This window comes from Rhea pennata, chromosome 3 (genome assembly GCF_028389875.1).
Source record: "Rhea pennata isolate bPtePen1 chromosome 3, bPtePen1.pri, whole genome shotgun sequence".
NCBI classification, from domain to species: Eukaryota; Metazoa; Chordata; class Aves; order Rheiformes; family Rheidae; genus Rhea; species Rhea pennata.
The window spans coordinates 22,672,581-22,960,938 of NC_084665.1; the positions used below are offsets into that span (position 1 = coordinate 22,672,581).

The 288,358-nt window shown below is 38.6% G+C and overlaps 5 protein-coding genes across 16 annotated transcripts; 4 read left to right on the forward strand and 1 right to left on the reverse strand.

Annotated features, from left to right (window-relative positions):
• The first annotated feature begins 48,681 nt into the window (after positions 1-48,681).
• Positions 48,682-100,708, forward strand: RAB3GAP2 (RAB3 GTPase activating non-catalytic protein subunit 2). 5 transcript variants are annotated; one of them, XM_062571788.1, is made up of 35 exons: positions 48,682-48,804; positions 58,895-58,962; positions 63,604-63,727; positions 65,097-65,178; positions 67,441-67,488; positions 67,608-67,683; positions 67,770-67,871; positions 68,954-69,053; positions 71,020-71,118; positions 72,161-72,309; positions 73,263-73,342; positions 73,445-73,534; positions 74,325-74,464; positions 75,883-76,099; positions 76,427-76,570; positions 76,840-76,922; positions 77,449-77,513; positions 77,908-77,998; positions 80,772-80,899; positions 81,644-81,857; positions 83,559-83,656; positions 84,354-84,459; positions 85,477-85,637; positions 86,875-87,091; positions 87,498-87,671; positions 87,818-87,924; positions 88,818-88,884; positions 89,612-89,682; positions 91,722-91,757; positions 92,366-92,440; positions 92,679-92,897; positions 94,853-94,942; positions 95,027-95,242; positions 96,183-96,341; positions 98,814-100,708. In XM_062571788.1, the coding sequence occupies exons 1-35, from the start codon at positions 48,696-48,698 to the stop codon at positions 98,958-98,960; spliced, it is 4,152 nt and encodes a 1,383-aa protein (XP_062427772.1). In that variant the 5' UTR covers positions 48,682-48,695; the 3' UTR covers positions 98,961-100,708. The 5 variants fall into 5 exon arrangements, with proteins under 5 accessions (XP_062427772.1, XP_062427775.1, XP_062427774.1 ...); XM_062571791.1 differs by having other exon boundaries at positions 71,026-71,118; XM_062571790.1 differs by having other exon boundaries at positions 58,898-58,962.
• A 229-nt stretch (positions 100,709-100,937) lies between these two features.
• IARS2 (isoleucyl-tRNA synthetase 2, mitochondrial) lies at positions 100,938-131,510 on the reverse strand. 2 transcript variants are annotated; one of them, XM_062571794.1, is made up of 23 exons: positions 131,250-131,510; positions 130,706-130,828; positions 129,420-129,576; positions 128,170-128,318; positions 128,025-128,074; positions 127,818-127,927; positions 127,635-127,725; positions 127,128-127,243; positions 125,361-125,530; positions 124,200-124,290; positions 123,826-123,977; positions 122,634-122,794; positions 114,382-114,484; positions 113,592-113,685; positions 107,224-107,332; positions 106,311-106,413; positions 105,246-105,371; positions 104,693-104,824; positions 103,776-103,882; positions 102,685-102,830; positions 102,337-102,527; positions 101,500-101,644; positions 100,938-101,323 (listed from the first exon to the last, which is right to left on the reverse strand). In XM_062571794.1, the coding sequence occupies exons 1-23, from the start codon at positions 131,493-131,495 to the stop codon at positions 101,172-101,174; spliced, it is 3,024 nt and encodes a 1,007-aa protein (XP_062427778.1). In that variant the 5' UTR covers positions 131,496-131,510; the 3' UTR covers positions 100,938-101,171. The 2 variants fall into 2 exon arrangements, with proteins under 2 accessions (XP_062427778.1, XP_062427779.1); XM_062571795.1 differs by lacking the exons at positions 130,706-130,828; positions 131,250-131,510 and adding an exon at positions 129,922-129,971.
• Positions 131,511-131,530: 20 nt separating this feature from the next.
• BPNT1 (3'(2'), 5'-bisphosphate nucleotidase 1) lies at positions 131,531-144,650 on the forward strand. 2 transcript variants are annotated; one of them, XM_062571796.1, is made up of 9 exons: positions 131,531-131,925; positions 136,014-136,138; positions 139,369-139,473; positions 139,701-139,808; positions 140,306-140,354; positions 140,773-140,864; positions 141,551-141,748; positions 142,599-142,704; positions 144,004-144,650. In XM_062571796.1, the coding sequence occupies exons 2-9, from the start codon at positions 136,022-136,024 to the stop codon at positions 144,150-144,152; spliced, it is 924 nt and encodes a 307-aa protein (XP_062427780.1). In that variant the 5' UTR covers positions 131,531-131,925; positions 136,014-136,021; the 3' UTR covers positions 144,153-144,650. The 2 variants fall into 2 exon arrangements, with proteins under 2 accessions (XP_062427780.1, XP_062427781.1); XM_062571797.1 differs by lacking the exon at positions 144,004-144,650 and adding an exon at positions 143,610-143,997.
• A 4,616-nt stretch (positions 144,651-149,266) lies between these two features.
• EPRS1 (glutamyl-prolyl-tRNA synthetase 1) lies at positions 149,267-189,565 on the forward strand. Of its 6 annotated transcripts, XM_062571798.1 has the most exons (35): positions 149,267-149,403; positions 151,770-151,854; positions 156,217-156,316; positions 158,161-158,317; positions 159,549-159,688; positions 160,412-160,506; positions 161,513-161,639; positions 162,568-162,760; positions 163,123-163,294; positions 164,324-164,557; positions 165,913-165,997; positions 166,347-166,406; positions 166,698-166,718; positions 168,752-168,862; positions 170,403-170,539; positions 171,265-171,472; positions 171,875-171,987; positions 172,599-172,716; positions 172,841-173,215; positions 174,120-174,347; positions 175,056-175,304; positions 176,138-176,368; positions 176,691-176,956; positions 178,155-178,206; positions 179,411-179,620; positions 179,730-179,802; positions 180,633-180,712; positions 181,060-181,161; positions 181,904-182,059; positions 182,172-182,369; positions 182,699-182,872; positions 185,377-185,537; positions 186,535-186,613; positions 188,874-188,938; positions 189,203-189,565. In XM_062571798.1, the coding sequence occupies exons 1-35, from the start codon at positions 149,358-149,360 to the stop codon at positions 189,351-189,353; spliced, it is 5,052 nt and encodes a 1,683-aa protein (XP_062427782.1). In that variant the 5' UTR covers positions 149,267-149,357; the 3' UTR covers positions 189,354-189,565. The 6 variants fall into 6 exon arrangements, with proteins under 6 accessions (XP_062427782.1, XP_062427783.1, XP_062427784.1 ...); XM_062571799.1 differs by lacking the exon at positions 166,698-166,718; XM_062571800.1 differs by lacking the exon at positions 174,120-174,347 and having other exon boundaries at positions 149,268-149,403.
• Positions 189,566-205,321: 15,756 nt separating this feature from the next.
• On the forward strand, positions 205,322-211,424 carry SLC30A10 (solute carrier family 30 member 10). The gene is made up of 4 exons (XM_062573561.1): positions 205,322-205,796; positions 206,178-206,273; positions 209,819-210,058; positions 210,853-211,424. Exons 1-4 carry the CDS (start codon positions 205,322-205,324, stop codon positions 211,326-211,328), a joined length of 1,287 nt encoding a protein of 428 aa, XP_062429545.1. The 3' UTR covers positions 211,329-211,424.
• The last annotated feature ends 76,934 nt before the right edge of the window (positions 211,425-288,358 follow it).

Genomic DNA, 288,358 nt, shown 5'->3' on the forward strand with positions numbered 1-288,358 from the left:
CAGCATGTCTTCCTCAAATGGCCATATACGGCCATACATGCTATGAATTATTTGCCTTTATTCAGGAATTTCCCTTTCAATTTCTCTTTTTCTTAAGGCAGTCTGTACGAGGACGACATGGAAAAAATTCTGGAGTATGATCCAGTCCCTCACATTCATATCTGATAAACAGATGGTTCTGCAAGCCTCAGGCAGTGGAGGAATATCATCACATTTATAGAGTTTTAGTGATAACTCAGATAGTTACTCCAAAACATTATATGTTACACCAATATTTTGCACAAACTGCATCATGTAAAATGTTCTGCCAAGCCTCCTCAGTGTGCTTTTTCACAGCTGTCACGCCGGCAGTCCCAAGACAATGCCGGCACTGAGGAGCCCAGCGCTCTCACAGGCTCTCAGCTGTCCTGGGGCTGGATCCCAGCCAAAAGCTTCTGGAAACATTTTCCAAGGGGTTTATCCCAACGTATAAATTGCTGGGTGCATTCATACAGTTCTTTCTAATGGAAACAGGTTTGCAGGATGATAACAGCAGGACTAGTTTATAGTCCACTCTGAAACTGTGAAGAGGTCCCCTTCACAGTTACAACTTCTATAACATTTTATATGACAACTTAGAGTTTATGCAGGGATATCAAATTGCATTAATTTGCTCAAACTTCCTTTAACTTTGTGAAGTTTAAATATATCCACGCCGCAATGCTACTTTAAAGTAACCTCCTTGTTGACCACTGTGCCCACACAGCTATAACCTTGTTTGAATGAACTGCTTGGTGTTGTGAGAAGATACTGGTGGGGTGGTCTGCTGCCTCGCTTTGCACCCATTGATTTCTTTCACAGTACACTGTGGGACGGCTGCCACAAAATGTAGGGACTAGGGGACTGGAAATTACTATACCCTGCTTCTTCTCTAGGTATTGGCTAGTTCAGGGTATGCAAACTGCTGGCAAGCAGTGTGGCCTGCCTTCTGCTGAGCACTTGGGTGAGGTCCCTCAAGCCACCGAGGCAGCTGAGTGTGGTGGTGTGTTGTCATGCCGTTCCTGAGGGCAAGGCAATAGGGCTAACAAATGATGAAACAGAGCAAGTGCTTCAGCAGGGCATTTATGAAGCACAGCACCACTTTTGGTACAGCGAGCAGTAGAGCAGGATGTGGATACAGTCTTGGGGCGACCTACAAGAGTGACTGGTCTATGATATAGCTAAAAGCTCCACTCATGCCTGCACCAGCAACAGATGCAGACACCAAAGCTCCTCTCTGCTTGCCACTTCTGATTGCTACTGACTTTAGCAAGCCAGTTTTGCAATGACTAATCAACTGTGCAGACTATTGTCATGGGCTTTTGTGATTTTGTGAGAAGGTTGCTGCTTTATCACTTAATAAGGCATAGCAATGCATAAAAGTTTATTAGCAATGAGTAAGCAATACAAGAGTTTATTAGGGGAACTGCACTTCAAGCTATGTGAAAAAAGAACATGTTGTCCTTGCTGAGAGACAAAAGGTCCCTGTGTAAAAGCTTGTGTTTCTTGGCTTCATGAGTCTGGTGTGCTAGCAGGCTGATGGTTTTTGCACATTTATAAGAGAAAGATTCTGAAGGACCATGTGGAACCAGAGGTCAAGAGATCTTTTGGATCATATGTAAGCCAAAGAGGGTATGTTTGCAGACTGCCCCATGTGGTCAAGGGAACAGGATCAGGGAGGCATTATGCTCCCATTTAAAGACCAGAGAATAGCTGGAGGGAAAGAATTTCGTGTAACCAAGGATATGTGTTTGCAGTTAGTCATATTTGGAATTAACAGCATGGAAGGATATTATGCTATTTATAAGTTGTATTGCAACGAAATTTTGTAACTGAGTTGTGTCTGGATGAATTTGAGATAAATAATAACAGAAAATAAATGCAAAAATATAGGCAGTCCATTGTTTCTTGAATAATCAGGCTTTGGTGTATTGATCTTTTTTTAGTAGTCTATGTAGATAAGTAATAAAACAAGCAGAGGGTTTAAGTTAATTGTGTACAAATCAGAACCTCCGCTGGAAGAATGTTAGAGATCTGCAAATCAAACCAGTTATGAATCACCAACGCAGGTCGTGCATTTGCTGTCTTCCATTTTCAGGGGAGTGGGACTGCATATCGTATGCTGTTGGAAGGCCCTCTGACCACCCCTGAATGGTGTATCTTCCGTAGAGCGCAGTACTCTGGGATGCTGTCGTTAGCTCTGATTACAAAAGTTAATCTGTAACATTCTTCCCTTGCAACGTCTGTGTCAGGGCTCTTTCCAGGGCAATGAGCTCCATTTCAGTCCTCTGAGGATTCTCTGGGAAATGCTTTAGGGCCTTCTGTTGGGTTAGATCCAACAGTTCCTGGAACAAATCCTTCTCTTGCTTCTCTTTCTTTTTGAACTAGATGTTGGCCAGTCCTTCTGCACGTAATACCTAGTATGCTGTGGGAGCCAAAGCATCAAAAGGGCTAAGGCGGATCAAAAGAAAAGCGGGGGGGCTAAGATTACAATTTCTTAATACCAATCTCCATGCCAATTGCAATGAAATGTTTCTGCTCCCTTAACACTACTCCATCTTCAATTCACACTTTGGAGTTCTGTCAAGATAATAAGATGTAGACCGAATTGCTTCTGTTTACTGTAGGTCTTCATGTAAGAACGATGAGATGTTTTAGAATATGGTAAGGTGAGGGGTAATTAGTGTGGAGGAACAACAGGGTTTCATTTGAACAGAGGGCATTAGTCAGCAGGTTAGTAATTCCTTTGTACCCCTGGTTCCCCTTGTACAGGAGGATATTACAGGGAGGGGAAGCCTCAGGAATCAGAAAGGCAGCCTTTCAAAGGCCTTGTACAAGGAAAAGTACTTTGTGACAATGATATCTTTATTGTTGGCACCAGATTAGAAGGCTATTTTAATCCAGAAGGACAGTTGAGCTTTGCCTTGTCACTATCGTGCCAAATATATGCTATTTTTGCTCTAAGATCTCTTTTATGACACCTGTAAGTCAAAAATAGTGACTTGTGTGGCCATCAGCCACTAGTAAAATGCCTCTAATTGGGCCTAATTTGGGGGCATTTTCTTCATGAAATTTCAGCTTTACCAAAAGCTGATTGTACTATGGAATCATGAGCCCCAAACTTTCTCTATTTCTCTGTGCTTACTCTTTTTTTTTTTTTTTTTTTTTTTGCTTTATTCTCTTCTACAATGAACACAGTTGTCATGTTATGTGTTTTTTAATCGTTGATGGTAAGCTAAGATGATGCGGACACGGTCAGTGACAGATGGAAAAGAGAGCAAGAAACAGTTTGGGAAAGAGGAGTATAGGAAACAAGCGTTGCGGGTCAGATGAAGTCTTAACAGTGCAGCTAATAAAGCTTTAAAAGTTTAAGGCTTTGATGAGGACTACATTTTGAATACACTGAGGGAAAAAATGTTTAGTGTTGAACTGTTAGAGGGAGGCTCCCAGCTCCAACTACCATGGCTGTAAGAGTAAGAAGTTATTTAAAACCTCGGTGAAGTCTGAGTTGTCTCTTGAAGCCTTTTCAACGTCAGCTGGTAGAATCAGTGCAGCTGCCTTTCATGGTAGCTTCAGTGTTTCTGCTTGCAGTGGGCCCTTGCGCAATTTTCAGCTCTGCCGAGTTTTGCACTTTTGGCTGCCCTCGTAAGTCTCCTCCTGCTTGAATCGCGATGCATACGTGAGGTCAGAGGAGCTCTCACCAGGTTTTGTGCTGTTTGTTTTGCTCTCTTCAGTGCCTGCTCTGTTGTCTTGGCTGCCCTGTGATCACATCACCACCACATAACTGTGAGACTCTGCCAGCAGTGCTTGCAAAAAGGCAGTCCAGCTTGCCCTTGGGCACCTCCTCTGGAGGTGTCTAGCTTTGCTTTGGTAGAGTAGCCAGCACGGTGTATTAATTATTCCTTATTTGCCTTGAAAGTGTTCCTAAAATGTCTGCATTCTGGTGAAACTTCGGATCGTGAAGGTCTGTGCGAGTGCCAATAAAACCCTATCTCTTAGAAAAGACACCCTGGGGCGTAAGCGCTGCCGTGGTGGTAACGAAGATTATTTGAAATGTCAGATAGTAGCAAATTCACTCATAATACTCTAACCTGGTGTCTTTGCACACCCCAAAATAGCCGCGTGTGAAATGCTGACCCCGAGTCTTGCAGCGCTTGTCTAAGCCTGGCCTGAGGAGCTGGGCACAGCCCAGCCCCACGCGCAGCTTTGCTAACGCTCACGCGCCGCAGCGCTCTCAGCCTCAGGTGCCGGTGGCTGTCTCAGGGTCCGTGAGCTGCAGCCACAGCTGTAGGAACTAGAGGTATGCAGGATGTGGTTCTAAGCACAGAAATTCTCCACAACCATTGAAATATGCTTTCTTCTGCTAATCACTTCCTGACAGTAAATTTCACATAAACTTTGCATGGCGCTTTTTTTTTTTTCCCTGTGCTAATGTTCCTTTCACCTGTTAAAATTGATTTCAGACTCTAACGCATCGCATGACAATTTCACTTCGCTCCTTACAGCATGCAAGACTGTGGTACATCATTTCCTATCAGTGCCTGTGACCGGCAGAGATCGTACACTGCAATTTTGCAGTCAGCACTTCATTAAAAGAGCCAGTAGTTCAGTATTCTTAGGACTGAATCCTTGCATGTTTACAGCAGACTGTTCCACAATGTGAAAATACACTTTCAGCGATCCTTTATTCACATATTTGGTACTTTCTGGAGATTTAAAGCTACGTGACCAATGTATGCATCATTTCCTGTTACAATTTAAAAAGTAAAACTTTGGTAAGTTAAAAATCACAGATAACCTGTATACAGTAAGCTTTCCTTAAAATCTTTCCTGCAGCTTCACTGCATTAGTTATAAGAAAATTGGTGTGAATTGGTAATGGGACTTCTACCACCATGTCAGCTAACCCTGTTGACAACATTAGACAGCAAAAAGTGGCCTATTTTGCATTGTGAAATCTGAAGTGCTAATATACAGGTATATGGAAATACCTAAGGTCATTTTAGCGTTCTTCAAGGGGACATTTTGCTTCTTTCTGCAAAAATAAACTCCTATTATCATTTGATGAAGTAATTTGACAAACATTTAGAGTTACAGGGGAAAAAATATTGTAGCAATTGTGTTTTGCCAGATGATTTAAAAAGTGGAAGAGAGTTAATTAGGAAGCAGAACAAATCGCAACAGAAAAACATATTGCAGAAACATCATTCTCAACCACTGTTGACGTCCTCTGAAAGCATTGTGTAGACAATTTCAGCAGAAGAAACTAAGACAAATACGAGCAGCTACTGCTAAAGGTGAGCAATGAGTCTTACAGAAGACACCACTGACTGACTTTACATTCCAGAAGCTCCACGTAGATCATTAACCTTGTTATGAATCATTTGCCCATCCCTATCACGACTTTTTGTTGCAACAACAACTCTACTAGTCATCTGATCTGCCAGACAACTGGATGATGTCAAATTTCTGCTCTGTGTCTCACTTCATGCCTCCAAGGCTGAAAAAGTGGATTTACCTGCAGCAGCGAAGAGTAGATAAAAAAACATGGGCACTGTCTGATACTCCTACCTTGAAAGTAGTTATAAAGTATTAGTCGTGACCAGGTGCCTGAGGAAACTATAAATCCACTGGCTTGATTTTAAAGTGGGACCTGTGGTGCCAGATGTCATCAGTCCTTCAAATGAATACTTTCACTCTGTCGTGGCTAACACCTAACACTTCTTACAATCACAGAACATGTTCATGGTTTATGTGTTCTCCTTTTGGCTAGATAGCAAAGAAACTCCACTCACAAAGAAATCTTTCAGTAAACTTCCTATAAATCAGTCACTGAGAAATGCATATTCAAACTTCTTCATCTTGTCAGTTTTTAATTAAAATGTTAAAACAAGTGATGACAGATAAGACCAGTGCAACTTCTTGAAAATGTCTGAATATATCTGAAAGTGTGAAAGCAGAACAAGTTGCTGTTCCACTTACGGAATACAAATCAAATATGACCTGCAACGGAGAGGGGAAAAAACAAACATTGAAAGATGGATTTTTTAAAAATACCTGAAATGCACTGTCTTCCTCGCTGCCCTAAGCGAAGCCTCGAGGTAGGCACAGAATAAGCGAGGGCACCATAGGTGCATCGCTGCCTGCTCACATCAGCATTCATCCATTCAGCCGTGCTAGTGACGGGTAAGGGCATGGCAGCTCTGTGTTTCCTCCCACATGTTCTCCTAAAATGCATTTTACTGTTTGGGTTCTGAAGTAACAAACATGTTGGAGGAAGGAAGTCTCTGTCTCTACCCAGCCCTGTGCATCTTTCCCTTCACCTCACCTCCTCCTGCTGCTTTTAACTAACCAGTGGGAAGTATTGCCAAACGTCCCGTATACAGCCAACAGGTGCTCGTGCAAAACGGGGGAAGACCCAGAGCTGACAACGCCGACAACATGAGAAGAAAGGAGAGAAGGCGATAAGACTTGGAGGTGAGAGCTTCTCAGGCCTCCTTTCAGCATCCTAATGAAGGAAAGGGATAGAGAAAGGACAATTTGGCATAAAATAATTTCTTTCTAGTCAGATGACCCTAAATATATGGAGAGAAAACTTATGGATTTAATGCTTGTGAAGTTTTCTTCTCTCCCAGCCTCCCACAAGCAAGTTTTCTGCTTGCTCGGGAAGGAGAGATTAAGGAACTTGGACCATTTTCACAAGAAAAGTTGAGATTCATTTTTGACTTCAGATATGAATTTTTCCATTTCCATTTTTCCATTTCATTCAGTTATTCAACACAGGATTTTGTAAGATATAGGGGCTTATTAAGTATTTGTAGGTGTCTTTTCAAAGCGCTCTTGTTTCTACATTATCAAGTAGTTTAGGCCAGCAGCTTCAGGATTCCCTACTGTTTTTGTTTTTGTTTTGTTTATGTCAAGAGATGTCTCATACAGCTTAATGCAAGTGTTATTATTTTTGCGTTTAGATTAATAATTCAAAGAGAAATGAAAATCTTAAGAAAATGTCATGATTCTGTCTGACTATTTTTTATCTACCATTCTCAGTGGCACTGCCTGAGATTAAAGTAACTGAAGAGAAAGGAACAAAAAAAGATCAGTTCTCTCAACCTTATTTTATCACAGCCTATCACATAGCTTTTGATTTTTCAGTTTTTATGATATTTCATCTTAATTGTCAGGTAGACCTCAGTTCTACACTCGGACCCAGCTGCATTGACTACTGCAGTAATGTGGTATTTCATTCACTGAAACGTGTTTTCCTTTCATTCTGAGCACACAAGACAGATCTTAGCCTTAAAGTTCAGCTTTTTGCCTATTCTCTCATTACATAAAGCAACTTCAAACTCTGAAAGTTTTCAGGTTAAAGCAGTGGCTGATGCTTGGTGCACCAAATATATAAAGTGAATATGTGTGGTATCTTATTTGTATGGGCCGGCATATGATAGAGCTTAGAGTATTTGAGAAATATTTTTCATTGTAGAAAAGACAGAAGACAATGTTAAGCAGAATAGGTAGAATTTCTGGGAAAGCAAAATAAATTACTAAAAAAAAAAAAAGAAAGAAAAAGAGGAGAGAAAAGGTAAAAACCAAATCAACGCTTAAGAGTAGTGGAGTATTAACTTCATAATGATCAATAAAACTGTGCTTCTCAGAGACGGATAGGGCAACCACAAGAACATTTTACAGAAAAAATTCAATAATTACAGATCAAGAAACTAAAATGCTTATTTATAACTTTGTCATTATGAGCAAGTGACTTATTTGTAGGAAGACGCCAAATATATTCCCTTATTCTCAACAAATAATCTTCCTCCTTTTTTAGTGGTAATAGCTTCCCAGCCAGAGAATTTCTCTACCATATTTATCAAACATTCTTTTTCTGAGGTTTACATTATTGGTTCAAAAAACACATGAAATACTTCAGTTTGACTTGCATCTTTCAGACTTTTCTGTAACTTCTCCCATTAAAAGGAAAGGACTGTATTATGGTTAAGGTGTGTCATTCGGGCTCAAAATGTAGAGGAGTCATTTTTTCTATGTGCAAATCAAGGTCAGGATGTCCTCAGAACAGTCAGAAATGGCATATCCCTCAATCAGAAGTGGTGCTTGAAAGTCAGGGGTTTAATCTCTTTGTGATTATTCAGAATACCTAATTTAGGTGACTGTGAGCCCTAACTGATTCTATAAGGAGCCTTAGGCCCTATGTGCCAATCTGGAAGCTTAAAGGCAGGCAGTGTGAATACTTAATCCCCTCTAAAATGGGATAATAATACTATCTCATTGCATAAGGCCACTGGGAGGTTGAACCCCTGTATGCTTTTGAAGTGCTCAGATACTGTTAAGTGTACGTTGAAGAAAAAATATAGGAAAAGTAGTATAGGGGCCTAACAATCCTTCAGTTAGGCCAGCAGTATACACAGAGTGGTATACTACCAATTCCCCTGCTATAAAATTAACTGAGTAGGTCCTTCAGTTAAAGATATTCAGAAATCACAGCAGCATTAATGTCTTTATCATGAGAACAGGGATTGAAGGTGGGCAGCCAAGCAGGAGGGTAATATATTAATATTAAGGGCCTGATTCTCATCCTTTTTATGCTAGTTTAAACAAAGATCATCTCTCCTGAATCCAGTGGATTTGCCTCTGTGATATTCCTTTGGTAAAAGTGAGAACGGAGACAGAGAATAGTTTCCTCTGCTTCGGATGCAAGTATATAGGCAATAGATATTGACAGTTAGAAAGAGCTTAAGTTAGGTTTAATCCTCTTAATGACTTATTGTATGTTCTAGCGAGCTTGATGTCATTTTGGGATATCATCCAAGACTAGTAATAGTTATGATATTGTCGTATGAAGATTGGCTTTTAGCCCTCCGAGACACAAGCAGTGCAGCAATGAGGAGGGCGACGAGGCGGGAGGCAGAGACCCCCCTCTGCCCTTTCCACACTGCGAAGGGACGTTCAGCGAGAACCCCGGCCTCTCTAACGCAGGGTGCTTTGGATGGGGGTCAAAGCAAGGATAAAGGCACAGCCAACGGCAATATCTCTGCCAAACGCCTTCCTGGTGTGGGAAAAGCTGCCATGGACTGTGGCAATTGGATCTTCCAAGGACTGCTCGATTTCTATGGCATGGGGCAGAGGAATAAGCTCTCCAGAGCAGGGGAGGATTCTCTTTACCTTAGGCTGTTTGGTCTAGCTATGAATACAGACTGTATGATCTGTGAATATAGACCATAATTTGACCTACCTACCCAACCCACCTCTCCTTTCCAGAGGATCCCCAAAGTCTCTTCTTATAGCACCTAAAGAAAATCAGCTTCTTCTGGAGATTAAAAGATTGGAACTGAATTACCACTAGCCAAAGCACACTGTGTAACAGTGAGGAGTGAAAAAGCTGGACCAATACCTGGGGAAACACATGGCTCCTATAAAAGCAGTGCTAGGAGATGGAAAGCAGAAATTGATTTCGAAAGGCCCGTGTGAAACTCCCAGACAAGTCTACAGAGATCTGTTTTAAAAACAGAACAGATAAGCAGGACAGCTGTAACGGAGAGTTTTTATTCTATGGAGTCTATGCTCTAAAGTAAACACTTTGTCAGCTCTTTTGAAAGTCACAGGCTCCATTTTATACAATGATTTCTATTTTTTAGCACATGGTTATTACTTTGTCTAAGACACCATTGAAAGCTCAGGCTGTGCACTTAAATACTGAGCTGCTATCCCCTCATTAAAATCAGTGTTTGGGTGCTTTGGGGTAGGCTCAATAGTACTGAGGTGACAGCTGGGTGATCGAGGACAAGGTGCTGGGGACCCCCCCCCCAACTGTCCTCAGGATCTGTTCATGGTGTCCCGTCAAGTGAGTATCTCTGCTCCTCTTTTTAAATTCCCCCTCACCTGTTACATTGGACTCTGGAAACTGCGGGATCCTGATGGCAGGTAGAACTGAATATATGCCTTGGGTTTTCTAATGTAGGTGTTGTAAGCTTGTGCAATCTCCGCCTACTAGGCAGGGTGATAGACATGTGGTTTGTAAATGAAAGAAGGCTGGAAACTGGCTTTCTTTGCTGTCATTAGTCAAAAGGTTACAGTATAGTCACGCTATTTTGATGATTGTTCCCTACTTTTATAGTGTAGCAAAGGTGCTCACAGACTAATTTCTGTTTCACCGTGGAATATAATAAAGCCACAACTTTTGCCCACATCCTATATTCCCTTTTCATGTCTCTTCTTTCCACGACAGTCGGAATTACCATTGCTCTGCTTAAAAAAGCCTAGCTGGTTAGGACACAGACGGAAATCCTGGGAGCGGTCACAACTGCTGTCAGTTTTAATGCATGTCCTTTCCATTGGCATTAAATCTCCGGATCACGTGGAGCTGATCAGCAGGGACTGAGGGCAGGCTAAGGCTGTGCATGTGCAACCACAGGACTTTTCCCTCAGTCCAAGGCAATATAAAGCCCACCCCAGGTCATTAATCATGTGGAGTCCTGTCCTTCCTTTTCATCAATTAATTAGGACCGACTTCTGAGGTACTAACTACACCTGAAGTGTACTTTAGTACAGCTAAACTCCAGGTAACTTCTGTGGGAGCTAAAATCAAGGTTTTCCAGCTCTGAGCATAACAATAAAAGCCCTGCTGAAGTGGCAGGAGGGGGAAGTGCCGCTTGCCTTCTTTTCTTCTCTGTCTCTGAAATGTGTATCCCTTTGCCTACTCATGACCAGGACTCTTTGCTTGGTTGGTTTCCTGCTCAGAAGTAAGCTGCGTTCTTTGTCACGCAGCCTCAGAGGATATCATCTTTTTTATTTTTATTTTTTCTTAAATGGTAACACTGATTCAGAAAAGGGTTTCTACCACTGATTCCAGCCCGAGCAGCTCCTTTTTGGAATTGCTTCTGAAACTCAATGTACAGCTTCAAGACTACACCTGCACAGGAGTCGCCTGTGGCAGTCAGCAGGGAATGTGGCTAATTAAATAGAAACAGATTTTAAAAGATTACTTCATCTAAGAAGCAAGAGCTAATAATTATATGGAACAAGATGATTACCTGGAACAAGATGATAAAACTGCTAATGTTCTTGTTTGTAATATGATTGTGAAGCGTCTCTATAATAGCTGGGGTGCAAAGCATTACATTTTATCATCTAATAATACAAAAAAATAATGCTGCTGGTATTCTGTCAGAAATATACTTTTCTTCCAAATAAAATTCCACATGGAACTGTCCCCTCCCAGTAATTTCTACACTTTTATGGACCATTATCCTCACCTGGGAGGAAGGAAGGGTTATGAAGGCAGAACTCTTGTTTTGCCTCACATGACAAACATGTCTGGGAACTTTAGTAGACATTGAAGAACTGGTCCATCTTTATGGGAGGAAAAAACCATATTTCCATGAGCTGGTGATATGGTAGTGAGTGGGGAAGATCTCTGATCTTGTCTCTCCTTTCTTGCATGAGAAAAATGTTCTGGTGTCATGGCTGCTGTTACCCCTCTCTTCTGGGTTTGTTTTCCAACCTGGGGCTTAGCCCCTGTGTGCATATCTTCTACAGCTGCCAGAGATCTTCTGCTCCCTGTCAGCCAGGCCGGGGGGCGATTGCAGGGTGTGCCTGTTCCATGCATCCAGTCGTTGTGCAAGCAAATAGAGCAGTCAAAATGTTGGTATTTCATCTATCATTGCTGAGTTAACTTCTCCGACCTCTCTGTGCCGGTGGTCCAAGCTCCGTGCAGGCTCATCTCTGCTCTCCATCCAGGCTCTACGCCTTTTTATTTATATACACATTTTTCCTATTTTTCTGTATTTCTTTTAATGAAGCATGAGATTCTGGAGAATAAAATAGCAACTTATGAGAGGTGCCAATGTGTCATACCACAAGTATAGCTCAGTATGAGTGCTGTCTAGACTCAACCACAGTACTCTCTATATTTTACTGATGAGCCTCTGCAGAACATTAAATTACTGGTTGTCTCAAAACCAACTCTTCTTCCTGCTTTATAGTCTCCCACATCTTCTCAGAAGCCATTTATAATGACCTCTGCAGGTTTGCTTCAAAAATTTGAACACATCTTGGCATCTAATGTCTTCAACACGCCTGCATATAATCTCCTACAGGCCTGGATCCTTCCTCTGTGTTTGTGAGGCTGAGCATTCATTCTTCAGTTCAATTTTTAAAACCTTGAATAAATAACGGATCTGTTTCAACTGCTTCGTTTTTTAACTGTTTGTGCAATATCTGAAGCCACTTGTCAGGATATGGATAGGTTAACAATGTTAGATTAATTAATATTGCAGGATTGCTTTGAAGAAGAGAAGAACTAATTAACTGCGAAATATTAATAGCAAGAGAGAACCCAAGAGAAAAAGTCCACAGTGTAATTAAGAGAGAATACTTTTTCCTTCATGCTCTGCTATTTTCCCTTTGTCACAGTCACTAATGGCTTTAGCTTGGCTCTCTGAAACCTTTTGCAACATCTGTCAGTATTATATAGAAATACATGCAGAGGTAGCTTTTATTTTTATTTTTTAACCTTTTTTTCTGGCAAGATGAAAACATCTGCCACATCTATGGCTAGATGTGGGCTCTAACCTCCCCTCTTTCCCTTCCTACTGCGAAACAGCTTGCTACGTGGGAGCGGTTGCGCTGGCTGAGATCCGAGCCCGGTGCTCTGCCTTCAGCAGTCCGTAACGCAGGCGCCCGGAGAGAACGGGGCACGCCGCAGCAGCCCTTCCCGCAGCGCGCCTTCCCCTCCCACGGCGCATCCCACGTTTCTCCCGCGAATGTCACACGGCTCTCTGATTTATTACAGATTTTTAAAATCTAACCGGCAGTCAATCTGCCTCAAAGCACACTGCATTTTATTCATTTGCTGTTCTCCAGTAAAAATCCATGAGAAGCAAACAAACAAAAATGACAAATTATAGGCAATGAAGGGGGAAAAAATGTTAACACAAGCATGCTTGCCTCTTTAAAATCCCGGCTATCTTGAGTTTGAAATGAAAGCTTACTGCAATGCTTTTTGTGTTTGGACTTCAACCACCTGTTCTGCGCAGCAAACATTTGTGAAGGTGCCCTGGAGTGAACATCTTGGGAAGGGCACAAGGAGAATTGGCAAAATAAACATCGCATAAAGTGAAAATAACTACTTTCTCACCATAAAAATATCTCCATGATGGAGTTCGGGCTGAGTTTACCAACAAAATCTAGTACACAAATATTTGTATCTGTTGGAACCAGAATTTACAAACATGCTAGCTGACTTTAGTGAGCTGGCCATCGAAAATTTAAACCTTTCCCAGTGAAGATGCTTTAACTGCATTGGTGTAATTGAAAGACTAGAACAAACAGATAAAAAACTATTGTAAGGTGAAAATATTTTTACAACATACAGCTTATTCTCTGGTAAGAAGTATTTTCGTGCATCTTAGCAGTGATTATGCCCATCTAATTATTCAGTTTAAGAAAAAAGTAGTTGTAATAAAAAAATAGACTTATTAAAAAAACAGTCAAACAAACTGCAGCCTACGCTGCCTTTAGAAGGCATTACACTTCCTCTAACCCTGTTTTCTTGGAGGAAAGCAGCTAGTATTACCCATACCTCTGAGTCAGGTGGTGCGGTTGCAAGTCCAGCATGATAAATACAGCTGTGTGGTATTGTTAGGAGAATGCTGTGTCATTGAACAGCTCGTCCTTCAAAAGGAGGTTAAATCAAGCTCCCTAATCTCTGGATAAATAATTTCTTTAGTTTCCTGAGAAAACACTTCGCCAAGCTAATGTAATCAAGTCATGCCCAGGCAAGCTTTTCTATAGATGGTAATTGATAGTACGTGGATGAGGATGAGGAACAGCCTTTCTTGATGCATTCTCTCTAGACTAATCATTACATACATAACGTGAGTGCATACACTACAAAAACTGCTGGTTCAATGGATTTTGGCATACATTTGGGCTAGAACAAAACCTATGTCATATCCGGTTGGACTAACAGTAGCTTTCGTGCTGGTGGTTGTCTGGGATGATGCAATGTAAAACTGCTAATAAACTTCTGATGCACTGTCAACTCCTGTGTACTATTCCTAAAGGCAGGAGGGTGGCACAGGAAGAGAGCAGCTTCCCAGGTCTTTCCACAGACATCTTGCTGGGACAAGAGGACAGGAAGGCCAAGATTACTGTAGTGAAAGAAGATTTTTCTTACAAAAAGATTTTTGCCTTTGAGAGCTTTGCATCTTTATTCTATTTATGTTGGGTTGAATTATCTTTGGCAACTTCTACTAGTCTGTTTCATCCACCTGGGCCAAAATCAGCCATCAGCTTTACAGAGGCAGGTAATTCACCGTGACCGCTGTTGCTGGGCTATGTTACACTTCATCATGTGAAAGGGTCCTGCCACATTTCCTGAGAAGTTCCAGCACCTTTATTATTTGTCCCATGCTTTGAAATCTGGCTGGGAGAGAGCATTTAGCACAGAAAAGTAACTCTTTTTCATTCTGAGAATTTCTCCTCAGGTCTTGGCATAATGCAAGTGATTGAAAACTTATTATTTCCTCACTCCTGGTTAAATTATTGGGAAAAAAAATGGCAGCGCATCAAAATTGTAGCTGATTACAAATATTATAAAGAGAGGGATTCACCCACTGCCAGCACAGCTGCAAGAACTGATACTGCCCTGGGAGTACTTGGGAATTACTGGAGCAGACGAAGCAGCGGTTTGGGAAAGAAGAGCAAGTCCGAGCTTCTCCAGTTGTTACCTGGTGCTGTTCGCTATACTCCAAACTATTTCCTCACCCTCGTGGTTCCCTGCCACTTCCTGCAGGTGGTAGGAAAACCATCTGGCTTTGCCAGTTGAGGCAACTGAAGGTGGAGCTGAGGCTCCCCCCATTTGCCTGAACAAGCATCTGTGCAAGGTAAGGAGAATCCACAGTTCCCGGGATGTTCGGCAGCTCTCAACTCAAGCTGCCTTAAAACATAGCTCACAAGGTATCGCTGTGCTCTCTGATGGGAGACTAGCTCTGCAATGTAAATCCTCGGGGCTACATGTTCAAAAAACAAGCCCTTGACAAATCCTTTCACAATATTTGCTTACAATTCCATAGTTATCACATAATGTTGCCAGTAAATTTGTTTACTGGAGTGCTTACAAAGAGAACTACTAAATGGGTAGAAATCCACTCAGGGCGAGCCAGTGGGATAGCATGGTTCATCTGGACCTTTGGTGTGAGAAATGAAGTGGAGTCACCACTGCATCCTTAGAGCCGTGGGTACTACAAAAAACATTGTTCACTCTCTTTCTTCTTAACCACCTCCTGGGCTCCTCCAGCTTGTGAAATTTAGTGCAGTTGCATACTTAACAGCTGTGCCTGAAGCATATCAATTCAAACATTCAAACCAGCAAATATTTATGCAAAAGTTTCTTGGAATATTCACTCAATTCTATTCGGGAAAATGTCTCTGTTTTCTATGGTTATCACAACTAATTGTATTATTAATAAATTCATATTACAGATTTTTTTTTACAAAAACAGAGAAGAGTTACCTGGGGGAGGAAAGACAACAAAGAAATAGAACTCAAAGCATCTAGGAATTCTGCATCACTTATGATTCCATCTAACAGGAATGGCTGCTTTTCTATATGTATTTCAATGGGAAGAAAACCAACCATAAATATATATTGTATGTAACATTCAATATCACTTTTAAGATAAGCTTGAGCCTGAGGAAGCAAATGACATATTCTACTTCTCTTATATTTTTATAGGATCTGCATGATTCAAGTTCTACTATATGGCCAGAAAATGTTTCAGACTTGTGAGCCAAAGGCTAATATCCTAGATTTACTGACACAAAGCATCTTCTCACTGCAGATACTCTGCCTCATCACTTGGCTCTTATTTTTAGCAGCTTCGAAACTGATAGAAGAAATCTTTTTAAGGACACCTTGCATGTACATTTTCAAGGCCTGATGGCCATGAAGTCATGCTTCTGTGTATCATTCTTTCCATCAGCAATGAGCCCAAGGTGCTGAGTTTGCTCCTGAGTCCAGATGGGTATTTGAAGTCTGAGTTTTCATCTGTTCATGATCAAATTCATTTCATGGCTAAACACATATCAGTATCTGTATTTTTTGAGCATTCTGAGAAAAATGTACTCAGCTTTATATTACTGCTGAATGAGACAATCTGTATTTCTTCCTATGTAGAAGACAAAATAAGGTGCAACTGTAATAAGTCATTGTTTTGTTCACAGAATGTGTGAACATGAAAAACAGAATCCCCATAATCTTCTGAAAATTTTAGTCTGTTACACATCTGCCTGGGTTTGGTATCTTTTCACACTTCCTTATTTTTAGCTTCAGAATGAAAGGGAAAGCGTTGTCTAGACTGCATCCTTAGAGCCAATTAACTGTTCGGGGGGGGAAATACACAGCAGGCAGAAATACAAAGATTTGGATGGAATCCTTGTTATGTACTCGTACAGCATGTTCCGCAGGATAACTCACTCATTTGGGAATGCACATAGTACAGATCACCCTAGTGCGCTATAAAGTCGTACCAAAGTTAGTATTTAGGTCTATTTAAACTGTCCAGGCTTTGGAGCAAGAGTATGCATTTGGAACTTTTTCTTGATGCAAAAATTGCAGTTTCTGAAAGCAGGAAAATGAATGCATATGGCATTCCCTATGTATGCTCCCTATGTGCCAGCTAAGCTCCTTTTGCCTGCAACTTCAACTGAAGAGTCATTATTTGCTGTTATTTAGGTCAGTGTCGTGCCTGGTTAAGAGACAGCGAGGAACCTGTCCTTTAAATACCCCACCGGCAGACAGCACACGGGGCTTGCAGTAAACATGGCAACACACATCTGCAGAACAGGCATAATAATACTTACTTGTCTCAGGTGTAGGAAGCTTGATTAACAATTTTAAATCATTTGGAGCTCTTCAGAGGGATGGCACATATGCTAATACAGTGAGTAATTTGGCATAAATGTGTTTTCACACATAGAACTTTATTACCATGTAGAAATGCTAAGGCTAAAGCAGCATGTATCCTAAATGCTGTGGAGACAAATAGCTCTGAAACTGCCTTTAGCAGGAGACAAGAGTCATACCTACTACACACAGGCTTTATTACAGCACACGTTGCTACATCAGCAGCCCACAACTTCTCAGCCCTATAGACTGATAGCCACAACCACAGGCTTTCTGGCAGCACAGCGATACACCTTCAGTCCAAAACCTTTCAGGAACCCGTAGGGATGTAGTCACAGCCACAGCTTACTGGCAGTGCCCAAAAGACATGTCTGTAGCGTGCAGACTTCCCGGCTACACAGCTGCATCCCCAGAGCCTGGCTTCCCACGGGCAGGGATATACCAGTCATACCATACCCCTTAAGGCAGAGGGGTGATAAAGAAACACCTTGCATTGCAAGGGTGCAAAAGCCTTTGAAAAAGACTTTTTCCAAATACAGTGCACAACAGTGTCTGCAATTGTTATATAAGTGCCAACTACGTCAAAAGCTATCTGTTCTTGAAGTGAATGCTCAAGTGTTATTAAACTACATCCAAACTAAGTAGTCTGTACATTCTGCTGAGCTGTACAAACCACAGGAGTTCTCTGCTCTCGTGGTTTATGTTTCCACCAGGAACCTGTAATAATGAAAGTACTGACTTGGCAATTATAGTTTTGAGTCAGGCCTTGAGATTGCACAGTTGGGTATTTTTTTTTTTTTCCTAGAGGAGAGCATGTAATGAAATTAAGGCAGCTAGTGGTACATGGTGACTCGCTGTACTCCACTGTGTTTTTCCTGAGGGGGCAGACCTTCTCTGTAAGAGCAAAAGAGTTGACATTCAAGTATTTCCTTATTCCTGTGGGATTCCGGTGGAAATTTGTGATGGTCTTGGATATAAGGAATACACAAAGTAAGAGAGGAGTTATTTAATATCATACAGCACATGCAGATTTGTTGCTATTTAGGATTATAGCTAGAATAAAATACTCCAGGATTTATTTTAATCTCCACAAGAATCCACGTCTGGTTGGAAATGTCAATATTTATGCTATAGCTGATCTACTGGAGATCATTTAGATCTAGAGCTTTTCTCACATTGATTTTCCTCATGTTATACATAAGAACAGTTCAAAATGGGGTCTTGAATTCCAGCTGCCTGTAGTGGAGCAATGTGGTGGGAACATAAGGAGCTTTCTACTACCTTGCGGCTTCTCCTCCTAGCTGGGATGGCAGCCAGGAGGGGAAGGTAGGTTGCTGTAAGGCTGCTGTTTGCCCTCTTGCTCTGATCAGGGCAGCTGCACAGCTCCCCCATGCCATGTCCCTCAGGGATTTCAGGAATGGGCAGGACAGGAGGTCCCTGCCACTTCCACACCATCGAAGGAGGAGAGGAGGGAGCCAGGCCTGTGCAGAGTAGGAAACTCTTAGATTTCATTATCAACAGTGCTTGACAAATAAATCAAAGTCACTTGAATCTTGTCTATCATAGAGCAATAAAAGATGTCAATTAACCTATAGCATGTGAATAAACAAGGAGTCTGGAGAAATTCTCATTAGGGTTTGAAGTTTCTTGTTCAGTTTTGTCTCCAGTAGACACAATTCTGCCTTCTCTCTAGCTCATTGCTATAGCCCAGTGGCTGATTAGACGCATTACACATATCAGTTAGAAGATACTTGGCTTGGGAGACTGCCTTTAGGTGTGGTTGTGTGCAAAGGGTGGTATACACTTAAAGTAGATGCAGATTTTTCTGCAGCTGATGTTTATCCATCTTCTTCTGTGGAATGAAATGACTGAAGAAAATGTCCCATCTATGTGCACTGGGGAGCCACAGTGGGGGAAGGACTGCCCCCAACAGCTTCCATGTGGGAGACAGAGCACTGTGAAGACATGTGTGGTTATGAATGAAGGATGCTGCTTCCCTTAATAGCCTGCATAGACATGCAAGCTTGGAACCATAAGCTAACCCTTTATTAGTTGTATTTGTCAGATCTGGAAAACAGAACTCAGCATGGCTGCTTCCACAGTTTTTATGAGAGGTTGTACATGAAGATAAAAATGGAGGTGAATGAAAGGAGACTCCTTGTACCCTTTCCTTCATGCAGTTATAGCCTGACATTTTCTCCTGGGCCCCTACTGCGCTCTTCGTCTGCTGCATGGCAGTGCTGTGGTGGTGCTGACTGCACCCATCTTGCACTGGTGGAGCCGGCAAGCTGCAGTATAGGTGGCAAAGGGCAGTCAACAATGTTTACAAAAAGAAAATGTAGTCAATATCTTCATGGAAAGCTTGTAAAATTGGTCTCCAGACAGATTCTATTTAATGGCAGTGAGAAACAAAATGTATAATAATAATAATAGTAACAAAAATAGAGCTTAAGTCTGGTATTTTGGACAGGAAATTGAAAATGAAATATTTCCAGTTTGTTGGGTTATGCCTAAGTACGGTATGTCTTTCTAGGCTACGAGATGCTCCATTCTTACTTCAAAGTTTACTTTGATCTTCCTTTATTTGCATTAGCCTTTGTCACATTATTCACAGAAAGTTTTCAATGACTGCTCCAAGTCATGTATTATACTGCGCTAAGCCAAGTGTGAAGTCAGTACTCTGATATTCCACTTTATCTGGAATAACCATGCCCCAGAATTAAGAAGTAGTATCCTTATTCCTTTAGTGCACACAAACGAGAATTTACACACACCCAATGACTGCTTCAGATAATTTGTGACAGTTTCTAACCAAACCTCCCCTAATATTTGTGAAAGTTGCCACAGAGATTCAAATGTTTACTCAAAAAGCTGGTTCACACAGTGTATCCACTCATAATGGTAGAAAATACATAGATTCCTTTGCCCAGGAGAGGTGCGTAAACAATTGCCCTAGGACAACCAGCCAAGCAAGGATCATTAGCTAGGCACCAAGCAAGGTGGCAGAAAGTGACTCTATCTCCCAGCTGTGTGTGTCAGGGAAGCATAAAATCTGCAGGGTTTTTACCTGCTTTGCCTCCGTATGAACAAATCCACATGCTCCAAGGCAATAGTAAACCAACCAGAAAAGCAGAGCCTGTTCTGCATCTCTTGTTCTTCCTTTCCTGATGCCATAGGACAAGACAGGCAGAACTGTGACTGGTTCGACCTTTCCCATGAATTCCCAATCCCATCCAAATTAAAAGGCAGTGTATCTTCTCAGCACTTCTAGGCATCTCCAGGATAAGCTAGGAAGTTTCGAAGTGTTAATTTTTCATTACTTCATCACTAATAACTGAGCCTGTTTAAGAAGTATCATAATAATAACACTTAAAAAATTTTCACAATAAATTAAGTAGCATTTTGCAATGCAAAATCCTTGATTTTTTCCCTCCCATTGACTTTGGCTATGTAGCTGAAAGGGTGGCATAGTGAAGAGACTAGTGAGAAGAACAAAATATTAGGCTATCAGTTTCGTTTTCCTTAAGGCCTCCCTACGTTCCTTTAGAACAAGGAAATCCAAAACCAGACTGGTATAGTGGCGGTGACAGGGTATGAAAGGGTTATGAATTACTTTGTATGCATGATTTTATTCTGAACACACCTATCAAAGAGCTACAGTAACTATGTCACTCATGAGTGGAGAGTAAGAATATTCTACTGCGTTTTCCAGAAATCAGTCACTACAGAAAACATCATGTAAACACCAAATTTCTCGCTCCCATTAAGAACCTGGTGCAACCCAAATGATGTTCCAAACTTGAATGTGGTTAGAAAAATGCAGATATTTTTAAAATAAAAGTTGTAATTTTACTTATGCCGCAATCTATCACATATGTTTCCATTATCATTTAGAACCAGGTAATGCATTCTGCTAGCCACACTGAAGGATAAAGAGAAGAAAGCCTACCTTAAACTCTGCGGAATGTACACAACAGTAACTGTGAAAACAGGATAGTTTAATTACACAATGCCATTTTAAAGAACAACCATTTTTACCAGTGTCTGTTGTTTGCAGTTAGTCTAACTGATACTGCACTTACATCATAGGTTTTAAAAACAAAAATATCACATTTGTTACTAAAAAATGACAAGGTAATACTGAGTCTATAGTCACTGTCCTATTATGAGAAGTTGCTGCAAAATATTTGCGTAGCTGTATTTAAAAATTGACCTAGAAATACCGCTCTGTTGTTCTTGAAGTTTTGGCTGATTGCATTATATAAGATGGACTGTTAAATGCTGCCTACTTCTCACTTTGTATAATGTAGTGTGGGCAAGTTGTTAAGGGATTAGAAAGGCAGTTAGAAATCCAGGCGTTTACTTGTGGACTCGGTTCATTTTCCTGTAATTCACTTCAGTGTCCTGTTTCTCAGTTTCTCTTTCAATCTGAGATAATAATGAATTCTTACCTTCATAAATAACTGTGACATCACTGGATACAATTTTATTCATAAATGCAAATCGTTCTTATTTTGCAACCAAAAAAATACGTTCAATAATTTCAGTGAATGATAACAACGGTTTTAAGCTTCCTGTTTAACAACAGCACTAACACAAAGAAGCCTTAGAGTGACTCTGACCATAATCAAGTCAGGCTCATTAGCCTACTTTCATCATATACCTTAGTGGATGGCATGTAAAACACAGGTTTTTTGGGGGGAGGGAAGTAAATAAAAGAAGTATAAAACCAAAGAAGAAGAAGAGATGACTACCATATTCCACACTGGAGGTAAGAGGGGATCTGGACACACCACTCTTGCTGACACAGAAACCACTCATCTCTATCAGTAACAAAAATAAACAAATGAAGAGATGCAGCTAATTCTGTATATGAGAAGTCTGCACCTGCTATGTTATTCTGGGCTGACTGGTTGTCAGATCAGAATAGCAGCTGGAAAAAAAGAGACTGTAGGAGGTATTGGCTGTGGGTAGGAGGTATTGGCTGTGGGGAAGGAGACTACAAACCCTGTGGAGCATTAGAGACACCACAAATTAAAGATACTATGTGCTCCTCAAGTTCAGGTGGGGACATTAACACTTCTACTAAATTTTTGATGCTTCCCATTATAAAACACAGGCAAGTTACATCAGAATCCAAATCTGAACTCCATCAACATTATAAAAGCATGAATAAACCCCTTTTCCTACCTGAATGCTTAATATGCAGTGACTATAATCACTGTAGGTCCATTGATCTCACTGAGAATCTGACCAAAGTGCTTTAATGCTCTATATAGCATTTTTCCTAAACATTTGCTTAGGAAATGTTAACAATATTGCCAGTCATGGACTGTAAATATCAGAAATGATTCAATAAACTTTACAATACTGAGACTTTAATTTTTGTTTACAGAGACATTAGTGAAAAAAATGTAACGATCACATCTCTATGTTCAAGAGTGCAATATAGCCCATTACAGGCAGGATTTAATCTCTTTCCCCAGACGTTTTTTGTTTTGTTTTTATTCCCCAGAAATTGTATTGAATTGAGTGAAATTATATAGTTCCTACTTAAAAGAATTTTTCTGTCTCTCTTCCAAAACAAAAAGCACCATAACTGCCACAGAAACTTAATTGCTCTATCAGGTCAGCATCCTAGGTTGCTGTGATCCCCCTGGCTTGGAAAAGTATTAATTTAGGACGTTTCTTCATAGTAGAAACAAAGACGAGCTGACCTACTATAAAATCACCTTGGGATGCACAGCTTTGGATCGGCAGCAATGATGTTTTCAGAGCAATATGAAGCAGAAAACCTGGGTGAAAGGCCAAGTTTGACTATCCCCGTGGAGTGAGCCAGCACAGATGCAGTGTAAACTTCCACTGTTCCTTCGAATGGGCAGAAGTCCGGCCAGAGTAAATAGAAATAATTCTTAAGCAACAGACTGAAAAGTTTCAAGGGCCTGTATCAATGAAATGTCCAGCACCATCTTGTGGCATTATCATCAATTAACCCAGTCGGTCCCTTTTTAACTCCCTATTGTGATAACTGCAGACAAACAAATATCCATAATTCTGTTGTTTTTCTCTTCTAAAGAAGATGATCAGGGATTTCTTGTTATAAGCAAAAGTGCTGCTACAAATCTCCTGACAAATAGAAAAAGGGCTTAGGACTAAGTATTCTTTAAGATAGGATGTGCTTCTCAAGTTCAGATGGGAACATAAACGTTTCAACACTTGTCATTATTACTTGTAAAATACTTAAAACCTAAAACTAATGATTATTTACGAAAATGGTATTAGGCAGAAACTATATTAGGTGATCTCACTTTTGATGGGATAAAATGCATGAATCCTCATATGCAGTGGGAAATTCTGCGTGTTTCTGTCGCAGGCTTTCCGACAGGGCTGCGATCTGAGTGCTTTCTTCCTTCGTGCCGCCAGCATCCCGAAGGAAGTCAAGATTCCAGGGCTCTTGCAGAAATAGACTGGGGAATAATTCTTTTTTTCTGATGGCCTGGCCAACATTCCTTTCTCAATAAAGGGGATCTACTTTGTGCCAGCTGCTACAGAAATAGAGCTGCTGCCACATTTGCTTACATAGTTGATGCATTACCAGTATCTAAGTCATTGTTTGCAGAGCACTGTGCAAGATGTTCTGTATAAATGTGTATATAAAATCACATCTTGCTCTCATCCAAGTTTATAGAATACTCACAGATTCATCCCACAGTTAAATTGGACCAAAGAATGGAAAGAGTCATCTACTGGAAGCTTTCAATGTTCTAGACTAATAATCCTTATTCTTACTTTTTTCAAACATCAAAACCACTCAGCTGAATTGTCTTTTCCCCTCCACCTTTGTGTGCGAATTGAATTCCACCGTGAGGTACCTGATTCACAGACATGAAGACTAAAACACATTTTTATCCAATTCAGAAAAAGCCTCTAGTACTACATATTTACTCTGTCATTACCTCTCAAGGCTGGAGAGTTGAAGCTTCTCTACTTAATCCCAGTGCTTCTCAGCATTGACTTTAAAAGCCTGTATTTATGAATAAGATTTTAGTTCACTTAGTTTTTGGCCTCTGCTGAGATGGGTAAAACATTCTGGCTTTAAACAGCACCTGGCAGGGGGCTCTGTTTGTTTATTTTTAGTATGTTTTGTTGCAACAGAAATTGTATTAACATTAGCAGATAAATTTCAGAGGTCATTGGATTCTTTGGCCTCCACCTTCACCTAATGTAAACTGATACAGCTCCACAGACATGCTGCCTCCTGAGGATCTGACTGCATTTCTCCTTAGCATTCATAACTTTGCTGCAGATGTCATTAATGTGTCATGCACATGTTTGTAGGTATTCACTTGTTTTTTAAAGCTCTCCCAAATCACTTTGTCAGCCCTTAAACAGTAAAAATAAATAAATTAGAAAAATGATGTAGTACATTCTTCAGTTCTGTAAGTATTAATCATTATCATGCCCTGAAATGATGGAGGTGGTGTCCACCTGCTCACTTTCACCTCTGAAAGCAGGTGCCTTGTAGCCAGTTCACTCCTTGGCGTGCCCTTGCATATAAATTAGAAAACACCTATTCAGTATTCAGAAATGAGATTTCAAAGGAAAGAAAAGTGTCATCTTACTGTCAGCGCTCGGGCAGGAGTCTTTCACACTTCTGAGTCTGCATTCAGAGCGCGGCACGGAGGATGTCGTACCGGAGGTGGTGTGGTTTGTCAGCCTGGAGACACGAAGCAGGGAACCTGTTACTGGACTCGCCGTGATTCATGCATGCTCCAGCGAGGAACCTGAAACATACTGGATATATGCATAAAAGGACACCCAGACTGGTTCTAATCTGGACCTAGGGAAAGCAAAATTTGTAGGTGAAAAAGAAGCAGCGTACTTGTTTTGTTGTTTGTTTTGCGAGTTTTTTTATTTTTGTAGAATGGTGAATGATTACCTCATTTTTAGCGTCTTCGCTCACTTTCTGCTCTTCCCACTACAGACCTTACAAAGTAAGGTCTTGCTTTGGAATAGCCCCTTCAAGGAAGGAGCAAGTGGAAGCTCTTGAGGCTTACCTTGAGGCAGTGTCGGTATCTGCTGTCTGGCGATACACGTGGTGTCTCTGAAGGGCAGGTGCCTCAGGGCAGAAACACAACTGCCCTGAGGCAGTCAAATATAGGCTCAGCCTACACCACTCCCTGTGCTCTTAGATTTTCCAGGGATGATGTTGCTAGCCCTAAGATTTGGAGTTGCAAAGATAGCTTTACGCCATCCTTTTTCCTTGCTCCAGGAAGGAATGTACAGAACGAACCATTCTATGTGTATCTGGTTGGTGAATAATACTTAAGTCTCTCAATTCAGTATGGTTTCGGCTTGCTGTTCACACTAATGTAACCTGATTTAAATCTATAGCTGAATAAACTAGACTCCTATTATTAAGGTGCTATGCAAAATGACGAACATTTGCTTAAAAAATAAATATTTTTTGGACACAAACAAATGTTGACTGGATGGAAATGTATAGGTTTTTTTGGACAAAAAACTTAATAAGCATCAAATCTCGAATGTACTTGATACTTAGTTTAAACATCTGTTTACTTGACACTGACAAGGCTGCGATTTGCTATTAAACTTTAGTATGTGACTACCGTAATTCTTTCATTGTATCTTATAACAAATCAGGAAAATTAGAGCTCTGAAAAAAAACAACGCATGCAGACACTTGATTTCTAGTCAGTGGCCACCACAAGATATTTTAAGTTACAAAACAAGCAGAGAAGATTACTTTAACAGAAAATTTTAAATATGGTTGGGAATATATATTAACCAGATGGGTGCCAGGAAGGCTTCCCTGTGCTTTTATAAAAATTGCTTCACAAACAGATGTCTGATCTCCAGCAGAAGGGGTTACAGCGTAAATAGCAGATTTGTTCTTCAAACTGCAGCTTAGTGAATCATTGGTAATATGTCAGTCTTGAGGTACATCAATAAATTGACTTAATGAGTAAGTTGTTAGGAGGAGTTGTTTGGTTTTGTTTTTTTGGCAAATGTAATTCCAATCTGTGAGAAATAAAGTAACGTCATCAACAGCAATAGAGTATCTTGAAGTGCATGAATAAATACAGAAGAATTATCAAAATGTTAACATAGACAAAAGAATTACCAGCTTTGAGCTAGGAGAGCAGAACGCTGTTGTCTCACTAACTTATATAGGGTAATTAAATGAATTCATATGCAGAAAATTTTGCTAAAGCTATAAATGAGTATCTAATAAAAAAAGCAAAGTGAAGAAAAAAATTGTTTAATAGATAGGAAACAATGTTAGAAAAAGATTTGATAATCAGTAGGCAATCATTAAAAAAGATGCTTCTTAAGACTATGAACATGTTTTTAGAAAGAAACTTTCACCATTGCCTACTTGAAAACTTGACGAACGAAAACTTTGTTAGTTTTTTAATGAGGATTGCTGAAAACAATTTTTTTTTATAAACCGTTGTCAGTAGTTATGTTTGCCTTTTTAAATTCAAGATATGACATTGACTTTGAAAACATACATCTGTAATACAACTTCATATCTGTTATCTACCCAAACCTGCAACTGTGTGCTAAAGGAGCAGGACATTTTCTTTCAGAATACGAATATGTTATTTCTATTGGTCAGTGATGTCTCGTTCTTGGGAGGAATACCTGTCTCAGTACACTTTGAGGAAAGGGAATCATGCAATCACATGTAACTTTACAAATAACTGGAAATATTTGAGTGGTCAGATGTGAAATCTTCATGTGGAAACAAGCCACCACACTGCAAATTAATCATTTTGCAAATGATCTCAGAAAGCAGTGAGTTTAATACTTAAACTTTGGCTGAAATAGTTTTCAGATCTGATCTGAAGAATCCATATTAAGCCAAGCAAGAAAAGTAACTTAACTTCAGCCATCTGCTATATGGAGATAGCTGAACTGTATTAAATAGTGAGTAAAAATGTTGGTGAGCAATTAAGGTACTTCTTGGATCAGAAGAAAAAATAACACTAGATCTTCCAATAAAGCAGATAACTCACTGCTCTCTAGCTGTTAAAATCACCATCCTTCACTCGTTGACAGAGCTCCCATTGACTTCAGTGAAGGAAGGAGCAGGTCACATAACACCGCAGTCAGGCTTGATAGAAAATTGATATGTTTGATTCCTGTGACATTGAGGGGATTAACGGCTGAGACTGAACCTAAAACCTTCTATTAATCCATTGGACAAGTATAAAATCAATGTGAGCATTGAGAGCTTACTCTTTGTTTTGTTTTGTCACTGACCTCTGTGTCTTAAATCATATTCCTAAGCAGCTACCGTTCTCTGCCCTGTGTCCGTGTTTCTACAGGATGCCGCTCAAATATTGGGAGAGCTCCTTATTTCATTTGTGGGCAGCATACAAGTAACTGAGGGGGGCTGAAAAAAGGATGCTACCACTTTTATGTCTATTGTCTTAAAAAAAACTATTTTAAAATGCCTTTCTTCTCCTTACCACCATTTTGGCTAAATTTTACCTACCTGCAGCAGCAGATCTATGGTTTTCAGAATTATTTGTGAAACTGAATCCAAACTTGTCTAATACTGAAGGTAGCTAACATTCATACAATTTTAGTTATACTGATACCACGGTAAACCTCAGGAACCCATTTATGCTTGCTTGTGTTGCAGGGATTTGTTGTTGAGCGCTTAACCTTGCTGGAGTCTTGAGAGTGGAAAAATCTCTGGGAGCTGGGGCCCCTGGTGAGCAGGGGCGAAGCCTCTTCTCCTGGGCTAGTCATGCCCAGCTCAAGGCGCCCAGCCTGCCAGCCAGGAAGGCTGTGGGTAGCCACAGCTTCACTCCAGGCTGGTGGTGGCCTCATGCCCTGGGGCAGGAGTCCACCGTATGCCAGCTGCTGGTGGGTCCAGGAAGAGGCTGCTGCAGGAGGGTTTGTGAGGTTGAGAAGAGGTACTTGCTGGAGCAGGTTCCTCGAGTTTAGGGACCACTTTGCCCCCCCTCCTTTCAGTTTGGCACCCGATTACCCTCTTTTTTTCATCCACTTTTTCTTTCTTTTTTTTTCTTTCATAAATAAATATACCTTTTTTTGTAAGTGGTGCTACCATCCTTTGGTACTATCCTTCTGCTTTGTGTATCCATCATCTCTTTTCACTGTTATTAATTTTCCACAAGAAAGTTTTTCATTATGCTTTGTGGTATGCTGCATTATTCTGTTTTTTTTCTCAATCTTGGTGTTAACTGGTAGAGATTCCTCTCTGTTCTTGTAGTTATATGTATATATATTTTTTTTCTTGTAATTACATCTGTGTCTTTTTCCTTTTTATCCTTTATGCTGCTTTACCTAATTTTCTTGAATTTAGTACTTTTTAGGCATGGAAGATGTCATTTGCATCATTTTTTTTCATAGGTAAGGCAACCACAGGCTTGTACTGTACTCTCTCCCTTTTTTTCTTCATTTTCAGACTTCCTGAATCCGACAGGGAAGATTCAAGTTTCTCTCTACATTCGTCTATGGGAGATATGAGGTTTTGGTAAGACAAAAGAGAATGTAATGATCAATAAAAAGTTTCCCCTGTCATTATCTTTGCAATATGTTAAGTTTCCTCTGCTGTTAACTGTCAAAGAATTTCTTTACCTCATCATTTACACTTTACAGTAATTAGAAGTCGGTGCTTCTAGATTCACCCGTACAAAATAGCTGCTGTACAGTTATGCTGCTGCACAGACTGTGGAGTCTGGGACATCACAGCTAATGGGAGAGTATAGCACAAAAAGCTGACTTCTAGACTTTATACTGGGTTGAATATACTGGCTTGATGGACTGTGTCTTAGGAGCTGAGATTGCAAGTAGACCAGAAGACGTTTCCCAGGAATATAGATACCACTGACCACCCTCAGCTTCAGAGGCTGAGCAGCACTTTCCTTCAGCACGTTTAAAAAGCTTCTGTATCTACATTTCTCCCAGTTTGAATATTGACAGCTATTTGAGGGTGTAAGGCATACACTTAGCAACTTTCAACTTTGCTTTAACCCATGTCGACAGAACTGCACCACACATTTCAATTTTAACTTTGCCCAAACCATTGGAGCATTTTGGCTTTCCTAAGCATAACATGTCTTAATTTCTTGACATTTTTTTTGTGAAATATTAGTGATAATGTAGGAATTTTCATGTAGAAACTTTCTGGTGGTGGAGTATTATAGTGGGAGATTTTGTGCAGAAATCTGTTGATGGCGGTGAGTTATTGAAGTTTTGATGTAGGAGTTTGGTGGAGTGCTATTGTGGAAATTATGCAGGAATTTGTTGATGTTTGAGAGTTATTGTAGAAAGAGTAACGAGTTTGTTTTGAGGTGCAATGTGGAGAAAACACCAGGTTAGTGTGAATTCATGAAAAACATACTTTTCTGTAAGGGACTGGCAGTGCAGAGGGCAAAGCAGAGGCTGCCTGTGCAGTGCAGTGGGACTGGGGTGGAAAGTTTATGCAGAGTGTTTGTCTGAAAGTGGAGAGACTCTAGACCTAGCTGACTACTTCAGCCTGTTTTCTGCCTGACTGGGCTGAGAAGGGCTGTATCTAACTGAAGTGTTGCCCAGTAACTTACTGGACCACTGTAAATCTGAGCTTCAAAAAAGCCAAGAGAAAGTGTAAAGTGTAAACTTTATGTCATAGCTCAAGAACACATTTCCTATTAATCAGCTAATGAACTTTCCTCTTTACAGAGTAGATTTGGGTAGAAGTGACACTGTCTAACTTGAAATTTATTTCAAGAGATGGCACTGAAATTTAGCAAATAATATCACTTATAAAGTTAATTTAATATAATTAAATACAGCTCAAAAATAATCTGGAACTTGACTTAATTTAACAAGAGGAAATGCAAAACAATCGTCAGCAAATAAAATACAAACTACCTTTTCATGACCTGAGAGAGTGTTTTACTGTAATGCCTTGCCTACTAATTTACTTTGTATAATAGAGTCTTAAAGTGCAGAACATCTCTCTTCTGCCTTTACGCATGCAAGAAGAAATCTAATAAGATAGGTGGGTTTTGGTATTAAATCTCAATTACACTCAGCTGGAAGAAAGGTAGGGGCTTGGAACCAGGAACAGGGAGAGTTGCACCCAGATGTGGTGTCTAGCTTGGAGAAGGTGGGCTATGGAAGAGATGGAGATTGTAGTTTTGGTGGTAAAGGAGCACATGAGAGTTGTGCGTTGTTTGGAAAAGGAGGGCAGTGTGGCTGTGAAAGCTGAAGGGGGAAGGAGCACAAGGATTTTATTCTATTGGGAGAGGTGGGCTGTGTGGTGCAAGAGAACTGAAAAATAATTTTTAGTGTAAACTAGAGGGATATCTCCAAGTCCAGGGCTGTGCTAATACAACTGCCTAGGTTCTCTTTACACAACACCCTGATCTGGAACCAGGACACTGTAAAAGAATTAGTATAACAACTGTACTGGGGAATGTGCTTCAAGATGAGAAATTATTTACTGTGAATCAGTAAACAGAAACCACACTGTGCATTGCTGCATCTGGGAGCTGTTTAAGCAGGGAGTTCCTTCTATGCAGCAGAAAAAAAGAAGCAAGAAAACAGACTTCCAAAGCTGAGAGGGCCACACAGTTGTATTCCAGGTTTCTTTGAGCTTGGAATGTCCATTTGCAATAAGTTAAATAGCATGTGAGGTGTTTGGAGCTGTAGTAAGTTGATAGTTTTTCAGTCTTTGCAGAGAATTGGGGTACTGGCTATGGAAGAAAGTCACAGTATGTGGAGAAGGTGCAGGATATTGCTAAGCCGTTGAAGGCGATGAAAACAGAAATCGTAAGACCCTTGCAGTCAGTTTGAAAGATGGATATATTGGACCACGGAGAGATACTGAACTAGGTTAGAATGTCAACACAGAGCTACTAATGCAGGTTTGCTGGTTTCCCTAAATTAGTCTACTTGCACTGGGTTTCCTTTTTCCCCCCTCTCACTCAGCAGGTGCTTCTCAGTACTGTCAAAAGACACATTGAAAATCTCCTCTATAGAAGCTGAAATGGGGGGAAAATTTACTATTCTCTCCATGGGAAGGGACTGCAGCTTCCCCTTTGGGAAAAAAAAAAAAAAAAAGAAAAAAGTTGGCCACCTATAAAGATCATGAGTAAAATTGTCCTCGATTTCTCTGGGATTAGAGAGGATAATACCTACAGAGGTTAAAGAGCATTACTGGCTATTTTCCTTTTCTAATTCTAGATGAAAAGTGTTTTTAAACCTTTGCTTGCTGAAGTTCAGCCTATGTTACCTGGGTGGAGGGAACTTGCTTGATCTATTGGTTTACACTTGTATTATGTAGACTTCTATTTTGCTGATGCTCTGCAAAACTCAGTGTCCCTCATTCTAAATTTAATGACCTGACACATGTCAGACCTGTCCTAACTGCAGAAATGGAGCCACAGAGCAGCTCTTTGTGAAAAGCCAGTGTTAGAAACAAAGTGCAAGCAGATTCCCCTAGGTACAAAAAGTGTTCAAAGCAGTTAGAAAGTGAAACAGGCAAAGTTTTAGAGGGCTCCTATAACTAATTATTTCCAGCTATAATCTGCTCCTAGGGCCCTAGGGTGATATTGGAGGAAGTTGAACTTAATTCCCGCTATTTACTCAGTTTAATTATTTTCCTACGTTCTGCTAGTCCGACCATCCTGATATTAGTAAATCTTTTAGAAATACTGGCCTGGTAGAAAAGTGGCACCTCCTGAAAGGCTGCTCTTATATCCTTACTAGAGCTATTTTTTCAGAAGTTACCTGAACAATTTTTGCAGGTAGACATATAGCTGGACATCTCAGAAGACATCATACTTTCCTCCCCGCCTCCCCTCTGCCTCCCCTCTGCCAGGACATATACTTTTAGCTAAAGCAGCTTGCTTCCTGCTCCCACATACCTGAGTAGGGGTGGATGCTCCAGGCAGTATCAGCTCTCTCTGATGTACAAACCAGGCCAAAGTCACCCCACAGATCAGAGGAAGATTCTTATCTACGTTTTGCCTACAAGCTTGCAGCGGCAGCTGTGTGGCAACAGGCTAATGGCATAAAAGGGTGCACAAGACAAAGCTACAAGAACATTTACAAGGTAATGGGCACTTCCCCCCTCCCCCAATGTTTAATAACTTCATGTTCTCATTCTGTTAGGTTATTGATTTTTAAGATATTATGCTATTCTTGTTTCAAGTATTATTGTTTCCTTAAGCTGTATTGCATTATGCATGTGGGCACAGACACGCATCTACAAAATTTTCTACTGAGATTTCCACCAGCAGAAAAGCATTAAAGCCATTGCTATCTAGCATATTCATATTTTAAGCTTTTCTTATAGAGGAGGTAAGTATCAGCAGTGACATATACATCTGGGCACAGCTCTAAACATTGAAAATTTAAGTGTATTTGTATAGGGATTGCAGTTTGAAGCTTTTTTTGAGAACATCTTAGTGTTAATTTCCTGAATTGATATCTGTGACACAACTGAAGAACTGTTCCTAGCCAGTCTCAAATTTTACATGAAGAAACTGGCTACATGAAAGCCTTTTCTCTGGAACTACTCTCCCCATCTTTTTTTCTTTCTTTCTTTCCTTCTTTCTTTTTTTTTTAACTCAAAGAATTAGTACATTGACCTTCAGTCCCCCATGTAATTAAAGTTTTTTTTTCTTCAGTTTTCACCTGAAACAGATTATTCTTGGTACTAGTGGCTATTTCCACACTCATTAACTTATTTCTTTAATAAATTGAACACAATCAAAAATCAGTTCAGTTGTTGGAGTTAATGACCTTATTTCTAGTGGACAGATAGTGCATCGAGGTGTGCATTAGAACAAGAGAGGAGGACTTGAAATCTGTAAGAATGAGAAAGAGGAAAGAACTCTTAAATAAATTACCACTGGTCAGACAAATGCTTAAAAGAAACATAGGCTATACAATGAAGGAATAAGTAATTCCTATAACCAGGTAGAATAAAAGTGGTACAGAAGCGTGAGTCTTCCGGGTATTAGCATCTCATTTAACAACGTGATGTTCTGTTTCAATAAGCTGTTCTTACTGACTATTTGCAGAAATGAATGTTGGAGAGAAGGAAGGCAATATTAGATCATATTTTGGTGAACTGGAGCATTAGCTTCACCTGGCAGGAGATAATTTTCACTGGACTGGTTGATGTCCACTCCCTATCATCTTGACCATTTTTTCTGAACACTTACGCTCATTCTAACCAGTACTTGCTCTAGGGCTGTTACAAATAACAACCTAACACTAAATGTAAGCATAAACTTAATTGCTGTTTCAGGCTAAGCCTTTAAAGAGACTTCTAACTACTGCCTAGATGGAAGATTTCTCTAAACCCAGTTGTCTTTCCTCTGGCAGCCCCAGCAGGCTGGTGCGGCTCGAGGCCATCCCTTCCTCTCAGCCAGAGGCAAGCCCTAGCAGTACCCCTAACTGTGCTGCTCTGACAGAGCCTTCGACAAGCCTGCTCCTAAGGAAAATATCCCACAGCCCGTTGTCTTCGTTGCTCCCACTTTTCTTTGGCAGCCCCTTTGCAGTCCCACTGCAGCTGTAGGCTTTCCCGCAATCCAAACCTGAACCCCAATCCTAAACATAACCATAACTGGAGTAGGGTCCTTCGATAAGGGCCGCCAGGCATTACCCAAAAAAAAATGGTCCTCGCAACCCAGGTCTCTTCGCAGCTCATGCTTCCCTTTGACTGCCCCTTTCTAGCTCCCTGCCACTGCAACTCAGTAGACTTTCTTTCCCCCGACCCAAATCTTAAACTGACCCCTTCCTTTAGCCTGTGCCTTCTTCAAAGCCTCCCAGCCTTTGCCCAGATGAAAAATTTCTCACAGCACAGTTCTCTTTGCAGCTTATAATTTTTTATAAATGTCCTTTGTGACACTTTTTCTTTGAAAACATTGGAGATGTGAGTGGTCACCGCATTTCTTCATGGTTTCTTCATTTCTTTTATTGATGAGGAAACCTTTATATACAGTATCTTTGATCAGGCAGACATGTTTAGTTAGATTTTAGTTAGTAGATTTTAGATTTAGTTAGTAGATTTCCAAAGGAAGAAGTCAGCAAGTAAGTGTTTTCTTTTTTATATTTTTTGAGTTTTTTTTTTTTTTTTTTTTTTTTTTTTGGACAATACACCAATTTTTGTATAGACTAACTCTTCTGAATAATTCTTCCAAAGTAGTAGCCGTTCCTGAAGGGCAAAATCACAGGTCTGTCTGTGGCAGAAACAATATCTATATTCAGAATAGACTCACTAGGAAAGAAGAGAGAGAAGAAATGACTCCTGAAAATGTACATTTTTATTTAAGATTTAATGATGATATATCATTATAATAATGAATAATAATGATGCTTTTACATAGAAAGTCATCCCAGTTTGCTTAAAAGAAAAAAAGATTCTGTGCTCACAGGGGCAAATGTAGAATACTGCAGATGTTGGCTCCCTTATCCTAGTTTGTTTTGTACTGGTTTCGCTGTGTAGATCAGCAGAAATACTGTCATAAAATAGCTTCACATAAATTACCCTGATAAGAAAGACTCGATGAGGGACAGTAAGATGGGCCTTTGGCTCACACAGACAGGAGTTAAAAGGGGGGATAAGCTATAACACAAAAGCTTACCCATTAGTTCCCTATAGCTGGGACATCCTGTGAGGCTGCAGACAGTTATCCATCCTGCCTTAGCTAATAACCTGTTTTGAAAGATTCAGGATGATATGTGACAATTGTGCATTACGAATAGGCAAATCCTCTGTTTCCCAGAACTTCTGTCAAGTGCCTTTGCTCCAGGCTTGGATGTACAACTGACCCTCATCAGAGCTATAACACCGGCATATTAAATGAACAACTTTTACAATCAAAGCTGCCTCCTCCTACTACTGTTTTTCTACACCATTTTCCTCTTGCTTTTCTTACTGTCTTCTTCTTTACGCCCATATGAAAATTATCAAAAACCTGTCATGTGCTAAAATGATTGCTGTCCTCTGCCATGCTCCTATTTTTGGCTTAACAAACACTACTGTTTAGTTTACTTCTGATTCAGGCACAGATTTTCAAAAGATTTTTACCTGCTTTCTTGAAATTAAAGTGTGGCTCCCACAAAACAAAACTTACTGTTAGCTTGCCACTGAATTTTCTTTCTTCTCAATATAAATAAGGAAAAGCAGTCCTACAGTATTCCCTTCGTATAAGTTATCTTATCTATTATCAAGATGCCCCATATCCCACAAGAGATTTATTTAGTTGGTTGTTTCTTTATTTAAATAAATCCAGCAATGAATAATGCATGGTAAGTAAGTCTTTCTACTGGGTAATGCTTTTCTGAAGAAATTGCACTGAAGCAAGTGATTTTGCTTCAGGAATGATTTTGATTAGATTTATTTATGCAAATGGCTGTAAGAAATTTTAATAGGACCTAAATGTATACATCTTTTCACTGTTAGAGGGGCTTTTATTTTCATTCTCTGAAAAAAAAAACTCTATTTTTTATTAAAATAGCAAGTTAGGAGTTTGACCTTTCTGCTATTTTATATTAACTATTTACCATCAGGAAGATATTTTATTGTAACAAATCCCTCAAACTGCTAATATAGCTCAGAGTTATTAGAAGTCTAACTGTAAACTGTTTAATGATGGTTTCTAGAGGACAAGAAACTAGAAAGAAATAGAAGAACTATATATTTTATATGAGTTACTTGTGATCCAATTATTGCCTGCAACATTACTGATGCTCGCTTTTTCAGGGCACTTGCGATGGAGCTGCTGCTGCAGTTGTCACTAAAAACAGTGCTGTGGCTCAGAGGCAAGTCGACAGGGGTCTGTTACAGTCTCTTTGTACTTTGTCCATCAGCTGGCTTTGACAAGCAGCTTCTTAAATGATTCAGGCTCTCCGTTACATTAATATGGGCTTTGTCCTGCTTCTCTTCAAATCGATGAGAATTTTTGACATTTATTTAAATGGAATTAGGATCTGTGAGATCTTAGGTCAGTGTTCCTAAGGAAACAAGGTAACATGGCATCTTTTTCATTTGTTTTAATAAAAACAGATAGATTAGAAGCCATGTCCAGTCATGTAGTGAAGAATATAAATTTGTGGGAAGAAAACACATACTATGTCACATTACTTTAGCATACGACTGTGTAATTAGAGATGATCGTAACTGCACATACTGCAGAGAAGTAATAAGATTATAGCATTACTATTGCTTAACTGTCCTATCTTAACACTCCCAGCTATATGCCTTTGCCATGTAACCTATAAAAGACTGTTCCAAAACCATTTAAATGTCATCAGAAGGGCCAAAATTTAAAGCTGTATGCGCATCTTCAGTTCTCCTTTGCGTGTGTGCAATGCAATACAAACTATACAATTAAGTTCTACTTTCTCCTGAAATCTTTTGTACTGTCAGATACACAGGACAGACAGAGAAGTGGCAGAAATGTGCTCAAAGATGAGGTTGGTTTCTGTAGGATCTGTACTTCCTACATGAAAGATGGTTGGCAGAATATGAGTCATGAATTACAGGGAAAACTGCGCTTGCAACTCTGGGTTGTAATCTTGATTGCAGTATTTCTAGCATTTTTAAAAGTAATAACAAACAAAACCAGCCTGATCTTGATCCTGTTGCCTGGACAATTTTTGACAGACAACTGAACTTCCGTAATTTTTGTCTGTAATGACATTGGTGTGGAATAACAGCAACAACACTTAGATTCATGAGTTAGCTTTCTTGGGTTCTTGAGTTCAAGCAGTCAGTGAAAGTAACAAGCTGTTACCCCCCTTTTGAAGGATCTGGCCAGAATTTTTTGCTGTTTAAACAAAAAAATCCAGGGGATTTTCCTTAAAGTAATAATTATAACTATCAGAGCTAAGCTTATAGACAGTTTATTTCCTTTGGAAAGGAGCTAAATGGACAAGAACCTAAGTTAAAGATACAGTCCGTATTCTGGGCAATAGAATCTGCAGAACTGAACTCACCTGCCACAGGATGGTGTTTTATGTTAGGATATACGGATTTGCTTAACAGTGAGAATTATGAAGTTACAATATTGTTAAAAGGACTCACTGAGAGAGGTGAAACTTGAACTAGTGGTTTCCAGAATTCTATTTTTTTTTCTTTGAGACTAAAGATATTGTGGTGAGAGCAGAAGAAGGAGAAGACCATACAGGTATCCTGATGAAGAGGCTTCAGTAAAAGCATCAGGCATTTTGCACATTATTGGTGAAATATTTGGAAGATTAAAAAGGTAGATATTGAACAGGTTTAAATGGTTATAATTTTTTAATAGGATATAGTATGTTTACAAAAATATCCAAAAGCTCCACACTCCAGTATTACACTTTTCTAAAAATCAATTTCCACCCTTAAACCTTAGAAGCATTAGATGATTTGAAGAAATTTGTGGTAAGAATACTTTAACTTTGGCTGAATGATAGATGGCTAGAAAATCTTTTTCAAACTCTCAAGAAAGCTTGAGAAAACAAGGAAGGAACAGGAAAAATATTAGCCCGAACAGTTAAAACTTTAAAAAATTATAACTGACTAAAAATAAGGTTTGAAATGGGTGCTATGAAATACTTCTCTGCCATAGAAGATTTCCCATTGTGGATGCTACAGAGCTGTAGCAGAATGAGGTCACACGGTGTCTTGAGCTCTTTTTTTTACAATATCTGCTGCCCTCTAACAGCAGTACATAGGAATCATGTGTTGTTATTTACTTGTAAACAAGAACAGACAGGTCCACATCCTGCTCTGAATTACGCATCTTGCTATCTCCTGTAGCTCTGGAAGTGTGGATTTCTTCCACCTTACGACAGCTTTAGAAGACAAAATGCAAGCTTGTGGGTCCCTGCTGTGGTTTTGCCCGTCAGCAATCTTTCTGCTGATTTCGCTCAGCCATCAGAGATTGAAAAGGAGTATCACTAGTTGTAGCTTAGTCTTTCCTCCAAAACCAATCACTTTAAAAACAAGACAACCCTACTAGGCAAGAAAGAGTCTTTTGATTTTTTTTTTCCTTTAATTCTCTCTCTTACATACCTCTGCCTCCTGCACACATACAAAGTCTAATTGCTACCGAGTGAGTCACAGCAGCAATTGTGTTTGTAACAACCTCAACTAAATTTCAAAGGCATATTCTCTTCCTGAATCTGTGAAAAAATATAAAGACTAAGTATCAATATCCATACTACAGAACTCTGGACATCTTCCCCTACAACCTTGCAGGTGATTTATAAAAAGTATTACTGTAATTTCTGAGATGAAATTGTGAATTTCTGTGCTGGATTTTCAGTTTGCTTCCACTTCATGCAAATGTAATACTGTTCCGGATAACATCATAAATAAGAAACACAGGAAATCATTTCTTTTCCTCTAAAACCTATGCAGGTGCAGTCACATAAAAGGGAAGTTAGTATTTCGTTATAGTTTGAAATTAGTATAATAGGTATATCCCAACTGTATCATCTCTAAATATTTTTAAAATGCCAAATTAGAAATCCATGTATGTAAGTGTTGTAATCTCACTCTCTGTACGCAGGATAAACACTCACTCCGTTTTCCTGTGTAGACGGTCTGCAAGTGGTAGGAGAAATTCTTTCCCTGACAGCACAATTTCTTTGAGAATTTAGATTTCATGCTACTAGATCTTCAAATCTAAAGGAGAACTCTAGCTAAAATAATGAAATTGAATAGGACCAGTAACATCTAATATATCAGATCTAGTTTTAAAAACTAAACAGCTAACACAAATTGGGTTAACTGCTAGCCAGTGTTTGCAACACAGGCCAATCTAACAAGCCATGGCACTATGAAGTTAAATAAATTACACAGAGCTTAAAGCTGGCAGCCAGTCTATCTGCCTTTCCTATCTAGGGACTGGTTATTTCTCTCCGAAGGCCCTAATCATGCGATTTTCATATTGTTATACCTGAGATCTGGACTTCTAGCCCCATCATCCAGCTCAGCAATAGACCCCTACTTGCTTTGTGCAGACATAATCCCAGAGGTGTTTAGAGAAGTTACTTTGCTTTATGCCTTTTCACAGAAGTGAGAGTGACTTTCATCTTCAAAACCTTTTCTCGACTTCTCTGGAGTTATATTTAGGAATGAGAAAACTTAGCGAAATTCCACTGAATTGAGTAGAAGATAACAGGATGTAAATTGGCCATATCTTTACAGAAAATATTTTCCATGATTGTATAATCAGATCAGTTATATTCTGGCATCCTTAATTAGGAATCTAAAAGACAAATTAGTACTCTCTTACCCTTTGCAAAAACGTGTTTATAGATTTTTATATACACCTTAATGAATGGCATTCTGATTTTGATGTGATTTGTAACTTAAGTTAGGTGGGAAGATGATGGAAAAAGTACCTTAGTAGAAATGTTATATCTAGAGCCTTAATTCAATTTGCAAGTCCAATCATACTTACCAAATCCACATTACTTAAAAATCATAGGTAATACAAATCCAGTTTGTGCTCTGGTCATGCATAACCTGTGCCATGGATTAAAAAGTCAAGAGTGCTAGCAACATGTCTTCCTTTCTAAAATAACTGTGAGGTTTTTTTTTTTTTTTTTTTTTTCTGAGTGCAGACTGTACATTTGTAACCTCTGTGTATGCTCTTTCTTACATGAGTAATTCTTGAGAAAGGAGATTATTCTAAGGGTGAGGGAATTTCAAGGACTTCTTTTCCTGCTAAAGATGCTTCCTCTGCCTAAGAAAAGAAGCAATCAATGCAGAAACACGGAATTAAAAATAGAGATAGCATTGTGTACTACATCCCTAAGATCTACTTCACTTAGTTCAGATTTGTCACCATCTACTCTCTTACTCTTCCTTTCATCCTTCTGGATGTGTAAAATAAGGAAAAGAATGGTAGTTACAGGCTCCAATTTTGCAAAAACTTTTTAGATGCTCCCACTATCCTGATCTCAGCCTGACAGGGCTGTTTGGCTTACAAACCACCAACACTGTAGTTCTCAAAAAAGCATTAAATGGCACTGCTGAGACTCAGTGCTACGCTCTTTTGTTCCTAAACTGCAGAAGAAAACACAATATAATGCCCAGCTCTGAAGCTTATTCTGGCTCATATATTATTGAGATTTGTCTGTATCTAGGAAAACATGCCAAATGACTGTGACCAGATGCATTTATTTCGGAAAATCTCAAAACCACACTCTATAACGACATATTTCTTCGTGATCTATTTTTCACTCCGTCTCAGCCTGCTGACATCTATACACAGCAGGCACAGAGCAATCTGTGATCACCACCGTTTTACATATTGTTGTTCAGATTATTTCATCACCTAAGCTACTGCAGAAAATAACTGAGTCCAGGTCTAACAGACCTTTACTTAGAATCCGTTGTTAAGCTGATGGATGAGACATAGAGAATCCTAGTTTTATCAGGATTAGGGAAATTGGCTCTAGAGTGATAAAAGAAGAATGATTATTTGCATGTAGGGATGTAGGATGATTTTGTATTACTGTTATTGCACTTAAAGAGGGAAGCAAAGATGCAAAGACATTGTCTTGTCTAAGCAGTGACAAATCAATCAACCCCCCCCCCTCGCCAAAAAAAAAATCCTGTGTAAATTGAGTGACCAGTCATAGATCACGAACAAATTGAAGGGAAGTTTGTGAACGACATGTAGACAGAAAATTATTCATTGAAACCATTGTGCAAGCACTCAGATCTGTCAAACACCATATGCAGAGTTTGCAAACTAAACAATTCGGTGAAAAGTTCATTGGGTAAGATACTGGCAAAAAATGCTTTGACTACTGTTAAATGGAATGTATCCAGCTAAACCCACCACGTAGGCTAAATTTCTAGCTCTTCAGCCAGATTTACCAGTCCCCCAGATGGCAGTCTGAACTCATCCTCAGAGATGTTAATTTGCTTTGCTGACATTCGAGTTTTCTCTCTTTGAGACTCATGAATAGTAAGCATTCTTTCTTCTGAGTGCTTGTATCTCTTCTGATCCTTTACCTCGTATTTCTCTCAGATCTGTGACATCAAAGTCTCACTGTAATGAATAAAGACATTGAAAAGATGAACTTCAAATACAGGAAACGAATATTTTTGTTTGCTTGATTGCACGGTACCAAAGTAGTGATGATACAGAATCCATGGGTATGTCATCTCTGCTCTTAAGAATGCCGAAACCAGAAGAGAGGTCTGTATCTTTTAATCACCTCTCCTGAGAGTTCTAACTTATGTGCTGAAAACCCAGATACACGGCATTCTACTAAGATTTTAAAAAAATAAAATAATGTATTTCAGGGATCTGAATTATTTATGAAATCCATCTCTATTGGACTTTGCCACTGAATAAGCCTATACATTTTAAGTATCTTACTTTTAAAGAGGCTTACGTACAACTCAGAATAGTATCTGAGAGTTGTCTGGAGATGTATTTGTGAACTAAGATCTCTTAAAACATACTGTTGTCTTTTGAAACCAAGAGAGAAACGGGCAGACTAACTAACTGATTGATATCCACTACAAGTAAAGCTGCACTGACAAAAAGCAGTCACCTTACCTGTTTCTCTGTGCTCTGTTTAGGGTGTTCTGAACACCAGAAAATTGTATTAAGCTTGTTCAGAATTACTCACAAGCTCACAGGAACAAGGAATTCTTCCTGTAAATTGCCTAGTATAAATATTCAAAATTTGAATTGTTATTCTTATTGCTTTGTCATGACTAGATCAAAAATACAGTGGCGGATACATATATTCCGTGATTGGAGGAATATAAATTGGTAGTTTCATAGTTGTAATATTTTTTTTTCTGGCAATATTCTTCAACATTTGCATATTTTTTCTAAAAATATTTTCATGTGAGTTTATTTGCTGAGATATTCATGAAAAGGGAACATAAATGGGAAAAAGTATACTTGCAATTAATGACAAAACATGAATATGGTCAGAAAAGTCTCTACATTGTTTTCTTGTCCCTTATATTTCTAGAAGAATAATGTAAAATACTGCCTTTTCATGGAACATTATGCTCTAGATTCTGAGGTCAGGGAACTTGGGCAGTACAAAAGAATGAAATTTGGCCACGTAACACAGAATGTCCTTACTGGAAGAGAATTTCTTTACGTTCTAAGCATTAAGCCAATAGCCACTTTGTTAGGCTGAGAAGAAAATATGCCAAGTCTCCATTCACTGTGCCTCCCTGCTCCTGCGCGGTCACCCGAGGCTGCTGCATGCTCGATGTCACGCATGGCAGGCTGGCTTCAGGAGCCCATGGAGACAGGGATTCCCCAGCGCACAGAACTGAACACATCTTCCATATCCTGTGAGTCTATATTCAAATTGGAACCAAAAAGAGGAGGAAGGGGAAGGTTTTGTGTTTTTTTTTTTTTTTTTCTTAAACTTGTTTCCCTTATGGTAGCATCCTGAAGATCTGGAGCTTTGCTATCCTATGTGTTGTACAAATATAGAGATAGTGCTGGGCACGAAGAACACTTAATTCTTTATATACTGCTTCCACTTGCACCACGTACATGACTCCCTCTTTCATTTCAAAATTCCCCTTTCTTTTTGGACACTTTTTATTCTCTAGTGCAAACCACATTTTTTTTTCCTCGCTCCCATCTGATCTTCAGCTGCATCTTGTCTTCATCAAGACTAATTTAGTTAATTCTCCATTTAAAAAACAGCCTGTCATGTGTGGTGCATGGTTGCTTAGCAACACCTACCCTGTGCATGCACAGATAACAGGCAGGCAGGGATGTGTTAGTCTGGCCCAGAAAGGTGGGAAGAGAAGGATCAAGACAGATTGTCTCCCTCTAGGACTTGAAGCTGCACATCATGCTGCAACAAATCGGCAGATACTTTGAAGGGGCAGAGTCTGCTTACATTTTGAGAATGGGCTTTTGGTGTAACAAACATTCATTCACCACAGGACAGTAATCAAGTGCACATTACATAGGACGTTTTGGATGCTTATCTACAGATCTAAAATATTTTAGTATTAAGCTTTAAGTATGTGTTACAGTTAATCAAATCCCAGCTCTTATAACTTTAGATAAGCCCAAATACTACCAAGAAGGAATCTGGATAACCTTGTTTCATTAATGTAGTGCTAGTCCAAAGTAATTGAAACATGTTCACTGTAGTCATCTCTTAAGCATGTGGATCATATCTCTCCCCTATGGGTAAGCAGAGGATCAGGCACTTTGGCAGAGGTTTTACTCTGTGAGCGTACAGAGCAGCAAGGTGGTAGAGGCGAGCTGAAAGGGGAGAAAAAGGATATTGTTTCTTTCCTCCACACCTACAGACCTGAGATGGAGAAGAACAGCATAAATACCCGTTATGACAGGGATTCCCTTTTCCAGGCATAAGGGTAACCATCTACATCTAATGTAGCAGTATTTCAGCAGACTTATTTGTGTGGTTCAGCAGAATCCATTTTATATGCCATAATCTTTCAGCCACGAAGATTTTTTTAAAGGTCACAAAAGAGAAAGCTGGAGTGCTTCTTTTATCTACATGATGCTGGTAACTTCATGTAAATTTTACAATATATACAATACTTTATCATAGGTATAAAGCATAAATATGACATCTGTGGAATAAATGGCAATGCAAAGATGCTGGTGGGCATCCTTCAGAATGAATTTGGAGGATAAGCAATTCATACACCTTGAGAAGATGTAGGCACAGATCTGCTATCACACAAGGATATAAAATGTTATCTTTTCAGGGCTACCGATCCACAATAATATCCCAATACTGGCTACCACCAAAATCTTGAGGGAACAGAAAATACCAGATTCAGTATCTGCAGCATGTGCATACTGATAGCACTTTTGAATGCCACTAGATAAAAAGGGAGAGGAGTAGTAAATCTGACAAACGGGAATTTCCAATATTGTCACAGACATGCTCTTGTGAAGTAAAAATATACTCAGTGCAACCTATCTTCTGTCAGAAGAAAAACAAATACACGAACGTGAAGAGGTCATTTGAAGGGCAAGTTAATCACAGTCAATACATACAGATGCACAAGTAAAAGATGCTGCAGTGAGATGGACAACTGGATCCCCATCTCTGCTAGCAGATAGGTGAACCACAGAATTTGTGCAGGCACTAGCTTGCACACCGAAATGGGGCAAGACAGAAGTAGTACTGCACAAGGCTGTAGGTTTCACGATTTTGAATATTCTGAAACAGAAATTTCTGTATGCTACAAACTATATACATTCCTCACATAATGTCTTTGATAATCCAAAGGTGACAACAGTGATTAACTTACAAGCAAGAATAGAAATATCTTGGAAGTTGGATGCAGGACAAAATTTTAAAAAACAGTTAGAAAGTTGGAACATTCTTTGTTTGAATAATGTTTAACAGGGTAGCAGAAAGATCAAATCTCATCAGTATAGGACAATACCTATATATTTGGCCCCAGGCTTTGCTTGTACAATCTCACATGGAAAACAGTGCTTATCGGAGGACCTATCATGGGGAGGCAGATATACATTTTGCATACATTGTTCATGCCCATCTAAAGCCACAGGAAATCTGCACATGCAGTGGATGTTTACATCTCCAGTGCCCAACACTGCTCAGAGCTTATGAAATGCAGTTGTATCTTCTCCTGCCAAATCACTTACCAAATTAATAACACATTCATATGCAAAAAAGATGTGCAAGAAAAAGACTAAGAGACTAACAATGAAAAAGGAGATGCAATTAAAGGTCATTTCAATAAAAAAATGAAGAAAAGGGGAGAAATTAAAATCTAATTTGAAATACAAATCTACTCTCTTGCAAGTGCCCTACAGTCCATCTAATATCATTTTATCATGAGAAAATATTGTTGAGGCTTTTAACATTCAAACAATGAATGCAATTTTACTTCCTTTCTTGTATTAAGAATCTGCCTCTGACAAGTAAATACATGTAACTTGTATGTAAAACTAATGCAAGAGCGTATTTTCTATGGGTGGAAGAATGGTGCTGAGAGAAACACAACTATCACCAAGCATAACTATAAAAAATGTCATCCTGAACTTTCATATCCTATATGAAAGTGTATAGACATAAGGAACTGCAGAAAAAGCATCTTTATGCTCTACTGGCTTGGGTGATACCAGCAGCTGAAATTACTGAGGTTGGCTCATTGAATATTTTGGAGTGTTGGGAAGTGAGCACCAATATCCTGTGTACAAGAGCCTGGTGGCACAGAAATGAGGGGGATGAGCGAAATCAGATTACCTTTCTGTCTCATGACTGCCTTCCAAACAATCTAGAGCAAACTGCAGGAAGAGAACTTCTGAGAGTTTTCATTATCCTCTCCAGGTATTTGTGTCTAGGAATATGCTTTGCCCCTCTGCTAAGACCACATCATTAGAAAAAACTTAAGAATACTAAAGTTATGAGTTGGAGAGGACACCATCAATCACATATATTCAATGATGAAAAAAGCTCCAGATGATCTTAAAAGTCTCAATACTTCAAAAATAAAAGTCTGTTTTATATTTACAATTCCGATTATCTAGGGTTTGGGGTAATTATTATCTTTTTTAATTGAAGACCAGGATATTACACACACTTCATCACAAAAATTTGTGAATAAAATCTTGAGTAGTCAATGCCACACCAATCTTCATGTCTTTTCCATTACTTCAAGTTGCAAAGAATGAATTTGAGGCAAGGCACAGCAGGAATTTTATTAAGTTTTACAGGCTGTTGTAGATAAATTTAAACTGGAGCTACTTACTGTGCCTGCCTAAGCATGCAGAATAGGGAAAGGTTGCTCACTTCCAGACTTAATCCACCTCAGAATGGCCAGAGATATACTGTCCACCTGTCTCTTTCTTCACTGTCTCCCTGTCCTGCCTTTGCTGTCAGTCAGCACATCTAGTCCAGTGACAAAATGGAAGTAAACTATTTTATGTTGTTTTTCCTCCACAACTTCTGGCTTCAATTACATTTTTCTGCATGCAAGCAATGTAATTTTAAAGGAAGAGAGAAACATCAAGGGACATTTAGTCCTCCAAGGTATCTTTCTATGATCTGTGCTTCAAACACAGCACTTACTAAATTTCAAGATCTGTTTGTAACAGCACTATTGAATCATTATGCTTCTAGCCCTGCTTCAGTTCTGCCTCGTGCCTTTGTGCAAGCCCTGAACAAAGAATTCAACGCTTTGTCCACTGGATAGATGGAGACCCCAAGTCAGATCATTCTGAGGTATACAGTTCTTTTTGCTCTGTACTTTTAGAGGCATACCAAAAATACTCATTTAAATTAATCCAAGGACATAAATACACAATTTGATATTCAGAAGTGACAAAGTGCTTAAAGTTTGACTGAAGCCCAGGGAACTGCAGATGATCAGAATGCCTGAAATAGACACCACTTATTCAGGTATCTAAGGCTGCAATTCTGCGCTTATGTGTGATTAAACAGCTGCGAAAAATACAGTACAAGCATGAAAGATTGACTGAGATTCTCTGCATTCTCTTCGCTGTTCTCTGCTTTTTATTGAACACTGGCTAATTCTTGCTGTCCCCATAAATGCCAGCTACATCACTTAGAAGCCAAATTCATATATCTGAGAAGGGTGATTGTTTATGTGAAGCTAACATGACAAATACAAAAGTACCTGCTGTAACTAGTATAAAGTTGATGCTTTCACTTTCACTTATCATCAAAGACCAAATTCAAGACTCTACATGTGATACAATAATCCCATTCATTTATGCTAACTAGCACAAGTGAACAGCAAGTGGACGCATCACTGATGAGGAGGAAAGCAGAGTTGCACTCATAGCACTCCACAGACCTATGGACTGATCCTGAGCAAATCACTTTATCTTTCATTACCTTCATTTCTGCAAATGAAAAACACTAACAGCTATAACTATTAATTTCTATAAACTGCATAAAGGTCTCCAAATGACAAGACCTACATACGTGCAAAGTATTACTGTTACCATAAATGTATTTATGTAATGTAATGTATATACCATAAATTTTGTATATAAATTAACACTTACCTGAATGGCTTCAGAAAGCTTTGATTAATATTTATGATAAAGTTTCCATTTTTCTTTTACAGATTCCCAATAACAATTATTTAAAAATTATTAAGTACTGCAGAAGGTACAACAAAAAAGGTAATTCAGTAAACAAGGTGAGTTCATCAAGGCTGAATTCTGTTTTTAAATATTTATTAATTCACTTACTGAATGATTCATTACCTTGTTTTATGCACAAATTAGTATCTTGGCACTTTTCTAACTTGACTTCTCTGTTACAACACATCTGACAGGAATATTACAGTCTCTTGCAATGTTCATTAGAGTCTCTAAAGAAGAAAAATTAATGATATTATAAAAGCATCACTGAACAATGATGAGCCAGGTTGTTAATTTAATTTCTTATGTGCTCTTTATTTATTCACTTGACATTACTAGAGACTTTGCATATGTCCTGAATACAAAATGTCATTAAATGTTCCCCCCCCCCGGCTTTACATGCCTAATTAGTTTCTTTTTCAAAGTTATTAGCCATTCCTCCATACCATTTGCTTTCAACCTTTCCTGCGTGCTGACCTTATTTCCTGAGAACTTCCTTCCCATTGGTACACAGCATGTCATTTCATCCCTGATCTCTCTCTCTCTCTCACACACACACACAACCTCCCCCCCCCCTCCAAACCAGGATTCAATAACCCTGCATTGAATAAGCACAGGTCTAACCTGTGTATTGCCGGGGAGCCACAGCTTTAAAATAAAAAAGCAAACATCCACGCTGTTGCTAAGGGCATGACTGTTACTGGATCCTGATTATTGCTGCAAAATAATGTGCAGCTCAAGACATTAAAAAGTTGCCAGTTAAAACGGATTTCTTTGAAATTTTGGCAGGGATTTTCGAAAGGTTATATCCTGCTGCACTCTGTGCCTACAGGCAAGCCAGAAGCAAATCTAGCTTGGAATGAAACTTCTCCTAGCAGATGCATTCAGTCATAAAGATCATTCAGAAAAGAACTGTATCAAACCCCGAAGTTTCTATACTTTAAGGATGCTTTACTTGCACTGCTTGCTCAGTCATTTCTGCTTTTCACTACTGAAGAAACACAAACGTTGTTATCTACCAAATAAAAGGCATTTGTGTGACAACAACCAATGGGATTTTATAGACAAAGTCCCGTAAAATAAGACCTAAAAAAAAAAAGGCTGCTGACGAGGAGTAAACTTCTTTGGGGCCCCGAACTCATCCCCTCGTATTCTTCTCAGACCGCTTCTCCTCGCCCTGTTCCTGGAGGTCACTTGGAGGCCCCGTGGATCGGCTGTCAACGCCGTAACGCCCAAGGGGCAGCTCAGGGCAGGAAGAAGCCCTGCCGCCTCGCGCAGGAGCCGGCCCTTCCGCACACGCGGCAGATCCTCTCTCCGCCGGCGGGAAAGCACCCGCCGCCGCCGCTGCCGCTCGCCCCGGCCCGGCCCAAGAGCGGCGGAGCCCTCCTCGGCCGCGCGACCCTCTCTCCCCCCTCACCCCACCGCCGCCAACGGCCGCAACCGCCGCCAACAGCTACCGCGGTCACGTGGCGGGCGCACCGCGCGCGCCGCGGCGGCTCGCCGCCGCCGCCGCCGGGCCCCGCTCCGCGCATGCGCCCTGCGAGGGCGCCGCGCGGCCGGGAAGTCAGCGACCGTTTCCGGGTTGGGCGGCGGGTGCCGGGAGGGGAGGGGGGAGGTGACGGCACCGCCATGTCGTGCACCCTGGTCCCCTTCGGCCACTTCCAGGACCTGGAGGCGGCTCGCGACTTCCTGTGCCCGCACCGCCGCCAGGGCAGCGCCGCGGCCGGCCGGGAGGGCGGTGAGTCTGCGCCGGGCCGAGCGGGAGCCGCGGCCCGCCGCCGCTGCCGCCGAGCCCTCTGCGCCGCGGGCTGCCCGGGGCAGGGGGCTGCTCGGCCCCGGCGGGCTCGGCGCCGCCGCCGCCGGCAGCCGGGCGCGGGCGGCCGCGGGGAGGGCAGCCGAGCGGCCTTGCCGTCTGCCCGCCCGCAGAGGCCGGGCGCCGCCGTAGCGGTTGCTGCCTCGCCTGCCGTGGGGGAGTTGCGGTGCTCAGCTGTCCTGCCGCCGCAGCGTGCGGGTGCGGGTCTTTGCCCGCGGAGGGCCGCTCTGCCGCGAAGCTGGTGTAAAGAGTTAGTTCAGTGACTTAAAAAGAAAAGTCCACCTTATAACAGCCACAGTCGGAAGCTGTGGAGCAGGTTTCTGTTGTGTGCAGCGTTACACAGAACAGGAAGCTGAGCTCTCCGGAGCAGAGCCTCTGTTCTGGGCCGAAGAGAAGGGCTGGTAGGTCCATGCACAGGCTAGGCGGTACAGGGAAACGAGTCACTGGCCGGTGTCTTGTTCGTGCAGTTTTGCATTAACTATATTGGCCTGTGTTTGGGTTTTTTTTGGCAACTGCATGGTAAGTAAAGCATTAGAAGAGGTCAGTGGGGGTGCTCATAAAGTATTGTCAAGTATAAACTGTGCTGTGGGAGAAAGCACAGAGAGGCATAATTTAAAACCTTAAATGGGGATAGGAAGGAGAGAAAAATGATGCAGCAGCTGTGAAAGTGGTGTAAAAGTACACTGTATGTTCAGCTACTTAACTTGGACACCAATATGAATATTACTATAGTATATTTTACTGTTGCTTTCTTATTGTTTTCAAGATTGAATTTGATTCACTTTATTTTTGGAATGCACTTGGAAGAAAGTAACTTCAGAAGAACTTTATGCAGCCAGATTTTATTTTCCTGCCTTAGGTTATCCAAAACTTTTGCTAGAAAACAGTTATATGCTACTTTTATGCATGTTGTTTTTACTCCTGTAATGCTCTGAAAATTGCGTACTGATTCTATATACTCTTGGTATTATCTAAATCTAAAGGAGATGTTTGGGAACCATTTAGAAGTTGTTAGTGTCTCTTGAATATTGGAGATAAAGGCAAAAGGTAGTATACGTTTGTATTCTAAAAATAAATGCAAAAGAAGTTAAACTATTTCTCTCTTATTTGGTAGTACACATGAGAGGAGTTTGTGTAAAATAACTTCTCCTGAATACTTCTCTTCTGTTAGAGTAAATTTATCACATGGCAGCTGTAAAGAGAGAAAGCTTTTGGAAGACCCTCAAAAATGAGAAGCAAAGAGTGTTCTAAGATATGCTGTTCTTCAATTTAATGAGTTGGCTGTGTCCTGGACTTTTATTTCCTCACTCAATTGTTGATGCAGACTAGTGTTAGAATCAAATATTTTTCAAAACACTGCTCATTTGGACTTTTTCAACTCTTTTAGGCTTGTGTAATTTGTTGATACTGCAGATATTTTCCTAGTTCAGTATGAGTAAGTATAAACATAAGTGAAAAAGAGTTCCCAAGGCGACTTTTACATAAGAATGTAAACTAGTGATGTCGAAGAAGAAATTTTTAGTACATTTGTCTTTGACAAGGAGAAACGTTTTTACAACTTGTGAAGATAAGTTATGGAAGTATCTTTTAGTTAGGAAAAAGGAGAATTTGACTACATGGAACATGACATTCTTTTCCTGTTCCACTTTTTTCTCCAGTTCTGCATTGCTGCGTCTTTGCTCCCTAGTGAACCGAACAGTTAAGCTGCAAGATTATTTGGAAAATCATTATGTTAAATTGAGGAGGTATAGATGTGGCTGTTGTTGCTTATCTTTTGGTCTTGGACTTCGTGTTGGTTCAATTTAGGAAAAGAAGAAGGGATGATCTAAATCTTAGAGAGTCTGTTTGCTCTCTCTTGATGTAAATGAACATAGAGAAGCTGGTAGCTGAAAATGCCTGTCAGGAGTTACTGCTGTTTGGAGTACTTTGTTACCCCCTTCACTTTCCTTACCAGTAAGCAACTGAATTGTTGCATGGCAGTCTAAAAATTGTTCTGTTTTCTCTTTGGTAATAGTTGTATACCTTGACTCTTGCATTGTTCAGGTGAAAGGACTCTTTGCTGGACATAAAGAATAGCTGGGGAAGGATGAGAACATAAAACAATTCCCTGCCTCTAATATTGTGCACCAGGAAAACAAAACATTTTCCCAAATAATAAAAGCAATAAAAAAAAAAAAGTATGCTGATATAACCAGAGCAAAGACAAAGCCTTTTAAACTGAGCAAAATCTAAATAATTTTTTCTTATCAGAAAAAACTTTACTAAGACTGCTTCCTTGATAGAATGTATTGTTTTAAAATGGTATTTTAATGAAATTGTACATTAAAAACGTGGACTTTAATCTGCATTTTTAATCTTTAAGGAAGAGAAGAGGTGTATGTCTTTGCTTATATGTTTAACAGAGAAAACAGCTCATTTGCAATCATATTCCATACAGCACTTACGTAATTGTTTATATGTGGATAAATATAGCTTAATAAACACTTAACAATATTATAAGGAGTCTGCTCCTTTTATTTACTAGAGTTTTTCTTTTTAAAGTTAAGCTGTATTTGGATGGAAACAGGATTTTATTTTTATGGGAAATCAGTATTTAAATTTTGTAGTCAAATAAAAGATATGGCTACCTGAGGAAAAGGTTAAGTTAAATATTTATACTAAAGCTTTTCGTATATAGAATATGTTAACTGTAATTAATGAACTGATTATTTCTGAGTTTTGGAGTCATATCTTAAAGGTGCTTCGAGAAATTTTAGAAAGCTTCTGTCATGTTTTAGCTAATAAATATTTTTGAAAAGGTGTTGCCAGTGTGTGAGGGTGTTTATTTTGTTTAGTTCATGTTTTTTTTTTTTTTTTTTTTTTTTTTTCAGAAGTTACAGATCTTTCATTAGTTTTTTAGTTATAGATCGGAAAACTTTCTGCTCTTCTAACCTTGAACACTTTTTAATTCTGACCAAAGTTATCAAAATATTTTCTGTGAACGTACTGGCTATGCTAAAATTCAGGTTTTTTAATGTGAAAGCATTTTTGTATACGTCCTAAATGAAAAGAAGTCACTTTGTTCTGAAGGTGCAAACAATAACGTATTTCTAAATCAGTATGTGGTACTGTGACATCAGTAGCACAACAGTTTGTCTAGTTTGTGTGAAGGATATACTCTTCTAATAAACGGGGAGAGGGAAGAAAAAAGATGACCTCTGTTGTACCTGATGGAAAGTCAGTTCAGCAACTGTTCATGTGCTCCTCCTTGGTTGCATTATGGGATCATACACCGAAACGTCTAATAATGCAATACTAAAGTAACTAAAGTGATATTCATTGATTATTAAAGCGCTTCTATATCTGCCCTGATAAAAATATGTGATTACTTTGGGGGACTAGGGGGTGTGGAACTAATTGGTATAAAATGTGTTGTAGTGGGTCTGGCATCACTTGGCTTAAAGCAATAAAAACATTATTATGGGTTAAGCTAACTGAAGATGCTCCATATGGAATTGCTGGTCCTTTCTTCCCTAAAAAAAAGGGTTTGAATAATTTTTCACATTTCAATGAAGAACAGGATTCATGAAACAAGATTCTTGGGAAAAGTTAACACTAATGTTAATAGTGAGGCAGAAATCTTTTGTGGAGCCTGAACCTGGAGGTATGTAAGTGTCTTTGAATGCTGCTGTTTCAAAGTACAAATACTGGGAATAGAAAGTATTTGTATTGCATTTAATTTGACAGCTTGCTGTGATGCAAGATGTTCTGGGATGAATGTTGGCTAGATCAGAAAACAGCTGTAACAGTTATCTCTATTATACAACTGTCTGTAATGAGATATTGCACATGAATGAAAAATAACTCATTAAATACATCCTGTTTGCAAAATGTGATAAGGCTTCACAGGCATAACAGAATTTCAGCATGAAGAAATTAGTGCCAAAATTAATTTCTAAAATTAAATTCTGCTCTTAATAAAAGAGCAGAAAATCATGTGGTAATGATGCGCATAACACTTTCCATAATTCTTTTCTGATTTGTTTGAGGTATTGAACTGCTTTTTATTTAAATCTGTGTGTCAGATCTTTCTGTTCTTCCGTAGATTCTGAGCTCAGAATCTATGTTTTGAAATACTTGATTTGGTAGGCTTGATGATAGCAGTGTGGTGACATAACCAGGTAGGTTCTAGCTAAACTTTGGAATTTTTTAATAAGAATAAATCAAAATAATAAATCAGTAATTTTCTGGTGTGCATGTATTATTAATTCCAGATATGTTTTCTCGAGACCATTACCTAAGTAAAACTCATAGAAACAGAACTTATATTTTGGAATTTGCAAACCATTGTACACGCATCTCTGATAGCAAACAGGTCACCTAAGAGCAGTATGTGGCCAACATAGAACTTTGGGATGCTGCTGCTTATATGAGGGAGCAAGGGGGACAAAAAATTAAAAAATTTTTTGGACTGATTTTGGGGTTAGTTCAGAGGTATGATGTGTCCTTTACTGCCCCTTTTTACAGCAGAGGTGATGGTTAATTCCTAATACAGGAACGTTTTCCAAAATGCAGTCCCGTTAAATTGGCAGCATCCTGAAAAGTGCTTTTCAGCCCTGGAGTCTCCTAATCATATCTTTAGAATTGTACTCGCATACTTTGCTTTAGTTGGATCAATTAGCTTAATTCAGAAGTACAGATGACCAGGCTTTTTATTTCAGAGTTGCAAACAAGATTAAAAAGAAAAAATGCATTATAAAATTTAATTCTAGATTGCATTTAGCAACAGAGTTCTTAATTGTTTCTATGTCCTTCTTACTGAATTTGGTATGTTCTTATTGAAGAGCCTTCTGACGAGCTTTCTTGTACTGCATCTTTTAATCAGATCCTCTCTCTCCAGATTGCATTATATACATCTAAATATCCTTTCTTGCCATTTCAGTATTCCCATAACATATCATAAAGTACTCGCTCTGCCTATATTTTTTTACTCGCATAATTATTAATGCTTTCTTAGGTGTTGGTAGACTAAATGATATGCTGTGAACACCCGTGGCAGAATGACATCAGAGTACTTTGTCCCTATCATCTTAACCATGAGTCTCTTGCTGCTTTAATGTTTCATTTACATAATAGTTGTTTTTTTCTTTCTTGCAGTAACTTGAGCTGTGACCTGTACCTGAAAGAAAAATGAGATATTATGCTTTGTGTATCACTTGTTTTCCATGCTATATTAGCATTACAAGGTGCTTTTTTCTTTTTTTTTCTCTCTATGGTACTTCAACTTTGTTTTTGGAGGTAGGTTATAATTGTAAGCCACAAAAATTTGCAGCATTATTTTAAAGAAGTACATAGTATTTGCAGTTATTTTTTTAACTTCTTTTTCTGTTGAAGGCCGTAGTGACCTTCTAAAGGAGGAATCTCTCAAATTACTTTTCAAATTAGTGAGCTAACTGATTTTGAGTGTCGTGGTTTTTTCCTCACTTGTTACAGACATCAAAAGTGATAGTTAAAAATCATATAGAATACTAGTCTCAAAAGGGGCTTCCTAGAAATGCTGCTAAAACAGCTTGATAAATCTGGCAGTCTCTGCTCAAGGGAGCTTTTCTAATAAATGTCCTATGATTACTAAATAGCAAGATTTTAAACTATGTCCAAAATTCCTTAGTCTGAAGAGAAAAGAAATACCTTTTTTGCCTCGCTGATTGTGTGATGCAGAGGTATTAGAACACCAATATGTAGGAAGAAGAATTGAAACTCTTTCACATAAATAGTAGTCCAAGAAACAATTGCATATTAATTTTGTCAATTGTTGATGCACGGATAGAAAAGAAGCTAGACGATCATAAAAATACACTCTCCCACCTGTGCCAGCAGTGACTGGCAAGCTCCTGTCCAGCTTGCCTTTTGGCACCCACTGCGAAGGGCTGGAATGGAGAGGCACGGGCTGTGTGCCTGGAGGGAAGGATGGCTGCCGCCTGACCTAGGTTACTGTGCTGCTGCAGGAACGAGGAGGCTGGTGGCCAGCACGGGAAAGGTCCAGCTCCTGCAGCAGTTGTTACCTACCACTCCTCTCCAGCATCAGGAGCAATCCTGTGACGTAACTGTTCATCAATTTTCAATGCTCAGAGGCATATTCTGCACTTTTGGGGAGAAAATCTTAGACTGAGTGAAAATGACATTCTGTTTTATGTTGGATATGACTCATTAACTGCCAGTTAGACTGCAGTGGTGCATTTCTGTTGCTAAAGTTGCTGCTCTTATCTTTTTAAAAATATGTTTATTAGTCAAAATTATTATTTTGTCTCTTAAGGTTATGATAAATATGCTTGAAATGAAGTCTCTTACTCATTAACACCAGTGCTGCGAATGCTGATATAACCATTAACTTAAGAGATGTCACTTTAGTTGCATGGAAGTGTTAGCAGGATAGTACTTGATTCCTCGAATGTTCTGCTTAAGTTTTCTCTAGTGAGCCTTTGCACATTAAATTAATCTTAAAGCAATTTTCTGCCAAATTTAATCTCCCTTAAAGTTTCAAACATAGTGATGGTAAAGTTTTAGTGCTATCTGCTTTAAATTAAAAAAATGAAATGATTCTTGTAAACCTAGTAGATCAACTTCTATTTTTCTGTCTTTGCAGTAAAGCAAACTATGACATTTGTTGCTGCTTTATCAAAATAGGGAGAGCTGTTTACCAAACATCTACTACTAGTCAGAGATAGAGGTAAATGAGAAATGTAAGTTTGCACAAGGAACCTTGAAGATCTCCCAAGTAACAGCATATTCCACGTCAAGAACTGTTTAAGGTTTGCTTAGCTATTGACCACTACCTAATGTCTTTTCTTCCACAGTTAATGCTTCTGAGCTCTAATTTTACTAAGGGAAAATGTGGGAGATTTCTTTAAAATCCTCATTGTAGGCACCTAGGTTCCTGTGTCATCTCTCAGGTGCTGGTGTATAGGAAAGTGTGTCAGTTTCTGCAAGCTAGCAACTTCTGTGATATAATTTGAGATTTGCTGGCACAGATGAATAGCATTATGTTTGTTTTGGTGACCTCAGGTATTACAGGCGTATCCCTCTGTCTGCTTCTCTATCCATTGTTTCGTAGTTTTACTGATGATTGTTTAATGCCCTGCTTCACTAGCCATTTTAGTTGCATAGGTGATGTGTCTGAACTACGTGGATAGGGAAACAACGCTTTCTAGAAGAATTACTGTCCGAAAGGTGGGAATGCATGCAGGGCCTTGAAGAATACATGCAATTAAAATACACAGGGGCAATAAATATAGTGTGGAGAATGACTAGGAGGGATTACAAGCTGTAGGAGATGCAGGCTTTCCAAAGTAGGTCACAGTTTTGAGAAGATCCCAGCAGTTTCATTTATGGGATGATGCCCCAACATTACCTTATCCGTGATTCATCTGAGGATGAAGATGACAGCAATGAAAGTGTAACTGTTTAGAAAGAGGCAGCAAGGATCCTCACAGTCAAAGGTTTGTGGCGAGTGTTCAGTCTCATAAATGAAGTGGCTGAGATCTTTTGGAATGGTGATCTACTCAGTGCTTAGGGAACACGTTGGCCTCAAGGCTGACTGTATTTCATGGATGTGGTTTTGTATCTCTCAGAAGTAGCAAAACTGGACTGTGGCATGCAAAGACACTTCTTTCCTCCATGAATTTAATAGAAATGAGTTTTTATTGCCTCTTTGGCTAATGAAATTCAAACAAAAGTAGGGTTTTATTTAGCTTTCTTAAATGTTGAAGTTTTAGTTAGTATTTTCTTCTTGCAGTTTATATCCAACAATGCTTGCCGTTATTCTCCCTTATAGTAGTACTTTTGTGCACTGTAAAATTTTCAAGCTCAAGTATGAGATGATACCATGACTCTTAGAAGCTATTTACTTACATAGTTATGCCTGAATTAACTGCAGTGAGATCTGGATTGATGATGATACAGTAAAACTGGTTGACTCACCCTTTTTGTGGATGGTAGAGATCTTTCCAATTCTAATAAAGGTTATTCATGGAGTGGGTGTTTTGTCTTATACTGTCTTGTGAAATACCTTCTCAACAGTATTGCTGAAAAGCTTCTTTCCTAAAGTAAAATGTATTTTTTAAGATTCTGCCTTCATTAGCCATACAAAAATTTAAATATTTGCCTAAACAGACAGAGTATGGATTTCTGTTCTGTTGTAATGGATGCTTTGTGTAGTGCTAAAGGAACCAGAGTTTTTAGAGCAAATATAATTGGAGTATTCTTGATATAAATCTTGTTGTCCATACCATTTGACCATCAAAAATGGCATAATCTTACCTGCTTAAAACTAAATTTAAACTAAACTGAGGCATGACCTTTTAACTTCTTTGTAATGTCAATGTAGACATGACATCAGTTAATGGAGAAACTTGAAAGAAATCTTTCGGAAAATCTTTGTCTTTTGAAAGCTGAAGCAATAGCATTGATGTTAGTGATTCTGTATGAGAGTTGGTATTTGGCTTTTCTGCTCGACTACAGCAGTGCATATTGGCTTATTGAAGCTTTTCACAATCTTATTGTTTGAGAATTGTACGGAAGTTACCACCTTATTTTAAAAAAGCAAGTAACAGCTTCTTGTGGCTGACTGCAGGAAAACTTGATCTATTACTAGGAAATCCTTGTGCCTAATTACTCTATGCATAGACTCTTCAATTCACATTAAATTTTGTATTTCTAAATAAAAGCAGATATCAATTTTTAAAATAAGACTAGCACTTATAGAGCAATTAGGATTTGAGCCTGTCTTTACAGTTCAGTTTTCCTGCATGTTTGAAGTAAGCTTGTGGTTTCTCTGAGGTTCTGGATGGCTTAATTGAAACTGGCCAGTGTCTTGTTAATTTTCCTCTGTGTTGTTTGGCAAGGAGGTGAATAGCCAATGCCCTTGGGCTCTCTTTCCCTTCAGAGGCCACAGCTTCAGCTTTTACTTTGGCTACTTTGGGAGTGATGGTAGTGAAATCTGTATCATCCTGGCCTCAGGCATTCTGTTGTAACAGATAGATTTCCATATACGTCTCTTAGATGTGAAGGTGAACATATGTTGCTACTGACTGATCCTGAAATTAACTTAAAGCAACAACAAAAAAAATTGAAACCCAAACCAAACACATACACGCTACACATTATGAAAAGGGAGATGTTCCATTTAAGTGTAAAAATATTATTTATTGCAAAATTGTGAGCATGTGGTTCTTGCCATATCTTATGGGACATCTTATATCACTTGGTAAGCTGTTTGGGAGCATATACATAGGGTTGTGAAGGTTTGGAGAGAACCACCTCTCCCCTTTCTTTCTCTTTCTAGCTGCCTGCTAACATGTACAAGATGGGGGTTTTTTGCTACCTTTGGAATAGTAACAAATAGATAAATCAAACTGAAATTTAAATTTTGCAGTCGGTGAGGTCTTGAGTCTCTGTACCCACTAAAAGAAGTTTATTTATTAAGTGGACACACAAATGTGGATTTTCTTTGTTGTTGTGTTTAGTTTTTTTCCACTCTTGGCTTCAGTTTCCTATATGACAGCAGAAATACATCTTTACTCTCTTGAAATGGTGGTGGCAAAACAGAGACAAGACAAATCTGTCTGAATAATTTGTCCTTGTAAAGTGAAGAGGCCTTAATGAAGGAGCAATGACATCTTGTGCCAGACACTGTAAATTGTTACTTGGCCAGAGTTCTAGATGAAGTCCATTAAAACTAATTTATGCAGCAAGAGTGTTGTTACAGCCTATTTCTAGTTTGTACTTAGATTACATCTTTTAATTTTTTTATGATACTAAAAGTGAAAATAAATATTTTTCTTAGAAGTAAGACATCTGTTTCTACTACTTCAGGTTCTTTTTATAGAACTCATTTAGTTTCTGTCTATAAATGGAATTATAACTCATTGGAGTAAAAGAAATGCATTGAGGAAGGAAAACAACTGCCAGAAAGTCTTTTTTGATTTCTTTTTGTTCTTTATCTATGCTATATTTATATGATTTTTTTTTTCGTTTAAAGCAGGTAAATCAGCAAACTGGGAAGATGATGGCTGGGGAGCCTGGGATGATGCTGAAATACAAGAACCTGTAAGTTCATATGGGTCAGTTTTCATTGCTAATGTGCCTTTTTAAAGGTCTCTCTTAATTGCTTGTGTGTATATTTGTTTGTTTTCCCTCTGTCGTTATCACCTGGCCAAGAAAGATCTTGGACAGCATTTTAAATATGAGTACTTGTTTGTCCATCGATCCTGTAATTGTTTCTAAATGTAACTCATGTGTTACCTATTCTGATAGTTGTTCGTATTCTTTAGTTTTTTTCTTGTTACTAAAATATCCACAGATCTTTCTGTGGAGCTGTTCCTAGGATGTCATTTTATGCTTTAAAGCCACCTGGAGAAAGTGAGTTTTGTTTCTATCTCACTAGTCTGTTTGGTGGGAGCAATCTTGCAGTCCTTCTGAGAGAGCAAAGACTTGTCTTTTTAGTAACTAAAATCAACATCAACTTTGATAATGCGTAGAAATACCACAAAGAACTAGGGAGCTGAAGATCAGTTTATATTAAAAGGAAATCTTGGATATTTGATTGCATCCATAATTAGACTCCTCTATTTTAGGGATCTCCTTCTTTCTGTTCCCTTTTTTGTCCAACTTCTGAACTGTGGAGGGACAAATTTGACTATCTAATCTCAGAATCTGGGTGACTCTTAAACTCTGGCCCACAGTTACAATTAAAAAAACAAAACAAAACTGACCCTTCTCCCACCCAAACCCTATGCTGAGACTAAACACCAAACATTTTTGGGGGATTTCAAAGAGAGCTTCCTTATAAAGTGGGCTGGTAACTGATCTGTAGGAAAAGTCAACTGTTGGTGCCTAAGGAGTGCTCCTTATGTGGAGGTAGCGAACTTCTCAATACTGTCAACCATTATCAGAAAAAGATATTTAACCTTTTGGAGTTATAAAAAAAAAAAATGCATTGTATGGGGTAATTCTAATCCTGTGTAAAATGCTGGTAGGCAGGAGAATCAGTAGGTAAGAAACTGGAGCAGTTATCCTAGAATTTTGTGGTATAGCATAGAATCATAGAATCGGTAAGGTTGGAAGGGACCTCTGGAGATCATCTAATCCAACCTCCCTGCTCAACCAGGGTCACCTAGAGCATGTGAGACAGGGTTGCATCCAGGCAGGCTTTGAATATCTCCAGAGAAGGAGACTCCACAACCTCTCTGGACAACCTGGTTCAGTGCTCCATCACTCTCACAGGGAAGAAATCCCCCCTCACGTTCAGGTGGAACTTCCTGTGGTTCAGTTTCTGCCCATTGCTTCTTGTCCTGTCACATGGGGACGGGGATTCTTTTCAGTTGTCCTATCTCCTTCGGGTACTTGTAGACATTGATAAGATCCCCCCTCAGTCTTCTCTTCCCCAGGCTGAACAGGCCCAGCTCTCGCAGCCATTCGTCATAGAGCAGATGCTCCAGCTCTCTGATCATCTTTGTGGCCCTGTGTTGGACTCTCTCCAGTAGCTCCATGTCCCTCTTGTACTGGGGAGCCCAGAACTGGACACAGTACTTCAGATGAGGCCTCACCAGGGCTGAGTAGAGGGGCAGGATCACCTCCCTCCACCTGCTGGCAACACTCTTCCTAATGCAGCCCAGGACACCATTGGCTTTCTTGGCCACAAGGGCACATTGCTGGCTCGTGGTCAATTTGTTATCCACCAGCACTCCCAGGTCCCTCTCTGCAGAGCTGCTTCCCAGCAGGTCAGGCCCGAGCTTGTACTATTGCCTGGGTTATTTCTTCCTAGATGCAGGACTCTGCCCTTGCCCTTGTTGAACCTCATGAGGTTTCCCTCTGCTCAACTCTCCAGCCTGTCCAGGTCTCTCTGAAGGGCAGCACAGCCCTCAGGTGTATCAGCCACTCCTCCCACCTTGGTATCATCAGCAAACCTGCTGAGGAGGCACTCCGTCTGCTCGTGCAGGTCACTGATGAAAAAGTTGAACAGGATGGGACCCAGTACTGAGCCTTGGAGGACTCCACCTGTCACAGGCCTCCAACTGGACTCCACGCCGCCGATGATGACCCTCTGAGCTCTGCCTTTCAGCCAGTTCTCAATCCACCTCACCGTTCACTCCTTTAACCCACACTTCCTGAGCTTATGTAGGAGGATGTTATGGGAGACAGAGTCAAAAGCCTTGCTGAAGTCAAGGTACACAACGTCCCCTGCTCTCCCCTCATCTACCCAGCCAGTCATTCCATCATAGAAGGCTATCAGATTGAAAGAAGAAAGCTGAGATGATGAGGATTGCCTTAATATCCAGCTTCTAGCAGTGTATACTTGTATGCATGCTATTATTATTTTCTTAGGAGAAATAATACTTTTTTAGAAGTGATATAAAAATTTGAATATGCCTACTTTGATAATGGGTGTTTTTCGGTTTTGTCTGGTTTTTCATTGCTTTGGTGATTCATATCCACAAGTATGTTGCTTTCCTCCTGCTTGCCTCCATTCCAATATAGAATTAATACTGGGAAGTGTCATTACCCTAACTGTTAAAAGAATGATGCCAGCTGATGTAATTACATGCCCTATTCTCTGAGCAAGAGTTGGATTTTGCCATCAGCTTTAATGCTCTGCAGCTGCCTGTATGATTAGTGAATGACGATCCAGAATATGCATGAAGGAGAGGGCATGCTGGAAGGTCATCAGAATGAGATAAAAATTACCAAGTAAAATGATTGGGAAAGAATAGATGCAGAGACCTTCATTCCATTTGGGACTAATGCCAAAAAATAAGTATTCAAAGAGGAAGGAATAGCCTATTTCTATTTATTTATTTATCCTAAATACAATGGCGAAGAAGGTTGTGTTTGGCTATGTTGCTTTTGTTAGTTGGCTGAACAGTGGGTTTTGGGAGCCTGTATGTGGTAGTGGAGTTACGAAAATCTGCCATGAGCAAATAGAATTCAGACTCCTAAATCCTGAACTACTGATGTAAACCTCTTTCTAATAAATGCATAGTACTCCTTTTATGTTATGATGTGTGGATGGTGTTGTATGAGGACTCAAACTGCATGTGCTGATACAGCCTCTGTAGGATGGGGCAGCACAGCTGTTCTTTAAAGGGAGAAAAGCATGCCTCTATCAAACTGGTCTCACTTAGAATAGCATGGCCAGTCTGGAATTGTTGGCAAGGTTGAGACTTCTTAGTTGCCAGCTGACTTGCATAAGATGTTTTGTTAGGGAAAACTGTCAATATAGAAATTCCTTGCATCCGAATGAGTCATCTGAACAGAACTGCTTGAATAATTCTCTCCTAGAGAGAGCTAATGGGATAGATTAAGGAATTCAGACTTCACCTTGCTGATGAAACTTTCTTATCTGCTGCCTTTATCTCAATATGCAGGAACTCTGCCAATGAGTTGGGCAGTATCTTTGTAACTGCTTACTTCAGCAGGGAACAGATCCTTAGCTGAGATGAGGAAGCAAGACAACGTGAGCATGTGGTCTGTCAGAAATGAATCACTAGATGCTGTCAGGAAAAAAAAAGAGTATGAAAACTCTTAAATAGGATGAGTCTTCAGCTCCACTGTAATTTCCATGAAATGAGTGTTTCTCAAGCCACATCCCTATAAAATATGCTGTAATGTTTAGAATTTCCTTAGTGTTGAGAACAAATACTTCGTTTTCTACCTATGCTGCTGTTTAATAGACTCTGCATGTGTTGATAAAATTGTTTTCCTTTCTGCTCTCTTATTCCACTCCTTAGGATTTTGGAATGCAGTATTTCTTTGCACATCAGCTTATTTTTCAGTTCACCTAAACTTCTGCATACTGAAGTCTGTAGAATTTGGATATTGACACGTAAGGTTTCTTTATCTGACAGAGTAAGTTTTTGAGATGGCTAGGAGGTGGTGGCGCTGTAGATGTGGCTATGGAAATAAAGCAGGTGGACAAAGGAAAGTGATTATATTGCTGTGATAAGCTAAGAGGATGGAGATAAGAGTAGGGTAGAGAGTGACCTTGTAGCAATCTGCTCAAAATGTCTTACCTACTTTCTGCCTTTGAACTATGGTTAGCAGAAGCTACCTACGTTTGTTCTATAGTCAAATGGTTAGGCTGTTGCTCAGAGGAGATAATGCTGTCTTTTCACTCTTACACATATAACACTGTCTAATTCTATACTTAACATCATTAAACCCTTGAAGTTTGGTACTTCTTACGTTGAATTTGTTTCTTTGTAGAGTTCCTTATTGTGGAAAGGCATGTGTACCTCTTGCATGTTACCTACCATAAGGCTATAATCTGAATACCAACCCTTAATTCCTTTCTTCATGTGACAGTGTATTTAGTGAATGCTGGTCTGCATATAAGCTTGGATAAACTGTTGGACTTGAGTACGATTTGTAATGAGTGTTACTAAAGATGTTCTTATCTAGTATCTTATCAATAATAGTAATAATAATAATAATAAAACCCTTCAAATTTCATTCCATGTCTTTCTTTCCTTTGGTGAAGGAGAATTCAAGGAGCAGAATTAGTGATTATTTCTTTTTCTGTTCTGTGGACATGCTGATACAAAGTTGATGCATTTGGCTTGCCTTTTTGTGCAAGTTTGAGCTCTAGTGATTTGGCAGGTAGTAGTGCCTTCTACATTGGTGCTTAGAGCAAGCCAAAATGCTGTCATGAGTCTTGCAAGTTTCTGCTATTGACTACAACTTTACCCATAGGAAGAAGAGGAATCTGCTTCCAAGAACCAGAGAAATTACTGGCTTCAAGATTGTGTGTTGTCCTTGTCACCAACAAATGACTTAATGGTAATAGCTAATGAACAGAAAGCTGTCTTTTTAGTGCGTGAGTATAAATTCTATTAAGTACATATCCTAGTACATTTAATAGTAATCATCCCCCCACCCTGTAAGGTCTGTCTGCAAGAATTTTGAAATGGCTGAGTGTTTTATAATACATGTCATACAATCTTCAGATACTGCTAGGCAAGTTGGATGCTTTATCTTCTCAATTATATTTGGGTGTGAGAAAACTATTTTATCATGAATAATTAGATATAATTTGTCAGAGATGCTCAGAGATGTTGACATTAATTGTGCTCAGTGAGCAAAACAAAGCTTCTGTTTGTGTTAGTTTCTCCTTTAAGAAATGTTTAACCATTTTTCACCTTCCCATGAAAAAAATGAGCTAACTGGCCCAGTGTCACTTGGCAGAGAGACTCTCAAGATGTATTGTTTTTAAGATTTCTGCTTTGACAGAAAATTCTTCTCTATTTTCTAGAATGGGTGGCAGGGTTTTCTATTACTTTTTTTTTATTATTATTATTTTACCGTAAAGCAGGGCTACCAAACTGTTTTATCAGTATCATTAGAGATACATGAACACTGAGCAGCCAACTGCCACTTTCAGATGTGGTGGTGCTATTAACAGCTGCAATTGATGGTAGGCAACCATGATGAAGGGGAACTTCTTGACATAACGTTTATGGTATACTCTTAAAAAAAAATGTTGAAGCAGGGAGTTAGGTAACTAGACATATTTCATTATGTTCTTGTGCTGCATTTGTCATTCCTTGTAACTTAGAAAATCAACAACTAACCTACCTATAGAAAATGAAAAGATAGGAATACATAATTCTTCACAGAAACTTCAACAATCAAATGTCAGTTGGAATAGAGCCACATGAATGATAGTTTTGTGTTTTCTAACCTTGATTATGAGGTGACCAATGAGATGATTAAAAACCACGTGGTCAGATTTAATGTAGACTTCCCATTCCCTTTCTGGGGATGAAAATTAAAATATTGCTCTTTGTTCGGACGCGTTTTGAGTAGACATCCCAGAAGAACTTTGCGCTTGTTTGGCACCTTTCTTCAGAGGATTCCTGTTTTATTAATTGAACGTTTTAAAATTTTATGAAGTAGATATGATTGTGTGTATTTTTTTAAACAAGATTGGGCATTTCAGGAGGATTTTAGTAGTATGTCATTCCCTATGAATTTCTAAGAAAATATAAGCCTTTTAAAAATACTTTTAAGACTGTTTTTAAAGGTTACTTTTTTTTTCTTTTTAAACAATCTTCAAGTTGTATAACTCATGCTTAACTGAAGTGTGGCAGGATGTATTCTACAGAAGAGAAAGATTAGGACTAGGACTACATCTGTGTGATGCAAGATATTGTGGTTTTATAGACTGTGTTAATTCTTAATGACAGCTAAATGGAAGCACAGTGACAAGGGAAAAGAGGAAATGCAATATGCTGTTGGCTGGAGTGGCTCTCTGAATGTTGAAGAAGGGTAGGTGTTGAACTGTAGTTGTAATTAAAATGTCATTTTGTGTTTAATAAATAGTATTTAATGTATGTAATAAATAGTAACATGATTTTTATTTAAATACACTTTACAAACTTTTGGGGAAGAAGTGCTCTAATTGAAATGTGTTTCATGATTTTATGCATTCTAATGTTAAAAATGGAGAAATGAAGTAAACTGGGTGATCAGGAACATTGTCAGAAAAAGTCATTGCTTATAGGTACTGTGATATCTTAATGTGAGTTTGTGCAAATTAACAGAGGTACAGTCTGGAAATCAGTGCACAGGCATATAATTTAAAAACTAACAGGTCTGGATTATCACAATGCTTTTGATAAGTTCTTATTTTATCAAAAACCTTCCAGTATGCAGACCATTTTTGAAAATCTACTTTTACTGTAGAGTTGGAACCTTGTCAGGGAAATTGGGACTGGAGGTGTGGGAAGTCTTTTAGAAATGCTTCTTTTAATCAGGAAGATGACCTCTGTATTTGTGTGAGGTTAGGAAGATGAAGAAGTCATTCCAAGTCTTAACCAGTGAGCAGAATTCATATAATACAGAAAATTTTTAGTGTTCAAGGTGCAGTAAACTTCATGTATGCATGGTTTATCTTTGATGTCCATGGTAAATAACCTCTACACATTTCAGTTGCTGTGGGAAATAGGTTCTGAACTCTAAGTTATTTAGAGGACTTTGAAAATTTACTTTGGTCTTACTTTTGGTATTTATTTAATATTTTTGCTAGATTTATCTTCAGGTAGTCAACAGACTCTTTCTGAAATCTCCATATGGAGGAGGATTTTGCATTTCATTCTTACAAATATTTTTGTAAACTCTCTTAAATTTGCAGTCTTGAGCTGCTGTCTCCCTTTGAATATCCTGCCTATTGGCTTCTGTTATGTTGAGGAGGGTGTTGACTCTAACCAGTTTCTCTGCAATCTCTAAAAAGCATAACCCCGTCCAATAAACCTGTTGCTGGCATAGATTTGAACTGTTTTGTTGTTTTTTTTTTCCATCCTACCACTAAGTTACCATGTCACCTTTTAGTTTTTCTTTTAAAAAAGGTGTGCTTTGGGTTTTTTTCTGCAATTAGAATCCCTAGAGACACTAACATATGGAATGGGAAGCTTTCTTTAGATTGACACAGTCATATTCATTACTGCTTGACTTAAGGTTTGCAAATGCTTCCTGTAGGTGAGATTTCTATTTCTGTGGATGTGTAAATATAATGCAGATTATATAAAGGCTTGAAATTTTTTTTTGTCCTAAGTCATCTTCAACTGATAAAGTCCTGAGGTGGTTTAGCTTTCCTGTTAAAAACGAGATTTCACTGAGATACTTAACATCGCTTTTAAGTTGTAATTTATTACATATCAAACTTAGACATGAAAGCTTTTAGACATGAAAGCATTTAGAAAGCTTTTTTTTTCTATGATTCTCTTGCTTGCATATTTAATTATTTGTTGGGGGAAAGGAGGTGACCTGAAATGCAAATAATCAACAGTACTGCAGGCATATATGCTTCAAGTACTGTTTGGTATGTCATTTCAAATTTGTATGCTCTCTGTTTTGTAAAATTTTCACACTGCTTCTGTTTCCCTAGACAACATAAATCTTTGTCATGGCAGCAGTAAAATAACCCTTTTGATACGAGAAATTGAGGCTACTCTTCTGCAGTTATTAAGCATGCACAGTTTGGATAGAGGTGCTCAGATTTTTGCATTAACTAGGAAGACCATGATAGCTCTAGAAACACTTTCAGATTATATTTGATAAATACAGTGTCTATAAAATCTGGTGATTACAGAATGGATTTCAGAAATGTTCTGGTAAGTAAAGTTTAGGGGCTTTTAATGATTATTCTTGGTAACTATTAAAAATTTTAGCAAACTTAGTTTGATTTTAGATGCATGAATTAACTTGCTTGAATCTGTACTGAGGACTATTGGCAGACTAATCAATCTGTGAATGATAAAAGACAGCATTAACAGGATGTAATAAGCACATACAATACACAATATATTTGGACACTAATGGTGTCTTAGTATGAACTTGTAATTAAAATGTCCTTAAAAATGAAGTTTGTCTTTTTTTGACTTAGTGTGAATTCATATGATAAATTGTATGCTGCATTAATACATTTTTAAAATGCTCTAAATGCCAATTTTGCAAGATTGTCATATAGAACAAATTTTCACAGAACTGGAGGATGAAATATGCGGAGTAATTATACCTTTCTGTTTCTAGTGAATGTGTGAGCAGTGTGTTGTGTATCCCGTTGGCGAGTCAGAAGAGGTAAGGACTGATCTTTTCCTATGTATATGCATTATCAGTCCTCTTACAGTACAACTTCGTACATGTACAGCTCAGAGCAGGTTTGGATTTTTAATTTCTGCTATATCTTTATGAAACAGGAGTTCCACAGGCCGTCCTGACTGGACCTGCATTGTGGTTGGCTTCACCTCTGGCTACGTTCGTTTCTACACTGAGGTAGGTTTCTCAGCACGGCAGGGTCACGTGAAAGCCGCTGAGGAGGTGGGCAATAATGTTCATGCTTACTATTTTTTCTCTTCTAGAGCGGAGTGCTGCTTCTTGCACAGCTTTTAAATGAAGATCCTGTCCTGCAGCTTAAGTGCAGAACCTATGAAATTCCCAGGCATCCTGGTGTCACAGAACAGGTTTTGTCAGATTATTTCAAAAGTGAAGTGGCAGTGTTTCGGGGTATGGAAGGGAGTCTTCTTTGTGAAGCCTCTACATCTTTTACAAATTTTTGATGGGTGGAAAATTCTTTAGAACAAGAGACTATAGATTTCTTGTTCTATAAGTATTCTCCTCTATATGGTTTGAGGATTCAGCAGTTAATTCTGTCTGCTTTGGAATAGTTAACTTAAAGGATTTGTTCCATTTTTCTCCATGCTACCTTGCAAAGGAAGACTTTGTTTGTTTCCTTTTTTTTTCTCGTTATATGCACAAAACATAGCGATGTATTGTTGGTGAAAGAAAATGCTACTTGACAGGTGCCAAGAGCTGTAGCTACTCTTTCATAATCACTTGATTCTAATTATTTCACTGAGAAGAGAGCTGAAAAGTAAAACAATCTTCATGAGAGATAGTGCTAGGAATCTGCATTTCATTACAAGTATTTCCTGCGAAAATTCTTGTAGAGCTCATGCTAGTTAATAGCAAAGCCAGCTTTCTTTGCTCTTGGCTGAGTTTTCTTGCTTTATTCAGAGAACTAATGAAGTTACAGAAATTCTTAAGCTGGCTTTATACAAATGCTCGTGTGACGTGGCATGACATTTTGGGATCAGTTTTGAAATGCGGATGCATTAAGGCATTTACATCTTGCATTTATATGACCAAATTAGCATTTATGTGTCCAAGTAGTAATTCAGGCACTAACTTAGTTTCAGAATTTGCCTCATAAATCCTTGATATTTGTATTTGAGATAAACCTTTTCCTCTGTGGCTTTCATAAGCTGCTGTAGCTTCTGTATTTTCTCCTAAAGCCATAAAATACATTATGGAAATATAAAAGTCAGTGAAAGAAGATAAAAATTCAAAATAATGTGCCTGAATAACTGTTGCATATTCATATACTGGGCAACTTAATACTTGATTCCTTTAGTTTTACCTTATTCTGTTGTTTGGGGATTATTAGAAATTTGCTGTTTGGATGTAATGCTCATCTTTAACTAGTAAATAATAGTATCTTTTCTAGCTTTTTATATTACAACAGTGACACTTTTTTAATGTACAGAATGAAGAACTCAGTATCTTGTATCCAGCAGCAATTGTGACGATTGATGGTTTCAGCCTATTTCAGTCCCTTCGTGCATGTCGTAATCAGGTAGCAAGAGGTATGTTGAAAAGGAAATATTTATTTCTGGGGCTTTAGTGGTACTTTTACTGTATATGAAATTTATTTTTGTTGGTTAAGTACCAAGTCAAGGTGGAGTGTGAATCTTCCTTGCATGTCAATTGGCGTGTAGCATCTGCTGCATATAAGCAATTTTTTTCATCCCCAGAAAGTGTCCTCAGAGCACAAGTTGTCTGAGTAGGATTGCTTGTCTTGCACAATGTCGCCTTGACTCGGTTACACTGCTAGCAAGCCAGGACGCTGATTTCACTGAGAGTTAGTGAAATGCTTTTCTTCCTGCAAAAGACCTTTGAGTGTTGATACTGTTGTAATGGTGACATTACTAATGGTCTACGCTCTTCATGTTAATGAAGGCCTGAGTGTCTTTGGTACCTTGCTAGACTGTGCAGCCTTTGATCTTGTTGCTTTACTTTGTGCCTATTTAAACTGTGTTTTGGAAACTGAGTCAGTTTCCTGGGGTGACAGGAGAACCATATAACAGTACTGTATGGTACATTGTACAAGAATGGGACTATTACAAATCTGGGAGATAAAATGTTAAACAGAAGCTGTTGCTGGATTTTCTCCTGAATTTCTTGATGGTTGTTCTCATTGTACTTTAGATTTGTCAGATTCTCATTTCCTCTGCACTAGGCTGCGTCAGCAGAAAATAGGTATATCATGAGGCTGAATGTATGGAAGAACCACAATGGATCTGCCAGCATGACAGCTTTAGGAACTGTTGGGACAGCAGCACCCTTAGGTTGAGGCTGGAACCTTGCATAGAAGGGACGAGTGGTAAAGAACTGAGGAATGCTACTGTGGTGAGACAGCTCTTTGAATCGTATGGAGATAGTGGATAGGAATAGATTGCCCTTTCTTCCAGTTCAGGATGAAGGGTCATGAAATGAATCTAGGTAGTAGTGAGTTCAAAGTAAAAGCAGATGGGATTTTATGCAGTGTGTGGTTAAATTGTGAAACTCCTTGCTGAAGGATGATGTGGATGCTAAAAGCTTTCTTGGGCTCAAAGGAGACTGGACAGGTTAAGAAAAAAGAAAGCTGTGGAGGTTACTGAGTGCTTAGAATTTACCTGTGGCTTAGAAGATCTCTTTGGAATCTGGAAGAGTTTTGAAATATGTTATCAGATACATGTCCTTGTTCTAATATGCTTCTTAGACATCTGGTTTTAGCTGAGCACAGATCCTTTACTGTGCTAGATGGATTTTGGAGTCTAATATGGTTGTTTTTATGCTTTTAATGGACAAGCAGCATTTCTGTGGAACAGAGGAGAGGGAAGACTCCCATAAATCAGAACTTTTAAAACTTATACTCTGTGAGTCATGCTGCATAAACTAATTTTAGCTATAATGAAAGATCCATCTAATTCCACAACTACTGTTTTCATGAGAGAAGATCACTGTTTGCAGACAAGCGTTTAAAGCTAGCTGTAATGTCTTCAGCAGTGATCTTTTATTCTTGATCATTTGTGTTTGTCATAATACGTTTTTGGGGAGTTTCAGTCATCACCTTAGTTTTACTAATGTTTGTACCTCAAACTGTTGTGTTTCTTGTTAATGTGCTGGCTTTGCAATTACTGTGGCTGAGATGTTTCCTCTAAAACATGCCCAGAGCACAGAAATAAGTTGTAGTAGCATTCTATAGTTTGTACAGTATATAGATCTGTAAATGACTGGTAAGACAAAGCTCTCTGTAAATAGTAAGTGTTGTGATGGATATTACAGGAAATTTTATTTAGTTAGGTGTTCCTAAATGTTTTAATTACACCAAGGAAAGTATTCCAAAGCTCAATTTTTAGCTCAGCAGATGTTTAAATGTATGTTAATCTAAAATCAGGTTATTCTGTGGCTTCAATATTTATCAAAATTTATTTTACTTTGTTATGCTGTTCCTTTTGTCTTTGACTCAATAGAGATTTTGTGTGTGTGTTCTTTACCAACTTTTGTCAGCTGCAGCATCTGGCAATGAGAATGTTCAGCCTCCACCATTAGCTTATAAGAAGTGGGGCTTGCAGGATGTGGATACAATCGTTGACCATGCTAGCATTGGTAAGCATTTCTGTTCACCCTTCAAACATTAAGCTGAATGAAACAAAATGTCCTAGTGCTATTAAATTAGGATTTACAGTATTGATCTGTGGTACTCACTGGCTGAAAATGAATAGTGGGAGAGGGCTGAAGTTGTGAATGATCTCATTAACCATCATAAAAAAATACATTCTTCTTTGTCTTCTATTCTGTTTGAGCTTCCCCTTGCACTTGAAGAGGAAAAGGTAGTAGACTTGTAACTGTTCTGTCCTATTGTTTGGTAAGAAACAGCCAAGAGAGACTAGATCAGATGCAGTTCTTCCTACTTCTGCCGGGTTAAAGAACTATTTAGCAGATAGAATAAGACTGATAAGGATCTTGCCTGAATTTGACTTGTTCAGGAAACTATGAGTTTAGATTTTTTCCTTTCCAAAAAGAAACCCAAACTGACTATCAAAGACTGTGACTCCATAGGAATTGGTAGAAGCCCAGGTTCTTATCAGATAAGCAGTTCTGAGGGGAACAAGCTTAATTTCTCTTCTTTCCCTCTCACAGGGAGGTAGGTGGTCAGAAGTGTGCTAAACAGGCAAGTGAAGTGCATTTGGATAGCCATCAGTGTGTTGCTGCTGCCAAACTCTGAAGAATAGTATCAGTGCTGTTTAATGTGCATCTCTCCTGGCTCAGCAGCCACTCAGGCAATTTGTAGGGAGTTTCCCTTCATTATGTAAGATTGTTTTCCCGTTTTTCATTATTACAACAGATCTTTCTCAGCTTCTTATGAAAACTAGGTGGCTTTGTCTTACTGTTGGAGGAAACTGAACTGGACTTATGCTCTCTTAAATAAACAAGCGCTGTTTTTTAATAACCTGAGTATGTTAGATTATTTCTTCTTGCTACACAAATTCAGAAGAAAATAGATCTTTTTTTCCTACTTCACCCACCCCCTGAATTGTGGCTGGTCAACCAAGAAGGCGGGAACGTACTTAGACTTCTAGAGCCTGGAATAAAATTGTGTAACTTTGTTCTGAAAATATAAGACACTCATCTTAATGTTTTTTGTTAGGGATCACAACACTGTCTCCTTTTGATCAAATGAAGACCGCCTCCAATATAGGTGGATATAATGCAGCTATAAAAAATAGCCCACCTGCAATGTCTCAGTATGTTACTGTTGGATCCAATCCTTTCACTGGTTTCTTTTTTGCTCTAGAGGTATGTAGTGAAGCTATTAATGATACTGTTTGAATAATTAATTCTTCTCTTTTCTATATGAGTATTTCTAAAGTATTCTTATGTTCATGTCATGCTGACATTTCCCCCTTTTCTTGATCTTCAGAAACTGGAATTGTCTGGAGGAAAAAATTTCTTTGGGTATTAGTGATGTCTCCACAGGTTCCTGCCAATGAGAACTTGTATTCTTTATCTTGAAATCAATGTAATAATCGAATAATCTTCTTTTGGGGGGAGAGGGGATTTGTTAGGTACCTCTTTTTTTTTTTTTTTTTTTTTTTTTAAGAGATTATGTATACATGCATCTTATGGATTATTGGAGACCTTTGGGTTTTGATCATGTTATATATACAGCCTGGGCATACTGAGGAAATTTTATCATAGTTCATATAGTGGAACTACAATTTTTGCTTAATGTTAGCTTTAAGCACAGTTAAGTCCTTTTCACACTGGAGGGAAAGGATGGCAATGTACCTGTGCGTGTTCTGTACATTCAAACCCTAATGGGATGCTGCCTTTATCAGGGGTCAAAAACTAATTGAAAGTGCTAGAATCAGAATTTTGGTTTTGCTCTTGCTTTTCCCAATGCGTTTGTGATATCTGCTAATGTTGGTATGGCAAGAATGCTGAAGCCATACTTTCCATGATACCAAAACCATCCATGACTCCGAAGCTAATTTTCTGTGATAAAACACAAGGTTATTAATTTCTAGTGCAGAGAAAAATATTAAGCTACAAGTGCCTTGTAGGAGGATTTTTGAAATGTTAAAGAAATATCAGAATGGCTTTTCTGGAGGCAGTGAATTAAAATTTTGTAAAATCTTAAAGCTCTGCTTTTCTGAGCTGAAAGTCTATAAGAAGCCCGATAACCTATTCTGCAGCTGAGTTCAGCCTAAACTATTCATTAGTTTTCTAAATACTTTTCTCCTTTTCAGGGTAGCTCACAGCCGCTATTGTCTCATGTTGCCTTAGCCGTTGCAAGTAAACTGACTTCAGCATTATTTAATGCTGCCAGGTAATAAAATATTAAATGATTTTTTTTTAGTAGCCACATAATAGTTTGAGGATTTTTGGAACCATTGGTATGGTTCTTCTAATAATTTTTTTCTGTTACAAGTGGCTGGCTTGGTTGGAAGAGCAGACATGAAGAAGAACCTGCACAAAAACAGAAACCAAAAGTTGAACCTGCCACCCCATTGGCAGTGAGGCAAGTTTCACATAACATCTTAATTGCTTTGAAGCTGTTGTATTCTTGTTTATTTGAATTGTTTTTGAAAGCAGTATAGCTGATCGATCAATCTCTGTCTTGTTCTTGACTTTAAGCAGGGGTGATTATTTGCAGGTGACTTTTTAAAGCTTCATTTCATTTTAGCATTCTCTACAAATTACTTGATTCATCTCTGTGTAACTTCTAGTGTGTGTGTGTGGTTACTATAAAAGCAATCTGCATTATTTAATTAAGGCTAAGTGCATGACTATCAGGTCTGAAGTTTCTCTGAAGTATCTCAAAGAAACTGCGTGAAATACTTGCTGCTTGTGATAGCTTGCAGCATTTCACAAAAATTACAAGGAGAGAGGAGAAGGGGCAAGGGAGAACATACCAGGTTATAGCTTAGTGATTTCAAGAAAGCTGATGGAAAACTAAACTCAGTATTGATTGTCTTTCCTGATTTCTTGAAGTATTCTTAAGGATGTTTGGCAATAAAGGAGGACTTATATAAATAACCCACTGCTGTGAGATCCTTGATAAGGCAATTGATTGAATTTGCAGAAATTTCAGAAATCAGCAGTCTTTCATATTTTGACAACTTTTAGTTTTCATTAGAACTTTAACAGACCTACAAGGTCCTCCTATAGACAGCACAAAAACTCTAGTCCTAATAGGCTCTTAATTTTACCTATATCTTTATGACACCTTAAAAAAAATCTTAGTCCATATAAAATATTCTATTTACTATTTCTGAAGTGTTATCTTAGCGTTTTTGTTTGATTTTTAGGTTTGGACTTCCAGATTCACGTCGCCATGGTGAAAGAATATGTCTTTCTCCATGTAACACTTTGGCAGCTGTAACAGATGACTTTGGAAGGGTTATTTTACTGGATGTTACAAGAGGACTTGCAGTTCGCATGTGGAAAGGTATGATAGTGTACATCAGTATAGCAACTAGTATGCATTAGAATAATGGACTTCTGTGTTCAGACTTGACTTAGAATCCCAGGACTTTTTTTAATGATTATGGAAGATGTTAGTACATTGTGTTAATACAAACCAAATTAAAGACATATTTAATATTAACTCCATAAGGGCATTGTTGTGTCAACCCTGGAAGTACTGATATTGACTATAGTAAGAATTTGGTCTATTTGATCTGTATTGTACAGATTTCCCACCCCACCCTCCACCCCAGACTGTATCTTAAGAGGAAGCTTTTGACTTAATAATTTTTTCAAGAGCTTTAGCTCTATTTTCCAAGATTCTTTCTCTTGGTAAGTTCTAGGATCTTCTTTAGCTTTGCTGAGAAAGTAAGCAGAAGTTTGAATAATAGATAGGACTTGTTAGTTTCTCATTTTCATTATGGTGACTGTGCAAGAAGGGAGTGTTTAAATCAAAGATTTTTTTTTGTAAGAAAATATAAATGTTAAGCTTTCTTGATTGATTTTTGTAATTGTGATTGTATCTGATGTAACAATCCTCCTCATTCTCCATATAGGATTAAAGTCTTGCAGCTTTTTTGACATGGGGGATAAGTCTTGTAATGAGGGAAAAAATCTCTAGCTCTGCTGTCTCTCCCCCACACTACCAACTCAGAAGATTAGTGAGCATGAAAATAGTGTCTACTTCAGAGACATACTAACAGTAAAATAGCTGGAGTAGTCACGTTTCCCTTGTGCATTCTCCTTCTCTCATATTTGAAGCTTATTTGGTATAATATTGTGCTTTTGTTCAATTTTTTCCTTTGTTACTGACAGCTTAATTATTATCTAGGATTTCCTGCTACAGTTCCAAGCTTTATTTGATGGTGAAACACACATTCACAATTTGCCAGCCATCTCCCTTTTACAGCCTTATGAGTGAGGCTGTTGATATGTGGAATAGCTTTTTAAAGCAAAACTATCTACTGAAAGTATTTTGAGAATTGTATCTTTTCTCATTAATCAAGTTGTGGAACCTTTGCAACCTTCTCAATTTAATGTATCTTATTATAAACCTGTTTATAACTCTTTCTTCTCTGAGAAGCTTTTGTCTTGGTACAATGGCTGAGAGTACAAACCTGATGTTTTGTGTTTTATTTTCTGTGGCTTCTCCCTGCTGGAGAGAGCTAATCCCTCCCAAAAGCTCTGTAAGAGGCTGCATTTGGCTCTGAGAAGTCCTCTAGTGGGCTTTGCTCAAAGTGCACGACCACAGATCTCTCTTATAGAAGCCTGACTATTAACTAATGAAGCGCAGTTTGAAAAAAAGTTTAAAACAGCATAATACTTAGGAAAGCAGGTGCTTATGCATTCTAATCATTTATTAATTTCTATATACTAATGAAATTGTCTCCTCTTATAAAGGATATCGTGATGCTGAAATTGGTTGGATACAAACTGTAGAGGATCTTCATGAGAGGGAAACAGAGAAGATGGATTTTTCTCCTTTTGGACATGCACAGGGTCCAAGCAGAGTGGCTCAATTTCTTGTGATCTATGCTCCAAGGAGAGGAATTCTGGAAGTGTGGAGCACTCAGCAAGGGCCTCGGGTCGGGGCCTTCAATGTGGGGAAGCACTGTAGGTAAGAAATGCTTTGCATGTAGATACATTAGCTACGTTGCTGGGGTGAAGTGGTGCCTGGGTGTTCCAGTGGCATCAGCAGGAAGTGCTGGTAGGCTGTCTTTGTATTGCCAACGGTATTTCTACTGAATGCAGCTTGTTAGTGTGTTACAGAAGGGGATTTTGTCCTGCTTTGTGACTCTACAGTCTTTCCTGATAAACATAATCACTTAACAGTTGTTAAGTCTTAGCTGTACAAAACTGTTCCCCTTTTTATTCAGCGTATGAAAAGGGAAAGTTGCTGATACCATTCTTCAATGTAAAGGCCTTGTTCTTATGTTGGTTTCAGATTGTTGTATCCTGGTTACAAAATCATGGGTTTAAACAATGTAACCAGTCAAGGATGGCAGCCTCAGACCTACCAGATATGTCTTCTTGATCCAGTGTCTGGAAGTGTGAAAACTATCCATGTACCTTTTCATTTAGCACTGAGGTAAGGGGTTTCTGCATTCTGTATACTCAATTTAATTTCGTTATTAGTTTTGGAAATCATTTTTTATTTATAGAGAGCAGTTTTGGTGTTCCCTCTCAAGCTGAATAGTGTAGTAGTCTGTTCGTAGTCTCACTGATCTGTATGCATTAGCTTGATCTTTATTAATATGATGTTATCTTGAAGTAGCATAAATAAAAGAAACCTATGTTTTTTCTGAATCATTCATTTCAGTTTTCTTCACACACATAATTAAAATTATTTCCCTTTAGTGATAAAAAGAGTGAACGAGCAAAGGATATGCATCTAGTGAAGAAGCTAAATACATTACTCAAAGCTAAAACTTCAGATCCAGGTAGGTCCTCTTATATAATTTCTTAACGTTGTTATCAAATGGTTCTTGTATTGTTTGCTCTATACATACATGATCACAAGTGTGATAGCAGTGCATGCTGACAGCTGTCAGGATCTTTTATAATGACTTGTATGTTTTAGAAGCTATCAGGTTAAATTTGTCCCATACAAGGATCCAGTATAAGCCTTGTCTGCCATTTAAATCTTTCTTGAACTCTGCTGTGAGTGCTGACTTGAAGCATGGTCTATTTGTAAGCCATTATGCCATGTCACCGGAGAGCTGAGTTTGACATTTCACTGTAGATGTCCTTTTTTATATGTTTCTTACAAAAGGCAAATCTGAATAAGAGATGCCACTGAGCTCCTACTTTGTTTTGTTTTCCCTGAGTTTGTTGTGGCAGCTCTTGTAGTAGTGTCAGTCAACTCTATAGCATGAACACGTGTACGTTTTAACTGTGATGCAAATTGCCTTGCTTTTTACAGTCCAACTGGAAAATATGAATTAAAGACATTGTCTTTGTTTGCAGACTTGGTTGAAGCTGAAGCAAAGGAATTAATCCTGGATATTAAATACCCTGCTACAAAGAAACAGGTGAATGTTCAGAAATTGTTACTCCAATATTGGAAAAAAAATATTTCTAGTCTGTTTTCAGTCTGGAGTGCTAAACCTTTATAAATCTTACAAAATATTTTATTTTTCTGTAGTTATTTGAAGTAAAAAATAGAGTTATTAATTATTTTACTTTTTAATAAACTGCCTAGATTTAATATTGATTTGTGTCTTCCTTAAGGTATCCTCTGTGATAAAATTAAAATAAGGTAAAGAGAGAAGAGCTTACTGTAGGATCAAATTACATAACAAATACACTTGAAGACAAAAAGCAGCAGAAAATCATTCTCAAAGTTGTGCTATTGTGGGCTTATGTTTTATGTTCTCACAGTAAAGTTAAGTAAATGCTTGATCCTGTTGAATGTTTGTTTAACAGGCTCTGGAAAGTATATTGACAAGTGAACGTATGCCACTCTCATCTCTCACAAACATCACTCAGACATTAATGGATAATTTAAAAAAACAGGGTAGGTGGATATTTATTTTGCAAATATGGAGTGTCATTTGCACTTTGTCTGCAGTAAGTCTTGAAGAAGGACTAGTGCTATAAGACTATTGTGGAACTATTCCACAAGGAGACTGCTTAGGTTTGCTATTAGGTATCACAAAATGGTGCTTTCACATTTTTATTTTTTTGTAGATATTAAATAGCTTGCTAATGAGTGTGCTTTGCTATACTTGTCATGTGCCTAGCATCCTGTGATTATATTTATTTTTTTAAAAAAATAAATAACGTTCCCCTCCCCCCCCCGAAATAGCACAAAAAACCAAACAAATGACACAAAACACCGACTTAGTGTTTTCATCTGATGAAAGCTTTCTTCAGAAAGGTTTCCCAAGTTTTTTTCTGTGTAGAAGTTTCTTAGTTTTTTTTTTCTTTTTTCTAAAGAAGGCAGTAAGTTTATGATACTTTGGATCTGTGAATTCTGATCTAATGGATCTGCTTCCAAGAGGGTCAGAGGATCTGAGCTGTGGCCAGATGCCCACTATTCTTTCTTGGTAAATTTCATTAGAGTTACATTTCATGTGGTTTCCTACAGTTTTCAGAGCCACGCTTGGGGACATGTTATTACCAATTCAAAATATCGCGCTGCTGAAATTCTGTGAGGTTGTTTGTTTGAAATGATAGAGCATAGAGAAGCATTTTCCATGCCACTTTTTTTCATGTCTGTTGGGGTTCCCATAGTTCTAATTCATTCACATACCACTCAGCACAAGTCTGTATATTTTTGTTTCATTTTTGAATCATTTTACTTTATTAGGAGGAAGAGATGAGGCTTTGGCAATAGGACCTAGCAGTCTCTACCACTGTTATATGGAAGTCCTTAATAAACTATTTATCATTTAGAATGGCTGTGTCCCTTGCTCTGCCTCAGAGAGAATGTGACAACATGCGTTTCTAATTTCAAAGCCTTAAGGGGAAATCTTTCTTCCACAGGCTGCAGTGGGTTTTCAAACATTTTCTTGAAGTAGGTAGAGGAGAGTGAAGTTTTCACCTAATTAGCTCCCACCTAATTTTGGCAAGAGCTAGCATTTTAAAATGCTAGTATTATCTATTTCTCTGAGAAGTTTTAAAATACAAAAAAAAAAAAAAAAGAAAAAAAAAAAACCCCCAAAACAAACAAAAAAACCACGAAAACATGCCATTTTTCTGCACTGAAAAGATTGACAGGCCTATATGCTTACTGAGATTTTTAATTTGAGTGTGGGGCTTTTTTACATCCATACATAGCATTTTTTTCCTGTCAGTCAAAATAAACAAACTTTCCTGCTATTCCAGCCTTCTAATTTTCACAGAAGTAGGAGTGCTTCCACATGTGCTTAGTAGGTGAAAATACACTGTGAAGCAGGTGTTCAGCTGTATATATGCTGTGGTTGTGAAGGAAAGATCAAGTGACTGTGGCAAGCTGCACAGGTTTCTTTTTTGTTTGTAGGATTTTTAATAGCAATGTGTCAAAGATGATTAGATTTCCTGGGAGAAAATTGTGTTTAGGAGCTGTTTCAGCATGAAGATGAAGTATTTAGAAACTAACACATGGTAAAGTGAGATATAAATCTTGTAGCAAAAGAGCAGTTGTCCAATTTTGTTCCTTCAAAGTTCCCTTGCCTTCCTTTCTGTACAAAATCAGAGAGTAGGCAAACAGCCACAGTTACTTCCTCTGATATGATCCAATTTTTTTGAATGATACCTGATTCTTTAGTTTAAAGTAGTAAACAAGTAATAAGTAAAAGACTAATGAGGACAGACACATGAGTATTTGCCCTGAAGCTGTAACTGTTTGTTTTTTTTTTTTTTTTTTTTTTTAAATCATCAAATTATATACATACACGGCTTTTGTACATTTTTCTGGTCTTATGTGTTTTTGTGCATTTCTGCATTTGTTTTGAAACTGAAGGAAGACTTGTCTGTATTATGAAACGGTGAGTTAGAATCCTACTTCTTTGCAAATTCAGTCAAACTGAAAAATAGCTTCTTCTAGACTTAGAGAACGTGTGAGTATAATGCACATGCACACATGCACGCGTGCACACACCCACACACGCTTTGTAGTTAAAAATTTACACTCTTTTTTAATATATACTTCACTTCCTCTTTGATAGTTTTCTTTTAAAACAAATAAATTGGAATAGAGTCTTTGTTCAACATCATGTTGGTGCATACTACACATATTCTGATTACTGTATTTTTTTTCGAGTACTGAACAACAGATATATCAGGAGAGAGCTTGATATCTATTAATATGAATTTAGGTTCATCCCTCCAAGATGATAACTTTTTTTTTTTTATTATTTCCACAAACTTAGTCTTGGAAATTCAGTGTAAGGGATGTGCCATATTAAAACATTAGCAGCATAAATAAAAGGTTATAGTTTGGTATGTAATTCTTTACAAAATAAAATCAGTTTGAGAGCAAGTTTCTTTTATTTTTTTGGTAGTGTGTGATTTGGCCTTTAACCAGGAGAAAGCAATATATTTGTCTTTGCTCAGTGTCATATTACCAATCTTTTTCAGTTTAAAAATAAGCTTGATAACATTCTCTTCAACTCTTTTGGTAAAAATAATTTTTGTTTTATATTGCTGTGATTTTAAATGTAATCATTGCAAGCAACAGTACATCAGAAAAAGAAAAAAAAAACACTGAGACACATATGGCCTCTAATTCTAATAAAGGAGCCTAATGCAAAGTACATTTCACTACTCCCGGCCACTGAAATTATAATGGTTTTATTTCTCTTCAGAGCTCGAGTGTGTGGATGAAGCACTACTACAGTTCTGTGCAAATAAATTGAAACTGTTGCATCTTTATGAGCTAGTTAACAAACTAAATTCCCAGAAAATACAGGAAGACACTCCACCCACAGATAATGTGAGTAAATTCAAAATTCATTTTTTTCAGAATTGTGTGGTGATCTAAGCATAAAAACACGTTTTCCATGCCTCTCATGAAGTAATTAAGCAAGCTAGCAGTTTTTCTGTGGGCTGAGGCTTGTTATGAAATAATTGATTTGTAACTGCGGGGTTTTTTTTTCATTTGCTATACAAATGGTTAATCATCAACGTAAAATCCTTTGGCAGTCACAGAATTTTGAGACAGAAGTGTGAATAGAACCAGTAGCTCCTGATTTCAGTCATTTATCCAAAGTCCTCAGGGCATTTTTTTTGAATCGTTTTCTGACTGGGGGGGAGGGTGTGCATTTTGGGACCAGTAATAGTCACACATTCTGTTACTTGCTTTTGTCTGAGATTTTAAGTAAAGTCAGTGGTCTGCATTATAATTTGGCTTGCTTTTGATATCAATTATAAAAATGCATATGAAACTATAAGAAAACAGTGGTGTTGTATGAGCTTGTTTACTTAATAGATAATAGTTATACAATGAGCAAGATCTGAATATAGGGAATGTGTCTTTGTTTTGAGCTGTATAAATAACTGAATTTGAGATTATTCAATTATTTTGACCCTTTAAAAGCTAATTTTTATGCTCCAAATATTTGATTCTTTTGAGAGTTTGTTTTAGTTTTTGCTTATTTTGTGAAAAACATCTGTTTGCATTAGTCTTGGGTTTTTGGTGTTTTTATTTTATTTTATTTTTTTTTTTTTTGCTTTTAAGGACTTGGCTAAGCTACTTCGGCTGAATGAAAAGGATTATTTTAGGCTTCAAACATTGCTGGAGAACTACAAGCAAGAAAACACTCAAATGGCTGTTCAGTTTGCTGATGAGAAAGATTGTGGACTGTCTGTGAAAACGTTCTTAGAATATTTAGAGTATGAAAAAGATATGATTAATGTGAAGAATATGGAAGATGGAGAATATGTAGCTTTAGGTAAGAACTACTGAACTGTTTGTCAGGTTACCTTAAAGATTGATTATATTCTAAAAAACAAAAAACAGATATTGTAGCATTAACGTGGAGGTTTCTGAGCTGTACCACTTCAGAGTAGTATGTGAAGTGGTAGCTCCTGCCTCTGCTTGGAGTCATGGGACAAGTTTTTCTACCCGGTGAATGCTAACAGTAATTAACTACCTCTGCAGATATGTTTATGCTAAAACTCTGTTACCACTCTTCATTTATTGATTAACACCAGTAAGCTGATCCACTAACTAGGTATTCTACTGAGCAGTTGTGTCCAGCTCTTTTCTTCCTTTCTGGTAGCAGCAGCATCTCAACAGTTGTCAGTGATAAGACTGGAGAATAATAATAATAATAATAATAATAATAATAATAATAATGAGATAAGCCTCAGAGGTGGGGGGAGACTGGCCTGAGGCAGCATGGGGAAGCGAGAGCAGGAGCAGTAGATGATGAAATAACTATCTGTCATTTGTGGAGTAAGGGACATTACTGATCTGAAATTTTGATGATAGGGAAAAGTCATGAGCCTGTCTGGGATCAGGTTATTATTAGTGGTCTGCTTTAGTTTGCAAATCTGTTCCTGACTTGAGAGACTCTTCGGAAAGAATTGGTGGGAACAGGTTGAGTTAAATCTGTCTGAAAGGCAGTTTGTTTCCACATGACCGCTTTCCTGGGGAATTTTGGGTGCAAACAGGGAATTCTGTACATAGTGCTGTGTGGTGTTCACTTGAGAGCCTCTTGCTTGTTTCGACCTTAATTGTCAGACTTGGAGAGGAATTGAGACAGAAAGTTACACACAAGAGCTTTGCTTTCATCTCTGTGAAGATCAAAGGCTGTTTCTAAGTAGTTTTAAGTCTACTTAAGTAAATTCTCATTTTTTTCTACCATGAAAATATACTTGTGTTTAAGAACTAGAATCAAAGTGTTTTTTTTCCGCCACCCTCTTGGACTGAGTTCATCAGTAACTTGTGACAGTATTCAGCTCTAAGTAGGTGGCCTGAGAATTATTGAAACATAGATGTCGTGCCGAGCAGTTTAGATGGTTTCTTGAAGATCTCCTCCCCCCCTTCAATTTCCTTCTGCCTCAAAGGAACACTCAGACTTTTTATAGCACTGTTAAGGTGTAAATTATGCAGTTATAGCTGTAGTTTGCAGTGCAAGATGCAACATGCTACCACGCAGTTATGGGTTACTTGTAGATAAACTTGTCTGACACTTCAGACCACTGTATGGATTGAACTAAATGTGTAATCCAAGCAGTACAATAATCTTTATTCTGTTACAAGTTTTTTCCACAAGTGTTCTGTAGCAGTTGGCACACATGTCCACTGTGGGAAGGGTTGCCTGTTGGTGAGATAGCATGCATGCTGTATTGCAGGGGAGCAATTAAAAATTTTAAAGTCAGCATTCATTTCAACCACAGATGCTCTGTTTACTGTTACCTTCCAAAATACAGTGTTTTGGTCTTATTCCTGGCTAGTAAGAGAAGGGCTGAATCTGTATGAACCTTCTCTACTAAGGGCAAAGTGTTAGAGTATCCAAGGTATAACTTAGTCTTTTGTATTGCAGTAGTCATGACCAGATCATAGGGTGGATTTCGGTATAAGTATGTGAGGAGAAAGGCTATGGCTTTTGAGGTCATTCATAGTTCTGACTCATTTTTTGTTTTAGGCAGCTTTTTCTTCTGGAAGTGTTTGCGTGGAGAGAGTTCCACTGAAGAAATGTGTCACACATTGGAATCAGCAGGTTTTAGCCCTCAAATTTTGTTGGTAAGATTTTAAGTACTTTAAAACTTTCTGATTTAGTATTTTGAAGGCAGAATATCTCATAAAACTTCCCTAAAGGCTTTTTCAAAGAGAAACAAAATTATAGAGTAGTTAAGTTCAGATAAACTGCATTAATAACTTGAATAGTATTAGTGGGATAAGAGTTGGTACTGCGACATTTGTTACAATTTCCTGTTGTAAGTAAGCAAGGAAGTATAAAAGAAAAAGAACACAAAGTAAATTTTTCAGACTCACTCTAGTAGTGTTCAGACCATTATCCTTATCTTTCATCTACCTGTAATTTTGGTACTTTGTTGCTTTTCTCCCACCCGTTACCTAATGACTGAAACACCTATTTCATCAGTACTTGTCTGTGTTAAGATTTTCAGCTGAAATACTGATAACACTGTACTAATATTTACAAAGTCGAGATTGCTGACTTACTCGTATCTGACTGTGCCTTTAGAAGATTTTTTTTTAAAAAATTGGAAGCTACTGATTGTATTGTTTCACTTCAAAGTCTGTCACAGGGTGCTATTTGCAGTATATTTATAACTTTATACATTAATAAGGTTTCAGGGATACTGCAGTTCTACTCCATGACAGATTTTTTTCAAGCAAGTATTTGCATTAAGTACATTGCAATATTGAAGAGTTTTATGCTGTTGCTTTAACTGTGTATTTCTTTTCTCGCCTACAGTCACTCCTTCTCAATTTGTGGCTTTCTAAGGAAAAGGATATTCTAAATAAACCAGACTCTGTCAGCTGCCTTTACACTATGCTGTCGCTTCTGAGCAAAATGAAAGGTAAAGTGTTCATTTGGAACATTTAGACATGACTAAATTATTCATTAGACATTTACTACTCTGTCTAGACTGACTAAGAAAGGGCTAAGTTACATCTAGGATACCTGACTACTATCAGGTAGGCCTTTTTTTTCCCCTAACAATTTATGTAAGAGAGCTAAATACTGAATGGCTAATGCATTTTAAAATGACTAAAAAAATGCATTCAAAGTCCTCATTAAAGTCCTGTGACATAGCCTGCAGTGTCCCTGACCACAGAGTTGACACAACTGCTTTTGGCACCAGAAGAAGGGGGTGTCCAGATCCCCTTCCCCACCATTTTGGGTGTATAGTTCTGCCCCTTGACCTTTTGTTGACTGGTACTCAGAAATGCTTCAGGTTGGTTTAACACAGGTTGAGACACAGTTACTCTGGCAGCATTTATTTGCTGAACATCTGTGTAACTTGAAGGGTGCTCTATGAAGTCAGCTTTCTATTATCCGGGGAAGGTTGCGTAATGAAGACTGACTGACTTATCCTAGCCCGCAAAGAGCTTCTGTGGACAACATTGAAACTGGAAGCATGAGCAACCCACTGCTGTTGTCTGAATTAATTCTACTGAGTGTGGGCTAGCCTGAAGACAGCCAGCTTGAGTACACTGAATACATATGATACCTTGAAATAACAAAGGATGAGCTGTTTGCATTGTGAAGTGACATTTTGTAACATTCCTTAGATGCAGGAAATGTGCAGCAGATTTTAGTGCCTAGTGATTCAGATTTATTACCTGTTTTGCACAAGTAAAGCTTGGGAGTCCAAGCAATTCATATTCTGTATCTTCCATTTTAAATTTGACTAGTGAACTAGAAATTGTAGACTAAGTATCTAGAAAAAGATAATGTAATTACTATAGAGTAATTTGAAATTACTGTCAATATAGGCTGAATAAATAAATGCTGCTGTCAGGGCTGGTTTCTGGTTTGCTACTTTAACAACTAATGACACAAATTGAACGTCCTACTCTCCTCTTCCTTGCAGTTGCCATAGATGAGTCACGGGACAGTCGCTTAGTTTCCCCCTGGTGGCAACAAATGCGTACAGCTTGTATTCAGTCCGAAAATAATGCAGCTGCCTTATTGTCTGCTCATGTTGGACATTCTGTTACTGCAGAGATAATTGACAGTGTGACAGAGAAGAAGGTAAGTAATCTTGGTTCCCTCTCCTTTGTTTCATTTACTGTATTAGTATTGTGCAAAGAGCTGGATTCTTAATGGAGTAACATTCCCAACACTCATTTGTTACCATTCTGACACTGGCACAAGCATGCCATCCTGCAAGCCTAAATAAATTGAATTTGAGTTTGAAGTATATTGTGCTGAGGCAAATGAACGATACATTAGAATTATTTGCTATGAGTATTTAAGTATGTAGAGTGAACTATATAGTGAGTTTTTTCTTGAAAGCAAATTTTTATAGACAAAACCTATGCCGTTTCCAAATAAATTTCAAGAGTTTGGATAGCAAACTTCTTTTAATACATTTGCAGTTCTTAAATTTTTAATAGACTGAATTTTCTTAGCCTTTACTTCTTAAGGTGATAGGTGTTTTTCTGTATTTTTTGACAGTAAATGTCTTTTCACAAAGTTGTGACTAATCCTGTGAAACTGCATGCAACATTGTCGTTCAAGAGAGTAAAAATCATTCCACACTAACAGTGCTAGGCCTAAGTAGTTTTCGTTACTTGTCTGAAGGTATTGGATGGAATTTATTGTAAATATTACTACTAGGTTGTGGGGAAGTGTGGTATTTTTGCACATTCGTCAGCTATTACAACTCTATATAGAAAAATCTTTAGTGGGTACTCAAGTGGGTGTGTTGGTGTATTGCAACATACTGTGCTTCGCCCGTACACTCTTCTCTTTGTCATTTTCTTCTCTTTTGCTGTTAAGGGAATAAAGCAACAGCCACAATTTCCTTTCCATAAAACCATTTATCTTCTCCCTCTCCCTCTCTTCCCCCACTCCTCCATCTTCCCCACCATCCTTCAACTTAAGGCCTAACACTGCTAATGGTCAGACTTTTAAGAGTTCTAGAATTTGCTGTCCTGGTGCAAAACACTAAAAATCAGATCAATGCCATACAGAAAAGATTCTTGGGCTTCCTGGCAAAGCATTTTTCAACTAAATGTGAATTAAAGAGCAGGACTAAGTCAGGTCCTTTTATTTCCTGATGCTTTCATTTGAGAAATCTGTGCATCTTATGATCAGTATATTAATTTAAGTTTACATAATAGTTAACATTCATATCTTAAACTAAACTATTCTTTAAAATTCAGTAGCTCTTGGGATATATCTTTCAATTTTAGTATTAAGACTTTTAAACAAAACTGTGCTACCTTAGGTGACTGAACCTAAAACAGCTCATGTGTTCTGTTAGTTTTCCCAAGTAATTGTAGGTTTGGGTACAGACTTGTGGGAAGCACTTTCTGTTGATACTGAATATTGGAAACTTCTGCTGAAACAGTTAGAGGATTGTCTGATACTTCAAACACTACTGCATAGCAAAGTGAGCAAGAGGACAAAGAGAATTTCCTCTCTACAGACTGAGCCTTTGGGCAGGCTTTCTGTAAAGAAATTGCTTGAAAGTGGAAAAGGTACTTCCCCCCACCCCCCACCCCCCCGCTTTTTTTTTCCTCCTGGAAAAGTGGTGGATTGTCTTTTGTCTTTCTAATAAACTTCTGAGTAATTTTTACCCACTTTGTGAAAGATACTACATTGGAAATTGTTCTACGGGTTACTTTCCTTAGCTTTTCTGAGCTTTAAATTTGTAAAAGGGTATTATTGTAAAGACTACATTGTAAACATCTAACAAGTCAATTAGAAAATTTTCTTATTGACAGAGTCATTGTTACATAATTAACAGCATCAGTTAATAGTCATGAGTATCTCTTTACTTGTCCTTTTGCTTCTGACCCGTAATTCATCTGGGATACACTGACTACATATTGTACTCTCTCTCTCTTTTTTTCCTTTTCTTTTGTTTTTTTTTTAATGTCTTAGGAGGGGTTGCTGACAATGTAGCGAAGTGGGTTTTTAAGCAAGGCTTCAGTCCTGTTGTACTGAATTTGGCAAAACGCAAGAAAGATACTGCTAATACTGAAGAATCAGCAGACATGCGTAGTAACACCTTTCCTGAGGAACCGGAAGCAGATTCAGGCTTGGAAACAATCTTAGGTAAGAAAATAACATTAATTTCTCAATTTTAAAATGTCTTCAGAGGTGTTTTCAGTAAAATTGTTCTGAAGTACTAGAAATTATAATGGGGAAAAAGTCTCTGCTGTAACTTAAGTGTGGGGTTTTTTTTCTTTCTTTCCTCTTAGAGCTACTGCAACTAGCCTATGAGCAATTTCCTTGTAGTCTTGAACTGGATGTACTCCATGCACATTGCTGTTGGGAATATGTAGTGCAATGGAATAAGGACCCAGAGGTAAAACAATTTCATCTTGAGGAGAGTAATGGTTAAGAAATCTGACTAGAAACAGTTTCACAATTTTATCTTAATTCATAAAAATTTCTGTTAAGAGACACTGACTTTAAAGCATAGTAGTTAATTTTTTTCTGTGGTAAGTGGCAAGCACAAATTTAATTGAGAAAATGAACAGAAGTACTAAGGTTGTGTGGCACCTCAAAAAGATAGGACAGTGTGTTCCTAAACTTTTAGATTCTGAAAACTGAAACGATTTATGCTGCTTCAAATAAGATTAATGTTTTGTTTGCATTTTGTATAAATACAAAATAATGTATATAGTATTGCAAAACAGACACGAACTTTTCGTGTGTTTTGTGTATAGTAAAACAGATCATAGGATTTGTTAGACTATAATCCATACCATTTAAAGAAGGAAGAGAAATTTCTTGAACAGTCTTCTTTTTTTTTCCCTAGCCCGCAGTAGTCATAGCAAAAACAAATGAACCACCACATTGTTTTTGTTCTTCTGCTCTCTTCCAGCTTCTCTAATGTTAGAAAATGTTACTTTTAAGTTATAATCCACTCAAATGGATTTTGTATTTGCAAGACAGTGCTACTAGTCAGTGGAAGTTCTTTCAGCAAAGAGTGTATCAGTATACACATACTGAAACAAAGCCTTGAAAATAGTGCTAAAATCAGGGTGTTTCATGAGGATACTTTGCGTGTGTGTGTATGTTTGTTACACAGTAGCAGAGAAGATTACAATGTCAGAATAGTTTCCTCATAAGTTCTGTAACTATCAGAAATGAGTTATCTCCTTCCTCCTTTAAGAATCAACAGTTTGCATTTAAAACAAACTTTGATTAATATAATAACTTGTTCTTTTACTTTTTTTGTTTGTCTTACATAAGGAAGCATGTTTTCTCATTAGGTCTATAGATCACCTTAGATGTATCATTAATGCCCACGTTCAACATGGTAAGTACAAAGTGCTCATTAAAGATGATCTCTGTTGAAACTGTAAAACAATTCGCTGTAGACTAGGATAAATATGTGCAGTTTAGTGGGAGCGATGCCCATTTTGTATAGAAACACTTTGTGTTGACATTCAAGCTTTTTTGTTTTTCCTGTTAAAAATGATAGTTTCCACCATAATCATGGCAATAAATTGAGTAGGAAAAGCTAACATATGTATAACTTAAATAGTAGGAATATTGCTCTGAAACTTTAATTGTATTCAAAATAGTTGTGGGCAGTCCTTGCAGCCTTACATTTCACGTATTTCTTGATATAATGTATTTTAGAGTGGATGAAAATTATCCTTTTTGTAGACTATTTGTATACGAAAATACAGTTCACACTATGTCTAAAGCACCAGTTTTAAACATTCATGCTTACTATCAAAGTTACACTATCCCTACAGTATTTAACTCAGTATGCATAATATAGTAATTTTAATCATTTTTTTCTTTTTGCATTTCCGACTGTCTTTGGGCATCAAAGTAGTCTGCTTCTGAGAAATCTCAGCTCTAAAGTCCAAGTGTAAATCAACCAGGATAACTGGCGTTACATTCTTGTTTCACTTACCATCTTCTTTTAATTTACCATAATTAAAGGAATTTTAGTCCTGTTTTACTCCCTACTTCTGTTACATAAAATGTTTCTTCTATTCGCTTGGAGTTTTACAAATATATGTTTTTTCTAGGTATCGCTCTGATGATGTGGAATACATTCATAGTGAAAAGACTTTCTTCTGCTACTTATCTAATGGACAAGGTGAGTGCAGTATCATGACAGTAGTTTGGAGGCTGTTTTTTATTAACTCCTTTATTAATGCTGATTTTAAAATATCATATCTGTTCTTTGGAATGATCAGCTGTAGATAGCTTTAAGTAATAGGAGAAATTGGCTGATGTAATGAAGGCTCTTAACCAGTGCAGATCACAAAAATGCACTGATTGTTAAGCAAAAAATATTTGCAAAACTGTTTGTCCTAGACCTCCTTTTAATAGTAATTTTATTTTAAGGAGTATATACTTCCTGTTTTGTTTATGTGTGTGTATATATATATTTTTGTATTTTTTTATATATATATATACATATGTGTATATGTTCACCACACCTGATGGTGACACTTTCAGGTTTCTACAAGCAGTAGCTTTTCTGCCTGCTGGGACACAGGTTTGGGGTGTATGAGCTCTTATTCTTCTGGATGCAGAACATTTTGTGAATGCCGTTGAGTATTTTTAACTTCCACTAGCTTGCTAAATCAGTTTCTGTTCTAGTTTACAGCTTGTTTGCTTTGAGTTTTATTACTCTTGTTCCTGCTAAACTCCAGTTTTGCGTGCATATAGCAGATCTGTTTACTGGAAGAAAGTTCCGTTTAGGATGGGAAGACAATTGAGAGATTAATGTCAGTAAATGATAGGTCTGTTGAAATGTGTAAGAGAATCTGCCTATTGGATTGCCAGATGTAAGGTAGCAGCTAAGTGTTTTTTAGTAAGAAAGTCCAGATGAGTAAAACAGGAAGGTGTTGACAGTGATTTTAAAAACTTATGTAAGAGTTTGCTATCACACTTTTTTTCTTCCTGCCTACTCCTTTGGGCCTCTCATTTTCTCCCTTGTTTTCTTAGCTCTGAAAGAATTAGAGAATATTGTTATCTTTGTTCCTTTCAGTAAATAGGCTCAGAGAAACAGGCTCAGAATTTTGTATGCGTTTCTTTTGCAAAACCTTTTCCATTCATTCTACATCTCTTTATTTAGATTTAAGACCATTATTTCTGCCTATATGAACACCTGCAGGAGAAAAGATAGTTAATAACAAATACAGCAGAAAATCTTCTATTTTTTGCACACATCATCTGTCACCTCAAACTAACACAATGTAATAAGTATTAAAAGTTAACGTTTGTTGTTTATATATGTTTGAAAAGATACATACATACAGAGTTTGTGTTGTGTAGCAAAAGCATAACTGATCTCTCACCAACTCCAGTAATAATGCTGTTTCCAACTAGTGTATCTGTTGGCACTTAATCAGTTCCAAAAGTGACAGCTGAAAGTTGTCCTATTCAGACTTTGAAACAGTGTGCTGGACCACTTGATTTCAAGTTGAAATCATCTGGTGATTCAGGACTCTGGCATCTCTCTTCAGCTGTTACTTAAACTTTGCCATGGTATTGTAAACATTAGTTTGATTTCTTTCTGCTGTGGAAGAATTGGTTTCCATTGATATAGGTTTTTCACCATCAGTAGAATGGGGTTTAACTTGTAGAAATTGGAACACTATAGCAACTTTAATCTAAACAGGAAATAATTAAGGTGTCTCTTTTAAAAAATTTAGACTAGAAAGCACAAAAACTTGGTGCAATGGCATTCTTATTTGATATTTTCTATCCCAATGATTATTCCAGAGCATTCATTTTTCCTTTCCTCTTGTTCCCTAATGTTTCTTTTTAATCTTATGCTGGATGTTAGAATTCTAATATTGTATTACAGAAATCACTGGTAATTTTTTAGTTTTCTTTTGACTTTGAAAGAGGACTTTGGGAGCTTATTTCTAAATCCAGACATTAAGAAGGATAAACAAAACTGTATTGGCATCAGTGGTGTTCATTTCTGTGTTGTATGATCTGTATCAAATCATCTGTTTTTCAAAAGAAAGCTCTGCAATGTAATCTCTTATGTAGTTTAATGAATTGTTTTCTCCTTTTTGTGTTAGGAAAGTGCTAAGTATTAGCTTTAATTACAGGACAATACATACTTTATAATGAAAATTATTTAATTGAGCTGATCTATTTATTTATTATTAACAGGTTGGAAAAGCTCCTAAGGACAGATTATGCAGAAGGGCAAGTAATACTACTTTTGTATAAATGGAGAAAAACAAAGAAAAATTACTTATTTTCAGTACTAGTTTATGATTTGTTTTTGAAAGTGATAGTGCATTATGAAATTCAGAAAAATTCAAAATGAAGCCCTAAAAGTGTTACGAATTTTAGAAAATAAATCTGACAAAACAAATACCTTAGAAAAGTATATACTTAGGAAAGTACAACAATTCTAGTAGAAGGTAGACTTGAGACTGTAACATGACAAATCACTGTCATTTTTCATGTATAATTCATAAGTTTTTTTCAAAAGCTTAAACGATATGTTCAGAAAATGAAGTTTACTAGATATGATTACTTGAGGAATTCAGTCTTGTTTAGAAATATAGTCTTGTAAATGGGTTAATTGAGCTATTTTTAATTAAACAGTTTTTAATATCTTAAAAGATTTTATTTTTTCTATTATTTCTAAATCCTTGTATTTTACTGAACATTTGTTTAAATATAATAGATAAATAAACTAAGCGTAACACTATATTCTATGTAAACAACTGTCTTCTCAAACATATAGAGCTGATAAAGGCCCCTTTCAATTCCAACTGCAAAAATTTAAATCATACTGTTAACAGGATGTAGGTATGAGTGACACTGCAATGACATCTTTTCTTGGCTGCTGTTCAGATCTGCTGCAAACATTACTAGAGGTAAGAGTTTATATTTTTCTAGTAGAAAATAAGGAACTTAAGAATTAAAATGTAATTCTTAGGAATATAGTTATATTAGTTTTTATATTCATTTCAAATATTAATAAACTTCTAGAAAATAGGAAATTGTTCTTAATTTTATTGCAGAAAACTTGTGTTACGTCATGTCTTCTACATAGAAGACCCAAATATAGACAACATTTTATGTGTGACTACTTTTCTGTGCTGCTCCTGGCAGGCTGATGTTAGTAGTGATGAAATGCAGGCTCCTGTCCTGGACACTGAAGATGCTTGGTTGTCCGTAGAAGGACCGATATCCATAGTAGAACTAGCACTTGAGCAGAAACGCATTCACTACCCGCTTGTGGAACATCAGTTTGTGTTATGTACTGTCTTGTACGTAATCATGAGGTTTTCTCTGAAGAGTGTGAAGCCCCTCTCACTTTTTGATAGTAAGGTATGTCTTCTGAAACTTATGTGCATACATCTAATTATCACTCTCTTGTTACTTAAAAATGTTAGCTTTCACTCTTTAAACAGTTCATGCATAGTTCTGTGAAAGTCATTTAGTGCACTGTGCTGTTGAGCACAATGTTAATGGCGTTGTCACCAGAACTCAGGTTGAGACCCAACTGTGGTCCTCATGTCTTAAAAATAAAAGATTTGTACTGACCTCAGATGTGTAAAAATCATCGCCTTAATAATTAGCTGGCCTGAAAATACCGCATGATGAGAATGCGGGATGCAGCCTGGATAAGACTGGTGTCTTCAGTTGTTTGGAGAGAAGCCAGATCAGAGAAAACATAAATACTTGAATACAGAAATGTTAAGTGTTGCTGTTGTATCCATTATTGCTGATATTTATTCTAGAATTCTAAGCTTTTCAAGGAGAACAACAGCTTGTCATTTAAATGCATATAACAAACAACTCTTTAAAAGAGAAAAAAAAAAGTCAGTGTAGTTAAAATGCAGTTTATTTTCCATCAAAGTCTGACCCTGATATAAAGAAGGTACCACACACTAAGTTTTCTTCTGCCTCACTATTACACTACAACAAATAAAATTTAGAAACAATGGGCTGATGTAGATCAACATCTGATTTCTACAGGAGAAAATGATTTAGCCCTGTAACACTGCACTGAAGATTTCTTCTTAATGATATATGGCAAGTTCGTAAATGCAGAATATTACCCTTTTGCTATAGGTTTTTGTCTGTGTGCTGGCCCTGATTAAGCAGCTGGATCTGGTTTTAGCATTCTAGCATAGATAAATTCCACTGGGTTTTTTATGCCTTTTTTTCTGCTCATCCATTAGCAAAAAGCATATTATTATTTTGTGTCATTTAAGACTGCACAGTATTTCTCCAGAGTACAATTAAAGCCTATTCCTATGCCTCCTTTATTTTACATAAACTCTTATTTTCAGCTTTTTCCTTTTTGCCTCCAGTCACTCACGATTCCCATTTGTTCTGTGAGCTTCATGGGAGAACTTCTAACATATCTTTAGGGAATCTTGGCTGATGACTGACTGAAAAAAGCATGTAGAAGGTTAAGGCCATTTATCACTGTATTTCCAACAAGGCAAGTCACAACCTAGACCTACACATCACCTACACCATTCCAGTATCTATAATGTAATTCTATGTAATTCTATGAGCGAAGTGCAATCTTATTAAGTATTTTTTCTAGCTGTCCTCCCAAGCTGGAGGAGAACCCCCAAATGATGATGATTTTTGTCTTCTAACATAAGCTTTTGTGTGTAATATTTCCTATTTCCTGATTTACTACAGAGCAGGACTGCCAGAGATGATTAGCATTGCCTATGTCCCTGCTGCAGCAGGGTGGGCTGAAACAAGGGCTGCGTGTGCCATTCTTCTCTATGGTCAACATTGCTTATTTCTGAACACAGACAGTGTGACGGCTTGCAAAACAGTGGTCGTTGGCATTCAAGATTTATCTGAAATTTGATTAGTGTGTAGTCCAAGAGACCTTTAAAATCAAGGAGTGTCAATTGTATTTCAGTAGATAATAGTTAAAATGTACTTTTTTCCCCCAGCTAGTATGTATTTCTTACTACATGTCATGCTTGGCATTTTGGTCTGGAATGCTAAATCAGGGACCAAAAATAGATGTAAATTTAAGGTCCAGCTGGTAGTATACCTACTTTGGTAGGCAGGTGTGTTTTAGTGAAAGCAAATTCTTGAAATGTTATGATTGTATGAAGAAATGTGTTCCTTTGGTTCCATAGCTTTAACTTATATTATCCATTTTCATCTCCAAGAAAAAATAAAAGATACAATACAATTTAAATGGAAGAATGTTTTGACTTCTGTTTTGGATCAAAATGGATTAATTCCCCTCCCTTTATCACCCACCACCATCTCTGAGGATTGTCTTTGGTTCTCTATTTTAGGGCAAAAATGCATTTTTCAAAGACCTGACTTCAATTCAGCTGTTACCCAGTGGGGATATGGATCCAAATGTGTTATCCATACGACAACAGGTAGGTGCAAGTTTTCTATTGGAAATTCTGGAACTTCTAAAACTTTAAATAAAATTGAAGTAACTTGCAATTTTTCCTTTCAAGTTCTTAGTCAAGGTTGTGAGTGCAGTGGTTCAAACCCTGTGTTCGTCACAGAAGGCCAAAGAAGTCTCAGAAGAAGAATCCTTTCCTTTTGAAAAGAAGGATTGGCCATCTTTGGTTGTGGATCTAGCTCAGCATCTTCAAATCTGTGAGGATGTAGTTCGAAGGCATTATGTCTGTGAACTGTATAATTATGGCATGGATCATCTTGGTGAAGAGGTAATGACACCTTTTAATAATTTTTAATCAATACAGTATTATGTCAGAATCTCAGCTAAGATTACTTTTTCACTTACTCGTAAGGGAACGCTTGGAAGAGTTAGACAAGTCTTACCAGGCTCAAAAAACTCTGAAGCTGATGCGAAGTCAGATGCTAGAAACATACTGGCAAAAGACCAGAGCAGTATTCTTGCTCACTTCTTCCCTCATCTCAACAAGCATTTATGTATAGCACCTGGTGGAAACAATATTGACAGTGACCAGACAGATTGGAAGTACTACAGCTGTTTGTATGGTACTATATTTTTTATCTCAGAAGTTTGCTTCCAAGTGAAGACACTTGCTTGAAGTCTCTGTAACTGACAATTTTGACTTGGAATATAATATAAAATCTGGTGGAGGTATAGCAGGAGTTGATAAGCTATTCTCATACAGGTAGCTAATGTTAACAAATTCACAGATTTCTAGTATGAGCTGTTATCAACAGAACAGAGTAAACCTGAAGTCTTTTCAGATAGTACTTATGTGAACTAAGCACTGAAATTTAGGAGAAAGCATTTGCTTATTCTTTGGGGATATTCCGCTTTGGCAGATTTCTCAATCCATGTGACAGACTTATAAACAGGCAGGTCATCTTCATAGGAGAGAGGTAAAAATGCTTGTGAAGAGATGAGTTCAATAAATTGGTTGTGCATATTTTTTTCCATCTCTAAGTGTCTGTCCTCTGATCAGAATTTTAGGAAAAAGTTTATCAGTCCTCAGGCAGAAAATTCTTTTCTTTTTTGAGAAGAAGAAAAATTTAAGAAATTATTCTGAAGCTTGGAATATATTGTTAAACTTCTGAAAGCTGAGTGAAAAACTGAATCAAAAGATGCTTTTAGATAAGTGAATTATGTCATGCTCAAACAGGATCTAGCTTCTTGTATTTTTCTGTTTTCAGGCCTTTCTTCAGGTGACTGACAAAGAAGTGCTTGCATCACAGCTCCTTATACTGACTGGACAGAGATTGGCCTTTGCTTTATTTCATATGCAGACAAAGGAGGGTATGGAACTCCTTGTTAGACTTCCTCCAACATTATGTACTTGGCTTAAAGCTATGGTAAGTCAAGCTTGATTTAGGGAAAACAGCTTGATGTACAGAGGCTCCAACAGAAGAAGAAAGTACATAGAATGTGGAAGAGGGGACAGGCTACTCTTTACTCTGGGAGAATTATAAGAATGCAGTCAGAGTATGTAGAGATGCGACGAGGAAGGCTAAAGCCCATTTGGAATTAAGTTTGGCAAGGGATGTTAAGGACAACAGGAAGGGCTTCTTCAAATACATCAGCAGCAAGAGGAGTACTGGGGAAAATGTGGGCCCACGACTGAAGGGGTGGGGCCCTGGTGACAAAGTATACAGAGAAGGCAGAATGACTGAATGCCTTCTTTGCTTCAGTCTTCACTGCTAAGGGCAGCCCTCAAGAATCCCAGAGCCTGGATGTGAGGGAGAAAGTCTGGAGAAAGGAAGACTTTCCCTTGGTTGAGGATAGGATTAGAGATCTTCTGGGCAAGCTTGACATTCACACATCCACGGCCCCTGATGGGATGAACCCACGGGTACTGAGGGAGCCAGTGGATGTTGTTGCCAGGCTGCTCTCCATCATCTTTGAAAGGTCCTGGAGAACTGGAGAGGTGCCTGAGGACTGGCACCTCCCAGATAAGCTCCGGAAGTGTGGGTTAGCTGTGAGGTGGATTGAGAACTGGCTGAAAGGCAGAGCTCAGAGGTCGTCATCAGTGGTGTGGAGTCCAGCTGGATGCCTGTGGCAAGTGGAGTCCTCCAGGGCTCAGTTCTGGGTCCCATTCTGCTCAACTTTTTCATCAGTGACCTGGATGAAGGGACAGAGTACCTCCTCAGCAGGTTTGCTGATGATACCAAGGTGGGAGGAGTGGCTGATACACCTGAGGGCTGTGCTGCCCTTCAGAGAGACCTGGACAGGCTGGAGAGTTGAGCAGAGGGAAACCTCATGAGGTTCAACAAGGGCAAGGGCAGAGTCCTGCATCTAGGAAGAAATAACCCCAGGCAGTAGTACAAGCTCGGGCCTGACCTGCTGGGACCATCTAGTGGTCCTTCTCTGGTGGACAACAAGTTAGCCATGAGCCAGCAATGTGCCCTTGTGGCCAGGAAGGCCAATGGTGTCCTGGGCTGCATTAGGAAGAGTGTTTCCAGCAGGTGGAGGGAGGTGATCCTGCCCCTCTACTCAGCCCTGGTGAGGCCTCATCTGAAGTACTGTGTCCAGTTCTGGGCTCCCCAGTACAAGAGGGACGTGGAGCTACGGGAGAGAGTCCAGCATAGGGCTACGAGGATGATCAGAGGGCTGGAGCATCTGCCCTACAAGGAACGGCTGCAAGAGCTGGGCCTGTTCAGCCTGGGGAAGAGAAGACTGAGGGGGGATCTTACCAATGTGTACAAGTACCTGAAGGGAGGGTGTCAAGGGGATGGGGCCAAACTCTTTTCAGTTGTCCTGTGTGACAGGACAAGAGGCAATGGGCAGAAACTGAACTGCAGGCAGTTCTGCCTGAACATGAGGGGGAATTTCTTCCCTGTGAGAGTAATGGAGCACTGGACCAGGTTGCCCAGAGAGGTTGTGGGGACTCCTCTGGAGATCTTCAAGGCCCGGCTGGATGCAACCCTGTCTCACATGCTCTAGGTGACCCTGGTTGAGCAGGGAGGTTGGACTAGATGATCTCCAGAGGTCCCTTCTGACCATAACAATTCTGTGATGCTGCACTATATGTTTTTGCTGATTCAGACTGTAAAGCTTATGCCTTCAAGTAAACTTTGGATAAACCTGCTTGTTGTTACCCAAAATACTTTTACTGAAAATAGAGGGACATTGGTCACTAATTGAGAAGTGTTAGTTTGCTGCTCTGATTTTACTTAATTCTGTTTTGGGAGTTTCTATTGCTTTAGAAGTCATCAGGATGTTAATAGTTTCTTGGTATTTACACAAGCTAAGAGATCTAGTTACCTATTGCCAGACTCTTCAACTGTTGGACAGCAAAGGTTTTCTTAACTTGACTAAATCTGGGAGGAAAAAGGCTTTTCTAAAGAAGTTAGTGAAACTCAGGGAGGGAGAGAGGAGAGGAACTCCACTGTATAAATGCCATAGGTCTTACTGATTTACATGGTATAATACTCTGATTTGATTCTTGAGAGCTAAATGTGTTGGATGTAGGAGTGCCCTTGTGCCTTTTGAAATACTTTTTTCTGAAGTTGTATTAGATTTTGTTCTTGTTTAACACTATTGACACTCTTTTCTAGTGGCAACTCAAATTAATGCCTTGTTTATCCAAATTGCAAGTTTATTTTTTTCTTGTATGCACACATTTGAAGAATATTGTTTAGCAGTATGAGGAGCTATTTAAGAAGGGTCTGAGGGGCAAGAACAGCAGTAGTACAATTTTACTTCTAGGTCACAGCATCAGCTTAATGCTCAAGTGCTAACTTTGTGCACACAAGTTCATGAGAACTACCTGCAGAAATACACTTGTAAAATAACTAATGCTGTGTTTTTTTTTTTTTTTTTTGCAGGACCCCCAGGACCTTCAAAATCCAGAAGTGCCAATTGCAACAACAGCTAAACTAGTTAACAAAGTAATAGAGCACTTACCAGAGAATCATGGGCAGTATAGCCTTGCCTTGAATCTCATAGAGGCTGTAGAAGCAATCTCATCATGACATTCTTGGTTAAAACTAGTCTGCGATATAGTGATATAATGCATGACTTTACACAATAAGGCTGAACTTTATAGAAGGAAACGTTAATGTGGCTTTTGTAAAACAACCAAAAGAACAACCCTTCCCACCCCAGAATTTCAGAAGATAATTTTGAATTGGAATTTATTTTAAATTCTGCACTAGTACAAAGATGGTTAGTTTCTAGTACATTTGTCAGTATTTGAAATGCTTTGTTATTTATTTCTCACTTGAGTGCTTCTTGCAATAGTCTAAATTGGATAGATTTGACAGCAGTTTTAATCTATTTACAAAATTACATCTCGTGAAATTCTGTATTTCATACTAGTGGTAACTGCTGCAGTTTCAATGTTCCATGTATGATTAATTTTTTAAAGCAAGCTCTAGAATTACACCTGAAAACTTCAGTCTCTGAAGTTACCCTGTAAAGCCAATAGTGCTTTTTCAGAGCTAGAACTGGTGTTGGGCTCATGCCTTGTAACTGTATTATCATGAGAATGATGATGGCTCTAGACATAGGACAAGGGGCTGAGGCATTATGTGAGGGGAGAACCTTCCACTCTAGACACAATTATGGACTCATCTCTTAGTCCAGATCTCTGACCACTCTTTCCATGGATATTAGGCCTCAGCTAAAACTGGTTTTACATCCCTGTCCTTAAGTATTAAGCTCTTTTGAATTTCAGTGGGTCAAGGAGTGTCTTACCGTACAGTTGTTTCCTCCCCATCTTATCACTGTAGAAGATGTAGTATGCTATAAATCTCTGCACATGTTAACTTTTAGTCAAAAACTGCTTAAATAGTTGACCCAGCTTTACTAAGTACCTTAGCCTTAAAAAAGAAAAAAAAAAACAATAAACTTATTTACAGTACCTACAGGGAATTATATAGTGAGTATCTTCACTATTGGGGTGGTATATTAAACAATTATCTTGCATCAGTTAATACTGTTTACTTTATACTTAAAGGAATGTTTCCTGGGAAAAGCCAGGATGGAAGAATATCGGTGTAAACTGTTTTTGTCTTGAAGTCGGATTAAATTACTCGCTCAGTACTGTAACTTGTTCTTCTTGCATTATATGTAAGAAACTTCCATAGAATTCTGCCTTGTTACCACAGAGAATTTGGTCTTACCTTTCTGAAGTATGTGCTGCTGTCATCCAAGGGTTACAGTTCTGGAGATAGCTTGTTCTATATAAGTTATTTCGCCTGTTCAAGGTCCGCAGTTCTTAAGTGCTGTACTTTAATGTAACTGACTAAGGCTCTTTGAAAAGTTTTGCTGTTAGATGTCTGACTTCCTTCAGTGGTATGAGATCAGTTATAGTAAAGACCAGTAAGAATTCTAGTAAGAATAACTGGCTGTCTCTAATCTACACTTTCAGTAACTTCAATTATAAAACTATAGAATTAAAGCAGCTCTGAAGGGAGGGGAAAAAAAAAATAAAAGTTGTACACTGATTTTACCACCTTGCCTAACAGCACTTCAAACTTCTGCAGAAATAAGAGTGAATAATCATGAAAATTAAGGAAAGACTTTTCTTGGTTGTGTTACATTCCTGTATCCTGGTATAGCTGTGTAAAGGACTTCACTGTAACAGTATCATGTCAGAGCTCACACTACACCAATCAAATCTGTAATGTACTGTAAGTAATATTCTGTATATAGTGCTATTTTGTGTCTTGCTGTGTATTTGTGTAAATTGATTAAATAAATTTGAGGGTTGATTGTATCTTTCTGTTTTTAGGTGATGTTGGACACTTTTTTTTCTTTAGTACTGTTTCACAAAGGAAGTACTCCAGCCTAGACTTGGGACTGTATAAAACTAATTCCCTTGGGAATTAGTTCCCTTGGGACTGTATAAAACTAATGCCAGTACAGAAATGTAATAAACTCATTTTGACTTAAATGAAATTCCACAGTAAGACTAATATGAACACAGGTTACTAAAACATAGTATCTTATTTTGAACAGCCTTTTTAATTAAGCTTAAAAGTGATATACACAATTTGGTATATAATACAGAAGGTTCCCCCCATTCACAATATAATTCTGCTGAGGCTGAATGTTAAACATCTTTTTCTGCAGTCTTCAATACAGACCTTTTGGTTAACCACCACTCTTACACATCTCAGTACTCACTCCAGTGGAGTTATCTACATTATGCCTATGCACAAACTGGTTAAATGTAGTCTTCAAACACTCCCTTTTCCAGCAATAACTTTCATGCACCGTGGGCAGGAAGTGCTTGAGGAATCAGAAGTGTATCTCCTGCAGCGAGGGCATTTTGCTTTGGCAGTTGGCATAACTATAACTTTATATGATGATTCTTCACGTATATCACCACCTGTTAAGGAAAGCATTACTACTAAGAACAACTAGGTGTAGGTATATAGCATACTTCTATTTATAAAAAGGGAAGCTCAGCTCCATATATGAAGTGAGTAACAGTGTGCAGCAATGCAGAAAAGAACCAAATACTGCATACCAGAAAAGCAAGTCTGGAATAGTTATCTTTCTTACCTTCTAAGTTGATCAAAAAGGTCCCATTGATGATGTTTGCATCTGCAGGTGTTTCTTTAGGAAACTCACTCAGCAGAGTTGTTTGCGAAGCCATCATTATTTCATTCAGCTGTGATACACTAGAAGATTCCTCAGCCTGCAGTACCTAGGAAAGAGCATTAACTTTCAGACATGCAACCTGTTTCTTGTTGCTCAGCATCTATTCAAGTGCAGCCTTTTGCTAGCAACTGTTAAAGCAAAAATAGAATTGTGCTGTGTTTGCAACAGTTTTTGTAGCTTAGCTTCCAGATGTTATATTGCTACCAAGAGAATAGAACTTATGCTCTCTTTTTGAGAAGTTTTATATTTTATATATATTATATTCATGTATAAATATACACATGCACATACAAACACCATATGTGCACCATATAATCATATATATTATGTGCATACATTTAAATCTGGCATCAAAACTGAGATCTATGGTACAAACTCTTAAGGTTAGCTGTTCTTTAAAAATTATTAAATGCTAAGATTAATGCCAGTGGTTCTCAAACCAAGTAGTTTCTTTGATAGTGAATCAGTGTCTATTTCAACCAAGAGTCCGAATTCATTACTCCTGCCCTTGCACCCCTACAGACTTGAATTTGTGTCCAAGGCTCCCTTGTTCAGATAGGTGTTCTCAAGTTACCTCAACACATCATGAAAACAATTACTCTAGGGAGAACACTGCAGGTGGCATCAAAGCACTCATTTTCTGACAAGCACAAAGCCTTCCACTGAAGCAGAAGAGTGTTTATAGAAGTTAATAATATTTATTTTCCCCACAGTTGGGTTCTTAGTTGTATCTTTTACCTCCATTAATTCAAATAGAAGTCCAGGCTCAATGACGATGACAACTTCATATTCCAAAGCATTCTTGCCAGAGATGGACCCAAGGAAAGAGTCTCTTATTGCACATGCACCTTCTACTGCTTCCTCTGTCCCGGGTTTCTTCCACCCTGAGCTTGCTTTAATCCAGCCACTACGAAACACACCACCTGAGACTTGAGAGCAAAGTAAACAAAAGAATTTTGAACATAGTGCCTTTCTATTCAAGTGCTTGTAAATGAATAAGAAAAACGGTGTAGCTCTGTATTTGCATTCTTTTTAACTGTGCAATTAAACAGTATGACAAGTCCTTAGAAACTATACATGCTTTACCCTTTTTATAAGGGAGGTACTGGAAAACCTCCTCTGCCAAGTGAGGAAGAATTGGTGCAAATGATCGGACTACTATGTCCAAAGCCTCTGCTAGCACAGTTTGACAGGAACGGCGTTTAGGATCTTTCTCTTCTTCACAATAGAGCCTGCAAGATAGAGATGAAAGTTGTAAACAATTCTCTTAGTAGTGCTATGTTGTTATTATTACTTAAGGGCCATACTTTCAAGGCTGCCAATACTACCTTTCATGTAAATTAGAAAAGCAAGCTGGATCAGGCTGAAAAAGCTTTTCCTAATTATCCTGCCTTGCAAAACAGTGGTATGCGTACAGGGACATCTACGTACGCAGCCGCATTTTGTTAAAGGAAAGGAGCTTTTGTACAATGCATGTTAATTTGCTTCATTTGTATAGAAGGGAATCTTTTTTCAGGAAAGTGGGCCTGCAGCTCTGTTAACTCTTTATTCTAGTTCATCTATTAAATGTAGCATTTGAGCCGCCCCTCCTCTCCCTTTATTTTCAGTCTTGAAACCAAAGATCATGCAACTCCATCCCCTCTTTCCCCCATGAAATCACCCTTTCAAATGTTGCTAAGCTATCAGACTACATCCTTGCTTAAGAAGTCACACCTTTAGGATTCTTTATCTGTTTTTTAGACCAGTAAGATCTAACATTGCCCAGATAAGTGCTCCAGCCCCCACCCCTTATCCCCCCAAAAACACAAATGTACACATTGACGAGTAGAAATACAGATTTAGAAATTTATCTTAAAACTAAATGAAGTTGTAAAGTGTGTACAATGCTTGACCACCTTTCAAAAGGATTCAGCACCCCCTAGTGGAAAGAATATGCTAGCACACTGATGACAAAAACAAGTATTCTGATAGCTGAAAGCAGCTTTCATCTAAGTGCTTTCATCTAAGTGCTTTAGTTCATCAAAAGCACAATAAATAGCTGTTAGACATTCTCAAAGGTACTTGTGTTCACTCAATATTTGCCTGAAGTGTTATTACCAGCATTTCAAAGCGATTAAGTTATTTTTTTTTATTTCCCCATTTCCGTGATGACTTAAAGGCAGCAGGAATTAACTTACCTGTCTTTGATTATGCTGAAATAAAAGTTAGACAAACTTCTGGAGCAGAATGCTTGCAGTAATCGAACAACTTTGCTATAATCATATTCTTTGTATGCTTCTGTAACCTGGGATAGGGACCAGAGAGTTAAATACCAATTTTGATCACACTGAACACAACAACAACTCCTGATGAACCTGAATTTGCACAAACTGTGCTGAGTGACAGGAAGTCTGAGATAATCTTTTCTTTAATGGTTGTTGGAGGGGAAAGCGTTAATTCAGTTAATCAAAACAAGAAATCATTTCAATTCAAATATGGAGGGGTAGAGGAGCAGGGGAACTACAGAAACTATATCCAATCAGCAGAATGGTTCTGAGTGCTATAAACTGCTAAACTCTATGGAATACAGAAGATTTCTGAAGCTCTAGTAGATCCTACTCTAGGTATTAACTCTAAAAATTTCTAATTAGAGGCCTGGGGGAAAGGGACACAAGGGAGAGGGAGAAAAAGACAGGTTCATGTCTAAAACAAATTGAAAATACTGAAAACAAAGACTTCCTCTCAAGAGCTGAAATGAGTTTAAAGAAGGACACTTTGTATCACAGATACATTAGTGATCATAATTTGCCTATTTGATACATACTCTTTATTCTCATAGCTTCAATGAAAGTTGCATGCCAGAGGGAAAACCTAGCTTTTAGATATTCAGAGAAAGTTTTTTTTCTTCTTTCCCCTTCCCCCCCTTAAATGGAAGCCTAAAAAGCCTTAACAGCTTTTAAACAACTCAAATGAACATTGTTAAGCTTTAAGTCATCTTTTTCTTATCAAAGGTATAAATGAAAACACAGCATTTCTTCTTTAAAATAATACAGCATGCAGACTTAAAGCTTTTTACCTGGGTAGTATATCCAGTGAAAAAATCAATACAATTTACCTTGCTGCCATAATCTTGCAATAAATGTAGCATGTATTGATCTATTATGTACATCTCTGAAGTGGGAATGGAATCAGTTTCTGGATTGAAGCCATCTATATTTCCCAGGATAAAGCGCAGTGTATTCCGAAGCTAGGAATAAACCAGACAAGTTAAATGGAAAGTTTTGCACTTTAGATGAAACAAGATGATAGTATGGAATTATAATATCATAAGACGATATTATAAAATTAACTAAATGTAGTTGTTGTTCAAATTGATTATTTGAATAATTACAAAATACCAAGCAGAATGTATGCCACAAAGACGTACAGAAGAACAAAGAATACATTGTAGGTATTATCTAAGCAAGCTGCAGAACACATACTTTTCCTTAGTACATACTGCTATTTGATCCATGGTGTAAAGAGCAGTAGTACCTAATGGAGTTTAGAAAAGCTCATTTAGTTTAAAGAGAAAAGACTTTGCAATGACTTCTACTCAGCCAATACAAGACCAAATATATAGAGGACCTATCATTGGAATGAAGGGCATTAGCATATTTAGTTCTTACCTTGTTGATATCATCTCTTGCAGCATTGAGTACAACAGGTCCAATCAGCACCTCAGTGAAAACATTTGATTCTGCTACCCACCAGCGGAGAACGTCAGCACCATATGGAGGATCCTTGGTGTGATCCTATGTAGGGAAAGGAAGGCACACTACAAAACCTGACAGGGGTCCTGCAGCTTGGAGAACAACGCAATTCCAGGTTGTTAACATTATTTGTAACTGTGACCACAGGGCCATTATATTTGGAGGCCTCCACCCCTCTTTTAGCAAGATTTACTGTTGAGCCTGACTGCTCTATATACTCGCAGCAGTCTCCATACAGGCAATGCTAGGACTCAGGAAAAATAAGATAAAGCCATCTAACAGTCTTGAATCCTTTTCATGCTTAACATTGTTACTATCTGAAGACATCTTTGGGAGTGGGATTCAGACCACACACCATTTTCAGCTCTGAAAATGGCTTCTCTCGTTTTTGAAAGAACCCAAACTATTTTGTGTTTTATTCAATCAGATTAATAAGGCTTTGTGGACATTGTTTCTTTAGTCTAGATAGTCACATAAAACTGTTCCGTAGCCTCAGAAAGAGTATCAGTGAAGGGGGGAGGAGGAGGAGGGGGACAGGATTCAGAGTAGCACTTTGAGTGCAACCTCCCGGACTACAGAATGAAATCTCAAGTTCCCAGAGTCAATAAAGAGCCCTGACTGAGAGCAGTCAGACTGCTGGTGCGCAACCACTATCCTGTAAGGCCCACAGGTTTCAAGACAGTGTTTGAAGGCATAAATTAATTCTCTCCCCACTCCAATCACTCCATCAACAGTTTTCCCAAATAATAAGTACCATTCTACATCTTCCATATAATTTAACTTCTTTTCTCTCAGCACAAAGTCTTTTTAAGCACTACAGCTGAAATAAAACAGCTCAAAGTTTTTAATTGAGCCAAACAGAATTGCAATATACTCAAAGGCATTACAAAAGCTCTCTAGAATTCTGCTACAAGGCAGCAATATAGAAAAAACATGCCATAAGACAGGGGCAATTCTGAGACACTCGGCATTTTGACTTACTTCACCTCCATTGATTACCACGTCAGGGTCAACCACATTGCCAATAGATTTAGACATCTTTTCCCCTTTTTCACCAAGAGTAAATCCATGAACTACCAGAGTCCTGGAGAAAAGGTTTTAGTGAAAACAAAACCCAGCAAAAGAAGTCCACTGTTAAAAATACATTTCTAAAGAAGATATTCCTACATCAAAATCCATGGAAATCCACTACTTTGGTAAGCCTGGGGCTTTGTCTGTGGAGCTCAACCAACCATATGCTGTACAACCATCTGAGTAGCATGTATATCTTTAAAATATTTTATTCATTTCATATTTCCATGTGACTAACAATATTTACAGGTATCCAGGGTGCACATATTTCAGATGAATTAAAGACTGAAGTATGATTTTTTTTTTAATTTAAGCCACTATATTTCATAAAACTGCATAGTCCCCTTGCAGCTGGTTCACATTACCTTTCTTTATGCTTTTTATCTTCAGCAGGGACAGACAGTATGTCACAGCCCCAGTATAAAAAGAAATGCACAGTGATTCTGACTTCATTACACATCTGTCCACACTCTTAAGAGATTTTTCACACTATATTTCAAAAGGCTTTGGTTATAGGAGTGTGAGGGATGAGGGATGGCAAAAGAACAGATCTGCATCTGTAATGCAGTATAATCTGAATACCTGAGAAAGGAAAGCTATTAAAAATTCTCAGATGGACAATTTTTAAGCAATAAATAAATCCATTACAATATAACCTGTAAAGAAAAATATTCTGAAAATAACCTTTATGCAGAAAATGAAAAACAAACTAGACATTCAGTAATGGATTGATTTCACTTGTTTATATACTCCTGTCCATATTAACAGGAGCCTATTATTTAAATAAAGGAATAAGCAATGTTTTTTCAACTCATGCACTTACTTGTAAGGTGCTTTTTTCCTTGTTGCCACACTAGTTAACAGAGAAGACTGAAACCATCCTCCCAGTTGGTCTTTTCCTTCAAGGTATAAATCTGCTCTTTGCTCTGCATCTTTAAAAACAGAAGATTTTTTTTTTTTTTTTTTTTTAATATTAGCCTATATTAGATCCTCAAGTAATTAATATACATGAAAAAGATCTCTGAAAGTGATTAGGACCACTGATTTAAACGACTTGCTTTTATGAGAGATTATGACTTCTTCAATATGACACAAATGATCCATTAGTATCACAAAATTTAAATCTTTAAAATTCAAGACTCACTGACCTCTGAAATTTAACTTAGCGTAACTTCAAGCTTTTGAAGTTAATGCTTAACTTCATTTAATTTCATTAAGCTTGCCTTCCCCCAAACAAAGTAATTAGTTACAAAAATAGAAGATATGATACTCAGAGCACTTCTTACGAAGTTCTAAAAGTACTTTCTAAATACTCATAATCAAACTGGATTCAAGACAACATAACATGCTTAGGAATTAGTAAGAATTTATGGTCTGAACTGAGATTTTATCAATTGGGAATTGCTCTGGATGTAAGCCACAGATGGAACATGACTGAGTAGCCTCTGTAGCGCCTCGGGTATTTTCAGGTAAGACCAGTAAGCTTTAGCAGCATAGCAGTGACCAGAGATCACCTGGAACAGCATTTACACCTCTGGGCACTAGCGCTCCAGGACGATTAACATTTTCAGAAAAGGGTTAAGATAGCAGGTGAGACGAAGCCTGTTGCATGAGAGAGGAGTCTGGAGGTACCTGGCTGGTTTAGCTTATTTACGTGAAGGCTGAGAGAGACTTTAAATTGTCCTCTATAAATACACAAAGACAAGAATACTAGAGAAGAACAATTTGTGCTAACGAACACTGCTGGCATCAAAATAAACGGGCTGGAATACACAGACTGGGTATTAGCTGACTGCACATCCAAAGCAGAGGAGCAAATCCAGCCTTCCCATAGGACTGGAAGATGGCAGCAAAGCCTTCGTGGCTTTACAGGGGTGGAATGAGATCACTGTACAGAAAGGTGCAAGACTTGTTGCCTCAACAAGTCCCTCCTCGTCCTTAAAAAAAACCCACACAGGTCAGCATCAGAGTAAGAATAGAATAACACGGAGCACAGCAGAATATGCAAGTCACTAAACCTACAAATTCTATGAAATTATATGGACATTCAGAAGGCAGCAGCAGCAGGAATTTAGTATTGATTCTAAAAGCTGGTACGGTAATTTTCCACATATTCAGACAAAAGTTCTTCTGCTCAGTTTTATCTAATAACTCCTTTCATGCTCTTCCTAGGACCCCTGAGACAATGCTTCTTTCTGCTGCTGACATACTTGATTTATTTGTTCAACTTAATGGAAGTTTCGATATTTAGATCCATCCTGCAATAAAATGAAATTCAACATTACAAAGGTCAAGGCCATGCAGTTACTGCTAGCACAAGGGAAGAAAAAAAAAAAAAAAAAAAAAAGTGAGCGAATGTTGCAGTTTTTAGCATATTTGTTTATTCCTTCAAGAAAATCTACAAAAGAGCTGGGTTTTTAAAAGCAGAATAAAAAGGGATCAGTCTTTGGATCAGACTGCAAAAATACTTGTGAGGACAGGATAAAAAAAACAAAACCAACCAACCAAAAAACCTGTAAGAATACCTGTGGTGAGGAAGAAAACAACAGTGGGAAATCTGTAAAAAAAAAAATGAACAGAAGCAACATTTATTTACTGCCAGTTTACTAGACTTTCTTTTCTTTCTTTCTTTAATAGAAGTGAAGTTTCCACAGAAGTGACAGTTGTTGCAACTTCCGGCAACTAGAAAAAAAAAAAACTTAAAAAGGCTAAATCTAAACAAATGAAGAATTTGAACAAACAACTGATGACAAACAGCAAATTGTATAGGTGTCTTCTGACCTAGTGTGTCTGAGAGGCTGGCTGATATAACATTTTAAGAGAATATCCAAACATTTTATCTCTGTTAAATACAGTATAGTCTTTGCATATACAAAACCTGCTTTTTAACTTTACCAGTAGCTCTCCTACCTCAGTTTTGTTGAGATTGCAATGGTTATATATAAATCAATTAGATCATTGTACATATTTCTCCACAAATGAAAGAATATGTTCAACAACCCAGAAGAGGTTTTTCAATTGTTTATTTTACATGGACATATAGTACATAGGTCATTAAAGAGCATTAGAATTTATGATCCTTCTGGTTTGGATTTCAAGATTCTGTATCTTTGATCTTACAGACTTTGACTTTTCGATTAAACGTATTGTATCTTAATGCCAGGAATGAATCAGCTAAGATAAATTTAAGTCTCTCAGTCAGCACAAAAGTCTAAGCATATAGATAGGCCAGTCGTAAAATAATTACATTCATACAGTTAAATATTATCTAATAAGATAGGGAAAGAATTATGATGCTGAAAACTACCATCATTGTGATACAGAACTATGGGTAATATGCCAATTCTTTTTTCTTTTTTTTTAAATCACATCTTATTTCAGCATGTATTTTTTATATAGCATTCTCAAAAATAAATCTCATGTTTATAGTGTATACACGATACATTGTCATGAGGAAAATGAGATTTGTCAAAGAATTTTAAGATAAAGCTTTCCCCCCCCCCTAAAATTAATTCTCCAAAGAAAGCTACTGAAATGAGCACTATCAAAGTGGAACAAAGTTGTTACAGAGTTCCTCAATGATCAGTCTGGATAATATTTCTGTTAAAATATTTTAAATAGCTACGAAAAATGGACTGACCTAGAATTCACTGAGGCAGAGGAGCTCTTTCACTACATCAAACACAACCTGTGCTCTGGCCCATAGGGGACTCTGGTTAACTGATTTACTCTGCAGAAAGTGCAGTCCTTGCATCTTGCTATAAGGCTGTTAGAAGACAATGTGTGTTTCTAATTACTGGAAAACTATACAGAACCAACCACGCTAAAAGAAAGTCTGCTGCTGCAATCTGGAGTTAGCACGCTGCTTTCTATAGGGTTTTGGAAGACTTCCACTGATTAGAAATATTAGGGTAGAGATGATGAAAAATGTGTCCTAAGCATTGTGTGAGTGTTATTTGCTCTGACCATTTTCAAGAAACAATCAGTATGTTTCTGTTATTTAAATTAAAGCACTTACTCTAAGGATTGTGCATTATTTATAATCCTTCATAAATTTGCAATTTGCAAAATTGCAATACTTTTTAATACAAAAGTATTAAAAATACAAGGCCAAGCACTCAGCTTTGGCATTTATGAACTTTTGCAGTCATTTGTCCACCCTTAATCCTCCACTCTTCTTTCTGAAGTATGAAACAATTTTTAGTTACCTGGCTGTTAAAAATCCAGTATATACTGTTTAGCTATCAATCAGGGCTATGCACCGAAGGAAATTTGACTATGACAATTCATTTACATTAGAATTTAGAAAATAAATGAATATAGCAAGACACTGTCTGTAGAGCGCATGGGCTTAGTTAAAGCAACCAAACAGAGTCTAAGAAACCAGAGTCTAGCCCTTCTGCACCATGGAAAGCCCATATTGTGATCTGCAAATCATTTTAATCCAAGTTTTCACAACTTTTTTTTTTTTCCTGTATGTCTGACCTGAGGGTCTGGATCTGCAGTTCTATTAAATGCTTACTGTAGATCGAGCTGCACACAAACTGAACCGAACTTTGAAGAAAAAAAATACTAACAGAGTCCTAGGAATCAAAAATCAGGTATTCAAAACTGGCAAATACTTTAGAACCAGATTTTGCCTTTACTACACGTTCAGTTTGTCAGTAGCAGGTTAACACTCTATATCAGTGGTACTGTGAAAATTAATTTATTAGAAGCAGTCAGACATTATACATCTTAACACTTTATAAAAAGAAAGTGGAAAAAGCTTCTTCTCAAAAATAATTGAGGTATTTGCAGCAAGAAACAAACAGGATCAGACTGCACAAGAAACTTCAGTGAAGTTAGTGCTACGCATACAGAACATTAGTGAAGTAAAGAATATCACTAGAAATATTTTAGTAGTGTTTTTTCTTGAGCATGTTGCAATACACAGATGTGTGTTTTGCTCTACGATGTAAGCAGTTTAACATTTATTTTGCACACAGTCTAAGTATAATTATGCAATTGTGGTTTTGTGACTATGGTAACTAAATTTTACATCTTAATGTGCAAGTAGCACCCCCTGTGACAATGCTGACATGCAATGGCATCCTAATCTCAAGTCTGGGTAATTTGTTGTTTAGTCAGAATCAATACCTCTAGCCTGGAAAAAGGAAGCAAATGCTATTTTAGTGCAACAGACAACTTCAAGTAACTTCTATTAGAACTATGCACCATCACTGGTGGGAAACGCAACAGGGCAGCCCCAGAAATACTACTGCTCCTCTGCAACTTATTACTTAAATCCTTCTGACTGCTGTTTTTGAGCAATTTTTTTAACATGTTTGAAAAGCTTATGCTGCAGAATCTCTCTTCTTCTTCCTCTTCACAACTTGCCATATTTCATATACATATGATATACATGGCCATTAGCTAAGGTGATGAATTTAAAACTCATTGCTTCTCATTTAATAATTGTTTTCCTCTGACATTGCTAGTTCAAGTCCAGTAAAAGCTCAGGCCCAAGTTCCCCCAGCTGTTGAAGAAAACTGCTTATTTTTGTAAGACTGGAATAGTTAGGGAAAAAAAACGTGTTGGTTACTAATAGAAAGATTGTTGACTTACAATTTTTAATAATTTGAGTGCACAGTAGACTGCAAGAATTATGCACATTAGTCTCCCACTTTTAGCAATCTATTAAATCCTCTAGTGATCCTGAAATTAACTCCTGTGCTACTGTCCTTCATAAGAACTACCACCACACATGACTATAATCAGAGGGTAAGCACTAACGTCTATCTATTAAATTTCTGGAAGACGATCAGTGATAACACTTTACAGGCAGCACGTTAGCTCCCACAGGCCAGTGTGCTTTCAGGAGTTTAAACCAAGGGGAGTTGTTTTTCTGCTGTGACATTCTCTGAGCAAATTTGTGATTCTTCCATGCTCCTCCCCCCGGCAGAAGCACTTTGGAAAGCAAGCCCATCATTTAGTATGTTAGTAAATGCTGCCAATTATTGTTGTATAGAAGGAAACTCCGCATCAAGTTTTAAAAGCTGGTGTATACCTTGAAACACAGGATGAAACTATTCTTGCAGTTTGTTCAACAGTTGCACTTGCTCAACAGTTCTTGCAAAGGACACTTTTTGAAAAACAGTAAATTAAACCAGCCATTTCATCTGAATCGGACTCTGTACTTCTACTTCTGCCAGCAAATGGGAGCCTCAATTACACACAACAAAAGGCAATGCAACTTCAGTCTGGTTTCTAAAGATAAAGAGGCTCTGGAGATTACACTGCCTGTTAGTTGTGTCCCTCCTCAACTTTCGAGATTATTGGGCCAATCCATTCAAGTCTGAGAACAAGACAGGATATTTTAAACATATCAAATTCCAGCAAGTTTCATGAGAATAGGTGATTGGCTGGGGTGGTGGTGTGTTTTTAATGGCTCAACCAAAGAGGAAGTTTGTATTGTGAAAGGCCAAACATTTAACACACATCACAGAAACCATGTAGGAATCTGGGGCAAATTAACAGGGAATCAAGGGTCTTGACTTTGCTATCACTTACTAAATGTGTTCTCCTTCTTCCACATGGGATTAGAAATAGTTTTTATGAAGTGTGCTGAGATGTTAAGTCCTTGAAGAATGCAACCATATATCCGTGCATGTAAAATACCATTACTACATAACTTTTCAAAAACCAAACCAAACCAGAAACATTTTTAAAGAGAATGAACTTTAGTGTATGTAAAGGTCCTTTAGAAAATGTTTGCTGATGGTACTGTTGCCTATGTTGCTAGGAAATAAAACCTCTGGTACTAACGTGTTTTATAATTCAACAAGATTCTTATCACACAATTGTGTACTGAGAGTTTAAAGTCCAACAGACTTGATGCACTGGAGAGGACTCCTCCTTTAGAAAGGACTCCTGACTTTGGATTATTCTCGAGGCAAACAGTATACATATACATATCTTAAAAAAAAAATCTCAACCTCAATTATGCTGAAAATGAATTTGCCAATATTAAACCTTATTCCTTACAAGTAAAAGCATCTTTACAAGAAATGACCACCAGTTTGCTGCTGGTATAATCCAACTCAGTTTTGCTGATACCAACAGCATCATTAAAAAAAAAAAAAAAAAAAAAAAGGTTATATTTGGTTCCCCAAGTGTTACAGAAGAATTATCAACATATTAATTCCATACCTTCCAAAACATGGGCCCAGGAAGTTCCACTATCAAACCAGATGTCTAGGACATCCTGTCCCTTTACATAATCCGAAACATCATGACCACCAGCCTATAGAAAAAACAACTGTTAAATAATGCAACTAGAATACTCCGTATCATCAATGCTTTTCAAAGCTAGAAATAAAGCAGATTTGATTTCTGGGCCAGTTTTGTACAAGTTCTGCTAGGAATAATGCAAGTGAACACAAAATAACTTAAATAGTTATTCAAATGGTTTTCATAAAATCATAGAATCAGTAATGATGGAGGGGACCTTTGGAGATCATCTAGTCCAACCCCCCCCCCCCTTGCTCAGCAGGGTCACCACTAGTGACAAAAAAGCAGAAGAAAAATTACCTGAAACCTCAGATGCTAGAGTAACCCTATAGTTTGTTTGCAAGCTTAAGAACCTAACTATTAATGGAACAATAGAAGGTAGGAAGAACAAAAACAAAAGAAAAAAATGTCAAAAAAAATAAATAAGTAATAAAAAAAATAATACATAATTGTGCTCATAACTTGGCTAAGTAGGATGCCAGTTTCATCCTGGAATAAAAGGAGAAAAATAGAGACTTTATGCCCTGAATTAATGCATAAATCTGGTTGTGTTTTGTCATACTCAGCTTTTACTTTCTGAACATTCCCTTCACAGGAACCTTCTCATAAATGTAGAAAGTTGAAAAGGACTGCAAGAATACGTGAAGGTTTTATATTACTTCCTGTCACTGAAACACCTCATTCTATATTCAAAGTCAAAAAAAATTACCTTTACTACAGCATCTTTTGATAGTAGTTGTTCAATAGGAAGAGTCCACCAGGCATCTGTCCCTTGCTGCTCCACTATTTTAATGACATTTGTGATTGTTTCACTGATCAGAAGAGAAAAATGGATTGTAAGAATTGGTAAATTACCATATATTTCTTCGAGCATCTGAGATCAAAGTGGTGGAGATCAAACTTTTTAACCTGCAATTTATCAGCTTCCCAACTGGCCAACTTCCTACTTTTGTCTTCCAAGATGCTAGCTATAGGGTTGTGTAAAAGCCTGGATATGTAGAAATCTCCATATGTTCTGAGTAGCTTTTCTGCAAGTCATCATCAATAGCTTGGGCACTCAAGCAGCTGGAAGACTTCTAAAACTCATTTCACTTGTTATTTCTTGGTCTTAGAATGATAGAAACAAAACAACTATTTCACCTCAAATATTGGCTCTTTTTGATAATAGGCTTCTCTTTTCCACTTTATTGAGAGAGAATTTGAGAACTCACATGGACATGGAGCTAGGAAATACCAGCGTTTCAAATTACGTACAGACTTCATATTACACTAGCAGCTGCCTGGATTCCTCTTTTAGCAACACATTTTTAAAATATGAAGACAGGTGTATACTAAAGACCATTCCCAATAATGATGGGAACTGTAGTTCTTGTATCCAGTAGATGAGTGATTTAATCAACCATTCAATGTACACACTGAAGGCAATGTATCAGTCAAGAGTATAGCACCAGCAAGGACAAAAGATTCTTGAACAAATAGATACTATGAGGAAAAAAAATTGAGCTATGCGTTTTTTTCCTGATGTGAACAAACAGAAGAGAAAGGCATGCAGTTCTCAATTATTTGTGACACATTCAATTGTCCACAGTATGTAAAGCTAGAAGAAATAGATTTTTAACATAATTCTAGTCTAGGCAAACAATAAGCTAGGGTTAAAAAAAAAAAAAAAATCCTACCCCAAACTCACTTCTAGCTCAAGAGCATCAACTAAAAAGATGATTTTTAAACCATCTGCTATATCTAGGGAATATATCAGATCATCATGGCCGGCTAACTTCAAGCTAAGACTGTTATACAACCTTAGTCACTAGAGATGCATTTTTAACTTAGAAAACATGTACTTAGACAATTAACTAAGTTCTTGGCACAATATTGGAATAGATGAAAAATTAAAATTATGCCCTGGTACATTAATCTTGAAAATACAAAATGCAGATCTAACTTCTTCAGTATCATCATTTGGTTTTATATTTAGACTTCTACACACTATATTCTCTGTACTACTGATAAGCTACATCAGTGTTTAGTGTACCCTTATGGATAGATCCTAAAGCATGAAAACTTACATTCTTCAAGAAGATATAAAACAAATTACTATACAATAACACCTGAGATAAGATGGTAAGAGGACAATGCAATTTTGCTGTTAATTGTGAGGATAAAATTACAGTGACAGACCAAGGATTTTGTATTAACCAGTCAGGTCTTTTCACAGTAAAGACATCTGTAATATCTCAGTACATTTTCTGGAGAGAAAACACACTACCACTAATCAGTATCACTTAGAAAACCAGAGCTAACTAGCATCCACTGGCATTCTCACCTTTTTAGGCCAAAATGGATGGCAGTCACCTTCACGTTTAATTGTCATGGGACAGTTTATGGCTTTGCAATACATCTGCTAACAACTCCTCTGGTAAAGCAAAATTTAGGCACTCCAATCTGAATGGTGTCTTCTCCCTTCAGAAATATTACAGAAGCCTATTTGCAACTTCCTCTGTTAATGTTACTTCTCCAAAACAGAAGCAAACAACAAATCAAGCCCTGATAGATGGTCCTAGGCTAGCCAATAAATATCCTTTGGGCCTTCCTTCCTTCAGGCTAAATTTGCAAATTCAGAAACCTCTCAGGAAAAAAAATCACATTAGCCAGGATCAAATTTACTCTCTCTCAGGCCATACTAAACTATTTTACCAAATTTGACTCTTCTCTGCTGTACAAGCACCTTCTACTGCAGGTTTGGAGGTACAGACAGCTTTTTCAATGATGACACAAATTGTAGGACCTAGGAACACTTCAGAAAAAGCAGAACACAACCTTATTTTCCATTTCTTGCCACAAGAAAGCTTCATCTTTGACTATCAGCGTATCTTTAATTCCAATTATTGGTAACTACTTGTCTTCAACTGAGTATTTCAAGAGCTCTCTTAGTCTCGATGTTATAAACCAACTCTTACCTGTGACTAGCAGCACTTGCACATTTTGAAGAGAAGCAACATACCAGAATATAAGCGTGACTCACGCTGGCAAATGTCTTGTAATATAAAATAGCAATGAATCAAGAAACCAAGTCAAACAATACTGCCTGCCTTAATGCTGACATTTTACAGACTTTTGAGTGTACTTAAAAAGGAAATTATTAAAATTTGGTTTGGCTAATGTCCCTAAAACATGCTTATTACCAAGCAAAATTTTAGTGCATTTAGAAATTCATGAAAATTAATTCTGTGCTTGAATAATGGCTCTGGTATCAAGTTACAGCCCCAAAACTTTTCTAATTGAGAATCATACCCATAATGGCCATGAATACAAGTAGAAAGATCTGTAAAGAAGACTTGTTCTTAGATTTTGTTTTTATAAGCTATAAAACAAGTAGAAAATTTTACACAGAAACTAAACTTGTCTCCCATGCAACTTTCCCATACTGCAAATATACTTCAGTGGAGTGGCATAAACTATGGCAATAAATGCAGTCCCAGCCCATACATTTTTGAAGCATTCAACAGATGTTTAATTAAACCACTATTTGTGGTGATTCTTAAGAGAGAAATTGAGCTACATGCCAAAATTGACAGCAGAAATCTCAATCCGTCAGTTATTCTAACTAAGTAAAGGAGCTATATCCTGAAGTGTCAGCAATATTCTGACATTGCAACTGTCAATTTTTCCTAGAGCTTCCTACAGAAACACAAAAGATTGACAAAAAAAGGATTCCAAAGACAGTAACTGCAACATGCACTCAAGAGGCACACGGAGTCATGTCAAAACTGCTCTATGCTTTGAATCAGTTTGGTAGCCCTCATCTTCCTTTAGGATTAAAGAAGCCAACTAACTAAACAGCACAACGGGAGACTGACACTATCAGCATGAGAAGATTTACCATAAAGATCAGCACATTTCTGTGCCATGCCTGCTCTGAACTTACATAAGCCAATGAGTGATAAAAACTTAATAGTTCTTGAGGGTAACCATGAAATATACCATGTTTGACGACAAGGTTGTTTTAGAGTAATCGTTTAACTAACTCCAATCTAAATGAACTGTATGATAGCATTTATTAAAATACTGGTCTTTAGCCAAAGTTTTTTCTTTTTTTTTTTTTTTTAAGTATGTATATGTACACGTACATACAAAAACATACATGTGCTCTTAATATGCACCATATCAATTAAGATCTCACAGGAAATTACTGTCCTGTAGAACTGAGCAGGGAAGATATATTTAAAGTTATTGCCTACTTCTCTCTTCAGGAGTGAAAGGAAATATTTTCTTCCAGTTCTGCTTAGCTACAGAATCCTCCTCAGGTGCATCACAGAACTACTGGGAGCAACTGCAGGGTAGGGGAAACTGAACCCTGGGCTAGGGCAAACTGTATTGCTTGTAGCAAGGACAAATTCCCCTTTCCATCAGAGGTTAGAGGGAGGGACAAGAAGGAAGTAAACCTTGCTCTCAGTCTCCCTTGGGAAACATTATAAAATGACTGCCTTCATTTACAGTAAGTGTGGCCAGTATCTCACATCGTAGGTATACCAGTTCTGCAAAACATGCCAGGGACTCACCTTTTACCAAGCATATGGTAAAGCACTGCTATGCAATGTAAAAGCTTGTTGCTATTTTACGAAGAGCAGAATTATTTTAAAGGTATATTTCTGTGACATGAATGTGAATTAGCGATTATGCTACAGAAAAAAAGTTCTTGATTAGGAGAACGTCAGCTTTCTTCCATGAATCGCTTATAAGCAAGTCAATGACTGTCAACTTATTATTGACCAATATTCCCAAAATTTGATCAGTTTCAAATCAAGGAATAAAGCACATCTTAACAGTTCAAAAAAAAAAAATTTTTTTTCCTCATTACATTTAGTTTCCCTACTGAAAATAATAACAATCATGCAATCTAGTATTTTAAAAGATCGAAGATTCCAAATATATCAAACACACTCTCCTACAGTTTAAAAACCCAAAACAAACAACCCCCCCACTACTCTGATCTTTTCCTAAGATTCTTATGAATAACTGTTACCATAAAAGGAAAAAAAAAAAAAAGCAGCATATTTAAGCCGTCTTTTTTTTTTAATACAAAAAAAGTTTGTAAGGTGCAAGTGAAAAAACACCTTTCTCAAATAAGTACTCATCACTTTATAATCTGTGAGCTTCAATGGGAACACGATAATTCAGAGTTAGCAATAAACACCATTGTAAAACTTTGCCCTGTATTCCTACACCATATCTAGAAGAACCTGCATTACGTGTCACTTGCTACGTTTTTAACGCTGAAACCTCTGCGACAATTCACGCTACCACGACACCAGCCAATCACTCTGAAGTCCGATATTGATTACGCTGAACACTTATTTAATGTGTTAACAGAAATTAGGCAGTGTTAAGATACAGCCGAGAGAGGAAGAAAACTGTTCCTGATGTTCTCCCAGCCTCTTTTCAACCACCAGTAAAGAGGGCAAGTTATCTTCTTTTGCATGAATTTTGACACTCAGTAAGTATTTAGGCTATGGTAAGTTGCTATTGCTTTTAAAAATCACTGGAACATGTTTTAATACTTTACAAAGCAAATTAGATGCAATGTAGACCTGCTTCAAAAACTGAGGGTTTTTTCACTATCACAACTTTAAGTTAATTGTTAATCAAGGTCACAGAAAGGGGACAAAACTTCTCAGGCATTAGAATAACCTCTGCAACAATAGTTATTATGACTGACATTTGAATAGTGAATTTGTAAATTTAAGTAGTAAATGCATTATTTAATATGACATCATGCAATTAACTTCACAGTTATTACTTGGTCTGAGTTAGTAACAGAGATCAGGTCTTATTTTTGGATCTCTCATCTCTTTCAAGAGTTACAGAATTTCCTAGAATTAGATTCCTCTCTCAAGAAATCTTAACTTCTAAAGTTGAAAGACAAACTGTAGAAGTCAAATGTTTATTTGTGCATGTGTTCTATTTAAAGTCGTCTTCTTCCACTTGTTCTCATTAAAGAAAAGAAATCGCATACAATCTAATCTCTACATTCTGTATAACTTTCTATAATCTCTATATTCTCACAATTCCTCCTGGAAAATTGCAGTAATGAATAAGTTTTCTCTCTCTTCTCTATGCTGTACAAGATTTTGGTTTTTTATCCTAACTTTGAATTCCTGATTGAATGATACATATTATGATGAGGTACACCCTACATAATGGATCTAATCCTCAGCACAACATTATAATCTTAGACAAGTGTCACACAAACCAATGTCTTCTAAGGCTACATGGGATCAGAGCAGCCTACAAGAAGATTTTTATGGAGATCTGGCATTAAATTGTTGCATGCAAGATTACAGTCCAGCTCTTGTTTTTGAATTTAGAAAGACAGGATTAAGGTCTGGAAACTGTTCTGTTAGAGACAAGCAATTAGATTATAAAAGAGAAGCTTTCTGCATGTGTTTAAGTGACAAAGTCAGGGGAAACTGTCTGATTTACAGAGGGAAATTGCTTAAAAAAAATCTTTTACAGGTGATTAATAGACGGGATCACTCAAGACCAACGATCAGTGCTCTCATATGTAACAGCAACTCCATGTGGACTACACTAACTTCCAGTGGAGATGCTGTTACTTTTGATAGCCACTCAAAAACTCTGGAGCCGCTGCTACTAGAAGCATATTTATCCAGCATTCAAGTTAAGAAAACAGCTTTTGTTTTAAACACAAGTTACTTGCTGTTGTTTTCAATGATTTTGAATTATTGACACAAGCTACGTATTTCTAACACCTCAGAAGTTTCATATGTCAGCATCCCGTTGTGCTATTATTTTCAAAAGGAGAACGCAAGCAGAACAAAATATTTAAACCTATTTATTTATTTCAGCAAGAACTGGTGTCCAGGAAAATGACCTATGAATTGACAGACTGCTTTCTAGATTTGCCTGTCATTTCTATAGGCCAATATTCTGTACACTTTCCATATTCCTGTTCCAGAAGCTTAGTACGGCTAACTTCAAATATTTAAAGGAATGCTTTACCCTTTTTATTTAAAAAATCTCTGCTGTAAAATAACTTAGAACTAAGGACTTCAGTCAAATGAAATAAATCTACTTTTCAAGCATATCATGTATATGTCAATTTTTTTTCCCTAGCAAATCTAACCAAACATGCTATACAGCCCCTTTGTTCACCTGCCTACACGAGTAACTGCTATGCCAATATTTAAACACACAAAGGTAGGGCTGTTAACCTACTGAAGAGTTTATCACTCCACTGCTGTACTTTATACATCTCCAGCAGTAATCACAGACACCTCAAGGGTTTAAAGAGACATCTCATTTGATACAGGTATTTAAGGTAACTTGACTACAACCTAAAAGAATTCCCCATTTACCCCTTCCTCCAAGTTTTTTCTCTACCAGCTGGATCTGCCGTATCGGGGTCAATTCTTCTAAATTCTGAAGTAGCTATTTGATTGCCAGTTGCCAAGTTATATTTCACTACGTTCTTATTCTGTTGTTAAACTATGTTTAATACAATTTTAAACCAGTACAAGTAACATTCAAGGATACTGCTCAGAAAAACTACAATAACTATTCCCCCCAAAAAAATTTAATTTGCAATGTCAATATATACCTGACTTTCTCAATTTCTGCAGCAAAACAGTTTTACAGCCCACAGAGCTCCCATGCCTTTATTTTCTGACGTGCCTCAGCATTGTTTGAGTGCTACAGAGGACTATGACTATATTGCCACTTAGAGAGGCAAAGTACTATCTGTGCACCTACTCACACAGTCACACTAGGTGAACTTATGGAGTAACTCTGCCTGAAGTCCACTCCCCGCCCCTTATCCCCCCAAGCCTCACCAACTTCCATACTCATTTGTTCAGTCAAGGCTCTGGAATACAAGTTGAACTCTTTGCAGTATGTTCATCATCAAAAGCAAAACATTCTGTCATGTAACTACAGTTTGTTTTCATCTTTGTAATCTTATCATCCTAATTAATTTGCACAAGTATTTCTGAGGTTCAAATGGATAAAATGGAGTTACACTAATGTACTTTACATCAGAAAACTATTATGGAAATAAACAATGAAGGTAAAAAAAACAGTATCCTGGAGTTTCTTCTTTTTAAACAAAGCCATCTTTTTGATGACTTTGTAAAACTTTTTGAAAACTTCTGTTCCCTGAAGTGGTAAAAGCAGCTCTCTATTAATCCTTAAAATAAATAAATAAAACATCATATTTGGTTGAGGTTTTATTACAGCTCAGGATTTCTTCTGCATCGAATAGGCTGAAACTCTTGAAATGCATTTTTTGCAGTAACTGTACTATTGATTTCACCAAAATGTGAGAGAGTAAGACTAGCAGCTGAGACTTTAAGCATACCTAACCATACAGCTAAAATTCACTTATTTACTTTCATTGAGGTTGATTTAAAAAAAAAAAAGAGAGAGAGAGAGTAATTTAACTTTGAAACAAAGCCTTAGTTATTTATTCTGCAACCGACTTTGTTATTCCACTTCAGATTTTTTTTATTGTTTGTTACTCAATTTCAAAACTTATTTTGACAAATATCTGCATTGTTCAACTGATAACGCTAAGATTACACTTACAATCTCTAACTACAACTTGCATTTCCCCCCTTGCTTAAAATATAAAAGCCAGTGACTACTGCCAGCTCACTTAACTTGAAAAAGGAAGAAACAACTGTCGGTTACTATCATGAAGGACTCATGAGGTAACTTAAGTATCTAGGTAAATTGACTCCAATTATTTACATAAATGTCACCTTCAGCAATGAGCTTTTGATTGCTTTAACTTATACCTAAGCTAACTTTTTATATAAATAATTACAAGCAAGAACATATTTCATATTTAAATAGTCATAATTTTTATAACACTATGAAACTGCCAAACAACAGATAGTGCTCTTGTCCTTTCATTTTCTGGTGTATATAAAGCTAGACAAATACCTGTTTATCAGGCTTTCTCCTGTGTCCTTCTGATAAAAAACAGGAATCGGAACACCCCAACTTCTTTGCCGCGATATACACCAAAATGTCCTTCTGTCCAGCATTTCTAGCATTCTGTTCACTGCAGATGTGGGAATAACTTTCACTTTTTTTAGCACTTCCTATAAAGTAAACAGTGAATTGTTGAACAAAAGAGTCAGCATTTGGATAAATACTATTAGTAAAAAAAGTTACAGGCCTACACCCTCGTTACAAAATGCGTTCTTGGGCAGCCATCACATCTCTTTCCTTTACCTCACTGTATACTGCTCTTTAATAATACTCTTATAACGCCATACAGACTGTATGCGTCCCCACAGAACAGCCATTGCTTTTTTGACAGCTCTGACACTCTAGCAAACATGCAGAAAGGTGAGGTTTCAGAAATGGCTTCAGTATCCCTATTCAATGGTTAGTCGCTTATTGTGCCTTGTGCTGTTGTCAACGGCAAAACAGCATCTTGATACATTTTTCCTGTATTTTAGAGTGTGGGCTACCACTTTCACTCCCAACCATACTGAATAACTGACACATTCTCATCTATGCTAGATGAAATACGGAATAAACACCTCATGCCCTAACTAGAATGAAATCACTGTAATCCCAAAACAGCCTAATGTGTTGCTCTGAGTTTTCTGCATGGAAGCGTGTAATTTCAGACAGCACTGCATTTTTTTTTATTATTATTTGCTTCTAAGTCACTAAAAGTATTGATGTGGTTATTATTCAAGCAGAATAAATACCGGAGGACACACAGATGTATAACCATGCATGGCTGTCACATATGCAAAGGTAACCTTAAGAGTGATAGAAATATTATGTTTTAAGGAAGAAAGCCAGAAGAGACAGCTTTAGAAGTCCTTGGGAGAGGAGGCAGGAAATAGTAGCTCTAAGAAACTCACGCATGTCCTGTAAGCACAATAAATACACTGACTCTGAGATATCTGCTTATGTCAAATTATATCAATATTGATGAAAACTAAAATGACAACATTCATCACTCCTACAGTTTACTAACACTATTGTGTAGATTTAGGTAGTGTTTATAAACACTAAAGAACACAACCTTGAGTGAGACATAGCAAGATTATTTTGCTTATTCTAATCGCATCAATGGCTTTTAAATTGACCACAAAAAAACAAAGTGATATACCTGGGCTGTAGCCTTTATACTTGCTGTGTTTACAAACCACTGTTTGCTGGCACGAATGATCATTGGTTTTTTAGTCCTCCAGTCATATGGGTAGCTATGCACGTATTTCTCCTCTTTTAACAGACTGCCTGCTGCTTGAAGCATCTGAATGACTGAGGGGAGGAGAAGGCGGGGGAGAGGAAGGCAAGATAAAAAAAAAAAAAAAAAAAAAAAATCAGATTTGGACATACTTTTAGCCTCAGTTCTTGCCTTCCTTAATCAACACCATAAGTGATGCCCGTATCTAAAATGTGTTCAGATTTATAACCACCCCAAAGTATACCTGAAAGACCATACCTAATAAAGTTAAAATGTAGTAAATAACAAGTACTCACCAGCTTCATTTCCCTCTTCAAGTACATTCTTGTTCTGAAGTTCAGGACCTGCAGCTTCTGTAAAAAATCCACCCTCATCCACAAGGCAATCCTGAAAATTAAAATGTTAATCATGTCAATATAATACGGTGTGGTAATTAACTCAATCTTGAATATCAAAAAGGTAATTAAGTATTTTGCTATGTAACATTTTTTTCTGATGAAAAACAAAGTATGCTATATTTACCTCAGATTTAGCAAACTGCAATATAGTAAATTACTAAAAGACAAGTAAATTTGACCTATCAGAATAAATAAGCATCACTAAGTTCGAAAATATACCACAGCTGTGTTACATCAAGTCACTGGTTAGGATTTAAATTAGTTTTCAAACTAACAGTAAAACAAACAAAAGGAATCACAGAAATATGGGCATACTCTGGTTTTGGAAGATCAAGAGTTACCTCTTTAAAAAGGTAAAAGAAAAAATACCCTGCATTTTCATTTCCAAACACACACTGATCATGCGTAACTAGACATTTTATACATATATATATATACACACACACGTATAAAAATGTACACACACTGTAAAATTTTATACACACAAATATATTTATGTAAGTAGATATTCTTATAAATATATGTACATATATACATACACACACACATACATAGCTTTCTTTTAAAAAAATCACTGACATACAAGGGTATATTTACTTAAGATACAAGTCCCTTATTGCATATTGTTTTCCTGCTCAAGAATTCCAAACTTTGCTGAAAAACAGTAATAATGACCTGTATAGCTGTTAGTTTATTGGTTCAAAAGATATAGCTTTAAAACAGGTTCCAAGTACAAACAGAAAAGTTATCTGCGTTATTCTCAAAAAAAAAAAAAAAAAAAAAAAAAACAAACAAACAGATTCAGTTATACCACTGTACTGACAACTTTGATTAACAGATGGATGAAAAACACAGCACTTCCTTTTATTGGGAATACATACTCTTTGAAGTTCAGTCCTGCATATGGCAGCTCTGCAGACTATTAGTGATACTCACACTTATCTACATGCTTCAAGCTCTCCACACGAATTACAACAGTTACTTCAGTGGCAAGCGATCAAACAGTTGCAAGGAAAGAAGAGCAAAAGCTGGGAAAAAAAAAAAAAAAAAAAAAAGTACCGTGGGTAGTTGATGGTGGGAAGCTACACTGTAGTCTTCCATACCATGAGCTGGGGCTGTATGAACTAATCCTGTTCCTTTTGTCATTGTCACATGATTTGCAGGTAACAAAGGAGAGACTCTGCCAGGAATTGTGGGATGAGCACAAGAACCATCTGCTAAATCTCCACCTGAAAAAAAAGAAAACAATCCAAGGAGAGATAGAGAAACAATTCATGCACTCAGATTCTCTTATCAGGGAAAAGAAATGGAAATCAGCAATAGTATTAACAGGATATTATTCAGATGTAATGTTACCTCCTTTGTGGGTTCCCATTCAAATGCTTACAAACTCTTTGCATCCTTACTGTTACACATTTCTTTTGTGTGTGTGTGGGGGGGGGGGGGGGTTTCTTCTATGCTACACAATAGCAGTCCATTGGTGGTGATATTCTGTAAAAATTTAAAGATACCACATATATTCCCATTTCTCAGGTGCACCACTTCACTGTTCCAGAAACTGATTTTGATTGCTAAAAATCTAGCATGGCAGTCATGACATAGTGATTTACCAGGCTAGAAACTTCAAACTTCTTGGATCTATTTCTAGTTATGCTACTAACTACTATCATAAACAATTCACTTCAACTCCCTGAAATATGTACAAAAAGAGAGCACAGCACAGATGAAGTTTGTGACACTTTAAGGTTAGAAGACACTTAATGGTAAAGTTTTCCTGAAAGTCAAGAACCACAAAGCTTAAGCAGTACTTCGTACGACAGAACTGCCCTCACTGAGCACTTTCTTTCTAGATGACGAGGTTTATTAGGAACTGCTGTCTGACAACTAGATACACAAATACAGAAATATAACAAGCATAGACAATCATTGACTATACAGCATGATAGAAAAAACAGGTTCCAGTATTAAATCTCTTGATGAGAGGGTCCGACTGTTCTACATTATCTGCCAGTCATACAACTCAAAGGCATCAACTTGTAGAAACAACACATTGAGGCAATTTTATTAGGTAAAAGTTTACCTAATTTAAGAGATTAAGTACAGAAATGAACCAATTATTCTTCTGAGAAAGAAAGAAAGAGTGGAAAGGCACTAATAGAACCTGAAAAGAGTAGATGATAAAAAGAAATTCCTCACCTCCTTTGGACATACATATTTCCAGCCTTGAATCACAGATTAAGACAAAAGAATAAAGTTTACAAATGACATACTAAATTCTATCTCCAAACACAATCAGAAGTGTGCCTGTTAAAAGATATTACTAGGCAGTAAGTTAGGATGCAGACTTTACTGCACGAGCATTACAGATAAAATCCAGCCTACAGTCACCTAGGACAATTCAATAGTCTTCATGGTTATAGTGAACACATAAGACACCACTTAATTATCAAAATCTTAAAGAGTAACATCAAATAAAAACAATGGCTGATAGTGCTGGTGGTAATGCTACATTAAGTAATTTCAACAATTCAGGAAGACTTAGCAGTCAGGTAGTCAATAAGTATACTTAAAATTAGCCTATTTGCATTAGTAAGGGATAAGGAAGACAGACAAACTGCATTCAGTGTAATTAAGATTTTGGTACTAAACAGAGTCCAACTTCACATTCAAATTTTACAAACATGAAACCAGATTTTTAAAAGTACTTTGAAATATATACTTGAAAAAGACTGTTACAATACACCATCAGATTGAACCCAACAGAAGTAGTTTTTGCAGACACCTGCAGATTTCTAAGTAATTAACATTAATAACATGAAAATTTACCTTTACATGTTGACATAACCTCAAACTGTGTGTCCAAAGCAGCAGCTGTAGATTCAACTCTATCTGCAGCCAAAATGAAGTATTCTCCAGTAGTTGCACATTTCACAATGGAATACCTACAATGCAAATAAATATTTATGATACTAAATTATTACAGACACCATAAAGCTAAAAAAAAAAAAATAGTTTAAATATTCAAATCCTAGAAGACAACAAAATAGGATTTGTTTTTAAATCTACACATCCAATTCACTTTTAAGTCTCCAAAGAATTTCAAAAAAACACAATATCAGGAAGAATAAATTTAAAGGGGCTAAAAATAAAAACAGAAAATAATATATTAATAGAAAAATAGATCAAAGTTGACATAGTGTCACTAATTATGTAAGGCATCTTCTATGTACTTTTTTTTTTTTAGGTGGTAGTCTAAAATGTGTTATTTTAATCTTGCTGATAAATATTGATAAGGACTGAAGCAAATCAGTGAACTGAATTAGAGACACATACGCTGAATCTGGCATGTAACAAATCGCTTGATTGGCTGGCACAGTCCAAGGCTGCGTGGTCCAGACTAACACACTAGCAGTGGATGTTCCATCTACAGATATAAATTAGAACTATTTTATTTATAATAATAATAATCAAAAAAAAACAAATCTACTTGTCTTAAGAACTAAATGCAAATCATACCTAACACAGAGATCAGCTTAGGTGGCGACTTTAACAGGGGAAATTTCATATACACAGAACGACTGACATGCTGTTCGTTATATTCAAGTTCTGCTTCAGCCAAGGCTGTACTGGGTAGATACCAAACACAGGTTAACACATGTGAACATAAAAAAACATTGATCTTTGTTGAACTTTCAAAGATAAAATAAGTAAGGTGATTCTTACTTTGCTGAAGGAGACCAAAACACAGGTTTATAGTCCCGATAAATGAAACCCTAAAGCAGAAGAGGGCAGGAGAGGAAAGAGTTAATAGAATCAAAACTCCTAGCACAAAAAAGTCAAAACATACTTCAACAAGAGCTCAACGTACTTTATCATACATTTTGGAGAAGACTCTCAGTTGGTTTGCTTCATACTTTCCATCGAACGTACGGTAGCAGTTAGCCCAATCTGCCATTATGCCCCAACGAATGAAGGCAGATCTCTGTTTCTCAATTGCTTTTTCTGCAAATTCTCTGGCTGAAAGGAATAGCTCCATTATATATATGGTTTAACCCACTAAGATTAATATAATGTCATTTAAAATATGCTATTGATATTTTTGAGAAGGAAGAGCCATAACTGAATACAGGGAAACTACATACTAATTAATGATATGTATTAAAAAGATTATTAAAACTCAAAAAGAAGTAGTTAAATAAAACAACCGGTAAGAGCAAAAAGAGCCAGGAGAGAGACCTCTTCGCTAATATGAGGATATATAGCGCACATACTTCTAGAACACACATTTTCTTTTTAAGCAGGAAGAAAAGAAAATCAAGTATTTTTAGTCATGAAGATAGTTTCTCAGAATGCAACCAATCTAAAAAAAGAAAAAAAAAACAGTAAGAGTGAAAATTAATCCCTTTTGTTGATGCTTATCCAAACTTCAAAGCAACATGCATCTGAAATTAAGGCTAACCAGTTTCACTGCTGCTGTTTGAAGCTAAAGTAGTTTAAATTGTTCATTCAAATAGTTCACAGATGAATGCCACTGTTATTCAATACACTTGGTATTTGAAATATTTTTCAAAATAGTTTCCATCTAATGTAGAATAACATTTTCCAAAAGCATCACTCCTATAGTTCTGTAGTGTTATTAGAAACAGAGTCCATAAATATATTTCTAATCACGATATTCACACAAGTTAGCTTGAAGAAAGGAAACATCCTGATTTTTATGTGCTTCTTTTTAATTTGTAACTAAGTTCAGTGGCTCCGCCTAGAATTCAAAAACACCAAAAGTATGCTGATCTGATAAATATTAGTTTTATGCTGCCACACAGTTAAATGGAAGTCCAAATCCCCTGTCCTCTTGTTCTTTAAATCTATGGTCAGTACTATGCATGCTCATTACAACAACAGACTATGCTTGTGCTCAGTTATCCTACTTCATGAGATTATGTTGTACTCCATCTGCTTTGCAAATAGACTACCAATAATGTGACCCTAGAAAGTGTTAGCAATACCTAACAGAAAAGGGCACAATAAGTTATAAAAGCTATTTATAAATCATAAAATTCAAAATATGACAACTAGAATGAACAAATATTTAAGTCAACTCTCCAAACCATAGTTTACCTCTTTGCCTAATTTCCATCGGTGAAAGATCTGCAGCTCCTTTGACTGCTGATAATGCTTTCAACTCAATTGGTAAACCATGACAATCCCATCCTGGCACATAATGTACTTTATAACCTCTCATCATGTAGAAACGATTAGTGATGTCTTTCAAAATCTGGTGAGACACAAGGATCATTATTACTGTAGCTCCCCCATGTGGAATAGATTGCTTAAGATCTTCCCGTAAAGCCAAACTTAATAGAACGCACAATGAATTGCATTTTAGACCTCGCATGTGTGGTTTCTCTTACCCACCATTTTGCACCTTGGCAGAATCTTACCAGAGGACCTTTGATCAAAGAAATTCACATTTAGGACAACTGAATGATACAGCTTATATACTTGCAGTGCTTGAAGTGGGAAAAAAAAAAATCTTACTTGCTCTAATATTTAAACATAAAAGTAAATCTACAATGCTAGCCTAGTGCACATTACTGCTTCTTGATATGTGATCACCTACCAGAACTTTTGTTTTTCAGAAGTCCATGCTTTTGCATTAGCACTTAAGGTGTTGGTCACATTCTTATTCTTTCCCAACCTGTAGTATATGTAATATCACCATTTTCAGGGCTGAATCTAAGTATATCCATACCTACTTAACAGTATTATTTTAAAGATAAAAATTTGTACTTTAAAAAAAGATCAACATTTCATCATTGTGGTTGCATTGAGAGTAGCAGATAAAATTAAAAAAGTGCAATATAACAAACTTCTAAAAAATCCACAGGAAAAAAAACCCACCAAGTCACAGCTCAAGCATATATTACAGTAGCATTTATATATAAGTGTATGTGTGTGTATATATAAATATATACATATATAAATATATACACACTTATATATGTGTGTGTGTATATGTACATATATATACACATATACACACACACATATGAGTTTACTCACAGATGTGTCATGACACTCACAAATTATACATTTATACTTCTTAAGGATGAATTACAAACTGGATTTTTTAAAAGATTTTTCTCTCTTTAAAGAAGCAGCCTCATAACCAAGCATTCAGTGTATAGACACCACATCACCACATTCTGCCACATCCACAAGACAAAAAAAAAAAAAAAAAAAAAAAAAAAAATCAAGAGCCCTATCTCCCAAAATTCCAAACACTTAAGTGTTGTCAATTTAAATGGGAACAGAGAATACACAGCACATTACAGAAAGTGTCTACTACTTTAAAACAGAAGTGTGTAAAAAAAAAGAAGTGTGTAAAATTAATAAATACTTACTTTATTTAATGCATGGCCAACATGAACCTCTCCATTAGCATAAGGTGGCCCATCATGAAGACAAAATTCCTGCTTTGTTTTCCTTTGCCTTTGCCATGAATACAGTTCTGAAAAGCCACATTTCTGTAGAGGTGACATGAAAAACCTGAACCACCACATACCTTTGCACAAATACAAATTTCAACTAGCTAGTAAAATATTTAAGGAAAACACAAAGATTTGAGTACTCTAACTTTGTAGGAAAATATATTAGTAGTTTAAAAAGTATTAGAAAGCTTGAAAAGAGAGTAACACTGAGCCTAACGTTACTTATCCTGGTTCCCTGCTATCGAGAGTTGCTACACTTCCTCCAAACAACAGCTGTAACAAATTTAGTAGTAATCTAGAAGCAAAACAAAACCAGAAATCCCCAATCAAAACCCTTCCAAACTTCAACCTTCTGCGGCAGCTAACGTGAAGCGGCCTCAGCACCCGCCTGAAAGCCCAGGCGTGCGGGCAGCGAGCGGCCGCGAAGCCCCTGCCCGGCCGGGCCCCCCGGCCCCACCTGCTGCGTCTCCAGCTCGGTCTCGGGCTGCAGCCGCCCCGGCAGCTGCGCGGGGAAGCGGCTGCGAGGCAGCAACACCGTGTCGCGGTACTGCGACTCCTCGCGGCTCTCCGGCTGCCTGCTGTTGGCCTCCGAGGCCGCCGAGCGCGCCCAGCTCGCAGGCCCAGGCCCAGCCGCCGCCCGCAGCCGGAGCCGCAGCCGCGCCCCGGCCCGAGCAAGCGGCGGCGCCCGCAAGGCCCGCAACATCCTCGCCGTCTCCCGGAGACGCGCGCTGCGGAAGCGCTTCCGCCTTCGCTACGGAAAGCCAGCGGGCGGGTGGCGACGGGCCGCGCGAAGGGACACGCTACACCACAACGCGGTTTTGCGGCTCCGCGGAGGGTGAGCGCTAGGGCAGGCGGCGCGCGCGCCCGCGCCCCCCCCCGCCCCGGTCGGGCGGCCGTTACGGCCGTTGCGCCAGCGCGGGGCTCCCGCCCGCCGGGCTAGGGCCGGAGCCTGGGCCGGGCGTTTGGGCCTCCCTGGCAGCTGACCGGAGCAGGAAGGAGCTGGGGCGTTTCTGCCGTTATAAAGGTGCTGTCGCCCCTGCCTGGCGGTGCGCGGAGTTCGTTGTAGGTGTCGCCCCGCGTGGGTGCGGGAGTTCTCATACGGCGAGCTTGCCTGCGGAAGAACAGCAGCAGAGGTAACGTAACGTTTTGTTCCGTGAGGGCAAAATAATTGTTTTGAAGGAGGCGATTGTTGCTCTTTCAAATGGTGTTTTGGGGAGATTTTTGGTGAGGGGCTGAACGTTGGGTTTTTGATACTTAATCGTTTGCGAAAGTCAACTTAAAGCATTTTCTCTCGCGTCATCTGTTCACGGTGACTATCGTAGACTCATGGACGTGAGACTATTTCTGTGGAGGGAAAGGGCTTTTCTAAAAGCATGGGTAAAATCGAAAATATTTTAACAAGAGGAAACTCTTTTAAGCTGCATATTGTAAACATAAATAAAAAAGCTTATATGCTTACCAACTTTAGCACCATCCCTTTAAGTAAGCCAATTTATTGCTCAATTACATGAAAAGTGTAAGTGATATTGCTGAGAACAAGGAAAAAGTAAGGCTGAAGAAGGTGAGTTAGCTGTTATAAAAGCTGAGAGATCTTTTTCAGTAATCCACAACCACCTTTTTAAAATTACCTAGTGCTCAGCAAAATGACTTTGAGAGAGTGCTGTTCAGTGTTGAGTAACAGTGCCTGAATAGCATGAAACAGTAGGCAGTTTAGCATTGGGAATGCTCATTGCAAAAGAATTAGGCACAAGCATTTTAACTTTTTAAAAATAATGAACATACTAACATTACAGACCTGAAAGCTCTGGACTGTGGTGGTAAGGACTGTGGTGCCCTTACCACAGGGACTTGCTGGACCCAGATAAAGGTGGAGAAAGGGCAGATCTTTCTACTAAAGCTGTCTGATAGCAAACTAGAAATAAGTTTGACTTTAGTCTGAATTACTTACAAGAGTTGCCTGCCAGTGGTGTTGTTTCATTTTAAATGGTGTCTTTTTTTAATCTCTGTTGAAAACTCTAAATGCTAGAAAACTGATACTGGATAAATACTGTTATTTCTTTAAGTGAAGTAATATGCAGAATGAGGAAATTCATCTTTTAAAAAATGTGAGCCAAAGGTTGTTGTAAAGAGATGAGGAGCACTAGTCACTTGGGCATTGAATAATTCAGAGGAAGAAGTTATTTTTTAGCACTTGTGTTTAAAGGCATGATGTGTATGATGTCCATTTTCTCCTTTCATCATATGAAGTTACAGTTGAAACAGAATGTGCTTTCAGAAAAGACAGCGTGATGTCAACATCAACATGTACTTCATACCTGTTTTGGCAAATTAATGGCAGCCATTCTATATTTTTTAAATAAATCTTAAGCTAAAATATGTAGCAAGAATTGGATAACTCATTCATTTGAAAAATAAGTTGATTTGTCAAGTTGAGACCATTGTATTCAACAGTATGTTTATTAGGCTAGGGGAAAGGATGGCTAGTCCTTGGAGGACAAGATATGTTTTGAAAATAGTATGCCAATTTAAATCTAGGGGACAATTCCTCTGCAATCTTTGTAAGCTAAACAGAGTTCTAAGAGCCAAACTAGTCTGTCCAAAGCAAGCAATATATTCCTGAACGGATTGTGGGATTATACATTAGACATCTTCCTCCTCAGAAAGAATGCATCATAAACTTAGGAACAAACTAACTAGAGATTGAAAAATTGACAGAGATAAGGTACTTACAGGCAACTACCACATATTTGCCTAAATAACCAGAAAGATGTCTGATACGTTGGAAAATGTGCCACACAACACCTAGCACCTTGTGAAAATGTAAGGCACCTTTTGCTGTAATAAAATACTTTTCACTTGCCTCACTAGTTACCCAGTATCCTGGAGGAGAGAGTATATATGTGTGTGTTGAAACTGCCATTTCAGTATGTCTCTTTAAAACAGTCTAATGAAAAAGAAGATTTATTAATGTTAAAGTTTGTATGGAGATTTCAGGTATGTTCACTACAAAAAGAAAATAATGTGTTTCCCTTCAGAAGATCCAAGAAAGGTAAATAAAACATCCATTGTCAAGCTTTAAGAATGTGAGAGAGTATTTCTGTATTGTCACCTAGGTTTTTGAAAGTTTATTTAATAACATTTAAATATTTATCAGGGTTAAGTTTTAACTTAATTTTAGAAAGCAGAAACAGATTCACATGAAGAATCAGAAGCTGAACTGAGGATAAAATGTTAATTATCTTGTTGCAAGATCCATTCTTTAACCCCAAACTTTCCCTCTAATATGCTAGATTTTTCAGTGTTTCTCTCAAAAGTGCTCACATTCTAGATGTAATGCATGCAGCAATAATATACTTAGCAATAAATCATAGGAAACCAGGGAATCTCCTGAGGAGGTCTTACTTCTATCATGTAAATGATATCATCCATATTGGTACACTGAATTGCTTGGATGTTGTTGTGTTTTTTTTGGTTTTGTCTGAACTACATTCAGTCTTCCTTCCTGCTAACTTGTTTCACATAATTAAAATAATAATGGTTTCCCCACATGTTATGACGCATATATGCTCTCCTCGCTCAATTGTTTTAAGAGCTGTTTTTGCCACAGATAGTGTGGCAAAAAATATCCTCTGTTACCACTGTTGTCTGTCCAAGGTAGACAGCATATAATTTGGGTATGAACTGTGGCTATCTTACATGACTCCAGGGCACTTTGCTCCCTTCCATGAACAGTAAATAATTATTAACATTAGCACTTAGAACTATGCTTTTGAATATACTTATACAGTAAATCTACTTTTAGCTTCAGTGATCTTCCGACTTCTAGAGATGCTTGTACAGTGTTTCCAAAATGTTAGAAAAGGTTGTTTAAACCACCCAAGTTTGGGATTTTGATGCCTACACCATTGCTGTTTAAGTTTACTTTAAACAAACATGAACTTGAGGTCACCTCAAAATCCTCTACAGCTGCTGGACTTATGTTAGACTTCCCTTACAACCTCATAGTATTTGAGCAATTGCAGCAAGTATTGCATAAGCGGCAATCAGTCATTATATAATACTGTTCCTTTATTGCTTGAGAAATCTGCTCAGTATAAAGTATCATAAAATGAGGTGATAAGTCCAGCTACTGTAGATGATTTTGAGGTGACCTCAAATACTATGTGATTGTGAGGGAAGTCTAACATAGATCATCATTGATTCAGTGATTAATGACTTCTTTCTCTATATTTTTTTCTAGCTGCATGCTCAAGTGATTAACTTTGAAGTATGTTATATATACAAGCAAAGTCCAAAAAGCAAGCAATCTCTATAGATTAAAAAAAATGACAGGAAAACAATAAAAAGCAATTAGCTCTGCACTTCAAAAAATACAGAGGGGTTGTGAATAGCTCTCCTTCTTGAGGTAGAGAAAAGGAGGAAGGAATGGATGATTATTGGTGTTCTGCAAGAGGAGTAGTTATTCTTTTATTTGAGAGTTGAAGGCATAATAAACTACACAAAGTGTTCTGGGGAACAGAGGTAGAACCTAATACAATTGAAAGAAGCACAGGATACAATGTTGAGAAGGGCAGGGGAATGTAATTAGATTTCTATCAAGAAATCAAGAGATGTTTAAAGAAATATAGAAAGGATGGTAAGAAGGAGATGAACAGACTTTCACATAAAAGTGTAGTATTTGCAGTATCTGCAGACTATCAGCTTATTTTGTATCTACAATCAGGCTATTTACAAAAGCCTATTTAATTCAATTAAAAGAAGTGAAGCAGCTCTTGTCATGCTTTCCAGTAGCCTTCTATTTGAATCTGAACAGAAACCAACTCTGTAGGTTCAGTTCTGAAAAAAATAATTTAGTACATGCATAATCCACTGTAGACTATTTACATTTTTTCTTAGCTTTTATGATAAAGATATTTTCTGCTGCTGTTGTTTTCTTTAATGCCAGTTTTAATTTAGTGATGAAAAATAGGTTAATTGCCAGAGCATGAGTATTTGAAACTCGACTGAAATAGTTTCATATCTTTGTGTTATATTAATTATATTAAAAAGAAAATCACAGCTCACTTTATTACTACTGATGTGCAACAATTCACTGTCCTTTTTCTACTCAGCTTAAATAAATGACCTACATGTGTTTGGGATGTTATTTATGTAAAATTTCTCTTCTTGTCCTTTCTAAAGTCAAGGGAAGCTTACAAGTTTGCTTTTTGTTTGTTTTCAGCATTCAGTATGGCTTCTCCAACTTTACTCATGCGAGTGGTGGCTTCTGCATATTCTGTTGCAGAAAAAGCTGCAAGAATTGTTAGAAATGTAATGTCTACCGGAGATCTAGGGGTAGTGGAAAAGGTATGTGTGTGCATATATTTTTATATGTATACATATATATATATATATATATACATATATATATTTTACTTTGTTCCAATTTCATTTCTCTTACTAGTGCTGAGTTAGATACAGGTCAAAGAGGTATTTTCAGAGACCAGACTGAGCATCTTGGATTGTTTGTATTTCCTTCCTCGGTTCTATAAGAACAATGATAGCTATTTGATGCAAGGAATATTTCTTAATAAAGGATTAAAAGAGCCTGGGAAAAATAATATATTTTGACCCATATTTCTAAAGGATGTTCAGACGCTTAGAAGGAATACACCGTAACTTTGTCTTGATTCCCAAAAGGAACACACTATAATTTTGTCTTGATACCTTTTACAAAACACAGACTTTGGATAGTATATCAGAATTTATAATAATTTATATTTCCGGTGTATTTCCATACCTGTGTTCCAATATCTATAGTGTAGTATTTAGTACTGTGTGCCTGAATTATTTTGGATTAAGATGAATTTGTGTTTTACTTTTTAAAACAGAAGAAGCAAATCAGGCTTTTCAACTTTAATTTGGAACTTCATATGTAACTCTAAATATAAAACAGAAATGAAATTGCAACTATTTGCATTAAATTCTTAATTTACAATAAGTTAGTATGCTGCACTGATGAACCAGGTTCTTGGTTTTAATACAATACTGGAATTGGTGGAATAAACTTGGAAGATTAATTCAAGCTTTACAGGTATGTCACAATATTATGGACTGCCTATATATAGAAAGATATACGTATCTATATTATTTTCAGTATTAAGTAATTGAGGGTATTTACATTTTTCAAATGGCTAGTACTTCAGTGAGGTGGACTGAGAACTGGCTGAAAGGCAGAGCTCAGAGGGTTGTCATCAGTGACACAGTCTAGTTAGAGGCCTGTGGCAAGTGGTGTTCCTAGGGGTCAATACTGAGTCCAGTATTTTTGAACTTTTCCATCAGTAATCTGGATGAAGGGACAGAATGCACCCTCACCAAGTTTGCTGGTCATAATAAACTGGGAGGAGTGACTGATACACCAGAGAGCTGTGCTGCCATTCAGAGGGACCTTGACAGGCTGGAGAGGTGGGCGGAGGGGAACCCTGTGAGGTTCAACAAGGGCAAGGGCAGGGTCCTGCACCTAGGGAGAAATAACCCAGGCACCAGTACAAGCTCGAGGCTGACCTGCTGGAAAGCAGCTCTGCAGAGGAGCACCTGGTAGTTCTCATGGACAAGTTGGCCATGAGCCAGGAATGTGCCCTTGTGGCCAAGAAGTCCACTGGTATCCTGGGGTGTGTTAGGAAGAGTGTTGCCAGCAGGTGGAGGGAGGTGATCCTGCCCCTCTACTGAGCCCTGGGGAGGCCTCATTTTGAGTACTGTGTCCAGTTCTGGGCTCCCCAGGACAAGAGAGACATGGAGCTACTGGAGAGCGTCCAGGAGAGGGCTACTAAGACAATTAAGAGACTGGAGCATCTGCCCTATGAGGAGAGGTGGTGAGAGCTGGGCCTGTTCAGCCTGCAGGAGAGAAGACTGAGAGGGGATCTGATCAATGCGTAAAAATATCGTAAGGGAGGGTGTCAAGAGGATGAGGCCAGACTATTCTTAGTGGTGCCCAGTGACAGGACAAGAGGCAATGGGCACAAACTGAAACATAGGAACTTCTATCTGAATATGAGGAAACCTCTTTACTTTCAGCCATTTGCGCAAAGAAGCCTGATCCTCTATGACTTTTAGCGTCAGTTCAACCAGTAGACGCAAAGTCTTATTTTTGTACTCACTTGTTTAATTATATTCACCTCTGAGAAAACATATGCAAATTTTTCTTTTTTTTCCTAAGCAAATTAAATTAGGTAGTATCTTCAAGTTTCATTAAAAACAGACAATCAGATAATGGAGGGACTAGGTTTTGAGAATGCAAAAATATATCTATAATCTTCCATCCCTATGTCTAATTTCTGTAGCTGAATATCATTTTCCCATTGTCACCAAATAAGATTCAAGCAGATAAATAAAAATTTTATTTAACTCCGCTAAGACACAAATCATTGGATGAATCATCTTTTATTCCTGTACTCACAGAAATATTTTGTTACTGAGATACTGTCCCTGGATCATGCTAAAGAGCTTTTCCGTTCATAAATTCATGAAGGTAATGACTAGAAAGTATTTTTGAATTACTTATTTCTTCTTAAATATTAATAACCTGCTACAGGAAATAAGAAACAATGTTTAAGGAGACCTGACTGAAAGCCTTTCTAAAGATGTACTGTAACCCCACCAGCCATGGGTGTGGCTGCAGTACATCTTTAGAAAGGCTTTCTGTCACTGTTTCATTTCATCTTGAGATCGCAAACCCATGGTTTCCTCTAGAATATCTTTGCTGGAAAAATGTACAGGAGTTACTGTCTATGTATTTTCTCAGGTTAGTATTTGACATTTCTAATATCCTCTCTGCTAGAGTAAGGAACCTGTTACTACTCAACAGTTTATACATCATAATTATTTTCATTCCTTTCAACAAGCTAGATTAATTAGACTTTTAAATCTCCCACTATATTCCTTGGCCTGGAATATCTTTGGGGCCTTTTATATTGTAATTTTTGCATCTTTAACCTGGGAACATGAAATCTGATGTTCCAGTTTAAAAATCTGTATATGGCCCCTCTTCATCACTACTACCGTTTTCATAGAGTCAAGGATCATCTCTCTCATCTAACCCTAACAAAAGCTGTATTAAAAAAAATCCAACGTTCTCTGTATTTCTTGTCTTTCCTAATTTGCCTTGTCTCTCCAGCGACCATTAAAACATTTTATTTTTTCCTTGTTAATATCCTAATTTCTGTTTTTCGCTCTTGTATTGTATCTGACTTTATAGTTCCATTAATTTGTTCTGTATATAGTGTAGCATTTACACAAATACATTGATGTAATTGTACTGAATTTGTATCAGAAAGACACAGCACATCAGCATTGATGTAAGTATTGTTACAGTATCATACCAGTGTATCTTAGCTCTGAAGTGAACAAGGAGAGAAAGTCTACTTTGAGTTTTTCAATCTTTAGCTTGCCTCTCTTGAGACCTGCTTTTTGGGGGCTGAAAATTTGTCAAATTAGACTTCTTTCTGATTACAAGGTAGGTATTCAGAGAGTCATATGGGCCATTGTACTGTTTTGTTTGCTTGTTTTAATAAATAAATTCCTATGGCATCCTTTGACAGAGTGGAGCCAATGACTTACAGACCAAAGCTGATCGACTGGTACAAATGAGCATTTGTGCTTCGCTGGCACGGAAGTTCCCCAAAGTGACAATCATAGGAGAAGAGGTAAGAACCTAATTTATTTCATAATAACAATGTAACTGGCAGTGTAATTTGCATTGGCAGGTTTTAGAAAACCATCTCTTTATAAATGAATAATATGTTTATTTCCATCCCAGTCACTTTTCCATTCCATTAGTTTTATCAAGTGAGCTGCAAGCAAATCCACAGTTCGCAGGCAAAATGAGGTGCCCAGCACCTTTCTCTAATGATTTTGAGTATCTTTTTTTTAGGAACTACCCCCTCATGATGTAGCTGAGGAATTGATTGAAGATGGCCATTGTGAAGAAATACTGAAGAAAACTTGTCCTCCTCAGTACACAGGAATTAAAGAGGAAGAGGTGATGTTACACATCTTCATATTTTACCCTCATCTATCAATATTACTTACTTTAACTAAGAAAGTATTAAGGAAAAATAGATGTTATTTCAGTGTTGTCAGTTTCTCTTTTTGCCCTGAACTAAAATGTAGTCATGAGAATAACAGCTCAAAAGCTGGAAATGCTGCATATCCCTCTGTGTACTTATGGGAGATGGAAGTCTGCTTCTTACACTTTCTGGTTCAAATTTATTTGGAAGGAACCAACCTTGGACTTGAGAAAGTAATGTCATTTCCATGTTTAATCTAAGCCTTTGTCTCTTAAGATATTTGCTGACAGGTTCTCCTCTGTGCATTTTTCTTTGGTGTAAAATATTAATGTAGATTTCAGTCTTGTATATCACAATACTAAAATCAGAATTTTTTTTACATCATCACTATTGTAAAATTCCCCTCCCTATAAGCATTAAATTAACATGCAAAATATATTTTTTTTAATATGCTTTTTTTTTTTTAAAGCTTGTAATATGGGTTGATCCTCTGGATGGGACCAAAGAGTACACTGAAGGTTGGCTTCTCTTTTAATTCTGCTGATTAATAAAGTAGTATGTACATGTAGACAGCTTTGTAGATGATAGAAGCTGCACAATATTTTCTATAAGGCTGATGTTTCCTATCCAGGGCTTTTGTTTGTTTGTTTGTTTTGTTTTGTTCTGTTTTGCAGAGCGCAAGGCTAAATTATTAAAAAAAAAAAAAAAAAAAAAAAAAAAAAAAGCCCCACTACCTGGCATATCAGGCAACATGTTACACCTGTTAAATCTGAAAATCCCGATTAGTATTTGCATTTTAAGATCTTCAGTGTTGCATATACACTTTCCAGATTAGTTTATGGACTCTTATTGAAGGCTTAAATATTCAGGGATTTTTTTGAATATCTTTAGTTTTTCTTTTCCAAGCATAACTACATTTTTATTGTTTCTGTACAGGTCTCCTTGACCATGTAACAGTTCTTATTGGAATTGCTTATGGAGGCAAAGCAATAGCAGGAGTTATTAACCAGCCATATTACAACTATGAGGTATTAATGCTCTCAAGTAGATCAATGTATTTAGATTATTTGAAACTGTCACTTCTAAGCCATTTCTAGTTAGCACACTTCCAGATGAAAAGCAGTGTGTTTGAGCTGATGTAATGCAAAGGTAGTTGTTCTATAAACAGTTTGAATATTGTTTTTCAGGAACTGAATATCAAGGACCTACTAACAGTCATAGTAGGTCTCAAGGCTTGTGTAATACTACAGTACATGTAAAGCAGTGTCATGTTATGAAACACTTGCAGATCAGCGCTTTTGCATTCTAGGATAGAGTGATGTAAAGCACATCAGCTGATGTTACATGTTCCATGTGGCGTATATGATGAAACACACAGATATTTTCAGTTTCAAATTGTGCCTGAAGTAGAGAAATATACTAACATCAATTTGTCAAAATCACTGGAGGCAGGAAGTAATGCATCACTACACTTTCACAGATGAAAAACAGTGAATGATCTACTGAAGGTTTTACAAGTCGTTACCTTAGAAGGACAGAGCCGAGGCATCCTGATTTCTCTTTGGGCTTTAGAATGCTTCTTTTTAAGTGGAATGTTTAAATATGTATCTCAGTATTAATATTATATTCCTTAAGATGCAGATCTCTCTAGCTACTCCTTTACATTCATGCTTTAAACTAAACACTGACTGCTGCCTGTGTTCCTTCTACATAGGCAGGAGCTGATGCTGTACTGGGTAGGACAATCTGGGGAGTGCTGGGTATAGGTGCTTTTGGATTTGAGCTCAAAGAAGCACCTGCTGGGAAACACATCATTGTTACCACCCGTTCTCACAGCAGTACCCTGGTAAATGACTGCATTAGTGCCCTGAACCCAGACAGTGTCATCAGAGTGGGAGGAGCAGGAAACAAGGTATGAAAATTCCAAATCTTCTTTTGTTTGGAGGTGGTACCTTTGGAAAAAGTGAAGAATTTTGAAAACTCTAACTTGCATCAATGTGCAGGGGACTTCTTCTCTGGCACAACTTCTCTTCCTAGCGCTCAGTCTGTTATAATGTAGAGTTGGAATTTTGTGTATGTATATATCTAAGAATGGCCATCCTGGTCATAGCTATGGTCCATCTTCTCTAGTACACTGTCTCTGGGTGGAGGAGAAATAAAACATTACTAAAAGCCCAGAATGACTAAATAGGAGTTTAAATTTATCACTGTTATTAGACTTTTCTGCTGTTCAGGTTAATAGATCTTTTGCTCCAACTATCTAGCCGCAGATATCAAAGGATAAAAGTAGAACCACCCCACAGTGATATTTCTTTTGCAAACCTTCTCAGTATCCAGGGAATACTCATTTGCTACAGAATGTGGAGCTTAGTTATATCATGCTTCCCCACCTAATAAAAAAGGTCTCCAAACCCTTTTTTTCCAAGATGTAAGGGCCATAATCACTCCAACACAACATGGAGATAGTTTCCACTTTCTTAGTACTTGCACGAGATGAGAAATCTCATTTTTGAAACTAGAGTAGATTCTTATCCTATAGACTGTATTTTTAACAATCTAAAATAGATCATAGTTTTCTAAATCTTAGTTTTCTTTTTTTTTTTTTTTTTTTTTTTTCAGTAGTCTGAAGGGGGGTGGTTGATGCTTCTTTTCTAACCATAAGTGTATAGAGTAAGCTGATCTAATACCTGTTCCTGCTACTTTTTCCTCACTTCTGAATGCCTACATCCATTGCAATGATTACTACTCTCTATTCATAATAGATCATCCAGCTTATAGAAGGCAAAGCATCTGCTTATGTATTTGCCAGTCCTGGGTGCAAGAAATGGGATACATGTGCACCTGAAGCTATTTTACATGCTGTGGGAGGCAAGTAATACTCACTGTTTTCTTTTTTTTTCCCTGAGATAAGTGAAACTGCAGCAATTCAAAGTTCTTAATACTTTTCATGAAAATAAGAATTTCATAATACATCTTTGGAAGGCAATTAGACTTTTTTTTTTTAATGATCATGATATACTGGGGCCTTGGACCCTTTGAAATCAACAATAACTCCGGAAGGGCAGCAGACTAGGCTCTGGAAAGCATTATATAATCTATTTTGCCCTAAAGTAATATCAGTAACTGTAAAATAATAAAAAAGGCCAAATTCCAAAATTTTGAGCATTTTGATATTTTCGAACTAATGGCTTCTTTTTCTGCTGGCTGCTACTTTGCAGTAAAATTATATTGTCCTACTAACCTGATGTAGTAGCTCATTATTAATAAACATATTACTGCACAACATGTGGGCGCTGTATTCTTCAAAGCAAAAACAGGCCAAGTTATACCGTCATTGCTTGGATGTGAAACTCCAAAATGGAGTCATTTGTATAATTGAGTAAAATGAATGGTTTCCAGACAGCATAAGCCACTTAGTCTTTCTGGGCACTGAGGAGTTAGAAAAGTTATGAAAACTCTGATTAGCAAGAATTAGATAATTATCATACTTTTTCTGCTGTTCAGGTTGACAGACCTTTTACAACAGCTAAAATGAAGTTCTATTAATATCTCCTGAATGTTGTCAAGCAAACATAATGGGCTTGGTATGATCTATCCATCTCCTCTGCAGTTTACAGTATAATGTTAATAACTGGGATAGTTTTAAACAGGTTAGCTCAGACACAAGAAACAACCAATCTGGGGCAGCACAGTGCTTTATTTAGCCTCTTCGTTATGTAGGTATCTCTTGGTTAAATTAACTTGCATAAAAATTTGTGTTGCTCCCTTTTTAGGTGGTTTTTAGAAACTCTTTAAAAATCAGCTGTGGTATGTGTACATCATGGTGGTTTTTATTGAACTGAAGACTGTGCTTTCCTTTCCTTCTTGTCAATTGCCAATGTGTGAAATTCACAGGAAGCATTTTAATTAATCCGTAAGAGTTGCAGCTTGTTTTTTTTTTTCTGAAACATGAGGAATTTAAGTACTGCTGAAAAGAAAACTAAGTTTTTTGATTTCAGCCAAAAAAATATCATTGTGGTTAATGGAGCAAAGACTGTATTTTACATCTGAAAACAGCTGCCTGTACCCTACCCAAAGCTTGTTTGTGTTTTTAGTTATATCACTTGTAGTAGTAGCTTATCTGTCTCCAAATCCTGTTTGCTGGAATAAAACTTTGTCTTTTTGCAGGCAAGATAACTGATATCCATGGAAATTCATTTCATTATTACAAGGAAGTGAAACACATGAATTCAGCTGGGGTTCTTGCCACTTTGAGGAACTATGATTATTACGCAGGTCGTATTCCTAACACTGTTAAACAATCTCTTGTGCCTTAAAGCCAGAGAGGGTCTTCACTTGTCCTGGAAAGCTGATAAAGCAATCTTAGAGGAAAAAGAAGAAAGAAGATACTGAGCTTGAAACTTCTTTTTATAGAATCTGAGCCTAATTCTTACATTAGACTGTTTAATAATTTCAAAATTACATACATGCTATCTAGGTATACTGTTGGATCAATTCATTTAGTTGTGTTTAGCAGGTATATTGTAATGATTATATTTTTCTTCAATAGCTGTTTTCCATTTTTTTTAGAAGCGGAATATCATTCTTCATGTGATATGATTTTTGGATGGTAGCATTATGATTAGCAATGGATTCAGCACAATCATCGAAATATTAAGGGCACAAAATCATGTTAAGTCATTTACCTGATTTTTGCTTAATGGTTGTTGTTGCTGTATGTAGTGAATAAGGGTTGTGTTAAATGCAAATGGACTGAGAATTTGTCTTAATGGATTAGCCCTTTATTATAAACTTGATAGTTTTAATTCTTAGAAGTGAAATTTGTTCTTTTATAAGCAGGGGTATGTTTGAGGAGGGAATGGAGTTGGTTTGGTTTTGTTTTTTATCTGGCTTCCCTTAACACTGTAGCACAAGAATGGCTTTTACATACAATACTGAGGCAATTTCTTTCCTGCAGGACCTCCATCATACACACGTAGCAGTGTGTAGATTAATCCTTTGCAAGGATTCTGTGGTCCTTTTTTAGAGCTAGAATAACTAAGGTTGATCTTAGCTAGTTCTAGAGAGGTGTGTGTGTTTTGAAACAGTTCAGCTTAATTCTTAAAAGCTATTTTTGTCACATAAGGAATTTATATAACCAGTCAAATCAACCTTTTCATCAGATTCTCATGATGGTATAGTTTATTCTACTTACTGAATCTTTAAACCTCTTGTCTGCATTTAGTGTCTGCTCTCCTTTTTAGGAAGGTTGTATCTTTTAGCCTGGTTCAAGGTACTTCCACAAGTTCAGTTGTGTACATGAATAGAGACATTGTCTTTTCAGTCTAATAATAAAAATCATACTAGCATAAAGAAACAATAACACAGCTTGAAGTAATCCAGTTATTGAGGTAATTTCTTTGAAACAAACAGTAGTGAAAGGATGCTTTTTTTTTTTTTTTTTTTTTTTTTTAAATCCCTCCCTATTTCTGATTGGGTATCTGACAGTAAGGCTGCTGGATTTTCTTAATGTTTTCTTAAGTAGAGTGTCATAGAATTGGTAAGGTTGGAAGGGACCTCTGGAGGTCATCTAGTCCAACCCTCAAATGTGTGGCCCCTACAGGGATTGAACCCACAACCTTGGCGTTACAACCACCACGCTCTAACCAACTGAGCTAAACCTAACCCTGTGATACTTTCTGCTTCTAGGCAGAAATGGAGGCACACAAAAGGCTGTTTACCAAATTCCAGAGTCCTATTCAGCTATCCCTAAATACAAGTCTTAAACAGATCCAAACACTTAAAAACACTGGCCTCAGTAAATCAAAGGGCAATCATTTATTAGACTCTTGTCATCTACCTACCTCTCAAGTAAAGACAAAGGACTGAATTTAACCAGAACAAAAGAAGGCACTTCAATTGAAGACTATAACCTACCTATCACCAGCTGGCCCTGTGCAACTGCCAGATTACCAACTGAATCTTTCCTATGTTATTTTGAAGGCAGAGAAGAGGAATCAATTCATATGTTTCCTGCAATGATGAAAAGGAGCATTCATCATGTTTCCCAGTGCTTCTCAAAGAGCACCTGAAAGTAGTTACTGATTTTTCTCACTGTGAATATGGAAATTGTGTGGCATTTCTTGTGCCCTACCCTCTGCTGAGTTTCATGTTGCCATGTAAATCTGGCAGACTCTTGAGGCACCTTGGTGTTGATCAGGCAGAAGGACCCCTCTGTTCAAGCCAACCTGAGGACATCTGATTTTTTGCTGTTCCAGAGGGGATTCCTTTATTTGGGGAGCATGTGATACCTCAATTTGAGAGACCATAAGAAGACTTAGTAGAGAGGCCCAGGAAACCTAAGCTTGGGAGTCTGTTGCTCCAAGGAACATATTGGGGGGTATTTATGAAGAATGATAATGTTTTGATTCAGATAGAGAATAAATAGAAAGAGGAATTAAAAGATCATAATCAGTTTTCCAAAATGAGCAACTTATAAGCCACCTTTGCTTGTTCCAAGAAGGTACCTTTCTGTTCAAAAAAAAAGTTTAGCACCCTACACTATTTCAGCTTGGAGGGATAGGCAGTGCTTCAGGTTGTGGGATTCAGGGAGGCTTCGATATGATCTTTGAATTTGTGGATCTGTGCTCAGTTTTGGGATAGCTGCAATATTTCCATGTGTGGTAAGTGCACTGTCTGAGTTTTGAAGGGCCCAAGACACCTCAGCCCAGCTGGGCATCTGACATCTCAGCGGGCGTTCCTGTGACGCTCCCAGTCTAAGGGTTGGGGAAAGTCTTCACACAGTAGTGTCCAGGAAACCTCAGTTAGAGAGAACCCAAGGAACTGGCAACTGAGAGAAGGCCCTAGCACCTGACCACATGAAATGCCTCTGTTTGGCAGAATTTATGCTACCTCAATCTTGGAGAGCTTGGGGCATGTGAATTGGAGATCCTAGGCCCTTTTCCCTTGTGTAGGGAGATGAGAAATTGTAAAATTTTCACATCAAAATATTAAGAAAACAACAAATTCCCAATTCTCCCCCTGAGAACTGGGGAACCTGACAATGCCTCTTTCCTTTCCTGGTGTTTTAAGAGGAGGGGAGAGAGCAGGGAGTGTAAGACCACACAAAATGAACTTAAAAATTGGAGGCCTGTTTCAGTCATCCTTTCTATAGAATAGAGAAACTGGGGATGCAACCAATCAGTCCACTTGAGGAATGGAGGAGCTGAAATTGGCAACCTTAGCCAGCGCAGATGATGTCAAGTCTCCTCAAGATGAATTTGAGGACTCTGGAGTATCTTGATTTGATGGGGACCTATGCAGCTTAATTGAGGTATCCTAGTTTTCTCCAAATTCAGTGATCCGAGTCCCTCAAACTAAGGAGTCTTGCCCCCTACTCCTTTCCATCATGACATGTACATACTGAGAAATTTAAACAGACCATGCATAATTTTGCTTTTTCTCCTCTCTATTCTATGTTTAGATAGAACAGTGACATCTGTCAGATTCCCAGACGAGGGAGCGGGCTGCTAACTTTCTTAAAGTCTGGATACTTAAGTTCTCCTAGCATGATTTTTTTTCTCCCTTAATCTCTGCTGACAAAACTTGAATGACAAAGCAGTCTGCAAGTTGCACTGAATCCAAGTTCTCACTTCCTGCCTGCCTGCAAAAATTATTCCTTCTGAATCTCCATAGATTGGCAGTCTTGATCCACAAAAAAGTTGTTTTTCATACAGATGACTATTTCAAAATTCAATTTTCAACCAAATGTGCTCAAGACATACTCATTTCTTTCTACTTTCAAGATACAACATGTTTAACCACTCTAATTTACTTCTCTAGACAAAGCTTAGAAGTTGTTGGATCTGATCCTTTCTTCACATTAGAGTAACACCACAATGACTTTGCTGGAGTGCTTCCAGGCTTGTCCTGAGTGAATTTAAGCTGTTCTTAAAGCTAGCATATACACTGGCTATATTTCCTGCAAGCAGGAACATCCTGACAGTAGAGGATACAAATAAGACAAATCTTGATTAAGTGTACCCAGTTTCTCTACCTGCAGACACAGAGCAGGATCTGGGGAAGCTCCTTCCTTAGTGAGGACAACTTACCCTCATAACCCTTTACAGATAAATTAGCAAAATTATCACTTACTTCTTTTTACTTTCATCCAGCCTATGCCAGTCTATGATGCTTTCATTAGACTGGATTAAAGCTGTATATATAGGAACAACATGTGTTTTTAATCCTTTCATCCATAGCCTACCTTTATTCTCTTTCCTCAAGTATATGACAAGCAAGAACTTGCAAGACAGATTCAGCCTGCTCTAATTACAGTCTTCTTCAAATTTTGGTTCCTTGTAAATTTAATCATTCCAAATATTAATTGCATAACTGAAGTATGAAAAATCTAACAAGTACAATTTAATCTAATTTTCACTGACTCAGTTATACATAACTCCCATCCTCTCCAGAATTCTTGGATATGTATGTTCCAATATTCAGATCAAAATCTATATGTGGATTTGCAAAGTGCTTTAATACCACTGATGTAAAGGTAGAATGACTTAAAGACAACTAAAAAATTATTGTCTTTTCATCTAAGAAATATTTCCATGAGATGTTTAATAAACATTAAAATCTACAGCCAAATAGAAAACCTACTGTTAATGATGTTCATCTATGCCTGTATATCCTTGGTTTCATTTAGAAGCTCCCGTACACCGTGAATTTCTTCAGCATATGCCACTTATTAATTAAGCTGTAATTTCACTTATCGCTGCTCATTTACAATCGTCACACAGGAATTAAGAGCGCACACGGCATGCACTAGCTTCTATCCTACGTGCGAACAAGTTCAGGTACGGAAGTTCTCTCCACACTGACGGGAACTAAAAATTGTTAATACAGAAGAACATCAGGGAGCCTCGAAATGCGGTTTGGTGGCAGGACATGGAAAGGAGCGAGCGCAGCAGGAGCAGTCACGCTCCGGCTAGACCCCACCAAGCGCTTCAGACTTCCCCTGCCGGCGGGTTAGGCGCCGTGGCAGCGGCTACGAACCAGGCGGGGGGGGCGCTATGACCCCGCGCTGTCCCGGCGGGGCCGTGAGCGGCGGCCTGGCTCCCGCGGCACCGCCCCCGCGGCCGCGGCGCGGCCCTCCGCAACACGCGCCCGTTCGGCAGCAGCGCGTGTGTACGGACGTGCACACATACAGGTATGTGTAAGTCAGGAAGCAGACCGCCGGGTACAGAGGCGCCCGCGCGTGCTGCTCACGCCGCTGCCGCTCGAGGGCGCGGGGCTCCGCCCGGCCGCTGCTCGCCGCCGCCACCGGCCTCGGCGCCATCGCGGCGGGGAGCCCCGGGGCGCGCGCCGCCGCCCCTCCGGAAGTGACGGGGTTGGTGCGCGGCCTTCCCCTTCCTCCTCCCCGTGGCGGCGGGGAAGGGGCGGGGCCCCGTGAGCTGGCGGCGCCGCGCCCCGCCCCGCCCCCCCCTCTCTGCTCTCCCTCGCTGCGGCCCGGCAGCGGCGGCAGTGGCGGTGGCGGGATGGCGGCGCTGAGCCTCACCGTGAACGCGGGGAACCCCCCGCTCGGTAGGTGCGGGGCAGGGGGGGCTCGGCCTCGGCCTCGCCCCGCCGCCGCCGCCGGCGCGCGTGGCCGCCGTGTTGCATCATGCGGCCGTTGGCGCCGGTGCGGCCGTTGGTGCCGGCGTGGCCGGGGCGAGGGGCGCCGGACAAGCCCCTCTGGGCGGGCGGGCGGGCGGGCGGCGCGGCGGCGACGCGTCGCAGCGAGGGGCGGCGGCGGCGGCCTGGGGTCCCGGGCAGGCGGGGCCGCGGCGGCGGCTGCTGCCCCGGGCCCGCCCGTGCGGTCGGGCTGCGCGGGCCCTGGGCCCTGCGGGTCCCCGGCAGGTTGCGGTAATGCTGCGCTGGGATGTTACCGACAGTCCGAGTAACTTGGGCTGAAGAGACTGAGTCACGGGAAGACCCTTGGGTGACTTAGCACGTCGAGCCCCAGTTCTCAAGGCAGCCTCAGTTCGGGTTGTCGGTTTGCAAGCTGTGCTTGTTTACTGATAGCTTGCACCCGTCAGTTCTAACCTGCTGCTGAAATTCAGCTCGTTTAGGGAGCTTGTTCAAAGTTGCACTGCAAATTTTGCTTTTTTAGGTGCTCGCTGTCCTTTCATGTTGTTTTGCCTTTAGAAACATAGGAGCCTTCTTCACTGCGTTTTCTGTCGTCCAGAAACAGCCGTTTATACTTATTCCTTACCATATTTTTCATTTTATTACAGTTATTGAAAATGTATTTTTTTTCCCATTCTTCTTCATCTTAGTTTATTGATGGCTTTTTCACAATTGAGTCCAACTTGCATGACTACTGATGATAACATGTACCTTTTAAACAACTTTTCTCCCAATACTTGTTTTTACTGATTCTCTAGAGAAGATGTACAACATAAGCTATGGTTAACATGCATTTAGGGGCTTTGGAAGTTTTTTTTATGGTTAATGGGATTAGAGATATAGTGTAGAAGACTGATTAATTATGTCAGAAATATTAAGTATTACAAAAGAACACTTCTGTGAACATTTGTATTAGGAAGGCAAGCACACTCACCATACTCATTCCTCCATCATATGTTCATCATTGCTGTGTGTAGGGAAAAGTCTAGTAGTTATTAATGTCACTAGTATTAATTACATAGTTTGGTATGCACAATACATGTTATTTTCAAAAACGCTTCCATCCCTTAATTAAAATTCTTGAATATCTTGAATATTCTTGAATATGCTGCATAAGTGATGTCATCCTGATTTTGACAGATAGGTAGCTGAGGGATAGGAAGAACAACATTGTTGTACTGTTGACATAAGCTTAGTGTTACGAGAAGGGTTTGCAGCTGAATAGAAGTTAACAGCTAGGGAATTCCTAGCTCCAATGCTTTGTATTTAGGCCAGTGTATTAATAGCTTAATAACATCATCTGCCTTGAGTAGTCCGTATGTTCTTAAAAAGATTTGATACAGTGCAGTATGCACCATGAAAACTGTAACAGGTTAGTTGCCAGTCACCATCTAGAGTATAGTCCTTTAGCTAGTTTCGTTTAAGTAATATAGGCCTATGCAAAAGCTTGCTGTCTTTATACATGCTTCTGAGCAAAGCTCTTCTTATGCCCTGCTTCTCTGGTTATGTTCAGCTGGCTGGACCTGGATCAGAGCCAATCCAGAAATAATATAGCCAAGTTAGCTTGATGCTTTGCTTGAGCTAATGTGTCATGCTGTAGAGCATCAGGATCAGAGTAGGCTTGCATCAGGCGACTTTGAATATGGGCAGAGCTCTTTTCCATTTGCAGATGTAACCTAAAAGCTTCAGTAATTCTTCCATTTTTAGAGGCTGTCCTCTACTATCAAAGTTGAACTACTCTGAAAACCCTATATAAGCTTACGGTACTTTGTACAGAAGGTAGGGCTTCTGGGTCTGGATGGCTAATCTTTTTAATAAATGTTAAATCTGATTAAGAAGTAGCCTCATCCTTGCTCAGAAAATACTGAGGAATTCAGTAGCTGACCTTCCTTGTTGCATATTTCAAGTCTGTGATGGAGTACCTTACTACACTGTTCAAATAAAGCATTTTGAGTCTGTTCTCTTAATATATTGGGAGATAGGATTAATTGTTACAATTTCCTTTGGAAGCAAAATTTATTATTGCTGACACTTGCAAAGTTCAATACAGATTACTGTATGCTAGGCATTAACAATTTAAGATAGTCATAAAGATTGCCAAGAATAAGAAGTCTCTGTGCATATAAGATGGAACATTGATTTCTTCCCTGGCTAATCTCATTTGAAGGAGCCAAGCAGGACACCTTGTCTTGTTTGATAAGAAATGTAACTGTTTTGTTGCTAGTATGAAATACATCTTTCTTGGAAGAAAAATCAGTATCTTTCTCTCTTGTTTTTCAAAGGAGCTCTGTTGACGGTGGAACATGTGAAAAATGATGTTAAAATTTCCGTGGAAGAAGGCAAAGAAACCATACTCCGTGTATCTGAGTAAGTGACTTTGCATCTCTCCTTTTAGCTTTGAGTCAGCAGTTTTAAAAATCACATGGTTGTAACATTGACAATAACCTTTCTAGGAAGGGGGAAGAAAAGAATATGATTTTATTCATCACTGCATTACTGTTGTCTCTTTGTAGCGTAGACAAAACATTTACAATGTATACTTCATTTTCAGGGAAAGAGCTCTGGTATTCTTGTGCACGCTTAAAGTCTGTCTACTCTAGTCACTTATGTAGTAGCAGTCTCTTCGTTGTCTAGTTACTTGCCTTTTCCATGCACTGTGGATTATCAAAAGGAAAGTCATTTTATGTTAAGTAAGACTATGCTCAGGTCTGCGTGATTTCTCTTCTTTTTTCTATCACACATGTGATAGAATGACATTAAAAGAATTTTAAGGTGCTGTTTTGGGCTGGCTGCTTCATAAAAGATGTAAAAGCGTAGTGATTTCAAAAAAAGTGCCAGTTAATTCTGTCCTGCTGTCCTACATATCCATCTGCATTCTCCAGAAAAAAAATGTACAAAATTTTGTAGAAAATTATGTTTTACCCTACTAAAATAGGCTATCATTGTAATAAATATCTTCAAGTTTGGGGCATGAGGGTTTTTTGTATATATCTTGATCTGAGTAGGTTCATATGCGTATCAGAAATACAGCACTGATTCTATTAGTTTTGAGGAAGCTGCTTTGTCATCTTAGATTGCGTATCATTTAAGATACTCAGATGTTTTAAGAGACGATTACCTGATACCTTAACTTCCATTGACACAGCAGTCAAATCAGTGGAAATATTGTTCACTCACTTACTGACAAACTTGCATTTTGTGAGCAGCTCTAGTAGTAAATGCTGTTAAAGTCACTCATGCAGCATAAATTGGTATTTCTGCACAGGTGTAGAATGACTGTAAAAATAACATTGTATTTTTATGTAGTGTCATGGAGATTCTAATATGATACTCATAAATTAATGCTGATTGAGCTTTTCTACTCTCTTGTGACCTTAGAGAGTGAGCTGTCTCCACATACATGTTTCTGCAAAAGATCAAAGCACCAGGGATGATTCACAGTCTTCAATCCTAATGATTATGATGCTGTTTTGGAAAAAAAATGCTTAAAAATGTTAGTCTTGACCTCAGATATGAGTCTTCTCCTTACTGCAGTCTCTGATCTTGTATGTTGTACTAGGATTTAGTTTGTACAGCACTGGTAGGTTTTCAGTGCATGTTACACACATGGGGCAATTTAGCATGTATAAAATACCTTAATTGCATGCTTCCTTGCACTCTCATGAGTGAGTTTTCTATTTAAGTAGCCTTAGTCAGGTTTTGATTTAGTGTTCCTTCCTCTGTTTAGGAAGTGCGTGTGTGTGTGTGTGTGTATTCGTATGCTGATAGATCTGTGTGCGCATATTCCTTGTGACGTGTAGAAATGATCTTGGAATACTACAAATGTATATACTCAGCTTTGAAATGATCTTTTATTTTATTGTTAACATGTCCTATTACAACTGCATTGCAACAACCCTTATTTTAGCTGTGATAGAAATGGTCAAAAATGTAAAACACTCCTCCACTTCGCTCCTGACTGGATAAGATCTAGAATCATGATTCCATCAGATGGGGTTTTATGTGTGTTTGTATTGTTTCAACCCTGGCCTCAGATTAAGAAGTTTAAGAAGTTATTGCATCCCTCAATAATGCATTAATCTTCTGCTCACTTGTACGATTATTGTAAAAATTGATTTTCTATTTTAAAGTCTTTTACAATTGTATTTGTAACTTGAGAAGCATCAACTGAAATGATACCTCAACTAATGCTTTTGGTAAATGGATCTTATGGCGTCAATTTTGCTGAAGCTATCTTGCCTTTGCATGTGTTGAAATTCGCTTAGTGTATCCTAGATTTTGATTTTCAGGAAACCATTAGTTTCAGTGACATGACTTCAGTAAGAACGTTTTATTTGATCTTTTTAAAGTAATACTTTGAAGTGCAGTTAAACATCGAACTAGCTGAAAAACTTGTCACTAATTTGAGAAGCTGAATTTTATTTTAAGGCTTGCTTTTGAAACTTTAACTTCAAAACTTCATGTGGCAATACATCTCAAGCAAACAAACTAAGTGTTCCTAGCTTTATAGAATGTTTTAATATACCTGCATCTTATCAGGTAACAAATTGGAATACGGCTTTTCCATTTTGTGCCGTGAATATGTGCATGCTTGAGTAGTGTTGCCCTTTAAGAGAGGCAAATGTATTTGACCTCTGCGGAGAACCATTCTGCAATGCTTTGTACAAATGAACTCCAGTAGTGATTTATTACAATCAGAGATCCTCTGCATTTTGTCTTATGTCTTAATATATTGGTCTTTTTCCTTCTGCTATCTTGCCTTGCCTTGGCCCATAAATGCAAAGAATGTTGTATTTTAGTATGTAGCAGCTCACATCATTATCTATAGAAACCTAGTATTTTCTTTGCCTGTACTTGCTTCTGGAGTTAGTGACTAACTGCAAAGAGCATCCTTAATGTGTTGTGCCATTTCCAAAGAAAGGAAACCAAGTAGTTCTATATTTGGATTGAAAGGGAAGCTTACCTTCTTCCTCCCCACTCTCAAATAAACACCTTTCTAGGCACAGGTAAGGTTTTACTCAGAGTAACACTTACCTTTCTCATAATTATTCAATATTGCTTGAGTGATCAAGTGCATTTTCTTTAGTATGAACTAGTTACAAGAATAAAAACACATTTCACAAACTTATTTACAGGTGAAATGTTTTATTGTTCTTGGTCTGTAAAAGCTTTATTAAGATGTGATAGCAGTATGGAATTATAATAGAACATACTTTGTATATGTTGACTCCTGATTAGCTTTTGTCTTTAATAAAAATGTAAGGATCTTCTGTACACTGGAGCTTAGAAGCTTGAAAAGTTAGAAGAGGATGAAAAAAAGCATAAATTAACTATGATCTTGTACATTTTAACATAGTTAACCTAATGAGCCTGGCTAATCCATTTATGCTGAAAATGGGAATCATTATAGTGGTTCATATATCAAAAAGGCTTTTATATCTTTTCCAGGACTTCCATTGGTCTTTGCAAGGTTTTTTGAGGCCTATCAAAAATTCTTTTTCATTTTATAAAGGGCATGGTAGGTACACCAGCAAGAAAATTACTTGCTTGAGGTTGTTTGGCAAAACAATGGCAGAGACAGAAATGAAACCTTGTCTGGACTCAAATTTGAGTGTAATGTTCAGTCCATTAAATTGAGTGGACTAGAACACTTCTTATTGATGTTGATGTTTGTTCAGAAGCAATTGGAGTTTTAAATTTGAAAGCTACTGCTATGCAAGATTATAGAGAATTCTTATCTGCAGAATTAAAGACTGTAATACTTCTTTTTTTGAAGCTCTTTAGTAAATATTAACGCTCTACCCTGTATGGTTTAGAAGCTAGATTTCTCACAGTGTACAGCTTTTGGTAATACTGTGTATGAGGTGGAAAAGAGATTAAAACATAGATAGAAGTGAGAATTCTCAACAACTGAGTAGGCAAAGCAGGTTTTAACAGGAATCAGAGAGACCACCACCTGATCTTAAGCAGAAGTGCAAACAAAACTGTGGACAACTCATTTTAAGCATAAATTAGGAAAAAAGGCACATTGAAGTGTTATGGGTAGGCTGTGTTGTGCATACATGATACTGTGTGCTTTAAGTCTTTGACTGTTGTTGTAAGGTGGTATATATACGCTTTACCTTAGGAAGTACCATTAAATTACCATATTTGGACAAATTAGTCTTGTATCTGAGAAGACAATAAAAATAAACATATAAGCAGCCATGTCTGTTTAGCAGGGGACAGTCTTTATAAAGTGTGAATTGAACAAAATAAATAGCAAACATACATTTTTTTTTCTCCTCTGACTTAGAGCCAGGATAGAGACTTTTCTGTTCCTCTGCAGATTCTCTGGGAATCCTCTTTAAAATCATCCTTTGGTACAAGAAGAAAATAAAATGTCAGGTTAGCTCCTTATGCTCTGGAAAATGTATGTAGCTCAAATTATACTTATGCATTCTCTCAGATGTGGAGAAGGGAGAGTTTTAACTTCGAAAGAATAGTCAGAGTTTTATTATCCTTCATTTCTGTCTGTTTAAAGAAAATGTTTAATGTTTAAAAGCTTATTGTTACCAAATGTAAAAACAAAGATTGTTTTTTTTTTTCCTATTGACTCACTCAGAAATGATTTTTCATTAACTATACACTTTCGTTTAACTATGCAGGTACAGTTAAAATTGAGTTGGAGGTAGTAAGTTAATATACCTTTATTTTACCTCTTTTTTTTTTTTTTTTTTTTTCCTCTAGCCATGTTGCATTTACCGATGTGAATTCTATAGCTCGCTATCTGGCTAGAGTTGCAAGTTCCGCTGGGTTGTATGGTTCAAATCTCTTGGAACACACTGAGGTGAGATGTAGTCCTGGTTATTTTATTTAGTTATTTTTTTACCTCTTTTGGTTTTTCCCCTCTTCTGGCCAGCAGTTGAAGTGTTTATGTTTGAGGAATTTGTTGTTTTGCATTATATTATTAGGTTGAGGGCCCGGTTATTTCGGATGCTGCTTTTCCCCCCACCCCTTTTCCTGGAAGATGATGTCTGCTATTCTCCCTTTTCACTTTCTCCGCTGTGATGCCCTCATTTACTACCATGTAATACTTCAACATACACAGTAACACCGTAAGACATGACATGCACTGTCTTGCCATTAGAAAATAATGCTTAAATTAATGACAACATTTCCTCCTGTAACTTGTGAATATGTACTCCAAATACCAGATTAGTTTTTGGTCTATATGATGGGCAAACTGTGACCATGATTTCATTCAGTGCTTGAGACCCAAGCTACTTGCCTTCTGGTTTGGGAATCCAGTAAGACTGGAATCCAGCAAGACTGCCAAATTGATGTTAAGTTCCCTCACGCAGTCATCTATTTCTTGATGTTTCCCTAATGAAGCTATGAAATCACTAAAATTTGTATGCCAAAGAGAAAGCTTTTTCGGTTATCTTTGCTTATACAAATTACAAAAATGTGGTTACAAATACTGGATATGATTTGAAATGAGAGGAAATTGCTCCTGAGTCCAACTCAGAGTAGGGTTGCTGTATGCTGAATTTCAAATTACTGTGTGAAACTTGCAGATGAATTGGAATTTATTTCTTCTGAAATTTGAGGAGGGAACTGGAGGACTTGATCCAATTAGCTCCTCTCTAAAACTTTAGTTTAAACTCAGGCCTCATAGCTGGTGTCAAGAGAAGTGTTGGCTTATATATTGCTTATATGGCCTTTAAAAAGTAGGATGTGTGTGGCTATTTAGGTTTTCTCACCAAAAATACTCTTTAGTCCTAACAGCTCAACAAGCAGGCTTTCAAGATCAGCAGTTCTGATCAAATTTTTTGAAAGATGTAAAAGTATTTTCTTTTTGAGAAGTACAGTGACAGCTGCATTTACAGTGGAAATACTTTGAAACGTAACTGCAAAAGACTAAACTGAATTTCGTGGCAGTGTAATTACATCTGGTGCCTGCCACGTTGGCTTGAATATTGGAAAGATTCCTAATGCAGATTACAGAACACTTGCACACAAAATAGAAACAGAAGATTGTAAGAGATACTTACAAGCTGTTACAGAATTGAGGGATTTAGCTTATAGGAAAATCTATATATTAAACTAAAGGTTAAGAATCAGACTTTTGGTTATGGACCAAGATGCATTTCCTTTTCAAGGAGAAGATTGTTTTGTAGGGGTGGAGAAAGGGAAATGAGGGCTGGTGGTGGGGATTGTTTCTTCAAAGCAAGGAGATAAGATAGAGTAGATAGGGAGCAAGGAAAAATGGTGTACTAATCCAGTAGCAATACCAGGTAGATCAAAAGGGACATGCATATAGTGCCTACTTATTGAAGGATCATAGCAGTTATATACCATGTGTGTGATAAGTACCTAAGAATTGCTGGGTTTTTTCCCAATAATGGTAATAGCTTCAATAAAGTCAGTATAGTTTCAGTAGTTTGTGTTCTTCCTGAAGGAAGAAATTGGGTTTAATCACTTAATATAGTTCTAAATGAATGTTTCACTATATTTTATTTTGAAGGTTCTTTGAAGGTATATTGTGACTTATTGTCCAATATATTTAATGCTTATGTTCTAGCTGATATTTTCTGTTCAACTATTAATTCATTGTGTATCACCTTTGATTTTTTTTTTTTTTTTTGAAGTAAACTTGTAAACTTTGAATATTTTGTCTCTTACAACTAGATTGACCATTGGCTGGAATTCAGTGCTTCAAAGTTATCTACTGCAAGCTTGTTTCTTTCAGCAGTCCAAGAGCTCAATCACTGTCTCTCTTTGAGAACCTACTTGGTCGGAAACTCTCTGAGTCTTGCAGATTTGTGTGTCTGGGCTGTACTAAAAGGTATCAGCAGATGTTCTCATTTTCACTGGTTTGCTATCGTAGTAGATGAGAGTTCTCATATTTCCTTTTTTTTTTTGTATCTGCTAGTGGCGGATCTTGGCTGCGTGCCATACTGTATACTGCTTTGCATACTACTTTGGTCTGTGCATCACCAATGATGGAAACAGTATAGTTTAGATAACCCTGAGATTCTTTTTTCTGTCTTTCTTTTCTTTTTTTTTTTAATCTTGTGGTTTTAATATGGAATTTTGATCCATTTATAATTACATCCTACAATGTGAAAGGTTTCTTGCTGAATAAAAGTTTTAAATAAAATTTGTAACTTATTTAACTTTATTTTTTTAACTATAAGAATGTCTTTTTATTATCCTTTTCCTAAATAGGAAAATTTGCCTTGGTCTGAAACGTTGGATTTATTCATTAAATTATTTTGTAATAGAGAGTAAAATTATATATGTAGACTTCTTGATTTCATTAGGTTAGTTAGCAGAAGAACATATTTCTTTGGTTTTTAGTTTGGGTTATTGAAGGAGGTATATCTTAACCTTTGAAGGGCATAAGATAAACTAAGCTTTTCGTTTGTTTTTAAAATTGGTAGGTGCTTGACTAAAACTGTTAGATGTCAATCTATCACTCAACTATGACTAAATTCCTAATGAGATAAAAAATATACTATTTCAAGGTTAAAGGCTAATGTGGTTCAGTATTTTTTCAAAGTTGCAGCTCTTAGTGTAGAAATCAGAAATGAGTGTATTTCCTTCAGTTTTCTTCCTTTGCTCAGTCAGAATCTTCCTAGTGAAGTGTGCGCCTTATCTCAGGTCATAGGTGTACAGCCCTCAAAAACAAAGGGTAGCATTAAAACATGCTTCACTTTCGGTAAAGTTTAGGAAACATTGTGTATAAACACATTAGTTGGATACCTTTAGTTACATGTTGAAAAAACTTGTTAGTTTTGATCTGGGTGATACAAAGAAGAAAACGTGTGTTCCCCATCCCTGTCTTTTCCTCTTTCTCTTTAGTGAATCCAAAAAGGAATGCAATATGTTTTGTTTGGGGATATTTTTTTTTCTTTAAAATGCTCCATGTGTCCTCACAGCTAGATGTTTTCCTTGCAAAGAGAAAACAAGCAGATTTTCTTTTAAATCACAGTCTTTCTTAGTTTTAAGAATTGCTTTTGGTAATCATTCTATTTTCATATATTAATAGCTTGAAAAAATTTATTTGTCAACAGATAATAATATATGGCAAGAGCAGGTACAGCAAAATGAAGCTCCCGTCCATGCAAAACGATGGTATAGCTTTCTTGAGGCACAGGGTGCTTTTCAATCAGTAGGAGCCAAGTGGATTGCTGGTGCACCAAAGGTCAAAATGGTAAGCTTTATTCAGATTCTCTGAGGAGAGTGGCTTTATCTGTGTGAATATATACACACACAAGTGTATTTATGTGTGTATTATATATAATATTATGTATTTTTTATATATAAATAAAACATATGAAGTGTATAAGGGACACTTTTTGTAGCTCTTTTTAAAGTTAGAGAATTAAAAGGAATCAGATGTACAGTTAGTGAAATTCTTGTAAACTCTTGATTATGAAAAATGGGTAATTTCATTTTCGGAAATGCATGTGGTGTAGTCCAACACTTGAATCGTGAAAATGGCAACTCTCAGTCAGTGCTGCTCTCTAGCTGCATTGTTTGTTTTTTCTAACAAGGAATTTGAGATCCTGCTAGACCTGCAAAGAAAGCAGTCTTTGATTGAATTTGTTAATCCCAATCTAGGTTAGGGCAGTGAGATAGTTAAAACTTGGCTAGCAACTATTTTCTTTATATCTAATAAATTAAACAACTTGGTCAGACTTTTCAATTCTGGATTAAATTTGAAGATAGTACATCAAAAGAAAATTAATTCGGGAGTTTTAAAATATTCTAGGAGTAATGTGAAAGTTGTAGGTCCCAAATTCATGCTTTCACTATGACAGCTTTTTTCCCTGTCTGTTCTGAAAGAAGACCTTGGAGGAAGAGCTTGCATCTGAAGTTTTATGTCTGGTTATACAGATACTGTGATCTGTTACTATGTCTCTTAATTTTTAAGGCAACAGAAAAGAAAGCAGATGTTGGCAAGTTTGTTGAACTTCCTGGTGCAGAAATGGGAAAGGTCATTGTAAGGTTTCCTCCTGAAGCAAGTGGGTAAGACACATAAGTACTTTAAGAAGATTGGGTGGTGTGGGTTTCTTTGGTTTTGTTTGTTTTTTTTGTTTTGTTTTAGAGTGTTTTTTTTTTTTTCCCACTCTTCTCCTTTGAAGAAAAAAGGTGCTTTGGTGAGGATGATTATCAATTTATCAGGCAAGACTTCTAAGTTAAAAGGTTATCTACAGCTTTGTCCACATCTACATTACAGCTGTATGTTTACTTGTCTGTGATACGTTGCAGTGTGTTACCTATACTTGTAGCAGGGAGGTGAGTTAGCAGCAGGCACCAGCTGCTGCTCAGAAGTGGAATGAGGAGAAGCACAAGGAAGGCATTTGCATGGATGATGGAGGCATGTGCGTTTATGGCAAATGTGCTGTGTAAATATAGTCTTCATGAGTTGTATGAAAGGACACATAGTGCTTCTTAGAGGAGCTGGGAAATGACAGGCATATAGGAATAGACTCCTTCCTGTAAGCGTAACACCAGATATGTAACGGAGGCCTTTGTCCCAGGGGTCCAGACTGTATATAGTCCAAAATAACCTCCTCAGATACATAGTGGAAATGTGATGAGCCTCATCACAAAACTCTTTGATTTATTAATTCACTTCTATTACACCACGTCCGTTACCAATGTAGTAAATATAGTCATAGTCAGAAATCATTTAGCAGTTTAGAAATGTTTTCTCTAGCAGAGATTTACTGTCTGTCACATAGAGCTTTACTCTATGAATCAATAAGTAATCAAAAATATCATAACCAATTTCTTGAATACAATTCAGTCAGCTTTTTGTATCCTATCTCTCTCTACAGTTGTCTGATAAGCTGCTTTCATAAATACTGCGTGTTTCAACAAACATCCTGATTTTTGGTTTGGTTTAGCTGATGCTTTCCATTACAAGCCTTCCCGCATGTGCGCGGATGGACACACCCGCACACCCACACCCCCAAAAAAGTCTAATGGAAGATGTGCTGGTGTATATTTTTCTCTTGTTTCTTTTCAGATACCTGCATATTGGTCATGCAAAAGCTGCCTTGCTCAATCAGCACTACCAAGTTAACTTTAAAGGAAAACTTATTATGAGGTTTGATGACACAAATCCAGAAAAAGAGAAAGAAGACTTTGAAAAGGTGCAGTAACAGAACAGTGAAATCATTCACTGTATAAGTTAATTCAAAGTTAAATAGAACGCAGATCTGTTGTTACACAGTGATCTACTTTGCAGGATAGTAGTGTTACTCTTGCAAACCTGTGCTAGGAAGAAATTTCATTGTTTACTGTAGTAAGAAATAAGCCACCAAAGGATTTTAAGCTTTGTTTCTCCAAAATTTATTTTACAATATGTAGATAGAAGCCTCTTGGAATACACTGTTGTTTACATTTTTATAAATATTAATTGTTTAAAAAATTTGTACAGAAAATGTGAAATATCTCAGATGCTTGTTAGATGCATTTTTAAAACGTTTTTAAAAATCTTTCCCTTCTTTCTCAATTTGTAGCATCTATGAAATGATGTGAAGTAAATATTAAAATTATTAAGCAAAAGAAGTTATCAAAACTTCCAATGTTTGCCTAACCAGTTTTCACAGATTACCCTCTTTTGGGAATGCCTTTAGCCCAGCTGATCTGATCTGAAGCTAAATGAGCTTTCAGTGCCCACTCCAGACCTTTTCTATGAATTTGAAATATTTACTATTTTTACTACTCCTAGTGACAAGATGTGTACACAAAATTCATAAAGATTTTTTTTTGAGTTACCTAATGTTCTTGCTAGTTAGTCAGTAACATGTGTTTTGCTTTAGCTTTGATCTTTTTATTTTATTTTTTTTATTCCTTGTTCAGCCTTTTTCTTGACATTGTCTGTTTGATCTCATGTAATTATAGGCTGTGAAGTAATAAGTGCATCTATTTTCTTTCATGTATGTTATGTTATTCTTATGCCTTTAGTCTTCCTGGACAATGGAGTATTTTAAAACACCAAATCTGGCATAAAGAGGATGAAGGTTTAAGAAAATTTGCATACCTGAATATTACAGTATACACTTTGACACTTTGCAGGTTATTCTTGAAGATGTTGCAATGCTTCACATCAAACCAGATCAATTTACATATACCTCAGATCACTTTGAAACAATAATGAAATATGCTGAGAAGCTTATTCAAGAAGGGAAGGCGTATGTGGATGACACTCCTGCAGAACAAATGAAAGTGGAGCGTGAGCAAAGAATAGAATCTAAACACAGAAATAACTGTAAGATGCTCTATAGTTCCCCTTTTGCTTCTGTATCTTTTTAATTTAGCAACAAAACTTGATTTTTATTAACAAAGGTATATCTCTAAGGTGTTCATAGGATCTTGGAAGTGTTCAGTACTTTATTCTGCAAGGCCAGGAAAAATAAGTGTACATTTGGACAGATGTAGTAAACTTGTGTATGTGTGGATTTGTCATCATACATTCCACGTTCTGAATTTTTTTAAAATTATAATGTATGAAAATGCATTCCAGTGTCTAAAGAGGAGGTGACAATGATCTTTGTTACTGCAGTAATGAAACATAGTTCTGTAGTCGAGTTCATTATGCCATTAAAAACTATTTATTTTTATTATTCCTAGGTGTTGAGAAGAATCTCCAAATGTGGGAAGAAATGAAAAAGGGAACAGAATACGGACAAACTTGTTGTCTGCGAGCAAAAATAGATATGAGTAGTAACAATGGATGTATGAGGGATCCAACTCTTTATCGCTGCAAAAACCAGCCTCACCCACGTACTGGAAGCACCTACAAGTATGTTCATTTCTTTTTGGGAGGCCTGTTTCCTCCCTCCATGCCTCCCTCACCCTGGTATTTACAGTTCTTTAGTGTACTAACTTCTTCTTCTACTTGGAACCTGAAGCATTTTAGCTTCTTTTCTTTTTTAGTCAGAATATATAATGAATTCCTTAACTTTCTGAAGCACCTGTAAATTATTTTTAAAAGTGAAAAATCAGCCATCATGGTCAGCAATGCATATTATTTCAATTTTGATCCATAAATGCATTGTGTATCAGTGAAGAGCTTTAAAGTCAGAAGGGGCATTAAGACTTAATGGCTGTATCTCAGGCAACAAAACTATTCTCTCTAGCTATTGGAACTTAAACATAGCCTTGACAATCTTACGTTATTGCTGCAAAATATCCTTGAGCTATTTATCTGCATGGCAGCCTCCTTTTTCACAGCAAATGCTTTCTCTGTGCGGAATGAAGAATTGCTACAGGTGCATTGAAGTAAGGCTACCCAATTTCTGGAGGCTGTGGTTCAGTGCTTATCTGAAGCTTCTATTTCCAGCCATTCAACTCGGCTCTGGTAGATCTGACAGCATGGAAACATTGATTTAATGTGTGTATAATACTAAAGTGATGGCTGTTGGTAGAGGTTTGTTTTTAAAGATGAAGACTTTGTACATTATTTGGCTAACTGATGCTTCAGTTTACTGCTTCTTGATATTGAAGCAGAGAAAACTATAAGATAGCATTTGTGGTTTTGGGAAAAGAAACAGTGATATTGTAGGATTTTTTTTTAAATTTATTTCTGAATGCTAATGCTACTATTTATTAATTTCTTGAAGGCTTTGGTTTTGCCTTAAAAATGTATTTTCCTCTGGACTTTTTTTTATGGATGAGCTATATGCTATAAATATATATGCTATTTCAACTAAGTCCTGATGTGAAAGCTTTGAGAATCATAGATTATAAATATTTGGAGTGGTGCTTTGAAGGTTTAAATATGAGGAAAGTGTTTTGTTGTGCCTTGCTAATTCAAGGTCTTTATTCTCAGGGTTTACCCCACATATGACTTTGCCTGCCCCATTGTTGACAGTATTGAAGGTGTCACACATGCGTTGAGAACCACTGAATACCATGACAGAGATGAGCAATTCTACTGGATCATTGAGGCACTGGGCATAAGGAAACCATATATCTGGGAGTACAGCCGGCTAAACCTCAACAACACTGTGCTCTCTAAAAGGAAGCTTACGTGGTTTGTCAACGAAGGGCTTGTAGATGGATGGTATGTTACGCAGTTGTAGTTCAGCATTGTTCCTTAAGATACTCATGACTGATGCAAGCATTTTCTGCTTTGGATAGTGCTTAAGCATCAAAACAGCATGAATGACTATTTAAATAATATAAGAGCACAAGTCACAGTGGGCAAGCTGATTTGTGAACATAACGTATCTGTCTACTATTCAGTAACTGTGTGTGTATGTACTTGGGTCCTGTGGTAAATATGAGGTAGCTTATCTCTGGGCTCTGGCTTTTGCTGTGAGGGCTGCTCACGTACTTTCCACTCTAAAAGTCATGGAATAAATGCTAGAACAATGCCAGAAGGAGATCTGAGTTGAGGAACTTCTAGTCCCATCCATCTAGTTAAAATCCATTGTATTTCCCTCCCCATCAGAAGCAGAGTCTCCCTCTCCACCACCTTTCTGTTCTTATATTCTTTTCTTTGTGTGTTAACTGGGTTTCTGCAGGAGATAAGCTACTAGGCCACCAAGTATCAGTTAAGTATTTCCCTGGAGAAGGTGTGTAGTGGATTTACTCTTCTGCAGGTAGTTCAGAGCCTAGAAAAACTCCTTTTTTCTTCTTTCCTACAGTGACCTAGCTGTGGAAACACACCCACTGATATCCTCTCCTCTTAGTACAGCAGTCTGAAGAACTTCGTGGCTGATGCTAGATCAGACAAGTGTTTGTAGCATTTTTAGTGTTGAAAGCCTAGATTTCCAGTATGCATGGAGCTCATGCTGCTAGAGCCAAAATTCTGCTTTTTGCTACTGGTGTAGCTGGCCTTGCAATGACCCCTCTATTCATAAGCCTCCCTGTTAGGACTTCAGCAAGATGTAATTCCTATTCCTACCAACATATTTTACATTTCAAATTCAGCTCTTTGATTTCTTGTGTAAGAGAGAAAAACCACAAAATTCTATCATTTATGTCATCAAGAGATGATATTGGGGTTATCACTCATCTTTTTTGTTTCTCCTTAGCAAGAAAGAATCAAGCCCAGTTGTTTAACGGTGTTTAGGTGCAATTGAAAAGGAACTAATGTGATGGGGACATAATCCGTGCCTTGCTAGGTCTTCATAGACTTAAAACTTAAGATTGAGTAAACGTAGAAAAGAGCAACTTCACAGAGAGACGTTTTCCCTCCCAGAGATGAAGCAGAAGGAAATCTCCACCACACACATTTGGATAAGAGCTTAGCCTTTTCAGTTAGGCTAACTCTTCTAATATATCTCTAAATTCACCCAAACAAAATAAAGAGAAGTTATGTAATTTCTTTGGTGCCACTATTAAAGCTTTTGCTTGATCTGCTTAATAGGTAAATTCAGTGTATAATACTGATGAATCTTCCTTTTCTAACAGGGATGACCCAAGATTTCCCACTGTACGTGGTGTCCTGAGAAGAGGCATGACAGTTGAAGGACTAAAACAGTTTATTGCTGCTCAGGTGGATGGCTTTTTCTTTTTTCTTTTTTCTTTTTCTTTTTTTTTCTGATTCTTTGAGTCTCGCTTACTAGGACCAATTTACATGAAGTTAGAAGTATCATTTTGAGGTTTTTTCTTTTGAAGGCTTGCTGCTCTCATGCTTAAGGTTTCAACAGTATTAATACATATGAACGGGTCCTGGCAAAATGGGGTGGCAGTTTTCTCGTTTAAATGTTTTGCAAGCTGAAGATTCCTTTCTAAACTGTTTTGATGAATGGTTATACTAGAGGGTGTGTAGTCTTTAAAGGATTTTGTTTTAAGTGGATCTAATGGCTAGATTACTTACATTGGTATTTTTCCCCCTCCCCCAGGGATCCTCTCGATCTGTTGTAAATATGGAATGGGATAAAATTTGGTCTTTTAACAAAAAGGTATGTGCTTATTTTAATTTGATGCTACCCTTAATATATTACTTTCTGGGATATGTAGTGAATCTAGCGTTCATGGAGTGCTTACACAACAAGTAGCAGTGGCAATATGTTGCATCATTTGGCAGACTTTCAGGAAAATGGAATGTTGCCCCTTTCTGACTTGAAGTAGCAGTAATCCTACTGATTCTCCTATACCAATATTTACTTGCTTTACTTAATAGTATGGGGAAAGGTAATGATATTTGCTATAAATCTGATATGAAAATTGCATTTCATTTTTCTGCTTTCAAGCTGCGAGCTATCTGTAAGAAGGTATTATTAATGCTTTTTACCTTAGCATATAGCTTACAGTGCTGTAAGCATATATAACATAAGCTATCATTTTGCACCTTCATAGCACAGTCATATTTGCTTATATAACAGGAACTCTGCAAACCCACTGAAAATGCATTATTCCTAGTTTTAAAATGCTGTCCAGTTCTAGTTTGGCTTATTTGTTAACATGAATGCAAATCTTACTCAATTTGACTCATGTTGGCCACTTTTTGGTGGCAAAAGGACTAAGATGCTGGGTATACTGCCTCCGTAGATAAAAGCCGGCACTGCTGATGTTTCTGACTGAATGTCAAATAAGGAATACTGCATCATGACATGGTTAGTTGCTTTTTGGCAGCAGATGCTTGGACACTATAATAAGGCGAATTATTAGAATGCTGACTGCATATTTTGTGTGATTGTGGAAACACCTGTTATCTTGCATTGGGATTCCTGCTTGTTTTTGCTTAGACTCTACCCAGATCTGTTCATTAAAATAGTATTTGCTTGTCTGGCATGTCTTGTATTCCTTCATGTATTTTGCACTTGGTCTGCTAAGTACACAAAGGTTTATGAATTGGTTCTTTCTGTTGCTGCATAGATATACTTGTGACTAAGAATTGGATTTGGGAAAAGTCCGTAACGGTCAGTGCTGACTTATATTGGCTTTTAAATTGAGTCTCTTTACACTTCTGACTCCTACACTTCTGACTCCTTGGACTGCACTATATTTGTTGGCCCATTTGGTTTGCATCTGTCTGTGTAGATAGTTGGAAATTTGTAATATAAGCAAAAGCAGTTTTTTGCACACAGGTGGTTTTGTTCTTGGCTTGAAGACTGTTGTGGTGGGAGAGCTTTTATTTCCACCCCCCCCAACCCTTCCTGTAGTACCTGTCATCCGAGGAAGTGTTGTGGTTTTTAATGAAAATAGAGCCTGATAATAACACTGTAAAATTCAGTCTGTTATCAAAATTCTGATAACAGATCATATACTCAACCTCTAGTTTGAGATACATACACAAGTCCTTTTCTAGAGTGTGTCTAAGTTTAGAAGTGCAACTTCAGCATTTTCTAACTTATGAATATATGACTTAAAGTATATCATCATATTGCCTTACTTGCTAGAGTCAAGTAATTATATGCTAAATGCTTTTTACAAAAATTGTTGTGTAGTTTTTTACTTAAGCGTGAATAAACAACAAAACCGAAGTCACTACATATTAACAACAGCAAGCATTTTCCTTTGTTTTAGCTTCCAGTTAAACTGGTAGACTTCCGGTAGTCCTCTTAAGTCCGAGACAGTGGTTTTACTTGAATTATGTTTTTAGCTGCCTCCAAACAATATTTAAAACAAGAAAAATGCTGTGGAAAAAAAAATACAGTGATTGAGCCTGAAAATAGGCAATAAAAATAGGGGAAGACATTGTGATTCCTTTTCTTGCCAAACTCATGTTGTAGAAGTCTTGATGAAGTCAACGTTATGTTGTTGCCTTTTTTTAGTATCTAATGCTACTGTTTGAAAACTGCAGACTTAATTGATGCTTCCTATATGGCTAGGCCTACCCCTGATTCTGCGGGAATACTGGTCTGGGAAATGAGTATGGGATCGGGTCGTGTGCTGTCAAAGTAGTATGCTGATAAATTGCTTTAAATTCAGCTACTTATAAAGAAGGTGGTCAAGATATAAGAACATATGTGCATAATAAAACTTTATTATAGTATATTTTACTGTGTCTTCCCTATGAGGTATTAGCTCATAATTTTGGTTGCTTCTGGCATTAGTAATATGGAATCCATAGTTTTTACTCCAAGTATTTCAGTAAAGTAGGAAATTGGAAAGTATTACCACTATTTTCTCACTTGCATTTTTTATAGTTCTGGATTAATGTAACCTTTAAAGCAAACATGAAAAAAAAATGCAGTAACACAAAGAATACCAGTTAATATTCCTTCTTTTTGTTCTTGTTTTCTATACCATTTTACTTCTGATAATGTTGTATACTCAAGAGCTCCTCATTTTTCTTTGGTAGGTTATAGACCCAGTAGCACCTCGCTACACTGCTTTACTGAAAGATGCAGTGGTCCCAGTAACTGTTCCTGAAGCTCAGGAGGAGATGAAAGAAGTGGCTAAACATCCAAAGGTTCTCATTTTACTTGCATTAATTCTTCCAACCTTACTGTCCTGTAATACAGGAGTACTTTGAGTTAGAGCAGTCAGCCAGGAAAGTTCTGGTTTTAACTTGCTGGGACAGCATGAGGTGAAACCTAGGTGTATCTCATAGAACTATTAAAATGTAGGCAATAACTGAACATGTGTGCACATTAAGAGAATGATATAGGAAATTGCTTTTGTAATGTATACAGTTTGCATAGACAAAGCTATATTGAAAGGTTCCTCTTGGAGTTTTCAGAAGAGACTAGATAAATGTGCAGTTATGCTCAGATTTTTTATTATTGCTTATAAGTCGTCTCATAGAAATTTAAATAAAAAGTCTCATTCAAGTTGTTATGGTTATCATGCAGCAGATACTGTTTATCTCTGAGTTATTGGTGGAGTTTTCTAAACAGTTTATAAAATTAGACTTATTTAGGGAGCTGAAGTATTAAATATTGATGCTCTGAAAAGAGGTTCAGTAAACAGAATGATACCTCTTAAGGTGGAGGATGTGTTACTCATACAAATTTATTTGATTAGAAAAGATGTTTTCCTTTGAGTATGACATCTCAAATTACAATTAAACCTCACTGAAAGCATCTCTTGGGTATCATACCTATACTGGGAAACAAGTAAATATTACTGTCTTTTTTTTTTTTTTTTTTTTTTTTCTCCCTTCACTTAGTGTCCTGGTAACAATTTGTTATGACTGAGAGGTAGAAGGCTAGTTTGCCTTTTTCCCTGTGGCAGATTAGCAAGGAGAAAGGTTTTGAGTAGATACGAATGAGAATTGCAACTCCTTAAGAATCAAAAGGTCAAAAGGTTGGTCAGATGCAAACTTATAATTCAGGTACTGAGATATTGAAAATGTTGCTTCTGGCATATAATGAAATAAATACTGACCAGAAAAAACAAATTTCAAACTTCTAATTGTTGCTCATTTAACTGAAATTTCTAGTTGAAAACTCCTAGTTGTTTTCCTTTTTTTTAAAAAAATCATGTCCATTGATGTAGTATTTTAAAGCTGAATGTTTTTTATGTTCTAAATGACATCCATTTTGAATTATTGTCTTTAAAAATCTATGCAGTTGAAAGAAGATATTTGTTATATCTAGTTCCATGTTAGCTATGTAAAAAAGTGAAAATGAGAGTTATGATATTTCTTTTTAAAGGGAATTTGCAAAGCAAAGTGAAAATTTGCATAGAACTTGCTTAGTTTTTACTTGTGAGATCTTAAAGATGTATGGACATTAAAAAAATAGGGCATGGTAATTGCATTGGTGCTAGTGGTAGGCACAGAATATGATTTTTTTTGGCGGGGGGGAGTGAACTGTCAGAGCTATGCATGCAAGGCTGATTAACAAGAAGCCTGAGAGACAGTTAAGAACAGCTGCTTTACTGTAACTTTCCACTACTGTTGTTCTTAATCTTTATTCATAAATAGGTATTTAAGCAGTCTAATGCTTAAATATGGTCAGCTTACATAGTAACAATCTCTCCTTTGAAATCAAAACCATTATTCACAGAATGCTGATGTTGGCTTGAAACCTGTGTGGTATGGCTCCAGAGTGCTGATTGAGGGTGCAGATGCAGAGACTCTGGCAGAGGGAGAGGTGGTTACGTTCATTAATTGGGGCAACATTATCATCACTAAAATAAACAGGTAACAAATAGTGGGAGTTGAAATTAACTTTGCTTTTCATCTTTTTTTTTTAAAGAGGTAACTTATAATTATATGATGTTAATGTATGACCTATGTATCTAGTTTGAAACATATCACAAAACTGCATATTTATCACAGAACATATTTTGCTGCAGATTTGGGTCTGATGTCACCAGCCAGTCTTGATACTGTATGTCCCTCTCATCCATTTCTCTATATCAGTCACATTGGTGTCTGTGGTAGTACTTCCAAGGTGAAATAGCTTTTTCAAACAACAACAAAAAAAAATACACTGGAAATGTGACAGATTTCTTCCTGTAATGCCCATCCTGTAATGTATCTGCTTTTGTACACTGAAAAACTAAACTTATCACAATTTCAGTTAGAGAACTGTTTGGAGGAAGAGTGGAGAGTGGAAGGAGAGCATAAATGTCATCATAAGTATCTTGGAAATATTGTGCATAGACACTGACAGAATGAGGTGAGCTAGGATAGAGGACATAAAACAAGTATGCAGAGGTTTTTTCTATGTTCTTTATTATCACATGATGTTAAGGAAAACAAAATTAAGGAAACATTTCTGCAGCGCACTCTTTCATTTCCTGTGTCTATGCTTCAAAGTGAACTCTGAACAATTGTTTTTTCATTGATTCTTTTGATGGTTTGTCATATTGAATGAGAAAAAATTACTAGGCTTTACTCTGATGATTTATGTCTTTCTACAGAAATTCAAGTGGAAAAATTGTGTCCATTGATGCCAAGTTGAACTTAGAGAATAAAGAGTTCAAAAAAACCACTAAGATTACTTGGTTAGCTGAAACTCCACGTGCACCTCTCATCCCAACTGTCTGTGTTAGTTATGAGCATCTAATTACTAAGCCAGTTCTAAGTAAAGATGAAGATTTCAAGCAATATATCAACCGAAACAGCAAGGTAAGTTCTTTTTTTCCCCTTTATTCCACAAAGCTTAATTTTCTTTTGTCATTGCTAGCTCAAATTTTTCAGATAGTAAGATTTTGTTTGTCAAACAAGCAAATCATATGCTGATATTTCTAGCTCCTATATCTTCAATTTAATCTTTCATAGTTACTAAATGAAAATTTAACTGATGTTTACCCAGGCATTTCCTGACTCCTACACATCTGGTGTAATAGTTTGAGCTTTTATCTTCATGCATTATTATGATACAACATCTTCTTTAAAGTAATTGTTCTACTGCTCTTGGGATTAACTGACATTTCAGACCACCATCACTATTCTTCAGCAGTTCTACCATATTTCTTACAATTTCTTGTGCTTGGTTAGATTTGGACTGATTTCTTTTAACTCTTATAGCAAGAAGAACTGATGTTAGGTGACCCTTGCCTTAGAGAGTTAAAAAAAGGAGACATCATACAACTTCAGAGGAGAGGATTCTTTATTTGTGATCAACCATATGAGCCAGTGAGGTAAGCTGTCTAAGAATGGCCTGTGCAGACTCACAGAATTTGTTTTTGGTTGCTTGTTTTAATGTTTTCACATGTGTATTGGCAAGAGTAATATTGTAAGCAGACAATATCCCCTTTACCACCTCTCTGGACTATTTTTCTGGATTGGCATAGCTTTCGATCCTATCTCTTCCAGTTGACTAAACCCAAGTATGTGGCACTTCTGGTGAACATCAATTAACTTTGATACAATAAAGGGAACAGGTTATCACCTTGCCGTGATTCTAAGTGTGTGAATTAAGAATAATGTTATGTAATAAACAGATGCTTGCCCAATTAGAGTGTACACATACTATTTCATTATAACAGTTCTCTTACAAGTAACCAAACATACAAATCACACTTCAGTTTTGCATAACACTACAATGTAACTCCTGTATGTAACAGGAATCAATACAGATCCTCAATTAAGTAAATTCTGGTAGCTGCAGTTGTGTACAAAGATAAAGTTGGTGCCTCTTATAGAAAGTGTAGAACATTTGTTTCAACCAATGTTTTGTACATGTCTTGTATTGCTGTTACTGTTGTGGCATAATGTATTAGGTGTGAAGCTTTTTAAAATTCTTCTGTAGTCCCTATAGCTGTAAAGAGGCCCCATGCATTTTGATTTACATCCCTGATGGACACACTAAGGAAATGCCAACATCTGGGTCAAAAGAGAAGACCAAAGCTGAAACTGCAAAGAAAGAGGTAAACTTTTTTTTTCTTTTTTTTTTGGAAGTGTTATAAAATGTATTACTCTTTTAGAGTATCATGCTGAATACTTTTTTTTTTCCTCCCTTCCTCTTCCCCTCCCCCCCCCCAACTTTTGAAGGCTAGCTCAGCTGTTAAAGGAAAGTCTGTTCAACTTGATGATACCTCTGCTTCTGACTGTACTGCATCTGAAGGCCCCTTGGTCATTTACAACAGAGTGGCTGCACAGGGTGATATAGTTCGTGACTTGAAAGCTAAGAAGGCAGCAAAGGAAGATATTGATAACGCTGTGAAACTGTTACTGGCCTTGAAAGCGGAATACAAAGAAAAGACAGGCCAGGAATATAAGCCTGGAAATCCTCCAGCATCTATAGCTGAACGGAGCGTGTCTTCAAAGCCTGACATCTCTAGCCTTGCGGATAGCAAAGCTCTGTATGATAAAGTAGCAGCGCAAGGAGAAGTGGTCCGAAAACTGAAAGCTGAGAAAGCATCTAAGGTGTCTGGTTGAACTAATGTTTTTGTTTAGGTTTCCGTAGCCCATTGTCCTCTGTCTCTGGAGGCGAATGGGTGCTTTTGGTTCCATGTTTTCATAATGATCATTATATTCACTGAGCCATGTTCTATTATTGCCTGATTTTTTCAAATTGTCATTCTTTAGATAGTCATATATGATAAAGTTTTTGTTAATATTCATAAAAATACAAGTAAATACCTACATTTCTTAGGTTATTATTCTGAATTGTGGATAGGACTCACCCCACAGCATGAGTTTAAGTATTTGAATGCGGTCCTTGGGGTTGAAATACTGCAATACTTATTTTACTCAATGTGATCAAACTGTGTGGCTTTTATAAGAGTGACTTGCTATTTAAAACTTTTTTTTTTTTTTTTTTTTTTTTTTTTTTTTTTAGTAAAAACCCAAATATTATAGACATTTTCAGTGCATCTTCATGGCTGAGGAGTTTATTGAACATGTGGAACACTGAGCGTAGAAACCATAGCTCCTGGTAGCTGTGTTTCTGCTCTTCCCAATGTAGAGCAAGAAAAGATGGGAAATGATACACTTTATGCCTGGTGGTTACATACTTATATGGTGCCACCAAGACACTATTACCAAAATCTACATAAAGAGCAAGATCTAAACTAATGTTATAAATTTATTTAAGCCTGTTAGAGTTGTATATCACATAACAGAACATACTCGATAATAGTTGGAAAATAGCAGAGAAAACCTCTTTAAACATCTAAATGGTAAAGAAAATGGAATAGATATCCATAAACTGAGGGTCTTTTCATAGAAGTATTTAAAGTGTACTTCAGAGTCTCATGTTTATACATCTATGCTATGTTCTTCCCTCTTTTTTTTTTCTTCCTCCTCTTCCTTTCTCTTTCCACTTCAGGATCAGATAGGTGCTGCTGTGGAAGTCCTTTTGACCCTAAAAGCAGAATATAAACAACAGACAGGCCAGGATTATAAACCTGGAAACCCACCTGTGCTCTTTGTCCCTGCTCACTCTTCTCCTATTTGTACTCCATCCACATGTCCAGTAGACAACAAATCTCTGTACAACAAAGTAACTGAACAAGGCGAAGTAGTCCGCAAACTTAAATCAGAGAGAGCCTCGAAGGTATAATGGCAGTGAATACTTCTGAGTGGAATGATATTTTCAGTGTAAACAGAACCCTCATTGTAGGCTTTAAGAAACTTGAAGAACAAGGTGTAAGGAAATACTTTAGCTTTTATGAAGTGCCTGCTCTAATTCTCCTAAACTGTTAGGGCTGATTTCACCAGTTTTATGATAGTGCATGGAGAACCAGGAAAGGAAATAAAAAAAAATAAACAAACAAAACTTGTTTAATGTTACAACCTGAGTGAAGGGAAATATAGGCAGTAACTTGAAAAAAGGGCTGTAACTTGAAGACTAGAGGGATAATAATAAATATGGTAATAACTTGATAGTGGCCAGAAAATCATTTTTTATTCAGAGTCTGTATATTTGCTCACTTTCTACAGTGTAAAAAACCATGGGCTGCTGTAACAGCATGGAACTAAGCTGCATGGGAGCTTAGGGGGAGCTTTAATGGCACAGAAGTCAGCCCCTATATATACTGCCTGATTAGGTCCTTCAGAATGGAACTTCCAGGTATTTTGGTTAAAAAGTCAAATCATAAAATTCAGTACTCCAACTCCTACTAACATGTTAGCTTTGGATGTTTAATTGCAACAGCTGTTAGTGCTGTTCTACTGAAGGTTGTGTTACCGTAGCTGTTGTGTTGCATCTGTATTGTTTCTTTTGTCTGCAACTGCTTTCTTTTTTTCCCCTTTCTTGCTTCAGGAACAAATAGATGAGGCGGTGAAAGTTCTTTTAAATTTAAAAGCAGAATATAAACAAAAGACAGGTCAAGAATACAAGCCTGGAAATCCACCTTCAGCTCCTCCTTGTATACCTTCTACTCCACTTGTATCTTCTGTATGCTGTAGTAACTTGGCACCCTCTAGCTTAGTGGATGAAAAAGTACTTTATGATCATGTAGCTGAACAAGGGGAAGTGGTACGCAGACTCAAGGCAGAGAAAGCTTCCAAGGTATAACAGTAAATAAAGAGTAATCAATTGCAATTCTTACCATGTTTTGCCACTGGGTGGAAATCTTTCACCAAGTAACGATCAAACATTGTACAAATTCCCTTATGTCCTGGTCGTAGCTCGGTCATCAAACTTGCGTAATCTGGCAGTGCCACGCGTATGTCTGATACAGAATGCTTCCCTGATTCCTGAGATACAAAGTCTAAATTATACTGGTGCAGAAAGTCAAAACTGACCTGACATTTAGAGGAATAGGCATGAGCATGGTAGATCAGAAGCTTGTAATGTATTTTACTTTTTCCTTAATCTCCATCTGTCTCAAATACAGGTTCTAGTGTGCTGCAACAATAGAATACTTTCCAAAACTAAAAAATAAATTTAGTGAATTTTGCATGAATGTCTTGCATGCTTCCTCCCTGTGGAAGGGAGCATGAGACAAATCTTTGTTTTCAGGGGGTGCTTTTTTTTTTTGTCTCTGAATTTCTAACTTGCAGAATTACTTTTTTTTATGAAAAACTGTTTCTGAAGGAAAACACTTACGTTTTTCAGTGTAGATTCCACTGTAATTGTTTATTAACAGATTGTAACTAGCCAGGTGGGGCAAAGAGAGTGTTCTGCTATAATGTGGTAGCTCTCAAGTATACCTCTGTTGCTTGGAGGAAAGCTTGCTTTAACTACACTGAGATAGCTGTTACTACAATCCTCCTCCTGTCATGAAGCACTGCTTATTGCTAGAGTGAATTTGGTTGTTCTTAGCCTGAAAATCATTTTTTTTTAAATCAGCTCTCTTTTGAATCCTCACCAGTGCATCTTGCTATTTGTCCTCCCTATAGGATGAAATAGATGAAGCAGTAAAACTCCTTCTTTCTCTAAAAGCTGACTATAAAGAAAAGACTGGCCAAGACTACAAGCCCGGACATCCACCAGTGGCTCAAGGTGCTTTGTCCCAAACATCAAGCACAGAACCCAGTGGTCCAGACAAACCTGAAGCTAAAGCCCTGTTTAATAAAGTAGCTCTTCAAGGAGAAGAAGTTAGGAGACTGAAATCAGAGAAAGCAGAAAAGGTAAAGACATGCAGATACTATAATATAAAAATGTAATATATTTAATTCTAAAAATCTATTTTAAATTAACCACGATTATAGGAATTAGAAGTCTGTATTCAAAGTAAGTAACGTTTGAATTCTGAAGATCCAAAATGTACTTTTTAAAATGTTCCTATCAAAAGTGAACATCAAAATGTTAATGTGTTGCTTGTGCAAAGACTTCTCCAACACTATGTAGAGGTCCACAGTGCCATGCATAGGTACATTTTATTCCTGTGACAGCTTCATTTTATTACTGAGGTTGCTATATAAATTTCATTTTATTTGTATGTTCTTCAAGGATAAGATAGATGCTGCTGTTAAGGAACTTCTTCAGTTGAAGGCCCAGTACAAGTGTGTTGCAGGAGTTGACTATAAACCAGTTTCCACTAGTAGTGCTGATGACAAAGACAAAAAGAAGAAAGAGAAAGAGAACAAGTCTGAAAAGCAGAATAAGCAACAGAAGCCAAATGATGGCCCCCAAAAAGAGCCTTTGCAAGGGCAGAATAGTAATGAGGTCTCCTCAAATGGACCAGGAGAAGGTCAAGGCCCTAAGAAACAAACTAGGTAAAGATTTGATCTTTAATCTATACACTGGAAACCTAAACTGTTTACAGCTGTTCAGATTTAGAGAGGTTTGTAAGCTTCTAGTTTTACTTGAAAGCATGGACAGCAAGCAAAAGCAAGTTACCACAGTTTGTTTAGTGTCAGTTGTAACTCAGGATCCTACTGAGGAAAATTCCACTCTGCTTCCACAAAACATAAAGCAATGTGCACAGTCTGTTACTGTGGCTCAGCTGTCATTAAGGACTTGGTATGATTCATTATTTGCTTCAACATATGAACTGCTGTTTCTTGGTCAATAAAACCACGGGGGGGGGAGGGGAAGTTTTATACTTATTTTATTGCACCAGGGTTTTCAAAATGTATATTGCAAGAAGTATGTACCCCAGCCAGAGCTGGACACTGTTGTTGTTAATGGTGGAATTTTCCCAGTACATTCCCTTTCCTGCTCCCACCATAAAAGTTTAGAAACTTTTTCACAGCATGTATCATACCACACTATGCACTTACCGTTTCAGATACGGTTATTATATGTTAGAGGCAGAGATGTGGTTATTTTATATAGAAATTATGCAAGAAAAATGCATTTACACCCTAAAACATCTCTGTTTGCAGAGCTATGCAAGCTTTACTTTTGCTGATTGTTATTAGAGTTTGTTAAAAGTAGAGGGATTTAGCCTTAAGATCTTGTAGTTTTACGAGTTATCTTTGTTTTGATGGTAGGGTCAGTTTTCTGTCTCAAACAGAATGACTGACATGTTTAAACAAACAGTGAATTCAAGTTGCATGTTTTCTGAAACTGTAGCAATAGGCTAGGCAAAAGATTTTAAAAATATTGAATAAAACAGCTTGCATTGAGGTCTGGCAGCCTTGAATTCTTATTGGAGTTGCCTGTTTTTTTGATGTGTCTGCATGAAGTTCTTTGTAACTATTGAGAGGAATTAGAGTCCAAACAGTGGAAAAGAAATTGAGCTGTTTTTAGGAAATACTTCTGTAAGCCAAGTTGAGGAACTACTAGCATACATGACCCAATTCATATTGAACTGTCAGGAAAAAAATGGGAGGGCTCATGAGAAAAAAAATTATTTTATGAAGTAAAATGTTCTGTTTCCTGCTCCTTCCCCTCCATTCCTTTTTAACATACATTTCACTGGTAAATGCTCTAGATAGCACTGATCTGGTTCTTTTCTAATATCCCTAGGCTGGGTCTAGAAGCTAAAAAGGAAGAAAATCTTGCAGACTGGTTCTCTCAGGTAAATGAATATCAGTTTACATTAAAGAATTAGGTATCCAGATCTGTTTTTTCTTTTTTATTTCTTCTGTTTCTATTGTGATCTTAAGTAGAAACTCCTAGATTGAAGCACCGAATAAATTTAGGGAGCTGTGGAAAGGATGAGTGCCATCTGCTTCACCCCTCCCCCATATGTATCTGCATGAATTCATCTTTTGTTAAGTGTGTATATGTGACTGTACTACACTTTAGTGAAGTGGTAGGAATTTTACAGACTTGGAAGTTTTATTCTGCATATAATAAAAGTTAGTATCTGTTAGTATTGAACGAGTTTGGTGTGTCATGAGGTGCGCAACAGCCACAGAGTAGAGAAGGTTAGATTAGGCTATTTATGAAGGAGTGGTAGGCAATTATTAGTGGTGTACATTACCTCTTCCTAATAAAAATTTTTGCATATATCTTAAGAGAATAAAATCTTTTTCTGACATGAGCTAGAAACAGTTCATATGAAAGAACATTTTGTTGATTCTGGAAATTAGCTACTGTTTTTACTTGGATTCGTAAAATTGAATTTAAGAGTTTAAATTATCAAGATCTATTATTAAGCTTAATATTTCTGTTCAACTTTTTCAAGTTATAGGTGACAATAGTGTTCTGAAAACATCTTAGTAATTTTCCTAGTGCAAAGAGCTTGTTTTTAAATAGGAGACATTTCTTGTATGGCATAGAATGATAGAATCAATAAGGTCGGAAAGGACCTCTGGAGATCATCTAGTCCAACCTCCCTGCTCAGCAGGGTCACCTGCAGCATGTTAGACAGGGTTGAGTCCAGGTGGGCCTTGAAGGTCTCCAGAGAAGGAGACTCCACCACCTCTCTGGGCAACCTGTGCCAGTGCTCCGTCACTCTCGCAGAGAAGAAATTCGCCCTCACGGTCAGGCGGAACTTTGTGTGCTTCAATTTCTGCCCATTGCCTCTTGTCCTGTCACATGGAGCAACTGAAAAGAGTTTGTCCCCGTCCCCTTGTCACCCTTCCTTCAGGTACTTGTACACGTTGGTAAGATCCCCCCTCAGTCTTCTCTTCCCCAGGCTGAAGAGGCCCAGCTCTCACAGCCTTTCCTTGTAGCACAGGTGCTCCAGCCCTCTGGATGCCATCAGGCTTGAAGTATTGAATGTTCTTTGTGTGTGAAATTGAAACTTCAGTATCTAAATAACGTTTTTTTGAAAGGTGATCACAAAATCGGAGATGATTGAATACTATGATGTGAGTGGCTGCTATGTTCTTCGCCCTTGGGCTTATGCTATTTGGGAAGCTATTAAGAACTTCTTCGATGCAGAGATCAAGAAACTCGGAGTGGAAAACTGTTACTTTCCCATGTTTGTGTCCCAGGCTGCATTAGAGAAAGAGAAGAGTCATATTGCTGACTTTGCTCCTGAGGTACACTTCAAAACATTACTTTAGTCTGAATACAAGAAAACTTAGTCTGCAGATGAGTATGAAAGCAAGTTTTCTGTAAACTTTGTTTGTTTGTTTGTTTTTCCTGTAGGTTGCTTGGGTCACAAGATCTGGGAAAACAGAGCTGGCTGAACCCATTGCTGTACGTCCCACAAGTGAAACAGGTAGACTTCTTTTGATACCTTTTGGTTGTAAATAAAACATTAACTGGTATAATGTGACTAAATAACAACTCTTGAGTTGATAAACAAAAGTTTGTTTTGAAAAGTAGAAACACATCTTATAGAATTCTCTCTACAATTCCTTATCAAAATTTTCTAAAAAATGCTGCTGCTTAAACAAATTTCTTGCACACTGTAAATTCCCTCAAATATACTTTTATTAAGTATTTCAGAATCACTCTAGGGATTTGTCTGTTAGTATCCTGAAGTCTGACTTCCTCTGAATGGAAGAGATGTTTGGTTTTAGTAATTTTTTAATACAAAAATGTCTTCATTTTGTAATTCACTCCAGTTTTTCCATGTATTTTTACCTACAGCTGTGAAACTAGCTTCTTTAAGTAATTTAAATAAACATTTCAAGACACATAGCTGGATGAGTTTAATTGAAACATACATATGGTGTAGTATCCTGAAAACTCCTGAAGTTGGAGAATTTTTTTTATCTATGAACCTAGATATATAACTCTAAGCCATTGTCTCAAATACAGCATCATTTAATAACATCGTTCATATTAAGCTTTGGAGTGCATGTTGGTCCACTTCCTTTATTAGACCAACAATAAGCAAGCTATTTTCCAAAGACAGGATGAAATTAAAATATCCCTTTTAGTGAAAATCTTGTGTGTCAAGACAAAGCATCTTTTAAATGGAACTAAAACATGAAAGTGTACTTCTTGCAACAGAGGAAGTCAAGGTTATGTATAGCAAAAAGAAAATTTTAGGATAAACTGCCCATATTGTACAGAAAACCAAAATTTACTTTCTTTTTACAGTCATGTATCCTGCCTATGCAAAGTGGGTGCAGTCACACAGGGACCTTCCTATCAAGCTTAATCAGTGGTGCAATGTTGTGGTATGTCAGTAGACAATTTCTCATTGAACTGTTCAATTGTAAGGGCAGCACAGAAATCTGTGTGAATATAGCATGATAATAGTAGTCACCACACATTTCATGGCAAAAATATGAATGTGGCTTATGTGATTTGGTTTTTTCACTACTTTTAATAAAGTGCACTTTTGTTTATATTATTAAAGCAAATATAAATCTATAAATCATCCCCTTTTTTAACCTTGTGCAGAATTTTATAATTTGTGAGCAAAGCTAGTAACATACTTAAAGATGCAATTTTAAAGTAATAATAATAAAAAACTCCCTTCAGTATTAAACACAAATTTTAATGATTTGTTTTCTTTTTGCAGCGTTGGGAGTTCAAGCATCCCCAACCTTTCCTTCGCACTCGTGAGTTCCTTTGGCAAGAAGGTCACACAGCATTTGCAACATATGAAGAAGCAGCAGAGGAGGTAAAAAGCAGTTGAATGTGTTGATGCTGTTGCTTTCAAAAAGCTATCTTACTCCATAGCAATACAAGCAAATCTTTCTACTAGGATTTAGTGGAAATCTATCTCCTTTTCTTAGAGCACCCTTCTGCAAAAAGGAGTTAACTGAGCGAAGGATTTTCCTTTAAATGAACTTCATTCCAAGGCCTTTTCTCTGTGTGACACTGAATTATTTTGACTGACGGTCTTTACAACTGAATGTAACTAGAACCCAGTTTTTCTCAAATGTAACCTATTTGTGAGGCTTTGGTCACTTCAAACAATATGCAGTTTGAAGAGTGTGATCTCCATAAAGGATACCTATTTTCCTTAAAAATCAAAATAACCAGTTCACTTTGTAATTTTTGGAAATTTTAGCATTTCTTTGCCCAAAGACAGATGTTTGAGAGACTGATGGCATACTTACCGAGCACTTACTCAAATGTTTAGGTGGAAACTAAAAATTAATGTAACCTTTGATATCATGGCATTTCTGCAGTGACTCTTCTTGTTTTATATTGAGATTTATAATTGTAAATATTTGACTCATAGGATATATCTCAGGTTTCAAATGATTGAAGCAATTTTTTTTAATCACAATCTTGAAGATTTGAGAATGTTAATGTTTTAGATGTCATATTTTGCTAATGCTTTGTGTGTGAAAGCATTTCATGATTTAGCAAATGCAAAATGCTGAGTAATTCTTAAGATAGTGTGTTCCTCATAGGTAATGCAGATACTTGATCTGTATGCTCAAGTGTATGAAGAACTGTTAGCAATACCTGTTGTGAAAGGAAGAAAGACTGAAAAAGAGAAATTTGCTGGGGGTGACTACACTACCACTGTAGAAGCATTTATATCTGCCAGTGGAAGAGCTATCCAAGTATGTATACATAAAAAGAATATCTCTTTCAGTAAATAGAGCAAGAGGAAATTCTTAGACTGATAGACTTAACTTTTCATTGAGCAGAACTTTCTATGTGCAACTATTTCAGGGAGCAACTTCACATCATCTGGGGCAGAACTTCTCAAAGATGTTTGAAATTGTATTTGAAGATCCCAAGAAACCAGGAGAAAAACAGTTTGCATATCAGAACTCCTGGGGCCTTACAACTCGAACTCTTGGTGTAATGACAATGATCCATGGAGATAACATGGGGTTGGTGCTCCCACCTCGAGTAGCCTGTGTTCAGGTGTGTAAAAATGTTCCATAACCTGCCTTAAATTATTGTTTCCTTTCCTTTCCTGCCTTAGAATTCATAAGTGTTTCGTATTGGCACCTAGAAGGAGTGCTCTTAGGGATTAGGAGCAATCTAATTACAGAAAATGCAGTATAAAGTTAATACACATTATTAGTTTAGTTGCAGATCCCAGGTACTTGCGGTGGCCAAGCTCCATTTGTATTTGTTGCTTCTGAGATCTTGAAAGAAATTACTTGGCTATAGGGCCACAGTACTGTTTTGGGGCTGTTATAGGAGCTAATTTGCTTATAACGATAAGTACATGCCACATTATATTGCAGGTTGTAATTATTCCCTGTGGTATCACAAATTCCCTTTCTGAAGAAGACAGAGAGGCTCTGTTGAAGAAATGTAATGAATATCGTAATAGACTACTTAGTGTTAATATCCGTGTACGTGCTGATGTAAGAGACAACTATTCACCTGGTTGGAAGTTCAATCACTGGGAACTTAAGGTATGTTTCTTCCAATAAATCTTCTGAAGCATGTGTGTGGGGTATGTGTGTTGGGCAGAATAACTTATATTTTGAAGTCAAATATTTCTATTAATTTAAAAATAAAAATAATAAAAATGTTGCTGCGGAATAATCAGTGATCACCTCTGTTAGGATACTTCCTTTATTGAAAATGAAGAAAAGATGTTTTTGCAGATGTACTCTCTTTGCTAGGATGTGTGTGTTATTAGCAATTCTTAAACTTAAATTTTTGTTTTATGTATACAGAAAATAAAATTGATAATACAAATTACAAATTGGAAATCTGTCTTAACATTAAGTGCCACCAGGCTCACAACAGTACACTCTCTGCACACAGTGGAAAACAGAGCTGAATTTGTATATTGTTAACAAGGAAAGGAGTGTTTTTGTTGATCCAAAATTACCATGTTACCCTTCATAAAGTAACTGGAAGAAATAGTTTGGTTTCATCAACTGTAAGAGGCTTTGTGTGAGGTAAAGCAAAAAGAGTGAACAGAAGGAAACAATGCTGTTTTAGTATTTGAGTAATATATTGAGTATGTTATGGGATCGTATTTTTATTCTGAATTTGCAATTAGTTTCAACATGTTCATCTTCAGTGTAAATTGTTAGAAGAATCATAGAATGGTAAGGTTGGAAGGGACCTTGGTAGATCATCTAGTCCAATTCTCAGCATAGCCCCGTACAGGGATTGAACCCATGAGTTTGGCATTAGCAGCACCACACTCTGACCAACTGAGCTAAACTTGCCCTGCGCCCTGAGTTGTCAACAGTTCATTTGTCCAAGCTTCTTCTCTCTTTTTCTAACCTTTTATATTTTTTAAATGGAACTCTTAATACCAACAATCCATGTAATTGAAGCTTTTCAGATAAAATTAGATTTATTGAGGAGGCATAGCAGGGAGCAAACTATGCTTTTTATAAAATCTACTGAAATATAGAGGACAAGACATTTCTATGTACAGCCTTGTGTTGAAATTGTAGCTAATTACATCCTTGAAATTTCTATGTCAAATCTTGTTCCAGAGTCATGTCGAGAAGTAAGAGACCTAATTTCTAATTAGCATTCTTAATGACTTCTATTTTCTCTTCTCAGTCGTCTTCACAGATCTGTGGTAATAGACAAATAGTTTGGGTGTTCTGCTCACAAAGGGAAAGGCTTATTGCCCTGGTAGAAGTCTAACAGTATTTGGAGTGCCTGCAGCTATGACTTCGCACACAGTTCATGTGCTGTTTACTTTGATGCTGATTCCGAATTACCCAGTGCTAGTCTCTTCTCTTCTTAAAACACATGGAATTTTAACATATATGTCCCAGAGAGAGAACCCTAGTATTTTTGTCTTGCTGTCTTAAATTTTGGCACAATAAGAATATGTAGGCTATGCAAATAACATTTTCAGGCAAAGTGCACTTATTTTGCTGAGTGTTGATAAGGAAGTTAATTCCTGGTGTTAATGCCACTGTTCTTTTTTAGGTAGCTTTTGTATGTGGCCATGAGGATTCTTTGCTTCATTAAAAAGTAGTATCACAATTAGAAAATGGGATGAAAATGCTAAATGCTTTGCATTGAACTTTCATTAATGAAACCATTCATTGATTTGTAAGCCATAAGTTAGAATATTTGTTCAGTTTAAGTTGCTCGTTAATGGCAGTTTTAATAGATTTTTATGTAGCTTTGCAGTAGGAGTAAGAATTTTACCCTTAAGGTAGATTTTACTATATAAGTCCTTTTAGTATTAAACAACAACAACAATAACGAGGAGAATAAGGAATCACTTCCAAGAGATTTCAGAGGATGAAATAAGTGGAAAGTTTGGATAAGTGTCTTTCTCTTATTCACATGCTGAACACTGAAGGATGTTTCTTCCATTTATTTTACTGATAAGATTTCCCTTGCCTATATATATGTATAGGAGATAAGAAATTACATGGTTCTTCTCTCCAGAGTTTACGAAGTCTGAAAGATTTATGTAAAGAAAGCAACTACCTGTTTACTATCAAGTTTTCTATGCAATTAATAATTGTCAGGGCTGTGTTCAACAGAACTTGGTTTTAAAATTTGCTGTTCGTACATTTGAAAGTGTTTCATGCAGTCAGAATTAAAAGGGAGTATTGGAGGAACAAGACTTTTAAATGATTTTTGAAAGTAAATAATCAGTTAGATTTTAAAATTGGATTTCCACTATCTGGGATAACTGTCTTATTTTTAATTGTGTTTTAACAGTCTTAGTATGACTTGCATGTTGGTAGAAGTACAGTCTCCAAGCTAGTGAAACAAGCTTGGAGCAAGGTGTAATGTGCAAGAAGAAAGCAGAGTGTGTGCAGATGGGAAAGTCAGAAATGCATGGAGGTAGAATATATGCTGGGTTTTCTTAAAGACTATTGTAGCAAAAAAAAAAAAAAGAGGAGGAAATTAAACTCTTGAGAATAAAGATTATAACAGTTTGATTTTTTTTGTTTATTGGCTTTGTTTTTTAACAAAGGGTGTTCCAGTCAGGGTTGAAGTGGGACCACGGGACATGAAGAACCAACAATTTGTAGCCGTCAGGAGAGATACAGGGCAGAAGCTGACCTTTTCTGAACGTGAGGCAGAGGACAAACTCAAACAGATTTTGGAGGAGATCCATGCTAACCTTTATAACAGGTAGATTGAAAAGTATGGTAAACTACTGTGCTAATCACCGATGCACTTTGTCAGAAAAATTTCTCATTTCGTTGATTCAGCTGTTCAGAATGGCAAGATTGGCCCATCTTTTTTGTTGTTTGTTTTTTTTTGTTTTGTTTTTTTAATCCCTAAAACTGGTTTCTGATTTAGTGATAAGTTTTGTATTGTGCTCATAAAAAGGAATGTTGAAAGAAAGGTAGTGAACCTATTAAAAAAAATACTTCTAACAATGCTTTTATGATATTAAAAAATGCATTGTAAAAATTTCATGGGGTGATATTTTGCAGGATTCCCTCCTGAAAGATGCTTTTAGGAAGAAACTTTAAAAACTAAGTTGTCCAAGAATTTTCAGTAATTGAAGTTTTATGTTCAGACGTGACTTTGGTATTTTAAAAGCCTGCATCCTATTGACCTTCATAGAATTGTTTTCTTATAAGGCATCACATGCTTTTGGAATTGTTATTTGAAGTTGTCACATAGGCCAAATACCAGAGCAACTCATTGCAAATTGCTGTTAGTGAGTATACTGAGAAAGAATTGACTGGCTGATCAGCACCATAGCAAATTAGTTTTCTTGCTGGAGTATAGTTTCCTCTGTGGTAATCAAAGCTGTTTACAAGCTGGATATTTTTATCTACTTAAGAAATTTTCTGCTATTCAGATTTAGAACATAATTATAAAATACATGTTTGTCTGTAGAGCTTGTGCGTTTCTATCTACAGTTGGTCAATATTTAACTGACATGCACAACAGTGTGAATAACTATCAAAATTTTATCTTTTTGAGGACAAAACTGATAAAGCTATAAGCTGATTAAGAAGGTTCTAGTGAATGTATGGTTTCTCTTCTTCTGACTTTTATTTTTTCTGATGGAAAACTTAGTTTAGTTGGTCAGGGAGGTTATGTGCCTGAAGCTACCCTGACTGATTTTTCTTTCTTTTTCTTTCTTTTTTCTTTTTTTTTTTTTCCTTCCTAGAGCTTCTGAAGACCTAAAAAGTCATATGGTGGTGGCTAATACTATGGAAGACTTTCAAAAAGAACTTGATTCAGGAAAGGTAAGGAAACTCGTTTCATTCTGAAGTCCTGGTAAGTGCCTTCACATTCTTTCTGTCCATTACAAATAATCGAGGCTAGAAACTTTGCAGCCTATATGTAAATACTATTGTTGTCTTTATTGAACTGTCCCCTCACAACCAAACAAGATTCTCTTGTAGAGCTGTTAGATGTTTTTTGTGAGGAAGAGTATAGGAATGGAAAGCCTTTTCCAGGCAAGCATTGTTCAAAATTCTTAATCTTACATAACAGGTAACAGCATGCCTTGAATGACTTTAAATGCAAGGCATAAAACTCAGTATTAAGTGTTGCATTTTTGTCAGAAAGTGCTTTTTGGAGAGATCAATGTAAATATTCAGATTAAGATAAGCTACTGTCATTATTCTAATACAGACAGTGCAAAACACTTGCTGAACCTCCTAATAAGGTCCAAGTAAGAGTCTAAAGTACATGCTATTTACGTCAAAGCAGATTTGCTGTTATGATCTTACTAGAAGCCATTGGGTTCATTGAGAATTGCTGGGAACCAGAAACCGTCTTGGGCTGATGCAAAGTATAACCGATAATGTTGGACAATTGAGCTGTAGTGACCTATTTTCATAGGGATACTGACATAAAATCTTAACCCTGAAATGTCACCACCCTGCTGCCTATGAAACTGTTCATATGTTTAGATGAATTTATTCAGGTAGAATTCCCAGGATCGATCATTAAGGCTTTATGTGTTATAAAGAGAGATTAGGGGTTTTGTGTACCAATTAGGTCTACTCTGAAAATTTCAGAATTTCTGATGAAAATCCTTTGATTGTCACTAGTTTCATGGTTATTTTTTCTTGACTTTTTTAAAGAGCTAGGTGAGTAAACCTTTGTTAGTCCTGGCCTTCTGTCTTTTTTTTTCTTTTTTTGCTACTTTATTGCACTTATTTCTTTTGAGTCTTGTAATAAATTAGATTTGATTGTGAACCTCAGAGGAGGAATTAATTTATCATGCTTTTGAAGTTGAGGATAAAAGAGTTTTTAGATATTCTTGTGCATAGCTGTTGAAGTAGCAGCCCTGCCTTATTTTCCTCTACATAACTAAATATAAGTAAAATACTATTTTCAAAATATTTTGCGCTCCTGCTGCCTATCAAGTATCATTTTCCTGGTACAAGTATCTCCAAAGCATCTGATGAATCTGGTGGTAGATTTAAAAACAAAGCAAAGCAAAAACTTCAACATGTCTTTCCAAATAATTCTACTCTGTATAAATTTTCAAATAGTACTATTATGAGAGAATTGACCTATTTGTGTTAGATGAGAATTCAAAACCAGATCTAATATATAATGTAGTTAAACTTGGGAATGTAAATGATTATTTTTCCATTCCAACTTGAAGACACTTGTTCCATTTTAGTCCTGAATTTATGAAAGTTTATTTGTAATCAGAGGATCTGTATCTCAAAAATACTGAGGTATGTCATTTTGTGACTGTTTTTCTATCTACCCGTATATGTTGTATGGACAAAATTTTATGGCACACTTATTTTGTGATTTCTTCAAACTATACAGTATTAGCACTGGCTACAGTTTAAGAAAAAACCTTACAGGCTTAATTACTACTGCTTAATTCCTGTTGCTGTTTTTCTTTCTTCGTATAAGAAATTCTATTTTGATAGAATTAAAATGACTGTCTGCAGATTTAGTAGGTATTGTTGGCCTCAGCTCATTTGAGTGTACAAGATTATCATTTCGGCTCCACTCCCTCCACTTGCTTCAGTCTAACTAACATTCTATCTAATATTCATAATAACAAATGTATTGAAATACCCTGCCCTTCTTCCTAAGAGAGAAATGTGATATTGTCAGTTCTGTTCTATCTTAAGTTTGTCTTTGTCTTGTTCAGAAAATACAAAAATTCAGACTACTGGAATTAAAACGGAAACTTCATGGCAAAGGTGCTATCTTACAGTATGCAAGCAAGCATTTGTTCTGCAGTTTGAAAGATTTAAACTTTTCCTGAAAGAACGGCATTTTCAAGAGAATAGTATTTATACTTTCCAGAGTTATAAGATACCCTGTTTAAAAAAAAAAAAAATGGTACGCTGACTTGATTTAAATGCTCCTTTGGGTTCGTTTAGTGGTTTTGTGCTTCTCCCACTTCAAGTGTATATGAGATATTAAGGCTTACAAATCTTTCTGAGAAATGGAAAGGTTTTTTTTTTAATGTTAAGCTGCATAACTGACTTTTCTTTTTCTCTCTTCCCCCCTCCCCCACTTCAGATTGTACAAATTCCTTTTTGTGGGGAAACTGAGTGTGAGGATTGGATCAAGAAGACCACTGCCAGGTAAAATATGACTGAACTAGAAAGGCTCTACCAAGATCAAACCTAAATAGTTTGAATATAAAACATGAATGTAAGGTTCCTCTATGTGCAACATTGATATATATTTCTCACCATTGAGTCTTGCTATTTCACATAAACCAGTAAACTCCTTAGTTTAGAGCTTTCAGACTCATTAGCATGCTTTGGGGATTTTTTTTTTAATAATACACTTTATTTTACATTTATTTTAAAATAAATTTATTTATGAGTATGCTTTTATTTCAGGGATCAAGATCTTGAGCCTGGTGCCCCCTCCATGGGAGCGAAAAGTCTCTGCATACCTTTCCAGCCTCTCAGTGAACTGCAGTGTGGGGCAAAATGTGTCTGCAGCAAAAACCCTGCTAAGTTCTACACTCTATTTGGTCGTAGTTACTAAATTACTAGTGTAACCACCTTCTCCTTTATCTCTGAAGTGAACTTTTTTTAATAAGATTGAATAGCCCCAAAACTTATCAGTTCTGCAACTTTTTAAATGATTCAAAAAACAAAGCCATAAACCATGAAATCCCCGGTTGTCAGTCTTAGACTAGCAGTAATTCACAGACTTTTCTGTAAACATCTCTAATAAATATGTATTGTGAGCTGTAACGTGCTTTGGTCATTTTTTCTGTATTGCTTAGTAGGAAGGATGGAATATTCTTTGCTCATGTCTTTTTTTTCCCCTCCTTTTTGGAGTATGTACTATTCTTTTAATTCTGAGAAAATATCTAGAAGATTGAAGAAAATGTCATATATTCTGTCATACAATATAGAATGTCTACGTAATCCAAAATTAAAAGCAGAGGTTTTATCTGTAAAGTTTTAAAGCTTAAATTTTTTCAGTTATCAATCTAGACTTGCTGCTATTCTTTTAGGCAAAATGGAAACTAGTTTTCAAAGATAGTAGAGGTCAAGACTCCCTCTGGAGTCAGGTATTTCAAGGAAATGTATTCCTAAAACATATCAAGGCTATCTAATGCCAAATTGGTGGGAAAATATAGGTGAATGTCATTTCTAGTAGACGTTTTGCAAGGCCCTGTTTCTCTTATCTTACAGATTGGCAGTTATAGCTGTCTAACAGTGATACTGCAATGAGTAATGCAAAGACAATCTGAGGAGAGGTATTTGCAGTAATAAAAATCCTGGATTGTGGTTATATGTATAACAAGTTCTATAAAACCCTTTTGCTTTTCCTTCTCTTACTATGTGTTACTTTAGGAGAAAAGGTACAGGTTGTAGAGGTACAAAATGGTTAAGAAACAAACGAACAAACTGTTTCTGTTCCGACCAATGGATTGATTAAGAAAATACGAACACTGCTAGCAATAAATGATGCAGTAACTTCTCAACAGCACAGGCTTAACTTGTTCTCTGCTTTTCCTGTGTATTTGGTGGCTATCTACCTAAACCCCTTTCAGCAACTGAAAAAAAAATGGGCTGGTAGAATTATCTCCAGCCTTTTTTTTCCCTGGTACATTATTACATGACTTCATGTTTCCAAAACTCTGTTTTTATTTAGACAGTAGTAGTCTGAAAGTCTACAGGAGACTTGCAGTCTTATTCCCAGATCTGCATACTTCTCTGCTTTTTAGAAGTATGTAAAATGTTTGCCCTTGTGTAGATTCATGTGGCCAGCCTTCCTAGTGAAAATGTTGAATATCAAATTGAAGCAGTGGCATGTCCAACTTAGGATTATGCATCTTGGGATAGTACCACAGTGTTTCAAGTAAGTGCAAAAATGGTGAACTATTTCAGATTAACTTGCTCAGAAAGCTTGAACACTTGGAAATTCTTTGTGATTAGTCCTGCAGCATTTTCCTGTTACGTTTCAAAACTGGCTATCTCATTTTCATCTATTTTTCTACCTACCTAGACAAAGTGTCAAGGGTAATATTTATCAATGGATCTTGGGATGATACTACAATGCATATATACATTATACTAACTGAGAAAGAAAGATGAAGGAATGACCCTAAGGTTTTTCTAGCCTTGTATCCTGTCTCTAACAAGAGTGCAAGTAGTAAGAATAGTGAGGTTCTCTTAGACTCAAATGATGGGTAGTTGAGACTGTTCTTAAGAGGTATTGCCTACTGCAGCACTTGATGCTGGATGCTGGGAGGAGAAGGACTGGCAGTAAGCAGCAGCTTCCATGAGCTCAAAAATAAGAGACAAAAGAACACAAAGAAGATACGTCAGAGCAAAACAAATTAGTGAGAACAGGCAAGCATTTTCACCTCTCATTGAAACACTGCAAAACTGGTCTTTTAAAAATGGGATGTGGAAGCTGCTAATATGCACAGGGTAAAAGCAAAACTGAATGTAGTCTCTAATATTGCAGCCTTATCGGCTTGATCAAACAGTCAACCTGCAGCCAGTTGACTTGATCAAATACCGGAGTAAATATGTTGACAGTGTTGTTTTTAGAACAGAGTTGCTCTCATTCTGCCTTGAGTTTGTTTGAAGCTGGGGTTTTCAAGGAGGGGCGTTTTTCCCCCCTTCTGGAATACTTCCTCCTCCTCCCTCAGCATGTTTTTTCCTAATTATAGTAGGGCTGGAAGCATCTGGAATGTGGATGAATCGCCTCCAGATCTCTCTGTGGTGACAGTGGAGAGAAATTTTAATTTCGAATACATTGTGCTTCTGAGGGAAATCTGAGCTGTCTGTAAAGCCTTAGAGAAACATTGTTACACTTATACAAAAACTTACAGACTTTTAAGTTAGTAAAATGTGTTTGAGAAAATAAATGAATCAAAATAATACACTACAGTTGACTAAAATACATTACTGCATGTTTATAATAGATTTGCAGCCCTTTGGGGTTCCTTATTTTTTATAGTTGCACACTGACAAATCTGGGTTAAATGGCATAGCACGGTGGAATATGCATTATGTACTACTGCTGCTCCCTATTGACAGAAACGAGCACACTTCTGAGCAAGTTATCTATGCTGCAAAGGGAATACTTCATTTATCTTGAGCTCATTTTTTGGTGATTGGAACAGTGTATGAGACAAGATTTTTGAGAGCTCTGAATTTTGACCTTAGTCCATTCCCGTTGAAAGAAAATACCTTTTGAAAATCTCACTTTTCATGCTCTGTAGTTCGAGTAATAAAATAATAAAGTAGTTGAGCATTGCCATTAGTGCAAGAGTGATACAGGATAAAGAAAGGCAAAACTAAATGTAGTCTAAATGTGTCTGTATACATTGTAAGCATAGCTGAAGTAGTAATGAAGCTAGGGGAGGATGAAGGCGATGCAAACACAAGCAAGTAACAGTTTGAGTGCTGTAATTCATTCTACCAATCTACTCTACTATGCATTTATTACCAGGATTGCTAGTTTTTTAAAATTGGACCAAAATTCAAAGCAGATTCTGAAGCTGAAATAGAAGTTGTCATAGCCCAGGTGGAAAAAAGAAACCTCTAAGTGTTGCTGCTGCAGTATTTGTGTGGACAAATGAACAGATGTTAAATGTTACAGCATTTAAGCAGGTATTGCTTCTAACAGGCTGCATTTAAACATAAATATTTTGGCTGATTAATCCCTGTGAGCAAAAAATATGAAAACTAGGGATGAGTGTTTGAGTTTTTGACCTTAAGATAATTCACCTTGGGGAGCCTAAGGGCAGGAGGGACACTTGGTTGCCTCAGGTTATCAATATCACTATCTTAACCTTCGGTGGCTGTGCTTTGTGTCATTTCCTTCCGCTTTATCTTGTAACTATCTGTGTGCGTATATGTACCCAGATGGACATTTCAAACAAAAACTAGATCGTAAACTTCAAGGAAGGCACCTGGTCTTATCATCCATATTGCATAGTGTGCTATTAGCAGCTATATTTCCTTAAATCAGATTTGTGTATGCACATAAATGCATATGAGTGCACTCAAGAGCACAGCAGTTACTGCAGTGTTTGACCAAAAAAAAAACCACTTAACTGCTTTAGGTTCTTCTCACTGTGTTCCAGAAGTGGTGCAAAGTATAAACTAGAGCTTTTGCATCTCATATTTTTCTCTTAATTTCTTCCCATCCTTTACCTAAATCTCTGTATCTCTTCCTTGCAAATGTAAGAGGATTGCTTTGGGAATTTTAAGATAGGCAGGGATTTCTAAATAGGAAATGAAGAATGCATTTTGGGTTTGTTGTTAAAGCTCAGTTTTCATGTCTAGTGGTCATTAATTCAGAAAATGGTCTCCAACTCTCCAACGTTGCTCCATGTCTATGGATTTCCTTAAAATTTGCCAAGAGTACAAACAGCAGAGAACTCTCTGCTTGCTAAAATGGAGTATCAATTTGGTTATCTTTAAAACTAGTACTCCAGCTAACATTTTTGACTACCCTGTCAGCCAGTTCATGCTTACCATGTTATTAAAAGTAATGTCAACCCAACATGGATTTGAAACGTCTCTTCCTATAGATATGTAGTATTTTCTCAGTACTAAAGCTACTGGCAATGGAAATGGCTGAAACGTCACAGGAAATTTTATGCAGAAGAAATGCCTTCTCTAGTGTCTTAAAATTCTTGGCCACCTTCTTATACTCTCCTGTGTGGGTCTTATTCTGTTTTTGAGGATGATGCCGTTGGCCATAGTGGCAATCTCTTGGTGATTCTGCTAGTCTCAGTTGTTTTGTTTTTATTTTGGGGAAAAAAAAAAAAAGTCTGCCAAGGGTGGAGCCCTTACAGGACTGGAGATACAGCTTTCAAGTTGTCTTCACGTGACAAATCTTGCTAAACTGCCCTTTAAACTGATTTATTGTTTTATTGCTTCCTATAAAAGTGACTCCCACATGTGAGCAGCACTGACAGGCGAAGAGCAGAATTGCCGAGATTGAGTTGTTGCTTGCACAGCTCTGTCTTGTAGAACCTCAGAATAACAGAAAGAGCAATCGAAATGGGCCGCTACTCAGGGAGGAGCAGCAGGCTCATCCTTATGTGCGTTGTGAGCCTTGCGCTTTTCGCTGCTGAGATCTCAGTAGCGTACGTTGGCAATTCTCTTAGCTTAGCTTCAGATGCCTTTGCTGTTCTGTCTCACTTCATCTCCATGATCATCGGTTTGGTCGGCGTTAGGGTGAGCCACATCAGATGGCACAAGACCAGCACTTACGGCTTCTCCCGGGCGGATGTGCTGGGAGCCTTTGGCAACTCTGTTTTTGCCGCCGCTCTGATGCTCAGCGTCTTCATTGAGGCAATCAAGAGGTATCTCAGTCCTCAGAAGACAGAAAAAGCATTGCTTGTCCTCATTGTCGGGCTCACAGGTCTGTTTCTCAATGCGTTGAACTACGTTATCTTCATGGAATGCTGCTACTGTCGCGCGCCCCAAGGAGACACAGAAACAGGTAAATAATCTAAGGCAGTTCCCAGCGCGCCGCAGCTCTGCTTAACGGCTTCGCTGTTTGCCGTTTCTCTGAGACGGGCCAGTAAAGCAATGCCGTTTTCTTCGTTCTTTTGTTAGCAAGGCTGGTGGATTTTATGCCTGAACCCGTCCATGTTTCCTGCTTATTCTGCAAGGCAGCCTGATTATCACCACATGTGCTTCTCAGTAATAAATGCGCCAGAGGTCTATATGTGGTGACTTCCTAAAGACACGGTGTTCTACAAGAAAAAATTTCTCCCTAGTGCTCTGGCTGGCCGGATTGGGGGCAAGGATTATCAGCATCCTAAATAGATAATTATCAGGAAGTGCCTGGTCCCGAAATATCAACCATCCACAACTAATAGCTCTCAGTGCTTTAGTAATTCGGCTGTAATTTTTGTTCAGGACACGATTATCTTCTGAGAAGTGTTCACAGTTTGTGTGAGGCAAAAGAATAGGTAAAGGCAAAACAAGAATGTCAACTCCCCTTGGTTTGAGGGTGCACAGGTAAAGAAAGCTGTTCTGAGAATATTTCAAAGCTGACTGAAAAGCTTGCAAATGCAGAACTGAAATATTCTTTGCTAATTGCTAAAATACGTTTTACAGAGGCAGAGGGGAAAACATTGATACTCTGCTACATAAGTCTTCCCTCCATGTAATGCCTGCAAAAATCTCACTGACTGCAAATAGCCCATAATCTTCTGTGAAGAATTTGCAGGAGGGTTTGCTGAGTGCCCAGAAGTTCAGTCTTTCAGTTTATTTTTCTTGGCACAAAATTTTCAAGCTTTCACATTTGGCGGGAGGGATGGGACTCTCTCTCACTCCTGGAAAAAATATCTCACCTTGTATGACATAAGGTGCGTGTGCTTATGCTCTTGTACATGCTCTTTCTTTCTCTCTATATGTATATAAAAATTATAGTCATGAATATGTGTATGTGTATCACTATTTCTTAAAAATAGAAGTATTTCAGTTGGGAGAGGAAGCAGGCATTTGCAAAACATTAACTGGATACCCTGGGAGGAAAGGTGAGAGAACCTGTATGCAGCTGCTTTTATATACTTTTTAGGGGAGGTAAAGATAAGATTTATATTTGTCTTTGAGGCTGGACAGGGTTTTGGAGTTTGTTACCCTCCTGTGCTGGAAGCCGAAGTTTGTTAGTTTATATTTTGGTGCTTAATGTGTTTCCTGTAGGACTTAAGGTCGAAAATATTTCTGTTCCGTATTAAAGACATCTGCAGCTGATACTGAAGGTCTAACTTTGCTGCTGCATATCCCCAGCCACACGCACAGCTTGCTCTCCCTGCCTGCTTGTTCACGTGCCCCACTGTTTAAAATTTGAGCTGCTCTTGGGCAAAAGTTGCGGTGGCAGGTGATTAGCAGGGGATTTCACGGGCTCTTGCGCTGGGAGCTGCCCCAGGAGGTCCTGGCGCAGCCGCAGCCTCTCCCCGGGACGGGCTCGGAAGAGCGACCGTGGGTGAAGTCGGAAACGCAGCAGCGCTTAAAACCAAGGACGGAGAGTGTCGGGCGAGCGGGGGATTAACCGAGAGCAGCGGCAGCTGCGTAGGCAAGCCCCTTGCTGGGTGAATTAGCAGGATGCCGCTGGCGGCTGCCCGGCCGGCCGCAGCCGTTCCTCTGCCGCCAGCAGGCGCAGGTCCCCGCTCTGCGCAGGGGAACGGCCGGCAGCCCCGCGTTGCTTTCGCCTGGGCTCGAGCTGCACGAGCGACGGGTTTTGTACCGTCCCGCGAACACAGCGGGTACGTTTGCCTGTGGTCTTGTCTCTCCAGTTCCAGAAAGGTGAATCTTTGCCTGCAGTTACGCCAACAGGCAAGGCAGGGTCCTCGTCTACTGTAGAGAGAACACTGCTTTCACCTGGACTTGATTTTGTAATCCTCCCTTAGGCAAAATTTCACATTTATTTCCGCTAGTACTCTAAATATAACATGAATGAGGTTTTTATTATATTTCTTTTGAAAGAATGCTATCTCTAAATAGTTGTTCTCTGAAAAACAAATATATATATATATATATATATATATATATATATATACACTTAAATATACCCCCCACATGCACATATATATACATACAAAGCATGGGAAAACAATGTGGGATTCCATCTCTTCCTTGTTGCCTTGCTCTCGAGGAGAGGACGCTCCTTCCTCCAGCTTAGGAGGTAGAAGTCAAGGCAAATTTTCTAATGCGTCGGTGCCACCATCAGAACCTCAGCTGAACGACCGTGGTGCCTGGCTTGCGCTGGCACGGGCCGGCTGTCCACAAGCAACCCCCCCCCGCCCCAGCATCCCAGGCGCAAGCCAAGGTGTGCAGATCGCCAAGGTCACCCGCCGCGGGAGCCAGCGCCAGGGACGGCAGCGGGTGCTGGCGGGGCTCCCGGCAGCAAAGCAGGACCCTCACGTGCCGCGAACACCGCCAGGCGAGGCCGAGGCCCGCGGCGCGCACGCAACGTTGTTCTCGCGTGCGGAGCCAATTTTCTGCTCTCTTCCTTTGTTTTAGCTCTAGTATCTACTCTGCAGATTCTCATCCTCGTCCAAATATTTTTGTCTGGCAAGTCTAAACCTGATTTTTTGAGCTGGGCTCCGCAGCCTGCAACCAGAGTTTTCTGTCGATTCAGAAGTTCTGCGTCTCACACAGAAAATTTTGGTGCAAAAACTGAGAGTAATTAAGAGTCAAAGTAAGAAGCAGCTAAGCAAAAAAATCAGACTCTCATAACAAATACCAGACAGCTTCAATACAGGCCATACCTTCTACAGTCCGTAGTAAAAATACAGAAGCTTGTTTTATTACACGTAGAGGTCAGCTCATCCTTAAGTCTTGTGTTCAATGTACATCTCCTCTCTTCGTTTTGGTGATCTCGAACCGTGAGGGGGAGCACCGTGGAGAACGCAGCCCAGCGGTCCCGTTACAGTAATTCTTTGCTGTTTGTCTTGTGAAAACTAATAAAGATTTAACATGGAGAACATCAGATCTGTCATTTTGTGATCTGTGCTGGAGACAGGGACTAGGAAATGAAGGAGATGCAGCCCAGCCCGAGCTGCCTGATTTTAAGCCACGCACAAACTGGTTGGAGGCTGATTTTCTGCTGAAAGACCTGGTGTCTTCCCACAGCGCACACTTCATTAAATAAAGCACCTCGTGTGTCTGCCGCCAAGTAGCTTGCTCTTACGTTCCAGCAGGCATGATTGAACAGACGCATGCATGAGCTTCGTATCTGATGGGACTGTTGGGTCTTTATTTTTTTTTTATCCCACCAGCCGCCTGCCTCTGAGCTAAGAGGTGGCATGTGGCTTCTTCCTTCTTCTGGTCCTAATGTAGAGTGAGTATCCGTATCCTGAGGCTTACTGTGAGGCTCTTCTATTTTCCCAGGATTTTGTAGTAGGAATGAGTTGAGGGTATGTGTGTTGAACTGAGAGAAAGAGAGACAGGAGCTTTCCGGCTTGACAGGGTGATTTGGGAAGACTTTGTTGTTATAACTTTCTGAACTCATTTTTGTGTATATTGTTGCAAATGTATTGATTCCATGGGGAGGGAGGACATTCACAGGCCAAAATTAGTGGACATGCGGCTGCTTGACCTGGACCGTAATGCTAGTTGAGACCAGGCCAGCAGAAATGTATGCACGTTGAAAAGCAATTGTATTTTTAGCTGTGCTCCCTGATTCCACAGATCCGGCAACTAGTCCTGCAGGAGACAAAAGTGCTCTGGGGATTAGAAATAATGAAAATAGAAATTAGAAATAATTAGAAATAATTTTAACTTTCCTTTAAGTGGGCACGTAGAGCTGTGCCACTGCTGCAAGACCACAGATGTGATAGGGGATGGAGAAAGTCATGCTCCACTGGCAGACACTAAAAATGAAAATGGCTTGAAATCCCACTTAGTTCCATTTCCATCCTCTTTCCATTAAATCTGCTTTACAAATCAGCTTCAGCTTTAGATCTCAAAACAGTTCCCACAAGAAACTGTTCATTTATACCCATTTTTAACGATGTAAAGAAACTGTGACTTGACTATCTTTCTGCAAGAACTTAAGGAGAGAACAAGTCTGTGCCCAGCCCATGGGGTTACTCTATCCCTGCAATAGAGAAGTCTCCATGTGAAAGCTTAAAATCAAGCTCAGATGAGTGATATTCTGTACTGCTTGGTATGGTAACAGTATCAGAGAAGCCAGCTAATGATGAGAAGCATTACGAGAACCAGGGTACAAAATTAAGGGTGTAGGAACTGTCTGCTGTGGGTGATGTCCAGCAGTGGTGTCTTTCCTGCCTAGTAGGTATCCACACAAGTGCTGACCATTTTGCACCTTCAGAGATGGTCTCTGAAGGGGAGCAGTGAAGCTGCAGGTCACAGTGCAAATGCACAGTGAGAACAGGCACTGCTTCACCTTCTTGCTCTTCCCAGAATACAGGATTTCAGTTTTTCAGGTTGTCAATGAGATTTTTACAATCACTTAATTTACCTAATATAAGAAAAGAAAAATGACTTCCTTGGTCTGAATAAACTTCTCTCTCATAGGTACTGACTATGGCTTGGAGATATTTTTAATGAGCCCTAGGTGCCACAATAACAAACTTACAGCTTACTGTGCTTTTCTCATGCAGGATCATTTTTACTAATAATTATATTACTACTGATTATTACTATTTTACCTATAGTTTGAATATATCTTTACCATGCGGATGCCACCTTTTTCCTAAAAGCACCATCCCTTTAGCAAACTCCTCATGCCGATCCATGCCTGTACTACCTTCCTGGACAGATGTTTGTCAAATATGCAGCACCTGAGTTCACCAACAAATGTTTGCTTGATTCACACAACACATCCTCGTGTTATGCTGTTGGTATTGTGCACCATGATATCCAACTCCTATATGCCTGCCAGCATAGTATGTATCAATGAGGGGACATACGCTCTATGCAGTTGTTTCTATAGACCCCAGAGGTATCAGTGTGTTGGCATGCAGGTAGCCAAAGCCTACTCCAATCAAGGATTCAGATTTCCTAACTTTGATTTTGATAGCATTACTTGAGATCTATGTTAACTTATGCTGGCTAAAAGCTCTAATCCATAATCTTTAAGGAAGACAAGACAGATGGGAAGAAACTGTGAAAGTCTATTAAGAAGCATGTTTCACTAAATTTTCTTCAGATTTTTTTTTTGAATACTTTGTTCTCTTCAAAGAAGCCTATAAAGCTAATCTAAGGGAGGCATATTTTATTTTCCTCGACTCTGTTAAAGGAGAAAAGGGGAACATATTTGGTTTTCCTCAACTGTATTAAAGGGGAAAAATTCTATATGAAAACAAGCAAAAGCAAATGTTTGGGGATACTCTTTGTCAAAAATGAAAAATAAAGAAGGAAAATTTTCAGGTCTGTAAGTAAAAAGATCGAAGTATCTCTGCATGGCAAATATGGTAGCAAAATGGTGAGGTCAAAATTTATGGACCTACTTTCCAACAATATTAGTACTCTTGAACTTTGGGTAACTGCATTTGCTTTCAACCTTGAACCAATTTCATACTAATGGCAAAGGCAGGGTGTCTGAGTTACATCACAGTGATACTTACAATTATGAGCTGTAAGGAAATAAAAGAATTTATAAGATAACTAAGTTCAAAGTCATAAACAGCTCTAGTATAATACAGAAATTCAAGGTTGACTGTTGCCATTTATGTTAGCTATACATTTGGTCCAGTAATCCTAATTTAAAGAAACAACTTTACAATAAATGAAATCCAGGTGTTTTATTTGGACAGCTCTTCAGCACAGAGTTTGCTAAAGGCACAGGCTTGATCTGAGCTGCACACTAGAGTTTCTGCTGGGACAGAAAATTATTTTTTTTGCCATAGCACTCAGTATAATTTACAATGATGAAATCAATGACTTGCTCTCTCCTCATGTTCCTTGTACCATGTTCTGGTACCTCCTGATACCAAAATTAAACCAAGATTGGAAAGGTTATAAGAGAAATTTAGCTGAGCTATACATTTTAAAAGGTGAATGCTAATGAGTTGCTGAAATATTCAGGGAAACACTATTCAGGTGCTAGAGCAGATACCACCTGGATATGTCTTAAGGTATGTACAAAGTTTCTCTAGGCTAAGTATCATGAGTAGAGATGGTGGTTGGTAACTAACAAATGGAACAACCACCTTAAAACAGAAAAAAAATAACAAAAAGGCGTTCCAGGCTAGTAACTAAATCATCTCACATTCATCATTTCAGATTGTCTTGCCAGCATATTTCAGCCCTGTTTGAATGTGGGGAAAAAAAAAAAAAAAAAAAAAAAAAAAAATGTGGTTCAAGTCCCGTCAGCCCCTGCGCTGACCTCTGGGACAGTTTCGGGACTGTTTTGGAGAGTGATCCTCATAACTGCGATGTTCACCTCTGTGCTCTGCAGAGGCTGGTGAAGCTTCTCCCAGATTGCTGCACTCTTGGTGGGTTGAAGCAGACCTAATAAACTGATTTCCCAACCCTTCAGCCCTGCAGGATATGCCAAGATCTCTCTTCCTCTCTCTTCCTCTTCTGAGTAGAGTTCTGAGTAGAATTAGAGGGTGCAATAAATAAAACGAACAACTACTAACAAAAACCCCACAAACAATACTCTTATACTAACCATATTCCACAAGAAGGTCTGCTGATGTTCATCTTGTGATTAATTTGGTGATCACATTTATCTGTGACTGAAGCCAGTCAAACTGTTTCCATTTACATTAGCTACGAATTTGGTCCAGTAATCCTAATTTAAAGAAACAAACTTTACAAAAAAATTTTTCATCCTTCAGAACAATTTGCTATGTCAAGTGGAAATGAGAGTCTCTAAAGGCTCTGACTAGATATTGTTGGATTGAACGTGGTTTAGACTTTGTACAAGAAAAGAAATGCAAGCTTAAAGGTCCAGTTTCACCCACCCATTGGATTTCAGACACTTACAGATACTGCTGCTGTCTTTAAATATGCTTTCCTTAGTGACAGTCTCAGCTTTTTAATGCAAATGTAGTCATTTTCTTCCCATAATCTTAAAAAAAAATGTCTCTTCTTTATAAGGTACAGTGATACATGGGTGCTTCTTTCTTTCACTGTTCAGTTTCTTCCAGACCATGCCTGAAATCGCTTTCATAAATCATTTTACTTTTATGATGAGTTGAAAAGTAATCTCTGCCAGGAGTTTGATAAGCAGGATGAAGAGTGAATCCTCTTAATTAGTGTCTTTAATTAATTCTTTATTATCATGATGTTTTGTTACTATCCTAATTCTTATATTTATTTTCAGTAGCAACATCAGGTTATGAGTAATTTTATTTTTTTTCTTCATCCAGTAGCAGAAGAACAGTACTACTGTTACTGTTGTCTAATACTGTAAAATATTAGACATAATATTAGAGAGACATCCTTTTCTCAAAGGCTGGTAATGGCTTCTCTATAAGAAACAGCTGTCAACTTGAAAATGGATAGCTTGAAGAGAATGTGACAGAAATTTGTAAAATCCTGAGTGGTACGGAGGAAGTCAATAGGCACTGACTATTTGCTCTGTCCTCCAGCACAAGAACTAGGGGATATCAAATGAAACAGGCAGGATCAAGGCTCAAAACAAAGGCAAAGACCACACACCATGGGTAGAAGCTGTTGAGTCTTGTTGCCAAGCAATGCTAAAGCTTACTGTGGTAAGTGAGAGGCCAGACAAGCACACGCGAGAGAAATCTACTGAGTGGTACTAAATATGGAAATATCTAGCTCAGAAACTCACTTCATCTGAAAATACTTGAAGGATGGATGGAGGAGTGTTCTGGTAAGGTATCATATATGTTTACCCTGTTGTTACTGCTACCTAAGACTCCTCTTATGGTCACGGGTGGAGATGGGCTGCTGGCTAGATGGCTGCCTGATGTAAGAGTGTGAGCAATGAGCGTGTAGAGAACCTTCAAAACTTAGTACACAAAACTCTGGGAGTGTACAGGACTGCTTTGGGTCTTTAGGGTTCCAAATAAAACCAGTCTTGTTCATCAGATTTCTACCAATTCCTACTTCTGATTAGGATGAGGAAACTAGTAACACTTCTAGCAGTATTGTAGCTGAAACTAGAGCTGGAAAACAGTTCAGAAAGCTAACCCTTTCTGGATGACCCTTCCTGGGCTTCGTTAAAGGGGCTGTAGCATTATATAACTGAATATCTGCAGTCAACCTAAAACACACCGAGATGCGTGTTTGCAAAACTATCAGAAACTGAAGCCTTTTCTAAGAGAATTTAAGGTCAAATATTCTGATACTGCACATGGACTATGGAGGCAGAAGCGCAGTGCTCGTGAGAGAAGACCCTCTGCAGAAACCCTGAGAACAGCTTGGTGCTTCCCAGGATCAAGACTTTCGTTTGGACTGTATAGAAGAGGACCAAAGTCCAAAAGAGTTATAGGAATAACGTACTCGCTTCATGCTGAAGGTTGAGTTAAATTAGTTTTTCTTGTTACTGTAAATAGCTTGACTTACCAGACAAGAAAAAATGACTGAGGTAACTTTGTTCAGATGACAGTTTTAGGAGTCATTTGTGTGAGGCAGTTGTGGTACCTTGACAAACAGGGCTAGGGGAGGCTTGTAAGTATACTGGTGTAAGGGAAAACTCACCATGGGGAGAGAGATGCAAACAAGAGGCGAGAGGATTACTTGCAGAAAGTAGGAGAAAACAACCAGTTGCATGGCTATGCCTGCAGCGTGTTAGGCAGCACTGCGAAAGGAATAATGGATACAGGAGGGAACACTGTTATGCTCCTATATGAATCTGTGGTTCATCTATGGTTCAAAAACTGTGCAGTTTGGTTCCCTCATCTCCAAAAACATAGACTTGAACTGCAAATGACTCAGAGATGGACCTTTGGTCTAACCCTGCAGAGACTCTCTTTTGGTCACCCTTGCAAAAGTGTGAATTTCAGACTAATGACAGGTCTTGAGAAGCAGATCAAGATGCGTAAACTTGACATGCAGAACAAGGAAAAATCAGTGGCTCAACAGAAACAGATTCAGAGCAGAGGGGCTGACTGTGTACTGCTTCTGACTATTCCAATGAGTCACTATCTGTGCTCCATGTAAGAGGACTTAGTCACCATCTTATTTGCCGAAAATAATATTTTTAGTACTGTTTCTTGAAAATAACTAATATATTTTTATATATTTTTGAAGTTGAATGCAGGGCTATGATGTGATTTTGTTTCAAAGAGAATCAATGCATGTTTTGCACAAGAGGATGAATGATGTTCCAGGAACTGTATTCTACCTGTTCTTAAAATAAGACCCATTGGTAATTCACTTCAGTTTTATGCAGCTGTAACGAGGAGGGCTACAGTGAATTTTCTGACTGTAAGTGAAGTACCATAGGCAGCATTCAGTATTATTAGTTATACTAAAGAAGATATAGTCTGTCATTTTTAAGTTTTTGTCTAATATTCTAGTTAAGCTTCCTATAACTCATATGTGTTTCTGCTTTTTGTTCCAGTTGTGTCATACAGCTTTTTACTTGACAGTACTGTTTCAAATATTTTTATTGGTTGGGCACTGGATATGTGAAGGGCATATACAAGAGTCTCCAGTTAATCGGGAGCCGTGCAGGTTAACCCTTGCGATGAGGGAGATTATGCCCTGAACAGTGCCATGCGTCCCTTGAAGCAGTTGAGATATGCCCTGGGCTGTATGCGATACAGGCGTTGGCTGTGCACACAGAATTAAGACGGAACTGAGGTGCCGCCTGTAAAAGCTGTACTCCAGCAAGGGATGAAACTTAGTCAATGGCAGCAGTAATGCAATATCTCTTGAGAGCTAGAATAAAAGAGGGATCTTTCTCCAGGCCGTTAATTTTTAGTTGCAGAAAGACACAGCTTCGATAGGAGGGGCATGATAGTATTTGCCCATCCTATCTGCTTGTAATCTGATAGACCAATATACACTTTATCAAGTGCAATGACAAGTTTAGTGATGCTTTAGTGGAGTAGCTGAAGCAGTAATTCCAGGGCACTGTTTCCTTCAGTCCTTTTGTCTTTTATTTAAGTTTATTCTTCTTGAGCTTGATACTGATTTTCTTTCTTTTCTTTTTTTCTGTCTTTCTTATTTATTTCTGGCAAGAAACACATTGAAAGTCCAGTTTGAGATCTCTGAAAAATCTAGTGACATTAGCAGTTGTTTCTTAAGAACCTAGTGGTTGAAAATGGCTTAATTTCTGGCAGCTCCTGCAATTACTCTGTTGCTCTCATCATCTCGAAACGCTGATTTAATAGCCATCCTCTGTCCCTTTTCCAATTGCATTCACAGGTGCCACTTTCCAAAGAATGAGAAAATTCTACAGGCTCGGATAGAGGTGTACTTATTTGTTAGGGTTCGTACAGGTCTGCTTTGCAGGGTAAAATAAATGCATAATGTTGATTTTCCCCTGGCTGTGCCGGATGCGTGCGTATGTACGTGCGAATTCATACCTCCACGCATTCGTATGTACGGTTTGAACACGACTTTAAGGAAACCGTCTGGCGGTTCAGTAGATGGCAGTCTGTGCTGTGGTTTGACACTCGAGCCACGAATGCGGCAGGAAAGCGGCACATTTACGGGGTCTGTCCCCACAGCTCCGCTGCACTGGCTCAGCCCGCGGAGCTCTGGCACCTGGAGTCCTGGAGAGAATCCGAGGCAGCATGTTGCACTTGCTTCTCTGCCTTTCCGAGAGGAGCGTGCCGGAGCTTTGCCTTCGCCGCCGCGGGCTTTTATCGCCGCCCGGGTGGCCGCCCCTCACCCGGGCGGGGTGACCGTGCGCGGCGCCGGGGCCGGGGCCGGGCAGCGGGCGGAGCCTGGCGGCGGCGGCGGCGTTAAGGGCGGGGGCGGGCGGCAGCGGCGGCGGAGCCGGGCGGCAGCGGCGGCGGCGGCGGCGGCGGCCGCAGCAGCAGCAGCAGCAGCAGCAGCAGCAGCAGCAGCAGCAGCAGCAGCAGCATGGCCCGGCGCTAGCGGCACAGCCTGCGCGCCGCGATGGGGCGGTACTCGGGCAAGACCTGCCGCCTCCTCTTCATGCTGGTGCTCACCGTCGGCTTCTTCGTGGCCGAGATAGTGTCGGGCTACATGGGCAACTCCATCGCGCTGGTGTCCGACTCCTTCAACATGCTCTCGGACCTCATCTCGCTCTGCGTGGGCCTCTCCACGGGGCGCATCGCCCGCCGCAGCCGCCGCGGGCCCCGCGCCACCTACGGCTACAGCCGCGCCGAGGCGGTGGGGGCGCTCAGCAACGCCGTCTTCCTCACCGCCCTCTGCTTCACCATCTTCGTGGAGGCCGTGCTGCGCCTCGCCCGCCCCGAGCGCATCGACGACCCCCAGCTGGTGCTCATCGTGGGCGCCCTCGGCCTCGCCGTCAACCTCGTGGGGCTCCTCGTCTTCCAGGACTGGGCCGCCTGCTGCCGCTGCCGCCGCCCGCCGCCCCCCGGGCCCGAGGGGGCCCCCGCCGCCGCCGAGCCCCCGGCCGCCGCCGAGCCCCCGGCCGCCGCCGCCGCCGGCGCAGCAGGTGCCCTTCGCTGCGGCCTCGCCTCGCCCCGGCGCGGCTCTGCCGGCCCGCTCCCCTTCCTCCTCCTCCTCCTCCTCCTCCTGCTCGCCCTGGCGGCCCCCGCCCTCTGCCGCCACCCCGAGCCCCAAACGCCGCCGCCTCCCCCGCGCTTGGGCCGGGGGTGGTGGGTGGGCGGGTGCGCCGCCGGAAAACGGCTTTGTCCCCCTGTGTGCGCTTATTTCCTTTCCCTTCTTTCTTTTTTTTCTTTCCCTCCTTCTTTCAAATACGTTGGTTTTGAGAAGGACGATGTTTTTTCTGTTTGTAGAACTTATACACAACACAGCGTTTCTTCTTTGAATGCAGGTGAGTCACCAAATGACCAAAAGAGGCCTGAGGAGAGGTCTGAGAGGAAAACAGAGAAAAAGTCTGAAGCCTTGAACATCAGAGGTACAGTGATGGAATCATAAGGCTAACATTGTATTGACTGTAAACATCTGGTTTCCCTCTCTCTTTAAAAAAAAAAAAAGTCAAAAAATTCTGAAGCAAAAGTACAGGAATTTTCTATGTATTTGGACCTAGTTGTCTTTAATATAAAGGTTTTGGTTGTGTGAAGTTGCATGGATATGAGTAAAGAAATAGCGTGATGCTGATGTAAAGCATGTGCTGATTTGGTTCTTTGACTTTGAGATATGTTATCTGTCTATCTATATATAAATACTTTGATTTTAATCCTTTTTAAAAAGTGGCAGGTGAACCTTTTGGAAAGGATGCAAAGCCTCTTGCACTAGGTTCCTGTTACTACAGGCTTTGTAGGAGATAAATCACCTATCTTTGAGATGCTTCTTTTGAGTGTCACCTTTAGTAGTGAAGCAGCTTTCAACTTTTACATGCTTTTGGGTAGAAAACATTTTTTTTTTTAAATCCCAAGGTTAACAATGTTATCGTAGTCAAGACGAGGAGAAAAAGTGCTGAAAACTGAAACCCCAGCACAGTGTCTTTCCAGGTCCTTGAACTCTGAACTGCTCCCTGAGAGAGTCGGTAGCAGAGTCAGCCCTTTTACAGTAAAGACTTCAGTATGTCTCTGGGTAGCTACTGACGGAAACAGCAGGGCTGCTTTAGGAGTAAATTAAACAAAATCTCTGTATATGTATGTAGACATACATATTTACATACAATTTCCAAACAGGACCAAAATTTGGCATCTTTGAGTACATTAAACAGTAACTTCCTCCTTCAGTGGAAGGACCACTACCAAACTGCAACAAGAGTAGTAGTTTCAGGTTTCTTATGGACACACACCAGCCTCTGAGAAGGTGTGATACTCCTTCAAAGTCATGTAGGTGGCATCACATTAATCCAACTTAACAGGTGGACATGGCAGTGAGGCACCTGTTTTTAGTGATACATAAAGATTTTTAGAAGTGTTTTTCAGTGTTGTGCAGATATGTGTGTGCATGGGGAAGAGAAGATTCTTTCCAAGTTGAAACACATGCTACAATGATGACACTTACCTGAATATCCAGAAATCGCTATTAGAGGATTTCTGTTTTGTCAGAGAGTTCAGGCAACTGCATTGGAGCAGGACAAGCAAACTGTCATTTTCTGGAGTGGAGAAGACCAGGAGAAAACCAAACGATGAGTGTATTTTAAAGAAAGCCTTGCTCGCCTAGATGGTGATGCTTAGCCATAGTGATGTTGGGAAACTAGCAAAAATGTCTGAAGGATAAGGAGTTTTGTATCAGTTATCTTAAGATACCTGTCCTCTTTTATTTTAGAAAGAGAATTTTTCTTTAAGCACTATTTAAAGTATGTTATCTTTGTAAAATCTATCTATTCTTATTGTCTTTACTAATATTCCTTGCTCCTTTGGCCAATATTATGGATAAATCTCTAAAATTCTGCTTGATTCAGAAAGCATACTTTTTCTTCTGCTGTTGGAAGTCAGTTATATAGCTGTACTTAAAAATTCATAGTCATCGTGATTTTTTTTTTAAGTGATGTACATTATAGAATTAATCTCTCCCTAGAAAATGAGACTGGTCAAAATGGATTGACAGAGAATCTTCTTACTTATTTTTTAACATAATAGGAACAGAAATTCAGACATCCTGCCTAGCTGCATTAATTATTATACTGTAAAATCACTCCTCTTTACTTCATGAATGTATGCAGAGTAGTAACCTTAGATTAACTGGCATCTATCAGACTTAAATATTTTTAATGGAAATATTTTCACTTCAATAGTTTCAAACACACACTATGCTAAATAGATTTTATTTAATAATAATACATTTCAATTCTGTTCAATAACCACAGCTTCTTGGGGTCTGTAGGGAAATGGTTTCACTTCCCTCTGGGCCCTCATTATGTGAGGCATAATTAGGACACATATACAAACCATGCTAATTTTGCATGTTAATTAAATAAGCTTTTTCCAAATTCTGTCTTTTCAATTCATAGTTTATCAAAATTCTGACATATTTGTAACTCTTTTAATCAAAAAAGTCTTTACGAAACATTTCTTACTCCTTTTAAGTTACGTTCTTTTACCTTTGTACTATGTCTTAGCTATCTTTCTTGTCCGGGTTAATGTGCTGAAATCTAGATTACATGTAAATAAAAAGAAACAGTACAACAGTGTTGCAACAAGCACAACTGTATAGGAATTTGCCAATCAGAGAAAATACTCTTGACTTTAGTGGAAAGAGCTGGATTCACTGAAAGTTTGTACTTCCTTATCTTACCCAGATGATCCCAGGAACTCTTACTGATACTGCTTTCATTTTGCACACAGAGGATCAGTGTTCAGGCACCAAGCTGGCAAGGAGCAGCAGCAAAGACAGGGCTCTAAAACAGAAGAAATTCAGTGTCTAGCATCACTAAAGGGTCAAAACTTGCATAGCTGAGTTGTTAAGGAGTTTCAAAGGGAGCCATCTGCATCTTTCCTAGTTCAGAGGAAGGGAATAAATTGGAGTGAAGCCTTCAAAAGTGCCTGTACACAGATGTTAAAGGGAGATGGCCCATTTTAGATTCTCATGTACTCCAAATGAAAAGAAAAATGTTGACAAAGGAATTAACTTTATGTATTTAGAGACATTACAAATTGAGCATGGGTCGAAGTGAAATTTGGGTATGAATAGTAAAGGCTGACAAAACTGGAGTGCTTCCTAGTAATGACAGGAAGAGCAAAGACTATTCAAAGTAGTCAAAAAGCAATAAAGGGCTCAGATTATTGTAACAGTGTAGCAGGAACATTAAAGATGTGTCATTGCCAAGACCTTCTTTTGTGTCTTTTTGTTACCTTGAATTTAAAGAAACATGTACAGATATAAAAAGTTGTATGCAGTAGTATGGCACATAAAAAGTCCTTTGGGCCAGATTCAGAACTTCCTTGAGTCTGAAGGCTAGTGGCATTGATGGAGAAAGACTAATCTGATAAGTAATCAAACTTAAGCTAAAAATCAGAGTTTGGGCTATCTGGAACCATAAGACTGAGTGCTCCTTAATTTACCTTAGGTAATTTTTTTTCAGGTTTCAACAAAGTTGCAGAAGCTGAGAGAGGAGAATAATAATTACTTATTAAGGGTGGTTTGTGGCTCTCTTAGCTTCCAGGATAGAACTGGTAGATCGAATTGTCAATCTTTAATTGAGAATGCCATTTAAATGTGCCTGGATCTCTTCATAACAGGCAGACACTTAAGCAAGCAGCTTTGGCGTTGCCATGGTGTTGCAGTTGGGCCACAGTTACTAGCACACCCTAAATATTTAATAATGCATCCCACTTACCCAGCTGTGGCTCAGAGTCAGTATTTTTCTTTCTTTTGTGTGCTAAAAGCTCCTGTTGAAAACTTGGCTTATAGTTCTAGCGTCTGAAATACATAACTTTCACGTAAAGTAGCGTGGATTTGAAAGATGTAACGTTTTGTTACAAACTGTTCCCCTTCCCTCCCCCAAAAGACTAATATAAAGCTTTATCGTGTCATTTGTTTTAGGTGTTCTTTTGCATGTTATGGGAGATGCACTTGGATCTGTGGTTGTGGTAGTTACAGCTACAATCTTTCATGTGCTTCCTCTGAGTGCTGATGCTCCATGTAACTGGGAGTGCTACATCGATCCAAGCCTGACAATAATTATGGTGCTCATCATTTTGTCTTCTGCATTCCCGCTTATCAAAGAGACCTCGATTATTTTATTGCAGATGGTTCCCAAAGGTGTTAATATGCAGCTACTGAGTAAGTCAGATTTGTTATTGAAATGCTATTAATTTTAATGATATATTGCAATGCATATGTTGTTTCTGTAATGACATATTTGGATTATGCACTCATAACAGCTCTAAATTCTCAAGAACCATGAGAAATAGTCACATGCCTGTGCCCTAGCAACATGACTCAAATCTCTCTGGATTAGTTAAAGCATGCATTTTGAGAATGTGGTACTCCAGCAATACACACACACACACACACAAAAATACCAGGTCTTGAACTGTTAATGCTTTGTGTGGGGTGCTTATACAAGAAACAACATTGAATTTTAATATTTCCCAGCCCTGCACTGCTTCCTTCTAAAGACTTCCAAAACACCTTAGAAATTTCAGTTGTGAGGAGTTAAATAGCCCGTGTGAACGATGCCAAGCTTTCTGGCATTGCTGGGTCACACCTTGGATGATTACGGTGCAACACAGTCTGCTTCTGGAACCCCATCGTGCTCAGGGCTGAGCAGACCAGAAGACGTAGGCCTTGGCCGTGGAAATGGTGGTCTCGCGCTGACTCCATCTCCTGCAAAGTGCTGGTTAACGGCCGCTAGGGAGGCAGCGAGAGTGTGTGAAGCCGAAGGCACGGGAGGCCCCGCTCATGAGGCCGCTGGGAGTCTGAGCGCAAGTCCGCTGGGAACAGAGCTGCTGATAAAGTGCAGCTCTTCTTTGGAAGAGACTGCTGCTTTCAGATAAGCTTCTTCATAGGAGTGAGAGAGCTGGTCACTAGCCCGTGCACCAAACCCTCTAATAACTTTCTCTTCTGTTTTCCAGCTGACAGACTAGCTCATGTGCCAGGGGTTAGCAGCCTCCATGAGGTGCATGTCTGGGAGCTTGCAGGTGGGAAGAATATTGCTACTCTTCATGTCAAGTGCCAAACCGCTACGGATTACCAAGATGCTGCTTATAGAATACGGAAGGTTTTCCACGAAGCAGGGATCCATTCTGTGACCATCCAGCCGGAGTACCTTGACCACAAGACCTCCCAGCTCCTGTGCAGCTCACCCTGCATCTCAAAAGCATGCGACTCTCAGCTCTGCTGCAGTCAGCAGGAGGCATCGCTCCCCCAAATCAATGGCTATACTGAGAAAAATGATAGTTGCCTCTCTGCGCCACATAAAGACAATGGTTCAAGTAAAAATGATACCGAAATCCCTATTGAGTACCCGCTGACAGAGGATAGCGTTAAAAACCTGAAAAATTGTACAATGTCTGATGACAAATCGCAGTTGAGCAGCACGCGATTTTAAGCGGTTCACTCTGCATAATCTTCCCTTAGAACAAAAGTATCCTGGCTGAAAAGTGGGCCATCGCGGGTTGTAGCTGAAGCTGGTGTGGCAAAAAGAAATCTGTGCTTTAGCTGTAAACCAAAATACACTTAAAAAGCTTGTATCTGAAATAAGGATTAATATTTTCATGAAGAGTCTTGCAATCATCTCCGATTTTTCTGACAGAGCCTAACACAGTTCCTTATCAAACTACGCATGCACTTCTATTTTCAGGGTGAATCAGGTGTATTGCTGTCTACGCTGATGTTTGCAGTTTATGGCCAGTGGCACTGCAAATTAAACTCTGGCTTTTCTACTGCAGTGGGCTGTTTCCTGAAAGGCCGTAGCGAGTGAGTGAGTGCAGTGAGTAATGGGCTGAAGTACTGTATATTTGTAAAGGAATTTAGTAGAGGTGTTTTACTGCTCCTTAAAGCCCATTTTGCATAGACGGGAGTTCATTGGTGACGGTAACTCTTGCGCTTCTGTGCTGTGAGTTTGTGAATGAAATTAGGAGTGTCTAGCGGGGAGAGGAAGCACTCAGGAAAGTTTAGTTTGAGTCATTTTCTTGATTGACTTCTGTATTTAGGGAAAGGGCAGAAGCTGATCCTACTCCTCTGCTAATAATACTGGAGTCTTAGCTTAATTACAGATAAGTGTGCTAAGGAATATACTTCCTGTCATGAAATCTAAGGAATACTTACTAGCTAATATTGTCCCTTTTGATTCTAGTAAATGAAAATGCAGGCAATCATCAACTTTTCTTGTTCACTGTCGGGATTATGCAGCTTTTTTTTTTTTTTTTTTTTTGGTGACAACAGAATTTATAATAGCCACGGTCTTAATCCATTCTCATGTGAAATGATTGCAGTATCTTTAACACTAAGTGTCTGCCATTATTCATGCTGAATAAATAAGCTAATGTATCTATCAGGAATAGTTAAAATTCTGCAATTCCGTTCTATCATTAAGACAGTTTAATATTGCATTAATTAAGAAAGTCTCTTTACAATTTTAATATGCAATGTTGCCACTTAAAGGGAGCTGTTCAGAGTACGGGGAATTTTTCCTGTTTTAGTCTTGCTTCTCTCTTGTAGATTCATTTTAAGCATTCAAGCCCCCCTCTCCCCACCAAGGGATATATTTCAACATGCATTTAGTGAAGCAGTTCCATTATCTTTTTTGCTACTTGTACCTTTTGAAGACACGCTAGGGTGCTTTAAGGAAAACACCGTGCCATGCCTGTCAGCACCGAGTCCCTGCCGAGCAAAGCATGTGGCCTCGCCTGCCTAGGCAGGTCGGATCCAGAAGCTTTCAAATGCGTTTTGCTGTTAAAAGCAGCCTTTTGGTGCTGCATGTAGCAGCCTGGACAAGCTATTTATTTGTTTACAAGGACATCTTTATAGAATAGTGGTGTCTTTACCTCAGTGGCACCTTAGCAGAAGGGGCAAAGAGACTTCCTGCCTGTGTTGGAGGAATACCAGGACTTTTTTTGTGAGGCTAGCTTGAAAGTAGCCAGCTCCTTATTAAAAAGGATGATTACATTAAGTCAGTGAATATTAAAAGACACAGCAGGATATTTTGCTGCTTGGTAAATGATATTTACTGAAGGATTGACTGCAATCTAAATAGCACATTTCTAGATTTGTATTTACCCCTTTTGAACAGGTTCTTGGGTAAATGAATATATTTTTATAGCCTTCCATGGTAGGTTTGTATTGAACATGTTAAACTATATGTTAATAGCACTAAACACTTGATCCTGCAGTCTCTTTGACCCTCTTGGCAGTAGTAGAGGTGAAAGCAGCAGGATTTTGCTTCACAGTTGAACAAATTATTGTAAATCAGGAAACACAAGAGTTACTCTGCCATTTAAAAGTGTATGGCATGAGATAAGACAGCCTTTGCTTCTGCTCTGTTTTTTTCTGCCTTTTTTATTTTCAGCTATGATGATATTTAAATGTAGGGTTTTAGATCTATATAATGTATTTATAGGATTTTTTTTTCTTCTCTCTCCTTTGAGAACTGGAAGAGAAGGCTCTCAAAATACTAACAAAGTCTATGGGTGAACGCTTCAGCTCCCAGATGTCCTTTAAAACAAGCACTCTTTCATACTCATGCATTGGTGTCTTAAATCAGGTATCCTTTTTCTGTATTAAATTTAATGACAGTATTGTTTTACTCTGAAATTAGAGATGTATAATGTTGAGGCATTTGATAAAATGGACTGTCTTTTTCTTTATTCTTCCAATATTTGTTAAAACAGTGGTTATTTCTTTCTTAAGTCTTTAAAAGTGTTGTAACATGAATATACAATGAAGTAACATTCTTAAACTTTTTTTCCTGTCTGGTTGAATGTACTGTAATTATATGCTGAATGTACTGTAGCCTGTGAATAAATAGGAAAATACCAGAGGTTATAGAAATCTTCAGGTCTAGAAAACAAATATATTCAAACTTTGCTTTATTGCATCAAATCTGTTCAAATTAAGCAAGCAAGCAAAACCAACAGAGCGGTGTGACTGAGCAGGTGAACCTTGCTTTTTCTGTGGAGGGACTTTTAGGGTATCCCGCAAAGGCCCAGTATCCTTGTTTTCATTTGAGTCCTTCAACAAGTTTTTTTTTTTCCTCCTCTAGTTTTAAATGTGTGAAAACTAGGCTTTACTGAATGGTCCCTTGATACTTTTGTAGAAGATAGCATTCCAATCACTACGTACTTTTTATTGGCTTATTTCCCTTAAGTTCTTGGCATATTTTTTTTCTTGTTCCCTTGAAGTAGTTTACCTCATTTCAGAATATATTTCAGTATTTGCCCTGATCTAGGGCACTTGTTCTGGATTCAATTCTGTAGCATATTACATTTTCCTAAATTCTTTTTTTGGCCTCTTCCACCTCATTGTTTTTTTCCTCCCCAATCCAACAATGTGAAATTTCTGGTAATTGCAATTGTTTGTGCTACCTTGTTCTTTTCCTCCTCAATCCAACAATGTGAAATTTCTGGTAATTGCAATTGTTTGTGCTACCTTGTTCTCATCTTCAGCATGTCCTTTCCACTTGTACCATGAAGGCATTCAGTTTCTCTTGCAGTATTCTCCCTTTATGGCCACCACTGTTGTCTGTAGCAAAGGAAGTCTGCTTAAAACGCAGGTGACTTCTAACCAGTTGTTCAGCTTGTGTGGCTCTCTGATCCATAGCCAGTCACACATGTGAGCATGACACATTTGCTAGCCAGGGTAGGTAGGAGCTGGGATGTATTAACATGACATTGTCTGCGAAAGCAGTTTCCTGGCCTTCATCAGTCGCTGGCCTTCTTTTGCCAACTTTTTATATGTTATCCTTTGACCAAATGTACTAATTTGACTTTTAATTTTTCATTCTTCTGTATCTCTGTTAATGCAGATCTTACGTTTGCTCTTCTTTCTTCTGATGTTAGGTTTAGCAGTTTCCTTTGGTTTATCATGTTTTCAGTGGACTTTTTTTTGCTTATAAACCTTTCTGATACTTATTTTGACTTCTGCAAGCATTTTCCCTTTTAATATTTTTCATTATTCTTTGCCTTTTTGATAAAGACAGTAATATTTTGCTAGCCTCGTGGTGGTGGTTATGTACCTATAATGCAGTTTACAAATACCTCTTTTATGCACTGGTTTAATTTTTGCACTCTATTTTATTCAAATTTATCTGATTTTTGGTCTTGCTCAGTGATACACTTTACCATTGTAAGCTAATTTTTGACCATATTTACTTCTACCTGCTCTCCATTTTTCATTTTTTCCCCTTGTTTCTTCACTCCCTCACTCAATTATAATGTTCACCTTTTTGGATGTTACCTTTTATTCTGAACTTTGAGGGTGACATGCTTTCGCCCATGTTTTCCCTGAGAAATTCACTGCCCAAGGTGGTGAATAGCCTGGCTTGAAGTCAGCTGCCCCGAGGACTGTTTTGTGTCCTTCGGGCTGTGGAGAAGTGCTATGTATGTGGTCAGCCTGATCTATATCAAATTCTTAGGAGCATTCCACCTGAACCAGCTTTTAAAGGAAAGTTGGTTTCTAAACCTGAGAAGGTATAATGAAATGAGTAGAGTTTGTTTAGTTAAGACCCTTGGGGAAAATTTGGAGCACTAATTGCAATGTGGGTAAAAGGGACATTTCAGAAAAGATAATCAAAATGCTATGAAGATTTCTATAGATTCTACTACTTACTCTGCTGTACGGTAGAAGCACTTTCAGTGGTAAACACTCTATTTGACCTGTGATACCTTGATATGAGGATGTCACTGTATAAAGTTGTTACATTATGGAGTTATGTTGCTTAAGTTTCCTCCAGGTTTTTCTGTTCATTGTGTGATTTAAATAATGTGCCAAAATATAATTTCCATGATTGCTGAATCAATGAATTGTAAATCTCATTGTATTTTTATTAACTGTAAGTGGAAAAATCACTTAAAGTTTTATGTACAGTTATATTTTTTTTTCAAAATGAAGTTTGAATGTACTGTAAATAAAGTGTATTTTTGAATAAGAACCTGTTGTACTGAGCCTGTAACTCTGGGGTACTGGGCAAGGATATTGGCTGCAAGCTGACGTGGCGTTTGCAGGCTGCAGATGTGTCACTGCATAGCTCTGCCAGTTTCTGCCTGCTGATGGAGTGTTTAGGTTCTGCTGAACAGCTTTTCTACTGTCTCTGTTGGGGGTTGCAGCGCAGTTCCGCGTCCTCCAGGGATGTGTGTGTGTGGGTGCACGTGTCTGTGAGGACGTCACTGCGTGCGGAGGAAGAGCCACATGCGTGTATCACTGCGCTCAGGAGAGCTTCGCAATTCTTGTGTCTGGGTTTCTGAGCAGGTCCTACCTCCCCATTAGGAAAACCCCAGATGAGCCCTACCTAGCAACGCAAGTGAGGTGGCCACTGTTGGAGGTCTCCAGCGATGACCGCTGAGGGTCCCAGCTCCCCTAAAGGAGCTGCGGTCGTGGAGGGGCGCTCACGCATTCCCCTCTCCCATCCTCTCGTGTCTGGTTCTCTACTTGTTCATGTAACGTTTCTATTAGTAATGATCAGGAAGAAAGGGATATTAGTTATGCCTGTTTTTCTCCTGTGATTGTGTCTAAATCACAGAAAATATGCAACAAAAAATAAGCTGTGTCCTAGCCAATAAGTTACAAGTGGACATGTGCTTGGGTGTTTGTATCATCTAGATTAATGTCCCTCAACCTGTGGCTGCTAGACCCACTGATGATTTGGAGGACAGAAATCATAATCTGTAAAGCAATTTCTACCAAATAAAATTAAAATACAATTAAAATCATGCATTTTTTTCTGCATGTGCAAGCAAAAGAAGGAAAAATTAAGAACAGAAAATAAAATTTGAGTTTAATATAACAGAAATTGGATGTACATGAAAATCATTAGCAATGATGCCCTGAGGCCTTTTTCTTTTTCTTTTCTTTTTTTTTTTTTTTTTTTTTTTTTCCAAAAAGAAGGGTAATGCTTCAATTAACAAGGGTTGAAAAACACTGTTTTAGGACAAGAAGAACATAGGCCGATAGATGCAGAATGCACAATTTTAATGCTGGCATTTAAGCTTCCCAGCTGCATAGGCTGGCATAAAGCACTTAAATTTCAAGGTCTTCTCCTCTCTAAAGAGGCCCTTATTTTATACCTGAATTCTTCTGGAGCAGGCTCCACTTTCCTCATTAGAGGGCTGCTACTGTCCAGATACTTCCTACACTCCAAGAACTAAGAGGTTGGGTAGGGCATAAAAGGCCGAAATTTTTAAAGCAGCTTCTAAAGAAATTCATGAACTATGGGACTTTTCTATATAGCTCTAATATTTATGTATGCAAAACGATTGCTTATGCATCCAAATTATGATATACAAAATTACAGCTACTTGGACTCTCAAATGTGTTTTTAAACACACTTTTTAAAGAATATTTTAGGAGGCTATTAAATGTTGTGCACTTATTTGTGAATCCCTGTCTGCTGAGAGCAAATATTTTCTATTTTGGTGGAAATCCTGTTCTGATCCAAAGTTATATTAAGAAATAGAGGAAATAACAGTGGTCATAAATAGAGGAATAAGGATTAGGTGAGTTCTTTGTTGAATTTAGAAATTTAGAATTTCTGGTTTTGCTATGTGATATACATTACCATTGCAAACTAGTTTTTGACCATTAACATGAAGTTAGGGACTCTTCCATTTAGAGCAAGGTGTACGTTTAGTAAATTTGAGGGCAACAGGTAAGTGATGAAATGTTGAAGGAAGTTAACGAGGTATCCACTGGAGTACACCTCTGTCTCTACAGGCCCACAAGCTTTGCCCTCTTTGATGCAAAGATGGGATTTTATTGTGGAGTCCTAACTTTATTTTACAGACAGAGGGTAATTTTGCTATAAAGTTCTAGGTGGAGAGGGATAATTGCAATGTTTACCATGAACTTTCTGGAGAAGTCTAGAAGTTTCTAAAGCGGCCCTGCAGACATGTGGCTAAACTTGTCTCAGTTCAAGTATAGTAAGACTGAAGACTTCCTTGCAATGGTGTTTGTCTTCCCCCCCTTCCCCCCCTTTAGTGAGAGAGCTAAAACGTTTGTTATCTGATGAGAAAAGCACATCCTCTGCTGAGTGGAGACTGTAATGATGTAGCCTTAGGTATTTGGCGTTAAATGAATTGAAAACTGACTGTATGGCAGAGTTGTGATCAGTGGCACAAAGTCTAGTTGGAGGCCCGTAGCTAGTGGTGTCCCCCAGGGGTCAGTACCTGGATGAAGGGACAGAGTGCACCCTCACCAAGTCTGCTGGTGGTACAAAACTAGAAAGAGTGGCTGATACTCCAGAGGGTTGTGCTGCCAGTTAGACCTGGACAGGCTGGAGAGTTGGGCAGAGAGGAACCTCATGAAGTTCAGCAAACACAAGTGCAGGCTCCTGCACCTGGGGAGAATAACTCCATGCACCGATAGAGATTAGGGGCTGACTGGCTGGGAAGCAGCTCTGCACAGAAGGACCTAGTGGTCCTTCTCTGGTGGGCAACAAGTTGGCCATGAGCCAGCAATGTGCCCTTGTGGCCAGGAAGGCCAATGTTATCCTGGGGTGTGTTAGGAAGAGTGTTGCCAGCAGGTCAAGGGAGGTGATCCTGCCCCTCTACTCAGCCCTGGGGAGGCCTCATCTTGAGTACTGTGTCCAGTTCTGGGCTCCCCAGCCCAAGAGAGACATGGAGCTACTGGAGAGAGTCCAGGAAAGGGCTACTAAGATATTAGGAGACTGGAGCATCTCTCATATGAGGAGAGGCTGCGAGAGCTGGGGCTCTTCAGCCTGGGGAAGAGAAGACTGAGAGAGGATCTGATCAATGTGTAAAAATATCCTAAGGAAGGGTGTCAAGAGATGGGGTCAGACTATTCTCAGTGGTGTCCTGTGAGAGGACAAAAGGCAGTGGGCACAAACTGAAATACAGAAAGTTCCATCTGAATATGAGGAAAAACTGTTTACTGTGAGGTAACTTGGTGGTACAGGTTGCCCAGAGAGGCTGTGGAGTGCCCTTCCTTGGACATATTCAAAAGCCATCCACACAGGGTCCTGGCCAATGTGCTCTAAGTGACCCTGTTTGAGTAAGGGTTTGGACTAGATAGTTTCTAAAGGTCCTTCTACTCTCAATCATTCTATGATTCTGTGATTTAGGGTGACTGAAGTATCATTGACTGCATCTATATTAGTAAATTAAACATATCTAAGAATATTCCTGTGCACAGAGGCCAATGGTCATTGAAGAGCTTGCATCTCTGCTAGTAAAGTATCATTCATTTCAAAAAAGAGTAGCTGCATACTAAGGGCCATTTGGAAATGGGTCCTTTGTTCTGGACTGTGCCTGGGAACTGAGCGGGAGAGTGCCAGCTGGCATGGGCCATGAAATGTTCGAACAGTTTACTAATACAGAGGACCATGTTTCAGCGCCTGGAAGAGTTCCCAGGGAAATGTTCCTAGGGCTATTCAATTTGCTAGTATTGATGAGGCCTTGAGTCCCTGAGCCTCTGGTCTGTTTTTCAAGACACCACTACCCACAGACAGAAGAGAAGATGAACCTGGTGGTGCTTTTTTGGGACATGAGCAGTTGTGGCACCTACTGGGGCTGAAAAATTTCCTATCCTGGCTATTTCATTCCACGCCTCTCCTGCGCTGTATCAGTGCACAAGGTGAGCTGGGAGGGGAAAGGCTGTCCAGAGCAGTCAGTTGATAACACTATCATCAAAGCTGCTTGCATGGCTTTGAAAGCAAAAAGTGCAAGACAAGTGGCACGTTCGTTACAGCACTGCACTTTGGTTTACCTTTGTGTTCCACTACATTTATTTTTCGCTTTTCAGTGTTCACCATCTTTAATAAAGCTCTGTACCTGTTTAACCACCTATTGTTGACCACGCTGTTGTGATGAGACCGGAACAGAACTATGGCAGGACACTTTGGAGTAGATACAAAAAAAAGGAACCCATTAAGACAGTATACAAGTCACAACGTCATATAGTGATACAGTATGTCTACAATCTAGCATACAGAAAGTTTTGTATTTAAAATATTTCATAATTCTGAGAAAGAAAACACAGCCCTTCGCAATATAAACCTTAAAAATTCATCTTGGAAAAGGTATCTGAAGAGTAGAGCTTTCAAGTTTCAAAACAGGAAGTTGAACAGACTATAACAAGTCAGCACAACAAGTTTCATGAAATCTTGCAGATCAGCACTTGCTCTAAGAAGAGATTTCTCTTTAAAATTGTTATATGAGATATGGATGCTAGTATTTCTGGATACCCCAGTTTCCTTTGTTTTGCTCAGATTGTTCTGCAAGGTGTTTTCTCATGGCTCAGACTGGCCTAGGAGCTCATTGGTGTCTGGGATCTATTCAGTGATAAAACACCCAGCCACAAAACAGCCCGGCTGTGGTGTTGGGTGTTGTGCTCTTCAGCAGCAGGTGTAGCATTTGCACTCAAATGATTTTGGAGACATCGCCATCTGGAGACCAACTTTCCACTTGAGAACTTCACCATCACTCTATGATTTCTAAGAGTGTGAGTGCATATTCTGTACATCCTAAGGTGTCTGGGTATCGCTTGCTAAGTCAGGGGAAAAGAAGATAAGCAAGGTGCTCAAAATATCTGGGAGCCTTTGCAGGGAGCCAAGGGAAGCTCCTCCCCTGCCCTTGCTGGGAAGCGATTTACCCACTTTGTCTCCCCCATACTGCTCAAGGGGGTATGTGCAAGCCTGTCCCTGTGCTGCAGCAAAGCCCCAGAACAAATGACTATGGCTTCTGCCAGGGACGTATCTGCTGACTCTTTTGGTGGTGGAAGAGCGGATGCTTGTGCTGTTCCCTCAGCAGCTCCAGAAAACCCATTCTCTGAATATCAGCTGTGTTTCCAAGCACAGTTTCTGAGTCTATCCAGAAGTGGGCAGTGGTGCATACACTGTCTTCTTGCCTCTTACTCACAGATGCTTTTAACGTGAAGAAACTGCCAAGATGTTGAGACTTCTCTATGATTCCCTTTAATTTTCTCTCCTTCCAGACATAGTTTTTATTTTTTTGCAGTATAACACTAATCTGCCCCTACCACCTTTAGTTTTCAGTATCTGAAATATCAAATCTGATATTAACTGACCAGCCCCTTATGCCCACAGACACTGTAAGTACATCTACCCTTGAAATTAATAGTGCCTCTTCTTTAACGCATATAGGCTAGGACTGTGTATGTATATTAGAAATAAAGAAAGAAAAAAAAGAAAAAAAACCCTTAAGTTACAGTCCTACTAAAAGTTACGGAGTTCCACAAACCACAGAACAGACATGTTGCTCTCCTGCTTACAAGGCAGGCTATAGCTCCTCCAAGAAACAAACTGGTAATTTGGAGTTAGTGGGATGGGCTGGCGGGAGGGTTGTACCAGAAGACTGCCTTCAGCAGAGCAAGCATTGCTGTCCGTGCTGCTCTTTCACCCCTAGCCAGCCCAGGAAGGAAAGGATTCAGCTCCCAAGTGTGAGAACGCAAGGATAAATGATCTGCCGGTGGAAGAGGGTGCAGGCGCGTTGGCTGGAAGGGACGTCTGGCAGTTTTTGCCTGCTGAGAATTTGGCCCTTTGTTCAGCTCCTCTCTTTGCGATCGGGAACCGGGCTGCCAGCAGGACAAGGAGGGGGTGCATAGGGACTCAGGAACCACCTTTAGCAGAGCAATTTTTATTTTCCTGGGTAAAGTGGGATTTCCAGGGTCAGGAATCAGTAAGACAATGCTCCTCCTCTTGCCCACAGTGGCGATCATGCCTATATACTATTTCTGGCAGAAGTCAAAGGCTTCTGCTAATTATATTATATTTGCAACCCACAACTAACATTTATGTTATGTTTCCTTCTGAAAGACAGATACTGGATTTCTTAAGCACTCTGTGTCCTGGCCAATAAATAACCACGTGAGACAGTAGCAACGGGAGACCGAGGGGAACAAAGAGGGTCCCAGCTCACAGAGCTCTTTCAAAGGAGTCGTTCACTTGGCCAAAGAGTTCGGCAGCTTGCCTGGGCCTTCCTTGAAGCCAGCATAGCAGCTTGTACGTTGCCATGCCCGTCGCTGCCTGCATAAGGGTCACCTTCTTTGTATGGGGGGAACACACATACAGCGAAAAAAAAGCCCAGGCGAATGTGGCCCCGGGACAACAAGCTGTAGGAGAGAGAAGAGCGAAGCACCTTTCTCTCATAGAGTGGAAGCTGTTTCCACGGCTATTGCCAGCAGCAGCTCTGCTGCCTGAAAGGGAGCTAGCACAAACAGTTTAAAGAAGTATCTCCTGTTCATCATGCACACACGTATGTATATTTGCACACCTGTATATATATGAGTACGCCTATATAAGTATGAGCATCATTCAGCAAATGAGAGTTTTTACTCAGTCCCAGTGGAATATAAATACCAATTGCTGAGTACATCTGATACCTTCAATTTGATACATCCTTCTTGCTTATCACTTTGAACGTGGACCAATTTAGTATCTAAGAATTAGATAATTGCTCTTTAAATAGTTGCAAATCTGTCCTCAGTTGCAGAAACTGCTGGAGTTTATCAGCATGGCTCTGTGTGCATCTGATATATTTTCTATATAATTACTAAGTGCTGTTGTCTGTATCCCAAGGGTGTTAGGCAGCTTTCTGCTTGTTTCTAAAGCTGTGTAAAAGGTCTAACATGTGGCCTTTCCTCATCATGATATTCACATGGATTTTCACTTCTCTGGTAGCGCTGAACAAAAAGGAGCATAAAAGTGGTTTTAAAAAGTTGGCTATACATGTGGGGAAAAAGAAAAGGCTACGGCTGGCAAACTACTGGTCCTTAAGGGAAGCTGCTTAATTTAGCAAAACTTACTTCCTATTGTAATTCATTTTTCGACTGGCAACAGCAGACATAGTTTTGCACACTTTTATCGCCCTCCTCAAGCGTGCTGGGGTCCTGCTCCACCCAGGCTCTATCTGGGGGCTCCAGACTCCTACTTGTGTGAAACCTTTGATTATTTTGCTCCTCAGATCGCTTTCTCCCAGAGCCTTGCTAATCTCCTCTTTTCCTTGCCCATTTGTCCAGGGCTGCCAATCTCTCCATTGCCGGCATTGCGGCCCCTGTGTCCACTCTTATCGTCTTGCAATTGCAACTGTCTCTTTGTTACATTTCAGACTCCTCTTCTGCCTAATCCTGGAAAGATCCAAAAGAGAGATGTTCAGAATGGTCGGGTCTAGGGTTCAAAAAAAGTGCTCAGTTCAAAAAATAACTTGCTCTTTACAGAATTGTTGTGCAGTTTTATATCTGCACCTGGAAGTTGAAAACACGCAGTCTGCCTTTTTTTTTTATCGAAAGCTAGGAATTTGCATGTTAGAGGTTAGAGAGTTTGCACATGTGAAAGTTCAGCTCAGCTACCCCGGCCCGGCTGAAGTGGTTTTTAACAATAACTATAATAATAACACCAAGAACATGAAAAGTAAAGGCTGTGGTATCTATTTTCAGGCAATTTGGAGAAGTGGACCAGTACAAAGCTGCAACAGTGACAATTAAGAAAGCCTTTGTGAACCCTCTAAGCTTTTGTGGTAATTCAGGGCTACAGGAAGAATGCTTCCAGGCCATTCCCTTATTCAGGGTCCCCCCGCGCTGCTGTGGCTTGGCTCCCTCCGGCTGCCGGCTGCTCTCACCAGCAGAGCCCACAGCTCTCCTTAAGCCCAGGCAATTGGTCCTGCAGACCAGCAGCACTGGCAAAACACTCCTTTTTTAAACCTCGTTTCCCTCATTTTTGAGAAGAGGCCCCAGATAGGGCTGCAATGAGCCTGACCCCCATTCAGCCAGTTCTTTTTGCTTTTACACTGTTGGTCTGTTGCATCCCAACAGCAGCCCTAAGAAAACCACAAAATGTCCTTCTGATTAGTGATTTGCTCAAGATATCAAAATTATTTTAGAGAACTTGCGGTGTACATAAAGTCAAGAAGGATGTGTCTGTGGGTGTCTCTCATTCTTAAATTGTTTTGCTTAGGAGAAGAAAGCGAGGGCTTTGGGTTCAGCTACAATAGAGATTTATATGTGCTCTTTACTCAGCACTCTTAAGGTTAAGTGCCTTAGCATAAACCTTCTGAACTCATTTGATGACTCTGCAGTTGCCATGATAACAAGCAGACACTATGGGTTGATACTCATAATAACATTTCATATGGTAAAAGATTTCTAGGGTTTACAACTTTGAACCTGTTATCATATACCAGATTAATACAACTGTCTCAGAAATATTTACCAAAGTGATTGCAAGGGCACTTCTGTTGAGATAGGCAAATTTTATTGTTTGAATGATGAAACCCTGACTAATTTGACCACCAGTAGATATTTAAAGGAAAAAAGTCAAATAGATCTAGAGTAAAGATTCCAGGCATTTAACCTTTTATTCTGATCAATTAAAAATGAACTCCTGCTGGTTTGAAAATCTGGTGATTCTACCTTCACTGAGACCAGAGGTATTGTAAACGCTGCAGGATTTTAACCTCATGAACCACCTCTGCAACACTCATCAGGACTGCTCATATATCTTGACCGAACCAGTGCCTTTGTCCTCTTAGACTTTTGTTTTGCGCTTTCAAAGATAAGGTTATGTTAAAAAAAGCCAAATTTTGTTTGCCCAGCTAAGCTTTGCAAAGAGACTCTGTGAAGTCTTATTTGAATATGTACTAAGGAGTAATGTTTTAAAATATTAACCTATATAGAAATGTTCTAAAGTTTGTTGCTTTTAATACTACTAACTGTTCCTATGTAAGGAGAGCGTCTGAGAACTGCTGAAGATCATAGCCCTGTTCTGCCAGGCATAGAGGAAACATAAAGTTATGGCACTTGTGACCCTGAAGAGTTTAAACTCTCCACAAAGGTCTCAAAATTCCTGTTAACCTGGGGATTTTTTTGATCTGAATTTTGCTTTTAGTGGGGTTTAGTCTAAGCCTAGTCTAGTCTAGCAAAGAGGTCTGAGGAACATGTGTAATTTTTGCTTCTTGATTGCTCTGTCTTAACATCAGACTTAAGTGATGTTGAATCCGGTTATGAGTTAGCAGATAAGAATGACATGTATTTTAATGACTGAACTCATTGATTTCAGTGTATCTAAATGTACCTTAGCCTGAGTAAAGCGACCAAGAAGTTACTGTATCCATTCTTCAGGTCCTTTACAGAAGTCCTCAGGGTGGCTGTCGGTCCTGGTAGCTAACATCTATGTCAAGGTTTATGCTTCACCTGTAAATTCAGAAAGGCAGTTATCTGGTCTCTGATCTCAAGCTGTAGGCAGTCAATGGATGGCATCCTTCTGCAGACTTTGGTTTGTCAGTATAATTCAATTAATGCATATTGGGAAATATCTTACGAAGTCCTATGTGAAAGGCAAATACAAGTAGCCAGGAAACAACCTTACTTTTATGGAAATGATGCTGAATTGGAGTTGCCTGGAAGCATAGGCTCCATGTTATTTGGGTTTTTATTGTCTGAATAAGCCAGTTCCCCTTTTTATTATCTCCTTGCTCCACAGTATAACCAGAAATCTGCTAAGCTTGAATATCATACACAGGACAATTGAAGCATCTATTTTAAACAATCAGGATTTCTTAATAAGCTAGTAGGTCTATTTATCCTGCCTTTTGGAGGTACTTCTTTTATGCTGCACAGGGACCTTCTGGGTCTGACTCTAGGTTTTGAATTGCACACTTATGGTTGGGAATCCAAGCCCGAACATAGTACTGTGAGAGATGGAAGTTTCAAATGGGCCTTGAGCTTTCTAGCCAAATAACGAGTTTCAGTATGGCAGCAAAGAACATCAATAAAATGTGTAACTACTTCAAAGCTGGAGAGCTTCTCCAAAGATGAAAAGAAGAAAACCTTAAAAACTTAAAAGGGGAGTAGAGAGTGCAGCAGTTCTCTGATGACATCTTTCTGTGCTTAAGTTTCCTTTGCTGAAGTTCAACACCTTGAAACAAGTGTCAGCTTAGTCTTTATGTGTCAGAGTAACACTAGGAAGATGTTTTGTAAGGACAGCAGGGCTGCTAAACAATAAAAATCTCTGCTTCCCATTTTTCAGTACAAGAGGGACAGACAACTATACTGGTCCTGCTGCTGGCAGCGGTTTCTGTGGCTCAGCAGACCTGATCTGCTTGACCAGCTCAAGGACCAGCTGTGCACCAAAAAGCTGAACTACTTCATACCAAAAGAAATTTATTCAGATGGTAAGGAGTAACAGGCTACTGGGATTTGACAGCTCGTGTTGGATTTGCTTTCCTGACTAGCAGCTGTTTAGAGAAAAATATAAACCTTATGTAGGAATTTCATGGCAGTAGTGAGTGAAATTGAAAGGTATTACCCCGACAAGCTGCCCCATACCTGCTGTGCAGTTTCATTCAGACCCTAACATCTCAGTATGAAATAAACTGAATAAATACAATTATAAACTTGGTCAGTGTTAGCATTATATATACATGTCTTTAGATGCACAAGTAAGCTCAAAGAATATGTTGGCACTGTGGGTGGGAGTACCACAACTCCATCCTCTCAATCCAGGGCAGCTTCCTCATGCCATGACCCTCAACAACCTTGTTCTTGTTGGGTAGTGCTAAGTATGTTTCTGCCAAACAAGGAAGAAATCCTTATCACTATGTAGCCTGCTGTTCTCCAGTCAGGGTCCAAATTGCTGCTAACTTTAAGATATTTAAAGCAACCTACTTAGACTTTGGGTTATTCCCGGGAAAGGGAAGCTAACTGATATCCCTCTTTGCCATCTCTCAACTATACACCGAATCCCCTAGGGCGAAGGTGAGATTTCAGTAGAAATTAAGAGGGAAGTCTTACTGAACCATGGGAAAAGAAAAGGCTGAGCTGGACCTCCTCATCTTTAGACCTAAAGATCAGCACAGTCTCAAGAGCTGTGATGTAAAATCTAGCTCTAGGTGTTGCTCTCTTTTCCTTGGTATAAGTCAAAAACGCGGGAGTGATAAATATTGCACTGAGCTAAATCTTCTCTCACACTCATTTCGTACAATGGAGTTAAAACTGCTTCACTCTGGAGTAAATCAGGGGAGAATCTGGGCCATAGCATCTTAATGTCTTAGTAGTAGTCTAATCCAAAGCACAATAAATATAAAGTCCTACTGATCTTAATAGGCTTTGGATCATGGTCAAAGGTAGGATTTACAGTAACAGACTAATGCACCTTTGGTATGGGCAGGTGGTTCAGTTGGTTCCTGAGTCATAAATAATTAATAATAATGATTCATTGAAAATGCAGAAAGTGGTGGTCAAAGGTGAGATGAATCATGCTACTGATCCATGCCCTTTTAAGCCTTGAGGCTTTCCTCTTTCCAGAAAGAATAGCAATTCTCTGAAAAGTTACTGTGAAAACAGGGATTCTATGTTTATTAACTACCAGTGTTTTACAAACAGAAGAGTCCTGCTTGTGTTTAAAACTAGCATTTTTACCTCCTCATTGCCAATCCTAAACATGGCCATGGTTCTATAGCCATACATGCTACCTTCACCCCATGACAGTAATGAGACTAGTAATGCCAAGCTGCTGACTCCCGCTCTACCCACCTCGCTCTACCCACCATGCCCAGGACCTGCAACGTGGAACAGCTCTGTGAGGGCACTGGAAATTATAGTAACAGCTGTTTCTGTGCCAGGAGGTTTGTGGCCTCATGATCTTTACTCCTCACTCTCCTTGCTCACCTTTTTAATAAAGGTTCTGCAAGCCAAATTGTTACCTTGGTCACGTTGTCATCTGCAGTTTTTTAGCTAGGTAAGCTCCCTCTGCAAAGGCAATGTCAGGTCTTTGTTAAAATTACTTGAATTCATTCTGATGAAGATCAAGTTCACTGAGGTCCTTGCAAGGAGTCACAAATCTCTGTCCCAGAGGTCAGGAGCCAGGCATATGGGGTTTGGGTTGTGGGAGGGGCATCTCGCTGAACTCCTCACTATCCTGTGGTTCAACTCAGTATTTGGGGAAAAGGATACATTTGTTCAAAGTACCGGCAAGTTAGTGTGAAGCTGAAACAAAATCACAAAACTAGAAGCACTTATGTGTGTTCAGTGCAAACAATCCTAAAGTAATAAATGCAAATGTTTCAAGATGTTGTCAGATAAAAGAGGATTAAATCGCAAAGAGAAGGGAGCAGGCTATATTGGTTGGCTATAAGCTGACTTGCATATTATCTCATAGTATACAAGGAAATTATAGCGAATAAACTAGTGACCTTAGGCCTAACTTTCTGCTAAAGTATGCAGCAAGGCTTGAAGAAGCTTATAAGGAAGATCTTTGCACAGTACAGATCTTTCTTAATTTCACTTTCTCCAAAAATATAATTTAAAAGCCTATTTAGGGAAATCTCTTCTGAAGAAGCAAGTTCATTAGCACTATTATAGACAATAATGCAGTACCACGTATATCTATCAAGCAGAAGCACATAGAATGACTTAGTAAAGTACTTAATAAGCCCCTGTGATTATAAGTTGGCAATACTGAAAGTAGGTAGTGTTAAACGTGTTCCTAATGTAAGGAAAGGAAAGCTGTAATTATCTCATTGCAACACCTTCTGCGTCTGAAAATGTTACAATATCATTCAGCCAGGGTAATCTTTGATAAATTAGATCTTTGCCTAAAAGAAATAGCCTTAGAGAACACACTTTCTCTTGGGACAAATATACCTCTTTTTCAAATATCTGCCTATTTACCACTGAACGTCAACAGAGCATAGCATTAAAATCATTTTCAGTATACATTTCAGGAAGATATCATTAAAATTTGGGAAAAATAAAGAGTTGCAGTTTGAGGAAGGCTATTTTAAATTTGATTGCAGAAGATTAATGATCTTCGTTGATGGATCTAGATTTTAATTCTATATTCTTTACAGTCATTGTTTTCCTCATTATAATGTCCAGAAGATGGCAGATTCTTATGCAAGCTCTACCTTAGCATTCTAGCAGTCTTCCTTGGGTTGGGCTTTTAGCAAAGGATTAAACCTGTCTAAGTAGGAAATAGTTTGTGATGATGGAAGTGAAATTACTGTGCAGGAAAGAAGTGGATTTTAAGAAGGATATTCAAGAGAAAGTTAGAGTTCTTCCACAGTAAAAGTAGTAAGATATTCCAGGTATAGGAGCCAGTATCAGAAAACAAGATACTTAGACTTGGGGAAAAAAAAAAATCAAAATCTGTAACTGTCTAAAGGAAGAGGTATAAGAAATATTTATTTAAAGGGTATCCGATTTGATCTCATCTGAAACTTTTTCTCAAAAAACACTTTGAAAAAAGTTTTTCAAACAGTTGTTCATCCTCTGTTTTGGAACATCTACCTCTAAGCCTAGAGAAAACTTGACTGTTCCAAAAGGCCTAATATGATTATGAAGAAAAACAAAATAACCTTGTCTTGCCACCCTAAATCCAGTCCCTTTGATTAAAAGTTCTTTAAAAATCTTTTCCTATGGTCTGTTGAAATTTATCTTTTACCTATTTCTTCTCCAGTGTGTGTGACCGTATACGTGACTGTCCTCTGTCCTTGCTGCTTCTTCTCAAAAGTTCTGTAAATTAGAAAAAAAGTAAATTAGTTGTTATTGCCCCACATAATTACAGCAGTTTGACCCTGATAACTGTCATAAGAATAATAGACTAAAATTTTCCATGGTGCTTTCTCCTGTACAATGAACACATCTATTTGGCAATATTGCTGCCTGGGGATTTAAGATATTGTGCCCTTCCCCTGCAAGGAATGAGGAGTCCTGAACACGACTTACGTGTGTCTCCTGATCACAGGACAAGCTGACTCTTCCTATGGAGATTACGCTAGTTAGTTGGTTAGACCCCCTTCCTGATGCTGCAGGACAGTTCCCTGCATCACATTGCTTAGCGTGTGTCAGGACCAGTTCCAAATGGAAAGGAATTCCCTTTCCCAAAGCCTCTTTTTTTTAATTGGCTAGATAGAGGCTGAGAAAGGAGAGAAAGGAGAGGGAATCACTTTACAGCAAACTGTAAGGGACCTGCAGCTAAATGCTCAGATCACAGAGCCTTTCTCAAGAAAGAAAATATTTACATTTCCTGAAAAAAACAAAGTTGTAGCAGAGGAAGAGAGAAACATTTCGTACTAAATGGCATGAGAAAACTCATCTACATGCAAGATTCCATGACAAAACCCCTGCCTACACAGCAGTTTTCAGGTTCTGGTGACGCAAACCCTGGGGTCCATGTGTGCAAGTTATCAGGGCAGCTTGGTGACAATGAGTTTGCGCCTCTGCTATCAGCTTTCCCAGTAGCAGTTGGGTTCACTTTATGGTTTGAGTTCACTTTTGTAGCCCATATGAGTGGCTAACAACCCTTTAAGAATTTGCTCTTTGTATGTAAAGATGAATTGTATACCCTGAACTCTCTTAATCTCTACATGCTGTAAATGCTCATTTGTCCTTGATGCACTTGTTGCTTTTATAAACAAAACCCATTTAGTGTTCACCTTGAGCAAAGGCACCAGTCTCTTGGCTGTCTGCATCCACAGGCTCTTTTTGCCTTCCTAGAACAAAGCTCACCAGTACAGGGATGGGCAGTATCCACTAACGCACTTCTGCCTTTGATGCATATGATTTTCCAACGCCCCACACGAGGTCAAGCTGTCCCTGCATGGACAAGCATAAAGTCATTCGCTCAAGGGTCAGTCTCAGTCCTTGCAGCTGGTCTAGTCACTTCATTTCACATGTTCTCACCAGCAAAGCTTCTGAGCACATTTTCTGAAAAAACAGTTACAATAGCAAAGTTGCTAGCAGATTTTGTGGCGTTTCCAGCATTTCATACTACTCAAGAAAAACTTTTCCTTTGTATGACATTTCTATTTTTTTTTAATAGATATCTTTTCACCAATTTTACCTTTTAAGGTAGCTTGTTTCATGACATTTTGTGCTTCTTTGTTAGAGGTTTGGAGTGCTGCATGCTAGATTGCATCGATGTGTGTGTGATTCTTAAGGGAAAAAGGCCAATACCTTACCTTACCTTACCTTAAAAGTGAACAGGTGGCATGGAAGAAAAAGGAAGGGCCCCTACGCTGTTTACAAATGAGGAAACTGGTTTCCAGAGAGCTCACGCTTTGCTAAATACTGCACCTGCATGAACCGTTCTGCTGGCAGCAAGCTGCTCCTTTAGCTGGTGCACCTCAGAGTGGGGCCGCAAACAGAAAAGGGAGATCCGGGAGGTGCAACGGTGGGGTGGAAGGGCCTCTCGGCACTGTGTGGGTCCTGGCAGTAACTTGATCACGGGCAGCTCCACGTCGTGGGATGACGCTGCTCCTAAAGCGCAGCCGGACAGAGCCGCGGCCAGCGGGCACTGGTGAAGAGCAAGCAAAGCTCCGACGGCCGCAGCTTCCTTGCACTCCCTCCCCGAAGTTGTACGATGAGTTGACGTAAAGGAGGGGAAAGAGGATTCCCTAGCCCCCAGGATACACTTGCTTCAGACTTTTGACTTGTTTTCTCCCCATGCCAAGAGCGCAGAAAAGAACTATTGTCCTTCTGGCGAATTTTCTCTCCTATTTCAGCCTTAGTGAAACCTCATTTTGTCAGAAAAGCCTTCCATTCACTCCAGAGAACTTCAGATATACATACTTCTCTATCATATACATAATACTTCTATATCATATACATACATCTATATCATCTTTTTGTCTTTTTATGTTTAATTGTGCTTCACTGACAGGTTGTCTCAACCTTTTTTCTGAGGTTAATTTTAATTGCAGGTGTAAAATAGTTTGAAGAAGTGAGTCTAATAATTGACTCTCATAAATTGGGCAATATATATGCTTTGGTTACTGAACTGTTCCTGTTGCTAAATCATTAATATACAGTAGCACAAGGGTGCTGGTAATGGCATAATTGGATTGGCAGGGATTTCGATGCTTAAAAGGAGCCTTCTCTGCCACTGAAATCGTGTGGAAACGAGCCCTCTAGTGGGCATTTGAAAAATTACCCAGTGTTGCTACTTGGCAATGCAGAAAGCCTAATACAGGAAGGAATGAAAAAATTGCCCAGTGTTGACTCCAAAAAAAAAGAAAAAGAGGTGGTCACTTTTTTTAACCATTATGATGTAAAACAGATTTTAAAAAGACAGTTATAAGAAGCGATAAACATCAACAAAATGCTTATTCAAGGACTTCTGCAAAACTCTTAAAGCATGTTTATTTAGATTTTTTTCGTTGAAAACATCACATCACTTTAAGCATTGTTTTGAGAAGAAAAGATTTAAATATTTATGAAATACCTTTTGAATTTTCAGGGAAAAAAAGGTTACGATTACAACATTTTCTTGAAAATACCTTTTCATTTTTCGATCTTTTCTCTTAAAAAAACCCAAACAACTAACAACAAAGAAACAAAATCAGGCTATGTGGTTTACAAAGCATTACAGGTACCACCTGCTTCTCTTGCCTTTCATAGTTATTCGTTGTCCGGTCCTCTTGTTACAAGAGCAAAGCATAAAGGATCAAGAGTGCTGTCCTCAGAACGGAAAGGTGCGTGCTGAGGCTGCTATATGCTCTGCTTGTGCATGGGAACAAGGCAAATGCTTAGATGGTGCCTGATGCAGGTCCGAGGAAGTCAGCTTTCTTTAGCTGCTCTGAAGAAATAATTCATATATCAAACATTTTCTTACTGCTGAGTAGTCTATAGCAAGCTCCCCTCTGCGTGACCTGGAAGTGTGTCACTGTACACTTCCCTGTAGGATCAACAGCTTAATCCTTCAGTGCAAAAAGTGCCCGCTTGTGCTGCTATAACCCCTGCTCCCCTGCAACCTCTGCTCCAGCCCAGCCAGGTCACCTGCTGGGCGCCGGTGTTTGGGAGCGCCTGCTCTTCTGCAGCTCTTTGCAAGGGAAGGGCTTCAAGCATGTCTATTTTCAGGCTTTTCTCCCAATACAAGAAGAAAAGACAGGGCCCTGAAAGGGGACATTCACGTGCCAGTCAGCCAGATGCCAGCAATTTTGTTCAATTTTTTGTGACTATGCAAAAAGCCTGTACTGATAAGCCATGCCATCAGGAATTGCACTTGCCTGCACCCCTGATCCACATAGCTTTGCTGGTCAGCCAGTAGAGAGATCTATCCTTAGGTCTATATTGCAGCTTCCATGTATAACCTAGGCAGATTTTTATTCTCCAGATATATTTTTCTGTTCTATAATCGGAGGGTCTCCCCTTGACCATAACGAGGGACATGTGCTAGTAAAAAGATTAAATTTGTATGATTTGGAGGGTAGCTTAGAAATGTTCTTTCTGTTACATTTCTTGGAGATAAGCTATAAATAAAAAGAAGTGTATGTTGAGAATGGGAAGAGGAAAGAAAATGGAAATGGAGGAAAAGAAAGGGAAAGGCTGTGCACTGGCCTTAGGCTAAGTGATAATTTGGTGTTACTACATAATTTTGTCTTCCCTGGAATTATAAAGTAATTTTGAAGAGCACAGCATGATTTGAATAGCAATAGCATGATTTTAGTTCCCAGTGAAACTGGTTCAGTGTTCTTCTCTGGTGTCAGACAATGGAGAATTGCACTTTTAGGCGTTACAAATTTAATGTTTCATAACCATTAATGCCTGAAAGTTGGAAAAGGTGTTAGACACTTCCTCTGAGTATGGGATTTTATGCTATGACTCTTTGATGCCACACACCGATGTGTCTGTGGATTTAGTTTTTCTTACAGGTCTGCTTAGACCAGTGAGGTTAGACGGTCCTGAAAGAGTCTAAAACTTATTCTGTGTGGATGTTCAATTCTGTTTTATCTCCACACTACTACATGTTAAAGTGAACAGAGTTTACTGGAGAAACGCAAGCATGTTATCATTCACACTTTCAAAAGCTCCCACACATTTTGGGGGAGTAGGAAAACCCAAAGTGTGGGTATAGAGCATGTCTGAAAATCTGGTCCTGGATATCTAAACATAATCACACCGAAATTTGTGTCACTCAAAAGCTTAAGGAACATATGTAAAATTTTTGACCTATACTTTAATGTGTGAAAGACACAGAAGGACTCTGTAAAGCAAGTGGTATAGCTTGAAGTCTAAATAGCAAAGTGACTCCTGGATATTTTATGGAGCTACATCTCAGAGAAGTTCAGAGTTTGGCCCAGTATCTCACATTCTTTCAAATCAGTTCTTAATCTTTCATTTTGGCTAAAACAACATATGGCAGAAAAATAGAATGGAGTTATTTTAGGCTTTTATGTCAACTGTTATTTTCCTTGATATCAAACAAAATGTTACTTTGTGGCATTTTCATTTGGATCTAAATCATGACTAAACAAAGGAGTCTGTCATGTTCGCACTTCCCTTGACAAAAATATGAAACCACTGAAATGTGTAGAATTAGCTCATTCTAGATATTTCTCACAGACCAAATGTTTTGGATTGTTTATTCACAGTACTCTTACATAAAAGCAAAGTGTCTGTGGAAAACTACTAACTACTTTTTTTTGCAAAGAACAATTAAAAATATTCCATCAAGCTTTGACTTCAAAACACCTGTAAGACAGTAGAGAGAGATCAATTAATGAGATCAGTTCCAGTGAGTGGTGCTGGTGGAATTCCCTACTCATCTGTCTTTGTAGGGAGGGTGATTGTTTTTAAAAAGCTGTGATTTCTTTTCTCTTAATCTGTGGATGTTTCCCAAGATCCAGAAGAAGAAAAGGGCATTTTGTGGTGATATTCACTGTACTTCATGGTAAAGGTATTTCCAGGGATTGTGCTGAATTCATCTGTTCCCACAAAGCCCATGAAAGGATATTGTATGTTGTGGAATCACAGAATGATTGAGGTTGGAAGGGACTTCTGGAGATCATCTAGTCCAACTCCCCTGCTCAAGCAGGGTCACTAGAGCACGTTGCACAGGATTGCATACAAGTGGGTTTTGAATATTGCCAGAGAAGGAGACTCCACAACGTCTCTGGGCAACCTGTGCCAGTGCTCTGTCACTCTCACAGGGAAGAAATTCCTCCTCACGGTCAGGCGGAACTTCCTGTGGTTCAATTTCTGCCCATTGCCTCTTGTCCTGTCACACGGGACAACTGAAAAGAGTTTGGCCCCGTCCCCTTGACACCCTCCCTTCAGGTACTTGTACACATTGATAAGATCCCCCCTCAGTCTTCTCTTCCCCAGGCTGAAGAGCCCCAGCTCTTGTAGCTGTTCCTCACAGGGCAGATGCTCCAGCCCTCTGATCATCTTAGTGTCCCTACACTGGACTTTCTCCAGTAGCTCCATGTCTCTCTTGTACTGGGGAGCCCAGAACTGGACACAGTACTCGAGATGAGGCCTCCCCAGGGCTGAGTAGAGCAGCAGGATCACCTGCCTTGATCTGCTGGCAACACTCTTCCCAGTGCACCCCAGGATACCACTGGCCTTCCTGACCACAAGGGCACATTGCTGGCTCATAGTCAACTTGTTGTCCATGAGGACTCCCAGGTCCTTCTCCGTAGAGCTGCTTTGAACAGTTCAGCCTCTCAGCCTATGGAGAGCAAAGCAACGTGCGTTCAGGCAGCAGGGAGGGTTATGGACAGGCAGAATCAAAACAAGCATCTTTCCAGCTTGCCACACGAGGATCTTATAGAGATGCTCTCAGACGGGAAGTTGAATATGGTACAAAGGTGGAGAAAGCTGTTGTTTTTTGTAGAGACTCCTTTGCTGTATGTGAAGAGCTTCTCATTTTGTCTGTATTTGGTTTTACATGCTGATTTTATGGGTTTTTTAATGGGTAAATTTAGCAAGAACCTTTCCATTGTACTTAGAAGCAGCTGGATCAGATTCTTACAGAATTGAACATGTCTGTGGAAGCTGCCTGTGGGATTATTTTCATCAGAAGCAAGCATTTGGTTCCATATTTGGGATCCAAATTCAGGAATATTAAAGCCTAATGCCTTGTTTTGGACTGTTGTAAGGAACAGCAATGGAGTTTAAAATGTAGCACCTGTTTGTCTTCAGACTTGCAACACTTGACTTCTACAGAAACTACGTTTGAAAACTTCTGCAGTAATATTAAATGCCTCACTGGGCTATACAATCCTAAGTAATCAACATTAATATGTTAATTAGTCTAATGACATGTTTGCACTAAGGAACAGGGTATGCTGGTTAACGATGCCCAATCCCTACATTCTTTCAACATTTGAGTTGTGTATAACGTACAAGAAGTGAAAGCAATTTGTGCAATTATGTAGCTCTTTTAAGCGATCAGACCTGACAGACCATGGGTTTCATGGGAGTTATGTTATATGCCTCAAATATACTCTTGGGCAGGAGGTTGACTCCAGCAACCCAAAGAATCCATAAATTACCCTTAAATACATCACCCACAGGGTTTCACTGTTGTTGAGAGTTTGGGATTTTTGTTGTTGTTGTTGTAGGTTTTAGGTTATATTCTTGCAGTGAACTAGGAGTTCAACACAACCTTGTATTTGGCAATCACAAACCTCTGTGCCCAGTGCTCTAAAAACATGTCAGAGCCTAAACATCGAATGCTCCCAAGGTTATCATAAACTGAATCTGATGAAGGGCTTTTGAAGCATGTGAAGCATTTTGGTTTTAACTACAAAGATCAGTTCAGTTCCACATTCTCTTCTTTTAGGGGTCCTGGCAAGTACTCACATTGAACAAGAGTGTTGATTTGCAGAATGAAAAGCTGTAATACATTTTTGAACATAAGTGATAATCCTGTTCTTGAAGGGCTCATAACATCTGAATGACTAAGGTATTGGAAGAACCAGATTTGAAAATACCAGACCCAAGGCAGGCCAGTCTGGAAGAGCAGTGACGTAGCTAGCTGGAGGAACTCAGGGAACAGACTTGATCTGGGCCAACGAAAATTTTAATTGAGTAAAGCATGATTAATGGGATTTTTAAGTTTTAGAGTTTGCTGAAAACTATCCATTTCCCTTAAAGGGAATCAAACATTTGAAAGTTTTCCACTAGTTCTAAACGGAAGTTAGTTCCCTTATATTTAGGTTTGTTTGGTGGAAAATTTTCGGTTTGGAAACCTCACTAGGATTTAATCAGCAGTTAATCAGAATTAAACCACTTAGGTCATTAAACATTCAGTAGTTATACCAGTTAGGTGTAAAACTGGATGCCTGCTTTTCATGTCAGCTAGAGTGAGAATGTTGGAAAGGATAATACAGAATTAACTGGCAAATTTCCAAAGATCGAACTACACTTGTGGAAGCTGTTAGTAATTTGGATATTACTACTGGAAGCATTAACCGAGGGATGCAGCAGTACAGAGATTTGTGGGGTTACAAATGCCCTAAGATGTGAGGGTGTTTGGGAATGTAGTTGCTTTTGTGCTGGAGAATAGATAGAATTTATGCAATGGCATTACGTGGCATTATTGCAACAGCATAACGATCATCTTTTTCCAGTGGCTTTGTTTTTCAGGATTAAGCATAATGTAGAGGATGACTTTCACTAATTTTGAGTGTGTCTTAGCACACAATTGATTAATGGTGTGATTATATTAGTTTACTTAGGACCCTTTTTATTGAGAAAAACGTTCCTGAAATTTTGCGTAGATTCTAGATCCAAAGTTTACTTTTATTCTTCATATAACACCATATGTTTCACCTTTGCAGATTTATGCACAAATACTGTAGTTGCTCTGCATATAGTAATGTGCATGGAGATGGATATTCTGCACTTATTGGCAGAAGAGATATGTAGAGAGTATCCCCAGGTCTTTTAGGAAATGTGAAGGCAACAGACAAGTAAAACTTTGTAAGGTGATGGACATTTTGATGTATATAGTGCTGAAGCACATAGTTGTTGGATTCTTTTTTTTACTGTTTTGGGGATAGTCTAAAGACAATAATGTGTGTTAGCAATACTTAACATTAATTTGTAAAATGGACCTTGGATTGCATGAGGTTTCCTGTATATTTGGTTGCATATGATTGGTGCAGAGGAACAGATCGGCACTAGAGAGCGGATTGCATTTTTCTTGCAGAATCTTTGCTTTCTTTACATCTAGCAATTACTTGAGGCAACAGCAAGTAACCAGGTGAAGCTTCTTGGAAACATTCTTTCTAATGTCTAGTTTCTTTTTTAACTTTTGGAAGCTCTTCAGTTGCATCAGATTCATAAACTGGCATATTATTCAATCCTTTTGGAGAGAGTGCCAGTATCTTAGTAGACTTCCTGATCTCTCCACATTCTGGATGTGGAAGACTGAAGGACAGCTGCAAATGCAGCTATTCAAAAAATTTAGCATTGCAATTCAAGAACAAATTTCTGTCCCAATAGATTATATTTAACTATCTATTATTTATTTGTTTGGCACTGCCAAGTCAACTTAATTTGTTAGCACCTGAGAAGATGAAAAATTATCTGAAAGAGGAAAGTGTTTTGAAAGTTACTCTTTCGATATGCCTGTGATTTTTAGAGATTTTTTTAGATGGAGTCATGAGTTATTGGTATGGTAAAGCATTTTGAAGATTTCACCTGACTGCTTCTTTCAAAAGAAAGCCAGAAGTTGTCTAAAAGAACTATTGAATTTGGCGTGTAGCCAAACAGCGAAAGGCATGATATTGGCCTAAGCAGAGAAGTTGACTCTGTTTCTGAGGTCGTATCTCAACATCTTCACCTGTCTTAAAGTGCACCACAGGGCTCTCCAGCAGTGTTTAGCAGAAAATTTCAAGAGACCAATGTAGAGTCTTTCAGACTTCGTTAAGTTTAGCTGGGAACCCTTACTTGAGCAAAGGCTCTCAATAGTTTCACCCTCCGAAGAAGTGGACAGAATTTCTACTGAGGGCATGCTTAGCTGACCTTGACTTCTGGCAGCTCTTTGGCTTTGGGAGTCTCCTCAAACAGTTTTCATCTCTAGAAGATACCACAGGGAGTCCTCTGAGGGTGAGAGAGGAGCCCAAGAGCCAATTGCTTTACTTCTCTTGGAAAAAATGGGATGATTACCGTCTAAACAAAAGATACTGGGAATTTTCATTCTTTAAGGAAATCTCAAAATGCTGAATTTTTATTCCAAATTGAAATAAACCCCTTTTCAATGTAAAGTATTTTCCAAGGAGTTTCAACTGGGATAAGTTAGGATATATGTAATATATCCTAATAATATATGTAATGCCTGTGCATAAAATGGGTTTCTGCTGTTTTCTGCTAAAGTGTACTATTTAAATCTTAAAAACATGTCAAGAATAGCAATGATTTTCTACATAATCAACTGTATTGATTTAGCAGGTACAATTACACTGGTCTTTCATTATGTGGCAGAGTAACATAAACATCCAGTTTGCTGGTAATGCTTACTTTGTATATTGCACAACATGGGAGAGGCTCATTGCAAGACTGCTATGAGGATATTTCAATAGTGGAAAAAAACCCTCAACTGAAGTGAAAATATTTCTTTCATAGAAATATGACTGGATAGAATATTGCTCATGAGATCGGGACATTTTTATTCCTTATAGGACAACTGGGTGCAATTGTGACTAGTAACGAGTTAAAAAAGCAACTGCATTTGCACAACCAGGTGTGTGGGACTGACTGTCTTCTGTCATCTCAGTTCGACAGGTTCATCGGCTTTACAGCTGAGTGGCATTATTCCACATGTTGGCTAATGCTGCCAATGTAAGACTGAACGTCTGTACCCAGTCTTAGCAGAAGCAGTTTTGGGAACTGTGTGAGTTTTAGTTAGATGATGTACAATAATCTTTATTTGTTTTGTGCCTGAGTAAGTTTAGAGAGATGCAGTGGATAGCTTAGTCAGCTACTGTACTGAAGAACACTTGTCATAAGTCATACTGTCCCTGTCACAGGCAGAGAAATGAATGTTTTTCACTCAAGCAGTAAGGAATCACATTTAAAGTCTAGACATTGCATTCTATCAGAATGTAAAAGGGGTAAAAAGATTGTTAATGGGAGTGTCATGATATTATGCATAAAAAGAAAAGCTTCTCTGGAACCTGGAAAAAGTGCTTAGAGAGGGTGCTTCTGACAGGATTTGGAGAAATCAGGAATACAGTAAGTACATACAAAATATTTCCTCACAGTTTTGAGTAGAGAGGAGGAAGAAAACTGAAATGAAACAGAAATGAAAATAGGAGAGTTGTTATAGGAATGAGAAATTTCCTATGCTGACTGGTTCAGAGTATAAGTGAAATTTATTTTCATGCTTTCATGTTGAACTTAGATTGATTTCTAATTTCCACACATTTTCATTTTTAGGTAACCAATATTTATGACATGATTTTGTTGTTTTATTGTATGAAATGTGGGACATTTCAAGTAACCATAATTTAGTAGTACTGAGAAACATATTTTTAAAACATAGGTATGCATATAAAGTCCCTGTAAAGTGTAGGTGTTAAATATTTTATTCAGGTTGCTATTTTGGTCTATTTATGAAAGTGTATGTACATATATGTTAAAAAGTTAGTGGATATTTTCCAATATCGCACTGTACATAATTTAAGGCTCTGCACGTCTTTCACGTCCTGTCCAAAGCCATAGGATGGTCTTTGTCCAAGGATGTGCATACATTTATGGAGGGTGTGAGTTTTCTATGACTTCCCTGGCAACCTAATAATATTTACACCACCACAGTTTTCTTATCCAACAAACACTTACTGTCGAATTGGCTAGGACATCCTTGATCCTCTCTTCATTTGAGCTGAGTGATTTGATTTTCCTGGATAGGATTTAGAACTGTTGTTTGCTGTGCATGTGCATGGGCAAACGGCCTGCTTGTCCCAGTATTTTTTTTTTTTTTTGTTTCATAGAAATACAAGTCAGAATTCTTGGTGTTGTAGTCACAGTTGTGTCTGCGGTGCCAATAGGTAATAGGGAAGATCTTCCCTGGCAAAGTATTAATTATATTTCTGGCTTTTATTGTTACTTCTTCGTATTTCCTACACTGGCCCCAATCTGTCTTTCTTGTTTTGTTGAAAAATGCTTCGGTGCTTCATTCATACGACTTTTCTGTTTTTCATAGTCAACTCTGAAATGCAGAAGGCATCGTCATCATTAGTACCCAGGTGCATAACCAAAGGCAGTATGTCAGATAACCTACTTTTACTTCAGGTACCTTTTGGAATATACAGGTTTCCTCAGACGCTAGCCATAAGGATATAGTCAAATGGATGGAAGAAAGTTTTCTTGCTCAGATCATGCTTGAAGCAAAGTGTGCATTCAGAAGGACTTTTCAGTAGGGGGTCCACTAGTAGTGGGGGGCACTGGGATTGCGATGATCTCTCTGCTAGCCACTGCCTTCTGCTACTGTGATGCTGGGAACTCCTATTTCCCCCAGGCAGCTCCTTCGCAGTGGTTCCTATGATGCTCTGAATATTGGGAGAGTGCAGGATGGCACCGAGCAAGGTTCACAGCTCGGTGATCACAGGGATGCTCCTGTTGCAAGGAAGGAAGGGAGGGAGGGAGGACAGAGGCTCAGGTCTCCTCCCCAACTCCTCACATCTATGCTAGGACTTTGTCAACACCTGCACTCTCTCCTGCTTTGCTCGGAGGACCTGGCCATCCCTGTGAACCCAAAATTCACTGTATTTCCATGATTATGTTAACACAGCCACTAGCCGACAGCTTGTTTACAATGCCCTTTTCCATGTTCCCCTGGTTAATACTCAACTGTGAAGTGTCCTGTTGTCTAGCTTTGGCTATTCATTGCACAAGAGTGGAGCATAGTTTTCCTTTGCTTGATCCAGTGTTTACTTCTAATCAGCTCTCCCCATGTGCAAAAGTGTCTCAGTGCCCACAGACTGGCACACAATGTTTTTATGTGTGGTAAGACACATGTTGCATCAGGGAAAGTCTTTACTGCAGGCATATCTAGAAGTATGTGTGAGCTCTCTAGTATTTAATAGCTAAACTCACTACTTACTAGTACTTTATAAGTCTAAATTGCTGGCTGTAGTCTTTCAGAGAAGTAGCTTTGCATGGTTCCTCTTTCATATTACTTGAGATCCAGGCAGGATAATAAGCAGATGTGACTTTCCTCCCGTACAGGAGGCTACTGTTATTTCTAGTTCCCAGTGGAAATTGAAAATGCCAGGCAAGCCCAGAAATGAAAATAAAAAAACATGAGGGAATACTATTCTTCCAATGAAAAAGTGATTCAGAAATGGGAAAATTATCAGTCAGTGGTGGATTTTCTTTTTGAGTTTCCTAATAGCTAGCCCTCTTTCTCCTCTGGCCTGAAAACGTTGCTTTATTTTAGATTCTTCTACATTTTAATGTCGATAACAGCTCCAGAAGCCTGTATTTCTGCTGTCAGTATCAGTTTTCCCTGTTTTATTGACCACACAGCACCAACGTCTTTAGCCTTTTTCTTTGTGATCACTTCATGCCTCTGAAGGAAACAGAAATAAATTATACTTTCTGGAGGGGAAATATTTCTTTATCTAAGAGATATACAAAAGGTAAGGTCTAGCTCAGCTGGCAGAGCAGTGGTATTTGGGCTTTCAGGATGCCACGTAAGTATAAATAACATTCATAAATAGAAGTCTGGGCTATAAAAATTGACAACTCCGAATGGGTAAAAACAAATGGCCACAGGAGGGCACCAGAACCTAAATAATGAAGATAACTACTACATCCATAAAGATGAGCTGTGAAAACTGTTGTGCATGCCATCCATTTGAAAAGCAAATCTGGCAATAACATTAGGTGGTCAAAGGGATAAATATATCCCACAGTCATAACAGTAGATGAACTCAAATTCTGCTGGCTTCTGCTCTTACTTCCATGGGTCATTCTTTAATTATCTGTACTGTGTCCATCCAAATTAGACTGTAAGGTCCTTGGGGTAGGGACTTGTCTAAACAATGTATTGCTGTGCACACCTATGACACTGTGCAAATAATTAACTGCTGTAATTACTGTGCCTTTAAAGCACTCTCACTTGACATTGCTATGGGCAGTTGCTTTCATCTGAATGTGACTGAGTCAACCAGACTAAGACCTTGAATCTAAAACTGGAAGAGGCTAAGTCCTCATTTACTAAAATGTTATATTACTGTTAAATGTTTTTAGAAAAACAGAATTTTACTAGTTAAACTTTTCCGTAACTATATCCAGGGTAAGAATGACTGTATAGCCTGTGGATCAATGCTTCCTGGCGGGGAGCATCTGGGAAAACCAGGTTCTAGCCCATGTACCACTGAACATTAAAGACATGTTATGCCAGGTGGAAAGAAACACAGTAGAGAGAACTGTTGTAAGAGGCTGGAGAGCTTCACCTTCCATGGCGCTTATTGACAGAAGCGAGTTTCTAGGGGTTGGTGCACTGTCATGGTCTTTGGTACGGGGACCTGAACACTTTGCTCTTGGGAACAGTTCAGGTCACAAGCCAGCCATTCCCATGGGTAATCTCTGCGCCTCCTAGCTCCAGAAGAGATGTCTGGGATGTTCTCCATCCCTTTTCCTGGCTCTCAGAATTTCTCTCCCAAACAAATGGATGTGTTACTGACCTGCCCAAAGCTATATGCTCATTGCTAGACAGAGTTAGCAGGTGAAGAACAAGTGGTTCTCTTTCACGGACAAAGAACACACAGAAGATTGTAAAGTCCTAAAAAAGGGCAGGTAGAGCAGTTGAGAAGATTGCCAGAGCTCTGCTGCTACCCCTTGAGCATCAGGAGTTCGCTCAGGAGCTTCTGCAGTACCTTTCCCTCAGAGGTCTCCTGGCAGCCCTGAAGGAAGGCTGGTATAGCTGCCAGTGCAGAGGTGAGCAATGGGACTGGCAGGTTCAGTGGGGCTGTGGGTCAGCTCTGAGACAAAGGCTTTGTTTTCATAGAACAGGAGTTCTAAGCGCCTACAGAAGGAACACAGGGGACTATTGTTTTGAAAAACAGCTGTCAGCAGAACAAACAGGCAAAAGTAAGTTTATACCAAGGATGCACAGAGATCCAACAGGACTAGTGTTGTAAAAAACAAATATACGTGTGTGTGTGTGGGGGGGGGGGTGCTGTGTGAGCTTTACCCATGAATGGTTTGGGAAAACTCTGGCATTTGTTACAATAAAAATAGACTGCTGCCAGCAGGAGCTTACCTAGCTATTTCAGGGCTGCTGTTAAGGAAATGTTAAACTATGAATCGAAGATTGAAACCAATATCCAGGACAATGGTCAGGATACTCAGCTGGAAGGGGAAAATCAGGGTTGCTGGTCACTGCTGCCTGGATTATTTCTTTCTCTTTTCTCCAGTGGCTAGTGAAATACCTCAACAGCCCTAGAAGCCCCTAGAGCAAAGTCCAAGTCACCCTCTTGCCAGCTGAGTGTCTCCAGCACTAAGCTATGGGATCAGGCTCCTTTTACTTTCTCCATGAGTTTTGCCTTCTCAGTTGTGCAGTCACTCATCTTCAATAGGGGAATGGCTCATTCATGGCTGAGGCAGAGTCTGGGAAGAGAGGACACCATGGAGTTTTCACTAGCCCCCTGCCTCCCGCTCCGGGCGTTAGTGCCCTTCCTCTGCCCAGGGCTTGGCATGGCACAAGTCCAGGCAGAGGAGCCTATTCCTGCAAGGAGGAGATCGTCTCCAGTTTAGTTGTGACCACAGGTGATAGATCTCATCAGTCAGCCTGTAGCTGTGCCATGTTTCACTGACAGCTTAGGGCTGAAGAGTTCGCTCATTTTTAAGCACTTGATTCAAAACGACCCTTCAGCCTGTTGTTGCAATTGGTACCAAAATGGCTTTATTAGCTCTCCCAGGAAGCAGGCTGGTGTTACTCTCAGTTTAAAAACAAGGGCTAATTAACTTTCTCTAAGTCATGCAGATCATCGTACTGAGTCGTGTGTTGTCCTCGGACCATGCTGTCACCTTTCCTGTGTCTAATCTCTCCTCTGTGTAAAGATCAAAAGCCAGGCTCTGCAGCTCTCTCAAACACATGTGCAGCTCTGCTGAATTTAACAGGATCAAATATTCAGGAGAGCAGAATTTGGTCCTAAATATGCAAAAGATTTAAATAGATGGTTTGAGGCATAAGGACAGGAGAGGGATTTTTGAAGAGTATGAAAAGGTTGCGAAATTGCTAAGGGATTAAGTTGTTCGAATCATTGTTCCAGCTCTATTACAAAAGGTATAAATTCATTTCAGTTCTTAGTGGGTTTCAAACTGCCAATTTCTGAGCTTTTGCAGGCCTTTGATGTGATTCCAGCCTTCTATGATGTAAGTGGATTATTTTTTCCTTAATTCTGAGGAGGCCATTTCCTTCCCAGCCCCCTCTGAAAAGCAATCAGACTGTAACCAAACACTGATTTTGGCCCATGGTGGATATTAACCCACTCTCTGCTGTGGCCTGTTTTCTATATACTTCTTTCAAGACCTGAGTATAAGATGAGGTGATAAATGGCTATTTTAAATAACAATGATCCTAAAACACACAATGGACCATGTAGTGCAGTTCCAAACTGCACGTATAAAGAACAGTTAATCCATCCTTTAAATACAGCCAAGTTTGGGTGGAATATGGCAGCTTTTTAGCAGAGCAGCAGAACACAATAATTTAGGCTGCAGCATGAGGAATTGTTTATCCAACTGAAGGCAAAGGGGAAATGTAGACAGGAAAAATGCAATTATGTACCTGGACTTAATCCAAGACACCTGAGCTGACATGTCTCCTCTAGCTGAAAGAGCTCCAGAACCCTTCAATGAGAGCAAATAAGCAAGATAGTAGCTGTCCACCTTGTCCAGTGGCAGAACCTCCACTGGTACCAATGAAGTAGACAACTGGACCACTGCCATTCAGAAGACAGCCATGCAGTGAATTACCAGATTTCTGGCATACTGATACTTTCCACCTGCTTGCTGACTGGATGTGACAGTACCCAGTGTGAGAACTGCTGAAATCACAGCTCAGATAAGTGTGGCTGAAGATACTAACATCTCCTTGGGGTCAGAATGTATACCCAACTTTTCTTAACAGAGGGATGCAAGGATGAGCTTCATATTTCCTCCACTGTGGACTGGTTGTACATTATTATTGGGCAGGTAGTATGTTTTAAATTATACCAGCAACTCGTGGTCTAAAGGGCCTGGGAGAGTGGTCAGGAGCAGGGAGGGGTAGAAAATTGCAGATTGACAGTAAGGAAAAGTGACAGTTCTGTGCTGGGGTACAGGGAGATGGACCTCCCTTTTATGCCTCTGACATGTATTGTTACGCATTGTACCATGAACAGGAACTTGCCTGTTACCCAGCTTAGGTATAAATTAGTTTTGCAATGAAGCATTCTTCTGAAGATTCAGGTCTTAAGAGTAGCCTGGAAGGAACCTGAGCCTTGAACAGATATATTTAATTTGTCCTAGCCTAGACCTAAATTTTACAAACAATTGAAACCTGACATGTTGTGACACAGAACCAACGCTTAACTTTAACCTGTTTTTCTTGAGAAAAATGTTTACTTAGTCTAACATCCAGTATGCACTAGATGGCAGTATTTTACAGCTCACGTACCTGTCATTTATCTTGGAACTTGGTTTATTAATCTACAGGGAAAGTTGGCACTCAGAGAGTTGTTACATTTAAAATCCTGGTAAACAAAATCAACACCTTACACAGTATCTGATTATTGTCATTTAATACACAGATTGGCTCACAGAAAGATACTGAAACAGTGCCTGGTTAGGGATTTTGGCTTTGAATCTAGAAACAAACGCCACAGTTGAAGCTTAAATTAGGACAGCTAAGCCAGAATCCACTAATGTTTTGGGAAGGTTTATGAGGACCTCTAACTCTCACAACTCATCTCAGCCCTTGGCCTGAGTGGTCCTGGAAACCATCCAGGAGCACGGTTGCCAGAGAAAAGGTGACTCTTGAATTCTCATCTATAGGCAATTCAGCCCATTTATGTGCAATTTGGATGAGGAGGCACAAAGCTGAGAGGTAAAAATCATCAGCTGAGCTACAGTAAGGAGCAGCTATGTGAGCTGCCTCTGAGTTGCAGTGGATGATGTGAGCGAGCATCCTTTGCCTGGGGAAAGAGGTTGCTCTGAACACCAGCACAAGTGCCAGGAGCGCTGCAGCACAGAAGCAGCACTCTCGTCTCGCCAGTAGTCCTTCTCAAGAGAGGAGCTGGCTGCTCACAGATGGCACTTCACCTGCCTTTTATGTCTAAGTAACAAGCTGGGGTCCTGCAGGAGGTAAAGATTTGGAAAGGAACTGCCACCACGCTCACCACCACTGTGATTACAGGGCCTAGGATTTGGCCTGAAGATACAGTATAAACCTCCCTTACCCGCCTTTGTAATGTCACAGTTCTCTTCAATAAAATGAGGATCTCTTTCCTTTCCCTCTTATTTGATTAGATTGTAAGTCTTAGCTACACTCAAGCTTCCCTTCTTTTGGCTGGGGACAACACACTGTTACTGTGAATAATAGCGAGTCTTCATAATGTATTATAGTACTATTAGCACTGAACCATTTGGCCGACAGTGCTGACTGACATTGCGTAGCATGTGTGATTTGTCAGTCATTCATGAAATACACATCACTGAGATCCTGATCTCCGCTTATTGTTTAGTCTTCTGAGAAAATTCTGGGTTGTTGACCCAGATTTCTTAACGGTTTGTATTTCTTGACAGAGTATCCTTAGTGCTTCGAAAAGTTATTTTTTTCTGAGTTTGCTGTTCCAGGCTAATACTGTTCTGTTTTGAACAGTCCAATTTGATATTAATTTGAATAATGTTCTGATTCTCTGTGTTGAACAACAGATAGAAGACATCTAAATTTAGGCATTAGGTCTCGTACATCTGGGCACAGAATGACTTTGAGTTGCTTATCACTCTGTTGTATGGTTACTGCTTATATCAGTTAAGGGGCCTTGCGAAAATGATGGTGAGATGCAACTGCTTTGTCTGCCCTGTAACGCGGAGCAGCTTTTGGTGGCTCTGGATTACCAGACTGCTATCATTTTCAGTCCTTCTAGGATATGAAACTGGCAGTCCATCAGCAATGGACAAAAGCAGTAACTCAATGAGCCACTAAGCCAATCCTCAGTGCCAAAGTTTCCAAGCACTTCTTAGGAGGCCAGTCCATCTTCCTCTCTACCAAAGCAAGGCTTCAACCTGTTTTTATTCACTAGGTGGCACAAATGTGTAAGAGATGGTTTTCTCTGCAATTTCACAGCCAACGCTGTTAATGTATCTAGGGTAATTTTGAAAGCGTTTTAGAGTGATATGGGCTCCTAAGCTCATTTCTGAAGAAAGACACGTAATAATAAGTTCACTGGTGATAAGAAACTGTTCCAAGTCTTAATTATTTGCACAATTCTTGTTCCAATGCTTTGATACCATTAGCTGCAATCTTGTTATTGGTGTTCCTCACCACCCTTCTTGGTCTTGTCTCAGGTCATCAGAACTGACTGACTTTCCTAAAAAAAGCCCTCACCCCTCAATGGGAAAATGTTCTGTATGAAAAAAACCCATCAACTCCAGGCATGAGAAAAAGGTGAAGTAACCCCCTGGCAGGTAGCAGGAACAGCGTAAACTGGGCAGTATTAAAAAACAGTAACAGCTGGCAGCCGTGTTATTCCTCACCTGAGGTCCGGCTGGAGGGACAGAGCCCAGGCAACACAGTCGCTCAGTCTGAGCAGGTCAACCAAGTGCAGAAGGAACAGGAAATCCTGGTAGCTGTGAATGAGAGAGGGTCTCCGGGCTGGAGTGCTGAGCTGGCGGGCTCGGGAGGGAAGAGGGACTGAAGCATTCTCAGGGCTCTCTCCTTTCTCGTTCTGTGTGTGTTAATGGCCTTTAATTATTTTTATAATCTAAATAAAGGAAACTTGTCTGTGAAATTCTGCAAGGCTGAGGCTGGGGTGGGGGTAATCACTCTCCTGCAAAGAGAGCTCACCCCATGCCTGCTCACTAGCTGTACTGCTTGCCTAAGGGCAGGCAGAACTGGGCTGGAGATATGAACTTTAAAGGTATAATTCATTTTTTGCAGTCATTTTTTCGTTTAGAGGTACACCTTGGCTGTGTACTTGTGCTTTTAGAAACTGCTAGCATAAATCCCAAAGATCTGTCTTCTGTATTTCTCCTTCTTTCCCTTTCTGTAAGGATCTAACTTACTATTTAAGATTTCCAGCATTCTACCAACACAGTATTTTCCAAGTATGTCATTTTAAATATACACACATATGTAAATATATTCATATATATATATATGTATAATATAAATTTGATTTTCTGCCTTAATAAATTCCTTCTGCCAAGGGATAATGAGCTCTGGGTTTCTCTCCCTACCTCCACTGTTTAACACCAAGGATGACAGAAGTCATGTGATTTCAAAGCCAAGGGTGAGTGCAAGACCTGCCGACTCATGAGGTTTGTGCTATGAATAAGGAGGGAGCAGGCAGTGGCAGGAAGCCACCACAACCATTAAAATGCAAGTGGAGCACCAAAGGTAGGGAGGGCTCAGGCTTTGAAAGCAAGTAACCCAAACATTTTCTTTCCAAACATCTGCAGATTGTTAGTTTGATTTATTTTGAATTAAAAATCTTTTTTACCAGACTGACAGCTTATTTTAATTTTCAGCTGTTAGACTTTTCAGCCATTCGAATTAAATACTGCACCGTGCCTTTGATGTTGGAGAAATGTGCCCCTGCTAGTCAGGTATACTTGGACCTTTTACCAGTGGGCACCGTTTTTTTCTTCCTCTGTGAAGATAGCATTATACCATTTTTTATCCCTTCTGTGCAAAACCTTGAGGTTGTCTGCTACCCCTCTTGAGACTCTGATATGGTTCTCAGTTGTACTGAAAAAAGAATTGACTCAATTCCTAGCCCAGTCAGATAAAGTAGAGTGTGGATTTAAAGTGATGTTGTCAAAGAAGATTACAAACATGGAATTTTGGTCTCCCTCCATGGGATTATGCAACGTAAAAAGTTTCAGGACTCAAAGCATCTCTTTCCCCATTGTTCCCCCTCCACCTTTTTGTTGGAGTCTGATACTTTCCAACCCGGTTCTTTTAGATATTCCACATGTGAAAGGTGTAATGTTTAATATCAACATTTACTTCTTTGAAGATATTTGATGTTACACAGGATTTTTGATTTAGTAGGGTGATACAGCAATATACTGAAATCACAATACAATTTTATATACTTAGCAAAACATAGCAATTGCAATATATAGTACAATCACAATACCAATGTGATTCCCATTACTGGTCTCTATAATATGCCCACAGTCACGATGCTGGGCTCCCCTGGTTGTTGAGAAGGAATATGTGGGTTGAAGCTAGTTCAAGCCCATTGCTCTCTTTGCAATTCTCCTGTTCGTTGTTCAGGTCTATACTCTGTTTTGGGTTGAGCCATGTACACAGTTCCCTCATGCTGGTCTGGCTAACTCAGGGAGAAACATTTACATACTTTTGATAAAAAAGTGACCTTCAGTTGCCTTTGCGTTGAGATACAGTCAGCTTTCTGTGCAACAGCTGTGGTTAATGAATCATACCCTATATTATTTGTGAGCTTTGGGGGCACCTCACCCTCATCCATCTCCTCTGAGCCTTCTTCCCTTGCAGGGGTTTATTGGTTGGTCACACTTGCGCATTTTGGTTTTGTTACAGCGGTTATTGTTTCCTCCGTGAAATTACTTACTTGCTCCCTTTTTCTGGACATCCCAAATTCAACAGAGATTAGTTGAATTGTGCCACATAGAAGCATTTTCACCTCCAATCACACACACACACAAAAAAAAAAAAAAATCAATGTTTAATGCTCTCTCTGTAGAACTACAGTTCACTTGAGTAGACAATGCTGATCTGATTTGGAGATGAAATAAACACCCATGAAAAGGAGTTTGATGCTCTGATGTCTGAAATAGCTGGACTTGATTTTTTGATCCACAGATGAATGAGGACTTTGGGTAGTTCAGATCTATGGCCGACCTTGACTTGTCTAGCCCATAAAAACTTTTACCGAAGACTGTGAAAATTTTAATCTGAATTTAATTAGACTTATCTCTTGTTGAAATCATATGAGGTAAAAGAAGAGTTAATTATTTCTATAGGTGATCAGGTTCTGCATTGGGAGAACCAAATACAAACTTCAAGTAACCCCAAACTGCTGAATTTTCCTTGTTTTCAGGCCTAAACCATAGGGTTTTGTATGTTTTATCCTCACTTACAAAATTCTTCCTGCATCTGAAAAGCTTCCAGGTTTTACTTAAAAGTAGCAAGTTCATCAGAGCTTTGGATGAATTAGTTATTTGACATGTCCCAGAATTTGCTCATTTCTAATAAAAGCCTGAACCTCCTACAACTGAACCCAACCTAGGCTGCGGTAGTGATGCCTTAGGGTGCTTCATTATGTTTACTGTCATTTCCATGGCACGCTATAATTGCCATAGTTTGCTTTTACATTACCCAAGTTAAAGCTTCTTCTAGCATCCCGTTACTATTAACAATTCCCCTTCTTAGTAGAGTCTTTATTGCTGAGGCAAGTTTTCTGTTGACCATGACCAGTGGATACTTCCCAAGAGATGACTTGATCTCTGATTGTTGTTAGATTTAGACTATATCATAACAGGCATGCATTAGTGATCCTACATTCAGAACTCACTTCTTGTAGACTTCTCCAGCTGTTTAAACTTACAAGTAATATAGGCACCATGGCTCCAAAGGTGTCATCTGGAAAAGTATGTCGAGCATCTTGCCGGGTTTGGGGAAGTACTTAGTTAATATGTCTGAGAGCAAAAGTCTCCTTCCATTGCTGCCCATTTCCCTTGAGCATTTGACAAAATATTCATTGACAGATTCCCGAGCAATCCTGCGTGGCAATGGGCATCCCAACATGCGTTGCTTTCCCTACGCTCTCCCTTGTTGTGGCAGGCCCCAAGCCATAGAATAATGAGACAATTCCATCTAATACAAATGTAACAAGTGCAAAACAAATCAATGGAAATCCATGCAAAAATATCATTGACAAAAACATGCAAATGTAGTTAAAAATGTATACCTGCTTGAATTCTTAATTTTCTAACATTTTTATAGTGTTTTCAGGGTCCTCAGCATTGAGGAATTTTGGCAAGGAAAAACAACTATTCATGGAAAGTGTTTAATGACAGAGAATAAAACAAATATATCAGTAGTTCTTATCCAGCCTGAAAAGATTGGGTGTGGATAACTTTAGTCACCTCTGTAGAACCGAAGGAGAACTGAATCTTTTGTAAGATCTGGTTTTGCTATATGATTTTTTACTTTCTCTTTCCCTTTCCTCTTGTTGCTAGAATGTTCCAGCAGCTTTTCTTTCTTGTAGCTTTCCATTTTTTTTCACTTTTTAAAAACTTTTCTAGAAACTGAAAAAGAGTTTGATTTATGTGTGGTTATGGGTGAAGTGTGATATGGATTTGAATCAAGTAAGCTACAAATGTTTTACAAGGTTATACTGAGAAACTGTATCTTTGCAGTAAGTGGTGGATGAAGAGCATCTCATCAAATCAGAGGGAATCCTAGAAGTTTCACAGGGAGCGTGAGTGACTTTTCCACATAGTAAATGTCTGGCTATTTCTTTCTATCAGTCTTCTATTAGCCTTTCCAGCAACAGTGGTCTCCCCGGCCTCCGATGCACTGATGAGATAATATAATTTAAGAGCTTGGGGAAACCCACAATAGTTGTTGCAATTTGTTCTTTCAGCTTAACTAATAGCTTGTAAAGTTGGAAATCTATGCCCTGAATGTGATGGATTTTGTCTGAAAATTGATACCAGTGGATAATTCATTTGAAAGACTTCCTAGAGATCAGGAAATCAGGAATGTTTAGGAAAAACCTATTTCAAGAAAGATTCATCTCAATGTATAGTGGCCAGCACAGAGAGAAAAGAAACACCCATACATGATAAAAAGTCTCCTGTATATTTAGTGTGTGCCCAGTCACGCTGAATGATTTTCAAGGCTGTCTTCTTCCTTCTTTTTTTTTAATTCACACATTGATCTTGGAGCTGTCTTTGCGCACTGTCTTTCCCATGGCACTTGGCCAAGAAAGAGGATACTGGGCTTCCCTGTAATGGGAATCCAAGAGGAAAAGGTCAGCCATTCTAAGCCCACAAAAGAGGACTTATCAATCAGTTGTCAGCCCATGAGGCCAGAACCTCCAACGTTAAGGAATGGCTGAAATAGATCATCATAAACACCTCGCAGCTCGGCTCGAAGAAGTGTGTGGAGGACGTGGGAGGGAATGGAGCTAGCTGTTTCTTCAGGTCTGAAAGAAAGTGTCATCTTTCAAAACCCTTTTGATAAACCGTCTTCCAGTTCCAGCAAAAACAATACACAAAGACAACTGTCTGCAGCGTATTGTTGTCTCCTCATTTACTCTCTGGTTAGGAATTTCAGATCTGAAAGGGAGGGGATGGGTAAAAAAAGGGAAGGGTAAAGAAAGCAACTGAAGGGATTTAGAATAGCTTTGCTCAGTCTCCTCTGTGCTGTTAATTGTTTAAATAACTGCTCTTCTGGTAAAAGATTTTTTTCCTTATGTATGTTCACAATCTCACCACCAATTGCACAAATCAAAAAGTGTCTGGGAATGTACATATGAAGCACTTGGTTGCAGCCAGCAATTCTCTGAAGGTACTGGCACACTAAAGCTAGTGCATAGTATGTAAGATTTTCAAACAAGTTGGGTAAAACTAAAATCAAAGATGCAAAAAATAATGTGAATAATTATCTCTGGGGAGTTTCACATCTGCATCTGAAATGTTCCAGCTGCCCTCTCCGTGTGTACAAAAGGCTGAACCATAATGCTGGATCCAAACAGACATAATCTGGGAAAATTCAATGCAACATGTAATCTTCCTTACTGGCAGCTATCTGTTTGAAGAGAACAAAGAAAACTGCAGGCATGACTGTAGCAGTATTTCGCATGTTCATGATTTGAATATGGATTTTGTGTGCACTGTGTTTTTTTTGCAGAAATTAATTAAAGAGAGCTGACAGAAATGCTGAACTTGAGTGAGAGGAAAGACTTGAAATCTCTCTAGGTTGGTACTAAAACACAGACTGCCCTAAATAGAAACCCATTGGCTGGAGTCAGATCTTGAATGGCTTCATCTAGAGTACCATCTCCTGGGTTCCTTAGGGATCATTTTAGCTCTTTAACATCAAAATTAGCTTGGATTTAAGCAGAAAACTCAAAATCGAGACTAGCTTAGACTCTGGTCTCATTTTATCAATGTATGCATTAATGGCCTAAGGAAAAGGGCTTGAGATAATCCAAAGATGAATTAGAGATGCTGCTAGCCTTGGATCTGGACACAGATTTAAAAGTTCCAATGTAAAGTGGGTGGAGGGCTACTTGGGCCATTACAAATATTTCAAGATGATGACTAAACAAAAGATAGATATTTTGATTTCATTCCATTTCTATTAACAGCTGCCAATTCTTTGCAGTCCCCACCCTAACTATTATGGTTAAAGCCAGACTACAGAACCACGATCAACTTCCTCCTGACACTGTCAGCTACAACAATTATTAGACTGAATCAATTTGCATTGTTAAGCCATGCCTCTCTCTTTAGCTACAGCTGAATGTTCATGTATCTCTACTCATCCAGGTAATATCTTTAATCTTGCAGTGAGCAACAGAACCATTTGCCTCCTGTAGCTGATAAATGTTATCTTGCTGTGGTGATGGAGAGGGAAATTCACTTGGTGAACACGTTGTGCTAAGCTATAGTGGGCGGAGGTGCACTTCTTGCTCATCTCCAGAGCTTCTTTGGAACCAACAACCACAGCTATCTTGTAGAAGAAGACCCTGTATAATGTTTCTTTTTACTACCATTGCTGCCTTACCTGCTGATGAAGTCTTAGGTGGTCTTTCTTGCTAATAAACCAAGTACCCTCCTGAAGAGGAGCCACACATGAAAATTGACAAAAAAAAAAAAAAAAAAAAAAAAAAAAAAAAGTGGAAAAAAAAGAAACAAGAAAAGTACGGCATGAGGAAGGCAAAAGACTTTTAGGAGTGTTTTGGGTTTCTGGGCTGTATCTTCAAGCATGTCTCTGAGGTTATTTGCAGGTGGACAAAAGTCTGTGCTCTGAACGAGCCAGATGCAAGCCAGCTGTAAACCAAGAACCTGGGGGTAGTCTAAATCTGGCCGTCAGCAGGGCTTGGGCTCTCTGGTGTGCTAACTATGACTATCTGATTTCAATTTTGGAGCTGGTTGTGTCAGGCAGACTTGGAGCACAAGTAGAGTGAACTTGTTTCAGTCCACCAAACACAGTGCAAATATGGCCTTGTGCTGGTAGGAAATGCTAGCAATATTTCTCCTGCTGACAGCACTGAATTCACTGCCCAGAGTCATCTGTTAATGCAGGTGGACATACCAGACTTCTTTCATCCATAGGGGCCAGTGTATCTATGAAGATAATCCACAGTGTGAAAGGTAGTGTTACACTGAAAATCTTGTACTGGGTAAAAAGAAAAAACACATTACATGTAATTTCAAGAATTTATTATTTGTGTAACTGAACACTGTATTTGTGTAACAGTCTAATCAATGGATAAGTGTTAGTTCAGATCTAAGTACTACAGAAAAAGAAATAAAGGAAATAAAGAGTACAATTATGGAAAATATCTCCATGATACTGTTTAAATTGTTATGTATGTACTACCTATCCTTTCTCTGCTACTATGTGCACTCTTCCACTGCCACCTTTGGTCCTAACGTCACTGGCTTCACACTAAGAGAGGGGTTAGTGTGCTGTAAGTATCCAAAGTCCTTCACTGGGAGGAGTATGATGTTGGTGGTAAAGGTTTTTTTTTGCTCCTTACCCTATGGCATATTTGGAACTATTTTTGCATTTTTTCTAGCACACTTTCACATTCTGTTGATTTTTCATTGATCTGTCTACATTACATCCAAATTTAGTGTGAGGTGTGCCTCAAAAATACTTGTCTTAGGTTTGCTTCATTTCCTCTAAACTGGTTTTGCCCATTCTCTGGGTCTGCATTTCTTTAGTTGACCATTAGTGAGTTGCTTATATCCCTGGGGTCTCCAGTGTCATCTTGTGCTGTTCTCTGATCATCCTGTGCTGCACTGCAACCTGTATCTTCACTTGCAAGCCCTCTGCTGTCACACCTTGCCCCATATTCAACTACACTATATTATTCTACCTGGACCATGAATATTTCATTCTACAGAATAACCACTTGTCATGACTATCTCTATAAAAATTATGGTTATACTGCATGATTAAATGAAGATAAGAAAAATAAATCTTATTAGGCAAGAGTAACCTGATCATCAAAAAAAGTCTTGTGGGTGGGATGGTGCCACACACAGTAGTGGCTCAGTGCTGCAGACGAGTATGAGTGCAAAGAATTCAGGTTTTCTTGCTCTAAAATAATGCTCTCTTTTCACAAACAATAGCAAATCAATTGATATTTACTGTTAGCAGCAAAAGGCTTTTTTGGACACGCTTCTCATTGTGTGAGTTAAGGGATTTTTTTTCAGACACACTCGTATGTATAACTAACATAAAGCACGGGGGAGCTGCATCCGGGTTGTGTACAGAGCTACAAATGCACATGTGGAATACGGAAGTAAGAATCAAATTTTCCATCTTAAGGCACATTTTAATTCATTATGTAGGAAAGCAACAGGATCTTCATATTATTTTTTCCCTTTTCCAACTGTTACGAGAGGACATTTAATTATTTTGTACAAACCCTAGGAAATATCCCACTTGCATTAAAAAAGGGATAAATTGCAACAACCTCTGCATACTCCAGTTAGGAGAGCAACACTTTTCTCCTTTCTCTCTTTCTTTCTCAGGCGTATGGCTACTTTTCATATCTGGGATGGTTCTATCTCTCTGTTCAGTAAGGTACTCAACCATTTTGTCTAATTATATCTGATGTTTTACTCATACTATTATGCTCTTCTTCAGAGGAAATGAAAAACAGATTGTCTCCTTGGCAGCAAAGAATAACAAATGTGCGGCATCGAATAGCTCTTAGATGAAAAAGGGCTACAATCTGCCTTCATGCCAACTAGTGTTAAGGACAGCCTGACAGACAAGAGGCTGATCTTAGCACTACACTGACTTGTGGCCCCCTCGATTTCTAAAAATGCTCTGAAGAAAAGTTGATGTTACTTTTCTGAGATGGGGTTGGGAATATCTGACAAGGCAGAAGGTGTTAAAAATTTCCAAAAGCTTTTTTTTTTTATTTCAGTGAATTTTCATAAAAAAAGATGCACTTTATTAAGCTTGAAAGAGAATATTTCCTTCCTTGGACACATATTTATATCTTGACATTTTTGAGGCAAATTGTATTTATTTATTGGAGCTGTTGCAATTTAAAAATTTTAATTAATATCTTCCTCTGAAAATAAAAAATAATATGGAAATTAAAGAATATTCAAAGAGAAAAATCAAATGTAATATTTTGCCTTTACCAAAGCAGGATGTTTCAGCTGGCCTGAATTTATTACTTTTTTTGTTAGAGATTTTGCCTCATGGAAAACTTCCGGGTTTTGACTTTTTCCACGTTTGCTACAGTACTGAACAGAGATGCTAGAATTTGACTAGTTTTGTAACTGTAGTTAGTAGTTAATGATGTAGTGCTTATGCCATCTATAGATGTTACCTACAATTTTATAAGGTATTTCAGATTCTTCTTATGTATATTACTGAAAAATCTTTTATTAAGGGTGTTAATTAAAGTAGATTCATGTTCATGACATTTTATAAAGACTGCAAAAAGTCAAGATCTGGTTTACTTCTTTTAACATTAGCAGATACTGAATATTAGATCAAATCCACAAAAATCAAAGAATGAGCAGAAATTCTCTAGCAAAAAGGTACCCTGACTTTGTGTAACCCTCTCTTGTCTGGAATCGCTGCCTTCCTTCCTCCATTCTTACCCAATTTCAGTGAGAAATGTGAAACATGAAACTCATAACCATGGCATATTCTGCTGATTACACTGATGAAACAGGTAGTTTTCCTGTGACTTGACATACGGTTCTGCTCCCAGCGGGCTCTGTTTGATATATCTGTAGCATATGTTGGGAAATGTATTTCAGATTTCATGGAATTTGCAAAGTTAGTCAGAAATTTGTAAGCCTAAACAGAAGAATCTGTGGAATTAGCCTTACCACCTGAGTATAAGTGGTGATAGACATCTCTATTCTGTTTCTGGTTAAATGTGAGGAAAAGGAGTGGAAAATAATTTTTCCTATTATCTTTGTAAGCTTCCTAAATATTTTGTTAAGAAGTTTATGACTTTGGATATCATCAGTGCAACCGCGCTGAATTTCAAGAATACGTGGTTCTTGGTTGCTTAGTCTGTGATTGTTTGGTTTTATTAGTACTGTTTTTCTTTTAGTAGAGCATCTTACATCACAAATTTTACCTGCTATACTAGCTCACTACTCAAGGCAGAGTTGCTCATATCTGTCCAGTTTTCCCATCCGATCTCCTAACCACAAATCTCTGCACTTTGTGCAATGGCTGCTGAACCCATCTTGTTACTACAGCTGTGCAGAGACATCATTCTGCTTTTTCACTAGAGGCCAGACATAGTGCTGCCTTGTATCTTACCTTTCACTTATGTTCCACAGATCAATCTTGTCCATCATTCATTATACCACTGTGCAACTGAGAGGCCAGTAAGTGTTATCCCACCGTCCTCTACCAGCCAGGAAGTTTCATCAAATGTACTTTGTTCATGCTCCTTAGGTAAATCAAAGAGCTCACTTGCCAGCGAGGTCCAGAACTGCAGCTTTGACTCATTACTGCTACTCGGACTTATTAGAGATATGAGAGAGAAATATATTTATGATTCTATAAGTAAAAATTTTAGCTTCTGGCTGGAAATGGAAAGCAGAAATCAAAAAAAAAAAAAAAAAAAAACATTTTCCCCTTCAGACCCTTAAAGCCTAATATCAGTCTAATTGTAGTTGTGGCATATTGCCACGGTGGTTGAGTTATCTCAGCCTGGCTCCTCTGGCCTGGGATATCTTGGAGGACAAATACTGACACCAGAGCCTTGTGATGGCTTACCTCACCTTCAGGTGGTGGTCACTGATGTGCATTGTGGCAAGATAGAGTATGCCTTAAGCTCTGGCTCAGAGGAGGATGGAGAATTTTAGCTATACCACTGTTGAGAGACTGGAATCGTATCTCCAAATCAAGATATTTTAGCTTTTGTTGAAGAGTTGAAATCTGATATGACTTGCATTTCCGTTTTTTGCCTGACCCTGCTGCTGATGTTGATAATACTTTGGAGACCTAGCAGCTTGACCTTACAGAATGAGGGACCTATTTTCCAGGCTGTTCGTGTGTCCTGTATTTCTAGGTCAATTGCCAAATTACATGAAGGGACCTCAGGCTGTGGTAACACTCTTAGATGCTGTTCCTGTGTTCCCTCTCTAGCTCTTGAATAACAGGGCTAATCCACCTGTATTCAGACGTGCACTACAAGGACATGATAGCACAGGAACAGTGCTAGGTTTCACCACCACTCTGATCTGGCACTCTCTTAGCAGAACTGAAAATGCTGTCAGGGTGGAAAAGTAAGTGCAAATTAACTTAGGAGACAAATGAAGTCATATGCAGGAAGGAACTGTTCTCCATAGAGCGGATACAGTTCCCCAGTGCCGGGAGCAATAAAAGACTAGATGTCCTACCTCACGGCTCTCGCATCTGCAGCGTAACGGTGAACTCCAAACTGCAGCTGCCAGGCCTTTGGTTTTGGAAAATCAGTAGAGAATCAATAAAACAAAACTATCTGGGTATAGTAACAAGCAAGAATTTCAAGGGTCCGAGAAAACATGACATCAGGCAAATTTATGTAAGGAGAATGTACTTCTGTTATATGGGAAATAGCTGCTACGCTAGGGAAAGAAGAGAAATATTGATAAATCTGGAGACTTTATAGTGTTGAGGCTGCATTCTATAGGCAGTGTTCATGTTTTTTCCACAAAGTCTGTTCTAAAACCAGCTTTGGACAGACCAATGACCAACTTGTAAGCAAAGGAATAGAAAGAAAATTAAGATAACTTCAAACTCTTAATTGCAAATGAACAAAGTATATGATATTTCAGACTTTTTTTGTAGTTCATAACTACTAACTTTGTTTTAAAGAGCAGCATCAGAACCCCAATCTAAAATTCTGCTTTAGCTTTTTTTCTTTTGTTTTTTTTTCTTTTCTTCTCTTTTCTTTTTCTCATTTGTTTTTGTTTTCTTTTTAAGTTTTTAGAAAGAGGTTCTTACTGTTCCATAAAGCTCTTGTCTTCCTACCAGCTCAAATCAGTGACATACTCACACAGTTGAAGCTGGCATTTTGACATATGTATGCATTGTTTTCATCTGCTTCCTGGGGTTGACTCCAAAGCTTGAGGTTTCTTTTAACACTCTGAAAAGCCTCTGGCTTTGTGCAAGGCTGCATTCCTAAACAATATACCAACTCTGCGGTTCAGCCAATGTTTGCTTAATTGGTGGGAGAATTTTTTCATATCCAAAGAAAAACAATTCTCCTACATTCCACATAGGTGGATTTGGCACTTTTCAAAAAGTGCAGTGATAATAATAATAATAATAATGATAGATGAAACCGCCATTTCAGGAGATGAGTCAAAACTATGTTGCCTGATAGTTGTGGGCTGACGAACAGATAAGCATAACCTGTTTTGCAGAGTCAGACATGCAGTTAAGAATATGTCTTCTTGCTCAGCCCTTTTTAAAAGTAGAAATGATTGGTTGCGAGGATATATTTGAGAACTACTTATTATATTCTGCTTCAGGAGGACACTGGTCATAAGGGGGCAAATTGTTAGCTACTCTAAGTCCAAAAACCTATAGAAATAACCTAATTTTGTTGACTTACTATCAAGATGTGGCCAAGTACATCTGAAAGTTATGTTTCTTGTTGATGACCTTCCAAAGCAGGGATAACTACAAGCTGTTACGGAAGTGGCTATTCTGCTTTTACCTCTGCTCCTAACCATGTGTTCCTACCCATCCCTTGTTTCGGCACTAATGATCGTGCAGCAAGTTGTCAGGCTGAAAATGATTCCTTCTTTTGGTAGATCTCCCTTTCTGCCAGCTCAGCTCATTGGTCTGGCTGACTGCAGGGCCACACAACTGGTGGAATTGATACAGGGGCGGCAGCAGTGACGTGTGTGGGGTAAAGGCAGGACACTCCTTTTTACAGCAGCTCACAGACTGGCTTATGCTACCTGTGAAAATGCACTGTTAGCTATATAGTTACAAACAAGGGCCTTGCTCTTGAGGATATGAGCAGTAAAACTCCCATGCAGTCGGACTGGACTATTACTCAGTAAATCTGATGATGCTAGAAGGGAGATGTCTCTGTTGTCTGTGTAAAAGGCATATATCACTAGGGTGAGGAGAACAAGAAACAGACACAATCCATTCATTTTATTATATAGTTATGTTTTCCAGTGTTGAGGAATTAAATCAATTACAGATAACATATATTCTGGAAGTTGAAGCATGCAGTGTATGGGATATATGGAACACCTTCACGATCTGAGGAATCAGGAGTCAGATGGGAATGGGGGAAATATCTTTCAGTATTTGTTGGATTCTAATCTTCAAAAACAAGTCTTATTGTAAGTGACTTAATATAGCAAGAATAATTATCACTGGAAAAATGGTGCCATTGAAGACGATTTTAAGCCCAGAGCTTAATTACTTTTCCTAAGCTTAGAAGTATGCCTTTATTTTTAAAGATTGCTCTCATGGACTATCAACTGTTCATTTTTGGAACCAAGAAGAAATCTTTCCAAAGCCAAATGAGGATGTATTAGTTTTAACCAGGATGAACAACATGACACAAGAGAACACTTCCCTGCAAGAATGACCCTACTTATTTGTCTTCTGCTCAGCAGTTTATCTGTTTTTACAAAGATCCATATAGATTCAAAGGGGAGGAGGGCTGATCCATTTGTTTTCTTCCCACACAAGATGCATTTCAAATATTTTGTACTTTTGCAAACATTGTGCAATCGATCTCATTCACAGAAGTGCAGCCCGTAATATTTAGTCCTGACAACTGTACGGACATGAAAAAAGAAGGTGCTACTTTGTTGTTCTGAATCACTTCATGAAGACCAGCCAATCCAAACAGATTTTATTTGGGTGTAAAGTTTTTTTGGTATTATTGCCAAGACAGCTTCATGCTCAATTAAAAACAAAACATGCTGAAGCCCTAAACCTTTTAGCAATTCCAGATCTGCTAATGATGTCAAATTGGGCAGTTCCCCACCAAGGAGACATTATTTATCACAGAAGCTGACATCAGCGAGAGACGATAGGCTGCTGTCAAGGCACTTTCCTGGGACATGGGAGATCTAAACTCAGTTTTCACCTTCTCCATATGACCTTCATGTGACCTTGATAAAACCACTCTTTTCTTTGAATTGACATCATGTTAGTTAGGGAGTTTTTAGCAAATTCATTGGTTGAATGATAGATTCTGAGAAGCAAGGCTGCAGTGCTGTGCAGAAAGCTTGCCATGATTAGCAATGTGCTTTTGCAATGTAGAAGGTAGTTTAACTTTAGGCTGTGCATAACAGGTAACATTTCACTAGATGTAATGCAAACTGAAATGTGTCACGTTTTGCACAAGGCAACAAATATGCTAGAGAACTAGAATGAAGCAGCAATGTATTTGTTTCTTGGAGTCTTCCCTTTATTCTCTAAACTAGCTTCCCTTAATTTGGGAAAAAGTTGTTGATGGCAATGAAAATCAGGAATAAGGACAGCCTGCTATCTGAGTGGGTATGTGTCCCAGCAGTAGTGCTTGCTTCCACAAAACTTGATATGCAGTTGAAAATTTTCCTTAAAAATGACAAAGCATTCTGCTGAACAGCTATCTCAAAAATTACATTCTTAGGACTTGAACCAAAAAAATGGAAGGAAGAAACACCATGTAGGTCAACCTGAAATGAAAGACTTGCTGTTTTTCTAGTGAGATCAGTTCTATTCAAATTTTTTTGATTAAATATTTGTTCCACTCAGAATGCAATACATAAAAAGAATCTGTTTCAGTAAAAATAAATGTAGGTAAACTTGATCTCAGAAAGTTGCTTCAGTTTGGAAAATGGATTTTTCCCATTTTTTGTCTTTTCCGAAGTTATTACTTTTTTGGCTGTTCTCATGGCATTAAGGAAAGCTCAGAAGCTGTAGGAGACAACCTCTTGTGAAATCAGTCTAATTTCGCAATAACAGCAGGGAAGTTAGTCTCTCCCAAAGTTTACCAGCTTCATATACTGGGTAAATATCCGTACTCACGTTCAGCAGTAACATTCTAACAGGAAGTCCTACTGAAAACACTAGCAACAGTATTTACAGAAGAGTGAGTATCAAAATATACTTATGTATATAAGTATCTGTATCAATTTTGGCTATATTTCCAAGACGAATACCTGACGATAAAATGGCCTACCATTCACTTTTTCTGCTCTGTGTAGCATTGGCTGATGTTAAGCTCCATCCTGGGAACAGGCAACGAAGTGTCTCAGAGCACTGCAGCTTACAGACTCTCCCACATCAAAGCTTTTCATCAGTTAGATGCTAAGCCATGTTGGGACTGAGTGTTTCACGGACTTGGTGAATGGACTGTCTTTGGCTGTCATCATCCACAATCCCGACTACGCCGGGCAGTGAGAGTCATGCTCACTAGGGGTCCTACAGGCTGAGCGGAGAGCTGACAGTGAGCTGTGCTCTGCTTCAGAGGGGCTCAGGCAAAGCTGCCGTCATGCAGCCTTGGATGGGCACGTGTGGGGTGCTTGTGCACACTAGAGTTAGCATGAGTTGAACCAGCCCTCTCAGGTGGACGTACTATGAATGTCAGATCCTTGTAACAGCAGATTCGGTCTACAGGGCTGTTCCGGTTGATTTGAACCACCTGCTAAGAGAGCTGAATGTGCATCTCCCATTGAATTCCAGTGGGACTAGAAACCTAGCTCACCTCTCTTACCTTACGCGTACACACCCGTAGGCATCCTCTGATGCTGAAGAAGGGAGGAGTAAAACTGGAAGACTCAATACGGCAACAGTGACCAAGCGAAAGTAAAGAAGACACAAAATGCACTTGCTTAGCTTAATTCAGTGCAATGTTTGACCCAGGTTCTGCTTCAACTCTAGCAAAATTTTACATTTGCAAAAGCTGATGTGGGTCAGAGGATGAGAAAGATAAGTGAGCCTAGTGACACATGGTGGGGAAGGAATTGGATGCAAAGTAGGAATGTGGTGTTTGGACAAGAAATGTTACTGCGCTGAGCCAAAGGAAAAGGCTCGAGATCAATCAGCCAGAAGACGAAAAGCTTTAAAGGCAGAAGAAATGCTAAAGTTAGCATGTGTGGTTTACTATAAATTGGGGTAATCTGAAACAGATATTCTCTGAAGAATACTTCCAATGTTTCCTGGCTCTGTTCCAGCTACTTCAAAGCCCCGTTATCAGTGAATTGTGGTCCCAGAGTTAGGAAAGCTGGGCGATGTTCTAAGGAAATGTCAGCTTCAGATCACAGTTTCCTCTCATTTCTGTGAAAAGAGGTCAAATTAGCAAAAGTGCTGCCCACACGCCGTCTCTGTCACAGCCCTCCGTGGCTCACTTTGTTAATGCTTGAGTTAATCCTCAGGCTGGGGAACAAAATTGCTTTGAAACAGTAGGATATTTGATTTAGGAAGCAAAGTTTAAAATAATACCCCAGCTCTATATGTTGCCAAAAATCTGCTAGGTGATAATGTTCATTAGAGACATGCAGAACAATTAAGGGAAGTTTTTAATACCCTTCCTCCATGTTAGGATCCTTCCCACCCTTTGGGATCACCTATGACATTGGATAAATCTGAACCTTGCTGTGTGGTTGCTAACTAGCATAGCTAGAGGTTTGATAAGGTAACTGTGGTGAATGGCGATCTAATTTCTGTTTTATAGGCACCAACATATAACATTTCCTCTTTTATCTAAACAATACCCAAGTTGTTATTCATTTCTTGATACTCAGCAGTCTGAAGGACAGAGTTTGGAAAGGTTTATTTTTCTGTTTTATGTAATGTGTCTGTTTCACAAATCCAGGTGTTGCTTGTGTTAAAATATTGAAATTTCTCAGTCTGCCAAGACTCAATCATTTTAGTTTCAGGAAAGGCCTTGTTAGCAAGTCACATATAAGAGGGCTCTTGGAGGTTAGATATTTCTATCCATGCACTGTCAACATAGGAGAGTTCATTAACTCAACATAAGAGAGTTCTCTTTAGCTTTGGCTGTTGAATTTTAGGAGAGCCTGATCCAAAGCTGAGAGAGAAGATGGTTTACTTTCTAAAATTTTTTTTAGGATTATTCCTGACCAGCCTCAAACTTGATCAATTCAAGCCAGGATATCTCAGATCTGTGCACTTACATGGCACAGCTCAGGAGTGCCAGCTAAGGATCTGTGGAGGGGTCCACATAGCTATTTTTAGCCAACTAAGCAAGGAATCCACCTGGCACTCACAGGAGAATGCAGTCTCGACTTGGCCATATAAGTCCACAGAATGTATTTCCACTCTTTATATTAGAAAATTTTGCAATGTTGGATAGGTAAAGGCAATGCCATTACTTGGGCTGAACCAAAGTGAATGAGGCAGGAACTAGATTTCCATGATTTCACATATTATGAATGCAGAGAAGAGCAAAGCTAAGTCTTGCTAAGTTTCTATAGATACCATAACTATTAAATTTTTTTTAGTACTCTGCCCTGTGGCAGAAGCAGGAGGAAAAAATATAATTAAAATCCATTCAACAACTTGATCTGGAAACAATAGATGTGTGATGAAGGAAATCAAAAGATAATAGAGTTTTTGATACATTTATTTTTTCTGACTCACAAATAGTAATAACTGATAGATAGACTCATTTGTTTCACTGATTACAGATGTAGTCGCAGTGTTACAGGTGACCCTTACAAAACCAGCAGTGAACACATACCCATTCAGCAGTCTAGATCTTTGATGGTGTCTTTCATCACGCCACCAGGTAAACGCATGCCATCCTTGAGCAGGGATGAATGCAAACACGCAGCTTAGGTATAATACTGTATATATGCCAAGTGTTTTGTTTTCATTATATAGTTTTAATAGGAACAGCGACTCCCTAAGAGGTGAAAATTATTTGTAACACCATTTTTTGCCAACAGTTCTTCAGAATCACGGACTAGATTGAGACGTGGTATGAAAGGGCAGATTGGTAGCAAATCATCTGACAAAGCATGTAAGAGATGAGGAGAAAGATACAATGATCTGTGGTTTAACTGGTGCCATGAATCACACTCAAGAGCATCTCAGACATCCACTTTTCATGTACTATTTGGCAGAAAGAAATGAATGAAATAAAAAAAGTTGAGACACTTGTAAATGCTTGTAAAAATTACTTCTTAGACACTTTGTTTACTGCACTAATAATAAATGCTCAGATAATCTATTGAGTACCATAAGGACCTAGCCAGGAGCCCGGGAGACTGACAGAGTAAGAAAGCTGAAGTAATTGGCAGAGATCCCCGTGGATTTGGAAATACCTAGTTAAAGCATAGTCTTTAAATTTTTTACTCCTAGTGGCAATTTGGTGCTGCTTCTTGCCATGTTTCTTACCTTTGGCTCCCTGGTCCTGCCTCTCCTTGAGGTCTGCATGAAGTAATTGCTGCTCTCATCTAGTAAGGGTGATTCAAGTATGATCTAAAAACTCATCTTTCTAAGATTAGATTACTTGTCTTTTGGGGTTTGTTTTGCTGTTTTGGTTACTCTTGTTTCTTTAAAGGGCAATAAAGAAATCCTGGCCCCTAAAGTACTAAATGACTTTGCAAAATATAGCCCTTTTTGTCTTTGTAAATTGTTCAGCAATAGCTAGCAATTAAGTTTGTTCAGTTATTGTGAATCACTTCTTTTCAGATTGGGAATACTGTCATGATCTTTTTGCTTTGTGTCCATGTAGATTATTTTGCGGGGTATGACTAGTCTGCAGTTTTGCTGACTGGTGTGCTAATACATGCAAAGGACTTCAGAATTTTGAGGATGACTGCTTTAACTCTAACATGCAAAACATTTTCTGAGCAAACAGCCACAAAAATGTTCACTGGACTTTCACTTCCAGAAAACGTTCTAATGTGCTACAAGTTGCTTAGCTATAAATGCAGAAAATTGCTAAAAAGGTTTCTAAGCTCTGTAAAAGCAAATTCACAGTTTCTCTTTGAACAAATACTCAAGTAGACAGATCATCTGGTGAGAATGGCACATCACATTTCACTGGGTGCAGAGGATGCTCCTTTTGTTTAATGTAGAGTGGTTGTTCTCTCATGAATATCTGATCCCTAGGGATTTAGCTTCCCAGAAATAGAACTTCTTTGAAATACATGCTCTCCTTTTCCCAGAAACTCATCCAAAGAAGTAGAGCTCATGTATTTGAATAAATGACTGTGTCTATGGAACAGATTTATCTAAGGCTACGTCTCAAATTTATCATAACAGTCCTCTCCCGAGTTACGGCAGAGCTCCACTGGTGGAAATAGTTTTCAAAGAGGAGGCGACCCACCGTCACAGTGAGTAAAGGTGGACTAGTTATTACAATTTAAGTATATGGAGAGGGTAGCCTCATGATTTTTTTTCCTGGGCCTTTTGTATTTAACTCCAACAAAAGTGTAGCAGACAATAGGCTGTTAAATTTTGCTGGGTTTGGTATGAAAATAGAACAATTACTTTTGAATTCTGGGAGAATTTAGATTTCAGGAGTGGTAGAGACCAGTTTCTCGGGGTATTGCTGTGGGCTTGCTCGTTCCTACAGCTCTTTGGCCCCATTTAAAGTTTCAAAAGCTCCATTTTCTTTTTAAACTTCTTTTCCAATACAATGTTAAGGAACTTGCCATCTTCCTTGTCAACGAAGAGAATCCAGGAGAGTATTGTTGTATGATCTAACCTACAAAATTCTCTGGACAACTACTGCAGTTAAACTAAGAACAAGAGAAGTAATTTTTGGACTATGCAGTAGGGCAATTCCCGTAGACTGTCTGCGGAATTGTTGGATTTGAGCTGAGAGCAGTCACTGATTTTGGTGGCACTAGCTATGTGATAATGATTAACGACAGTACAGCACTCACCGTTTGGTTCTTAACAGTAATAGATAAAACCATGTGAATGCAGCCATAGGTATGATTGTGCTGCTGCAGGCTGGTTATTATTAAAAAAAAAGAAAGCTAAAGAGCAGCAGATACACTATCTCCTCGCAGAGCAGGGGCATCTCTCCTTGCCTCTTCCATCCTTCAGTTTGAACTTCCTCCCTCAAATCTGTCTTTAACGTTATGTATTGAGAGTTACAAAGTGCAGCACTGCCGCGAAGGGTCTGGGTAGCGACGCCTGCCTCTCATCAAGGATGGCTGCTGAAAGACTCCAAAGGTCCCCGACTTCCTCTCCAATCCTACGAAAAGAAGATTATGTGAAGAGGAGACAGTGAATATGTATACACGTTTGGGGAAGGGAGAGGAGGAACATTTCCAGGAAGAGAGTTCAGTAACTCTCTCTGTCGGTCTGATGATGTGTTGTTTCACCAGCTAACTGATTAGCTGGGAAGGGCCTTGCACACACTAAAAGGCAGAATTCCCATTCTAATCCTCACAGTCTCTCTGGGATACTATAGGCAACTTTATTCCTACTTTTGATTGTCTTGATATTTAGGGAAATCTGCACAAAGCCAGTTTGCCCAAAGTTAAAGTTGTGAGATAAAAAGATTAAAAATAAGAAAATTCTCAACACTGGAGTTATTCCAGCAACTCTAATGGTGCAGGCTTTGATCTCCTACATATTTCACAGTTTGCGTCACTAACAGAGAGAATTATCTTCATGTTCAGATTAAAGACAGAAGTGAATTAAAAAATATATATCATCCACGTTTTACTCTTTAGATGGCCAGAGGTTCTATCTCTGATTTCACTGGGAGCAGGTGGAGCCAAAAAAGCACAAGATACGAATTTTTAAGTAAGGATAACTGTAACCTGAGGAATTCTCATGGCTTTTTTTTGTTGCTAAATTGATAACAAAAGGGTAGTTTTTGCTTTGGATGTTCCCCTACACGATGGGAGGCAGTGTTTCTCAGTGGACAGAGCATTGCTGGGTAACCTATGAGAGGCAGAAGCTTTCTTATCACTACCACTGCTCTCTTCATGACCTCTTGCAAGTGGCTCAGTTCCATAGGTTCCTCCATTTATCTCATTCTAAACTGCAGGAAAACAGCTTTTTATCTGATTTGTAAAGCACTTTGAAACTTAAGATAGGGTAAGGATTTTGTTCATAGACTTTCTGATTTAGAAAAGAATGTGAGGCGAGAAGCTACTTTACTCCTCAGACCCTTTCGGTCTACCCTCTTTTCTGTGAATGCTAGCAGCTGAGACTGACAGGGATGATGCTTTTTGCAATGAGAAACCTTGTTGCTGTCATATTAGCTTCGAATCTCAGACACACTTCACGTGTTCTAGACCCCTGAATAGCTCAGCGAAGCCAAACACAATGTTACTACTGGTTATGGTGAGGCCAGGATTCCACAGGCACATTTTTCATTAAATTAGGCTAGAAAAACTGCACAAATAACCTCTTTTCTCCTGTCTTCTTTTTCACTTCCAGATTAAGTCAGAGTTAGAGCTTCATATAAGTTCATATAAATTTTTAAAAGTCATTGTTTTGATTGTGTGTGTGTGTGTGTGTGGAGGGTAACAGTACATACAACTAATGTGACTCAGGCTCAGGTCAAAAGTCTGGGTTGACTATGACTGGGCTTCTTGTTTCCTCCATCCTATCCTTTCTCTGACTCATTGTGCAGCAGACAGCTTCTAATTTAAAATTAGAAAGTAGAATCATATACCGAGAGAAATGACTTGTGAGAATCCTACAGGCCTAATCTGTTTAAATTTCGTGAGCTGATGTAGCAGGAGCTTTCTCAAGGGATCCCTGTACCAATGTCTACCACAGATGCCCCTTAAGTCAAGATAGGGGCTTCAGGTTGTCTGCAGATATATATGGCATGAATGTATCTTGAGCTGGTAAACACACCCATTCTTGGTGTTAAACAATCCCTGCATGAGCACTCTGTAATTTTGCTCCCTACAGAGCTGTGTGATACCAATCATCTTTTGCAGAAAGGTCCTTCTACAAGGAGTTGTCCTCATGGAGCACTCCGGGAGGATGAGTAAAGGCTACCTAACACTGGCAGCCACATTTGTCATGCACATGGGCCTTTACAAAGAGTAAGTATAGGCTTCCTCGAGGTCTTTGGCACTCACCTGCAGATAAAGATTGCAAATGAAACTCTCACTAGATGTGTTTAAAAGGAAAATTAAAGATTTTAAGTATTATAGAAGTGACAGAATATGTCACAGAATATATCTTGATTCTCTCTAGTCTTTATAGTGATATCTCGAGTCCCTTTCAGAGACTGGGATGGGAAAATGTTTATCAAAACCTACATCATTTATCAGACTACTGAGCTACATATTCCTCTTGGTTATTTAAAATCTATTCAGTTAAAATCCTGGCACTCAAAAAGGCAGGGATGAATAAAGCTGAGATCACTGTATACATAAATAAAAAGAACACACAATCTATCATCAACGTATTTGGAAGGAGTTGAGAGAGTCTATTCTGATTGCTTAGATTTCTCCCTTGTGTAACTCCCTTAACTCCCTTTGCATTGCAGTCAGAAGGACTGGCTCATGGTGTCCACACCCTGCTCTCTTTTAATGGGCACCAGGCTCATAAATGTTTTGTAATGCTATTTCTGTTATCACTGTGCGTGAGAGATTAAGTAAAAGAGCGGGACAAACAGTCTAACCAGACTGGACTGTAACTGAAACAGAAAGGAGTAAGAAGATTGTCCAAGGAAGTTAATATAGAATCTCAGGCTGAATCCTGTAGTTTTTCCTCTGACTACGTATCCAGTTTTGAGCAAAATATTTAACTAGAAAAAAGTCAAATGTGAGTTCATAAAGACTTCTAGCAGTGACCTTGCAATTCACTTTTGCCTTTCAATAAATTTAGGGTAATTATTAACAGGAGAAAAGGCACTCCTCTATCTGAAACATCAGATGGAACATTAATGCATTTAAAATTTTTTAAAAATATTTGCTATGTATTTAAGTGCTTAACATTTGGAACTGAAGACATAACCTCTCTATGTCTCAATTTCCAGTTCTGTAAAAAGGATGACATTATTGACCATTCATGAAAATTGTATAATTTAGCTGTTGTGGTCCTGAAGATGCTCGTATACCATGGTAATAGATGCAAGATCTTCTTGCATCCCACTGATGCAAACTGCTAGAGTTTTGAATTTAACTTCATGAAGGCAAGATCTCTCTTAGGGGACAAGAGCCAATAGAAAATGTTCTTGATATGCTAAATATTACAATAAAAATTCCAGATATTTAGCTGAAGTAGTCAATGTCATTCAGCAGGTGAAGAGGAGAAAGAGCAATGCTTTCTGACAAGGCGAGGTAACAAGTAGTTGCAATTTCCTTTTAGAGGTAGCTTCATATCTGCCACCAATCAATCTCATCAATGTGTCTGAAAATACCTTATGTTTTCCTGAGGAGGGCTGTGTAAAAAGGTATGGAAGAACCACTCTAGAATCACCATTATATGTAGCTGTTTCCTGTAAGTGTCAGCTTTGTGAGTTGCTGTGAGATTTTAGCAAGGGACACTACAAAAGGCATAAAACTGTCTAACAAGCATCCCAAACTGAGAATAATTGAAATCCTATATGATCTGTTTAAAATCCCTGCATCTGAAAAGCTAGATTTTGTAACTTGAGCTAGACCAGGAATGCAACGTTTTGCTCCGAGCAGATTGATGAGGAGATAAATCCTGTATTACACTGAACCAGATCAAATTGACAAATTAATGCTTTTATGGAGGAATACAGCTGTCCTGAAAAGGTATTGTATTGTTTTTTTTTTCCTACTCAGAATTGTGGTCTAAAGGCATTTATCCCGTTCAGATTTCCTACTAAAGCATTGTCATTTCAACAGCTAATGGCTGCATACACTGTTTTCTAGTGAAGCTTATCATCAGCTGAACTACACGATTCCTCACGAAAAAGCATAAAATTGAGAATGCAACCATCATATTTGCTTTGAAAATCTGAATATCTGGGTTACATAGCTTCTGGAAACATTTGACAGCATGAATAGTGCCAGAAACAGTGCAATTGAACAAAATAAAGGGGAATGAAGTTGCATAACTTTTACATTTAAAACCATTGCGTGGTATATTCCCCATAAGGAGACATTCTGTTGGAGGAGCAGAGTTCAGTTTTCCACTTAATGCCACTTGCAACTGCTCTTTGGTCAAAAGTATGACGAAGAAGTGAAAATGGACCTCCAAAACCCACAACTCGCAAAGCATTCAGGTGATGATCTTGTTATAAAGTCCTGACTGAGCAGGCTTTCAAGTAAACTTAAATTTTTACTTATGAAAATGTTTTTATAAAATGCTTAAACTTAAGTTTCCTGCAACAATATTTGCTGACCTAGCTGAAATGTCACAGGTTATCTTTCCTGACCATAATTTTTATATACTGCATAGTAATGAATGTAAATTAAGCTTTAAAGCATTAGAACGAAGCAGGAAATTATGCAGGAACAACTTCCTTAACTCCTAAAGGAAGACACTTTGGGGATACAGGCAAAGAGCAGTTTCACTGAGAATAGTTATTTGTACAGAAAAATAACATTTCCAACAAAGATGTCTATGAAAAGGGAGAATTTTTATTATCTGGACTGGAATTTCTAGGATACCTTGCAATTAAAATCCTATCATTTTATACAAGGAGATGTGGTGGTTTTAATAGCCTCTATTTTGTTTTTTCTCTGAAAAAAAAAAAAAAAAAGTCTGTGGTATCTGTACAACGAGACCTCCCAGTACTGTGCCAGGTCACTGATTTAATAAAGGCTCACTTGGAAGACTGCCATCTACCTAATTAACCTCATTGCTTCCGAAAATACTGATACAGCTCTTGGAGATCTCTCCTCCAAGCGGTTTGACAGCTTGTTTTGTGAGATGGGGGAGAAGGATGGTCTTTGAAAGGCACACAAGGAAATTTGTAATGATATTCCTTGCACGGGCGCTGCGAAGCCACAGGAAAAGTTACTTCCACAAGGTAGTATGGCCTGAACGACTGGAGGGATCGGACACTTGGACGGTCCTTTGCCTGGTGGTGGTGGCCCAGGCGGGTGGCAGGGTGATCCTGCAGAAGAGGTGCCGCCTGCACCTCACCTCCATGGGGACATCCAAGCAGGTCTGCAGGCTTGCAGGATGCCAGGAGGATGCTTGCTCACCTGGCCATCTGCACCCCGGGGCTCCAGCAGCAGCCCGTCATTCACAATTAGGCATGTCCTGCCTCTTCTTCACCACATCTACAGCCATATCTGAAGTTCATGTTATTTAAGCACAGTCCATCTTGCGGTAAAGGGGTTGTAACATATTTAGGACTTAATAATCAACATTTGGCAGCCTCTTTTTAAGAGTTTATACTCACTCTTTAAAGTGCTTTTATAATTCAACACTTTATCAAGCTGTTCTGTATTTTGAGCACTTCTTATGAGAACCTCACACTAGGTAACTCCAGCTACTGCTTTTTCTCGTCTCAAATAGTACCTTTCTTTTGCCTGTATCTTCCTGAATAGTATCACAAAGCTTATTTTAGGCCAAGAGGATTAGCATACAGGCAACACCTCCAGCACCTGTTTTCACACTAACATTAAATATACATGAATAATGTATGACCCACAATACTGCTTTACTGAGTTATGCAGCATTTTAATTTTTTCCTACATGATTTTATTTAGTGACACAGGAATTACGTGTTGGAGTAGACTACAGGTTTACCTTGTCCTATTTCCTTTCTTTGGCTTTAAATTCACTGTGGGAAAAACTTGTCAGTTAATGCAAGACAAAATGTTAGTGAAGACATTTACCATTTATAGCTATACTGCTTTTTTTTATGTTAACTGACTGAGGAAATCTCTTAGCTTCCTTGCTGCTCCCACATTACCTGCTAAGAATTTTATCATGTTATGTGATTTTCCGCAGTAAAGGTGCACTCTCTGAGAAGTCAGGAGAAGGCACAAGAATCTTTGTTACGAACAAATCCACGGGTAGTTTCTTCCAATCTTCTCATGTAGAGTTCACTTAGACAGTGGAAAGTGCAATTTTTAATTTATTTCTACCTAAGATAATGTTATATGTTTCTATCATCCATGTAGAACTAGGCTGGGACATGCTGCTCCTTGTCCTTTTATACTGTAAAAAATGTGTTTAAGAAAAATTAAAGTTATCATGCCATCTAAAATTAAAAAATAAGGGAAACTGATAGTCTTTGAACATTTTGGACAATTTTTACTGACTATTCTGTAGCCAGTGCTGTCAGTGTGAGATATTGTCAATGATATTTCACTTACATCATATATGCAGTCTAAACACTATAAGAACCTGAGGCTGCTACACTCGAGATAGCAACTCTCAAGGTGAAAGTGGTGGGAAAATACCCTTGTAGTAGGTTTTCCTCACAGTTTTCTTAACTTCTAGAAAAATATGCTTCAATATATACCCACTTTTCAAATTTAAGAAAGACACATTGTTTATTTTGCAAGAGGAATAGAAGGACAACCCTTTCTTCAGGGTATTTTAAGCTGCTTTTCCTGCAGTACTTTTAGGGACATTCTGAAGATAATTTTTATGTATGATATTAAAAAAAAAAAAAATCTGTGTCATATATCTGTAGAACAAAACAAGAAAAGACAACTTTGTGTAATTTGGCACCAAAAAATGATTGGAGGATGCGGTCAGTACAATTTTATGGCTCCTAGGCCATAGCCTTTTTTTCAGACCATTCCATTCCAACATCTCAATGCAAGCACTGTCCATGCCCTGGATGGCTTTATTCAATTAAAACTATTTCCCAAGGTCTTCTGTTCCTGTGGTGGAATCACGTAGCACAGACATATGCATCCGTTGAACTTCAATAGTATCTGCTGCCAGCTCAGCAGCTTAAGGTCATTAATACTTTCTAAGAGGAAGAAACCACTCCAAAGCATTATCTGCTGGCCTAACTTCTTCAGAAATGAAAGCTGCTGACTTCCTCTACAGCCACGCTTCTGCCAACGCTTTTGCGTGCATTGCTTTAACTTGTGTTTACAAGCTGCTTTCTGCTGAGTATAAGCTACAACTTGCATTTGCATTCTGCCGGCGGATCTTACTGAAGGTGGCCAGGCTCTAGGTCCGAGTGTCTCGCCTCCCACATGTGAGCGCCAGATGAGCAGTACAGCTCTGTAGTGACAGATGTCTCTCACAAAGCAAGGCAGCATGCAATAAATGTTGTTCTTTGCTTTTAAAATTCACTTCCTTGAATATTTGCAAGTCTGGCTTTCTATAAGCCAAAGGCCAGGAGTTGAGATTAAAATCAGACAAGATCAAATAAAAGATCTAAAAGAGGATGTGTTAGTAAAATTGGTATAGATGCTGTCTTTCAGAGGAAAAGTTTGATTAAGTCATATTGACTTAAAGCTACTTCATTTCTGAAGGAAAGCATCCATCAAGAGTTTAACTTCACAAGCAGTTTACATAGTTCACGAGTTTTTATTTCCTGAGTTGTTGTATTTAGACAGCATTAAGCCCCCGCAGCACAAGAACCCACTAGTTCCTGAATACCTAATTTCACCATGTGAAAATTCGGAGCAGAGCTAGCTATGAGCAACAGCAAGTCTTCCTAGCTAACACAATGAAAACCAGAATGGCCCACTGTTTGGCTGACAAACTATTTAATTGCAACGTAATTCAAGTTCTGTATCTTACAGACTTGGTCATAGCAAAGCAGATTTTCACTGGATCATCAAAAAACATTTTTGACCTAGGGTCAAATTTTAACTCTCTTCCATTTCCTGCTGAGATGCTGAGCTGTTCAAAATAAAAAAAGTTGCCAACATAAAAAAGGCAAATTTATACACACACACACAGGCACAGACCCAGACCCACAGTCTTGTGTGTATTCTCAGAAATGGTTTAACTGTTTGTGGTCATAGCATAAACAAGTGTCTTAAGTAAAAGCCAGGTACAGAAAATTGCAACCCCAAAAGATGATACAACTGAATAGCCAGAAAAAAACCCTTTTGAAATTGAAATTCTCGATAATTTGTATTCTACTTTATCCCAGATATACAGTCTAAAACTGTTCTTTTATCTGCTGCTTCAGGTTAGTGTAATACTGGTGTCTACTATCCCCAGGGTAGGAAGAGGGCTGGAAGAATGAAGAGCATTGCTGAAGCTGAAAGACTCAAGACTGGGGAAACAAAGATTACTAGTCAGAGCTCAGTATCATCTGGCACCGGTTAACCTAAAAGCCAACCCTGAGCAAGCGCTTGGCTGTGGCTTCATGACCAAACTGCTGTGAGAAAGAGCTCTGAGTATTGGTCTGCTGAAAGCTATTTTGCTGCTGTTCTGTGGCAAGATGACACTATTTTTCCAGCCTGCAAGTGTTTTAGTCTTTCTATTTAAGGTGAACAACCTCAGGAACTGCATGTTTTCTTTAACTCCTCTCAGTGTCTTCATTTTCCCTGGTGGAGACGATGGTGTTATTATTCATATGCACCAGGACTTTGTTCTTGCTTAGGCTGCTGTGTCTTGTCTGAAATTACTCATGTGTTCGCATCCCTGACACGGGAGTAAGCTTCAGGGTACCGCTACGGTACCCATGCTGCAACACCTCCTCAGCTGGAGTTCATTCCTGCACAGTAACGCTTCTGAGAACTAGAGGGAACCTGCGGGAAAGTGGTTGTGACAGCAAAGATGTAGTAATCCTGTTTATCCTCGTCGTGGCCCAGGCTCTGAGGAAGCGCTCCAGAGCACTGCAGTCTGCTTCTCCCCCAGGATCCGCAGGGAAATGACTCCCTGACATGCAGGCAATTCACATCTTAGTCAGCAGCAGCACATTTGAGGAAGAAAGCTAGCAAGAGCCTGCTTCCTGCACCAGCTCCTTCAAAATCATACAGGCATTGGCAGTAGTGCGCTATTACCAAAAACGTATGGACTTCAGTGTGGAGCTCTGCGAGGCTGGTTAAGCTCCCTGCACAAACTGCAACGGCTGATGATACCGTTTGCGGATGCCGCAGGGACCGACTCGGTGGGGTGGTAAATGGCAATAAGGCAGAGCAGCCTGTTTGCTGCTCTGAGCCTGCTCAAACAAAATCTTCTCCAAACACAGCTCGGTACCGTGGGGAACACCGGCTGTGCTTAAAAGAAGAGGGGACCATGTCTCAGACAGCAGGACTCTCAGAAAAACAGCTGGTCGTGGCGGACTGAAGCAATGCAACGTGCACATCGGCAGGGCTGAAAGGGGAGCAGCAGAAAGGCAGAGGCAATCTTACCCCTCTTCAGATGCGTGCTAGGCAATTTACATTCGTTTTCACAAAGGTTAGAGTAATGGGGAAAAAGAGACACACTTTATGGAACGGCCTGGTAAAAACCTTTTAGGTGAGAGATTAAAAATATTCATTTTCTCTGTTATAATAATAAGAACCTCAAGTTCTTATGTACTTTTGTACAGAGAGAATGACAAGAATTCTTTTACGAATGAGAGAAAAGCTTTAGAAAAAATGATGTGTTGATGTTAAATACAGACAAATTTACCTTTTAGAAAAAAAGTGCAACTTTAAAATAATGGTGGTAATTAATCTCTGATGTTTGGTACTAAATGAAGATGTACCACCTACATTTCTTCAAATTTTCTGGGGCATCATTAGAGAATGGGCCTGTTTCTACCACGTTGTTACAGGTACTCTGTGAACCCTGTCACTTTCCAAATTTTTTTCAATGATTTGGAAATAACTGCAATGTCAAGATAAAAAACTGTGGTGACACAATGGTTGTTGGAGTGACTGTTCTTGGGGGAAGTCAGACTGTGGTTTAAAAGCAAGCTTTAATCAAGCAACCTACACTGAACTTATGATAGGAGTGAGGAAAATTCCTTGTCTTGTTTTATAGAGGAGGTAGACTGAATGACTAACTGGGCTGATTGGCCTTAAAATAGAATTAGTCATATGGCTTATGTGAGTAGGGCATGCATCACCAGACACACCCATGGGTATACATAATTTATTTTAAATCATTTTCGGCAGCTAAAGAATATGAAATTCTGGAGCATTTAAGTTTAGGGTAGTAATTTTCCTTAGACTGTCAGCAGGAAAAAGTACACACTTCCAGAGGTGCTTTAGAGACCCTACATGAGCTGGCTAGAAATAAAGCATTCTTCATCATCTCCACAGCTTGCTTTAAGCCAAAGGAACACCTCTATACTGTATATTGCGCTTAAACTATCAAGACAATAGTATTTTAATGTTTCTAGTGTTTTGGGAATTACATAGATTTCTCATGGTGAGTGTAATAAATGATGGAAACTTCTGTTGTGATTTTCTACTGATGTTTTAACTGAACATTGTAAGAGTGGCAAACCTCAAAGCGGAGATTATATTTTGTCATGATTTTAAGGAATGAGGTGTTCTTACAGTCAGTCAGTAAAATATAAAGCTGTCAAATCTTGGAAGTTACAAAATATTTAATATTCATGTGCTATGAATTTACAGATTTGAGCCAAGTGTAGAACATAGAAATCTTGATTTGTCTTAAAACAAAGACAGACCCTGTGCATCTGAAACAGTACCTAACTTCATTCTGTATTTTGGGGTGTCGACACCAGCATTAAACCTTTCCCCAAAAGCATATCTTGAGAGAGAGGAAAGACACCATGGCCTTGCAATAGCAAACCAAGCTAGGAGAATGCATAAATATCAGACAGTAACTCTTGCTCTTAATCCCTTCCCCCTCCCCAGAGAGCTCTATAAAGAATAGTCTTGTGCTCTAGATTTTTATACCTTTCTTTGCATAATAGCAAACGTTAGTGGCAATGACTCACAAAGTTATTCAGCCTTCATAAAAGACCAACTTTTGTTTGACTGCTTGACCTCCCTTACAAATGAGTTCCACAGGATGATTCTAGTATATGTCCATAAAGGAGTTTTTTATTGCCTTGTAATTCAGCAATAACCTCCTTGTTCTCCTAGTGTACAAAAACATAAAGATAAGGAAGACGGACAATTTTTTGCTCTCTTTTATTCTTTCATTCTACATACCTTACTTAAAGCTCAAGAGTCAGGTGTATTATGTGTAGACTTAGTCTCACGAATATGAAATAGTCATAATTCAGGTTTAATAATAAGGTTTGCTACCTTAGACTTTTTTATACTGCAAATATGAATTTTATTCCAAGATGTGAATCAACATCCTTCCACATAATCTATTTTTATCTTTTAATCCGTCTTTTATACCTTTATGAAAGAAGTGTGATTTTCCAGCTTTCAGGGTGGCAACAATATAGTATTATAAGCAACAAGTTTGTAGAATGTCAACCTCCTGGCTTCATCCTCCCATTTAAGTTAGCAGCTAGGGCGCTCACTTGAAAGACAGAAGATGTCTCTGTCTCCAGATCTTCCACTGATTTGTTGTGTAGCTGCTGCCAAACCATCTCCCCCCGTCTCTATGCCTTTGTTTCTTTTCTTCTTGTTTTGTATTTTTGGTTAGATTTCAAATTATCTTCAGCTGGAGGATTATCTTTCAGTATGTTTGTGGAACGTCTAGCACAATAGAGCTTCAATGGTGACTGCAGCCTCTGGGCACTACCTTAATATAAATATGAGAGAGACAGAGAGAAAGAGGGAGGCATTTCACCAAGGTACTCTGATTTTACTTTCTACAGACTAAACACAAAATACAAAATCACATCTTTCAATTGCTAAAGACCCATCTCTTCCATGAGCTGCTCAACCAAGTTGCTACTGGAACACTTCTTTTTCTCTGAATTGGTTTTTGATTATGTTATTCTGTTCCCCAGATGTTACTGAGAAGATCTGAATATGTAGACGGATCTTGAGTCACACGGTTAAGGCAAACACTTAGTGTGATTAGGTGTACAGTGTGGGGGATGTCAGCCGTGCACAATACAGTACGGTGTCTGAGATCTACATGACAAACTCTGGTGACAAATAGGGACACTGGAGCAATAACCTTCCCAGTTTCTAGTTCAGCACTAGCTCTGCGGTCTTGGCAGGTCACTGCATACATGCACCTTTATTGTCCTTAGTAGTGTGGCTACTCTGGGGCTGTTAAAAATCCCCGTGCTTTCACGATGGAACGTTTACACCACTTACTTTGTTTTGTCCGGATCTGCTGCTCTGTAGCATTTTTTATGCCAGTTGGCTGCCTTTCGAGTTCTACTTTGTCTGTCTGTTTTGCAAAACTCTTTGAGATTTTGTTCCCTATTCTCAGATAATCCAAAATAAAAGCTCTGTTTTTTTTTTTTTACACCAGTAAAAATATAATTATTTTTTAATCTCACCTGGAGACCTACTTGAGTCTCCTGCTGAATTAGAAATGGGATTTTGTGATAAAAGAGTGGATACTATACTCTTATGGATTAGTTTTAATGTAATTATTAGGTTATACTGAAAAACCTTCCTACATACACAGGACTTAAGTCTTTCCGGTCTACCCTGTGAGATGCTATGTTGCTGGAACTGCCATAGTAGTCAGTGTGGTTGCCCCACAGTCCCTTTTCCACTGCTGTCCCTGTGAGCCGTGGGCTTCGCTGGCTATCTTGCTCGAACTGTGGGACTGTCTCTGAGACAACTTTCTTCACCGGCCCTTTTACCTGACAGGGATCAGGGCTCTTTTTTTTATTAAATTTTATTTACCATAAATCTCTTCTATTTCTCAGGACCAATGCCCTCTGCAGCGTCCGACCAAGTAAACAGTCCATCTAAAAGACAAAACGCTGGAGGGCCCTGGAGAAAACAGATCCTCTGATACAAGTAATAAGAGCAAGGGAACAATCATCCTGTGCCTCTATTTAGTTTATTTATTTAGTTAAAAGAGTTTAACAAGGGAGTGATTTTGGCTGGAATATGAAAGAAGTTGAACCCCGTTGTATTAATTCTGCTGGCTTTGAGGTCTGTGGAAGATTTGGTCCACCCTGAGCAGCAGTCTTCCCCAATTAATGCTGTCCTGCTTACTCCACATGAACGCACTGGAGAGCTGTGCTCTGTTTAGCCTGGGCTCTTTGAAATGTGAATCACTCCAGGACAGCCTCTCCCAGACTAGACTAGGAAAGCTGATTATCACTGATTTACAAGCCTTTAGAGATCAAAATGGGCCAAACCAACATTTCCTCTCTTCTCCTTTAAAACCACAATAGAGCGTCTGTCTGCTTTTGAAAGTAGAAATTCTTTCCATAGTGATTTTGTTCTTTTGCACTTCTACTGATGAATAATTTACTAATTTCTCCTCATTGTTTCAAGACAGCTTGCGATTAATGAGGTTTATTTTTTCAATTATTTACTTTTTTGTTGTTTGGGCAGCAGCATCCACACTGACTTCAGCCTAGCTCTGGCAGTAATAGACCTAATTCTGGGGCTGCGCTGTAACACATGTGTACGTGCGACAAGAGAGACACAATTCACGTGCAGAGGGAAATGAGGACAGCCACTGACAACCACAGGAGCTTCATAACATGGGCCACTTAATTGAGAGAAGTTGTCTTGTAGTTGTAAGTGTCACATTCCCTCTTTCTTTTTTTTCTTTTCTTTTTTTTTTTTAAAAAAGTCCCCTTTTTGTTATTAACTTAGGCCATCGCCTACAGAAAGTAAACTGTTTCATACCTTAGTTTATTAATGGAAAGACTGGAAAAATGCACATAAGCAGGTCACTGGGCTGATAGGATTACTGGATGGTATTACTTATAAAATAGATTACCTCTCAATTGCTAATGGAAATATATTTTGCCACAGTGCTGGATTCTAACACATGGATTTTGAAGGAAATGTGGTTTGAACGACATCAGCATGGGCCAACGGCAAGGCAGATGTGGGGGATGCAGCGCAGAGCTCTGCTGCTGTCTGCTTGGGACCTGCTGTGCAAACCCCGCTGCTAGGTTATGTGGTAGAAAGCCTGTCTTCAGAAGCACAAAGGAGCACAGAGATACAACAGCGGTGGGGTGACCTGAGTAACGCTGCCCCAGGCCATTGCAGCGGGGACCAGCCCAACCAGGGCTCATCTCCACGAGCACAGAGCAATGCAGAGGTGCAGCAGCCAGTGGGGAACCCGGGGCTCAGAGAAGGGACGCCCCGCCGCGTCCAGCTCCTCGTGGGAGTCCCTGGGGAGCGTCGGCCCCACAGCCTGGGGTGAAAACCAGCATGGTGAGGCAATGGGGGTGGCTCTCCGGAGAACCTTTGGGGCTGAGGTGGTTACTGCAAAGAGGCATATGGGGCACATTGTGGGGCGCAGGGGAAGAGCATTTCAGCATCGTGCAAGACTTACCGTGGGATGTGTAGGGGAGGAACCAAAGGTGGGGAAAGGGAGGGATTCAGGTGGTCTGGGGAGAAACAAACAAGAGACATTTGAAGGATATGAGGGTAAAAAGGGGCTGGTCAGCACCCCTGTCTGGCTGTGCCTTCCGACTGATCAGCACAGTCTGTCCTGTCTTACTAAACTCCTTTCTCTTCTTCTGGATAAGGGGGTCTATTCTGTGCACATGTGCGTGTGTGGAGGTCTGAGTGCAAGTAACTGGAGTCAGACCATGGGCAGCAGGGGAGCAGAGTGCCTGTGGTGCCAGACATGTGGTGCCATGTGTGCATGCATGACTGGTGAGCGTGTTTGTGTGTCCCTAAGGGTGAGGCACCTGGAAGAGTGAGGATCTTGGACCAGCTGCTGGATGAAAGGGATTCAGTGTGTGCAGTTGTGATCATGCGCACACTGGACCTCTGCAGCTGCTGGAGTGGTCTGTGTATGTTCAGCTGCCAGCAACAGCGGAGACCGGAGATCCAGGAGCAGCTACAGGGCAGACGTAGTGTCTGAGTCCAGCTGCTGGAGGGATGCACACTGTACATGAGCGTAGATATGTCCCACTAATGGACCTTCCTCCTGACCAGCCAGAGAGGGGACCAGGATGAGGCTGTTGGTGCTGTTTGTGTTTGAGATAGAGCTGAGTGTGTCTGTGCTGATCAGCATGGCTGGCCATGTATTTATTTTTACATATATGTTTTATATGTGTGTTGGTGTGGATGTCTGCTGGGAATACATGCTCAGCCTCACTATTGGTTGGATCTGGGACTTGGAGCTGTGGAGTCTTGCCCCCTGGGGTGACCTGATTTGGCCTCCCTGCCTACCATCCTCCACCTGTGCACTCTGGATGCAATCGAAGTTCTTAATCTTTGTAAAATATCTTGGCCTGGAAAACCTGCACTCTTAAAACACAAACATTGTTGATGACAAAACCCCAGTATAAGGAGGGGCTAGTCAGCTAAATACTGAGCATTTGAATTTTAAGGATCATACTAGAAAATTCTATAAAAAATAGAATTTTTCTACTTATTAAACTTACTAGACTTACTAAACTTATTAGTTGTCAAAACAACTGCCAGATGAGGCATTATGTTGTTTCTGAAAGAGCAATGACACTGCTTCACTGTATAAAAAAAGGCAGGTTGGGATTCATGCTTTGTGCTTGTGTTGGGGCAGAAAATCATTTCACACAGAGCTTCCCCTGTGAGCCAGTTCAGGGAATAGCCTTGGTTATTAGCTAAGCTAAGCTACATGTCCACCCCTGAGCATGGTAGTTGTAACACTCTGGGTAGTACATGCAAGGGTTGCACATAGCGTAACACAGGAGAGGGATATTGATTGGACCCTTAAGTGAAAACAAGAACTCAGGGCCTTCAGAAGCCGTATGACTATCTGCTCTAAATGAAAGATACAATTCTTCATTGCCCCATGTAAAACATGCGTATAAGTGTGTATGTATCCTAAAGGAAGGATGATAGAACAAATACATGACATTTTGCTTGGTGCACTACTGAAAGATGTTCGAGTACCCTACTGGTGAGAAGAAGAACCTAAAGACAGTAAAAAATAGTATCTATATCAGAGGGCTAGGACTTGGGCTTCAGGCTGGGAAATGCAATTGTGTTAAGCATTTAGTTTAAAATGTAACCTGGATCAGACTGGCACCTATGTGGTTCAGTTATAAACCTGTATACACAGTACACTGTGCTAAGCCACATATTCACAATGTGGGCATGAACAAACTACCTTCTGGCCTGTTGTCCAGTCATTCCGCAGAATCAAAGAGTTTGGTCTGGCACCTGCAGCCATTTTTTCCCCCTCCTAACCACATCAAGAGCATTCCTAGCATTTTCCCTAGGAGGTTACAATCATTTCAATCATAACTTGAATAAAAAATGTTGGCATTTGTCAACACACTTATAAAATCTTCACCTGGAATCTCTCTTTTCTTGCTAATGAAAAACACTTGACTGCAGAAAAGCATTAATTGACATAAAAGTGCTGGCAATGCAGCATCCAAACAGCAGATTTGGTCTTGAGAACTATGCCCATACCACAGCTTTACTACTCTGGCTTTTGTACATTAAAGATCTAAACATAGATGGCCCACAGGAGGTTGCCCCTTCTGCTGGAGAGCTGCAAAGAGACAGGGGGTGAAGAGTGCTGCCAACATCCTCTCTCCTTTCTGTGGAAGTAAAGGAGAGGGAGCAGTAAATGAAAAGGGAAGGGAATGAGCTAGAAGGGAAGATAGAAGATAAAGATATGTAGAAGTTGTTGCAACACAAAATGAGAGATAATGACATTTGTTTGGTGTGCCACTCTACACCTGTTAAGAACATGAAGTTTTGGTAAAAATGCTATATTTCAAGAAATACAAACGTATTGAACCAGATTGATAATGGTGGTGTCAATATGTGTCATTTTATTAACATATTCTATCATCCTAAAGGCAATTGCTAAAAGTTATCTCAGAGTTTGTTTTTGAGAATCAAGCCATTTTAGGAAAGGCATTCATACATTCCCAGTACTGATGGCCAAGGATACAATGCTCCTCTCCTTGTAACTGTGCAGACCACACTTTGGAGACGTTTGAATTAAGCTCTTTTGCTAATTCATCAAATGTGTCCTTCATTCTGAAGAAGCAGAATGGGAATTTCTGCATCAGGGACTCATTACTCCAGCAATATTCAGAAGAGATATGAAGGGTGAGGTGCAGAGCTCTTTTATCAACTCAGATTAACTGCACCAGGAAGGTTTGATAATTTTATTCAACCATAGAAACATTTCAGGCCAAGCCTTTTAAAGTTAGTGGATTTAGCCCTCTCACCAACACCAGCAACTGGCAACCCTCAGATATATTCAGTTTCTAATGCATTGGTAAGATAGGATAAGGCTGGAGGGAAGTCAGAAGGAATTATTTGTTGCTATTTAACCCTTCCACCCCCCCCCCAAAAAAAAAAAAAAAAAAAAAAAAAAAAAAAGGAAAAAACCCAGGCAACAGAATGTGAGTGGGTACAACAGCCACTTTTGGCTGTGTGTGCTGTGTGGTAGAGCCTCTGCCCATGGTGGCCTGATCTGTTCTTCCTGAACCTTTAATGATCTGGGAAGAGCTGCACAAGTGAGGTCGTATTTCAAAGCGGTTTTCAGTGGCAAATGCAAGTGAGTTCTTGTGCCCACCTAAAGTGAATGGCACTCCAGAGATAACGTCCAAGTAGTGGAAAAGTGTCATATTGTTCAGCCGTCAGGGTAGGGTAAACAAATTTGAAAAGGAGATCTGAATACAGCCCTGTTCTGTTAGGAAAATTTGTAATGCCAATGGACCGTGAGCTTTTCAGTGCAGAACCCACCCAGCCCAGTCCCATTCCCTCACCTGCCTTCCTGCATGGCCTCCTTCCCAACAAAAAAGGAACCACAACATCAATCAGTCCACCTGTAGCTGGCAACATAACCCAGACACTTGCGTGCTAGGCACAGCTGAATGTTTGCTACTTTTGACCCAGCTTAGTACAAGCCACATAGTGATTACTTGATCTAGGTGGTTTGGGAGAAGGGAGGACTGGAGAATAATTTGCAGTAAAATTAAGAAGCTGTGTTTTTCCTGGCTGCCTTCATTTCCCCTCTCTCTTTAAAATTCTCCTCACTTTTTAACAACACTTGCTTTGGGCATATGCTTATGGCGAACCTGAAGAATTTGTTTTGTTAAAAGAAGGCATGCATACTTGCCAGACAGATTTTTTTTCAAGCTACACGTTCTACTATTCATAAAAGTCAGATGTATAATGCAATCTCTTCTAGATAAAGAAGAGTCTTTGAAAGTGGAGCATGAGGAAGAGTGACAGGAATACATTACTACACAGATAAACTAATCATAAAAGTGACATCTGAGGGAACTGGAGACAAGCAGTAAAGTAGAAAAGAGGTGCAAAGGAACTGCGTCCGTCAGTCCAGCCTAGGAGGTGAGAATGAGAGGAAAAAGCAGCTGAACAGGCAAAAGGCAGAAAATCAGTGGAACAGGATGTGAGTATCAGTGCAGTAGAGATATGGATGAAAAGGATGAGAGGCCATAGGGTGGGATTTCTGGATGAAAAAAATGGCACTAATGACAACAGAGAAAATAGTAGTAAGGGATGTGTAAAACAAAAGCTATAGTGACGTAGGATGAAAAGGTGTTGAGCAAGCAGTTGAACTAGATGACCTTCTGAGGTCCCTTCCAACCTGAATATTTCTATGGAAGCAAGCAAGCAATTTATGCATTAATAGGTTATAATGATTATATCTGTTTTGTGGCAGCACTTTGAAGCTTCATAAGATTAACACCACTGTTGTAGGGTGCAGCATATACAGATATGCCTAGGTCCTATGCAGAACATATGCAGACTGAATCATAGTCCCTTCCCCACGCAATGCTTCGTACTTCTTGTTTTATCCTATGTCTCAGTTAGCTTGAAGGATATGAATGTCTTTGACTGTCCTTGATATTGCAACCAAATAAGCAGAGAATGACAAAAAGAATAGAAAGTGTGCTTACAAACCAGTAAACAAAGTAATCAGACTTCCATTGAGTGAGAAACCAGTGGACAGATTTCCAAAGAGCTTAGAACCCACCCAGGGAGAGAAATTTCAGCAGTATCATTTAAGTGGTGTAGCCAGACATTCAAGTGTGCACGTTTCTGGCATTTAGATATTTAAATAAGAAGAGAATGTCTTTGAAAACCTGAGCCCTCATGTTTCCTGAGCATTCACTTATCTGAAAATACTGTCCCTTGAAAAGGGCCATCTGATGTGGACAGAAAAAAAAGCCCCAGGCTTGTTGGGATTCTGTTTCTTCTGCAGTGGAAAAAGCTACAGCAAACCTTTACTCTTCGCTGACTCTTATTGACAGATTACTTTTGTGGGACAAGGCAAAGTAGTTGGCATTGGTTTTTTAGTATCATACTAGCACGAATTTTTCTGGTATGTAGAAATGTATTTTCTGATATGTGGACCTTCTGCCAATGGAAAGCCCAGGCTCTGTATCATCTTTTTCAGACTCCTCTCCATAGTTTTGCTAAGTTGTAATAGGGCAAAAATTGAACTGTGGTAAACAGTTATAGCACCACTCAAGGCACTTGAACCTAGATCTCCCCTTGCAGCTGGGGATCTGCTCCTAACTTTTTGTGCATGAAAGCTCTTCCACGCAGATAATCTTTTACTCTGCCTTTGCAGATTCAAGAGTGAAAAAATACTTCTTCCTAAGTATTTCATCTCTCAGTTGAACCACATTGTAATTTTCTGCCTGGTTTTCTAGTCTATTTTGAGTGGTGTTTATTACTCTGTCCTTCCCAAGCAAAAAAAAAAAAAAAAAAAAAAAAAAAAAAAAAATCATTGAACTCCTATGGAAAAAGGTTCAGGCTTCTTGAAGAATGTTTGGGAGCTCTGAGATGCTTAAAACTTCAGCACTACCAGAGATTAACCACTATTTCTGTGGTTTTCAATACCCTTTTAGTGCAACAAGAAATGAATCATCTAGAAAGTACCTGAACAAAAAATTGAGAGCATGGTGGAAATGTCCCTGGAATACTTGGTCTTGACAGTAGTTGTCTGTATTTATGTCTTGCATCAATTAAAAAAAATTGTGTTGCTTATAATCTCGTTCTACTGTTTTTGTATGTGCTGTATCAACTCTCTTCATCTGAGTCCCAAGATAAGTATCTTGTTTAGAGACCCTGCTCCAGTATCACAGTGACAATGTGAGAGTCTTCACATTCATACAGTTTGTTTTAAAGGAAGTTTATAGATTCCAAGTATGTGAAGCCTCAAAACGTGATGCAGGTATTCCTGAGATGCTTAGAAACCATAGAGCAAATTTTTCATGATTTCATAATTCCTAAGCCAAACAAGCATAAAGTTCTCCATCTTTTTCTTTTCTTGCTCTCTTGGTTACTTTCTCCAGATCACTGATGTATTTGCTTATTCATCTCGCCAGCAAACATCACTCACAAGCTTGCTGAAGGTTCCCATCAGAGAAATGTGAACTACCAAAAACATGTTATTGCTTCTACTCATTACCTGGGGAAAAAAAAAAAAAAAAAAAGAAAAAAAAAGAAAAAACC

What these genes read in the sequence shown, in the direction of transcription:
- BPNT1 (XM_062571796.1), top strand. Translation starts at nt 136,022, where the DNA reads ATGGCTTCTCCAACTTTACTCATGCGAGTGGTGGCTTCTGCATATTCT. An exon ending in ATCTAGGGGTAGTGGAAAAG is followed by an intron (nt 136,139 to 139,368) that starts GTATGTGTGTGC and finishes ATCCTTTGACAG; the next exon opens with AGTGGAGCCAATGACTTACA. An exon ending in GACCAAAGAGTACACTGAAG is followed by an intron (nt 140,355 to 140,772) that starts GTTGGCTTCTCT and finishes GTTTCTGTACAG; the next exon opens with GTCTCCTTGACCATGTAACA.
- SLC30A10 (XM_062573561.1), top strand. Translation starts at nt 205,322, where the DNA reads ATGGGGCGGTACTCGGGCAAGACCTGCCGCCTCCTCTTCATGCTGGTG. An exon ending in TGAAGCCTTGAACATCAGAG is followed by an intron (nt 206,274 to 209,818) that starts GTACAGTGATGG and finishes CATTTGTTTTAG; the next exon opens with GTGTTCTTTTGCATGTTATG. An exon ending in TGTTAATATGCAGCTACTGA is followed by an intron (nt 210,059 to 210,852) that starts GTAAGTCAGATT and finishes TCTGTTTTCCAG; the next exon opens with CTGACAGACTAGCTCATGTG.
- RAB3GAP2 (XM_062571788.1), top strand. Translation starts at nt 48,696, where the DNA reads ATGTCGTGCACCCTGGTCCCCTTCGGCCACTTCCAGGACCTGGAGGCG. An exon ending in TGCAGTTCGCATGTGGAAAG is followed by an intron (nt 74,465 to 75,882) that starts GTATGATAGTGT and finishes CCTCTTATAAAG; the next exon opens with GATATCGTGATGCTGAAATT. An exon ending in ACAGTGTGACAGAGAAGAAG is followed by an intron (nt 85,638 to 86,874) that starts GTAAGTAATCTT and finishes GTGTTCTGTTAG; the next exon opens with TTTTCCCAAGTAATTGTAGG.
- IARS2 (XM_062571794.1), bottom strand. Translation starts at nt 131,495, where the DNA reads ATGTTGCGGGCCTTGCGGGCGCCGCCGCTTGCTCGGGCCGGGGCGCGG. An exon ending in CCGAGCTGGAGACGCAGCAG is followed by an intron (nt 130,829 to 131,249) that starts GTGGGGCCGGGG and finishes TCACCTCTACAG; the next exon opens with AAATGTGGCTTTTCAGAACT. An exon ending in TGAAGAGGGAAATGAAGCTG is followed by an intron (nt 123,978 to 124,199) that starts GTGAGTACTTGT and finishes TCCTCCCCTCAG; the next exon opens with TCATTCAGATGCTTCAAGCA.
- EPRS1 (XM_062571798.1), top strand. Translation starts at nt 149,358, where the DNA reads ATGGCGGCGCTGAGCCTCACCGTGAACGCGGGGAACCCCCCGCTCG. An exon ending in TTTCCTCCTGAAGCAAGTGG is followed by an intron (nt 160,507 to 161,512) that starts GTAAGACACATA and finishes GTTTCTTTTCAG; the next exon opens with ATACCTGCATATTGGTCATG. An exon ending in TGCGAGCTATCTGTAAGAAG is followed by an intron (nt 166,719 to 168,751) that starts GTATTATTAATG and finishes TTTCTTTGGTAG; the next exon opens with GTTATAGACCCAGTAGCACC.